Source organism: Rousettus aegyptiacus, unplaced genomic scaffold (genome assembly GCF_014176215.1).
Source record: "Rousettus aegyptiacus isolate mRouAeg1 unplaced genomic scaffold, mRouAeg1.p scaffold_m13_p_1, whole genome shotgun sequence".
Classification (NCBI taxonomy): domain Eukaryota; kingdom Metazoa; phylum Chordata; class Mammalia; order Chiroptera; family Pteropodidae; genus Rousettus; species Rousettus aegyptiacus.
This window is the reverse complement of record NW_023416284.1, coordinates 176689540-176977897: the sequence shown is the minus strand read 5'-3', so window position 1 is coordinate 176977897 and position 288358 is coordinate 176689540. Positions and strand designations below refer to the sequence as shown.

At 39.9% G+C, this 288358-nt stretch overlaps 2 protein-coding genes and 2 pseudogenes across 14 annotated transcripts; 2 read left to right on the top strand and 2 right to left on the bottom strand.

The window, feature by feature from the left end:
* Nucleotides 1-10808: 10808 nt before the first annotated feature.
* Nucleotides 10809-87885, top strand: CNKSR3 (CNKSR family member 3). Of its 3 annotated transcripts, none has more exons than XM_016156319.2 (13): nt 10809-10998; nt 54547-54710; nt 60887-61089; nt 61628-61715; nt 66488-66529; nt 69063-69182; nt 71115-71174; nt 75155-75223; nt 75496-75642; nt 80539-80663; nt 83059-83267; nt 83763-83852; nt 86310-87835. In XM_016156319.2, exons 1-13 carry the CDS (start codon nt 10947-10949, stop codon nt 86606-86608), a joined length of 1668 nt encoding a protein of 555 aa, XP_016011805.1. In that variant the 5' UTR covers nt 10809-10946; the 3' UTR covers nt 86609-87835. The 3 variants fall into 3 exon arrangements, with proteins under 3 accessions (XP_016011805.1, XP_016011807.1, XP_036078792.1); XM_016156321.2 differs by lacking the exon at nt 10809-10998 and adding an exon at nt 15139-20555 and having other exon boundaries at nt 86310-87885; XM_036222899.1 differs by lacking the exon at nt 10809-10998 and adding an exon at nt 28636-36980 and having other exon boundaries at nt 86310-87885.
* Nucleotides 87886-118679: 30794 nt separating this feature from the next.
* Nucleotides 118680-259328, top strand: IPCEF1 (interaction protein for cytohesin exchange factors 1). 11 transcript variants are annotated; one of them, XM_016156322.2, is made up of 14 exons: nt 124529-125782; nt 132703-132733; nt 166009-166052; nt 180978-181053; nt 182824-182876; nt 194101-194140; nt 194769-194938; nt 214142-214215; nt 215720-215791; nt 221286-221344; nt 222628-222716; nt 232409-232775; nt 246366-246559; nt 254253-259328. In XM_016156322.2, exons 1-14 carry the CDS (start codon nt 125693-125695, stop codon nt 254457-254459), a joined length of 1566 nt encoding a protein of 521 aa, XP_016011808.2. In that variant the 5' UTR covers nt 124529-125692; the 3' UTR covers nt 254460-259328. The 11 variants fall into 11 exon arrangements, with proteins under 11 accessions (XP_016011812.2, XP_016011808.2, XP_016011814.2 ...); XM_016156329.2 differs by lacking the exon at nt 132703-132733 and having other exon boundaries at nt 125639-125782; XM_016156326.2 differs by lacking the exons at nt 124529-125782; nt 132703-132733; nt 180978-181053 and adding an exon at nt 118680-118746.
* LOC118605839 lies at nt 139623-139741 on the bottom strand (annotated as a pseudogene).
* LOC118604735 lies at nt 223837-223955 on the bottom strand (annotated as a pseudogene).
* Nucleotides 259329-288358: the final 29030 nt, after the last annotated feature.

Genomic DNA, 288358 nt, shown 5'->3' with positions numbered 1-288358 from the left:
GCATCTACATCCATCCGCCTGAAGGCTTTCTCTTGCCCAAGAAGCCTGCTCTGTGCCAGGGACGTGACGCTCCCTGGGGAGCAGCCCTAGACCCACAACTGAGGACTGTCGGGACAGGAATGCCTCAGTTCCCTCACTTCTTGTGAGAAATAATTCTGAGGACAGAGTAAATATGTGAATCAAGATCAAAGAGTTTCCCCTCTCATCTAGAAATGTTATTAAAAGATATTTGTTGAATGTGAAAAAAAATTAACGCTGAATTGTCACAGATACACATTTTTTCATAATGTATTTTGTTTATTTTTGGTCTCCTGTACATTCAAAAGTAAGCTCCAAGAGGATGGAGATTTGTGTCTGTTTTGTGGGCTGCTGAGTGGCCGAGTCAACCCAGGACCCGAAGCGCGCACGAGAAGACAATGTTGTTGGGATGTGGATGATAAGACATCAGAGGACCAGGCAGCGGAGGGAGGTCAGGAGGCAATGTGCGGATTACCCATGATGCTGCATTTCAGCATCTTATTTTGTTTTACCATGATTTCCCTCCCTCCCAATATTATAATTCTTTGAGAGCTGTTTGTAACTGGTCCATGACGTTTATTCGTATTTACATTTTCAAAATAATAGAGCATGGGAGATATGTGGGCCCATCGGGTAACTGCTCTGGCTCCGGACGCACCCCTCGACCTCTTCCCTCCTCTCTCCTCTTCCACACATAAGACCAGCCAATAATTCTAATTCTTTCTCCAGGTGCCCCTAATTCATAAAGAATTGATGATCATTTTTCTATTTAAGTTGGAAACCCATTATCAAGTCAGTTTTTACGTAACTGATTTATTGGTGCACTCTCATTTTTTCTCTGTTCCTTCTCTTTTTCTCTTCTTATTTTCTAGGATTATTTTCTTCAGGTCATGTAAGCCAATCTGGTTTTAGCTCAGACAACCAATACACGATCTGGATTTAAACCTCTCCCTCTGAATTAACACGCAATTCCTCCAGTTCCCTACCATAAGACTAGTGTGGTGATCTTGTCTACTACAGTAACTTTTTGGGGGTGGGGGGTGGGGGGTTATTTTCTTTGAGAAAAGGTCATCTAATTTTTAAAAATGTTATTTCTTCTTCCTCAGCTAGAACAGGAGGAGGTTGTGGTAGATCCTCGACTCCTTGTTGAATTGGTAACAAGATAATTGTAGACTTGTTAAAGCTGAGACCTCAGTGGTAAAGTACGGCATAGTCATTTACTCAGCATTTCTTCAAAGTCCAGTGGTTACAAAGAAATTAAAAGGGCACAATGACTGCCACGGAAGAGCACAGAAGAATTGTATAACTTGAACAAAGGGTCAATTTAGTAGAGGAGGATTTAGTTGGACATGGGTGGAAAATAATTAGATTGATTATATGGATCTTTAGATGCAAATAGAAGAGCCGTTGGAACAAAGAAAACCAACCAACTGACCTATCTGGCTTTGTAGGATACACAGGACAGCGCCAGCTTTGTGAGTGTTGAAAGTGAACATTGTACTGGTTATTCTGGCTCTTAGAAGACTTACCGCACTGTACTCACGTTATAGCCTCTCAACATTTTCAAATTATCAATAGAGTTAATCACATGCTTTTGAGAAATTTTCATCCATCTTCCCACATTCTGGATGTAGGTGTGTGTGTGTGTGGTTATTTTTTTGTTTGTTTGTTTGACTTTCTACAGAACTCTCTCTTCTAATTGTTTGTAGGCTAACATGATGTAGAGATTATTGAATTTTATTTCCAATTAAGTCTTTTCTTTTTTTATCAGCAAATTGATTTCACAAATACTGTATCTGTACAATAAAGTCATCTTAACATTAGAAAGGTTATTCTACCTCTACTATAAACATTATTAATATTTAGCCCCTTTGCTGAAGATTTTTTAGTTTATTATTGATGAAACAGTAGTTGAAAAAGTTTTTTATCCTCTACTCATAATCTGATAGAAATCATAACAAATTCCTCAAATGACTCACGTGTTCAGGAAATGTTTATTGAACACCTACTCTGTGACATGCACCACTTTCACTGTAAGTGCAAAGCACTAAACAAAACAGAATTTTTTTCTTGCAGTTCACATATTCCAATGAGATGGGATTGACAATAGATAAATTAAGAACGTTAGAGACAGTGACATTATATATTTATGAGACCGAAATCTTAATGTAGAAATAGTTCAAATATTCTATATTAGTTAGCTATTGTTGTCGAACTTACCCTCCAAATTTAGCAGCTCGAAACAATAAATGTCTATTATCTCACCCACTTCCCACTAGTCAGGGATCCAGGATCAGCTTAGCTAATGGTTTAGCTCAGGGTCCCTCATGAGGTTGCCTCAAGATGTTGGCCAAAGCTGCACCTATCTAAAGGCTGACTAGGGTTGAAGTATTGCTTTCAAGGTAGTGGAATCCTATGGCTGGCAAGTGAGTTCTGGCCCTTGTCAGCGGCCTCAATTCTTCACCACATGAACCTCTCTGCAGGGCTGTTTGAGTGTTCTCACAACATGGAGGCGGGCTTCCCTCCCAGGGAGTGATCCAAGAGAAAGAGGCAGAAGCCACATGTCCTTTAAGACGTATCTTCAAAGTTACATATCTTCACTTCTGCCGTGTTCTGTTAGAAATGACTCACTCAATCAAGAGGAGGGGAATTAGGCTTTACTTCTTGAAGGGGAGATATCAAAAAATTTGGAGATGTTTTTTTAAAATCACTATATTTACTCTAATATATTTAAGAACAAATTAATCAAATTAAATGATATGTTTCAGAGATACTGCAAGATGAGTTACGCCTTGTTTTATGCACATCGTTTATTAGTATATACTGCCTTATTTTACAGCTGTTGTATTTTTATTGTTTATTAGTATTATTTTTGGACAAAAAAATCATTGAAAATTTAGCGTTCTCGAACTTTATTCTTTCCCTTTTGATTTGGTTGCTTCGTTACTATGGTGTTAACACTGTTTAGGCTTCCATCGATGAAAACATTTAAGCCATTTAAAAAATTTCTGGTATTAGTTGATGAATTTTAGATGTTATTGATACTTCACATTTGAATGGAACCTGACTTGTCTAAATGACCGGGAGACTCAAATTACGTGGCGCAGGAATACAATTAGATTCCTTTTGGTTCTCAAATAAGTTCCTTTTGGTGGGGCATCTGCAGTCTACAGAAGCACAGCTCCTGGGTAAGAACCCATTCAGGCTTATCTGTACGTAAATGCCGTATGATGGGATGCAAATTTAAAATCATGGTCAGCTATACTTTAACCCGGAAACCTGGTGAGCCATTGCGCATGGTTATTCAGGGGATATAAACAGCATATAGAGAAACAAGGATGAAGAAGTAATTCTTTGGCTCCTGGGCTATCATGTTTGCACGTTTGACCGGGACACATGACAGAGTCCCCCCCTCTGTGACCCATGTGTGATGATAGTTCCAGGGCTTAGCTCTTAATGGCTAGAATGGTACATTTAGGATTCATCGAGCTTTCTGCATGACTTTGGAATTCATTCGACTTTTCTCCATGGCTATACTTCCCCGCCTTGGGCAGTCTTCCATGCGGAGCCTTTAAAAGTATGGCAACTCGATGGGAGACTGACAGTGATTTAGCCTCTGGACCTTTGAAGATAAAGGACTCTTGCCAACTATATAAGGCCCCCTTTTACAGAAGAGAATGCTTTTAAGTGCCTCAGTAAATTAATTAGTAACTGAAGATGATACCATTCTTTGAATCGCTCCCGCTTTCACAGCAAACGACTGCAGAAACAAATGCCGTCAGAAGGAAAAAACAAGGAAAAAAATTATATTATATAAAAGAAAATCAGTCAAATGTCAGACCTTGTTAGTTATGTGGAGATTTCATCTCTACTCCTAGATCCTGCCCTAAACAGAAAAAGCTTTTGATGGAGCTGCAAGTTAAATAGAAAAGGGATCCCAGGAGACACACTCCTTCTCTCATTGTGTTACTGGGGAAGTTAGCATCTTGAATCCCTGAGACATATCTAGTTGTACAGAGAGATACAGACAGAGGCAAAGGAAGCTCATTGACTCAGAAAGACGTATTTTATACACTGAGTGCAAAAGACAAATCAACTGCTGATTAAAACCATACTTGTATCTGAAATTTTTTTCTGGTAGGAAGAGGTAAACCTCAGCCGTATTTATGCTGATTTTTAAACAATGCTAAGCAGTGTTGCCACAGTTACATTTATGATGACATAGAACTGAGAAAAACTTTATAGATGGTTTGGTTCTGGCCCCAGAGAGATGAAATGATTTGGTGAATCATTACTTGGTAAAGGGATGTGGGCAGAGCAGAGCTAGTACTAGAATCTTCCAGCATTTTTCTTTCTTTCTTTTTTTGTTTACCCTGGGAAAACAAAAGCACCAATTTTGGGACTTTCACTCTTTGTAAAGTAGTAATTAAATTAGAGGTCATTTTGTGGATATGTTTACATCTGAGGGAAAAAAGGGGGGATAAGAGCCACAGAACTAAAGAGAATATAAATTATAAAAAAATAATTCAGTGAAATTAATCTTTAAACAATGTTTGCCTGTGAGACCTCCTGGTGGGGGCGGGGTGCGGGAAGGCAAAATGAAGGGAGCTGGAAGTACGTTCATACCGTGGGTCCTAAATGAAAATTGGGACTCCTCACTTCACTCCAGACGATGTTTCTTTCTTGGGGAGCCAGAGTTGGCCTATGATCACTGGGAATAGTAATAAGTGCTTCTCTGTGCCTTTAATATTTTTACTTCTTTTATTTTAATACTGACGTAAGTGAAACCCTCAGCTTGACAAGCGAAGTATGATTTCTATCATTGCATTATTAATTGCTTCTGACAAACCACGTATGTTCATTCTACGTTAAAATTTATAAACAATAGACATGATCCTGAATCTCGTCCTTTTTCTCCCCTTATTACTATTCCATTGCCTATTTTAAAAGCCAATGTCAGCAACTGAGGCTCTACAACCATGGTGAGCCCTGTGGACTTACAGAAGACGGGAATCCATCACGTCCCTTGCAGAAGTACCTTCTCCCTCTTCTGCACTCAACAACTGATATTTCATTAGTAGAAAGGAAAATTTTGAAGCTAAAAGGATCCTTAAAGTTCCTGTGGACCTAAATTGTAAATATATCGTCCCAAAGAAGTTGACTTGCTCAAGCTTACATGGCTGGCTATTGACCGTTTGAGTGATGGGGATAATAACGTTAGCTGGGACTGCAGAGCTCTGCTTTAAAACGTGAACTCTCTGAGAACAGGACCATCGTTGGCCAACACCCTAGTGAAGATGAAGTTATCTAACCACGGGAGATGCTCACAAAGGGGGAGGAGTGGTCCTGGAAGAGAGGTGATACCGAAGGCAAACCTGACCTCCTTGACTATGTAGCCTGGGTCTTCACAGGTGAGGCCACCACTGTGACTGTATATCTCCTCTTCTTGTTTCCTGCTCCATCATGCTGGCGGCTGTGTGGCACCCACAGGGGACGTCATTTGGAGCAGGACAGGAGTGAGGCCTCCTGGCTTACCTCCCAGGTGTCATGGAGGTACCCGCTTTGTTTCATCCCATCAAGCAGCAAGGAGTCCCTGGGACTTCGGTACCACGAGTTTAACCACCAAAGGAGGTTCTCTCGGCCTCTAAACTGAGGTTTTTCCAGCTCCTAGAATCTCTCCCATCCCCCGCCCCGCAGGCATTTCTCTGGAGGAGAAAATAGAAAAGGAGTGTTATAACCCAATTCCTCTATAACTAAGAGCAAAATGTACATGAAACTCAAATGGAAAAAAAAGAGATCCAATCTGGGAATTTTTTTCCAGAATGGAACGCATGCTATAAATATTACTGTAAAACAATTACTGTTGCTATCATTTGTGAGCTGGTTGTGGGTTTTAACAACCGTTTTACTGACTTTTTGGCAGCAAACGAGTTTTCCTGTTCGATTAGACTTTTGGGAGTGCTCTTGAAATCCTATGGAATCATCTGACTCCCTCCAGGAAAACACTGATTGCTATTAATTTCCATCCCTTCCCTTTGGATGTTGAAGTGGACTGAAACGCTTCCTGCTCTTCTCCTAAGTTCTTTTTCTTTCCACCTTTCTGCCATCCCAAACGGTTATAGCTTTTCCAAATACAAGGGTTTAGTTGTGGAAAATTAAGGAATAGGGTCCTATTACAAGCTCTAATGTCTAAGGATCCCAAATGGGAAACATAAATGTGCTTTTAGTGAAAATCTGAATGTGTTCATTAGCAGTGGCTACAGAATTTCGATACCCTCGATAGATTAAAACTAGAAGAAATTTTCCTTTTCTTTATGCTATTGTAGCTAAGCAATGAAAGAGCAAACATCTCTTAGACTGAACCCCAAATTCATTAAAGCAGCTTAATTATAGCTGGAGCATTTGCATGTATATTTCTGTTAATTTAAAATGGCATTCTCAAATATTTCTGTTATGCCAAACTCAAGTCCAAAAGAATTCAAAACAGTAAATAATTATTTTTATGTTCTTATTAACACTTTAGAGAATTTTGTAAAATTTTAGCTTAATGTGTTTATGATACTTATCTGGGTTTTATTTCTAATGTTAAAAGTTTACTTGGCCTAATTCAATGATGGTTTTGTTTTGAGGTTTAGAATTATTTATATTAATCTTTTTTTTTCTGACATCAGTATGGAACTTATATCTGAAACAAAAATCATTGAGTCTGAAACTCTTGGTATTGTATCTACTTGTTTGGAGAGCATGAGTCCCACAAAGTTAAACTGGGACTGTGAGAACTACTGGTCCAAATCACATTCTGTTCTCTTTGGACACTCTGCAACTTGATAGCTGGAACAAAAAGTATAAATCCATGGGGGAACCTAGGCTTGATCATTCCTTCTTTATTTATAGCATGTGCCATTGTTAACTATTTTAGTGCTCGGAGTCAACTCTTTTGTGAGGATTGCCTTATATAAGGACTCTTCAAAACTAGAGCTACGAATTCTAGAAAATGGGACTTAACAGTGTCAACGTTTCTCTTTTGTGTTAAAAAGTTTTATCAACTTCTCTAAGTCTGATTTGAAATAGCTGAGGTTTTTGAACATTTACCCAATTGACATTGATCTCTGAGTTGCATACAGGGCTCAGTTAAAAAAAAAAAAGCCAAATATCAGCTTTCCTACTGTAGGACGACTTCATTATTGTGACTGAGTGATCAAAAGAATTAGAATTAGTAGGGCAGCACTCGTGAGATTTAAGAAAACAAACAAAAATTGAGGACCTAGCTATCTGAGTTATCTGATGGGAAACTTGGCATATTTAGGAAGAGAACTATACTACATGGTATGAAATATTCAAACCAAATGGAATTACATAAAAGACAAGGTCATCAGTACCCTGGATAATTTAGTTAACCCATGACTTTGCAGTGAGTTAATGTCACAGATAAGAATGCTTATCATTCAAGATAAAAGATAAACCATGAGAGGCATATGTGAGACAATTATACGTGAAGAAAATAAGTAATTTCGAGTGTTCTGAAAATAGTAAAAAAGCAATGTGGTGGGAAGAAAATGATAATCTTAGATTGTGAGAAAAAGTTTACTATTTGAAGCATCTTACTTTATTTAACATTCTTTCTTTCATTTTGGAAAATATTACTTTGGACTAGAGAAGGTGACTGGGTTGTTACAGATTAAGTTTGTTTGAGAGTTCGCTTTTTTTGCTACTCCTGTGTTTACCAAAAAAACCGTAGTCATAACCACTAATCCAAAATGCTTCATCTGTCGTTATCAAAGTAAAAAAAAAATTAATAAAATATGGACTGGCTCAAAAGGTGAATATCACATCAATCCTTAAAACCCCTTTGTCTGGGTTTACCAGGGTAAACTAGTAAAACTGACTAAAAATTACAGAAGAAAATACCCCTCGACGAAATCACATGATGCCTTTGACTTATAAAAAGGCACTCGGCATGTATTTTGAATCCTTCTTGTGCCTAGTTTAGTGCATTACAAGTACTGAATAAGCATTTCACTAATTAAATAAATGACCTAAATGTGCAAGGAGACCCAAAGCCAGAAAGGGAAATATAGGAGACCTGGCCTTTGGTGTCAGTTCTACAAGTTCAATGCAATTGGAAAAAGGATTTATTCAGCTCCTTGCTATGTGTCAGGAACTGCGGTAAACATCAGGGTGCCAAAGACATGTGCTTCTGAAGGAGGTGGCACAGCTGCATGCATGTGCACGGCATGTACCTGTAACAGTATAGCTTCCGACTACAGCTCGCAGAGAAGAAAACTTAGCAAAGCTATAAATGAGCATTGGTATCCACTTCAATTTCCAAAGCTATTTACTAAGATTCTGCCTTTATTATATGCCATTAGCCACTTTGGACATCTTCAAGTTTGCCTTTCAGACAGGGGAGGCAGGCCTCCCTAAAACTTTCACATGCTAACAGCTGTAATTAAGGTAGGAGGCCTTATTTAAATAGTAATTAGCCTTCAGGACTTGAAGTGTAAACAACGCTAATTCATTTAGATAGTTAATTGGTTTTCGGTTTAGAGATCTTAGCATGGCCTTCCTCTTTAACTATGAGGTATTTATGTACAGAGTACAATGTATTGACTTGGTGGGATGAAATTTTGCAAACTCTTGCTTGATTCCCAGAATTTTAGCTTTTGACTCTCCCGTAATGACTAATGCAAATGCATCTGAGAGCACTGTGAAAACATCAAATAAAATTCAATGGCAAAATCATTAACACTTGATCTTTCTTCATAATTATAGGGACCATCTGGCCCAATTTATTCATGTTATTCTAATGTAAGTATTGCTAGATCTTCTTTCATGCTTGGAATACCTTGGTTTGGAGATAAATTATGTGGTCACTCTAATCACAATAAAAAACGACAACACAGCAATTGCTGTTACTAAAGGTGTGGGTAAGATCGGTCACTTTTTTCCAGTGGAACCAATGACAAACGTCAGGTTCCTTCTCCCTGCTTATCTTGTTGTCATAAAGATATTTAACAATTGATGCTATTAAGTTTAAAAGGTCATTTTTTGTTTTTAAGGACAACTAGTCTACCATTGCCTATGCTGTTTCCTGGTCTGCCAATAACTTGCTCAAAAAAAAGTCATCGTATTTGATAACTGCATATCTCTCTCTTATCATGGTTCCTCAGTCTTATAGATAAGTCGCATGGAAGGCGGAGCTGATGTTTTATTTTGTAAAATGTGTTTCTCCTTGTTTACTCTGGCTCATCACACTCTACGACAGATGCTTGGGGTTGCTGCTAGCCATCTTTCCAACATGTGCATCTAAACGGACCTGTGTAAACAGTACATATCACGGAAATTCGACGAATACTTAACGAGTGCTGTGGCTGGCACATAGGAGGCATTCCCAAATATTTATTGAATGAATAAATACCAGTCACACTTTTGAGTCTGTACTAGGTGCTACCAGCTGGGCGGTAGAAACGGGGAGAGAAGAGGAAGCGTTAGATCAGGTAGAGTCTGTCTTCAAGGGGTTAACACTCTCAAAAGGGATCATGTAAATAAATAGCCATAATTGAACTTAAGAAGCATTAATAAGTGACAAAAGAATCTTTATCACTGGGGGGGGGGGGAGGGGATGCAGGGAGGGTTTGAAAGAAGAGAGGTAAATATTTGAATTTAGGAGTTTCCCCCAGATCAGGGCTAACTCTGGTCCAGATTGAGTTCTTTGAATGTGCTGAAATTGTGCAAACGCTTTTTTTTTTTTTTTTTTTGGCGGGTTGTGTGTGGCTAAGAACTTCCCTTCACGACTGATGACTAAATCCAAATGAGCGTTAGCTCACTTCGTGAATATAAATACTATGATACGGCAATATATAACGCTAAAAGCTACTCACTTATGATTCATTCTGGTGGCGAAGTTGAGATACTGCAGTGAGTTAACGATTAAGAGAGCGAGTTAAATGGCCACTCTGTCACTCAAAATGCAAAGTAAAAGAATTAATTTCGCCTTAAAGAAATTTAAAATCGGGAAGGCTTAATGGCAGAGCCATAGCGATACAAAGCGTTAAAGACGAACAGAACACGAAGGTCGCCGTCTCCGTGTGTCTGTGCGTATGGTTGCTCTCACCCAGACAGACCGACTGCTCTGCTCTGCTACCAACAGGACCCGGGCCTCGCCCGGGCCAGCGGGCTCCCGGGGGTGCGCCCGCGGTCTCCAGCCCGCTCCTCGAAAAGGAAAGCGCGGCCCGGGACGCTGCGCGCGTGGGCGCCGAGGTCCCGGAGAGAGAAAGTCCCGCGAGCCGCCCGTTTCGGACGGGCCCGCCCCCTCCCACGAGTTTCGCTAGGTCGCCGGCCCCGCCCCCGCTTTTATTCCGGGAGCAGCGACCCGAGCTGAAACTTTGTAACCCGAGCGCTCGGGCTCCGCGCCGCTGCCTGCCCCGGAGCTGCCCGGAGGGAGGCGCCGGAGGTGGGACCTGCGGGCGGGAGCGCTCGCCGACGGCCGCGCGCGCGGAGCGGGGGCCCCGGAGAGCACGCCGCGCCCAGGGGGCGCCGGAGCGGGAGCCGGGGTGCGGAGGAGCGGCCGGGAGCGGCCGGGCCCGGGGCCAAGGGGGTCGCAGCCCCGAGTCCCCGCAGCTGCGATCGCTCGGGAGCCGCAGCAGTGCCGGGCTCCCCGCGGCGGCGGCGGCGGCGGCGGCGGCGGGAGGAGGAGGAGGAGCTGCAGCTGGACGGAGGAGCCGCACGCTGTCCCGTGTGCCGGGAGAGGGCCGCGCCGACCCCGCCGAGCCGCGCTGCATGCCCCGCTGACCGCGGCCATGCAGCTTTGACCGGGCGCTCGGGCGCGCGGGGACAGCCGCGGGGCGCGCCCTCCCGGGGGGCACGGCGGGCCAGGCAGCAGGACTTTCCCTCCGCCTCTAGCCCAGCTCGGAGTGGAGCCGTTGACCATGGAACCCGTGACCAAGTGGAGCCCCAAACAAGTGGTGGACTGGACGAGAGGTGAGCGGGCCCGGGGCCCCGGCGTCCCTAGCCCGGGGGACGGGGCGAACGGCGGCGTAGGGCAGGGGGTGCTCAGCTCCTTCTGCAGGCGAGAAGCATTTCGAGAGCGCAGCGCGGTGACAATGCAAACTTCTTCCGAGGGGCCTGTGCGCCCTTAGCCCTTCTGCCCGTTTCTGGGGGTGCGGGTTGTGGCAAGCCGAGGGGAGCCCCATCTTTAAACCGGGGAGTAGCGATGGCCTCCGTAGGGAGGCCGAGGGTTGGGGGTGCCGGTCTCGGGACGTGGGGGCGCCCTCCCTTGCCTTGCCTGCGTGCGGTGCCCGAGCCCGGGCTGCCTGTCATGGAGCGCAGAGCCACCAGGCGCCTTTGTGTGGGTGACTCCCCTGCGACCTCTTACAGATGCCGCCCGCCCGGAGCGGTAGCCCGCATGGCGGGGCGGTCGGACAGGTAGAAGGAGACTCTGGCGGCTCGCCGAGCCTCTGTTTTCTTTGGAGAAGGCGAGAGGGCGGCACAAGAGCCAAACGTTGAAGCTTTTCGCGCCCGCGAGAAACCGTGAGCCAGGCTTCCCGGGGCTCGGTGACTTTTTGCTCGGGAGGGCGGCAGCAACCCCCCCCCCCCCCCCCCCCGGTAGCGCTGCATTTTTAGGCCACATCGAAACTCTGGGAAGAAGAAATCTGTTTTGAACCGCTGTCCTGAGTTATGCCGTATTTGGGATGAGGAAAAGCAGTGGAATGGGATGGTAATGGGTGACTGAGCAGGGGTAGAAGAAGCTTGTACCCTCCCTGAGCCGTCGCGATTACTTTTTACTGTTTACCAAGATTTCGAGGGAGAGGACACAGAAGTTCCTGAAACCTCTTTGTACTATTCCAAGGGAACGAAGTCCACCAAGGACAACCAATATTTCATGCCCCACCCCCACCCCCAGCTCAGCATAGCATCTCTGTTTCAAGTTACTGTTTTTTGTGTGTGTGTGTTCTTCTGTCTGCTCTTGCAGGTGAGGAACGATGTCCTTTCTCAATAATAACTAGAATTGTATAGCGCTTTACAGTTTGCTAAAGAGCCCTCTCTCTGTTATTGCTCTTGATCATCACAGTGAGTCTGTGAGGTAGGTGATACTGATAAGGTGAGGTCATCTTTCAAACTGTCTCACCCATGGCTGGGGCATACTGAGCACGGATCATCTGTCTCTGCATCTCATTTCTCTTGCCTGTTACTCGTAGACCACGTGGAGCGGGGCTATGGGAGGTGTCAGTGGGGCATGTCTGACCATTTCCTGCATTCTCTCCTGAGAAGAGGTTGGTCCCGTGACCAAGATCTCCTGGGCTCTTACTTAAAATGAAGATGTAAACAACAAGTACTTGTACATTGAGGAAAAAGTAAACCGCATCATCAATGCTTGGTACAAAACATCAACTTAAAATCTGTAAATACCCAGACCCTATTTTGAAATGGGATTTGTTCCCCCATTCAAGATACTGCCAGGTTTTCCAGCTAGCGACTTGACCAGACTGAGTTGGTTGATCTATTTTACCTGTCTGTCCATCATAGAGAAAACCTAAGAAACTGATGATTTCGGCAGTCTTTGACCTTGAGAGCTGCTCTTTCCAGTATAACAGTAGCCACAGGTGGCTCTGAGCCCTCGTGATGTGGCTAGTCAGAATTGTGATGTTCTGTAAGTGTAAAGTACACGTGATATGTACATGTGAACTGTTCCATCAGTAAATTTCGATACAGCCTACATGTTGACACGATACTTTTTTTTTTTTGGCATATTGGGTCAAATAAAATTTATTACTAAAATTAACTTGTTTACCTTCTTAAATGTGGCCCCTAAAAAAATAGAAAATTACACACGCGGCATACATTCGTGGCTTACATATCTACTGCACGATACCGATACCGCTCCCCAGTAAAGAAAGGGTTACAACTTATCGCCTTGGCTTTCTTGAGCCTCTGCCAGCCTACTTGATAATGTACAATAACCAGAAAACTGGTAACAGGCACACAAGAAGATTATGGAGTGAGATCTTTACACCCTCGAGATTTGTCTTGCCCTTTTTTTTTTTTTTTTTTTTTTGAGTTCCTCTTGGGATTGAGAGAGAAGTGTAAATTCAGATCCTGTTAGGTTTGTTTAGCATTTAAAAGGAAGAGCTGATTAAAATGTTTTTTTGAGATCCAATCACTTGGACGTTGTGACTTGGTTGACATTGCTGTCATCCAGGGAAAGTTTCCTCCTGACCTGACAGCCACTGGGTGGTTCAGTATCTTGGTGCCCTGAGCATAGGATCCTATGCTCAGGGCACCAAGATACTGAACCACCCAGTGGCTCGGGTTACATACCTGTGGTTAGCACGTGGCAGCTTTATACAGAAGGCATGTGCCCTTTTGGACCCTTAAGTACAGCCTCATAGAGTGACCCGGACACATTCTGTGTTTGAATCTAGAAAAGATAAGAGGAGAAAGTATGTGGCTAACTCTTAGATGATAAGAGGCTACGTGCTCCCAAATTGCATGATACGTCACTTGAATATTTCTCATAGTAATGATGTGAAAGTATTGACTTTCTAATTAATTATTGACATAGGCAAACATGTTTGCTTATAGGACTATTTTTAGCTGTCTTTGCTAACGTCTCTACCCAGCCCCTATTTTATAAATATATCCTACTGATAAGCAGCTCTTCGTGTAGACTTGGCCACTCTTGGTATCCCGTGAGAGTGGCTATCGTTATGAGCACTGTAGAGAGCCCGCGATTGAGAACAATCTAAGTCTGACCACAGTCTACAGCTTTCTCTCCTGTTGACGTTGTTCGGAGGCTGCACGCATTAGGAGAAAGGTCGACATCTACGGAATGAATTAATTTGTCTGGCTTTTATTATTATTGATTTTTATTGATCTTTAGCTATACCGTCATCAATTTATCATCATATTCATACCTCCTCACTAAATATTAGCAATGTTTCAGGCACAGGTCTAAGTATTAGTCCAAGTATTAGCTCATTTAATATGCACAAGTACCCTTTAGGCAGGAATTATTATTTCCATTTTACAGTTGAAGAAACTGAGGCACAGAAAGGTTAAGTACCTAAACCGCAGCTGGGAAGTGGTAGAGCAGTGTTTGACCCCAGGGTCAAACTCCATTCCATCTTCTTAGGAGATTCTTGTGTGGGTCATGCCTGGAAGACTCCCAGGGTCTTCACATTGATGAGGTGACCTTCGGGACGATTAACACCATGTGCTAGTGGGTGAGAGCTGTCTGGTATATGTGAGTCTTATCCTACATATTTGGCATATGTCAGGAAAGGTATTTGTAAGTCAAGTTAATTCGTAGTTCATGGCACCTTGCCTTTCGGATAATTCAGTAAAGGCTTTTGCAAAGCAGATGATCTTTTATAATATGTATCAGAGAAGAGTAGGGTCAGCTGCACATAACAGAAAATCCAGTTTACAGTTGGTTAACCAAATGGGAGTGTTGATTTTTCTTGTAAAAGAAGTCTGGAGATAGGGAATCCAGGACTACATGGGGGTCTGCAGTACTGTTAGGGCCCCAGGCTCCTTCTGTCAACCTGTTTGGCCATTCTTAGCCCCGGGCGTAAATGCCTCAAGGCAAGATGGCTGCTCTACCTCCAGGATCAGGGAGACCTAGAGAAGACCAAAGACTGGTGGTGGCCAAGCCTCTTCCTTTAGAGAGTTCTAGAAGCTCTATCAAGTGATGACTTGGCTTCAATCTTAGTTGCGAGAACTGTCACATGGCCACTTCCCTGCAACAAGGAGGCTGGTCACTGTCGTTTTTGTTTTTTGACCCTGAATGAAATTAGCATACAGGGAGGAAGAAGGGGAGAGTAGACATTGGTCGGCAGCCAGTGGCATCTTACGCACGGTAATTTACAGGTACCGATATTCATAGATTATTCTCAAAGTTGGACACATATCACAATGTCCCACTTACCGTGAACCTCTGGGTCAGCCCTGTTGTAGAAAGTGTGTTCTATTTGCCTTCTCAGGTCAGAACCTTAACTTAGATGGGGTGTCGGTCTCTAAGCTTGATTTACGTATTGTAAAATGCAGCCACCCACGTTTGTGTTTCTACTTTCAGGCCGGGGGTGGGGGTGGGGTGGGGGTGCTGAGTGCGTCTATAAGACCAGCTTTAATCCCAGAATAGAAGTCTCTCTGACCGGCTTCTGGCGCTGCTAACGTGGGCACGATATCTCCATCACCGACAAGAATAGAGGCCCGAGGCTGTGGGACTCGGGGTGTTTGCGCGTTCTCTGTAATCTGGTCTCGGGCGTTGTGTTTCTCTGTCATGTCCGTTACTGTGGGGACGTCAGCAGTCTTAAAGTGCCTCACTGTTTGGCCGTGGAGGGGCTAGAATTTGCATATCAACGACAGAGATCAATCAGTACATTGTAGGCCGGTTGCTCTGCACCTCTTGGGCTTGTGAAGGGAACAGCCACGGAAGGACCCCTGCAGAGCTCGTGTTTATAAAACTTGCCTTATTCATTAGAAACCCACGTGACAGCTCGCTAAGCCAGTGGTGGAAACTCCAGACATAGCCCATCCCGCCATCGTCCTAACGGAGGCCAGTTCTTTCTGTAATCCCGAACGCAGTCAGGTTACACGTTTTCCTTTCTCCGTTATAGTCGCCGAGAAAGGGAGGTCCTCTCCCTTTTCAGTCGTAGTTCTGCCCTTCGGCCACGGGTCAAGAACTCTTCTTTTTCTTCCTCTCTTTCCTCAGTTCTGTTCTCTCTCCTGGACGCCATCAGTGGAGTTTTCTTCATCACGATAATTGAAAAACAGTCACCGAAGCATGTATTACGTGTCAGACACTGGGCCGTACGTGCTTTGTTGAGACTTCTTCCTGCGATCCTCAGAAAACCCAGTGAGGTGTTGCCAGCTATTATGAGCCCATGTTCAAAACAAAGAAACCAAAGCGGAGAGGAGAGAGAGCAAGGTGTGGGGGCTGCGGGGAGGCTGTGCTCAGGGCCCCCCGTTTCTGAGTAGCGTTGTTCTCAGGCGCTCTTCTCCCCTCCAGCACTCCACGGCCGGGGCCTGTGCCAGGCAGCGGAGCGCAGAGGTGAGAGCGTGGGCTCTGGGCTCAGACTCGGGGTTCGCATCCCCGTTCCACCCCTGACCGTGTGATCTCTGTAAGCTCTCGATAAATTACCTCTCCTTGTTTTTATTGCTTCCTCTCTTTCATCCCATAGCTCCAGGACGTAAATTATTCCTTCCAGGGAGTCAGGTCCTTCACACTGAAGAGATCTCCCTGCTGTTGCCCGCCGCTCAGAGGATCTGGTCAGGAAGGTTCTGGGGTAGCCGAGTGACAGATGCCTCTTGCCGATATCACGAACCTTCTTTGGGTATATTTATACTGTATTTTCTCAACTTTTTTTTTTTCCTTATTGTAACTGGACTTCCAGTGAGCATAGCATTAGGACTGGTTCTTGCTGTCTGCGGCTGACTCCTATCTGACCCTGGTCCACGAATGGGCATCTGTGTCACCCGGCAGATAGACATCCAGAATCACAGGCCAGCCGAATCAGGATCTGCATTTTAGCCGGATCCCGGGCGATCGGTGTGCTCATTACTACTGTCTCAGAACCAGTGCTGGAGCACGCAGCTGCAGACACGTTTTCACGCTTTGGCGGCAGGTCCTGCTATCTGATCTGACGTGGCCTCAGTCTATTTTATTTAAGTTCTCCAGCGATGACGCTTAATTTGAGGATGCGTGGCTTGGCCACTAATTAAGCAAAAAAGGCAATCTTAGGGCGTGTGCTTGTGTTTATAAGCACCACCTAGCAACGGCATCAGGGAATTCTCAGCCAACTCACTGAGACATTTCCTCTGAGATTCCTGACATCTTTTTTTTTTTCCCCCTTGGGACTTGAAGTGTTCCCATAACAACATTCATTCATTCATTCATTCGTTCATTTTTAAAGACATGTGGTAAGAAAGCTGTTATGTGGGGGGCCTGGGCACTGCAGTTGAGGTTTGACACAGGATCCTCAGGTGGCCTGGAGGGTGGGATGGGTGTCTAGCCAGTCACACACCCTCTTTCACTCTGTGGCTACATGGGGTGCGACGACGTTTTCATCGTTGATGGAAGATGACGCCGAGTCATTTCAGGAGTCAATGATCAGGGCGTTTGAATGAATGGGTCGGCCGAGGCCCGGTGTCTCAGTTCTGCGTCCTTGCAGCCTGGGACGTGAGCGCTTCACTCCCCGGCCTCGCCCGGACACCCCCCTCCCGTGTCCACGTCGTTGCGGAGAGCCGCGAGGACCTCTCTTTCCTGTCCCGCCACTTTGCGCCCCCGCCTCGGTGTTCGAACCGCTCCTGGCCTGTTGCGTTCCGGCTCTGGGACCTTTATGTTCTCCCCTTGCTTTGCCTCTTTACTCTCATTTGGTTCTGTTTCTGGAGTTTCCACCACTGGCTTAGCTAGCTGTCATGTAGGTCTTTAATGAATTAAGGCAAGTTTTATAAACACGAGCCCTGCAGAGGTCCTTCCGAGAGGTGCAGAGCAAGGGTGCATCTCGTTGCAGATGAGGAAATTGAGGCTTTGGAGGTTAAATGGACTATCCAAGGTCAAAGGCCTGGGATTGGGGACATTGGGGACTCCTCCGTCCAGCCCCTGGTTCCGTCTCTGGCCAAGGTGGGTACATTCAGTTTTCTCCTAATCGGCAGGAAGGAGTAACTTCAAAGAACCTGTCACTTCTGTGTTTCCTTACGATCTCTTAGGATTTACATTCATGAGACATGTACTTTTTCTTTCTTTCATTTCTTTTTCATTTTTTTTTTTAAAGTTACACAGCTTAAGCAAGACCCTACATGTTCTGGACCTGACCTTTTAACATTTGAGGTACTTACTACCGGTTATTAGTTTTTATTGTAGTTTGTTGGGTTGTATTGTTTCAGAATGCAGCTCAGCAGTGGAAAGAATAATTTCGTTTTTAAGTCTCTTAATCTAATTTTTATCTTTATTTTGAGCATCATGTCGCAGAGTGTTTGTCTGATACAATTAATTTCTGTTTGGTAGGAACACACACACCCACACAAATACATTTAACTTTCTTAAACAGTATCTGCCATTTTTATGGCCCCATTTCCTGCTTGCCTTTGGATCTTCACAACTCCTTCATTTTGACTGCTTTTGGGGAGAAGGTCAGGCAGAGATAGTGATCGATACATACATAGGCTTCAGAATAAACTAGAACTGGATTCACATTCTCCGTCTGTCACTAAATGGTTCAAAACCTTGGGTAAATTATCTTCTCCAAGCCTGCCTTAGTTTTCCCATCTGTAAAATGGGACCGAAAATAACCAACTCACAGGGTTTTAGTTAGAATTAAAAGGGGTAATACAGAGACAGTACTTTGCATAATGCACAGCATATACATGTGAACAAACTAATTATGGATTAATTCATAATAACTTCAAGCTAATATATAATTGGGTTATTTGTGCTTAAATATTTAACATTTTGGCTGATCGTCACCTTTCACATACTTACTAAAAATGTATGGCGATTCTATCCTTCTTTAATGAGCATGTAGGTAGTAAGTTAAATCAGCTCCATTTTCTGTGTTCCTCAGTGTTTGACACTTTCCTCTCCTTCCTCTGAGGTCCCAGAAGGATACGGTGATGGCTCTCTTGGAGAGGGCTTAGGAGGAATACTTAGGTTGAAGACAGATTCCACTCTGGTCGGAAGAATGTTACTGAGGACCTCCTAAGTTCCAGGTGTCATTCTAGGTGTTGGAAATCCAGCTGTGTTCTAGGTAACGGGGTCCACCTGGGTCCCTGCTTTAATACGGTAGATGTGGGGGTGAAAAACAACAATAACAACAAACAGCCACTACAGCAAAACTGGTGAACAAGAAAGTATCCACTACCGATGAGCGCAAAGAGGAAAGTAGAGCAGAGATGTGAAGGTGAGGGACTGGGGGTGGCATCATCAGGGAGGTCGCTCTGAGAAGGTGACATTGAGGCGTGAATGATAAGGTGGAACCAGCCATTGGCAAAATAGGGGAAGAGCCCCGCAGGCAGAAGGAACGGCTAGTGCAAAGGCCCGAGGTGCAAATGAGCTCGGAGCGGTTGAGGGAAGGAAGTGGGGGTCACGAAGAGCAAGCTCAGCGGAGCGGCGGTGGGAGGAGCCGAGGAGAGAGACACACATGGAGGCCACATCACGCAATGGCCTGTAGGTTTTGTTCAGGTGTTCGCAACTTTTTTTCGAGTTGTTTTGGAAAGCAGGGGAATGACGTGATCTAATTTGGATTCTTGGGGCAGAAATAAATGCTTCTAGCTGGAAAGCGTGGAAATGTTCTGGAGATGATGGTGTCTTGGAAGAAGGTGTTGGTGCATCCAGCATTTGAGAAGCCAAGTTCTAGGTACAGTTGGTTCATTGATAGCTTCACATCCCATTAATTCTAAAATTATGTTTGAAATTGGGGTGGATATAGATGTATATATACTTCATTCCCCGGCAGGGTAAGAGCGCTCCCTGCCCTCCCCTCATCCTGATTCCTCTCTTGTCGTTTAAAATGGAAAGCAGCAATCTGTCTTTCTGCATTCACTTGCTTTGTTCGCATCATTGTTCTTTTCTGGCACGTTTTGCTGGGAGCTACAGTTTCTGAAGCTGTTTATTCATCTATGAATAGGGTTTTTGTGAAAGTGGACTTAGTCTAGTTTGTTTTCTTTGACATCAAATAGCTGATTGAACAGTTTTTAACCCTGGGATCACAAGGGCGCATGCAGTAGTATTTATTAGAGCAAACAGTTCTTTAGAATGCAGTCAGTAGGTTGACAAAATTAGAAAGCTTTCTGTATGAAAAGTTAAATAAAAAATTTGAGTCAAAGGGACTGATAGATCTGATTTAAAATATTTTACTCCACTGACACTCTTAATTTGGCTTTAGAAAACAGAGCCATTTTTGTTTGTATAGATGGTATTTTGTGAAATTTTCAACAGATAAAGAGTTAAACACATCTTTAAAATCAGTTACCACTTCTCAATAGAGGAGGATGGAGTGGGAGGCAGTCTTAGAATCACCTGGATGCTTTCTCTCACTACACATACCTAGTCTCCCCGCCTCTAAGGGAGCTGTCAGTCCTTTTAGAGGAAAACCCCTGCGTGTTATCCATCAGCAGAGGCCATGATGATGGCAATCTGAATCATGCTTTCCTGAGGAAAACCTTTTTAGTGAAAGGAAACATTCTATTTCCTATTTTCAGAGATTTGCAGCACAGGGGAAATTCAGCGCTTTTGGGTTTAGGAGTGGATGTGTGTGTGTGTGTGTGTGTGTGTGTGTGTGTGTGTGTATGCGTGTCTCTGTGTCCAACTTTAACCTGTGTTTATTGAACAAACTTTTATGTTCTCAGGATGATTTCGCATTATTGCATCTTTAGGACTACCTAGAGCTTGATCTTTGAGAGAGAGAGGAAAGCTAGCTGACTGTGTAGAGTGGACCAGACTTCACGTCGTGACCGTGACACCTGCTGAAATTGTCGGCGCCGTCTTAACACGAATTCCAATTCGAGTCTTAAACTAACCTTGAGCAGATGACATGACTGTGAGCAGCGTTTGTGAAAATGACTGACTGCACTAAGGCCCCAAATTGTTCATAATAAGTGTTTAAAAAACCGTAAATATTCTTTGCTGGCAAGACGTCTGGAGAGTGACATACGGTACGAAGTGGTTTGGCTCTAAGTACCCCGAGGCCAAGTTGAAGAATCTTATAAAGAGCTGATTTGTAATGAAAGACCCTCGTCGGAGGTGGAGAAATTCTTCATTCTGATTGGCACTGTCTAATCAGGAAGCTTAATGAGCACTGTAAACATGTGACTATTGTATCTGACTCACTATAAGTATGTGGTGATTGTGTCTGAATCCTGGTGTTCTTAAAACTGAGATTTCCCAGCCACATACCTGTGGCACTTCCCAACATCTCGTCACTTTTGTTCCTAAACTTAATTTTTCAGCAACAGCATCACTCCATGTAAATGCTCAGGCCCCACCTCAGACCCACAGAATCAGGAACTCCGGGGGTGGGACCCAGCACACTATGACAGGTCCCTCGGGCGATTCTGGTGCTGGCTAAAATTTGAGAAGTACTGGTCTTTGGCTCTTCTGTGGAGTGTACAAAACTATGTGGTATGAGGCAGGCTATCCCCACGATCCTGTCTACAGCTGGTTTTTGGCTAATTCATAATGATGGGTGGGGAAGAACTTTCCCAGTAGGGATAGTTGTTGTGTATGTCAGTGGATGAGTTAGTGCACCCCCCGGTCTGGGGGTGTCCTTTCTGCAGGGAGGGCAGGGAGGTTAAGGCTGTGCCACCCCAGGCCCTGGGGTCCTTTTATGCTGTTCCTCTATGAGTGCTCAGCCCCAGGACAACACAGGAGGAGTCTCCGAAAGGACCTGTTCAGGTTTTGTGTGGAACTTCCAGACCTCGCTCTAGTAGAACAGAATGTAACACCCCCTCCCCCATTCCATTTTGAGAGAGAGAAATAGTTTCTCTGCTAGAGCTCAAGTTTTGGCTTTGCAGGATACATGCAGTTGCAAAGAGAAGGGGGGGGGAAGGAAAAACAGCAAAGGGATGGCAAACATGTTGCAGCTCAAGGTGCAAAGCTCTCTTGTCTTAGTGGCAGATGGGGTGTGAGAACCTCCCCCTCCACACACACAGTTGGCAAAGGCCAAAGAGAGTTCAACATAAAAATGATACTAAAGCTGTGAACAGGCTGAAGACCAGGAACTGCACTGAGACTTGCAATAGGAGCTGCACACTCAGATGCCTTCAGGGGCCAGGCCCACAATGTTGGAGAGTGAAATGTGGGGCGTGTGAGCATTAGGGAGTGGTGGAGACTGTGGCAAATACAAAGACACGTTCATTGCTCAGTTTCTGCTGACGCTGCACCCACAGTTGCCAGGTCTTCTGCTTTTTGTTTTTGTTGTTGTTCTCAAATGAAGCTGGAATCTGGATTCGAATGTAACATTTCCCAATTTTTAGAAAACTGTCCCGCTTTATGGCATAAAACCACAGTACCCTCTGTGGACAGCCATGGTCAGATGTTAATTGTCCAAATAAGAAACATACCTATAAACATACCTCTCTGAATACAAAGAGCTATATACTAATTAATCAACTATTTAGTAAATCTGTTTGTTAACTATAATTTGATTTTGCTATTCAACTAACGCCATTATTTCTAAAATTGCGGTGTGTAATTACACGAAGGCATTGTTAAGTCAGAAATACTCATTTATGTTGATGAAGCTGGCAGACTATTGGATAGTTACTCTTCGGTGTAAAACCAGGAATTTGTCTTCTCCTGATCTAGCTGATTTTGCCATTGGCTCTGTGGTGTTGACCCCTGGCAGGAGCTGTTCTGTTTGCACAGAAAGATCTCATGTATGACAGAAATTAGGGTATATGTTCCAAGTGTCTGTGCCGATTTATGGGTTCTTGTTTGAGTTGGTAAGGTACCAGTTGTTCAGACCTTTCTGCGTTCACGGTGTTCTGCATTGGGAAACCAGACAAGAAAAGCACTAACTCTAGTATTTAAACTGGAGTGGTACTCATTCCAACTCGCAGTCTGCAGACTTCTCAGCAAAAATGACGGGATATGTCAGCCTTTCGGCTTGCTTTGTGACCAGTTCATTCATATGTGTGTGTGTATATATGTATATATATATATATATATATATATGCATATTTACATATTTTCACATACATAATACATGAGTATACAGACTACATGTACGCATATATATTCATTATAGATGATCTTTGTTACACCTTCGTTAATTTTTTATTTCAACCATTAATCCCCTTTAAGAAGCTTAAAATAAAAAAAAAATATGTATTTTCCTTTCTCTTGTACCGTTTACTCAGTTTCATGCTAGAGACAGAAGGTAAGTTAGGTACAAATGAAGCCTTGTCCATAAGCTGACGGCTTCGTAGGTGGGCAGCAGTTAGCAAGTGACATTGATTGGGCTTTTCTATGTACTAGGCCTTTGCAACTGCTTTTCATGAATTATCTCATTAGTCCTCATAGTGCTTATTTGACAGCAGCACTTTTATTGTGTTCGTTTTAGAGTTAAGGAAACCAAGCCCTGACCTGAGGTTGCATAATTAATAAATGGGGTTTGAATCAAGAAATGGTAGATTCCAGAACCTGACCTCTCACTTAGTTGCTCTTGTGTAGGTATCAACATAAGTTGGGCCTGGTAGTAAGTTTCAAGGGCAATGGGAAAACATTTACGTTATTAACTGTATGATTTGAATTACTCTTCTTAAATTCAACCCGTAATTTTACCACTTAAAAAAAAAACACTAGAGAATACTGTATTTATTTCTTTTCTTTTTAAAATATTTGATTGGGCTTTTTTTTTTATGAGTGGAGAAAGATGGATTTTAAAATATATTTAATTGGGCTTGTGTAACCTTTCAATGGTCATTTAGTTTTAGGTTCTAGTTTTCTCATAATTTAAAATTTTGAGATTGTATGAATATAGATAAAAAAAAGTCTGGAAGGAATTGCATTATAATGCCAACACTGGTCATCTATGGATGATAGAATTAGAGGTGGCTTTTATTCTCTTGCTGTATAAACTGAGATAATCAAATGATTTTTTCTCTTGTTTTCAGAATGCCTACTTTCTCCTTGGCCTCTCCCCCTCAGGCTGTGTGGTAATCGGTAGAGCCACAAAGGGCAATGTGGGGGAGAATGCGGGATTCACTTACCTATCTTTCTTTCCAGGATCTTGACCCCTCAAGTTTTGACTGCCTTAGCGGCTCTCTGTTACCTTTGGGCAGCTAGCCTGTCTTTTAAATTTCTTCTTTAGTCTTGTCTGCGTTGGTTTGATACCTGGTTAATCCAGCACAGCCAGATGTGTCCAGCCACGTTGCTTGAATGCAAGACTCTGGGTGCTGGTGCGCAGATTTTAGCAGGTGTAAGAGTCACTAGTACCCACCAAACAGTTCCTCTCTCTGACTGTCAGAGAGTTTGCTAATCCAGGTGCATGGCGAGGCCCTGAGAGCTGCCTGTTTTAACAGGTAGCTCTGCACGTCTTTCACAGGTAGTCTGTGAACCACAGTTTGGGAGCCACTGACTTATAGGAAGCTTGTCCTTAATTCACGCGGTAATAGGGAAATAGAGTTCGAATGGAGGTGTATTGCTACCCAACTGTAGACAAGCGAGGAGAGGTGAGCAGCTCTTGGAAGCCTTCGGGGCAATCTCTTATTGGGAGTTAAAGGGGACTGAGCTATCGCAGAGGCCTTGGGAAAGAGAGGAGGCAGGAAATGCCGAGAGAGGTGCAGCCCAGGAGCAGTCAGAAGCCTTTGCGTGGTCTGAATGTGGACGTGGTGAGAGGGGGCCCTACCGTCCAGGGTTTGTGCCTCGGTGCCTTAGCGCGGCGGTGCCATTCGAAGCGTGTTGAATTCTGGGAGGAGCTCTTTTGCAGGGTCAAGTGTGGGTATAACTTAGAGACACCAACTTCAAAACATGTTCTAGTTTGTAGATGATACACCTTACATGGTACCAACGTCTTACATGATTTAAACACTTTAAAAAACACCCTTTTGAAAGTGCCCTCTCTCGCTGCAGCACTATAATCGTCTCATGTTTTAATGAGGTGCAAATATCATGCAGTTTGGCACATGAAACGTGTTAAAATAGGATAGTGTTAGCTGAAATTCAGGCCCTCACACTTGAGTGTGAAATGATGCAATATACATGAATATGACACTCAGGATTATTTCTGTATAATGCTTTCTAAGTCACAGAACACAAAATAAAGTAGGATTAGAGTCCTGCAGGACAGTGTGTAAATGGAGATGGAAGATCAGTGCTGATAAATGCAAAATGCATCTCGGAATAATCCCTAGAGTCTTGTCCAGTGCTTAGTGAGATAAGCAGGTCTGGCTGCCTCGTCTGGCTGCAGTTGCTCTGTGGGTGGGTGAACCGGTTCTCTGAGATTAGTGCCTCCTCTGCGTTGCCGAAGCAAGCAGTGGGCAGCAGGACCCACTGGAAGAGTACCAAGGGTGTGTAGGGCTCCTCAAGGGCCCGGCACCGAGGGGAGGGGCTGGCCCGCCCTCCCTCAGCAGGCATGACGTGGCCTGTGTTCTCATTCATCACCGGCCCAACCAACCCTTAGAAGTAGTTCCGATTTTTTTTTTTCTGTGATTTCCGTCAGGTAAGGTTAACCTGATTCTTTCACTAAAGGTAACCAGATTCTTTAATAAATAGGATCAACTATAAAATGAGAGATTATGTCCGCCCCCGGAAAATCTTTCCCAGTGCTCTGCATTAAACCTTGCTGATTTTTTTTTTTTTTTAATCTATGATTTTTAAATTAACACTAACTCTGTGTACTTGGCATTCTGAAATGATGGCACTTGCCTTTCACCTTAATTCCAGCTCTGGAAACGAAATGTTCAATGAAGGGCTGTGTCCCCAGGCCACATCGGGAGAGAGGTAGCTCTAACGCTCCTCAACAGAATGACTTGTGAACTGGCCCTTCTCCTGAGTCTGGCGAGGGCGGCCACTCGCCGTGCGTCCATGCAGCGGGTACTTGTCGCGTGCCAACTGCGTGCCAGGCACTGCTCCAAGAGCTGAGGAAACGACAGCGAATGAAATAGGCAACAGTTCCTGTCTTCCCGGAGCCGACACTCTAGTGGGGGTAGACAGGCACTACGGAAAAACTTGTAGCACGTAGAGAGGATACGCTATGGGGGAACGGCCAGAAGTGGGCGCAGGAAGGGAGTGGGGGTGCAGCTTAAGTAGGGTGACCAGGGAAAGAGCCCAGTGAGCGCTGCAGCTGACGCGCGGAAGAATGGTCCTGGCAGAGGGAAGAGCGAGTAGGAGCACCTGAGACAGGAAGGTGCCTGACGCCTTGAAGGAGCGAGGAGGCCGGTGAGGCCGGAGCTGAGCGAGGGAGCAGGAGAGCAGATGGAAGGGGAGGGGAGGGAGGCCAGGCGAGGGAGAGCCTTAGGGCTCGTTCTGCGTATTTTGGCTTTAATTCGGCATTTTGGGGAGGCGTCGGAGGGTTTCGAGCCAAGGAGGGATGTCAGATGTACATTTTGAGATTGCAGTGGTGGTTCTGCTGGGAAGGTTGAGGAGGCGAGGGTGGGATCAGGAAGCACGCAGGATGCCGTGGCAGTCATCGTTTGAAAGGTGACACTTGGGCTGGATGGTAGTAGCCGTGGCCACTGTGAGGGGTGGCCGTGTTCTGGGCGTTCTGAAAAGCCGGTGGGATTTACTGAGAGATGCGGTACTGGCGTGAGAGGGTGCCCGTGGAGTTTTTGGGCTGGGGAGTTGGAAGGATAGATGTGCCATTTACAGAGAGGTGGACGAGAAGGTTTAAGGGAATATCTGGATTTCGAATGCGCAACGTGTTGTTAGTCCACCGAGTGAGGTAGGTTGCTGGGTATGCATGTCTAGTGAATGGCGGAGGTTGGGTGACCGTTGGGGTATGTGTGACTTTAAACCTTTGAGACTGGACAATACCACTAAATGAGGGAGCATAGGCAAGCAAGAGAAGAAACCTGGGAGGCGGGCCGCCTGCAAAGACTGCCGTGAAGTCGTTACCAGCGAGTAGACAGAACTGGGAGAGGGCGGTGTCCTCGGGGCCAGTGAGGAAAAGCGTCTCCAGAAGGAGGAGTGATCAGCTGGGCCACCTACTGCTCTTAGGCCCCAAGGGGGAGGGCTGAGAATTGACCCTCGTATTGAGCCGTGTGGAGGAACCAGTCGCTCTATTGATGAACTTGACAGGGTAGTTCTGGCGGGTTGCAGAGGACAAAGTCCGAGTAAACTCACGAGCAAATGGGAGAAGGGGAATCGATGTCCCGAGAGGCCACCAATGTTAAACCACCTTCCTGAGTGAACACAGCGCTGTCCTCTTCTCAGTAGGACTTGAGTACTGAATGCATTTTATTTTAATTCCTCTAATCAACTTCTGGAATAGATAACTGTTTGGCAGTTAAATTTTTGATAAATTGGGACATGTTACGCCCTTGCCAAACTGGTAACAGTACACTGGAGATTAAGCAATCTCTTAGTTTAGTACTAACAAAGCCATTCTTTTGATCATTTGATGAACGACTGTGTACTGGTGGCTTCTGTAGAGAAGAGGAATTCAGCAGAATTCTTTTTCTATTTCTTTTTTTTGGGAAATGAGAGTAAACAGATCTCTAACCCAAGTTCTGTTATTTCATAGTTTATATACTTGGGTAGAAAAGATTTGTTATGGATGAATCCAAAAGGAATTGGAAGAATTCCTTGTTGCTGATGACTTACCTTTATATATTGTAAGATTTATCTGACATATTCAGAATGCCATGAAATTACACAGAAAGGTGGTCCCCAGCCTTTCCGGCACCAGGGACTGGTGCTCCTGTGAGAATCTAATGCCTGAGGATCCGAGGTGGAGCCGAGGCGGTGATGCTGGCGCTGGGAGCGGCTGCAAGGATGAAGCTTCGCTTGCTCGCCCGCTGACCACCTGCTGTGCGGCCTGGTTCCTAGCAGGCCACAGACTAGCACCAGTCCACGGCCTGGAGGTTGGGGACCCCTGACATATAGAAAATGTCTGTTACAGCCCTTAGGTGGAAGCCATTTGTCAATGGGAAAATTGGTGCAAGCAGAGATAAACCAGTCGACTTTAAATATAAGTCATCAAATATTTATTGAGCAACAATCATTTGTAATATGTCTTCTAGGTGCAGTGAACAAAACAGGGTCTCTGTGTCTTTGGCATCTTCTATCCCGTGGAGTACACAGACAAGTGTACAGGCATTTAAGCTACAGGGCATCCTAGGATTGCACAAGAATATTTAACTCAGATTCGAACGGGCGCCGCGTGGAGGGCTTCTTGGAGGAGGTGACACCCAGGTTGAGACCTGTAGACTAAGCGGGAGGTCATCGAGTGTAGAGTAAGGGAAAGAAAATATTTGTCAGGAAACTGGGAGGCAAGAGACAGCATGGCATTTACTAGCAACTGAAAGGACTCGATGTGCTAAGTCTGCCATGAGGTGGAGTGGAGAGAGAGGAGGCTGGAGGGGCAGTGTGTGGGGAGGCGGCTAGATCGTCAGGGGTCAGGGCCCTCCCTGTTTGTGCCTCGGAGCAGGTGGAAACCGATGAAGGACTTAATCTTGAGTGGCCTTCCTTTGTGGAGGAAGCATGTGTGTGTGTGTGTGTGTGTGTGTGTGTGTGTGTGTGTACATACGTACGTAATTCATACGTTTATATGTGCATAGATATGTACATCTGCGTGCGCATTTTTAAGATTCCTGTGTGTTATTTGATTCAGGATTCTATGAGGGAGGCACCACTATGTCTCCCTTGGAGCCTCTGAATCTCAAGGAGAAATATCAGTTCAAGGCTTTGTGCAAAAATTAACTTGATTTCCTGGGTACTTACTTATTTTCTCTGATCTGTGAAATGTGGCACTGATTGGACTTTTAGCATAGGAAACAAATAAACAAAAAAACCTCTTCATTAAATAAAAGAAGAAGCAACGACGGAGAATGTCGACTTGAGGTAAAAAGGAGGTAGGAGTTGGGCTGCCAGGCAGTAGGAGAGGAAAGGGGAGGCAGGAGGAGGGATGGAGAGGGTCGGAGCCTGGTTGGTGGGAGGGTGGCTCGGGGCTGAGGAAGTGACCGCTCAGGGGAGTGTGGCCTGGACGGCACACCTTGGGCTGTGCGTGTTCTGTGTTTTATCACCTGGAATCTGCTGCCCATGGCTGATTAATGATTAATGAGTGTTTCTAGCTCAGCATATAATGCAGGCTTTATGTGTTCAGAGTCTTCACTCTCCTGGGGCGAGCCAGCCCATGGCGGAGCATTTGTAGGAATTCGTTCTCTAGAAGTGGTCAGGAGTATCATGCAAGGGTCTGGACGGCTCCTCACTCCCCACTCGGCACTCCCAAGAGGATGTCTGAGCATGTATGACACACCGCCCCTCCCTTCCCCCCATTTCCACTTTTAGCTTGGTGCACTTCACCCCTAAATCTGGCAAACACATACCGTGAACATTTCAGACCCAGGCCGGCATGAATCACACCCGCTCTACCAGCTCTGGAAGCTGCCACCTGGGTATTCATTTCTGAGGTCCTGAACTCTGGAAGAACACGCAAGATTATACTTTAAACTAATGGGACTTGATTATGGTAGGATGAGAAACAAGGAGATGAGACCCCACCTCTGCAGGGCGCGGCCGCCCTCTCTCCCCTGCCTTGCACTGTTTCCCAGGCTGCTGTGAGTGGTTGGCTTTGCCACACCATTCCCAGGGTTAAACACATACTCTGTCTGGGAAAGTGTCCATCTTCCACAGTCCACAATTATCCTCCAGTGGAATGTGGTTTTGAAAGTAATTGAACAAGGTAAAGTTTTAGTTTTTAATAGTTATCCTTAGGGAAAAAATATCAGTTTTTCTGTCTCCCTGGAATATGGGGCCCCTTGTGGGACATTGGGAGCTATCACTGTCATTAATTTAACACCCTCTTCCGTATACTGGAGCAAATTGAAGTTGTGTTTTGTAACTTCTTTTTACATCAGCGGGCTTATTTCACATCCAGAGGGCGTTTTTGTTTTTCTTTATCTTTTCTTAAACGGCCCTAGAATGGATATGGCAAAAAAATATTTTATGGGGGTAACCTGCATATTGGTACAATTTTTCTATTTTCTGATTTTAAAATTAATTTTAACTTGAGATAATATGTCATGTTTCAATTCTGCTGTAGGAATTCCATCTCCTAAAATCATGCTCTAACGAATTAAGGAGAAAAGGAACATTTTTAAGACTAATTAATAAAAAAAAAGGAAAAAAGTGTAAATGCCTACAAGCAACCTTGGGAGTTCAGGGAGAAGTCTAAGGATCCAAGAAAATCTATTTTATTAAATGCAGTCGTGGTAGGCTTCCTGGAAGTGATAAATGAAGGGCAGCTAGTCTTTTCTATTGACTTTAGTTGTCATCAGAAGATCTGAAAAGAATTTTGTAGGGTAAGGTAGGCAATTATCATCCCTAGAGTTCACTATATAACTATAATGTTACAAAAACGTTCTAAAAATACTTTCCTTATAAAAGCAGACTGCATACTGTAGATCGTATTATTGTAATTGTTGGTTTTATTTGCTTTTTATAGATCTAGAGTTTTAATGAAAGCGACATATTGTTGCAATGAGATGTAAAGAATAGTTTTGTTACTTTTTCCTTTTATTTTTGTTCTCTGTTCATGTAGTTAACATTCCTTATCTACTTTGAAAAAGATTATTTTCATCCCAGTGCCAAATGATAGGATTAACATTTGCCCTTGAGATGGTCAAGGATGTCAAATTAGGGCTAGGCTGTGCAATAAAAGTCCTTGGTAAACGCTTCTGGGAGTGGGGGGTGGGGGTGGGGAGGAAGGTAATGTCTCTGACAAAGTTGCAATCAACTGTTAAAGAATCCGGCTCTCAGTGGAATGAATGTGTCCGCTTTGGATGAAGGTAGGAACATACGCTTGTTCTTAATTGCCTACAATAGAGGGATAATTGTTCTACTCTTAAGGTTTTTGCCTAGAAAGAAAATGTTTCGATGCATTATCCTTCCAGTCTCTCTTCTCGTCCCCCTCCCCACCCCCTTCGGTACGATCGCGTGTGTTTGTGTGTTTGCGTGTGGCCATCCCTCGTTCTAAACGTCTGTGGCCGCTGTAGTATAACCTCATGGTTGAGACCAGGACTGGCTGTTTAAGTTTTGCTTCTTTATCATCACGTATCGGATGTGTGATGTTGGCCACCTTGCGCACGTTGTTTAGTCAGCTAGTTTATTTTTAGATTTGGGGTCATGCTTTGCTAAATTTTCAAAGTTTATGTTGCGGATTAAGTGAGAGAATACAGGTGACGTATTCACTACACTAAATGTAAGTGGTTAACAAAACTCTAGCCGTTGTTTTCATTGCATAGACTATAGGCATATCCTGCGGGAAAAATCCTCATCTCCAGTAGAATAGTTTCGAATTAGGCGAAGGTAGCCTGCCTTTTACAAATGGTAAGTTACAGACTGATAGGAAGAATGATAAAGAGAAGATGGGATTACATATCCTCCGGAGAATGTTTAAAAGAAGACGTGCCAGTTCTACCTCTTAAACTTCAACATGAGGGTGATTAACTCTCTCTCCTGGATGAGCCCGCTAACACGGTGTTCTGAGATTTGACAAATGCCCACAGTGATGCTCGGAGTGCAGTTACTAAAAGTCAGAGGGAAGGTTGTCGCCAAACGCAGGCTCTTCGAGTTCATATTTTTTTGTTTTATCACTATGTCCACGACTCGTTACAGTGCCTTCTTCGCCGTGGCTTTTGATACTGGTGGGTGTGACCGTCATCCTTGGGTGCGTCCACAATGTAGTATGTATTCCACTGAGTAATAGTCTCTGTCATCATCTGGCCTATCGGCCCCACATGGAAGGCGCCCCATCTTGCCAAGCCTCATTAAGGAAACCCGCCCGGCCTCTTCTCGGGAGCCAAGAAGTTATTTCGTAAGATCTGCTCCTGTAAGCCCTGTGGGAGCAGCTATCAGAATGGAGATTACTTCTGTTCATTACTCACCCGAGTGGCCTCCCTCAGTGTCAGACTCGCAGAAAGTTGCAGACTGTTCCAAGCACTTTTAGGTTCCACGTGCAAAGCGGAGAAAGAATGATCCCCGACAGTCTTGAAGAGGCACCTGTGCAGGTAGGAGCCTGTGCAGGTGGAGCCTGGCATGTAGGAGCCTGGCGTGATGGGAGACAAGCTGTCAGTGCCCAGAGGAGACCTGGGTTATGAGCGAGACTCATATCTGGTGCTCGTTTTGGGGTGGGTGGGGGTTAAATAAAAAGTTTAGGGGTTTACCAGATTTGTTAACCTCTTGTAAGTTACCTTTGTGTGTATGTGTGTGTGTGTGTGTGTGTGTGTGTAGGGGGGGTGTTTTTATATTTTAGGACATGTGTGCCTGCTTCCAGAACAGGATTTCATCAGTGATTGAAGTAGAAAAGTTGCCCCCAAACTGGATAAGTCTGTATTAGCCAAAGAACGCCCTTTTCTCCTGGAGAGACTGACACCTACTTTCTTCTAGATCCGTTTCCCGCTGAACATATTTGTCTAATTAGTTAGTGTTTAGTATTACTTTAAAAATATGTATTTGTAAGGTACCTATCCCTTTCCCCCCAAACAGTATAGCTTTAGATCTGCGCGCATAGGGAAATGCGATCCATAGTGAGTACGTTGATGCACAGAATAATTGAGATGCTATACATTTTCAAACTTGTGTACTGAGTTTAAAAGCTGAAAACAATCCATAGAAAATTCCATAAGGAGAGAATTAAAATCCAAGCTAATGGGATTGCCAGCGGAGCTGGCAGTTTTGCTTTCTAAGAAGGCAGGGGTCATGAGTCAAGTTAAAAATACCCCCTGCAGAGTCCCGAAGTGATCAGGTCAGGAGCCGCCACGAGGCCTGTGGGGCCTGTTTGCTGCCCGTTCAGAAGCCTCGGAGACTCAGGCTCCCTCTCAGTGTCCTTTGCTGCTCAAATTTGCAACCGAGGCCTTCGCCTCTGCTAAGATGACAGCAACTTGATTTTATTTTCACATTTTTATTCATTGTAGTTGGAGGGGAAGGTGCAGGAGAAAATCATGTTAGGTTTGAGATCAGGGAGACCAGGAGGATCCTTACGGTGGAGAAATCTAAGTGTTTGGTGGTGCTAAGATGCTAATCCTGTTCAGGGGTGTGAACCGGAAGACAGCCGCGTATTGGGGAAAAGGGGGTATTTCTTGACTTCTGCTAGGACGGCGGTTCCAGCACCATGATGTCCATGTTTTTTTCCTCATCACTAACTCTAATTTGGAGAGCTGGTGATAACCATAGATCGTGCAGTCCAAATACATGTTCTTTTGAGTGAATAAATTGTTTCATTGTATAGTTAACGAAACTGTGGCTCAGAAAGTTCATGGCTAAGATGAGGAGGCAGGAACTAGACTAGATCTGCATTCTCTGGAGTGCCGGTTCTGAATATTTCTGATGACACTATTTTCCTAGCCTCAGCCGCATGGCCTCCAACCCCCAAATCCTGGAAAATTTTCGGTCCCACCCACCAGCAGTCGTCTGGGCCTCATAGCCCTTTTCCCGTCTATACCACTGTCCAGATCCACGAGCCTCTGATGTACTAGGCTCAGTGTCAGCTTTTGGGGATCCAGTGATCAGGAGCTTTCAGTCTAGCCAGGAGATGCCAACACTAATTGTTACCCAATATGGTATGGTCCATTCGGTGATGGACGTGTTTACAGGTCGAGGAGCCATTCAGAGAAGCACAGAATCTGGTGTGTGTGTGGTTTAGAGGACAGTGGTTCGAGGGCAGTTTTAAAGGGCAAAGGGGAGTTTGCCAGCCAGATGAGGGTCGAGAGTGGGTCCTTGTAGGTGAAGATTTAGGAAACTAAACGGTGCTGGAGGGAGAAGCTGTTAGAGGGAGCACGGCCAGTTGCAGAAATCAATAGTTTGTCCTCACTTGTCTGCCTTCTCCAGCCAGCTTCAGAATGGAAAGAAACGTCGAAAGTTCACTAGCGATTCTGTTTTCTTTTAGGCAAAAGAACGTTAAATGTCTTCGAATAAGATGGCTGGTGTGACTGTGCAGGAGTCGTGAGGAGTGTGGCCTGTCAGGTGCCTGGGGGAACTCAGTGGCTTAGACGGGATCAGGGAAGAAGGTTCAGGGATAATGCTTTGTCTGGGACTCAGAAATGTAAAGGCAGCAGGTTGCGTCTGGAGCCTTCCTGCCTCGTCTCCCAGATGCCGCTGGGGTGAAGGTGTGGAGGCAGGTTTTACATGTTCGGCTTCCGGAACCAGAAAGAACCGCCTTTCAGTTTTCACGGCCCTGGAGGAAACAGATAACGAGTGACAGGAAGCAGCTGCTTCTCACGTGGCGGACAGAAACGCTCCCTCATGGAGCAACTTGGTCACCACACGAATGTCGATGGAAAGTTTGCTCTGATGAAACATTCGGAGGCCGCGGAATGTGATTTGTTTTCTATGTGCTCATTCCTCTCCCATTGTCTCTGTTGCCGGCAGATTTAATTTTTATTTCTCCGGTGATACAGAAATACTTTTTATGGTAAAAAAATGTAAACACTATAACTCTAGGTAATTAAAAATTATCTAATTTTCCCCTTTGCTAATAAACTCTTCTTTTTCAGAGCACCTTCTAGAACCCTTCCTAGGCAATTTGCATAAATGTTTATATATATTTATGTAGAATTGTTTTCATTTATTTAAAATGGATTCATCCATCGTTTGAATCTGAGCCATAGTTTTTTTGTTTGTTTTTACGTTTAAAGTTGTCTTAAAGATCTTTCCGTATCACTCTATTTAAACTTAACATTTTAGAAGTGGCTTTTATAAAATCAGACATAATTAACTTTACCAGTAATTGAGGATTGGCTGTATGAAAATCCGGGTGTGTCTTAGGAAGAGGAACCTGTCCCGGTCCACCCTCACGGGTGGTGAAGAGCGGACTGAGGACGTTTGATGACAGGCTGGCCGGCACCAGGTCAGCCCGACCGGGCAGAAGTGATCTCTTGCTGTGAGTGTTTCTGAGTGAGGCACCAGTTCTACTTTGAACAGTCATTTAGTCTTTTCTTATGCCAGGATCGTATCAAAATGAGAGGCCTGATGCATCATCTTTGAGACCTCTGACTAAGACATGAGGAGCATGGGGGCCTTGTATCTTTATCTGAAGCTTGTTTTTATAATATTGCAAAGCTTAAGAGAGGTCGATCAATTTTTGATTCAAAAGCAACTTCTTTGAATTTCAACACCGAGTAGTGGGACCCAGAATTGATCAGGGGAGCGCTTTGGAAGACGAAATGGGTCAGATCATCGTTTTCATACATTTGCAGGCTGCTGACATCTCGGGAAGCGTCTGATGACAACTCGCCAAAATTATATCGCATATTTGAGATGTCTGAACCCCAACAGACCATGGCATTTGAGGCTGCTCCCCGAAGTCCATTAGCAGTTGTCCCAAGAGCAGCAATTGCTGCTGGAATGTCGTCGTCACGAGCTCAGTGCGTGTTGTTTAGACAGAGGGGGAAGACGCCTTAGTGGCTTGACGGTTTGCCAGCTGCCTGCTGCCATTCTTTTCCTTCAGTGCTTTGAAAGTGACCAGAACCTGGTCATTGGATCTCTTTTAAAAATAACACAGGCATACATACAATTGTTAAAGTCTAAGAAGAAAAACGACGCGATTAGGAAGGACACGTGGAAATATGTGTCGATTTTCCTAATCTTCTCTGTTCTTGAAGACATCAGGTCTCTTATATTTCACATTGACAGCTGCCATCTTAAAGAAGGGAATTTTACAGAGGAGATGGACTTTCGTGGTCAGCTACTTAGATCTTTTACTGGAACTACCTTATCAAATAAGCTTTAGAAGGACCTTTGAGTTTCTTGAAGATGTGGGTCACTCATGGCCTTATAAAGAAATCACAATGTCTAGATGTTGTGGCACATACAGTTATTTTAATCTGGCTTTCAAGGAAACGGGGACTTGTGGGATATAAAGAACATGGTATAGCTTCTGTTGGATGTGAAATTGCTATTTACAGTTCAGTAGTGTCCCCTCTTTGACAGTGGGCAGCAGGGACATGCTCACTCAGTGGTTCATAGGGGTCCTTCGGACATAGATTTATGTTCTGCATTCCTTCATTTATTAAGCGTCAGCTGATTTGATTGCGTAGAGGGCAGTTCAAGGAGACAGCTCTGCTCCCTTACATTCTGCTCATGGGACTCTCCCACACTTGCCGGCTTTACTTGCCATGGGGAAGTCGCACTCGAGGATGAGAGCATCACCTGCAGTAGGAAGAAGGCAAGGCCAGCCTGGGGCAGAGTAGAAACCCCTCTGTGGACATCTCACTCCAGCGCTTACTGTTGGTATGACCTTGAGCTAGCTTAGCCCTTCGGAGCTTGCTTCCCCATCTGCAAAATGGGGATAATGCATCATATGGTTATTATGAGGATTAATGAGACGCCCATGTCCTGGAATACAAGAAGGTTCAGGAAATGGGGCTTGTGGTGTCTTTATGTCTTTTCTTTTGTGTACTTTTGTCAGGAAATGAGATGGCCCCGGCCCCAGCCGTTCTGGTTCTCGACACTGTTCAACCGGGTTAACTTTTTGTTGCTGACAGTCAACAAAAGGAAAGTTTACTTTTCTAAAAAGTACCCCTCTGGAGTTTCAGTCGTTCCGTGATTTATTTGTCTCCATTCCTCCCCTACTAAGAACACAGCCCTGCGGTAAACCCAGATCTGTTCAAGGGCAGAATTAAACTCAACCACAGTGTGAAGGAGTTGGGGACCTGGGTGTTGGGGGTGGGGGACACAGAATATACAGTTATAGTAAGTTACAAGTACACAATCTCCAGTTACTTCGGCATAAGGTTTTATGTTTGAAAGTCTTTTCCAGGTGCTTCCTCTTGAACAAAAAACGTTAGAATCCCACAGGAAAGGATATGTGATTTTTTTTTTTCTTTAAAGCCATTTTGAAATGCGTAAACACAAACGTGTCACCGTAGAGACGACCATCGCTGGAGTTTCTGCGTTGCTCCGTCTCGTCCCGATTTTCATTTTCAGCAGGGGCTCGATTTGTGTGGTAATCGCTGTCAGCCCTTTGCGTGACTCATGCATTCCTGGCTGCTGCAGTAAGATCTGTGTTTATGTGAAATATGGAAACGATTTCCCCAAGTCCTTCTTTTGTGCTGGAGTTCGGGACAGAACAGCTGACGCTTTCCTTTGTTATTTTTCAAGGGTCTTCGTTTTCAGGACTCTGCTTCGGGCTTGAGGAGGGACAGCTGGCCCGGGCTGGTCCTCATGACATGTCGCGGACATTCCTGCAGCGAAAACCTGATTCTGACTCCAGCATCCTTACGCCGAAACGGGAGACTCTGTCTCCGAAAACTTTGATTTGCCCAATGTTGAAAACAGAATGGAAAGTAAAACAGTTGGCAGAGAGGTTGGCACCAAAGGCAGGATTTCTTACCCAGAATTTGTCTTTTTATTGAGAGCCATGTGTCGTATGTCCTGGTGTGTGTGTGTGTGTGTGTGTGTGTGTGTGTGTGTGTGTGTGTGTGTGTGTTTTCCTCCCTTTTTTTTTCTTCTTCAGCTATTCTGCTCGGGTCCCATGAGTTTGGGGAAGGTGTAGGCTGAGTTGTGAAGGCCCCAGAGTTTAGCAGTAGGAAAAGAAAAGCCAAAAACGAGTGTGTGTTCCTCCCCACTATGAAACAGTTTATCCTCCTAAAAAAGAAAGTGTTGTGAAAACGGTCCCAGGCCATAAAGCAGAATATAACCTGCTTTCATTGCGTCCAGCCCTACATTCTCATTATGTCTCGAGCTAGGGTTTTAGTGTCTTGGCAGATAGGGTTTCTTCCTCCACAGCACAGTGTTTTTCCAACTGCAGAGTTATAGCTGCTTCGTGTGCCATGACGCATGGCTAGGTGTCAAGATACTTTTATAGGGAAAAGGAACTCAAGACTTCTAAAACATGCAACTTTCAGGGAAGAAAAGTGCCAGTTTTCCAAGAGAGTTTTAAATACAGGGCATTCATGGGTTTGGGCTTCCTTCAGATGGGCAGATCTCCTCAAAGATGGCATTATAAAAAGAGAACATGCATGTCACTCATTTGTTAGCTGAGTCCCGAAAAGGTGTAGCTGTCTTGAAGGACCAGGTGCTGGAGACACAGGGATGAGAGTCACCCTCGGGCCTTTAAAGAGCTCCATTTTACTAAGGAGTCAGAGACACGAACAAGAATTCGTAGTCCAGGTGGCAGAAAGAGGGGCCGGTGAACTTTGCTGAGGTGGCTGGGGGGCATATGCCTGGTGTCCAGAGAAGGCCTCCTAAGAGGGGAGAGGCCTCAGGGGAATCTTGAGGAACAGAGGGAGTTTGCCCGGTCTGATAAGAGTGTGGGAGGTTTTGCAGGCAGAAGAAAAGCCAATGCAAAGGCATGAAATTGGGAAGCAGCAAGGCGTGTTTGGAGAACGAATCCTAACTCAGAGAGGCTGGAGTTGCCCGTAGGATGTGAGAAGGAGAAAGGTAGGCATGGAACTAGGCCAGGAAGCCTAGGGCCAACTTTGGGGGGCCTTTGCCAGCCATGTGGGTCCTTCAGGACTCTGCTCCCCTCGCTCGAGGAGCCTTCTCTAATCAGCGCTGTTCTTCATCTCCTCTCCCCGCGTTAGCCTTCTTCTTGACACTCAGCAGCCGACCTGTTGCAGGTCATTGTGTTTGTGGCCTGTGTCCTGTGTCCTGTTAGGATGGAGGCCACGACAGCACAGACCTTCTTCGGGTACCGCTGCATCCCCAGTGCCTCGGGCAGTGTCCCGTGTCAGTGACGTTATAGAGTTTGGACGTCATCCTCTGAGCTTTATCGGGGGAGGGGGTGTCGCATGAGTGTATCTGGGTGTTAGAAAGGGTGGCGTGTATGACACCCAGAGCCAACGGCACGTCGGCCGTCCCACCCCTCTGCCGACCGAGGACGGGCCCAAGCTCTGTCGACCTGGTCGATCGTCAGTAGCTAGTATCAGCGCCATCCTACTGCGGATGCTCCGAAACTGTACCGCGAGTTGTAGGGGAGCTCTGAGCATTCATGTTCCCTACCGTAAAAGTCAGGAGCTGCCCAGGCGTTGCAGTAGATGTCACGACGACGCGACGTTAACACAGCTCCGTGCCGCCAACGGCGTTTCAGTCAGCGACGGGCCGCGTGTACTCCGCAAGCTCATAACGGAGCCGGAAAACTCCTGTCACCTGGTGACAGCGTAGTGCACAATGGATTACTCATGTGAGTGGGGCACTCGTTCTGCTTACGTGCACAGTGTGCCGTGTTGCACGAGGAGGGGCCTCGTGCGGCTCCTGTCGGCCACGTCTGTTGACCGCATCGTTTTCTCTTGTCCTTGGTTCAATGGCGTGCTGTTTCGCACGGCAACAGGCTGTGCAGGCTTGTCGCCCAGGAGCAGGAGGCTGTACCGTACGGCCCAGGTGTGCAGCGGGCTCCGCCATCCAGGTGCGTGTGAGCGCACTCTGCGATGTTCACGCGGTGAGGAAATCGCCTCACGACGCGTTTCTCGAAGGACGTCTCTCTGCTGTCCAGGGGTGCGTGGCGGTCACCATTTTCTTCGGTCGTTGATAGCTCAGTGATAGGAAGATTTGAGAAATCTGAATGAGTTATCCTTCTTTGAAGTGCATTGCATGCTTTGATACAAAACGGGTTCTTTGTGTAAAAATCGGTTTTAATAGGCTTCGAGACAGCTGACCTCCTCGCAGTGTGTGTCTCGCGGTCGGGTTGTCTGCAAAATTAAAAAAGATAAGAAAGTGGACATTCTGCAGTTTTTCTGAGAGCTGATATGATGTATTCTGTTTACAGGTTTGACGAAGGTATGAACTGTTCCACATACACAGAATGTCCTGATAACTGAAGTTTATCACTTTAACACCTAGATGTTTTTTTATTTTTCTTTCAGTTTTATATAGAAATCTTTCTAAAAGAAACTACTTGTGTTCATGAACAAAGTGCATTCAATGGTCCATGAATTTTGCGTAATTATTGAAGTGTGTGATTATCAAAACGATAATGTATTGACACTTGTAACTGCCTTGGCCAGTGACCCCAGAATGCCATCTTTTCGAAGTTGCCCCTGGTTTTTAGGTAGCAGATGCTTCTACCAGCATACCCTCGTGTGCTTTTGTTGAATTTACGCAGCTTCTCTCCTTGAAGGCTGGGAACCATAATAACAACCATAATAACTTAATTTACTTTCTAGATAGAGAGTAAATAGACTTTGGGTGAGTCTCTAATGAGACATCCTGTATAAGTTGTATGAATGAACTTTATCGCATAGGCTTATTTTATCCCATATGTTAACATTTCAAAGAAAGAGGACTCATTTTATAATTTGCAAATCTTTCTAATATTAAACTGTTGATATCTGGAAAAAAAAAGGTTATGATATCATTATTTCTATTTGCGATGCTGCTGGGTTTGCAAAGTGAAAAAAAAATCCTCAGGCCTGTTATACTGTTTGTTTAGATGGCTTTTGGTTTACCTTTGGGTTCTAAGGTGTGTGAGGTGAGGTTGCTGGAGGTTTTAGCGTACTAAAAATTGTTTTTCATCATCTTTGACAATGATTATTGGGTGCCTGCCACATGTAAGTCACTGAGTAACAGGGGGACATGACTTCGTTCTGAAAATTCAAATTCTCATTTGAAAGAGATGGAGGAGAAAGGACTTCGGTACTGGGAATGTGTCAGAGAATGCGGTAGCGTGGGCCGGCCCATGTGCCAGTGGCCCCGCCGGAGTCCTTCTCTCTCCGGAAGGCTGACCTTTGACCAAAGGGACAGCTTTCAGGTACCTCAGATGGAGCTGAGGGAAGGTGCGGTCAGCCCTGTTTGTCAGAGGTGTGGCACGTGGCGGCCAGATCAGCATACCTAAGTTGAAGCTTGTCTGTACTTGCCAGGCCGGTGGGGTGACAGCAAGGTCTATGGGAGTTGGGACAGGCGACCACTTCCAGCTGGGGAGGGGTCAGTTCATGAAGCAGGAAGGATTATGTTGGCTCCTGACTGAGGAGGGCGACTGCTTTGTCGGAGGAGGCGAAGGAGGGCCGGCCAGGAGGAGAATAACGCCCGGATGGGGAACGTGGCAAAGGGCCAGGCGTGTGTTGTAACTCTGATCTGTTCTTTCAGGAGAGCTTGTTCATTCTCCCGCTTCTCTGTCTGCGCCTCCCTGTGGGAAGACAATGGGTTCTGGAGTTGGATGAACTTGGATCTCAAAACCAGTTCTCCCACTTTCCAAGAGAGTGTCATCTTCAGCAATTTTCTTAGTCCCTCTTACATCAACTCCCTCGTAAAAGGCAGGGAGAGAATAAGACTGATCTTGTGGACTCTTCAGAAAAATGAGACTTGTATTTGACCATGTACTTTTTAAATCTGGCATATGCTCAGCGAATGGTAATTTCCTTGGGCCAGCCCTTGGCTAGGGCCCCTGTCTGGAGCCTCCCCGTGCCCACGGGCCGTGCCCACTTACTGACTCACTTAAAGGTACAGTCAGCTCAGCAGGTGCAGGAGGAAACACATTACCTCACCTCCTGCCTACACTTCTCTCCCATTTCAGATATATCCATTCATCCTTTTATGTCTGGTTGGAGTTTGAATTCTCACAGCTCACATAGTTCAAACCCTCGCTGTTGTCCTTGATTAATTTTTAACTTTCAGGGGACATTTCTAGTCTGTCATCTGATCTTTCTCTTGTGATGCCGTAGTCCTCATCTCACTGGCCTCACGCCGTTCACAAGTGGATTGCTCAGAAACGTTTCTTAGAGGATCTGACTTTGTTTAGCCCCCTCCCCCTTACATATTCTTCAGATGCTACCAAACTCCCCTCCCTCCCGTGGTCCTTTGATTTGGCCCTGCCTGTTTCATCTAACCTTGCTGTTCATTAGTTCTGAGAATAACAAAAGGTCGTATGTTTTTATTTGCGCTTACTGTGTACCAGGTATGTTTATGTTAGCCTATTTTTTTTTCTTATAACAGCCCCTTGAGGTACCATTATTCTTGCCATTTAGTGGTGGAGGAAACTGAGGCACAGGGGAACTAAGTGATTGCCCAAGGTCGCATGACTGATCAGTGTTTGAACCCAGGAGACCTGGCGTCAGACCCCAGGCTCTTCAGATCTGCCCTGTCTTCCTGTCTTTCATCCGTCGAAACTCCTGGAGAGCAGAGGCCGTGTCGGTCAGGTCTGCTGACCACACGCCGTGCCCCGTCTTGACGTGCAGTGGGCTCTAACTAAAGGTACGTTCTGCAGAACTTCTTCGCTCGTCTCTGAGTCCTAGTTCATGCCATTCTCTCCCAGCATCATGGCGGGAGGTGGAGGAAGGCATGGATGCTCTTCTACGACCATGCAGGCTGGGCCTCAGATCTCACACACTTGCCGGTGATCTGACCTCGTTCAAGTGGCTTCTCTCAAGCCACAGTTTGACTCCGTAAAATGGGCACAAGAGCGGTGACCCCCTCAGAGAGTTTTTGTGAAGTGCGTGTCCTGAGTCCAGCATGTGGACCATGGTCAGTGAGCATTACCTTTCTGAAGTAGTTGTATTGGACCGCCCTTCCTCCCCTGCTCCCGTCTCTCTCAGCTAACTTTTGTCTATTCTTTTAGGCTTGTCCAATCCATTCCGACTTGTATGTTCTCTATGGCACTTGTATAACATCTTCAGCTCACAAAGAACCAGGTACTTGTTCCTGTTTGACCACTTCTTAGCTGTGTAAGTTTGAGCAGCTCACTAAATATCACAAGTCTCAGTTGTATCACGGTGTGACAAAGGGTTTTTTTTTGCGTGTGTGGATAAAATAAGGAATATGCGACTCTCAGCACCCAGTTAACTTTAGTTGTCTTGCCTTCGACCCTCCCTTGTCATGAAGTCTTCCTCCACTAACGAGCAGACACTCCATAAAAGCTCATCGGTAGACTTAGATATCGGACTTCATTCTGTGGAAGACAGGGAGGCTTCTGTTGTATGGGATGGAGTGGACTGTGGTCCGTTAGCGGGAAACCCATGAAGCTGAAGAGCCCCTGCCCTGTGTCATTTTGCTGTTTTGGAAATGTACTCTTGGCGGCGGTTCTAAACACAGCCAAGTCTTATACTGTATAGCATAGTCTTGGCATCCTTTGAATTAATTCATTCAACAAATACTTCTCAAATACATACTGTGTGCCAAGAACTGTCCTAGCTGTTGAGGGTATGATGATAAACAAAACCAACCTGGTTCTGGTTTTCATGGAGTTTGTCGTGCGGAGGAGACAAACACCAGTCATGCAAGTATTAAATTATAAAGAGAGAGATGTTACGAAGGGAATGCGGAGCTGCCATGAGATTCAGAACACGAGGGATTGAGTGTTGAGAGCCAGGGAGTATTCCCACTGGAGGGGATGTTCGAGCTGAGGGCTGAGGGCCGAGAAGGGGTGCCCAAGTAAAGAAGCAATGGAATACCCTCGAATTTAATACTCACTCTTTTTCTCTTAATAGAAGATGCTATTAATATTTTGTTATTAATAGATGACTACAGATGATAATTAGTCTTCAAATCTGGAGGTGCCCAAATATACCGTCACTGTTTTTATCTAACTTGAATATAAATAGTACGTGCGTTGGGCTGGGTGAGGGAGGCTGGAAGTTTTTGAGCACAATCAGGCATTGTGATTTTTATTATGCTTGGGGCCAGGCTGTCAGTCAAGCCTATCCAGGCACTTTGTCACATTACAGGTCGCGTTGTCTGGGCCTGCCTACCCAAAGACAGGTGCTCTTTATTTTAATTTGTATTCTGTTGTTTTTGTTGAAACTTGAAGAGCCAGGTGCTTGCAGCTTGAGTACAACTGACTTGCTGGATATTTGAACACGAGGAAGGGACACCCCTCAGCCAAGTGTTACAAGCTACCCAAATATGACAGCTGTTTAGGGCATTGTGCGTTAACATCGCCCCCCGCCCCCCGCCCACACACACACACAGTATAATCGTCACTAGAGAACTCTCTCTGAGCTTCTCTTTCCAGAAAGGTATTTCCTGAGATGTTGTACGAGAGTCTTCCAAAGTGAGAAGCCTGTGACAGTGCTGGAGATGATTTCAGATTGTCCAGCTAGGTCAAGGGAAGACTGTAGCTAGCCTTTCTTCAACATCTGTCACTTGCAATTTTCCTTTAAACATGAAGAAGCAGGCCTTGGGAGACAAATTAGATCCAGCTAACTTTGCTTTGTTTTCATTATATTTATGTTTATGATATGTTCTATTTGTGGCAAATGATACTAACTTGTAGCAGTGATTTAAAGATTTTTCAAAATGATTTTAAAAACGAATCGATTTAAAAAAAAATTGATGCTCGGATTTGGCAAAATTATAAAGGTAGTTCTCGAATGACTGAAGTTGGGGAATAATGCCTCGGTAATCTGGATTTTCCCTGTGCTATCTGGCATTTGGTTTTTATTTCTGAGGACCTATGTTAAATTTGGGTGTTAAAATCTGATAACGATAAAATATTACTTCATACCCACTGGCATGGCTCTAATAAAAAAGATGGATAATAGCAATGTTGGTGAAGATATGGAGAAATTGGAACCCTCATAAATTGGTAGTAGGAATGAAAAATGGTATAGTCCCTTTGGGAAAGAGTTTGGCAGTTCCTCAAAAAATTAAACATAGAGTCACCGTATGACTCAACAATTTTACTCATAGGTATGTACTCGAGAGAATTGAAAACATATGTTCACATAAAAACCTGTACACGAGTGCTCATAGCATCATTATTTATAATAGTCAAAAAGTAGAAACAACCCAAGCACCTATCAGCTGATGAATGGATTAAAAATATGGTATATCCACACCATGGGATATCAGCTATAAAAAAGAATGAAGTAGTTACACGTGCTACAACATGGATAAACCTTGAAAACATTATGCTAAGTGAAATAAGCCAGTCACCAAAGGCCACATACTGGATGAATCCACTTACGATGTCCCGAATGGGCAAATCATTGGGATAGAAAGTGGATTGGTGATTGCAGGGGCTGGGCAGACGGGGGATGGAGAGGGGCGGCTAGTGGGTGCGGGCTTTCTTTTGGGGGTGATGGAAATGTTCTCGGAATAGATCCTAGTCACACAACTTTGTGAATACACTAAAAATCACTGAATCGTATGCTTTAAAAGGGTGACTTCTTTGGTCACATGAATGATGTCTTAATAACACCAGGCGGCGTGGAAACATGTGACTTGCCCTAGAAGGCTTTATACGGAGGTGTTATCGTCACTGCCACTGCTCCTCTCTTATTAGGGCTGTGCTTTTCCTAATGGCGTCCATGTGGCCTTTGGAGCCAGCATCTTAACATAGACGGACACGGGTCGGTTCTAACCTGCCGTGCAAAGTATAACTTTATGTTTTTATCTTCACAGTAGTGCTCTATTTATGTGGGTTTTATATATATGTATATGTTTTTATGTATCAATAATAGAATTGTATCAATAATAGAATATATATGTATATATTTTTATGTATCAATAATAGAATTATATGTGTATATATGTGTGTGTGTCTATATGTAACAGAAGAGGTAGGGACTTAAAGGCATTGGATAATAGAGTAGGGACTTGAACGTGGGTCTTTACACTGTACTTTCCACTATAATTTGTAAACAAATCGTCATATATTTCAGAGGTAGTCAGCCAAGGTCAGATTTGCAAAACGGGGTTGAAGAGGAGAAAGTTTACTCGTGTCAGATCAAGCCACTTATTTAAGGATGTATTTTAGTTTATCTTTTCATCGATGCCGCTTTGTAAATAGCGACGCAAGACGTCTTTAGTAGAGTGCTTCGTGATTTACAGAGCAATCTCAGACACGGCCCTTCATGTTATTTTACGTTAAAACCGAGGAAGCTGATGTCTAACAGTAAGTACCTGTCCCTAGACACACAGGAAATTAAGTCAGGCTGGATTTTGGGTCAGGTCGTCTGACTCTGTATCCGCTGTGTTTGCATTCCGACATCACACCCTCTGGCTGTCCTGGAGTGCGTGGGTCCATTCATTCAGCAGTTCCTGCCCGAACGCCTCCGAAGAGCCTGTTCACGGAGCTGGAGATAGGTAGGTGATGAGGTAGACAGGGAGGGACCCTAACTCTTGCGGTGCAGACAGTTTAGAGGGAGGAGACAGACAGGAGGCCATTAACCTAATAAGAAGTTGATTTAAAATAGTGATGCCTGAAAGAGAAAATCAAATGGCAGTGTGGTAGAAGTGGCCGTGACAAGTGCCATCAGCCTCGAGAGAGAAGATAACCCATCAAGAAGGCCTCCTGGGGGCTGACTGGGCTGGAATTTAACAACAGAGCCCAGCGGCTGTTTCTAAACGGGACTCTCATGCAAGCTGCGCTTCAGCTGGCTTCTCTCTGGCTCTCCAGCCAGGATGGAAGGCTGCAGACTGCATTGCCCTGGCTGGAGCAGAGACAGCAAGAGCCAGAACCTCTGGGCCTGAGCAGGGCTGTCTCGCTGGGGGCGGGCCTCGCCTCAGGGCCTCCTTGCCGCTGTGCCGCGTCCCGACTGGGCTGCAGCTCCGTCGAGCTGTCCCACGGCCACGCCGCCCTCACAGCCGTCCCGTATCCCCGTTACGCTGTTCGCCCTGAATAAAGCGTCCGTCTTCACCACACCCCGAACTGGGGATTCCTCTTGGCACTGAATTGTGGTGCCAACGACCGACCATCGGGCGACACATCGATGGACTTTTGTTAGATTGGATGGGCAGGGAGTGCTGCTCTGAGAGGGGACGTTTGGATGGAGGCCTCAGGTACCTGAGAGAGCCAGCCAGGCACAGATCTGCCCGAAGACTTTTCTAGGAAGATGGGCATATGGTGTCGTGTGCGGAGGCCTCGCATCCTGCGATCCTAGAGGGTCGAACTTCGAGACTTGACTTTAAACCAGTGTCCTGGTCTTCTTCTGCATGCATAAGCCCTTTCGTACTTTTCGGCTGTGGGCACGTGTGTGTGTGTGTGTCTGTATCCACCTACACGCACACGTGTGTTATATCATAGACAGTATAAATGAATAATAGATGTGAAAATAAATTTCCAATTACATGCTTGCTTTTCAGTGGGAAAACATCAGTCTAGATGTGTGATTTTCCTAACAGGCATGAGCCTCATGCCAAATTACTTCGAGAGGTTGGTTACCTCTTAGGAATATGACCCATGGTTTTTCGCTTGGGTGACTAAACAGGTGTTTTGACCATAAAAAGAAGATGGCATTTTCGGTCGTTGGCCCTCCTCAGGACCACCTACTGACTGTATTTTTCATGAGCATCCCTGGAGGCATTTGTAAGCTCCTCCCCCTCCCATGCTCGTGAGTGCTGTTCGGCAGTGTCTAGTTGATGCTAAATAAATACCTAGAAGTTGACTCGGATGGAATGAACCCTTTGTTCTGGGGAAAATGTCACTATTTTAGAGCTCCCAAGTGCAAAGCTTTTGTTTTGTTGGGAGTGCCATGCCCCTCCAAGACAAGAACTAGGCAAATGAAAGGATGGAGGTGATTTGAGTCAAATATCTGAGTTTCGGGGTGGTGATGGAGGTGTTTGGTGAGGGTTGGGTAGGAAGTTTCCCTCTGTAAAAAAACAAAACAAAACAAAACAAAATACAAGTGGAGGAGAACAACTTAATATATCTTTCTTCGCTCATCCTTCCTCTCCCTTTCTCCACACGCTTTCTTGCCGGAAGTTCTCTTTTCCTGCCCTGAGGGCAGAGCCCGGGTCCCAGGCTGTGGCAGCACGAACCCTCCAGTTTCACAGCGTTTCCCAGTTTTGCGGCATCCTAGCTCGTGCTCGTGTGTGCTCCTGTAGGGCAGGTGCTTCTTTTGTTTTTGTTTGTGGTAAAATGCAAGTTGGTACATGAGCTTAGTGAACTGAGCTGTTCTCTACGTAGGGAGCAAACCACAGATCGCGATTGTTTCTTTCTTTTTTCTTTTCTTTCTTTTTTTTTTTTTCTGTAGCCTCTGAGTATACAGGTCTGTGGACCTGCACTGACAGGTGCTACCCCTTTTGTCCTTTCGGTGGTATTGTCTCTTTCTGCTTTGCTCTTTTTCTAGGATGCTAATGGCATACGGAAAACTCCTCTTTTTTCTAAATTCGAGTTTTTGGAAAATAACTTTGGACAGTCTAGGCAGAGAGTTTTGTGAAGCCCACAGATATTTAATCCTTTGAAGGCAGCTAATTTTATTGGTGTATCATTACCCTCTGCGGTAACCACTGGCCTAAAGGGCCAGTTTCTAGAGCCACGTTCAAAAGTGAAAAAGCTAGAGAAGAATTCTATCCAAATTTCTTGGGGAAAAAAAAAACAGAATCCATTTCACCTATACTTTAGAATGTTGTGAAGAAACATGGAACCCCAATCCCTGCAGATGGCTTGTTGATAACACGCCACCCGTGTGTCGGCGTTGGGGTGCTCAGTTTCTTGATTTTCTCATTGGACCCATCTAGGTGGGAGAGCTGCTGAGTTGACATGGCCATTAACATTTCTGAGGGCGATGCGATCACAGGCAGTAAACTAAGTCAGCTTAATGACTTGTGCAATTTCCTGTTACCTAAAACTGTGTTTTCCTTAAGATCAGTTAAAGGGATATGAGTGAGCCATGCGCGCTGGAGGATGGAGAGGCAGAGGCTGGAGGTGAAGGGCAGAGACCTCGGCGCCAGCACCCCTGGCGTGAGCCCTGGCCCCGTGTGGCTCTGGGCAAGTCGCCTCCCCTCTGTGTCTCAGCATTTCATCGTCTACTTGGGACTCTTACAGTCCGTGTTCCTGGGGACATTAAGGGGATTTAGGCATTTCTATATTCAGTTTTAGAAAGGTGCCAGTCATGTAGTAAGTGACAGTTAACGGTTTGCTTTTATTCTGTGTATAATTATATATATATTTTTTCCCCAATTCTAGTTTACTCGTCTTAATTTTATATCACAGAAAACTTGATTTCTTCTTATCCACGGTATTCGGTAAGCTTTATCAATACCGTTTTGCATTCAAGACTTTAGAATTTGTTGGAAGCCGTTGGTTTTGCAGGTCCAAGGCTGGAATCCGCCTGTTTTTTCACCAAATACGGCCCTCTTTGTGGTTTTTCACCTGCATTTGCTTCTGTACCGTGGCGGCACTCGGGAGAGGATGCTGGTAGCTGAGACTGTATGGCTCATTCAAGCCTTTGACTTTCTCGAGTGTACTTCGAAAAAGGACAGTCCATACTGCCTGTCCGTGGGAGTGTCTCCACATGTAGAATCTTCTTTGTTTTCTTGTGAGTAGCTCAGAGCTCTCTAGACATCACCTTGTCTGCTCTCCCCGGGGGCTCTGCATCCTGAGTCGATGCCAGCCAAGCCAGCACAGGACCTGTTTTTGTGTTAAGTATGATACAAAAAGCAAGAGTATAATCTTTAAAATTCTGCTCTAACTCTGGGCCTGTACGATCTTATAATGTATAATAACCTCAGAAGTCCTACTTTCTTACATGCTAGTCACTGTGTATAAAAATGCCAAATGCCTGTCCTGTTGATAGGAACTGGCTCTGATCTTCAAGCCCTCGATCTTTCTGCTCACAGGGCTCTGGGTGATGGTGGCGTCTTGCTAATTTGAAGACAGGAAGAAGAAGGTAGTGCCCTAAGATGGCAGAATCATAGAAACATAGCTGGGGACCTCAGCTCCTACTCCTCTTGCATTTCACACTTTGGCGAATAGGTAAAATCATCTGCCTGAGGTCACATAGCTAGAAAGAATTAGAGCCGTAGGCCCACATGCTCTTCTTCCTCCTGCATGAAATAAAGGTGACTATAAGAGGAGAGAACCTGCGAGAGTCATGTCACTGGAGTAGCATAGGACATGGGGCATGTGGTGGCCCCTAGAGCGTAGTTTTCTGGAGAACAAGGAGAAAGCTTTGCTTCGGTCACTCAGAAACGAGAGCCGGCATTCATGATTATGGCAGCCTTGTGGGAATTTTGCGTTGAAACCTAAAAGACTCTTCCCCCGTCACGCTTTCCCCACCGAGGCCGCGAGGGCTGGGACCTTTCTTCCTCATTTCCCATTGTGAATGTCCACAGCTCTTGTCGCAAAGGATTAATGAAAGACAAAGCAGAAGGTGTGAGTTGGATAGGTTCACCGAGAATACTGACGGGTCGCGGGGGTCATACACCCTCCCCGATTTACACCTCTCTGAACTGTCTTCTTCAACCTCACCTAAGTTTTCCTTCTTTGTGCTCTTGTATCCAACCCATATTCGAGTGCCTTCTCTGTGCCATGTCACGCTTGAGGTGTAATGATGCCCAATCCAGACAGGCATGGTCGCGGTCCTGTGTTTTAGAGAGGCACATGCAGGCTAAGGAATGCATACTCACGAGTTTGCTGAGTCCTGTGAAGGAAGCCAACAGGACTCACAGAGAGGAAAGGGGGTGCTGAGGCTCCCTTACCGGAATCAGGCAGAGGCCCCCCTGTGATGTGAGATTTGAGCCGAGACTGAGAAATGAGGAGGAGAGGACATTCTCGAGACAAAACATCATGCAGACAGGCCTTGAGGTGGAAAAGGGCTTGGGGTGTCAAAACACTAGACGTAACCAGTGTCCAGCACAGTTGGGGGACAATGTGGCACCACCTGAGGTTGAGGAGGCAGGCGGGAGCCGGGCAGACGGCACTGGATGCTGCTGGCTGTGGCTTTTATCCAAAGGGCAGGAGGGAGCCAGCAGGGCTTGGAGCAAGGGAGTGACGTTTATACTGCGTGTCCAGAAGGCTTTAATGGACCTTGAAAACGTTTACGTGAAGTTCTTTGACTTTCTTCATGCATTCATTTGTTTTTTTTTTTTCCGCAAACGTTGTGTATCAGCAGTGTTGTAGAAGCTGGGGAGTAAGCAGTAAACCAAAAGAAGCCTCTACTTTCATGGAACTTATATTCTGATATCAATTCCTACGATATTTTTAGGTGGAATAAACGACTATGGCAAGTTCCCACATTTGGAAACCCTTTGTGGGGAAGGTAATTCCGTGGCTGTTGAGATTTTGTTATTTTTTTTTTCTGATTTACTCCATTCCAGAGGGTGCTACCTAAGCACTTGGGAATTTCTGTGTTTCTAGTTTTATTCTGAAATGGAGGACCCGAATGAATTACATTTCTTTTATTTCACAAAATATGTAGAGTATTTTGTGCTTGATAGGGTTCTAAGCTCTTTATAACTATTAACATTTAATTTTCATTACAAATCTATGCAGTAGGTCGTATTATTCTCTCTCTCTTTTTTTTTTTTTTCAAATGAGGCCGCTGACTCGCCCCACGTACCCAGTTAGCAAGAATTCAGATGGGATTGGAGCTCCGTCTTTCGGCCATTCCTCTGTCACGTTCTGATTTAAATGCTAACAGTTTTTAAAAACAATCGCAAAACATTTCTTCTTACCCTTTCTGCGTTTTGGATTTCTTTGAACGTTTAGCGTTATTTGCAGCCAGATTTCGTGACAGGGGAGGTATCAGGGGCACTCTTCCTCCAACCCTCATTCTGCGGCAACCCCCTCGCCTGTTTATTTCTGGATCTTTCCACGTTGAATTATGCGCACAACTTAATTTGTGTAAATGGGATGTGTTTAACCTAATTTTGTTTAATTATGTCTCCGTCCTGCTAGACTTTCTGTAAGTTTCCTTTGAAGCCAAGAACTGGCAATTAGGCACATTTGACAAATAGGTAAAAACTATTTGGTTTATTGCAAATTCTAAAACCAGTTTACTTGAAATGGGGGATTTCCCCCTTTTATTGTAGGACTGCTTAATAATTTGATTCAGCCGTTTATAAATGTTTAATTGTATTCTGAACAATAGGATAGCTGAACAATAGGCCAACATGTATTAGAATAATAAAATTGGGAACAATACTATTTAAAACTTAGCATATTCAATATACAAGTCCCTTGTGGGCAAGGTCTTTGCAAAGCTACTCTGTATTCTGTTTGTGGGAAGGTAGCAACAGCACGTTTTTGCTTGATAATTCTCCTACCTCTCAGGGATCTTCGGATTATTCGAGGTCAGACCATTTATATTCCCTGAGACTCCTGAAGGATATTCTGGCCTGTTTCTCAGGAAATGGTCTGTATTCTTGTTTTCATTCCCTGATCATTTGCACCCTTGTCCTATCTGGAATCTCCACCATACCTCTCATCTCAGCCTTGTTCTCTGTGTCTCAAATCGTTTTTTTAATGCTCCAAAACTACTTCTGAAATCCTGTGTTTTCCCGTGAAACTTTCCACAGTTAGTTAAAAGGGAAATCTCACCTTATCTTTATTTCCAATTATTATTCAAAGGTGAAGTTTAATGAACATCCATTGTGCGTGGTTTCTTCGCTTTAATTTTTACTGCATGCGCAAACTGAAACGAGTCTGTCCCTTTTATGTTTGTATTTTGAGCAATGAACTTGGTTGGCACAGTGAACACGAATTTCAGTTCAGTCGGTCATTGGGCCTGGTTTATTTTGTTTTAGGAAAGAGTTTATCACACGCGAATGAATACGAAATAAAATGTTATTAGGTTGATGTTGGTTTTCCAGGGCTGTCGCAATAAAGCCCCACAGACTGAGTGGCTGAAACAACGGAACTCCATTTTCTTGCAGTTCTGGAGGCCGGAAGTCTGGGGTCATGGAGTCGGCAGAGCTGGTGTCCTCCCAGGCTGTGGTCCTTGGCTGGTGATGGCCGTCTTCTTCCTATGTCTTACCCTGGTCTTCCCTCTGTTTGTCTCCTCTTCCTAAAAGCACACTAGTCACATTGGATTCAGGTCCACCCATGTGGCCTCATTTTAACTTAATCTCCTCTTTACGGATAATACCTCCAGTGGGTCATGTTCTGAGCTAGTGGGGGTTAGGGTTCGGCATTTGAACCTCGGGGAGGCACATTTCAGCCACAACAAGGTTTAAAAGTAGGCAAGGGGAGAGAACACCGTGAAGGCGGGAGAGCGTAGGACGATTGTTTTTGATTTGGCTTAGAGCTGGCTAAGTGATTTAGGGTACAAGTCACAGTAATCAGCCTTCCGTCCATAACGTTCTCAATGTTTTGGACTCAGTGAGATCTGAAGTACCTTCTAAATACCTCTAAGATTCCTCGACTGTATTTTAATGATTTTTGTAATTAGACCTTACTGCTTACTTAGGGAGATGCATGGAGAGGAATTTTTATGATCCTGTGTTTGCCAGGTAGAATGCAGAAGAGCAGGGCGTGTGTCATGCAGACCTAGATTTGAATTCAGTCTCTTCTTCTGTATCGAGCTGAAGAAAAGGGCTATAAAAATCCTTCTCTTGGCATCTTACAAGCTCCGTCACTGTAGGAAGGTTATGGAGTCCTAATTTAGTCGTCTATGAAGTAGCAATAGAAGTGTTCGGAGACTTTCCTTAGCCCATTGTCACTGTTTTCTGCTGTGGATGGATACCACCCTTCTATAGATACCCAGGTTGGCTCCAGGTGCTGAGAACTAGCCTCTGGTCACCCCAGCCCAGGCGGGGCATTGCCATCAATACCTGCTGATTCGTATGGCCTCCACTGCCCTCTTGACTCATATACCGCAGAAGCCACTTGCGGCTCAAGGCCGTCAAAGTGGAGCTGGGTTTATATTAATGTCCTTGACCTCCCTTGCTGTGTGACAGAGCCCTTCTGCTAGACAGATGTCACTTCAGGGAAGATGGATTGTTTCCAATTCATCTGGTTACCATAAAATTATTTCTTACCTCCTCTTCCTATAGTTGATAGTCCCAAATATTTATCAGGAAATTGCTCCTCTTCCTATATCTTACCAGGAGGCAAATGGGGAAAGTTTGTGGGGGTAGAAATATTATTTAGCCTAGCACATCAGACTTTAAGATTCATAGGCTTTAGTATTGCCAGGAGTAAGCGCGAGACCTGTGTCTACTTTTCCTAGTCTAGAGAGTATGCACATAGCAGAGCTTTTATGAGAGGTAAATGAAATACGTGTGTGTGTGTGTGTGTTTGAGGTGAGGAGACACCATTATGCCTTCTACACATGCTGTTTTAGTTAAATTGAGTTTACGACCTTTGTGTTGAAATTGAATTCATATAAATCTATTAGTTTAAAACACTAAGGTGGCTTTTATTATTAGGCTTTAATACTCTCGTTGATTAAAATAAAATTTTATTCCAACAAAACCATTAAAACGAGTTGACCAGAGAGTTCTCCATGTAGAGATAAAGATTTCCAAGTTCTAGTTGCCCATCCTATTTTAATCATTTAATAAGAACATCAAAATACAACACTACTGGCAGTAATATCTGGGCTGGAAAAATTCCTGTAAGCTGACTCATTTAACATTGCTTTTCTCTGGTACCGCTGCTGGTACCTTCTCCTTTGGATTCTGTCTTCATCAGACGTTTTTCCTTTGCAGGGACAGACATGTATGATATTGTTGGGCCATTTTTTTCTCTCTCTCTTAAGTGGATTTATTTCCAGAAAACTGATCGGAAAAATGAGAGTCCCCAAAATTGTGTCCTTATGACTTCTAGTTGGAAAGAAGAGCCTCTGTCTTTCTCTGTCCATAAATCAAACATCAAGAAGATTTTAATTGGTTCTGCTTGAGTCACATGGTCATCCCAGAACCTAACACTGGCTGGTTGATAAAATATTGTGGCCAACCACTGTGACAGAGCATCTTGATTGGCAGGCCCGCTGGGATCACGTGGGCTGGGAGAGGGTTGGTGTCCCAAAGGAAAAGTTGCTTAGCAAACAGCCCAACATATGTCTAGTACAGATAACTAGCATTTTGAAGCAAGAGGGGTTGAGTGTATTCTTTTAGTTGAATGGGAATGGGAAGGTAACTCCCAAAATTGTGCTGCACATTTAAAATCTATTTGAGGATACACTGGAAAGGTGTCCATCAGGTAGCATACACATTATACAGACATTCGAATAATGGAGCATAAGTGGCAATTTCTTAGATTGACTTAAATGTGGGCCGTTTCTTGAGTCAAGAAACAGAATGACAATAATGGCCTTCTTTGCTTTTTTTGGTAGGGCTGGATGATTGCCTGCAGCAGTACGTCCACAAGTTTGAACGGGAGAAAATAAATGGAGAGCAGCTGCTGCAGATTTCGCATCAGGACCTCGAGGAGCTCGGTGTCACACGAATTGGACACCAGGAACTTGTGTTGGAGGCTGTCGACCTTCTCTGTGCACTGGTTAGTTCAGGAGAAGGGGTTCTGTACTGTGATGTCGTTCTTTAGAACCTTATTCTTTTAAATCTTCACCGTTTGCTTGCAGTTTAGCATATCATCTTTTTCTTAATGGCCCGTTGTAATGAGCTGAAGATAATATAAGTAAGGAAGAAAATAAATACTAGATTAAGATTTGGCAAAGCGCGGCCTATGATTAAATCTGGCCCGCTGTTTTTATAAATAAAGTTTTATTGGGACACAGCCATGCCTGTTCATTTAATGTGTTGTCTGTGGCTGCTTTTATGCCATAGTGGCAGAATTGAGTAGTTCTTACTGGGACTGTGTGGTTCCCCAAAGCCTAAAATGCTTACAAGCTTGTCCTTTACTGTGAAAGTTTGTCTCTTATGGAAAAAGTCTGTATTAGTCTTATTTTTTTATCTTTTATAAAGAATAAAAGGGTGGAGATACTCCCAAATGAAATATCCTCTAAGTTGAAATGGCAAATGGGTTCTGCTTTTTATGTCCATTTTTTGTTACTATAGAAAGCATATTTACGTTTCACTGGTATTTGTGATATTTAAATCGCTGATTCTTGTACTTGAAATAATCAGCCTATGAAACGATAACTAGATGGGAAAAAATGTGAACTTGGTGCCATTTCACAGATGACTGACCTTTGGCTTGACCATGACTGAGTCACCTCCTGCCAAGTTCTGACTCGCGTATTGCACCTGTGGCTGTGGGGGTAGCTTTTTCAGGTGTGGGCTAAACATACTTGTAAGGGCATTGTGTTTATGACCCGGCTGGCAGAGGGTGGGCTCCATGCCTGTCCGTCATGGTACCGTGCTAAATATACAGTTTCCTGAACTGTCAGGATTTGGACGGACTGGGCAGCATTCAGGCTGGGTTAGCAATGCCATGCGCATGAGCCGGGTCCGTAGGCTCGTCACTGAGAATGGCGGGGAGGAATGCACTCCTGATTATTTTGCCGTCGCTGGGCTGCGTTCCGTTGATTATACGGCACTTGCTGCATTGTGCATGTTCTTCCGCTTAAAATGGACAGAGCCTTGTCTTCTGCTCCGAGATGCGCCGCTCTTGTTTAGGAACGTAGCGGGGGAATTATTTGCGGTTGACAGCCGCCAGGGAGATGCCGTGGCCAAGCGGTGTGAGCGTCGGCTGGGGAGGCGGGCTTTCTGCGTTCCGATGCTGGCTCTGCTACACGCCTCTCACTCTGACCTCCGGGGAGACGGTGTCTGTTTTCCTCATCTGTACAGTAACATTCCCCTGGATGGGCCATCATGGAAGTGTTTTGTGCTGCCCAGATGTCTAAAAGTCCTGTTTATTATTAGAACATGTGTGTGTTTTTTTAATACAGTGAAAATGTATGAGTTTACTTTTATTATGCTTTCTGGGAACAGTGCTTTTCAGTCTTTTCTGCTCATTAGAATCGCCTCTTTCAACCTTGCGAGGACGCCGAGGACAGGTAAATCACTTCGAACCCCACGGTAGGAGAGGTGGGGAGGAATGGTGGAGAAGAGGCGCGTTGTGTACAGCACGCGGGATAATCAACATTACAGCTGCTCCCTTTGCCTCTCCCCTTCCCCACCTCTTAAAATATTAGACTAAAATGAACAAAGCTGGACAAGCGCCAGAACCTAAAGCTGTGTTTTATCTCCTACGATTTCCTTCTCATTTCCTTTGTAGACAAAGTTTTGACCTCAGACTCGTTCTGGACGTGCTCTGTGCCGTCGGTTGCCAGTGAATGCATCTGACAGGAGGGTCACAGGAGGGTTCTCCGGTGGATGTGCCTTTCCTGCTTGGGGAGCGTTTGAGAGAGTTTTAATAAAGTATCTTTTAGTCTTTGATGTAATCTCCTTTTCACATGTTCATATTGTGATGCGTATATTAGTTATATACTATCTGGTTAATTCGTTTATACCATATAGATCTTCGTATATATAAATTGGTGATTGTGTGTGTGTGTATGTGTGTGTGTGTGGCAATTTTTTGCCTTGAACGATCCATCCCCTGGGCAGTTAATGTGCAGTCACAGTTAGCCCTGGTGTCATAAAAGGGATTTTTATGTAAACTTAGTTTAGTGGATGTTGATTTTATGATGGACAGGAAATGAATAGAATTAGAAAAAAGGACAGGGGTGGGGGCGGGGGCGGGTAGGAAAAAAACAAAACCACTGGAAAGTTTTGGAAAGAAAAAGATCAGATGGAATGATGGACTGGTTAGGAACCTAAAATAGGGAACAGGTATTGGTTAAGATTCCAAAACCAGTGAACAGACAGACCATATAAATCGCTGGCCATGGGTAGAGAGCAAGGAGAGAAATCGCCTCGTGTGAACGCTGTTCTTGGCTGGCCAAGAGGAGAGTGCCTTGTGTTATGGGCAGAACCAGCACCACTTCCCAGGAATGAATTCAGAGCCCAGTTTTTCTCCCTCTATCTCTGGGGCAGAGGGCAGCCAGGGCAGACTCTAGAGTAGTAGGTCTTTCCAGCAGGAGAGCTATCAGCCACGTGTAACGATTTAAATTAAAATGAACTAAAATGAAAAAAAAAAATCAGTTCCTCAGTCACAGTAGCTACTTTTCCAGCACTCTATAGCTACTGTGGCTACTGGCCACGACATTTGGACAGTGCAGATAGAGAACATGTTCGTCACTGTAGAAAGTTCCATGGAATAGCATCGATCTAGAAGGGGAGAGAGTAATAAAGTATAACTGTAACTTATTTCCCTTGCTAAATCCACCAGACCCTAGTTACCTAAAGACCAAGACAGAGAGAGATGTGTTTTTAAGGCTGAAGTAGGCTAAGGAAGGGAACAAAGTTGCAATCAGTACACCTATTGAGCGGTGCCACCTACATGGGTAATTAAGTGAAAAACCTGTAATGTATCTACCTGCCCACGGTGCCTCTGCACCCCTAAGAGTAGTCATTAAAAACTGTCCTTTTCTTTTCTTTTTTTTTTTTTTTTTTACGGGGAGAAATTATGCAGGAGGAGTAATCTTTGCTAGCAATTTGTCTGTAGCTTGATCTTGCTTCCAAGCTTATTAAATGCCTTTAGGAACACTGAGAAATATATTGCTTAGGTTGTGACTTAATTGACCCCAGTCAATAAGATGGTTTTGATTGGATGTCTCTGACGTTCCTTAATTACACGTCTGAGGTCATGAACAGAGCTAGTGGGACTGGGAAGAGCAGGTAGACGTTGTGTAAGATTTGTCCTCAGGGAAAATGTGAATTATTTAAGGCACCAGAAGAGTGAGAATCTGGGTGTTTCCTCTTCTCCCATCTTGTCTGCTGTTTCTCTACCAGACCAGGAAATGACCCCCGATGGCTGACTTCTAATGAAGTGAGATCTCGGTGGAAAGTTTTCTGTATGCGTGTAGAATTTTGGAGACTCGTTTCATTTCCTACCTAGTTTGTATTTTCTTGATATCTTATCCTAAAGCAATTTCTGAAGGATGCAGGTTTTAGGGAAAAGATTAGTGCAAATAATCAAATCTGGCCTCAGAAATTATTCATTTTCTGTCTTTCATTGTAGGGCACTTAAGTCAATAATCCTTTCCTGATTATGTTTCTGCTGTGGAGGTTCTTTTGAGCTAATATAATCAGTTTCTTGTTCTCTTGATATTGTGGAATGGGATGGAAGGGGAAGGAATTTTCCTTCTTTGCTCCTTGCTTCTTTTAAAAGTTATCCTTTATTAAACTATATCTATTCATCCTTCCAGTCCTATGATTTGTTTTGGAGGGAAATTAAAAAGAATCAGAGCACATTGAGTGGAAATGAAAAGAACCAGTTAATAAGAAGCTACACTCCCCCTTTATTTTAATATTAAAAGTGGTAGGTTTGTAGAAGATTGAGGTTTAAAAGTCCTTGTGACATTAACGTGCATTTAATCCTCTTCGAGTTCAAGAAGTAAGTGGGGGATGGTAATGAGTTCCGAGTAATTTATGGTGACGTTGCCTCTCTAGAAAGCTGACTTTCCTGCTTTTAGTTCAGAACTCTTTGATATAAGTTGGCAGGCCGAGGAATTGCCTGAATGAGGGGACAGCTCTCTTTAATCATATGCACGGGTCCTGAAGAACAAGCTGTGTCATGTGGCCCTTTACCCATTCATTTGTGACTCCTCGATTCTCTGAATTGAAAGAAGCCACAACGAAAATCCATCTTTTTATTTTTGTCTTCTCTGCTGAAGGACAATGTCATATTTTTGTCTCCAGAAAACGACTGTGAGAAAAGAATGAAAAATAAATATAAGGTTTAGATGGAACATTACATATAGAATACTCATTTTTATGAGATTCGCAGGTTTTTTTTTTTTTTTAAGCTTACAGAAGATAGTTTTCAGTTAATGAATCTGGAAGTTTTTATATTTATACTTACTTAACTCCCTAAAATATTTCTACCTACATCTTTTAAAAAAAGATTCTTTTATTATACTGGGAAGCAATATAAATGTAAACTTCGAATAAAATCTGTTAAAGTTAGAATTGTTCTCATGAAGGTTAAAGTCTTGTTATTGTTATTATCTGCCATTGTTGACCTTGCCCCTTCTCTCCAAAAAAATAGTTGTCATAAACTCCCCGGTGTATTTAGGCTTTATGTGTCTCGATTTTGAGATGTGACTCACCCGTTCTGGGACGTTAGAGATGGGGACATTCCAGACGAAGGACTGAGGGGCAGGCTGGGGACGAAAGCAGTGCTCAGACCCAAAGCGGGCCTACTGGCCTCTCAGAAGAGTGAGCTCTGCATGGCCAAAGCCAGCTGCAAGACGCTTCTCGCACTTCAGAGGGGATGGAGCAGGTCAGGATAGGGTTTGGGACAGTTAACCGTCCTGCTGACTTGAGCCAGGTCTGGGATCACTGGCCACTTTCCTTTTTTTCTCCTGCAGCGCCCATCCTGCTTTCTGTCTTACCGCTTTGCCTTTCCTTGGGCAGAGGGTAGAGAAGGGGGGACATTCAACACTGCGATCGAAAGCCTGAGCCCTCAATGCAGATCGCCTGGACTAGAATCCTACCCCTGCCACTGACGAGCTGTGTAACTCCGCAGAGTTTAATGTCTCTGTGCCTCAGTGTTTTCACCTGTAAAACGAGTCAGTATTTCGACTTTCATGGGCTGTTCACGTGAGCTAGTTCTTATCTAGCACGTAGCTTGATTCCCGGCATGGAGGACGTGTTCAGTCATGTTGTCCATTTCATTATTCCCAGGTTCTAAACAGGATCACATTCTTGCCTTGGGATGCTGTTAACGCAGTATTTTAATACGCCCCAGAAATAACTTCACTTGCTAAAATGATAAAATGGATGATAATACAGAAATTCATCTCCCACCTCCCTCCAAAGTCATCTCAGATTTATGTGTTGTTTCCTGGGGCTTTTTTCTTTATCTGAAAGGGAGTCTAGGCAACATTGTCACATGAAATTATTATTATTTTTTCAAAGCACCCAAGTTAGTTGAACACTGTTCAAAAAGAACACAGTTTAGAAGCTCCCGAGATGGAAATCACATTCCAGACGAATGGACGTTTCGTTCCGTGCCCGTGAGAGGGTCTCATCCTGTGGAAATTCATCTTTTCAAACGCTTATTTTATTGTCCGCTGTGCTGAGATACAGCAGTGACAGCGTGCATGGCTTCCCGCCCTCACAGGCCTTGCACCTCGGTGAGGAAGACGGCAGCAAACAGGGTGGTTCAGAGAGGTGACAGGTAGGTGACGGGCCGGAGAGTGACCCGAGGAGGTGTTTGCAATGTCTGGAGATATTTTTGGTTGTCACAGCTCCTGCTCTCTAGTAGGTAGAGGCCAGATGAATGTCTTGCCACGTGTGGGCATCCACCCCTCACGACCCAAACAAAGGATCGTTCGGCTTTCAGTGAAAAGTGCCCTGTCAGTTGAGAAACTCTGCTCTAGATGGTGCTGGAAACCTTGAAGAAAAAAGGGGACTTCGGGCTAATCAGGTTGTAAGTGGTAAGAAGGAGCTTTCCACACCAATGTTTGTGGGAGGAGCTTTTGGGGACGAGGCGCTGGCGAGAACAAAGTCCCTGAGGTGAGGTGAGCACTGTGGGTAAATCACGAAGGGTTTCGTGGCCATTGTAGGAGTTATTCCAGTTACGCCGTGGGCTTTGAAGTCATTGTGAGAGTTCGGACATCGTTGATTGTTTTGAATTTTTCCCTTTGGTTGTGTTTCCCACAGAATTACGGCCTTGAAACCGATAACATGAAGAACTTGGTTCTGAAGCTGCGGGCATCTTCCCACAACTTGCAGAATTACATCGGCAGCCGGCGGAAAAGCCCGGCGTACGACGGGAACGCGTCCCGCAAGCCGCCCAACGAGTTCCTGACTTCCGTGGTGGAGCTCATAGGCGCTGCCAAGGCCTTGCTGTCTTGGCTGGACCGGTGGGTTGCCATGTGCTCCTTTGTCCTGTCCAGGGAGGGGGCCCGGGATGCACACAGGCCAGTACTTCGTCTTGGGAAGATGAACCGTTGTCCCTGCCTTGCCCCTCCCCCTGGGCCTCTCCAGGAACTCTGGATCATTGGTAGATTGTAGGGTCTCTCTGGAAATGACCGAAAAGTGACTAGCAGGAACAGATGAACCTCGTCGGAGAGAAGAGCGAAACTGCGCTAGCGCTGAGTTTTTACTGAGGTTAAACATTAATGATTATTTGGTTTTACGACGGTTGTCAGTTGGCTTCTGAAGGCTTGTTAAGTCTCTTGACTCATTTATTTGATATTTTTATTTCGATTTCTTTGTTTTTTTTTTTTATCTAGCACTTCCTCTGTCTCATTTAGATTTCTGGGGTGTGTGTGTGTTAGAGGAAATGGTTATATAACAAATACTTGAACTGATCCTGTCCTGTGGCTATGCTTGTCCTGGTGGCTGCCCCTCCCCCACCCCCTCACACTTTTTTTAAAAGAGAATTTTGTTGCTTTCTAGGGCTCCCTTTACAGGGATCACCGATTTCTCCGTAACGAAGAACAAAATCATCCAACTTTGCTTGGACCTGACCACCACAGTCCAGAAGGTGCGTGTATCATTGTCGCTTCCTAAACTTTTTTCCCTCCCTTTTCCCTTTTTCCTCTTCTTCAGAGGATTTACATGCAGGGAGGAAGCGCCATTTTTTCTCTCCGTTTTTTCCTCACATCAGAATTGGGGAGGAGAAGAAAGGCTTTAAATTAGCTGCATTGCGCAGTTGGCTTCTGAAAAATGACCAACGGCCGTCACCTCAAAGATTATCTTCTTTTGTTTTGAAATAATTGAGCTAATTGTCCTGTATTTTCTCTTAAAATATTGGCACACTTAACTTTTTCAATAGAAATTCTGGAGTAACTAAATTTCATTGTAATGTTTGTTTAGGACAGAAGCTGACAGAAAAATTAGTATCTCATTGCCCCATGTCAGAGGCACCAAGAAACCTGGAGGTTTTCACACTGACAAAGGTTTCTGGTTTGGAAATGACACCTGCCAATCTCATTCACAGCTCATTGGCCAGACCCAAGTATCTTAGTAAGGGCCAGGAAAACTGATATTAGTCTGTAACATAACTAGTTTCTGTGACCCGAACTTTTAAAAAATTTCATATAAGACCATCAGCAATTAAGATCACTTAACATATTACCTGGCACCTAGGAAACACCTGTGAAATATTTTTGAATCGAACCGAGGCTGTGAAACGTCATGCCCGCTTGGTTCTAAAATTCTGCGACCCCAATACTTGTTTCCACTGCTGATTTGGCAACAAGTACAGAAAGTCTTTCCCTCAGTCCTGACTCGGCCATGTCGTAGCTGTGGTTCTGGAAGGCCGTGCGATTTCTGCGTGTGCCCGGAGCACGCGGAGTGAAGTGTGGCCTCGCGTGCGGCAGCCGTTTCAGGTCCAGTCCCGAGGAGCAGCCGTCGAACCTCAGGGACACGGGACTTCCCGCGCTTCCGAGGCCAAGTTCCTAGAAAGGAGCTCAGAGCCACTAAAGTGGCTCTGAGTTTCCGCTCTTTTTTTTATGATGTGTAAAACTATTTTGACCTAAAAGAGTCTGATACCAGTCCTGACACATTAATCCTATAGCCACCAATCCCTGGCACTTGTGGTGGAAGGCATTTATTTTTCCAAGACCTTGAGCTTTCTTTTTCTTCTCTGCATCCCTCTTCCCACTATAGTCTGCCTCCTATTTTGATGTCTTACAAAAATTTACTTGGGATCGATTGAAATGACGGTGTAAGGGTTAGAGTTAAACGTTGCCATTAGCAGATGGGAAGGTTTTGCTCATTAGGTGCTTCTGTTTTATTTCGAGGGTCCTTGGCCATGTGACTGATTGCGGCTGCCCCGGCTGCGTGTAGTGTAGGGAGAGGAGGAGCAAGTGATGGAGTCAAAGGCAGAGCCGGTAGTATCTGTGTTCACAAGGTGCGTCTGCTTTGCCGAAGCAGGTCGATGCTGGCTCCGTAGGTATCTGGAGTGTTCCTTACACAAATATTTATTTAGCACTTAGTATGTGTCTGCCACTCTCCTAGGCAGTGAGGATACCAGTAAATAGCAGCTAAAAAAAAAAAAATCCCTGACTTCATGGAACTTGGGGGAGAGAGAAAATGAAGAAGATAGATAAGCAAAATGTGTATCAAGTGAAAGTTAGAGGCGTGTTAAGGAGCTAAGGTGCAGGACCCCTTGAGAGTGGAAGCCGGTTTCAGATCTGCGGCCGGAGTGACCCATTGAGAAGCGGGGATCTGAGTGACCTGACCGCTGTGACTCAGTGCTTGTCTGGGCAGAATGGCTCACAGCATTGTCTCAGGTGGAGTTTTCCTGGTATTCATAGAGGTGTTGATTGTTATGAATGATGATACAACATCTCCCCCGGGACGGGGAGATCTGGATCCGGTCACGTCGTCAGCAGGAGGGCGTCCACTGTGCCCCCTCTGCACGCTTGCCCCTGCTTGTCGAGGCCTCACGAAGCCTGGCACGTGGTTAGTGGTGATTTTTAGGTGTCTGTTGAAATGAATGAGGTAATGCTTTTGACAAATAAGCTGAGGAGAATTTGTCTCTTAGGAGAAATTTAACCCAGATTTAAGGGGTACAATGGGTATTGTTTCTTTTTTTGTTTCTTTTTGGTTTTCCCTTTGCTGTTTACTGAGCCTGTGCTTCAGAGGTCATAGGTTCAAATCCTACCTCTACCGTTAAGTAGCTCTGGGACCTTGGATGAGTCACTGAAAAGTTACGAGCCTCAATTTTTCTTATCTGTAAAATGGAAATACTAACACTTACCTTCCCAGATGATTTGGTGGGATTTCTATAAGTTATTGTTGAGAAAGAAAAAAGGAAGAAAAAGTGTAATATGAAGACAAATGACCAAAAAAAATTTTTTTTAAATATATATTTTTAATATACACATACATCCAAAAAAATAAATAAACAAAACTATACAGAAAGGAATATATAAGTATAGTGGGCAATTTGGAAGAAAAATTGAGTTTATCTCAGCAGGGAGAGAAGTGTGTTGGGGGGGGGGAACATGGGAGCCAAGCCAAAAAAAAATGATTTTTAAAAAATGTATTTATTTAAATTAGTTTCAAATATATAGTACATTAGTTAGACGTCTATATAGTTCATAAAACAATCCCCCCAATTGCACCCTTCTTCCCCTGGCCCTCCACTTATCCATCATATTAATGTTGACTGCATTCCTTAAATTTTTTCATTTACAAAAAGCCTGGGCATCACTATATGTATGCACTCATGTAAACTTAAAAATAAGGAAATAATATAAACTTAAAAAATAATATTAAGAGGATTAAATGAGATACATATAAAGCCCTGTGCCTACTTAAGAAATAGTAGCCTATACTAAGAAATATAAAAACCTTGCCTTGATACCTGGGTCGCTGCCAGGTAGACTGGCCCGAGTCTGCCGATCAGGTGACAAAGCTCAGCCCCACAGTCGGGCTCATGAGCAGGTGACTTGCTTGTAATACTCTTTTTTTTTTTTTTTCCATCCTGTGGCTTTCATGCCAGACAGCATGAAGTCACGCCTGCAGCTGCTTCCTCCCAGGGGGACTGGGTGTGGGGACCCATGTTCAAGGTGGCAGGGAGGTAAAAAGTGAGCCCTTTCACACACCGACGTGAACCTTTCGGGGAGGCAGGGGAGTTTCTCTCATCAGTGGCTCTGTCACCACAACGAGGAACGCATCTTCTTGGTGGCCTCTTGGATCCGTCAAAGAATCAAGTATCAGGGACCAGGAGTTCACACATCCACCTGGAACCTCGGGCCCCGGGGTGTGGACAGGAGCTCCCTGTGTGTGGGTGGTTCTCACAGTGACAATGGATGGGGATTTGTAGTGAAAGATCATAAACACATTATCAGTTTTATTTCTAGCATAGGACCACTTAAGTGTTCTGTTTTCCTAAAGTCAACATTTATTTAATAATTCTGTCCTTCAGGTGGTGTTAATAAGGTAGGAGCCATCATGGTAGTCGATGGTTTAGTGTCATGCCCAAGTTGGAGAAAGAAGACCATATTTTTGAGCTGTAATGACTCATATTTTATAAAAGTTGATCCCGTACTTCCGATTTGTAGCAGACTCACGCATGTAAAAATCATTTCTAAATTTTTTTCTTTAAAACATTTTCTCTCTCAGCTGCCTTTCCCCCCCTGAGAGTCAGTGTAAATTTTGGGAGCTCTGAGAGCTTATAATTATTTGTCACATTTTTATGTAGTAGAGGCAACTTTTTAAAAATTTTAAGAAGACCCTGAAAATCTGATGATAAAATCACATAGGGTAGAAATTGGTTGCTATTCTCACCTCCCTGATAACCTAAAATGACTTTCTGATCGAAGTGAAATTCTTTCCGACAATTACAACAGAGTTGACTAATACCTTTCACGTACATAAACTAATTGGTGTTTTCCCTAGTCTGTTCCAGTTAGGGATTACACTTAATGGTGCTGAATAAACTCAGAGCGTAGTCTGTCCCTCTTGTCCTTCTGCACGTACTTACTCTGCCATGTAGATTCAACTTCTCTGCTGCGGGCAAGTTCTAGAAGTTCAACCGTGAGAGTTTCAAACTGGCAGTTTCACTCTGGCCACTTCTAGACAGGACAATGGTGATTCCTATAATCAGCTAACCAGGTTCATACAGTTCTGAGTCTTTTGTTCCTAAGCTGAGTAAATAACGCTTGGCATTCCAGCCCTTTATTTAATGTCATAATAGCATACCTCAAGACCACTTTTTTGGCAGTGTGTTAAATGAATGTTTTGTGGAACTTTTTTTTTTCCGTCTATGAAGGACTGAAATATCTTGAGTTAATCTCAGCGGTGCTTAAAATAAACTTTTGTGGCTGAGCTTATTCAGGCCCTTATTTCAAAGCTATTCTTATAGGCGGGCCCAGAGTCCAAGACGCCTGGCTCGTTGGCCCCGTGCTCGCTGAGCCCGCGGCCACGTTTGGGAGCCACTGTCAGGTTTCCTAAGCTTTGACCTCTGGCATTCTGCTCTCTGCACTGTCTGGATTTCAGCTCGATGATTTTTGTAGGTCTATAGGTTAAATCATCCATCAGATGGGTTTCCGGGGTGATAAACTCCTTGGGTCAGGATCGAGGGAAGCCTCGGGAGGTGTCAGATGGCAGTTCCATGCCCACTCTGCCCTCCCTCTCCATCCAGGTCTCTCGTCCATCTCTGCTCGTCTGTGGGGTTGGGGAGACGTGTCAGGCACCATCTTGGGTTCTGGGAAATATCTAGACAGCTAAGCCAACAGTTTCTGAAAGTTTTTAGCTCTTGTATTTAGTTTTCCTTTTTTTTTTTTTTCTTCTCTTCTTTAGGATTGCCTTGTAGCAGAAATGGAAGATAAAGTTCTAACTGTAGTAAGTATACGTTCTAAGAGTTACTGTAAAATTCCTTTACGAAAAACAGTAGCAATCACATTAATTAAAGTAAATGCACTGTGGTTAATTACGTCAGGCTAATTACTTTGAAATATTGGCTTTTAGGATATGGGACTATTAATTTAGATGGAAAAGGAAGAATAAAAGTTATTTAACAGCAAGGCCAACTACTGTGAAAGCCTGTGTTGAAATTGGATATATCGGGGTCTCTCTTGCTTTTTTTTTTTTCCTCCGAACATTTTATCAGGGTACAGTTATACTTAAGTTGATAGCTAGCCTGTTAAGCAGGGCTAAACTGATCTGCAAATTTCGCTTTAGGACCATTTTGAATACTAAAAAAAAAATTCTTGGCAAAAACTCTGTGATGGGGGCGGGGGGGACGTACTGTGCCTGTTTAAAGAGCGCTTTGTAGCTATTCAGCATCACTTCCTCCTTTTGACATAAGCCAGCCTGTGCTCTTTCGATAAGGCCTTCCTCCTACTGATGTTGAGGAATTTAGCGACGAAATTGCTATAAATATACTTTTCCACAAATAGGGAGGCTAAACAAATTGGAGGAATGTGAAAAGTGTCACTTCTTGGATTCTCCCCCTTCAAAAAAAAGTCGCTCTTTGGAATTTCCTGATTTCTTTGGTGGTTTAATTTCGAAAGGTTAGATGAACCCGATTGGGGAAAGCATCATGCGTCACCACCGTGATGTCTACCTGGAGACCACTGAGTACAGATCTTCGCATTGTCTCTAAAAGTCTACTTCGTCGATGTTTGGCGTTCAGAGACCGCGGGCATCCCCGTCACTAACGCGTCCGTTGACCTAAATTCAAAACACAAAACTATAAAACTCTTAGAAGAAAACAGGAGAAATGCTAAGCGACCTTAAGTTGGGCCATGAGTTTTTATAGATACAGGACTACGAGCATGAGCCGTAAAAGAAAAATGGAGAAAGTAGACTTTATGCGAATTAAAAACTGCTCCATGCACTGTTAGAAGGAAAAGATAAGCACACACCAAAACACTTATCAGATAAAGGACTTGTAAACAAAATATACAAGGAACCCTTAAAACTCAATAATAAGACCACAACAACCCAGTTAAAAAGTGGGCAAAAGATCTGAACAGACACCTCACCAAGGTATACAGCTGGAAAATAAGTATCTGAAAAGATGTCCAACCTTGTGTTTCATTAGGAAACTGTAGATTAAAATAACAGGATGCCACTTACACCCTATTAGAATAACTAAAAACATGACCACGCCAAGTGCTGATGAAGGATATGGAGCAGTAGGACCTCTCATTCATTCCTGGTTGGAATGCAAAATGGTATAGACACTTTGGAAGACAAGTGTGGCGGTTTCTTACAAAACTAAACATGCTCTTACCCTATGACCCAGCAATTGCACTTCTAGGTATTTACCTAAGTGAATTGAAAACCTACATCCACAAAACTTTGCACAGGACTTTACAGCAGCTTTATTTATAATTGCCAAAACTTGGGAGCAGCCAAAATGTCCGGGTGTAGGTAGGTGGATAAATAAACTGTTGTACATCCAGACAATGGCATGTTATTCAATATTAAAAAGAAAGGAGGTAACAAGCCATGAAAAAGTATGGAAGAAACTTAAATGCACATTACTAAGTGAAAGAAGCCAGTCTGAAAAGGCTACGTACAACATAATTCTAACTATATATGGCATCCCGGAAAAGGCAAAGCCATAGAGACTAAAAAATGCCAGTGATTGCTGAGATTCATGGTGGGGGAGGGGGACACAGATGAATGAGCAGGGCATGGGATTTTTAAGGAGCAAAATTATTCTGCACGTTATCGTAACGGTGGATACACGACGTGATGCATTTGTCAAAACCCGTAGAATTGTACACCACAAAAGAGACCCCTAATGTAAACATAATAATCTCTCAAGCTCGGTTTATCAGTTGTGACAAATGTACTACACTAATGCAAGATGTTCATAACATCAAGTTACTATTAACTGTATTCTAATCCAGTAACTGTTGGGAACTGTGTTTTGGGTGGGAGAAGAAGTATATAGGAACTCTGCACCTTTCGCTCGATAAACAGAAAGGTTTCTATAAACTTAAACTGCTTTATAAAGTAAAATCTATTAGCAAAATCGGTAGCAGCCAAAAAAAAAAGACACACTTTTTAAAACCCAGTCAATATTTGATAGGCAAAAAATATGAATGATCACTGAAAAAATACAAATGGCTGTGAATCGATGATTCTCTTAACTGTCGAAAGGAGATTTCTGCCTGGTCTGCGCTCTTCAGAGGTTGTAAACAAAATAATGTAAAAGCTGCACCTTTTAAACAAAAAACGTAAATAATGGCATCATTCCCACAATTGCAAACACAGAGTCCAAATGTCATGTGTTAATTGAGCAGCATTATCAAAATGATTTCTGACCAGAGCCGAAGATTATAGCTGAAGTGCATTTCTGTAACATCCAGCTCAAGATAAACGTAGTTAATGATTGAACTTTGTGCCTCTCCACCTCTAGGTCAAGGTTTTAAATGGCATCTGTGACAAAACAATTCGCTCTACCACGGACCCTGTTATGAGCCAGTGTGCGTGTCTGGAGGAAGTTCACTTACCAAACATTAAACCTGGGGAAGGCCTGGTAAGAATTCTCACGACACTGGTTTTTAAATAGTAACACTTCGTCGTTTATTAAAATTTTTTTTTCTTAATTCCTTGTTGCCTTCACTGTAATTCTGAATAAGATTAAAATTGGACTGTCTCCCATCATGTAGTTAGGAATTTGTCATCTTGAACTGTTGACATATTTTATGTCTTCAAAGTATAAAAATAAACAACAGTTTTTAAACTGTACGCTCGTATCTTGAAGGAATTGTCTTAATAGTTTTATTTTTAGGACTTAGCAATGCAAGGAAATACAAAACATTTACACAAAGGAAAGGTGATCCCTGGGTACATAACAACATCTGCTCTGAAAGTCTGTATTAGCACTTAGGATAAATGTGAGAAGAGGCTGTTTGGAAGAAATGATTCTTAAAAAACATTCAGAAATGGTTCATTAGTAATGATGAGCTCTACAATAATATACCCTGAGAATGCATACAGGTAGATACCTAGTTACCTAGGTACCTAGATCTCCTAGTCTCTAGCATGCAGCCAGTGCAGTTTGCTGAAATTTAAGTGAATAAGTTGTGAGGCCCCCTGATAAACTTTGAGGCTTTGAGTTCAGTTTTAAATCCCAGCTCTCAAGTGACTTAACCTCTTTATGTATCAATTTCTTCATCTGGCAAAAATGTATAATAATAATAACTATTCTCAGGGTTGAAAGTATTAATTTAGATGCTAAACACTGAGTGCCAGATGCTGTGTGTAGAGGACACGTACAGTAAGTAATTGGTGGCCACAGCTACTGTAGCTACTATTGATGATGAGGATGCTGGGGAGTGCCTAGCATATAGGTAGCCATGGGGGAGATAGCAGGACAGTCTCTGCTCTCAGACGGGAAAAAAAAGCAACCAAATGTCGACCTGCCCACATTCATAGTAAGTAGACGTTTTCATACAGGGGCTGCTCGGCTTCGGAGTAAATGATAGATGATAATAGATGAGACAGAGAAAGTTTCTGGTCACATGGAAGCAGAGAAACGGCCCAAGTGGGCAGAACTGGAGTTGCCACTTCAGATGGTACAGTCGATACAAGCAAACGCTCTGGAAAGTGGACTGCCACATTCGGGGAGAAGCCGATCACTCTGCGAGTGACAGTGACCGGAAAGGAGAGGAAAGGGGAGAACCTTGAAGGGGCCAGTATTTCAAGAGACTCTCATTATTGAGTGGTGTAGATGGCTGATCAGAGCAAGGGCAAGGTCAAAATAATTTCTTAGGAGAATTTGCACTATTATTGTGACATCGATACCAGGGTGAGCAGCTAGTCTCTGCCCAATCTGCTTTTTGCTGTATTTCCTCATCTTATACAAGTTTAATAAACATTTTTTATACATGATGTGCCAAACTGCAGAAATGTTTCCCTGATGGTAGGAGTTCACCTCTGAGTTTGCTTACCAGGCCGTTTAGGATGGGGTTTATCTTATGTCTCTCTTAATAGAGAAGGGTGCCTATTTTTAAGTTATTTCCTATGCCGTGTTATTTAACGGTCTTTGCTCATACAGCTCGTACAGATCTGGGTCGTTAGTGGCTGGAATAAGACACCCCGCAATGACTGCTGATACCATAACTGAATATATTGTGTCACTAGATAAAGAGATGGTCAGGAGAGAACAGTCCTTGTGTGAAAGGCCCCATTCATTCTCTGCAGGGCTGAGAAGATTCCTCCCGAATCCCCAGAGTTATGGCAAAATTTGGTGTGCTGGGCACACAAATGACGACATCAAAGAGATCCCGTTTCTGATTTCTTTCTCTGGTGTTACGGTTTCTTTAGTTCTCCTCCACCACTCCTTGGATCTTGTTTCAGTGTTTCGGGAGGCTTAGAACGAGGGGCTGCCTTTAATGTTTTATAAGTTCAAGTCTCAGTTGAGGCTGTGTTTCTAAAGAGTTAATATATTTGTGACTTGCTCTAGGGCATGTACATCAAATCGACCTATGATGGATTGCACGTGATTACTGGAACCACAGAGAATGTAAGTGCCTGTTCGTTAAAGGTAAAAGGTATTGGATGTTCAAACAAATGCGACACAGGGTCCCCACGCTTTTCATTTAAATATGCGCTTGCTATTTTTTGTTATCCACAGTGAGAGCGTGGGCGCCTGTTTTGTTTATTTCTGTTGCTAGCTTACTGCTTATCACCAGCTGTTGTCAATTTATTATTCAAATTGTCCTTTTTTTTTTTTTTTTTTTGCTCTCGTTCACACACCTTGCCCAGTTTTCACTCCCATCCTTGTGTTAATTATTCCTTTTGCACCCTGGAAGTGTTAACCCATAAATGCAAAAACAATGATCTGTTTGTTGCCGAGAATCACTCTTGTAAGAACTGGGAATGTTAGCTATATGTGTAAAATATCGTTGTTGTTGTTGTTGATTGTTTAATGGAATTTATGCATGTTACTAGAAAGAAACTCTTTTGGGATTTTTACGTGATGTAGGGTTTTTTTAGAGAGTTGTATTTCATATTTGGCACGATACTGAAATTCAGTTGCTTTTTTTTTGTCCTTTTTTTTTTTTTCCCTAATCTTTTGAATAGAGAAAAAACATAACTGTTTCTACTGTGAGAGACTTTGCACACTGTTATCTTTCTTTAGGAAATTCTGCTACATCAAAGGTGTTTCTTTAGGCCCTCAAACATTTTGAATTTGAGAAAAGTAGAGCTAATTGAATGCTTTCTTTTTGCAATGTGCAATATGGCTAGCTTTTAAACGACGTTGATTTGAAGTTTAAAACGTTTGAATAGCTTCCAGGATCTGTGTAAAAGAAGCACATGCCTGTGGAATGAATCTACTATTAAATCAACTCTGACAAGAGGAAGTAATTCCTTAAAATAGAAGAAATTTGGTACCTATTTTCCTAATTTGTTAGGTGGAGATACACATTGAATTTTGAGCTTCAGCTGCCAACAAATAAAATAGCATGATCTTTGGCGAGGGTTTGTGACGCCCGCTTGATTTTTATAGTAAGAGAAAAATGACATTGCTTAAGACAGTCAGTGAATTATAAACAAATTGTGTGGTTCTGGCAGACGAATGAGGAAAAGATGGTAGGTAGTGTCTTTAGGCATTCTTCATTGAACTACAATGAGAATACACTGAAAACTACTAGGAATTTTTATATCACCTTACCCGACAGGCAATAACAGCATAGGAAGTTCCACTTTTAGGCTGGGGATGGTGGAACAGAAAAAAGGCACAATGCTTTATGCAGTTCATCCCTTATTCTTGTCGTAGACTGAGTTTATTTCAGCCAAACCATGACAAGAGCATACACCTGTGCTACTCAGTGCATCAGTTTGGAGTTGGGTGGATTAAGAGGAATGGTGAATGCCATTTCAGTTTTCAGAGTTCAAGCTTTGCATCTAGCTAGCCCTTTGGCATTAATGACCAGACTCTCCTTGGTCTTCTGGAATCGATTCCAATCTTGGGTAAATGCGTAGAACATTATAATATTGCTTTCAGAAGGTACACAGATTTCGCTTCTTCAAAATGCACTCCCCCTTTTATTTTAAAGATGAGAGTTGAATGAGACTAAACAAGCTTCTTTGAATTAAATGATATGTCAGATGTAATGATATATTTTCTAGAATTCCTACCAGACTCAAAAGGCTGGGTGAGAAATTCAGGGTTTCCCTGAATATAGTTGATCCCAGCACTCCCATAAAGGATTGTGCATGTCGTCCCAGAGAGAGGTGGTTTCCATCCAGTTTAAGTTCCAAAAGGGAAAAGTTGTCTTATTACTTCTGGCCATCCATCTGAAAATGTCATTCATTCCTTCAGTTATTCAGCTGTGTTCACTGAGCGCCTGGGCTGTGCTGAACACTTGTTAAGTCTTGTAGATGAGGGTAGGGAGTTAGGTAAGAGCCCACTTCTCGTGGGCTTAATCTGGATACTATACACTTCATGCTGGATATTTTACACTCAAACGGCAGTAGAAAATGCCCGCTCCAGCTATCACTGAAGGTCGCTCTGATTTCAGAGTTAGACTATCTTACCGTAAGCCCAGTGTGGTGGGTGGTAGTGGATGAAATCACCCACTGCATTGCTAAGCCATTTTCTCCACATCTTTCTATCTTGTACTCTGGGCTGAAGCAATGCCAGAGGCCATTTCAGTCCTCCAGCCCTTTTTTTTTTTTTTTTTTTTGGAGGTTATCTGAGAAGCCATGATCCTTCAAGGTCAAACCAAGTAGTCTCTAGTGATTCTCTCTGTCTAGCTTCCTTTTTGATGTTGTTCAAGACCTTGACAAGAGTCTCGACAGGTTCCCATCTGTACTCCTATTCCCCACCCCTGAGATGAGGTGGGCATTAGATTAGCCTCTGAAGAATGGATACATTCTTTTCTAGGTCATCACCTTCCGCAACAAACCAGAACCAGCATCATTTTTCAGTAGCCTGGCTCATGGTGAAGGTAGGACAGGGCTACTGCCATAGGGACCGCTCTCCCTTTACCAGTGTTCTGCCAAGCACCAGTCTTAATCACTTGGTAGGACATTTGAGAAATAAAGGCACGAGGATCCTTAGGATGGGAGGTCGATTCAGGACATTGGGACTCTTTTTTTTAAGATTGCACACCTGCCAACAGGGACATCCTGGCCTTAGGGCCATCTTTTATAATGCGAAGCTTACCTTAAATAATTCCTTAGTTAGCCCAGGAAGGTTAACTGGAAAAGGTGGTCTGTAACTCTAGGTTAAGCATCGAACACACAGGAGCAAAAAGGAACATTGAGACCTTCATCTTTTTTTTTTTTTTAAGCGCCTCAAGAGAGAGATTTGAGTGAGGCCATCTCCCTGTGGCATCCACGAAGCTAGTGTCTCAGAGGAGGGACTGCTGGTTGTTATGGAGGCAGGTTAAATGTTTTTAAAAATAACATTCACACCTGTGCTTTGCGTCGGAGCTAGATAAATCAATAGGAGTGTTTCTACAAGACGTGAGCTGCTTGCTCACTTCTTGTTGAGCCTATCACAGCAGCTGAGTGAGAAAATTCAGCAAGTATGTCTAGTTGCTACCCCTGCACCATGCTCAGAGGTGCTATTTTTTTTAAGGATAGCTGTAAATTGAAGATTCAGCCAGTGTCATGTTACTAAATAACATTTGGTTATAATTTGAAATCAAAGGTTTAACTTTTCCTTTTTTTTTTTTTTTTTTGCTAATATGTGGTATCTTAATCATGAAGAGTTCTAGTTTGATTAAATGAACAAGGATACTGTGGGCAAAATATTTGACGACTATAGTCCATTGATATATGTAAATATACACACATATGTGAATATATCTATATCTACATCTGTTTGCAGATTTATAGCAAAGTATTATTTGGGAAAATAAAGTCTGGAAGTCTGTTTTGATGTTGAAGATGAATTTATTTTGAATTTAAGCTAAATTGGAAAAAATTTTAATTTATTTTCTCTGAAGAAATACAATTTCTATTCTCACCCTCTTTCTATTTTAGTAGCATTGTGATAACATGTAAAACAAGGCTGAGTAAAAATAAGATTTAGTTTTAATAATTGCTTAAAAGGAAATGGGATGACAGAGTTACAGAGATGGTCCTTACATGTTAAACAAGTCGGTCAGCTTTTACAAGATTAATTTTGATAAGGATGTATGTATTTTGTATATGTAGATGTATATAATGTATTTTTTTTCTGTGAACCAACGGCTTTTATCAGCTCTTGATGTTAACAATATGTCCTACTCTCCCTGCTAGGTGAGATGAACCTGGCTGTTCTGACAGATTATCTGTAATAATAAATAACAGATAAATAACACAAGCATTCCTATGTCAGGTTTTACACACTAGGTAATCTCAGGGAACTCATGCATACTTCGTAATATTTCTTGAGAAAATTATATTTCCGTTGCTCACTGTCTACAGAAGAAAGAAGGAAGAAGAAATCAAAGCAGAAAGAAATGGCAGGTCAGAAAAGTAAGACAGATCTGTATTTGTTTCCAACAGTCTCCTGCAGACAGATCTCAGAAGATCCACGCTGGCGACGAAGTCATTCAGGTTAATCGGCAGACTGTGGTGAGTTCCTCGTCGAGTCTTCGGACTTGCTATTCCCCTCTAGAACTTTGAACCAAACTCAAAGCCATTTTGTTTGAATCTTTAAAATTCGAATTCATATCTAGTTTTCCATAGCGGTAAGCAATGCGCAGATGAACATATTTGTATTTATTCGCATCTCCCTGTTAGTTCACAGCAGAGTTCCCGGAGGTACATCCAGAGGTTTGACTTTTCCTTACTCATGAGATTCTCCCCCTACCCCCCGCCCTGCTCCTCCTTTTCTTCCTTTGAAGGTGGGATGGCAGCTGAAGAATCTGGTGAGAAAGCTGAGAGAGAACCCTACGGGCGTTGTGCTACTGCTGAAGAAGCGCCCCACGGGCTCTTTCAACTTCACTCCGGCTCCCTTGAAGAACCTGCGCTGGAAGCCGCCCCTGGTGCAGGTAGCGCGCATATTTCTGCCGGCCGCATCGGTGTGTTTCCGCTGCCGGTGGCGGGCCGCCGTCTGGTGTCAGTGCATGGACCATGTCAAAGGTCTGCATAGTCTCCGGAAAGAAAGCCGAAGACTAGGAGACTGGTTTCAGAACTCTGCGCGTATGCGCACGATTCGCCTCTAGCCCCACATAGATGAAAGTAAACGTGTGAGATTTGCACTGAACCGCATGGCAGCCCCGAGCCGCGTGCGACGGTTTAAACAAAATCGGAAGTTCAGTTCCTCCGTCTGATTTGTCCCATGGCAGAGGCTCAGCAGCCACGGTGGGCTAGTGGCTGTCACCACTGCAGGACGTTCATTCTGGTCCTTCCCTCCCCTTTCAAACACACGCTTACGTAAGTGTGTCCAGTTGGAGCACTAGCCTCAGACGCATGGGGCTGGGTCCTGAGCAGCGATTTAGCCAGGTGGGGCTGGGGACAGTGGGACCAAGGCCCAAGGTGGCCGGCAGCATCGCTACACCGTTTAGACATTGCTTAGAATCGTCCATCTTGGATGGTAATAAAAAGTAGACCGACTTTTAGTGAGTTCGATTATTTAAATTCTCCACAAACACTATACTCCTTTATTGCCTGCACCTGGGTGGTGGACTCTGCCCCCTGACCCCTCTCTTATGCCGTCAGTCAGTCCTTAGTGTTTATTTCCCAAACCGTGAATAAAAAGCAACGGCATTTTAATGCCCTTTGATATGATGGAGATTGCAATCTACGTACGTGTACGTACGTACGTACGTGTACCTGTCTGTGATTTTATTGGCCATCTTCAAATGGAAGGAAGGGCAGTCGTCTCAGGTCATCGACATGAACACTTAGCTATGCGTAGAGCGCCGGAAATACGCTTACATGTGTACCTTAATGGGGGGGGGGTGTAAATCACAGGATGCAGAGGCCGGAGCAGGGAGGGGCCCGGAATTAAAATCACTTCTCACATTATAACTGAGTGTATCAACCACACCCCAGCTGCTTCCATTTGCCTTGCTCAGTATGAGATGTAACATCTTTAAAATTGGGGGAGTTTCTCAGAATGGGTTACGTGCCGTCGTGAGGTCTTCATTCACTGTCGGTAGTTGGCGCTCTACCTGCCCCGTGCTGGCCACGTCAGCTGCTCGGCGCATGGGGTAGATGTTGGGCTCTAGCGACGGGGAGATGGGAATGGGCTGGGTGGGCGGAGGCGCCGCTTCCCATGGACGTGGGAGCATCTTGGAGCCTGGAAGGCCAAGTGGGGAGGGCGTGTCACAGAGGAGATGAACGCTGTGGGAGGCAGGGAAAATAAGGAGGAGGAAGCCAGCAAGGTGGTGTGTGTCTCAGGTAAATCTAGCCTTGGCCTGTTCTACGGGTGTAGCCACAGAGCGACAGGCTCCTATAGCTGTACTCAGGAGGACAGCTGTCGACTGAGGGTTATTCTCTAGAGAAGGGGACAGTTATGAGCCTTCAGCAACTGATACTCTTGGCAGTTGGGTTCGTTGGCTGGCAGGGGGGCTGCGGGTATACAGGCATCACAGTCTTCTCTGACATGTGTAGATGAGACCCCGGCCCCGGGGTGGAGGGTGGCAGAGGAGGCTGGCTGGCGGGCTGAGGCGGTAGAATGCCAGGCTGGGGAGCATGGGCCTCATCTCACAGGTAACAGGCTGATAGGTGTTTTTGCATTAATATTTGTATTCGTTTGCTAGCACTGCCATAACAATGAACCACGGACTGGGTGGCTAATGCAATACCCATTCTCACCATTCTGGGGGCTGGAAGTCTGAGATCAAAGCATTGGCAGGGTCGGCTTCTTCTGAGGCGTCTCTCCTTGGCCTGCCGATGGCTACCTTCTCCCTGTGTGTTCAGACGTCTTTCCTCTGTGTGTCTGAGTCCTACTCTTATGTTCTTAGAGGGACACCAACAATATTGGATTAAGGCCCATTCTAATGGCCATGTGTTAATTATGTCTTAAAGATTCTATTTCCAAATATAGTTATATTCTGTGGTACTGGATGTTGGGACTTTAAGATATAACTTTTGAGGGGGGCACAATTCAGCTCATGACACTATCTAAATAGAAGAAACACCGGGTGGGAACTCTTGCCTGTCTGGATGATGGGCGATGTGTTCTGGGAAAGGCTGATGATGGGCCATTCCAGTGAAAGACTAATATAAAAGGCTGTTTGGAAGAAGCATCGAGAAGACTCACAAAGCAGTGCAGCATAGTGGTTAGCCATTGGGCCAGGGGGAAGGACCGAAGTTGACTCCCTCTAATTCAAATCCCAGCTTTGCCACTTACTGGCTGTGGGACCTTAGACAAGATTTAATCTTTCTAAACCTCCTAATTATTAGTGTTGACGGTTAGGCATTTGGGCGAGGGCAGAGGAAAGCAAGCACGGCAGGTGTGAAATGTGACAGCGAACCTGGGTGGTGATATCAGTGACAGAAATTAGACCGCCGGCAAAGGGCCATCTGGAAGGCAGAGATGAATAGGCCTTTTCAGAATCATTGAGTTTGAAGTGTTGGGAAAATTCGAGTGCGTGTGCTCGGAAGCTAAGTGAAAATCGTTTTTAAGTATAGGCTAGAGCTGGTTCCTTGACCTCTGGAGATTCATCGAAGGGAGGAGCACGCGGCTCAGCTTTGTCTTCCTTTCTGCCAAGTCCCACTAACCGTGCACTTACGGGGAAGAGGCCACAGTGGCGGGTGAGACACCCAGCTTTGCTTTCGACTCAGGCAGAGCAGCGCCATCCAAACGCTGAGATCGTTTTACGGCTTCGGCACCAGGCATTCTCACGAGGTGTCCAGGACATTTTCAGAAGATGCGCCCTGGTGGGTGAACGTGCCACAGACTTTGCCCCTGGGTCGCTTCGCGTGCCGTTCTTCGGGGTCCTTACTCCCGGGCGCCCGCTGCTTCTGGGAGGGAGCTGCTCTGAGGCTCGCCAACGCCGTTGGTGGTGTCCTGCCACTGTGACCGTTCCGTTTCAGGGCACGGTCCTGGCCTGTGAGGCTTCTTGATTCAGAAGTGAGCATCAACGTTGGCATTTTCGTCGTGTGCCTAGTGTGTGAAAATGCTCCAGTGCACTTTTCTTCTTGTCGCGGGCCTGGATCCTGCCCCATGTTTTCAGACATCATCCAAGGCGAACAGATGGAGATGTTAATCGACGGCAGATTGAGTAGGGCTGACAGACGACGTGTTCGTGGCCAACTTCCAGGACGTGGGGACTGTGCTCCAGGAGGCTCTGGACGAAGCTCCTGGTTTTTTTTCTGTGCCTTGGTGTCTCCCCTGAAAACGGGGCTGTCGCTCTGTGAGCACTGGCTCTTCCAGACCTTGCCATGTGAATCTAGTTCGCAGTGTCACTTTGGAGAGCCTCGGGGGTCTCCATCACCATCTGGGCTACACAGGGTTTGAGGCGCCTCATTATGTCCAACCAGGGACTAGTGCTGTTCTCATGGGGTCCCTCCCAGCGGCCTTTACCGGGTGTCTTCGTGTCTTGACTCCGGGATTCTTTCGTTGTGCCTTTACCAACTGGAAAACGTTCATCATTCTTTTTATTTGTTAGTCTACAGAAGAGATAAAATCGAAGGGTCTCACATGAGATTAAAGAAAATGTCTTTTGAGACCAATCTCATGATTACAATCGATTTTATGATTTTAAAATTAACTCGTATGCGTGCGTATGTGTATACAACACTAAATTAAATACCGCGAGGTCGTGCGCTGACTGCATGACGGGCAGAGTGCTAAGCCCATTAGATGTAATGTCTCCACTCTCACCGCCGCCCTGTGTTGGCCCAGTTCTTGTCCCCATTTATTCCCATTTTATGGACGAGGCACAGAGAAGTTCAGTGATTTACCCAGAGATACACAGCTGGTCAGAGGCTCCTTCTCCCGTAAAAAGAAAAGAAAACAAAACAAAACAAAACAAAAACACTTTCTGTGGTTTTAGTTACCTGCAGTTTCATTCTCCCGTGGTCAACCACTGTCCGAAAATATGAAATGGAAAACTCTAGAAATGAAAAAAAAAAAAGCGAATCCACTTGAAATCGCTCGCCCTTCTGAGTCGTGCGATGCCACCTCTCGCTGTCCCGGTCCGTCCCTCCTGGGATGTGAATCACCTCCTTGCCCCACCTGTCCACACTGTGGATAAGATGCTCCCCGCTCACTAGCCACGTAGCGCCCATCTTGGTCATCAGATTGGCTATTTTGAGAGAGAGAGAGACCACATTCACATAACATTTATTATAGTATGTAGTGATAATTAGTCTATTTTATTATTAGTTATTGCTAATCTCTTACTGTGCCTAATTTATGAACTGAACTTTATCATAGGTGTGCACGTATAGGGGAAAACACAGCACGTATAGGGTTCGGTGTTATCTGGGGTTTCAGGCATCCACTGAAGGTCTTGGAATGTGTCCCCGGCGTGCAGGTGGGACTGCCGCACAGCCAGGGTGGCACCCACACTGTCCGAGTCCCCGGCCCACCCTCCTAGCCACTGGTAGCGTTGTTAGCGATTTGTATGTACCAACTCATTTAATCCTCGCTGCAACCCTGTATAAGAAAGAGATACTGCAGTATGACTCTGTTTCAGAGGAGGAAACTGAGGCATGAGCTTTTAAATGATTTGCTCAGAGCTAGAATTTTACCCTGGGCGCCTGGCTCCCAAGCCTCTGTCTCTCACGATGCGTCTTGTCTTTCAGAGCCCCCAGTGGATTCTGAGTGTCTCAAAGAACAATACAAGGCGAATGCTGCTAATAGCTATAGACACATGAATGACCTCACCCCCTTTACACGGGAGCTGGTGCTGGCTTTGGGGAGGGGGAGACGTGCACCAGGAATAATCTCCGAGGTAACCTCTGCCCTTTTGCACTTGCCCCCGTTTCAGACCTCGCCTCCACCCACGACAACCCAGTCCCCCGAAAGCACCATGGATACCTCGCTGAAGAAGGAGAAGCCAGCCATCCTGGATCTCTACATTCCTCCCCCGCCGGCTGTTCCCTACTCCCCCCGGTACGTCAGAGTCCGTGTTTGCGGTGTCCATGGAGACTCTTAAGTGGTGGTGGGAAGACCACGTGGATATTGAGAGGAAACGTCACCTGAATTCCAGTGTGACAGGATTGAGTCTTGATATTACCATTAAAGAGTGTGATTCTGGGGTCGGGATGAGGAGTGGGAGGACTGGGTGAAGGTGTGCCAGGGTACCGGCTGCCGGCTGTAAGATGAGGGAGTCCTGGGGGCGTGACGTGCAGCATGGTGGCTGTGGTCACCGACATTGTGTTTTGTGTTTGCGAGTTGCTGAGAGAGTAAATCTTAAACGTTCTCATCAGAAGAAAAAAAATGAGTTTGTGGCTATGTGAGGTGATGGATGTTAACTGAATTTATTGTGGGGATCATTCTGCAGTCTACACATATATAAAATCATTACATTGTGTACCTTAAACTAAATATAGTGTTATGCCAATTATATCTCAGTAAAACAGGAGGGAAAGTGTCCCTGCATTTTTTTTAGGGGGACGCATAGGGACAGATCCAGGTTTTGTGGGTCTTGAAGTGTTACAGTTTGGGGGAGAAGGGCTCTTTATGAAACTGTCTGTTCTTGGAAACACACTGATTTGGCTCCTCCTTGGACATCGAAAGGGGATATTTGGGGGGGTTCCCACATGGTAAATTCATCTCTGGGAAGGAAGATAATAAATATTCCTGGGAGATTAAAGTTATAGCTTTGTTTTGCTGAAGGAGATGTCATCTTTATAGCCCTCAAAAAAACATGAGTGCAGGTGTGGATGTGCTGTATTTACATGCACATGTGTGTTTCTGTGTGAGTCTATTATAAGTTCTTAAAGATTGTTGCTTTCTTACTGGCTCTCTTAAGTGTTTTAAGGTATGAATGTGGTTGTACCAGATGATGTATAGGGGATGACTTAGGTATGCTACGTAGGCTTATTTATATCAACTTACGTATTTGCATATGCTGGTAAAGCTAGAGAACCTGGCTCATTTATTCAATATACATATATTTAGTGTCGGGCCTCTGTGACCATCTTACATAAAACAGATGTAGTTCTTGCCCCAGAGAACTGCCAATGTCTTAGTCAACTGGACAAGAATAAATTGAGAAACATGTAATTATGCTATAGTGTTTCATAAGACAAAGTTCAAGCTGAACATAGGGTGATGTTTTACTTTAGATTGGAGTTTTTCATTTGCTTCTTTGCTTTTGTTATAAGCTGAACTGTTTGCTTCTATTATGTTTCTTCTCTGGGCACCAAGATGAATTAACTCCATTTCCCTCTTCTTTGAGGCTTGGTTTGCCCAGAATTTATTAAAGCATATCGAGCAGTTACCTTAGGTGATCAGGGACATGCTGGTTGTTACCTAGGACCCTTCCTTGAAGTCATAGACCAGAGTCATGTGGCCAGGACGTCTCAGGTGTGTTTAAAGTGACAGGTAGTGGCTTTTGCAGACGGAACACTGATGAGTGGTATATGGATTGTTCTATCAGAAACTGTAGGGAGGACTCCCTTAATGAAGGATATCTTCTGAGTAATGAAAAATGCAAACGGTTACAGAGGATGAGTGGCGAGTCACAAAAGCTTTGTGAACGGGATGCTACATGCCAGGTTTAGAAGTGTAGAAGGAGGTAGACCTGTGGGGGGAGGGGCGTGCAGGCAGCCGGCTCACTGGGCACACCACACAGGCGAGGCTCACCTTCAGATTGTTTTTGCGCTCAGCTGATTCTGTGTTCTGTTTCGTCGTTTTTTTTTTAGAGGGATCGACTAATGGAATTTATGAGAGGTAAAAAATTTAACCAGTTGGTAACTTGGACTCAACTAAAATGAATTGTAACTTTTTATTACACGCTGACACTTCGAAAGAATTAAGTTGGATTCGATGATCCAACTTTGGCCAGTTTCTGTACTTAGTTCAGAAAACAGACACCTCGCATGGGGGACTATAAAGGCCCCTTTGTATTTTTTGACATAATTTTCAAATCTAACAACTCCATTATACACCGAGTGTCTTCTTTGCTGGGTCTTGGCAAAGATACTACTCTGGGCAAGAGAAAAATGGTTCAAGAGATCACACCTTCTCTCGTGATTCCTGTAGCAAATAATAGGAAGTTCAATGATAGGACGGATATATAGGGCAATCAGAGCTGTCTTTTCAAAGCCGTCAATATATAGGACCATGGAAAAAAATTCATTTTCCCTTCTTTAGTAGGATCATGCTGTTTACTCTCATTTAATAGGATCTCTCTGTATTTGAAAGGCAACTGGTGTTGGAAAAGTAATGATTTTCCCCGCAGTGGGAAAGGGGATTCGGATCTTCTCATGCATGTCTCCTGTAATTCTTCGGTATGGGAAGGTCTTTGTCAACCTCTTCATCATCGCCCACTGTCTTCCAGGGATGAGAACGGGAGTTTTGTGTATGGAGGATTCAGTAAGTGTAAGCAACCATTGCCTGGTCCCAAGGGTTCGGAGTCCCCAAATTCCTTCTTGGACCAGGAGAGTAGAAGACGGAGATTTACCATTGCTGACTCTGACCAGTTGCCCGGGTATTCGGCGGAAACCAATATTCCGCCCACAAAAATGAGACAGAAAACACCGTCTTATGGTACGTTCCCGAGTGTTTGTTTTGTTCCGCTGTAGCCGTTCTTTTCTTCCCCACCCCCTTCCTTGTTTGGAGCTGTCGGATGGATTTGGCAGACTCTAAGGGTAATCTGAGGAAAACATAAACCTCAATGAAATTCTAAGTATGAGACCTTTATTCATCTCTGTAAAGCGAAGCCTTGTTGAGTCACTGCTCTGCCTGGCATCAGAGCCAGCGGGTGAGATCATGTTACAGTTTTAACTTTCAGAGCCTGGGTTTTAACTTTGGAGTTGCTTCGCTCCGAACACCCACAGACTCAAGTTCAGCGTGCCTCTGTCCAGATTGCGTGCTTACGGAAATTCGATGCTTTAAACTGCTTTCCTTCTTTTCAACGATGTGATTGCTTCTGCTTAACCGAGTGTGGCATTGCAGGGGTGGCGGTCTAAGTCACACATAAAGGGAAGGGTTCTCCCAGTCCAAACACTCATCCCTGTTACCTTCCTTCCCTTCCCGCTGAAGGCAAGCCCCGGCCCTTGTCCATGCCTGCGGATGGGAGCTGGATGGGGATTGTGGATCCTTTTGCCAGACCTCGAGGTCATGGGAAGAAAGGTAAGTTTAAGCAAATAGAATCAGATAAGGAGTGGGGAGGCCCAGGCCCCAGTTTCAGCCCTATTTTTAACTGTGGTTAAGGACAGAGGACTTAGGGCTTCTGAGTCCCACCTTCGCATCTGAAAAATCAGAACCGCTAAAGAGCTCTTAGATCCTACTTATTTCTAGAATGGCAGAATTACACAAACCTAGTCAGCGATTATAAGTCTCCTTATTAGTATTGTGTGCTTGGAAAAGGCCATAGACGTAAATGGTCCAATTTCTAAACAAGTAGAAATAAACTATTCATTAACCCATCTCATCCCAAATTTTATGACTATTATCATTAGAGTCTGATTTTTTTTTTTTTTTTAATGAACAGAATGGATTTTTTCCCTTCCAAATCCATCTTGTGTTAGAGAGTAACGACTGTTGGAAGAGAAATCTGCGTTTTAATTCACCCTGTAATCAGTTACTGGTTATCGCACTGGTCTTGAGGGAAATGTTTACAAATATTCTTATTTTTTGCTAGTTTACATTTGATTATCAACCCTGGCAGGGCATTTATAACATTGTTTTTGCAGTGCTGAAACAAAAGCAGGTTTTTGTAAGGTTCAGTGGGCCTCGGATAGTCAAAGGGAGAAGAAAAGCATTCTGGAGGCTCAGCTTAGAGCGCGATCAACCCCGAACATCTCCCAGACGCTTGGTAACGTTTGTCCCCCACGTACCCTAATCACCTGGATTTTGCTAATGTGGAAGAGGGAGAGGACGACGGCGTAAGGTCCAAGGTACCTCTAGTTGACGTGTGAAAATCAGAACAGTCAGCAGGTGGCAGGACTCTCCTTTGTTTAGATTTAGAAACGTCAGCGTCTCAGTGCCTTTCTTTTAGCCGTTAAGCCCTCGATTTATCCTCTTCGTTCCTTTACATATTGAGAGATGGAATGGGGGCATGGGGGGGAGAGTGAAACCAGTAAACGGAAACTGATTCGACCCCTTGTTCCATTTTCCACATTTTTCTTGCATGATTGTTTTAGAATAAAAGGTGTCTATCTGCACAAAAGGCACTTAAAAAAAAAATAACAGCTTTCTTGTGATAGAACTCACATACCATAAGACTCGCCCTGTTAAAGTGTACAATTGAGTGGTTTTTTACTATATTCACAGAGTTGTATGTCCATCGTCACTGTTTAATTCTAGAACGTTTTGTCATCTCAAAAAAAGAAACCTGACTCATAAGCGGTCACTCCTCGTTGCTTTCTTCCCCGGCCCCTGGCAACTGTTGATCGACCGTCTCTGTGGATTCGCTTATTCTGGGCATTTCGTATAAATAGACTCATACAATATGTGGCTTTTTGACAATGGGCACTTTTTGAAAGTAACTTCCCCTTTGATTCCAAAAGTAAAACAAGTACATTGAAGAACATCTAGAAGGTTACAAGAAAATAAAACTCAATTGTGATCTGCTTCCCCAACCAAGAAACCACTCTGAACGTTTTTTGTATCTTCCAGTTGTTCTTATACATGTTTTATACACTTAGAAAAAATGTGCAGAATGGGAGAAATAGATGTTCACTAATACTATAAGGTGAATGTTATCTAGAACATTTTTTAAAGTTACTACATTAGTAGTCATCTATCTTATGGTTATAGCACCTATTTGAATAAATAGTCTGCTATTTTTATTTGTTTCTTTCTGCCCCTATTGTAAATAATGCTTCATGAAGCACCCTGGTACAGAGATCTTTGCCCATTTTTAGGAGTGGAATTTCTGACTCACAAGAATGCTGTATGTCACCAAAGTGCCCTAGTAGGTTTCTATTTAGTTTCTTAGCATCACCACCACCATCACCACCCGCCCCCCTGAAAAAAAAAAAAAAAAAAAAGAGACGCTGCCATCTAGGCAGGTTCATTCCTTCTTGCTCAAAAATGTCCCAAGCATGGCAGAGCATTAAAATCTTTGGACCTCCATCCATTAAAGGTGAATAGTGCCTGTCCTTCATTCAGGGTGACAGCTGAAGGCTCTCCTCCCCTTTTAAAGGCTCCTCAATGGTGCTCCAGGATAAGAACCACTGTTCTAGAAGCATGCACTATACGTCGCATGCATTGAAAAAGGACGGCTGGGGAACGAGTGATAGAATCATACAGTTTTCTTTTTCTTTTTTTTTATTTCAAGTGAAATTAGGAAAGTTCTTACACTGGTAAAGAAGGGTGGGCTCTCTGACTCTGCCCTGCCCTCGTGGCACCTGTCAGGTGTGAAAGCAGCCTGACGTGTGTTGGCTCTCTTCCCCTTGTGCCTTCTAACCACCCAGCGGGGAGGGCCTGGCCATCCGCAAGGCCTCGGAGCTTGTCCGCGGGAGGAGGGCAGGGGTTGGCGCCCACTTTCAGAGATGCATCGGAAGTCCGAGCAGGCTGCGGCCCGCTGAGCAGGCAGCAACGAAGGGTTATTTTAATGGACTTGTGGGCTTTGTCTGCAAACAGGTGAGGATGCCCTTTGCCGGTATTTCAGTAACGAACGGATCCCTCCCATCATCGAAGAAAGCTCCTCTCCGCCGTACCGGTTCTCAAGGCCCACAACCGAGCGGCAGCTGGTCCGGGGCACGGACTACATCCGGGGGAGCAGGTGCTACATCAGTTCGGATCTGCACAGCAGCGCCACGATTCCATTCCAGGAGGAAGGGACCAAAAAGAAACCCGTCTCCGCGGGGGCCAAGTCCTCGTCTACAGAACCGTCCCTGCTGGTCAGCTGGTTTACGCGCCTGAAACTGTTGACTCACTGAGCCCTGTCTTCGCCGACTCCTCACTGTCTCCTGCTCCCAAGTGCCTTGCTTCCCCCGTGGACAACCTGCTCTGGTTCTCTTCATCCACAGTATTATGTAGAGACATTATGCAAATTCTTTAAAAAAATTTTTTTTTTTTTTGAAAATTGTACACCAACCTTTTTGGAAGTTCGAAGTAATTGGATGGGATCAAATCCAGAAGGTCTTATGTGCTGGCTTGCAGAGGTAGAGGAAAGAAATGGGTAGAGGGTCTGCCCTTTGTCCTTCCTTAGAGTCGAGACCTGGAGACCCTCTGCAAACCTGAGCCTCTGCCAGGAATGTCACGGTCATTGGGAGGAACTGGGGCATTGTTTGTGTTGGGGACGGGATCCGATTGGTGGCCATTGTCACACAGATGTGTTGGTTTGTGGTCCAACTTCTTCGCCTGAAAAAGCCAGTGGAGAAACGTTTTGGTTTTGATTTGTTTTTAAGCGACATCCCACATTTTTAAGTGTAGCATCTTTGTCTTTGAAATCACACGTGGAAGTGTCTGCCTCTTTCAGAGCACAGATGTAAGTGTAGGGCTGTTACACTTGGTTGATCCCTTTCCATAACGATCTCAGTATAGGTCAGCTCATACAGAAACCCACACACACAGCGAGATAGGGCTTATTACACACAAAGACGTTTATGGTTCTGAGGGGTGTTGTTGTTATATATTATTGTCTTTAAAGGAAAAGAAGCTATAAGATTTGCTGACAGCCAAAGTATCATTCAGAAAAGTGAAAAAACAAGACAGGTTTATGAGAGAGACATCAGTTTGCACGTTGACCTATTCAGTGCCTATCTTCCAGGAAAAAATGGACAGTTCTTCAAAATTGTACACATTTTGCTAATTAGAAACATCTTGGAAAGTCTCACGGTCACAAATTTTCAACTAGCATCAGGTATTTTTTGGAAAAGTATGTCTGGATATTAACTCTTGTTTAAACTGAATGTATGATATTTTGTTAGAATGGAAAAGTACTATCTTGTTAATTTAAGTGTTTTAAAATATAGTTGTATATTTTTCTTACTCTTAGTCACATGTAATTGAAATGTTTCTGTTTTGCGTCATACACGAAGCTAACGAAAAAGAGTGTTTGAAGTATTTTCAGATTTACCACCATGGCTGCGGCCACCATGGGTGCTATTACTAAAAAAAATAATAAACCTTCCCAAGCATTTTGGGATTTTATGGATTAGAAAGGGGGTTGTCCAGGAAGTGTCTGTAAAGTAACATTACATTTGGGAACTTTTCCGAGGTGTATTTCTCGTTAGAACTGGTGTCCCCTACTTAAAAATACTCCCCACCACCTCATACCACTGGAATTGTTTACTTTGCTTGAAAGTCATCGAATTGGAGATTTCATGGAGTTGGTAAACATCTTCCTTTTAAAATACCTTTGGTGGGTGGCGGAGGGGTAAGGGGACTAGCAACCCTTAGATACTAGTGGGACTGAATTTAGTCAGGCTACTGTCCTGTCAGCCTCTGGGAACTGTAGTGAGAATGTGGATGTATCGTGGGGGATGGAAAGGGGTTTGGCAAACCCAGGGCAGGAGAGGCTGGAGTGTGGTTCACTGGGTACTTAACGACACAGTGTACAGGCCAAATGTGGGGGCGGGAGGTCTGGTAACAGGGCCCTGGTGACTTGGAGGGAGCCCTTTCCCATTTTACTGTTAGCCCAAGCTGGCTCCGTGCCTGGAAAAAGGGGCGGCAACACCCCCTCTCACTCCCTGGGCGTAGGGGAGGGCTCCAGGCGCTGCAGTTGGGCTGAGTGATGAGTAAAGTAGCTTTGGAAGTCTTAGCTGGAGATTAGCTCCTCTTCGGGGGGAGAAGATGCCACTTGTGATCAAGTGAAAAATGAGTGTTCAGAAGTCAGTCTGAACTACAGGCAGCGCCCAGCTTAAATTCCTTAAATTCCAACACAGATGGGTGTTCTTCAGACTGTGCCTGACGCCCTGGAGAGGTGGAGGAGAGCGAGGCTTCTGGGCTTTCTGCCTTTGGTCAGTCTCCACAGCTTCTTGTTTATTTTTGTTTGGAATTTTCTTCTCGATTGTGTTTGAGAAATAGAATGCTGCTTAAAAAAAGTTTATATATCGCTCTACTGTTGAGGTAATGAATAATAGTTTAATGCTAATTTCTTGGAAACTAATGGAGGCTGCTTGCCTCAACGGTACCCCAGGCTTAATGGCGGATGTGTGTAAATGTGTGAAGCTGCAGAGTGACACTTTTTGACGTGATACTTCCAGACAGTGATTTCAAAAATACTACCAGACCCAATCGATACACATCCCTTTTTATAAGGATTTTATAACATCACTGCAGTCATCAAATGAAAACCAATGGCGACAAAACCTACCTTTGCACGTAAAAGTGTCACCCCCATATTTACTCTCCTGAAATGAAGTTAATAGGGAATGGAACTGTCCTCTATACACATATATCAATTTAAGGTCCTCATTGAAATATAAATATGTAAGTATTTTATAATGGAATAATTAATGTGTGAATGCTCTAGCATTGTTATATTACAAAATGTAGTGAAGTAACGGAATGAGGCACGTACCCGTATCTCCCTGTAAAATCACCACGAGTGCGGTGTTTGTCAATGCAGACCAACACAGGCCAACCATGTTGATATCTCTACACCAGAAACAGATTGGCGTCAGCAATATGACTTTCTAAAATGCAGCCAGTGCTTAATAAAGCCCTAGACAAAACAGGTTGGTCACTAGCAACACACAGGGAGTGCTTATTGGGTTCCCGGCATTGTTCTAAATACAGCTTTGTGAGGTGGGTGCAACTGTCACTCAGATGTCACGCACCGGGAGTTCTCCAAGGGCATGCAGCCCATGACAGCAGAACAGGGATTAAATTTGTTATAACCACTTTGCTGGGCAGGCTTCTCTCAACAGATAGAATCCTCTAATCGCATTCCTGAAAAATCCAATGCATGTTAAAACTGAGCTGAGAATTCCCTGTGTGTTTATAGATAAAATAAGATTCAGAGCCTCAAGTACTTACCTGGGTTTCCATCTACGTGAACGGACTGTGGGGAAATTGAAAGTCGTGCTGATGGGGACTTCTTCGGAGTGAGGGGTCTAACTCGTGGGGCGTAAGGCAGCATCTACGCTCCACCTGTTAGGCGACTTGTGGCCCTCCTCGTCACTGGCACCTTAAAATAAGCCCTCACATTTCCAAAACTGCCCGTAGGGAGCGAGACCATAGCTTTGAGAACAAGTGATTAAAAAAAACAAAACAAAACCCTGTATCATCATTAAGCAGCGTTCTTTCAGTCTTTAAATATTTATCCATTTTCTATCTCTGTGTCTCTCTCCTTAGTTCTTGCCTCACTAAACTGGAAGTGTTATATTCAGTTTCGTGGGTTGTTTTTGTTACTGTTTTCTTCCCCCGCTGAAAGTCAAGCAGTCGTTGCCTCCTCTGGCCCAAAGACCATGAAATATTTCCAAATTTTAGTTCACTAGCCCTTGGAGAACCCTGTAAGGTATTTACACAGATACCTTTTCATACCCTAAAGAGCGTGAGTAAGTAAATCACATTGACATCTGAATATTACCAGCAAAGAATAATCATCATGTTGCTTTCTTTCTTTTTTTTTTTTTTTTTGCCTCACAATGTGAATGGGATGGCCACGCAGACCTCATTTAGATGTTTTCACCTAGCGTATCTGGCATTAGTCTTTACAGACAAGTGGTTCCCTTTTCACTCCCACTTGTGTGAACAGAATCACTGCGTCATTTCCTGTGGGATAAGACTACTGCAAGCTACTTCCTTGGAGATTATGTGGAGGTAGACACCTTGAAAAGGAATCAACTCCTTCTGGTACGGCCGATTTTCGGCTTGGAAAATGACATTTGATTTTATTTGTTTTCTGAGTTACTCTGCTGATGTAATTTTTTTTGTACGTTCACCTGGAAGGTAAGTATTTAAAAATCTGTTGATTAAAAAGTGGTTTAAAGAGCCCACACAAGCTGACTTTTCTCCTGTTTCTTCAAATTATGGTGAACCCTAGCAGGACCTAAAGGGACTTAAAAATAAATTTTATAACCTAACCTGTAGAGTATGGGATTAAAAAATATTAATCTTCTTATATTCTAAAATGCACCTTATAATTTTCTGGAAATTTCTCAACTGTTAAGTTTTACCTTAGGGGGCTTATTTATTTTTGGAGAGAATTATTGCTGGAAGTGTGCTAGTTTGACAAAGGTTTGACAAATGTGAGGTTTACCATAAGTAAAAGAAAAAGATGATATCAAATTCAGGTTTGCCAGAGGGCAATGTTTTTCTCTAGTTTAGGGATGTAGGCCCTGCCCCCACACTCTGTGTGTGTGTGTGTGTGCGTGTAGAAGAGAATTTTCTTACTACAGAAGTCCTTCTGTGATAATGGCCTATGGCTTACTAATTTAGAAATAAGAGATTTGTTCACAATCAACAAAATAGCATCACTCACCAGGAGGCTGGCAGTAGTCTTTCAAAACCTACCCTGCTCCCCTTGCATAGGAACGCACATGGTGTCCGGTTGTAGGAATGAGATCCTGCTTGTAACCTGATCATCCCTGGGTGTACTCTGAAGTTTTATGACAATGTTTATGACGCTTATCTTCTGAGTTGGTCAACCGTTCACACGCTGCCGTCTACCATAGATTTGGGGGATTAAAACGTGAGGCTACATCTGAAGAAGGCAGCTTTTAATCCCACATTCTTTCCTGGGGCCCCACTGACCACTCAGGAGTCCCTGCTCCCAGGGAGACAGTTGATGGCCTGAGTGTCCATGTCAGGCTTGCAGCCAATATCACACACTCTCTCCTTTACTGAGCAACTTGTTTCTCTGAAAAGTTGTGAAACTGAATATGTAGGGGAAAATGAGGATATAAATCTCAGGGTATTTTAAGAAGAAGGGATACAGCCCTCATGAAATCCAGGTAGCCAGGGAAATAAGTATTCTCATCATTTCCTCTCCCTTGGCCCAGAGAATTATAAGCATTCAAATATTTGCGAAGGAATAATTAAAAGGAGAGAAAACAGGAAAAAATCATTTTCCCTGTCCTTTCACAGACTAGACCCATTAAAAGGGATGACACTTTAATTTTAGGGTGACAAAGACTGAATTTTAAGATATTCTTATACCATGTTGACATATCTTGGTCTGACTATTCTGATTTATTTTAAGCATGAAAGCTTTAAAAATAAAGTTTAATATAAAATAATATTGCCTTCGAAGCAAGAAATCATCCTTTTAATTTTATGGCCGTTGGGTTTTGTTATCTTACTCATATGTACCTGTCATTTCAGCTGAGGCCGTGCCAGGATAAGAGTGGATGGATTTCAGGAATTAGTAACTAATTTAGAAGTCTTTGACTTTTGGATATTGGCTTGGAGTAGTTACACACAGCTGGGGGCTCAGCTTTTGAAGTCAGATAATCCAGCTCTTGCACTTTACCACTTTATAAGCTTTGTGACTCGAAGCAAGTTACTTATCTCTCTGCTCCCCAGTTATCTATGAAATGGGGATAATAATAGAATCTACTTTATAGGCTTGTGGGGATTAAAGGAGATAATGTTTGCAAGGCGCGTGCGTAGCCTAGCACACAACACTTAATAGATGTTGACTCTTGTTGGAATATACTAGTAGTAGTGTTTATCCATCTCAAACTTTAGTAAATAAGGCATTCAAAGCTGGTCAACAGGGAATTGCTCATTCTTTTGTCCATAACCAGCAAAGTAATGGCATTGTCATGCTGTCAAAAGGCCTGGAAATGTGGTTTTTAGTGGTTTAAATCTGAGCTACTCAGAGGTTTTGGCTGAGTCAGAACTCAGGAAATGATAAAAGTCTATGATTGGACACACTCGGAATAATAGAGTATTATTTTCACATTGGCTCGATTTATCATCAGCATATTTTCTCTCTTTAATCCTCCCAACTTTCTTCAACAAAATGATGTATGAAAAGAGTGGAAATCTAAGCATTTGATGGCTGAATGACTTTTGCCTCACACCCATGGCTTGAAGTGGTACCTTCAAAACTCACTTCTGTGTTTCAATTGGTTAGAAAAAAAGGACTTGTGTAGGATGGTACTTATTTTGAAAATCCCATGAAAAAGAATACTGGCATAAATATAAAATGAATAGATCATGTTGTCTTTGCAGAAGCTGAAAACGACTCTTCTTGGATGTCTTCCCCAACTAATGCTTTGGTAGGTCCAGGGAGGAATAGGGAGAGAAGCTATGGGAGGGAAAGAGGAGCTGGAAAATAGTTGCTGGGTTTGGCTTTCATTTGGTTTATTGAATTGTGCCTGACTTGCAATGGTCTGGGCCTGTGCAGTTTCTTAGCTAGACTGAGACCAACAGATGCTCAGTGAATATGGTGGACACAGAAGTCAAACGTTTCTGGAAAGGCTTTGTGAACAGGGTCTGGTTCTGACTTCCCATGAGCTGCTGTTTATTTATCTGTTCCATGCCAATAGGGTAGAACCGTAGCTAGCTCTTGTGAGCTCTCGTTTGCCTCTCTCCTCTGTTGGGTGGAACCATCAAAATGTGTGGATATTTGGCTGTATTAAAATACAAATCTACATAATCAGCAGTCTGTATAATTCAACTTAGTTGATTATGAATACCCCACGGACAGAGGTCATATTTTGTTCCTCCTTATTCTTTCCAGCAAAACTCAATTCTGTTCCGTGCTGTGTGCCTCAGTTGTATTTTACACTAATTGCTTCTCTCCCCAGATCTCTCTCATTTCCCAGAACACCTACTGATAACCCTCAACTTTGATTTTACTCATCCGTTTATTTCCTAGGAAATAATCTGTTTAATTCCTGGGGAGGGGGCGGGAAGACAAACATGGTGGTTTGACTGAATTGGCATTTTCTACTATCTGTGCTCATGGCGATGTCAAGGATAGGCAATGGTTTGTTGTGGGCATTGAGATCAGATGAGCAGTAAAAAACAAATAAAAAACTAGACCCTAACTTTTGGAGAAGAAAAGAATTAAACCAAGACCTCTCAAAATGTGCTTCTTTTGCTCTCGGGCATTTAAATGAGTGGAAAAACATTTACCTAATCTTATCTAGAAGCCTATATGTTACTTGAAAGTGGCAGATTTTCAGATTTCTCCCTCGTGAAGGAAGACCACGAAAGCCCCCTTTCAGTATACTCTCTTAAATGATGTCAATTGAATTATACTCTTTAGACAACATAAAATACAAATGCCAGGGTGCAAGATTTGGTTGCTGTGTTAGTTTTAACTAACAACTAGTTAATTTTAGATAATGCTCTTCCCATTACTTAACACTTAGATCTGGATTCTTAAATTGTGGGGATGGACTTGTCCTTCGAAGTCCCGTCACCAAGATGACTCCCAAGATCATCCTTATGAGGCTCTCTTTGACCCTACTCTGGACAGAAGTAATTGATCTCTCCTGTTTTTCTATGGCATTGACTCACCCTGCTAGTTAGAAGTTTGGCTGTCCAACTTGGATTATGAGCCTTTCTAAAGCTGTTCTGTATAACTCACATGGTGGGTAGAGCAAATATTATTGAAGTAACTAGATGGTAAAATTAATGACTGTGTAGTCAGAAAAAAATTAGAAAAAAATTTCGAGTTTTCTGTGAAAAAAATTTTATATTAAGGTTTTTTTCCCCCAGACTTCTACATATAGAATTTTATTGCATTGGCTCTCATTTCTAAAGAAAAACATTATACCAGGTGTCAGAACTCAATCATATTTATAGGAAGCATGAAACTTGGCCGTCAACAACAGCTTCTCTAGTTACAGAATTACAGTAACTGCTGAGAATGTAAGCACTTTCAGAAGTCTATAGAGGACTCATTTAAGACATGCAGGCAGTTTCAAATTAGGCATAGAAAAGTTAATAGTGGGGAGTAAAGTCCTATAAATTTAAGCAAGATGGAGAGCCATTCCAGTTGTATGATGTTTGGTTGAAGGAGAATAATTTGGTCCTGAGAAAACCAAGTGTATAAATACTAACGCTGTTGACTAGGTAGTGAAATATTGCTAAGAACCTTCATCCCAAGGGGTTGAGTAATGGAACCATTGAGAATATTGTTGCTGTGTTTTAGAGACAACAAACAAGTTTGCCGATACGTGAGAGCCTGAGACGTTGAGAGTCTAGTTTTAAAATCATGTCCTTTGCTCATTGCATTGGGCTCACCTGAGTCTGCGGGATTCTACTATATTATGAAAACAAGCAGGCACCCTATCTCAAAAAAAAAAAAAAAAAAAAAGACAAAAGAACAGGAAACCTTTAACTAGGATGCAGTTCAATAAAGAAACAAAAGGTTAAAAGGAAGAAACATCAGATGATTATATAAAGAAACTCTTTTGCAAATTGCAGTTAATGATAATGACAATACTGGATCTCCTTATGGCCGCTTCCCCCCGATGAATATATCTGGGTACTTTTATCAAGAGCACCCTTATAGACTTAACTAAAGATGTGCACTATGCTTAGTTTATGGGAAATGGGATTGAATTCTATTCTTGGAAATGGAAAATATATGGTGCTTTCAATGACAGCACTCTCTCTTGCCTGCTCACCTTGCACGGGGAGCATGTGTCCCGCATGCCCACAGAGACCCTGCTCCCCCGCCGTGCGCCTTTCTTCCTCTTGCCCTTTGTCACCTTTACTCTCTGACTTGGCCTCTTGCTCTGCTCTTTTGCCTTTGTGTTTCCTTGGTGCAGCTCCAGCCACAATCACTCCTGTTCCCCAGCACCTCTCCCACTTTTGGTTCCTGAGATGGGAGAAAATACAGCACATTTATTTGACGGTTGGAGGGATGAGCAACAAATAGTCCAGCCCTTACAGCTTCATATCCCTAGGCTCTCAATGAGTTCTTCTTTTGGGCAGAGTGGGGAGATGAAAACACTTTTGGCAGGGATTCTGAGAACAGAGTTGGAGGGTTATCTGATGACATTTCTAAAGTTCAGGAAGGAACAGCTGTCCCTTTGTTGAGCCTTTCTGCTGCTTCTTTGTTTTCCATTTCTTTGATTTCTGTTTTTATTTTCTCCTTCTTTCTATTTCCTTTGGGTTTATTATGTGGGTTATTTTTATTATTAGGCTCCTAATATTAGGTTCATGCTGTAACAACCCCAATAGCTCAGTGATATGACACACCGAGAGTTTACATTTTCCCCATGCAAATTCCACTATGGATGTTCCATATTGGGCAATGCCCCACGATGGCTCTCCTCCAACTAGTGACTCAGGGACGCAGGTCACTCCCGTCTTATGATTTACAACTTAGGGCTTCAAGTTTACCCTGGCATTATTCATTTGGTAGGATGGAGTGTGGGACATGGAAAAGTGAAACTACGTAAACAACTTGGCCTAGAAATGACCATCGTGGCAACTGTAACTGCAAGCAAGGCTGGGAAAGGGATGGGAGGGGACCAACACCTCCGCCATGTTTCCTAAGTTGGATACTTAGCCCATTAATATGCAAGTTTCCTTTTCTAATATCAGCACTTAAGTCTATATAGTTGCCTAGAGACATTGCTTTTACTATATTTTATAAAGTTTGATAGGTATTGTTTTCATTATCATTTATTTTTCATTAAATTTTCATTCATTTTAATTTTCATTATGATTTATTCTTTCATTATGATTTGTTCTTATGATTTATTAATTTTAATTAATTTTAATTTTTATTATGATTTATTCTCATTTCTCACACAAGGCAGTAGAAGGGCCAACTACTTCTGTTATCAAAAGACTGTAAAGAAAATAAAAGAAGGCTACAAATTGAGAGTAGATAACAAACCCTATGGATTAGCATCAAGAATATATAAATAATATGCATTGGCTAGAGAAAAACAAGTCAATGTAAAAATAAGCAAAAAGCATTGTACAAAAGGGAATGCAAACGACCCACGTGCACACACAAAAATACATATTAGTTATCACGAAAATCTAAATCAAAATCACAGGGAGATACTCTTCAATACCTAATTGACTGGCAAAAATGAAGCCACTAGAAGATAGTAGGAGGATGTACTGGGAGGATCACTAGGACTTCTTCTGCATTGCTGGTGCGAGGTTTAATTGGCGTGGCACATTCATGGTTGGCAGTGTCAGTCAGCTGCAGACACACCTGCTGGTCATGCATGCGGCAAGGGTCCGAGACCTTGGGGGTGCTGAGCAGTTGGGAGGAGGCGCACGAGATTCAGGACCAGTCAGTAATTTTCTAGCCCTTGGCCGGGATAGTGAGTACACAAGTATTCATTTTATTATGTTTAAAATGAAATAGAAGGCGTGAAAGGACAAGCATGGACCACGGATGACGATGGTGATGATGATGATGATGATGATGATGATGATGTTTAAAGAATCAAAGATCAAATTATGATATGTTCAATTCTATGTTTCTGAGTTTGTTTTTCTATAGAAAAGGGAATAGCAGTTGCTTTTCCATTCTGAGAAACCCTTACTTTTCCTTACACCCAGGAAATTTTTCAAAAAGCTGATTGAAACCTGTTCAGGAGAAAGAATAAAATCTCCTATAAAAATTCAACTCTTATATCTCTAACCAGTTTTATTCATAAGCTATTATTCAGACATTAAAAAATAATGCACAATACGTTTGATTATACAAAAAGTTTCTTTTAAAATAAGGCCAAATACAGTAATTGAAAATGTATGTTTCTGATTTCCAAGGCTTACTAGTTTTTTGTTTTATTAAAAGTGGAATTGTGACATATGTATGTTTGTATCCATTGTGAATTATTCACATGGCTACAATGTGCAGCAGTCTCTGCTTATCATGGACCCTGAACTTGACAAACATTCTTGCTTTTCTAACATTCCTTTCCTATTGCCTCAATTAAGTAATGTACACAATAAAACATCTTTCCTTAATTTTCTTTGCAGCAATGCCTAAATTATTTTATTATGTAAAGTTGTACACTCTATGGTTGGCTTTCCTTCTGTAATTTACTTTTTATTTGAAAAAGAGTGAAATGCTTCATGCATTGATATGAATGCTAAAAATGTCAGTCACACAATGTATTTGTCATGGTCACTGCAGGAAAAAGATGACACCCTCTAAAGGGGTCATTGATGAAGGTCTCATGAATGGGTAATTTACAAAAGTGTCAGCAGAATCAGAGATTCCACAGAAAACAATGAGGCATCCCTTGCCAGGTCAAGGAATGTTTCCATTGTTATTTCTTCAAATAGGTTTACAAGTTCTTGCTCTCTCTCCTTCTCCTTCTGGTCCCCCTACGATGTGAATATTGGCATGCTTGAAGTTTTTTTTGCAGAAGTCCCTTAAACCAGGGGTCCTCTCCCCCTGGGCTGCAGACTAGTTCTAGTCCATGGTCTGTTAGGAACTAGGCTACACAGTAGGAATTGAGCAGCAAGTAAGGGAGTATCATCTGTATTTGCAGCTGTTCCCCAGTGCTAGCATTACTCTCTCCGCTCTACATCAGATGATCAGGCATTAGATTCTCATAGGAGCACCAGTCCCTGGCACCATAAAAGTTGGGGACTGTTGTCTTAAACTATCTTCATTTTTTTTGGATTTTTTTTTTCTTATTGCTGTTCTGTTTGAATTTTTCTGCTTCCTTATCTTCCAGATCACTGATTCAATGTCCTGCTTCATATAACCTATTCTTGATTCCCTCTAACGTGTTTTTCATTTGAGTTATTGTATTTTTCATTTCTGACTGGTTCTTTTATATCTATTCTATCTCCATTTTTATGTTTCTCACCTTTTTGTTGAAGTTCTCACTAAGATCAGTGAGTAGCCTCATAACCAGTGTCTTGAACTCTGCATCTGGTAGATTGCTTGTCTCCATTTTGCTTAGTTCTTTTTCTGGAGCTTTGTTCTGTTCTTTCATTTGGGACATGTTTCTATGTCTCCCCATTTTGGCAGGTTTTTGTTTGTTTGTTTGTTTCTATGTATTAAGTAGAGCTGCATTCTCTTAGTAGAGAGGTCTTATTTAGTAGGTATCCTGTGGGGGCTAGTGGCAGAGTCTCTCTGGTCACCTGAGCTGAGTGCTCCAGGTGTGTTCCTTGTGTGGGTTGTATGTGACCTCCTGTTGTAGTTGAGCTTTGGTTGCTGTTTACACATCAATGGGAGGGATTGGCCCTCAGACTTATTAATTGTGAGGACTGGCCATGACTGTAGTGGAAGAGCTGTTATACAAGGGCTGACCCTACAGAGCACGATTCGCTTTAGCAGGGCTCTAGTGTCTGCTTAGCCTGCCCTTTGGGTGTGTCATTTGTGAAGATGGTTAAGAGGTGTTCTGGTGTGGTCCAAAGATGACCAATGGCTATATTGGTTTGGGGGCCTCTTAGGAGGGGCTCTGTTGCAGGCCAAGATCAGTTACTGCCCGTGCCCTGCTTGGGGTCACTTGGTATGAACTACAAAGTGATCCACAGATGATTTTCACTTGCGTTGGGCTTGGAGGTGACTGAGAGAGGCTAATCTGCAAACCAAGGTTGCCTGCCACTAGTGCCAGGCTTGGGGTTGCTTAGTAAAAGGTACAGGGCACACTGAGGCCAGGTGCTGCTTGTCTGGCCTTTGTGAGCCTTTGAGAGATTTAAGGAAAGTCTGCAGCATGAGCCAAGACAGGCCGTTGGTATGGAAAAGCATTCAGAAATGGATTGGGTGGGCTTCCAAGTCGCGCGGGCCAAGGTCTCAAGGAATCACCAAGGCTAGTTTGATGGAGACTCAGATATGATGGCCAACCACCTCTGCATGCTGGGAAGGGGAGGGCTCAACAAAGGAACAATGGTTTCTGCCAGCATTTCTGTCTGGGAGAAAGCTGCCCCTCCAGCCCTGAAGAAGCCAGACAATTCAGTTCCTCCTAGTATATTCCTGGCACCTCTTGAACTGCAGTCTCAGCACTGGCAGTCAGAGTGAGTGAATCGGTGAGTGAGTGAGTTCATGTGTGGGCCCTTACAAAAGAATGCCTGGGACTCCAGCTGCTCTCTCTCTCACTCACTCAGCTATAATCTCCACTAGTTTTCACAGCAGGAAATTGTGGAGACTCCTTTTTCCAACTCTGGAGACCTGGGCTGAGGAGTCTAGTGTGGCACTGGGACCCCTCACTTCTCTGAGGGGAACTCTGCAGCCAAGATATGCCACCTGATTTTTAACTGCCACACGTGGGTGTGAGACTGGCCCATTCCGTATCTCTGCCCCTCCTACCAGTCTTGACGTGGCTTCTTCTGTGTGTCCTCAGTTGGCTGGTCAACTAGACTTCAGGTGATTCTCAATGATGGTTCTTTTGTAGTTTAGTTGTAATTTTGATGTGGTTGTGAGGAAAGGCGAGCACAGCTTTTACCTACTCTGTTATCATGACCGGACACTACCAGGAGCCATGATCTTTGGTAGAAGATCTCTGAAAGCCCAGAGCAAGGAGGGAAGGAAAGAGGTGGAGAAAGAGAGAGAGAGAGAGAGAGAGAGAGAGAGAGAGAGAGAGAGAGAGAGAGAGAGAGAGAGTATGAATGTGTCCTGACATTCCTCTCCTTGTGTCCCTCCACTGTTAGACCCCAGCCAGAAGGCAGCGGGCAGGGGAGCCCCTTTGATGGCATGGTCCATGCAGAGCAGCTTCCTGTGACCCAAAGCTGGGGTCTAGGATATGAGGAGCTTTGGGGAAGTGATGAGTAGAACCTAAGGAAGAAAGAGAAACATCTGGCTTATTCACAGGGCAATTGCTACAGTGGTAAGCACATTTTAAATCATTCTTTTTCAAATGAAATATAATATCTTACCCTCCATGTTTTTATAATTGTCATATTTGTTCAGAGACTTTCCTTTTATCCTTTAAAATTTTAAGTCTTGATAACTTAGTCTCATTTCAAAAGTGAAGTGTTCCACAAGGGAAACTTGCTCTGGGACCTCGGGGGATGTCTGTCATCATTTTTGATCCTAGGGGTTGACAGGAAGAAAGGATGGTGTAGGAAACATATATGCCTTGTTAGGGAGGAGGGACAAAGGAGGGGGAAATGCTAATAATTTTGTGTGAATCTTCGTATTTATGTAATACATAAGTGCTTTAAAATGGCTTTTAAATGGAAGATTTTAGGATTATTAGTTTTTAACATAGAAAGATATCTTTAACAAATAATGTATGATCTCACCTAAATGTGGAATCTTAAAACTGAGCTCATAGATACAGAGAACAGATCGGTGGTAACCAGAGGCAGGAGTAGGGGTGAGTGAATCAAAAAACTTACAAACTTCCAGTTATACAATAAGCGAGTCCAGAGATGTAATGCACGCCATAGTGACTACAGTTAACACTGTATTATATTTGAGAGTTCCTGAGAGAGTGGATTTTAAAAGATCTCATCACAAGAAAGAAAATTGTAACTATGTGAGGTGATGGATGTTAACTAGATTTATTGTGGTAATGATTTCACAATATATACCAATATTGAATCGTAATGTTGTGGGTTCAAAACTAACATGTTATACGTTGATTAAATCTTAATTTAAAAAAGAATGTCTTTAGAAAATTTAGATATTTCAAGATGGAATAGCCTGGGTGCTCTACTTCATAAACTGAGCTGCTTTTGCATTTCTAAAAAAATCTGAGTGATTCGAGGGATAAATAAGAGAAGTTGATGCATATAAATAGGATTAAAAATTGACTGAGTCTTTAGTTTGGATGGAGTAGGATTCCTTTTTTCATTCTCAGAAAAAGAAGAAAGTTCCTAGGCTGTGTGTCAACTCAAAGAGTCCATTGAAAAAGCTGTTGTTTCTGCTACTCCTGCTCCCCTTTTCCTGGGAAGACTGTTCTTTTTTGTCACTAGGACAGACACATCCCTTCCGTGTGAATCACCAGGGCCTCCTAGAAATCTAGAAATATGTCTGGCACATTCTGGTGGTAGATTCTCTCATAAACATTTCTTGAATTTGATTATTTAGGAAGAGAGGGCTTAGAAATATTACTTTGTGATGTTGATGCACCTTGTGGAAAAATCCACTGGTTCTTCAGGGGTTTGGCAACTAAACACAGTTTTACTATATATAAATATGTTAAGCGACTGCTTTGTTGAACACTGCCAGATTTCTGGCTTGCTAACCTAGCAGTGACAAGGCTAACATTGTTTTATAATTAGACTTATGGCTCTCTACCTTTTTCAAAGATTATAAGGAAATTCCAGAAACTCTGTGGGCACTGTCATAGCAAGCATTCCACAAAGCAAGGCAAAACAGAACAAAACGCAGTCTACCATTATTTTATGATGACAGTTACTGTCAGAAGGAGAAGGGCAAGAAAAAACTTTTCATTGAATGGAGTTTATTATTCTGTGGAAAATAACTAAACCTAACGACTCTCAAGAGGAATATTTAGGAACTTTTGAATAATGACTTTCTGCCATGACCCCATTCATTGTTTCTATCCACTCTGCTGCTCCTCACTCTTTAATCATGAAATGTAATTTCATCTTGGGAATCTCAAAAAAGACATGATAATAAGCCCCAAAGTTATGAGATTTTTTTTTTTTTTGAAAAAAAAAGTGAAATCATTTTCTTCTGCCCTGGTAATGTAAAAGCCTGCTTTTGCTCTTTACTCAGCATGTTGGAATAGTTTACAAACTATTAAGCTTCAGACTATGGGGACTTTTGACTTTATACTCCTTTCGAAGGAAAAATATTTGCCAGGCACAGTGTTCAACCTACAGGAAGACCTCCAGTGCTCTTCATCACCAAGTGTTCATTCCCTGTGTAATTTCCTCCCATGCTGAATAGAGGACCTGTGATACCAACAATGACATTGCGGAAATGACAGTGTGTGACTTTTGAAGTAGATTATAGCAGATGTCCAGGCTTTCACCTTTCTCTCTCTTGGACCACTTAATCTGGGGGAAGCCTGCTGTCATGTTGTGAGGACAGTCAAGGAATCCTATGGAGAGGACCATGTACCAAGACACTGAAGTTTCCTGCAGCACTCAGCATTGACTTGCCAGCCACGTGAGTGAGCCATTTGGGAGGTCAAGTCCTGTCAAGTCTTCAGATGGCTGCAGCCCTGGCCAACATCCTGACAGTAACCTTGTATGAGATCTCTGACGACCCACTGACTACCCCAAAATTTCTGACTAATAGAAGCAGGGTGAGAAGAGAAATGTTTATTGTTTTTTTAAAAACTGTTAAATTTTAGAGGATTTGTTACACAGCAATAGATAACTAATGTACCAAGTGATGATTATTAATGAGGAATCAGAATTAACCATTGAGAATGATCAGAAGAGGACCTGAGATGAGACACAGTTTGGATAATGAAGTGTTTCTTTGCTGCCTCATTTCTGCTAGGATTTAGGAAATCAAGGTGATGCAAGGAGCTTGAGTTTGGAGAGACTGGTTTGTAAGGAGCGCATGAGTTACAGCTGGGCACGAATGAATAAAAGATGAGATAATAAATGGGGTAGGGAGGGAAAAATATTTGTTTTTAAAATTTCTACAACCTTATTAATGACTAGGGCTCAGAAAGCAGATGTAGGTGATCAAGGACTAATCCTTGAAGAGTAAAATACCAAGCAAATATGCTCACCTGAAAAATGCAGAGGTTGGATCTTAAGCAGTTAAGACTAAATTGTTTTTAGGTCGTCACTCATCGCTTGCCTACTCACCTGAGCATGCATTCCTGAAGAGTTTAGACAAAATCTCAACTTCTTCAAGACAGAATTTCAGGTAACCACTATCAACTTTGGAACTGTCATAGGTAATCAACCTCTCAAAAGGTAGTAGCACTTGAAATAGGATCTGTCATAATCCTTCCTTGGACTTTAGCAAGGAAGGGAGATACTATCACAAGATCAGAGGCAAGAGTTACGAAACCACACACTTCCACTCACAGTAGTTTGGACTTCAAGTTCCTATGAAGAGCCCTCCTGCTATAGTACAACGAAATCTCGCATTAATCACAGTGAAGATATTTTATAAGGCATTGCTGGATTTCTAAGAATGTGTGGGAGCTCCCACATTCATCTGATCATGAGTCAAAAATGGACGGGAAAGTGTACTTGAGGGCAAATTCTAACATCAGCCCTGGGATGTGAAACCTAAGTCTTGCTCACACAAGATGACATCTCACCACTTAGGTCTCAAAGGAGGCAAACGTGGCCCACTGACTCACCTAGCTCTCAAAAAATGCAAATACTTGTCCTCTTCAGAGGAGGCTCGGGGAAACGAAGGAGATGGGGTCAAGCAGAAACACAGGTGGCTTCAAGGATGTTGTAGTATTCTAGTTGCAGGGTGATTGTGTTAATATCGTGACTTACATATAATTTGCATACGTAATGTAGCATTTTTATTTAAACCAAAATGAAAAAAATAGATAAAACAACACAATCTGCCTCCCTGAACTGTCCCCATAAAGAACCCCAGGAGATGGATTTAGGGGTTTGGGCAGGTGAAATTACACATAGGAGTTGAATTACTTGATTCCAATTGCAGTTTTGAAGTGACCCTGCTGCCCTACTTCCCTTTTAGAGAAAACCAGGACCCCAGGGTTGGGCGAAAGCAGGAAAGAGCGTGATAGGGATCTAATGGAGGGCAAAGTCATGAAAACCCCTCGAGTGGAGAAGATTGGTTGTTGTGAAATTTACTTGAATGGAAAAATGGCATTGGAGAACAGAGGAATCTTGAATTAAAACAATGGGTAATATACTCTTAATCCTTTTCATTCCCTCTCACTTGATAGATTCTTACTTTCCCATAGTTTTCAGAAGAGGTAGTGTATTTGTTTTGTTCTTTTGCATGGCAAACGTAGTAAGAAATCTTGTTTATTGTTCTACCCCTCATTATCCATTTAAATAGATGTTCTGATTTTATAATTCATCCTCTTCAGCTCTGACTTTCTAGTGCTTTACATTTTTTTTTTAACACTGTCTTTTCTCATGGAGGCTGCCAGAGTACAGTTCTGAGAGGAGAATTTTTTCATCACCTTGAAAATAATCTTTCTATAAATTGCCTTTCAATGACATACAGTGCTCATGAGAATGCAAAAGGACTCAACCCCCATGGAGGACAACTTGTTAATATTTAGCATAATTATACCTGTGTTAACTTTCGATTCAGCAATCACGCTTCTAAGAATTTATTCCAAAGTTAGAAATGGTAAAAATACAAAATGCAACAAATACACATAATGCCATTCATGGTAACATCGGTTATGATAGTAGAGATTAGGACTGGAGATATTATCATTCCTGTCCATCAATAAGAAACCAGTTGAACAAATGCTGGTGTGTCCACATAGCAAAGCTGTCGGTTGTGAGGAAGTGCTCTCTGTCTTGCCAGGGTGTCGCCTTCCTTTGCACTAAGTGTCTTGATGTATTGTATGAAAACCAGGTCTGCCTGCCCCCTTCCTGCTTCCTCTTTCTTTGCTGGGTGGATTCTTACTCATCCTTAAGAAACGATGAATGGGGCCATGGCAGAAAGTCATTGGTCACTGATCATGATGTGCATCTGCTCTATATATAGTCATCAGGGGACTGAACAGCTTGCGTTGGAGTTTGTACGTAGCGCAATTTCTCACAGTTAATATACTTTGGTAAATGCAATTTACACCATGTTGCATTACTGCTGTTATTTAACTAAACAGTAGGAACTGAAGTTTATGAGTATTGGAACGCTTGTAGGACATTTGGTCCTGTCCAAAATGTCCATGGAGACATTTGTTCTATGCCAAAATGTCCTTGAAATTTGATCCCATCAAAAATGTCCACACTTAAAGAACATCCTTGGGTAACCTCTCTTGTACGTGGACATCTCGGACTCTCATGTATGTGGCGTTCCCATATATACGTATGCATTAGGTTTGATTATTTTCTCTTGCAAAAAATAGTCCCTGGATCCAAATAGCCCATAATGTTTATTTTTACTTTTAGCTTACAGAATTAATATCTAAAAAATACTGTTACATTTTTTTGGTTCAATAATTTTGTGTTTCAGCTGTATTGTCAATAATAACCCTTCTTGCCTTGGCAGCCTAGCTGGTACTGGCACATGGAGTTAGGTAGGTGGCTCAGGGTTTGACCCTTGCAGAAGAGCAAGATTAACTATTTGGACCAAATGTCTCTGTGAATGTTTTGGACCGGATCAAATATCAAGGACTTTTTGGCCTGACGGAATGTCTCTATAGATGTTTTGGACAGGACCAAATGCTGACTAATCTATTGGAACTATGCAAGGCTTGGACCACCTGTATAGACGACGTTGCAATAGGTTCAATTGCAACTATCTGGATGGGTTTTATTTCTTAATTTTTGATAATGACAATCATTTAATAAAGCCACCTCCATATGATCATTCTAATGTAACTACTTTTTAAGTTTATTTGCAAAAATCTATTGTTACAGATAAAGTTGATTAATCTCTGACACAGTTTCTTCCCAAACTTGTTCTTTCTCTGGGTCAAAAATGATCCCAATGGCATTTCCCTCCCCCTTACTCTTAATTTCAAAAAGCGAGGTGAAACTTACAGACGTGATTTTGAATTCCACATTAATTTATCCCTAAATAAACTTTGTTGTCAGTCATGGCCTTTTAGTTCCAATCCTAGTTTGGACTCAGTCTTTAAACAGAGCCAGGGCTTTTAGCTTTTGTTTTCCTTCTGCCAGTGCCTATGAGGGTCTCTTTGTAAACTCCTGTCAGGAACAGGATCCACAGATTCCAGAGAAAAATATTCAGACCACCCTGTAGGCGGACCGTCTGCTGTTGGCCACACAGATCTGGGGAGTTCACACACCCTCTGGTGGGAACAGAGGTTTAGCCTCTTGCTCATCGGTGATGCTTGGTGTGTGTTTGTGAGTTTTGCCATGGGTCTGGTTCCTTCCCCCTTCTCGTCTGGAAGGACGTCAGAGCTGTGTGGCCCAGGGGTCATGCAAAGCTCAGAGCAATGAGTCTTCAGGAAAATGCTACGGTAATTTTCCTCCTTAAAATGCAGAACTTAGAGCAACAGTCAAATGTGTAGGAAAGCCAGATTAGATTGTCCCACAGTAAGGACGTTGATGGTAAAAGGAGAAACTTTTCTGAAGAGATTTCATTTTGGACATTGCTGACAATGAACTTGAGAGTTGTATGACTTTAAGTCCCCAGTGTTTTTTGCCCAACATGCAGAGTGCTGTCCTTTGATTCTTCCAGTCTCTTTGGGGTTTGTGTTTTTTTTTTTGCTTCTCTGCTCTCTGGATGATGCAGTATGAGCCCTAAACCTGACTAGTTTGGTTCTGATTCTCATTATTTCCCCTGATTATTGTCAACATGTAAAAATGTTCTCTGCTTTACTTAGCTCTGCAAAAATTTATGTCAGAAATGTCATGTCAAAAAAAAAAAAAAAAAAGACTCAGCTGCATTTTAGCTCATTTCAATTTTTGCTGCTCCCTGGATTCTTTGGCCTCTTAAAGACATATTTGAGACAGTAACAGCGTGATCATTGAAAGGTCATAGGGGAATATTTGGGGCTTCAGAAATTTCCTGAAATTTCCAGAAATTTCCTGAGTTACTAGCTATGTCTCAAACAAAATTGAGAGTAGATGTTTTGCCAAGAATTATAATCCAAATAACCATAATATTATTATAAATATTTTAAAGATCTCTAAATAGACCCAAACAAGAGAAAAACAAAGAGACAAAAAAATAATAGACAGTGCCCGTGTAAAAGGGAAAGTGAACCATATTGTGATTCTGACGCTATGCCTATTAGTTCAGTCGGTGTATGCAAGGTGTGTATTAACAGCTCTTTATATCAGTTATTTTCAAGTAGCTTACAGAGGCTATTCCATAATGATTTCTTTAGGAATCACATTTTCTATCCTTCATTTTAAATGTCCGAATTAGAATATGGAATCAGAGTCATTTAGTTTTCTAAACAAGACCCCTAAATATGTCTTAAGCAACAATTGGCACATTGGTTTGATAGATGGAAACATAATAAGAGCAATTTGTTTATACTTGGCATAATTAGACATAATTTAGCTCCAGAGACCATTATTTATATTTGATGCCAGGGAATATAAGCAATAAAATCTACACATCAAATACAGACCTTATTCTTTAGTTCCATATTACTGCCTTGTTAACAAATTACTGCAGATCTCGACTTATATATTCAGAGCACAGGAGTAGATTCTAGGAGACCTGGCAACTGGTTTTGGTTCTGTCACTGATTCTGCAAGTTTAGGCGAGATGTTTAATCTGTGTTTGCATTTCCCTATCTGTTAATAACACACTGTCTTTATCAATTCCATTGTTGCATTAGCCTCATTTCAGTAGCCACCATTTTCAATAGCCACCATACTGGATGGTGCAGATCATAAAACATTTCCATCATTGCAAGAAGTTCTGTTGAACAGTGCTGAGCCTGGAGGCAGATTTATCTTCAAGTAGAGCCGAATTCTGGGGTTGGAACGAAGACTTCTAGACTCTTGCTTCTTTCTGCCTCCCAACTATTTTTTTCTATTGTGTTGTTTCCATTTTCAGTCTAGCAAGGTGGCCATAGCAGCTCTAAACTGACATCTTGATAAGGTTAAGTTCAGCATGAAAGAGATTCTTCTCCCTAGAGCTCCTGTATGAATACTGGCATTACGGCTGATTGGACCAGCTCAAATCACTTGGCATTCTCTGATTGGTTAAGGCCTAGTCACATGCTCTAGCCCTGGAATCTGAAGTGTCGAAGGAGCACTAACGAGCTAAAGGCACAAAACAAGCTAACAGAGAGCAAACGGCTATTTGAATAAACACGAACAGATACAAAGTCTTGAAATATGTTTCTATAAAGTGCCAAACTCTGTACTACAAACAACAAAAAACACTAAAAATAAAATTACTTAGAGGTGTTAAAAAAAAAAGGTAGGCAAAAATTAGTCGTGCATACAAAAGCAAACAGGGAGTAGCAATATTAATTTCAGGTAAAATAAATTCCAAGGCAAAAGGATTAGATGGGAGTGTTATTTTAGATAAAAGGTACGATCTATTAGAAAGATTCAATGGTCAAAAACCTGTCTGAGCCCCAAGTTCAGTAAAACCACTGTACTGGAAATATAAAGAGAAATTGACAAAAATTCAAATGTCATAGAAGTTGACCCACCTTCCCCAGTCTTTGACAGATCAAATGAAAAAAAGAAAATAAGGATTTAGTTAAGAGCACTGACATAATTTCAAAATTGAATTAATAGATATAAATTATTTGCAATATAGAGTATTGACCTTTTTCAAAGTGTTCATTGAAAATGATTAATATACTCGGACATTAAGATTATCTGAATCTATTTTACAAAGCAGACGTGATACAGCTTACGTTCTCTTACTATTTTGTAATAAAATTAGAAGCGAAGAGTGAAAATTTAAACAATAACAAAAATGCACCAAAGCTCCAAACTTAAAAACAAACGTAAAAAACAAAAAACAAAAAACAAAAAAACAATCCAAACACCATCTTTAACGGCTCTCATGGTTAATAGTATTTTTGGCTCGTCCCTTTGTTCTCAAGGAATAGAGACTCAGTCACAGAGGGCACAGTGCTGAGTGTCACGAACCAGAACAGGAACAGAAACGCGGTCAGAAGCAGCTCCCCACTTCTCAGTCATGGCTCCGCTATGTCTCCTCCCCCTCCTTCCTCCTGCCCCCACCCCAACCCCCTCATACAGCTTCGGAGAAGAGCAGTCAGGCTAACGGCCATGTGGCAATATATAGTGTGTCACATCTCTTACCGCAAACGAAGGCATCTGTTTTCAGGTGTTTGGCTTAGTTAGGACACGTTAGCATCCCTGGGACCAAGAAACCCCAAGACAGGGACAAGTGGGGTTTCTGTGCCTGCGAGGCCAGGTCTGACCCTGGGCAGGGCAGGGGTGAATTTACACTGCGCACTGCGACACAGCCGAGCCAGCCTCTTGGCAGCCACCGGCTCTTCAGGGCTGCACCAAGACAAACAGGTGCATCATTTTGTTCGAACTTCTGTGGCACTTAGGCATGCCCTTTGTATATGCTTAAAATGCAAATATGTCTTAATTCTTAAAGATGTAAGCTGGAACTACCTTGAAAATAACCTTCCAGATTGTCAGGTAAACTAGATGTTATTGTGTTTTGTGAAGCTGATTATGAAAGTAGAAGGAAAAAAAAAACTAATTTCTACGGCAAAGCTCACAAGTATTTTTTTTCCTTTTTTCCCTTTCTTTGATATAAAAATCCTGCAACTTTCTGTTCTAAACTTTAGTACTGAGAGACTTATCTTGGCCTTCCTTGTTCATCTAAGGCCGTAACGGAACAAATGAATGAAGGGGCAGCTGCACTCCTGGGCTTGCTTGTTCCAATGACAACAGTTGCCACTTGGTGGCAGTGATCGGTTTGGTCCAGACTGAGGAGTCAGTCACAAAGTCCTGTGATTTAGTTTCTGAATCTTGGGAATCTAATGTGATAACTATGACTCGTATGCATTATGTGTGAACTAAGTGACCAGAGTAGGAGCTTTCTTACAAAAGTGACATACGTATCAGAAGCATGTGAAACCCAACAAAAATAATCTCTTACAAATAAGGACCGATGTAGCAGATATCAGATTATAGGACCTACTTTTTGAACATCGATATCCATTATCACCAGAGCTGTTCAGGAAATATTTTAGCAATGTTCATGAGGCTCCACGAGCAGCTCCTGGGGAGGCATCACTCAGAATCGGAGAGGATGGCTTGGGGACATCCACTTGGAGGTGAAGAGACTGGCTGGAATTGTATTGCACTTCTGCCGAGGATGCATTCTGAAGACGGAGGGAGGTGGCAGGACTGGAGGAAGGGTCCGGAGAAATATCAGAAGTAAAGTTAAAGTGATAAAAGTCGGTGATTTACTTGTGAGGACAGAGAGGGATCTGGAGAATATAACCTCTCCCTGACTTGGGCTCAGTTGGTGTCATTCACAGAAAGAACATTATTATGTCTCTCATTCAGGATGAAGCCCAGATGCTAATGGAGTGTACAAACAGCTGTGTGTTACAGACTCTTAGAATTAGGTGAGGGGACAAAAGTCTACCCCAGCAGACTGCTGGTAGGTTGGTGCCCACATTCTAAATCCGAACCTGTGACTCTGATATTTCACATGACAAAAGACACTTTGCAGAAGTGATTAAGAGTTTTGAAATGAGGATTATCCCGGTGGGCCCAATGCAATCACAAGGGTCTTTATAAGAGGGAGGTAGGAGGTCAGAGTCCACACGTCTCCAAACCGTCCCATGAGGGGTGGTACCAGCTTTCCTGTCAAGATTACAGCTGTGCTTCAAGGACCAGAGCATATGCTGTCTCCTCTGTAGACAGCAGCTGGTCCATGTAGATCCAACCATTCTTTCCTTCCTTCTCCAACCTCTCATAGTCCTCCTAGTCGACATCGGTCTCATGCATGTATCCTATGTCGCCTTTTATCCTCCTTGTCAGTTGGGTCTCCGAGCTCCCCTCTTATTCTAGCTACACAGCCCTGCTCTTCACACAGTGGTTTGCATATCATCACTTAAGAAACATATTCCATAAATACACTGAATAATATACAAACGGGTAAGGGTTTTCATACCGATTAGTGGAAAAGGTGAAAAGATGTTTAAGGCATAAATCAGAGATGATGCTATAGGTCTTAGAGACAATCCATATATATTTTTTTAAAAACTCCAGTATTGATATGTTTTCATGTATAACAATAAAATTTTTACTTCACTGATTTGCAAAGGCTGAGGCTCAGGAAATTATTTGAGTTATTTGTACACATGTTTTACCAACATAGTCCCAAACCAGTAACATAGCTATGTGGTATGTGTTCAAAGTGTGAACTTAAAATTAATCTCCTGCTTTTCAGAGAGGGTTGGTTTTGTCTGCACTGAAAGGATTGGACAAATATCTCTTAGTTAAGTTCACTAGTGAAGCTTAAAGTCTGCCTCTCCCAGGAGGATTGACAGCGCAAGAGAAGGAAACACCTTAAAAAGAAAGAAAGAAAACTGTAATTATGGCATTTCAGGCATCAGAGAGAGTCAGAGATGTTTTATAGATGGTGGTGGAGTGACTTCTGGCATAGTACAAATCATAGCTTTTCTGAAAGATGAATTGTGTTCTCGGATCTTAGAGTATAAAATTATAGCCCTCACAAGCAAAGTATATATTAGCTAGGCAAACAGTCGTTCTACTAGTTCTTTGGGATACGAATTTCAGAAACAATCCATCCGCACTTTCAAAGAGCTGACAGTCCATTTAGGCGCCAAACAGGGCAGCTGCATAAGTTGCAGGGCCAAGTTCAAAATAAAAACATGGGTCCCTTGTTCACAGATTAAGAATTTTTAAAGGGTAGCACCAGAGCTAAGCCAAGCACAGATCCTTCTAAGGACAGGGACTTGAGAAGTCACATGTGGCATGTTGCTTATAAACATAATAAAATATGGTAATGTTCCTGTAGAGATACGTATGAATACTATGTGAGCAGAGGAGGGAGGGGCGTAGTCTGAGGGCTGGGGAATGCTTCCCCAAAAAGGGCAAACAGCTGGGGGAACTGGGGTGATCCAGGCAAGGGGGGGCTCAGGGAAAAGCAGATTCCTGCTGCCACCCTCTCCAATCCAACCTGACCACAGCGTCCCACTTAGCTCCTCTGTCTTCAATCCCTCTTGTGATGTCTATACACCGCGATCCGGCTCTTCTTTCTCTGTCAATTTCAGATGTTATCTATTGACCTCAGGGAGCAAGAGATGAGGATTTGGCTCTCTCATCTCCATCCTCTTCCAATTTATAACGAAATACTTGGTTTCAGTGCTTCTGTCAGTTCCTTGGGTGAGTTTGTAAACAATGTGCTTACACTTTAGTTTCTTGCTTATACATCTCCCCATTCCTCAGCTAGTCAGTTAGAACCTTAAACCTCTCCTTCCACTTCCCGGATTGTCCTGTGCTCTCCAACAGAAGTGGAACCGTTCCTTATTTGTGCTATCCGATAGGGTAGCAGCCCCTGGACACAAGCGATACTGAGCCCTTGAAGTGTGGCTAGTGTGACTGAAGAACTGAACTTTTAAATTTCATTTCATTTTTATTAGCTAAAATTTAAAATTCAGTAGTTAGTGGCTTCCATATTATGCAGCCCAGCCTACTTTAACTTTTATAATGTCAAGGTTTATTTACTGTTTTTTAATTTCATGGGTTTTCTCTACACCTTCATTCTCAATGTTGAAAATCAGTTGTGATATTGCAGTTATGACTACATAATTAGTACTTACAGCCAACTAACGTTTTTATTTGTGTGTGTGTGTATTTTCTAATTACTTTACAATTTTTTTTTCCCTTTATTGCCCTGTTAGGTTATTTCATATTTTCAAGGATGGTACCACACTCTGTGGCCCAATTCCCCCCCAGAAACTTTGCTTCTGGAACCTTCTCCTTTCATGTTCCAGTCTGATGCTTTCCTGTCTAGGCCAACTTCCCTATCTCATCCTTTCCCCATATTCTTGGGCCAAGTCTTCTCTCCCCTGAATTCTGCCCATTTCATCAATTTGTTTACTTCTGATTTTGCTAGGGAACATCATCAAGTATCTTCCTAAGAAAGGGTTTGGAAGAGGTCATCTTTCTGAGTCAGTTCCTCTGTGCCTGAAAATAGGCATGCTCTACTTTCATAGCTAGTCTATAGCTTGGGATCAGGAAGCTCCTGCCCATGGGCCAAATCTGGTTGCTGCCTGTTTTTTGTACAGCTCCTAAGTTTAAAAGTTTTTTTTAACATTTTTAAGTGAATGGGGAAAAAAAATCAAAAGAAGAATATTTCATGACACATGAAAATTATATGCAATTCAAATTCTAGTGACCATAAATAAAGTTTTATTGGAACACAGCCTTGTCCATTCATTTGCATGTCGTCGATGGCTGCTTTCACGCTACAATGGTAGAGTCGAGTGCTTAAACTGTGACTGTTTACTACTAAAATATTTACTATCTCATTCTTTACAAAAAAAGTTTTCCGACTGCTGTTTTAATTGGTCAGACCGAACACCCAAATTCTCACTATGACCCCATGTGACCCCTTCTCTGCTCCAGCCAGACCCACCTCCTCGCTGTCCCTCTGGTGTCCCAGTCAGGCGTCTGCTGTCCCCCTCTGCCTGCTATGCTCTTTCCTCAGATGTCGGCAGGCTCACTCCACGTCCTTCTGATCATAACTCAGAGGTCACCTTTTCCGTCGGTCCTTCCTTGGCCGTGAGTCTAATGTTCCCCCGAGATGCTACATATTTCTTATCTTGCTTTATTTGTTTTCCCTCCTTGGCACTTCCTACTACGTAACACATTGGATAGATGTGGCTTACCTCGTTTAGAGAGCACGGCGTCCTGAGTGGAGCCTGAGAACAGAGAGGGCTCCCGAGGGGAGGAGTTTCCTTTTTGTTAGTTTTCTGTATGCCCAGGACCTAGGACGGTGCTGCAAAATATTCGCTGGCTGAATGAATGTAGAACTTCAGTGTGACATGAAGGTCCTGCAGAGTTTTGGAGATTTTGGCCCCTGCCTTCTGTTAATGTTCAGTTAATAATCTGGAGAGCTTCAGCTCCTTGTTCCCGTAGAAGCAAATTTCCCCTATTTGGGAGATTTTAGGATTTTCTCTTTGTCTTTGGTGTTTAACAATTTTACATGAACTTGAAATTCTTCATTGTGGGGACTCAGTAAGACCTTTTAATCCAAATACTCATGGAGTTCACTTAAGGAAAATCTTTTATGTTCTTTCTTTGATGAGGTCATTGAATAATATATTCTGAAAGGTTATTTGAATTTATCATCCAAAGCTTTCATTAAAATCTTTATTTGGCAACCAATACCCAAGGGTTCTTTCTTGTTCTAAGACTATTTATCTTAGGCCCTGTTCTTTTTTATGGATATGACATCTTCATTAACCTCTGTATGGATATCAGTTTAGAAGGCTATCTTTCCCCTTTTCTATAACATTTCATGGTGACTCAACAGGGAGATGGTGTTACCCCAGGACATGCTGAGTGACACTTTTATATGAGAATGTGTCATTTTTACTCTGGAGTGCCCATATCCACAAACACTGACTATATTCTCTGCACAATTTCAATTTCTTTAGAGCAGAACCTCTATAATATTGCGTGGGTTGGAGTGAAATGGCTGCCTGCAGGATGGTGTGTGTTGGCTGTGTAAAGACTAGGGTGATAGAGATATTTGAAAGATGGGTTGAGGAGGGGACTAGGTTCTTACAGACTTTCAATCAATCTTCCTACTTTCAGCCCCCTTGCTTATTTAAATTTTATGACTTCCCTTGGCTTTTGGAGTCCCGATTCTCTCAGGATTCTGCATCACAGGTGGCCTGGCTGAGCGTTGTGATTCCCTGCTGTCCTTCACCTCTCGCTCCTCCTCCCTCATCCCATCTTCCAGAAATCCGTTGAGGTCTCTCAAATGCTAATGCTCTTCCTCCACCTTCACTTTTGTTATTGTGGATTTATATAGTTTTTATACATTTCCTATCATTTTAATGAAGTCTTGGGAGAGAGGATAAGGGACAAAAAAGAATCTGTGATCAGTCCATCTCGAACTGAAAATCCAGCCACCTTGAGGATTATTCCTCTCCTATAAATCAGATGATTATGCTCCAAGAATTTAAGTGGTTCCAATCCAGGACCCATAATTATAAATTATATGGCCTTTGAGTATTTCTTTGATCAAGGCATCTAAAAAAGCCTGATGAGAAATAAGCCCCCGCTATTGATGTCACTAAATAGTTTTAATGTCATCTAATACTTTTGGATGCTCCTTATGCAGAGAACTAGTGGACAACTCAATGGAGGGATAAGACGAAGCAGAACTTTGCAGAAACAGCAGTTTACACAAACAAGAAGCCACCGAGAGAACTTCTACTTTATTTCTGGTCAAAATGTACAGCATCTTCTTTTAATCCTGTCACTCCTTTACAGATTTAATTTAGTTCTTATTTTCTCATGAAAGGACTATAAAGAAAATGAGAGGAAGTGTGAGAGCAGAGACTGAAGTCATTTTCAAACTATTATTTATTCCACGAAGGAAAGCTTTTATCAACTAATAACTTTGTTATATATTCTCTCTTTCTTTGCTTCCCCAACAGCATTGTTTATTTTTAACATGGTTTTTATTGGCATTCGGGTTGTGAGGTATGGGGTGTGTTGGGATGTAGGCTGTGTTTAAACTATAAATCAAAAAAAAAATCTTCTGAAAAAGCAGAGACACAAAACAGGCCCTACAGAGGATTTTTACTTTGCTTTCGAAAATGTCGCCCTTAATCTATTGCCAGTTAAACTGCAGAATCAAGTGACGCTGTTTTTTGTCTGCTATTATCAGCACATCTTCCAATTAAGAAGATCTAAAATCAACTGAGTTATTTATTTCTCTACCCAGAATGGCCTGTTCCTCCTTACCTGCAGTGGTTGCAGACTAGGAAAGGGGCCATCTCTCTGCCCTGCTCTAAGCAGGCCAAGTTAACAAAGGAGTGATCTGCGTATGTACCTTGTGGGGTTGGTTGGGCGACAGGCAATGAAGCCCCGCCTGCTCATTTTTAGGAAGGAGCAGAGTCATTGAGCGTGAAGAGTTGAAAGGCTAGATGTCAGGAAATTCTTATTCTAAAGGGAAAAATGATTAAAGTGACTGTACTCCCCTGAGAAAAGCCCAACTCTGCGCTTGTTTTAAGACTTTCTTATGCTTGTGGTTAGGTGAAAAGTTCTTTTAATCGAAATTGTTTCAGCCATCTTCCAGATTCTGGCTCGTTTTCCAGCGTAGTTTAGGCTTTTACTTATATGTTCATTTGTCTGCTTCCTGGCAATGAACTGTTGAGGGTTATTAGGTTATCGGGTCTGAGCAGTGTGCTCTCGGTAATGACTAACGTGAGCTGTGGTCTAATAGAATGCCTGGATGAAGGTCTCACATATTCTTTTAGTGGGTCGACTATATTTATGATTTTATTCTTAGATGAGTCTTTTGTTAACATTTGTCTGGACAGGGGCAACTTGAGTTTAGATAAAATTTTATATACGAAATCTAAACCTGTAATGTAGCCCTCTCTGATCTTCACCTCCCGGAATACATGCTTCGTATAACCCCCATTTCTTGAGGGTAGACTGGATCAAGCGACTCGCTTCTAACAAACAGAATGCGGCAGAAGTGATGTGATATCCCTTCTGAGAATAGGTTACAAAAGATTGACTTCTGTCTTGCACACACTGTCTTTCTGATAAGAGATCAGCTGAGCTGGGCAAGGGGGAGATGAGCTGTCAGGTGTTAGAGTAGCTGGTTCCAGCAACAAGCCAAAAATGAAGAGTTAAGCCTTTGATCACTTACTGTGAGAACATAAGCAAGAGTCTACAGCTAGAGGAAGTGAAGTCTCCCCCTTTTTCCTTTTCCCCATGCAATCATGCACTTGTGGGTATTCTGATGCATAAGCACCTATGTGGGGTCATCTCACTGTTTACGAAGTCCCCAACAAAAGGCTCTGGCAGTTTTATGGACTCCAAAGTGTGTGGGAAGGAGACTAGGAATAGAAAAGTATTGACTGAGTAGAGGAGAAAAGTGTCTTCAAGGTTTCTTCCTCCTTCTTTCATAAGAAGGCCTCAGCAGAGGCACCTGAAGATAAACTTGGCCCAAAGTCTCAGATAAAGAGACCTAGGAAATCTCTGTGCTTTTGACATCAATGTGCAAAAGAGCATGATGCCCAGGAGGCCCTGACCTTGACTGCAACTCTCCTCAGATGCTGCAATGTGCTGGTTGTCACCAAGTCTGGTGTAAGGAGGGCAGCTTTCCCTTTGAGGCCCACTGGGGAAAAGCCTTTGTAATGGCCTATGTTCAGGCCTGAAAACCACACATCCTATTTTAACTAGAAGCTGGACTCATTCTCATTCTCTTTCACTCTTGCTTTTTTTCCCTGATGAAGCCAGCTGCCATGTTGTGAGCTGCCCTAAGGAGAGACCCACATGGTAAGGAACAGAGGGTGGCTTCAGGTCAACAGCTAGCATTGGAGTAAGGCCTTTAGTCCCACAGTCCTTGAGAAACTGAATCCTGCCAACAACTATATGAGCTTGGAAGAGTATCTCAGTGATGGCTGCGGTCCCAGCTGACCCCTTGACTGTAACCTTGTGGGAGACTCTTCGCCAGAGAACCCAGCTATGCTGTGCCCAAATTCCTCACACACAGAAGCTATGACGTGATAGACGTTAGTTGGTCTAAGCCTTCATGTGTAGGCAGTAACTTGTCATGCAGCGACAGATAACTAATACACATGATTGTGATCCACCGATCACGTTTTGGAAAGTTGCATTGGCCACGAGTCCATTTATAGTGCTGTGTTTCCTTTTCTTTGAAAATAGAGTATAAGTATAGTGAGACTGTATTTTTTCCCAAGCTGGTTCAAAGAAACAAGATGCTGGTATTAAAAAGGAAAGGGGAGAGTACAGAAATTTATTGGTGATGAGTTCCAGTATCTCTAACCCTCAGTCTGTCATTTTCCTTTTCTAATGTGTGAAAAACACGTTTCGAAATTAGAGAACCTTTTGCGTGTGCTGCAAAAGAATGGCAGGCTAATACTTATTTTTATCCTAAAATAGTTTTTATAAATTTACCTGTACCCTCTATTTCATAGTGTATAATGAACTATTAGGAGAAGAGAAAGAAGGGAAATTTGAAAGAAGATTGAGCCTAAAAGAGGTTGATGATAAAACAGTGGCATCTCAACTAAACACACTGAGAACAACTCTGCAAATGATCTCACCCTTGATACCTATGAATAAACATCTTAGCCTCCAAAACAGGAAAGCAAAACCACGCAATGACATACACGTGTGTCCTGGAAATGAACGCAGCGGGTCGTTTATAGTGGTCACTGACATCAGACCATGTATTAGGTCCTAGACTTTGGAATTAGGGTAGATTCAATAACAATAAGAAGGAAGAACAATAGAATTGGGGAAGTCGAGATGAAACTTCCTCTTCTTTCGAAAGAGCTTTACTTTCTGGTCAGCTTCTAATGGTAGTCTTGTGTAGACTGAGCCTCCAGAGCTGCTTAGAGTGGAACCCTCAACCTTTGCCTCAGAGTATTATGAGTTTTCTGAATTCAGCGATAAAGAGCCAGTTGTTGGATTTATTGTCTTTTTATTGCATGTAAGTAAAATCACTTGCTGGTTGATGTATGAGACGTCCTTGCTTGGCATTTTGAAATGATAAGGCAACTGGTACCCTTGCAGTCTCTTTAGAACAGTGAGTTCTAAAACATGACACTTGAGATAAAGTGTTTGTGCAGCTCTTCATAAACTCGCTGCTGTGAAGTCCGGGGCTAAGGGGACTCTTTAAAGCTGTTAGAGCCTTGAAGAAGAGAGTTATGTGCTTGCTTTGCTTTTCTCTGTTTCTTAAATGGATGTTGTATTGATAGCTCCTTGGATTGCAGACAACGGGTTTAGTTTAAAAAAGAACAATTCAATGTTTGTTTGGGTCCTGTAGAATTCATGTGGAGAAACACTCTGTGGCCACCCTTTTTTGAGAAAGTGTGAATCCCCTTTCGTATGCAGGCAGCTGGAGGGGATTTTGCTTTTAGATAAAAGTCACAGGCTTGACAAATTTTTCTGTATGAAAAAGAGAAGTTAGGTGACATCGGTTCAGAGATTTTTTTTTCCTCAGGGTGCCTACGGCATTTGTTAGTTTGTTTGCTTGCTTGTGTGTATATATGTAAGGAGTCAGAGTTATAGCCCACTGAGGCAACTTTGACTATTGCCATGAACTATTATTAGTTTCTCTGGCCCATAGGAAGTGTCTCTTCTACTGTCCCTGGCATTACATAGTCACACAAAGAGTCTGATTCCTCTACAGCTATTTATTTTACATAGAAAATAGAAACAGAAAGAACACAGGTCTCCTCCTGCTCACATAATACAATTGAGAAGGAAAAGGACTTCAGTTTGCACATTTGTTGGTGTATGCATCCTTTAAAGTATTTTTAAATGTCCTTTGTTTCCTCTCTTTTTATATCAGTGTCTTTTCTGGGGAGGGTCCATGTGTGAACTATTGCATGCCAGCTGCATTAGGCAAATACACATCATCTGAGCATGGAAACAGGAAGTTCTTTCCTGTGGTAGCTTGCTGTGGCAATAAGAGATAAGAAATTACTTCACGACTATTGCCTGAGACTTTCCTTCTGACTCGCGTATCCTTCTTAAACAGCTCACTTCTGCTTTCTATCCGCGTGGAGGCTAGGCAGTATGAGTGGGCAACCCAAGCACAGCTTGACAATTTGCAACCAGGTTCATATGAGAAATGGTGTTTGAGAGTAAAAAAGAAAAACCCTAAAAAACAAGCTTTTTGAAAAAAAAATCCTGCAAATGGGGGAATTACTGTGCTTAGAGCACTCAGAACTTGTTGAATGAATGAATAATTGAGATTGAATGAATGAATAATTGAGATCGTTCATAAAATTAATGTGGTAGGGCAGCTTTTTCTTTATTTCTGTTGCCCAGACACTTTAGGAAATGCAGGTTGGAGAGGGTCAGAGTGAAGCAAGAGAGGAGAACACGAAGGCGGGAAGAGATGAAAGGGATGAGAAGAAGCCCTAAAGGTGACAGTGTGGTGGTGAAGGTGGACGTGGAATGGAGTTGAAATTGGGGGTGAACATGACGGCGAAGGTGGCGGTGGTGGTGGTGGAGGTGGTGGCGGAGGTGATGGGGCTAGAAGTGGAGGTGACAGAAGTGTTGGAGAAGTGTGGATGACGATGGGGAGAGGACTGTGCTGGAGTCAGGAGAAAACGCAGTTTTGGAGTTAGACGCATCCATCCAAAATCTGTTTACCACTCCCAGCTCTATGACCTCTGAGCCTGTAGAGTGGTGATTGTAATCAACCGATCTTCTTGTGTTATTATGTGAGGATTAGAAATAGTAGAACTATGATTATTCAGTGACTACCACCTATTGGATGTTCGTTCAATGGCAGTTAGCGATATATTTTCTTTAGTTTTCAAATCCCCACGGACGCAGTTCAAAATCTAACCATCTATTTGTCTTTTCTTCTTTCTCTTTTTTGTTATTATCTGAATTTTACAAAATAAACATGATTTTTAAAAAAGAATCATTCAGTAAAAATAAATCTTACACACCTAGTTATCCGGACAGTTAAGCCCATGGTGGTATATCTGTGCAAAGGAATACCATCAATAAAATGATGTTAAAGGAAATATTATTTGTACTAATGCTAAGTAAGAAAAGCAGGAACCCAGCATTTTTGACTATGTAGAAAATACTGCAGAGAAGCAAGATTGAGCTAACTATGTTAAAATGTTAATATATAATCAGTGGGTTTATAGCTGATACTTACATTTCTCTTTATACTTTCCTATTTAAAAAAATCAATGGCATATATCTGGACTGCCTTAATAATCTGAAAACAAAATAATGTTGAATTAAAATAAATGAACTAAAATTTAACCACCTTTTAATTTTCCACCACAAATATAACAAAAGTAGTTTTTTAGTTATAGTGTGCTAAAGTTCGTGGTTCATTGCAGTCTAAGAAATGATATGATGTATGTTATTTTATCTTTGGGAGATGCCTTTTGAAATTAAGACTGGTACAGAATCATGTGGCAGCTCAAAAGAAAAAACATGTGAATGAGGTCTCATCTGGGGCTGACTGGTCTAATTACTTCCTAGAATCACGTGAACATGGGTTATTTTCTCTAGTGATGTGTAACTGCCTCAATACCTGGACTGATCAACTTTTTAGCAAGTTCAACCATGAATTTAATAGTTCATAATTTTCAGTTAAGTTTAGATTTGCTAGCATAAGAATAATACATTTTTTAGAAAGTCTTGACTTATCTTTATCATCTTGGTAAACATGGGGAGAGATCAGAAAAACCATTTTTGTGGAGTCAAGAAATAATTCTTGTTGTTAAGACTTTGTCATCCTATCCAAGAGTGCCAGCCTGTCATTATGGGGGAGTCTCAATACCTATAAACTTATACATATTGAAACAAATCTCCTGTCTTTGTCTCAGATATGATCGAGTGAGGCACGGCTGGCAGAGAAAGAGGCAAAAAATGAACAAATGTGAGCAGAAGTCAGGCCTCCTAAACTGACACAGGTGTTAAAATAGAAGTGGTCGAAAGTGAAAAATTAGCTAGTTTAAACTCACCCTAAGATTACTACAGTGTGGATGAACTCTTTCAAAAACAACTGAACAATAAAAAAAAAGACCAGCTCCTCAACGAAAATTGTTAAGATCAGAAATGAAAGAATTAATTAAAACAGAGAACAAACCTTATTCCCAGTGATAAAAACCAAATAACCTAACGTGGAATATGAATTAAACAGGAAACATCAGCACAATAGACTTTCGAATAGATAGCCCATAGCATTTTCTGAATATTTCACATGTGCAGCACTGAATAAAAACCAACGATACCATTGAATACTTGTCTTCCAGGCACTGTAATCGGCAATTTTATTTTTACACGACTAATTCTCAAAACAGTCCTGAGAAAGCATGCTATCATTATTTCCACGAAGCTGAGGATCAGAGAGGTCAAGTGCCCTTTGTAAAACCAACCCACTCAGCAGGGTGAGAGATGGGATTTAAGCCCAGATCTTGGCGTGTCTCTGAGCCTGTGGCCTAACTATTATCTAGAGTGCGCTGTTTTCATTTAGGTTAGAGATTTTCTTATACAAGATAGTGATTTGAGGCCCAGAATTGAGAGACAAAGGATGAGTATGAGCAGGTTTGCTTTCTACTTTGAAATCTCCTTGAGTGAAGTTCCTTTCTATTTCCTTATTGAAAAGATAGTGGGAAGGAAATTTTTTCTTCTTTTCAAGAAGCCACCTGTGCCCTGACATGATTGCACACGTGCAGTGTCAATGTAGCCTTCTTTAGGTGGCCCGGTGGTGTTACATAGGGTGTGCTTCTCAACCAGCGGTACAAAAGGCACCTGGAGGAGCAGTGGCATTCATGGCAGGTTGGAGAACGTCAGAGCAAAGCAAGAGAGGAGGAGGCTATGAAGGTGGGAAGAGATAAAATAGATGATGAGAAGCCCTGAGGGTGGTAGTATGGGTGAGGAAGGTGGAGGTGGAGGTCGTGGTGGAAATGGTGGCGATGGAGGTGGTTGGTATAGAGTTGGAACTGATGGTGGAAGTGAGAGTGGACTGTCCATCCCTGGAGAGTTCAGAGCCTCAGCCAAGATACACAATAGTTCCCTCACCCTCCTGGTGCCCTTTCATAGCCACATGCTATTGAATACGAAAACATCCAATTTCTATGTTAAGTGTCAATGGACCCGCATTGATGGCCTTGGTAATAGGTTCTAGTTACTGGAGGGAGCAGCGCAGCCCTAGAGGTTAGGAAATGGGCATGCTCTGCCTGTGGCATATAATAGCTACGTGCTACCAAGAAAGGCTCTTAACTTCTTTATTTTCTCATCTATAAAAGCTGAGATAAAAATACACAACTAGTATGCTTTGTTGTGTGGACCAACTGAAATTAGGTAGCAAGGCTTTGAAGAAAGTAAAAATATTATAAGTGACTGGGGCTTTCTGTCTCTGCTCATATTCCATTTTCTTACCAGGTAGGAATTTAGTGGCATAGAAGAGCTTTACCTACAGGTGAAGATGAAATCGAAGGTAGAAGGCGGTGTTATGTGTTGACTCACGCCTCCTCCCCAAATGCTGAGGTCCTAACCACCAAAACTTCAAAATGTGAGCTTATTTAACAGCATAGTAGTTGCGGATGTAGTTAGTCAAATTAGAATGAGGTCATAATGGAGCGGGCCTCTACTCCAATGTGCCCGATATGAAGACAGAGACACACAGGGAGAATGCCATGTGATGATGAAGATAGAGACTGGAGTTACTCAGCTCTAGTCAATAAATACCAAGGAATTGCCAGCCACACCAGAAGCCTAGGAGAAGGCAAGGAAGGGTTCTATCCTACAGGTTTCAGAGGGAGCACGGCTCTCCCAACACCTTGATTTCAGACCTCCGGTCTCCAGAACTGAGAGAATACATTTCTGTGGTTTTAAGCCACTTGGTATATGGTATTTTGTTGCTGTAGCCCTAAGAAAGTAATACAGAGAATGAAAAATAAAAGTAATTTAAAATGCTAGTAATAGACTCATCTATACCACTGGCAAGCACTTCTAGGGACCAAATCCAATATGACTCATTTCTCTGACTTTAACCTGTGGCACTGGGGCTCAAACAGTAGAGTCACTTCATTGAATAGGGATGAATAACGACACTAAATAATGAAACACATTTACAAAATGAAAATCAGGCTATTGTGAAATCTATAAAAAAGCATCCTGTCATAAATGGAGTCTAGCTAGGGATCCCAGATTATTATACTGATGTGGTCATTTGCTGGATATGGAACATTAGTGTCTATTTGAGGGGAGAGTTACTTCCTCAAGTTGTGTATTGAAAGAAAAGTCCAAATATCCTGCGTTGGAAAATGAGGCAACGTGATGACACTTTGGCATAAACAAAAACTCTAAGGCTCCAAATTAAGCATATGGAAAATGGAAGCTATCCCGTTAATAAAAACCTGGGTCATTTTAGTGATTTCATCTATAATTGCTGATTCTATAAGGTTAGTCTGGTACCTGCATACCTATTTTAATGACAGCATAAACAGCCAGGATTTCAAGCATATTCTTAGGTTTCTCTGCACCATAAGAATCTCTTAAATCCCCCTTTCGGTAGAGTTTAAATTACCCCAGTTCCTATTACCATAATTACCTCTAGCAAAACAACATTCTTCTAGCAGGAAAACATCATTGTAGTAAAGGCAATTCATTTAATTTGCTCAAAACTAAAAACACCTTTTTTTCTCCTCTTAATTGATCCACATTCAATTTTCTTTGGATTTGTTATTAATTTATATAATCTCTTTCAAAATTTCAGTAGAAATTTGTGACTAGATAGATTCTTTTAAATTTGAACAGAGTAGGATTTCTTTTCTTCCTATCATAAAGGAAAATGCTTTCTTAGGAGTCTTGGGCACTGATCTGTAACATCCAAGAGGAGTACAACATTTAATCATTTATAGGCACATTTACTTATTGGTACTCGACCTTGGTCTCAAATAGGAAAATACAGACTTCTTGGAAAGAAAAAAACGAATCCGACTCAAAATTTTTCCTAGGAACCTTGATTTAACACTGTATTTTGGTGTAAGGTGTCACAATTCACCCAGAAGACATTTGGCTGCACTTCTGCTAAGTCATATTTTCAGGAAGAATCCTTTAATTATTTTCAAAAACTGAGCAGATGGCTATGAACATGTAAACCATACATTTTTGACTATTTGTTTATGATTATTCTGTTCAGATAGCTCAGAGTACAGCACAATATTGGGCAAGTTTGCCATAGCTTTTTATGGTCTGATGGATGACCTTATGCAGTTTCATTACTTTTTTGAACATGTTTGAAGATTCTGCTACTTTAGCAAGTTAATAGTTACAACAGAAATATTTTCTTAATGTATTAAAGTGCATGTCAGTTATAATGACCTTGTTCTTTTACGTGTTAAAAGCCTGAAGCAAAGTATGCTTGCTAAAGGCCTTTTCTCTTGGTTCCTCATTGGACCACAAATTCCACCTCTCTTACCATCCTGACCCAACAGGCAAAAAAAAATCAGTCTTTCAGTTCTGAGTATGAATGTTAATCATATAACATGATGCATGCCCATTTTTGAATATTTGACATTCAACAAATTCCTATTGAATACCATATATTTTCTAAATATTTCATTGCAAGAGAATGGATAAGATCACCCTTTAAGATCTCTTATAATCATATGAACTGATTCATTTACAGCCATGCTCTCAAAGAGAAGGACTTGAACTTGAACTCACTCAAACACAGCCAGGGTTTTCCAGCTAGAGCTGGATTTCACCCTAGAACACAAGCTACTAAGATTTCTTGTGCTTGGATTTTCAACTTGATTAATCAACTGGAGCTGCTTTTGCGTAGGTAACGGGGACTGAAGAGGGAATTGTCGAGCAAGGTTTGAGCTAGGCACCAGAAGACTGTTTAGTTTTATTTTGTGAACACTCACAAACATTCCAAAGTTATGTACAAATCATTTGCCTTGATGGGAATGCCAGCTATTCTGAGCCCAGACGCCAGCACAAGAAGACACCAAGGCATTCATCAGAGCACAGTAAGTGAGCGGAGTCCCTCCAAAGTGACTCTGATTTCAAGTTTTTGTGTTCCTGGTAGTAGCAGAATCCTAGACATGGGGTATGAGTATGATCATTTCCGCTTTGCATGAAATACTTACTCCTGTGTGCTCTGCACTGGGAGCAAATTAGCAAGAGATTCCCCTCTCAATCCTGGGCTGAGTTCAGGCTCTGAGCACTACTGCCTACTCCCCACAGGCTCATGTTTCTTACCATATGGACATAAGCATTTTGTCAGTGATGGAGGTCCCTGGCCTGTGAGGTATCCTGAACAATGCTTGGAACTTTCTGGGCAGGAAGAGCCACCGAAGCAAGCTTCCGAGTGAAGGTAGAAAAGAAGGTTCAAGAGAGCTGCTTGTTTCTGATTGTAATTTCTCAAATAGGCTGCATTGGTTTCCATGTCCCCCGTAACTATGTATCACATGTAGTTAGTGCTAATGTTATTACTGAGAGTTAACATATACTATCCTCTGACTGTCTGCCAGGGAAGATGTTAAAAGCTGTCTGTTATTGTCTAATTTCTTCATCAAATAACTCTTAAGCAGTGCTGTCATTAACTAGCTTTCCTTTTACTGATAAAGAAACAGGCTCAGAGAGTTTAAGATCCTGGCTCAAGGTCACACAGTAAGTTGTATGACAATTTGATTCTGAAATCAGAAGTTAAACCTGGGCCTGTTTGACCTGAGAGTCCAATAATATACGGCTGCCTTGAGGACATAAGAAAACGGAGGCCACATGGCATCTTATTTTCAGATAAGGCTGCTTTGTGCTTGTCCACCTTTCCTCCCGTTCCTGCAGCTGAGAGTGAGTATTCAATCTAACTCCATTTAGTCCAGAGGAAGCTTGTTTCAGTGAATAATAAAATGTTAAGACTGCTTGTCACATATTTATCCGAGCATTGAGGAAAATCTCGTTCCTAAAGACATTTCCAGATCAATGCCGAGCAGGATGGGAGCAGAGAGATGGGACATTGGCTTCTAGGAATTCAGATTAAAAAGGAGAAGAAAACAGATATAAAAGAAAGGAAGGCAGGATTTTGAGAGGATGTGTTCAAATATCTCCATTCATTCTTTCCATTTTATTATGAGGCTAGAAAAAGTTTTTTAAAAAAGAAAAGTAAGAAAAAAATCTCTTTAGGCAAATACTTTGAATTTAAATTCAACTGCCTACTAAATTTATGTTATCTGCTATCTTGTTTTTTACTGCCTAAGTTTTTCAAAATAATTTTTTTCTTTAGGCCACACATAATGCACACTTATTGCCAATAATGCGTAGCAGAAAGGAGAAGATACTTTTAATACTTATTTATTTTTCTTTATAGATGTGTGTATTTAACAAATATGAGATAAATACATCCGTTGACATAGTAAATCATGTTCCTGACACATTACATATTTTAGCTACAACACTTTACCATATAGAAGCGCAGTAGCCAAATTTTGTGAATAGACAGTGGTGAATGAGAGAGCTTTTTCTTCATGATAACTGACTGCAAAAAGGTTCAGATATTCAGAATTAACAAATACTGTGAAGAACTGACAAATTTAACAAGTTTTAAACTAAAAAAAAAAAATAGTCGTTAGCAGTCATGTAAAACAAAGAAAGCGGAAGATAATAAAGGAGCAAAATGGAGAAGAGAGAGGACCCCCGATTCCATGTGTTTTTAAGCCTGTCGGTATCAACCCTCGTGTGAATTTTTGAGTTACTGGACCATGGTGATATTAAAAGATAACTTCTTAAACATAAATATTCTCTTATGTTTTCTGAAAAAGTTACCCCAATTCGTATTAGGCATCGTGGACAACGTAAACTAAATATTAAAAAATGATAGTTCCTAGAACACTTTGCTAGTGTAGGGGCAACAAAACCTACGCGTTCAACAAAATGACCCCAAATGATACATGATTGTCCTAATGAGTGGAGTGGAGAGTAAGTACTGGAAAAGTTGGAGAGAGCATGATCCGGTGGACTTTAATGGTGGTAGAAGGAGTTGAACATAGCGTGAAAGGGGGGCTAGATTTCAGGTGGTTGGAGAGAAGAGAGATGACTACTGAGTCAGGAGGGAAAATACGAAGAGAGCTTTCTCCCCGGAGCCAAGATAAAATGACGCTCATGCTCCTCCTGTACGCTGGGCAGCTGTATAAGGTGGAGAGTCTTGGACCACGAGCCACAAGCTTTGTTCTTCCAGATACTAAGTAGCCGAACGTGGGGTTGTTACTTCTTCACGTCTCAGTTTCTCTCTTTGCAAAATGGGTAGCATCGTCGTTTTATATGTCTCTAAGAGTTATTGGGGTCTCCGGTGAGATGACGTGCGTAAATATGCTTCGCACACTAAAAGAGGAGGCTGTAAATATCACTTGAGATGGTGACTTACCAGACATGTGGACGGAAGACAAGCAGAAACCTAGGGCAGAAGGGAGCAGTGGAGTCGTTACGACACGCTTCGAGCCAACATGAGTATTTCGAAGGCAGAGTGAGTACATGATTGAGTCAAATGTGGCAGGGGAAAGGGGCAGGAGAGTCTGATGGGTTGAGGGCGCTGCCATGTCTCCCCCGTTGGATCAGTATGAGGAAATGAGGGGGGATGAGAAGACTTGAGAAGAAAGGGTTTGACAGGGAAACGCGATGCTTCGGAGAAAGTTGGATAATAGGGACGGGTTTTCATATATTTGTATTTATCCTAATGATAGAACTTTCTCGAGTCTTATGGGCAAACCTAATGTCAGGTCCTTTAACATTGTTCTCTCCACTAATTAAATGAGAGGGAAAAGTAATTTCTCCTTTTTTCTTTATTTTACTTATTTTCCTTTTGTATCCCTAGAAGCATGATATAATGCTCAACAAATATGTGCAATAATTTTGAGGAAATACTACAAATCCAAGTGGGTAGTAGCTAGATCTTGGGCAGTGGTCCTAGGCTTACACATTAGACTTCCCTTTTTAGATCAAGGCATAGAGGTGTTATAACTTATTAAGGATTAATATAATCAACTCAAAATGACTTATGATAAGAATCAGATAAAGCATGAATGAATCTGCACAGTCCATAAAGGTACATTTCAACTTTTGTATTGGTATCTTCCTTTTCCTAAACATTTAATAAATTTTAACAATTAGCGTCATCTTCCCTTGTACATTGAACCTTCCGGCGGACACAAAACAAAAAACAAAAATCATGCAGCAGGAAGAAGAAGAAAAAGCAGAGAGCTTGAGGATTCATGCACTCTATACAAGGCTCAATTGACGTAGCCTGATAAATTTCCTGCCTCTTTTGGTCAGTTATACTCTATTCATTCTGTTTGCAAAGGTTCCACTTTGGTTATATCTAGGGCTTTTACCAGGGCCTGTCTTCCAGGATCTAGCATCCCTTTCTGTATTGATAACATCCTCAAATTAACCCTTCTGTAGACTCCAAGACTCGGCTTTCTGCTTTGTCTTCCTCACTGACCTGTATTCCATCTCTCTCAGATTTCTCCTTAAACCTCTGAACTACAGCATTGTATGTGACTGACTTCTTGATTCTCTGTCTTGCTGGCTCTAAAGTTCCTCTGGTAGGAATTCCCTGACCTTGATTCTTTTCAACTATTATTCCACGATATGATTCGAACACCCGTCTTCCCAGTTTTGATTTAACTCTGACTCCTTGCCTGGTTTCCTGCTGTTAGCAAAGTTTCCCCCTCATTTGTTCTGAGATTATTGCAATTCACACGTATTTAAAATTGAATTATTTCCCAGTCTCCTCTGGATGTTTTCCTTATATCTTTTTGAGAGTTCATGGAGAGTTGATTAAAACAAATGAATTTGGTTAGGTATAATTAGAAAAACCATTAGGCTTTTCCCCCCCCTCCCTCATTTAGGGGTTAACATTGCATTATATAATCACTCTGTGCATTGATATCGAATACTTGTTCTTGGGTCCGGGTAGATTTGTTGTCTAATACTTCCCTTCCTGGTCAAGCTGGTCATTCAGGTAAGAAAAGCTTTCTTTATTTTCCCCTTCTGTTCACCCGATTAGTCTTGGTAGTGGCCAAATCTCGGATTTCTGTGCCTCTTCCTCATGCTCACCTGGGCATGCTGGCCCAAAACCCCTGCCTTATATTCTGCCTTCCCTCTGAGCATGCATCCTGTCTCCTGGTGTAAAGGAGAGATCCTGAGAATCTTTTGCTTACTTAAATGTCATTACATGCTCTGTGGCTTTTGGTGTGACAAAAACTCAGGTTTAGCCATCTTTCTATCATGCAGACATTTCCATTGAAAGTCCGCTCTCTGTTCTCTTGAGGGGTCTAGAGAAGTTTCACCCATCAACATTTCAGTGTCTATATCTTACAAGTGGGCAAATAGGACGCTGTTTTCTCAAAAGTCCTTTTCTAGCCATTTTGTTTGTTTTTGTCCTATTCTTTTAAACAGGGACCTTCTTCTAAATCCTGAATGTCCATTCATATTGAACCTCTGACTACGACCGCTTACAATCAATCTATCGAGTACATTTGTGCATTTTCTTTTATCGGTACAAAGATTTTGTGCTGTTGTGCATAGGGCAGATAGTGATACATCCATAGAGGAAACTGAGGCTCAGGATGGTTAAGTGCATGTCTGAGGCCACATTACTAGTGAATGGCTGAGCTGAGGCTTTATTCTAGTTTATTGTCTCTTACAGAAGGTTTTTCTCCTTTATAGCATTCTGTTGCTTGATCTTTACCAGTAAGTTTGTCTCTATTGATTTATCATCTAGGTAAAGTTCAAATTCGAGTCTAATCTTTTTCTGTTCCTTAGTGTCTCCAAGCCTGAGACATCCCATCGGGCACATCTTAGCCTTATAGTTGAACAGGTTGGGAAGCCTGTACTCACCTCTCTTGGATGCCTGATGCCACTGCTGACTCCACAGAATCAGATGCCAAACCTATTTTAGTGAGGCGTGACTTGAGATTTCATTTTCTCCAACTCTACCTCAGTATGGAAAGGGAACTGAGGTCCAAAAAGACCTTGTGATTTTCCAAATGTGTACACCTTGTTAGAGGTCATGCTCAGCTCCCCATCTAGATCTTCTAACTCCAAGCCTCTTTATACTGTTAAATCTGGGTTAAAATAAACACATTCTTGGGAAGGAAAGGCGTTTTGGGCTACTATTATGAGCTACTGACACTAGTATGTGAATTAGTCAGTCAGATCCTTCTGAAAGCTAATTCAAACGGCCAAACCATCTGGCCCACCTGTCTCTCCACTTCAAGCTGATAAGCACCTAACTAATCTGGACCCTCTAACTGTTAGCTGCCCAACAATAAAGGCTGCATCACTGGTTTTTGAAGATGCTTTCAACTTTTCTCATCTAAAATATCTTTCTATATAATGAGGTATTGCCCTTTGTGTATAAAGATGAGAGTGATTTACTTGATTTCATCCTTCCTCTCTCCTAATACTTTTTTCTGTCAAGGCTTTAAAGGCAAGTACAAAGATGCTAGGATCGAGGGGGCAGTCTGAGGCTGAGGAAAAAATCTAAATGAATTGGCTTGTGTGAGGATCCAACCCATGACTTCAGTTTCAGTAACACGCTGAAGACTATAAGGAATTGAAGTAGATCTAGCTTTGGGGGCTTCGAGTAAAAGACAAGCCTGTATTTGCACAGGCAGGAGTAAGCGCCCGCTTTTCCATTAGATCAAGTTTCTTTCAAGTCTTCCAAACTGCAATCCTCTCCAGGATCTCCACTAGGCCTGCTTCAAGATCAGCTGAACTTCAAGATGCTGTAAGGCATTTGAGGGACCTCTCGGTCACACATATGTGTACTGACAACTTGTCCTGACCCTGTAATGAACCTCTTTTACAAAAGATCTCCTACCCGGGCTCCCTTTTTCTCTAGAGTCTCCTTCATTGAGTGACACCTTCTTTAAGACTCAGAAGGTATTTGTTCTGATTTCCTACCTGGTGGTTTCTCCAGTGATTTAGAAGTCTGCAGAAGATGGGGAAAGGGAAGGATGCTCTTCATTGGCACAGAAGACATGGGGATTCAAGCAGAACAAAATGCTTGAGGCTTCAGTTCCATTTACCAAAGGAGAGAATCTCTTTAAAGTCTTTCAAGATTTTTAAATAAAAATGTGTTTAAATGCGCGCGCGCGCACGCGCACACACACACACACACACACACACACACACTGATCAATTTTAACTTCCTGATGTATTAAACTTAGACCCTCAGATAAATATTTGTCATTCCTGGGCTTTCACCAGAAGATTTTGCCTCATAAAAAGTTATCAGTAGGTCAAATGTCTCACAAGGGATGAATCATGGTCCCTGATTTTTCACCGGCTTTTATTCTACATATGAATCAGTGAAATTGTAGCAGGCTTTTCTTGGTGGGAACTGTACCTTTTAAATATGGAAACAAAGGATTCCTTTGTAAAGGCTCACCTTTAGCTGGTAGACTGTAGAAAATACTGTCAAACTTCAGAACTAAACAACGCTATCTGTGACCCCTGGAAGTCTTGAAGTCATGTGTAGTGGTAAAAGTCAAGATGTAAGCAGAACTTAAAAAGACCCAGTTCCGTGGCTGAACAAATTGTGAGGAGCATTGTAAGAGAAAATTCTTTGACTGGTTCAGAAGTTGCAGCTAATACAAGTTTCTTGGACAGAGTGTTAGTTGAAAGAGAGGCTATAATTTTAAAAGTCCCTTTGGCATTCTGCTAAAATCAAAGTAGTTTCCTACCACATTTTGATTGAGGGATGTGGTTTGAATTGGATATTTTTTGTCCCATGCTTAAAAAGAATTGGATTCTGCATCTGTTGTTATTGGTTATTGTGTTCTATCAGAGAGGATTATCCTTATGAGGAAGTAATCTGATGGGTAATATTGCAATTCAATTGTGCTAAACTCACACATACTTAGTCTTTTCATTTTCTTCTTGCCAGGGGACAAGAGAGTGTGCTCCTTGTGACCGAGGTATGTTGTGGTGTAATTCTCACATATGGAAGCTTCAGGTTAGCTGTGAGCTAAATAGAAGTTTTTATATAGTATGAATTCTGTAGTGGGGCCAGGAAGTAACTCTGAATTTACTGAGAGGAAAATGAAGATTCGGAACTGAAACTGGTCTTGATTTGAGCTAAGATTATAATCTCCACTGATGTCAGGAGATCTATTTTTTTCATCATTTGTTTCCTCAATCTTTCGTAACACAAAATCAGTACAAGACTTTCTTAACATAGGCTGATGTAGATCTGTTTCGCGGACAAATGAGTAGGACTCCATGAGAAGATAATCTATTTTCATTTTTGCATGCCTGATCTAAGAAATCATGACAGTTATTTATGTAAATAGTTACTTAAAAATATTACTCTTAGTTGATTTTTAAAATGGTAAATTTTAACCTTTCTCCCCCATTTCCTGGAAAAATTAGAACATAAACTAACTTTTGTGTGTGTGTGTGTTGTGTGTGTGTGTGTGTGTGCGCGCGCGCAGTCTGTTGTCTAGGATTATTTCTTTGTGCCATCTTCTGAGACTTATGCTTAGTAATCTTGAAAAAAAATTCAAAATAATTTTCTTATTATTCATAATGCAACGGTTAGTGTTTTAGTTTGGTTGCACTCCATATCATATTGATCAATCATAGTGCATATATTGGAATTCAGTAATAGCTGACCATTATTTATTTGGCTGTGCTCCAAAGCCATGACATTAAATGCTTAAATTGCTTAATTTTTCTAAAGTGAGACCAAGAACCTAAAATAATACAGTAAAATAGAATAAGGTAAAATATCACCTGGTCTCAAGTCTTGGATTTTAGACATTAGAACATTAAGACTGAAGAGAATTTGGGTCTTAAATGAAGTCTCAGGGCTAACTTCTAGCAGAGAGAAGGGAGAAAGAGAGGTTCAAAAGTTAAGCAAAATTCTTCATTGAAGGATTTCTTAGGGCTGCTAATATGCTAATGTAATATAATATTGTAATATTGCAATGGTAATATGCATTGTAAATATCCAACATGGGAAAATTTTTAATTATGGGGAATTTTAATAAACAACATTTCCAAATTTATTGGCCAAATAAGCCCTTTTCGACAGAATGTTGAGCAAGCCTTGTGTTCATCAATCATACTTTAGAAATATTGTTCTTTAGCTTACCCAAAGATCCTTTAACCAACTATCGTGTTTTGTTCTTTTTTTAAATAAGTGAAACAAAGGCTTAACAGCTATATATCTACATCTTATTTGGATAGTTGTTCCATGGATTCAATAGAAATGAGAACTTAGGCCACTAATGAGAATTATATATATACGCGCAACAGTAAAAATTTTGGGGATTGTTTTTGTCCTGAATCTTCAGGATATGTTAGATTTGATTCCTAAAATAATTAAGTGGTAAAGGAGAGAGAGGCTTAATTCTCAATAGGTAAACCATAAACAAAAAAAAAGGCAGAGTGATTAGAAACATTTTGTGACGTGAACAAAATTTTTAATTATATGAACATATAATTAAGCCATGAACCATGAACTTCTTTTTGCTTCTTCTTATTCAGCAAGGCCTATGCAAATATTGATGATGACAATTGTCAATTCCAAATAACGTGTTTCTGTAGTTACTATTTTACATAAAACTAAATATATTCACTTATATTTAAAAAAAAAAAAGTCATATCCAAAGAAAACATCATCAGGTTACATCAAGACTGTACAGATGGATTAGCATTCATTTGAGACTTTTATTATTCTGCCCCCAGGAGTGCGTTAGAGCTGTGAGGACAGAGATTTATGCTGGTCACCCGAGCTGTATTCTCAGCACTTAAAATAATAATTGGCACAAAGTAGATGCTCAGTACATATTTATTGACTAAAGAAATTTAGTTTATTTTATCAACTAGTTATATTTTTTATTGAAAAGGTAATGCAGACATACATTTACATTTTTAAACTTTGTATAAGAACACACGATGGAAAATTATGTTTATTCCTCACTCAAGATGTTCAGATTCCCACCAGAGAAGCAACCAGTTTGTGCAATGTTCTTCTGGAATGTTCTGTGCACATTTAAACATGTATACATATATATGTATATATAAATGTGCATATATACACATACATAGTTATTTTTACAAAGGTAGAGACCCACAATATATATCGTTCAGCATTCTAATTTTTTTCCACTTAAATATCTGTCTTGATGACATATATATTAAGAATTGTCTTCTGGTAAATGAAGTATATCTCACCGACAATTTACTTTTCGTCTCTTTAGGACTGAGGTTGGCTCTATTTTCATATGTTATAAACTATGTGTGTTTCCTTTCTATGAATTGCCTCTAAATTCTGCGTTGAGTTTTCTATTGGTTTAATGGTCTTTTATAACTGATTTGTAAGAGGTCTTTATTTATTAAGGAAATGAGTTCATTGTCATATGTTGAAATATTTTTCCCAGTTGACCAATTTGTCTTTTGACTTTGTATGGTATTTTTTTCTATGCAGAGAAAAACATTTTTTATGTAGTCACATTTACTAATCTTTCTGAAATTTGGGTTTTGCTTAGAAAAGCCTTTTAATTCCCCCAAATAAATAAATTTTTCTATATTTAATTCTTATAATTCTATTATTTTATATATTAAAATCTTTGATTCACCTAAAATTTATTTTAATGAGAGACAATTTTATTAGATGTGTTTTTACATGGCTAGTTAGTTGAATAAGCCATACCGCTCTTATTGATTTTAAATGTCAACTGTTTCATATTCTAAATTTCAATGTATTTAAATATTCATTAAAAATTAATTTTGTTATTATGGAAAATTTCAAACTTAAAAGTAGATAGTGAATAGTGAGGAAGATGACTTTTAGGCAAGATTTTGACATTTTTGGCTTTAGCTAAGACTAGAAACTCATTTCTTTCAACCTAACAACTTCATATGTATAACTTGAAAATACCAAGGTTGTTTTATTTAACACCATTTCTCCACATTGATACCAACAACAACAACAGAAAAAGAAGGCAAAAAACAACCATCTCCAAAAGGAATACTTAAAACTTACTTTAAAAAGGTAATTTTTAAATGCTGAAACAGTGATGACTGTAAGGGACAAAATATCAAACAATATAATTTTATTTCCCTTCTTGCTGTCCTACTGTTATTCTGTGCTCCACGATCTTGGGAATTCTTATAACTACCTGGAAAAAGTTGAGTTACTAAAGACAATGTCAACGGAAATTATTTAGTCAATTTTCTAACAGCTTAAATGGATTTCTAATTTTTTTCCAGTAATTTATAGACAGAAGCTATCACTTGGATGATAGTACATATTGGTATATTTTGTTATTTTGTGTTTCTGGCAATCTTTTTATTTTTATCTTAATCATTTTTCAGTATATTCCTAGTTAGATTTGGTGAACTGAAGGCATAGCCAGTGTCAAAATATACTGTGTTAAAAATATAATCACTGTCGGAAATGAGAAAACAAGCCACAGACTTGGGAAAAATATTTGCAAAAGATATTTGATAAGGTACTGCTATCCAAAATATACAAGAAATAGTTAAAGCTCAACGAAAAAAAATAAACCACACAATTAAAAAGTCAGCAAAAGAGCTGAATATACCCCTCAATAAAGATACAGATGATATATAAGCATATGAAAGATGCTCAACATTTTCTGTTGTTAGCAGAATGAAAATGGAAACAATGGGATACCACTACACACATACATTGCTGATGGGAATGCAGAATAGTGCAGCCAGTTTTAGAAGGTAGTTTGGTGATTTGTTACAAAACTAAACATGTTGTTACTATCCTTCAATTGCTTTCCTTGGTATTTACCCAAAGGAGCTGAAAACTTATGTCCACACAAAAATCTGCACAACAGATGTTTACAGCAACTTTATTCACAATTGCCAAAACTTGGAAGCAACCAAGATGTCCTTTACAGGGGAATGGATAAATAAACGGTGGCAGGCTAGACAACAGACTTGTTTAGGACTAAAAAGAAATGAGCTATTAAGCCATGAAAAACGCGACGGAAACTCACATGAATATTACTAAGTGTAAGAAGCCAATCTGGGATGCCTATAGACTTCATGATTCAAACTATGTGACATTCTGGACAAGACAAAACTCTGGAGACAGTAAAAAGATTAGTGGTTCCAAGGTGGTCGGGGCAAGGGAAGGATGAATAGGCAGACCATGGCGGATTTTTAGGGTAATGAAAATATTCTTTATGTTACTATATTGGTGGATACATGCTGTTATAGATTCGTCAAAACTCATAGAATAGAACGTACAACACCAGGAGTGAATCATAAGGTAAACTATGGACTTTGGGTGATAATGATGTGTCAGTGTAGGTCATGGTAACACTGCACTGCTCCAGCGCAGGAGAGGCCGTATGTGCGTGGAGTTAGTGGGTACGTGGGGGCACTGTACTTTCTGCTCAATTTTGCTGTGAACTTAAAATTACTCTAAAAAACAAAGTCTATTAAAAATGTAATCGATGAGATTTGCATTGGTCTTGATATTATGGTCATGTTATTGGCAAAATTCTTTTAAAGAAAAATTAGGAAATTTGGTAGCTGTCACATAATAGTGATTGAATAAAAGATTGCTGTATAATGCATTTCATGATAGACTATATCAGAAATCTCAGCTCTTCACAAAATTCTCTATGGAATCAGAGAACCCATTTTGTGACAGAAATTGCCACAAAGAATCTGCATATACTCAGGATTTGTACTATTAAAAACACCAGATATAGCCACCTGATCAGAGTTTGACTTGGCTGTCTTACCCTGCTCAAAAAGCATTTCACATAAATGAAGCCATGTTACTGCCATGTTTATAATCCTCCACCTAAGGACATTTCAAAAACTTGATCTGAGCCTACAAGATACGTGTGGTCTGGCCCGGGCCTGCCTCTGACTTGTCCGTTAACTCCCTCCCTCACCCTGTTTTAGTCACACTATCTTTCTTTCTGTTTCTCAAAATTATGTAGGCTAATCCCATAGTAAGAGGTTACCACCCCAAGAAAAGTTTTGCTGAGGTAAATGATGTTTAATAAATACAATGTAGTGTACAGTTTGCTAAGTTTTGACATATGTCTATAACCATGAAACTATCATCACAGCCAAGGAAATGTAGTCGCTCTCTCCAACTTATCCCTCTTTTCCACATCCTCAGGCAATCGCTGTTCTGATTTTTTATTACCGCAGATTATTATGTATTTTCTAGGATTTTTATGTATTCTTTTTTGTCTGGCTTATTTCACTCATAATTATATTAAGATTCTTCCATGTTGTTACATGTATCAATATTCTATTTCATTTATTTATTCAATGGAGCAATATTCCATAATACAAATCTGCCATCATTTGCTTATGCATTCATTTAAACAATATTAGCGTTATGATCCATGGACATGATGTATCTTTCCATTTATTTAGGCCTGCTTTAGGTCTTTCTCAGCAATGCTTTTCAATGTAGAGATCTTGCATGCTTTTGTTAAAGTTATCTCTAAATATTGTTTGGTGGTATTATAAAGGGAATTGCTTTTAAATATTATTTTCAAATTAAGTTTTTGCTTCACTCAGAAATATAATTGAATTTTTATTTTTATATTAATTTTCTATCCTGCAACCATGGTCAATTCAATGATTAATTCTTCTTCTTTTTTTTTTTTTTTAATTTTGTTAGGGTTTTATACATGGATTCTTAGAATTTCCCAAATAATGTTTTGGTTTTTAAAAAATAATTTTTAAGTTTTTCTTTCTTTCTTTCTTTTTTTTTACTGAGGAAAAATAGCAGTCTTTAATATTTTGAAGCTGGCCTGGCTTCAATAAGTTTTCCTTTAGTAGATAGTTTTACCTCTTCCTTTGCAAGTCTTTAAGTCTTTTAATTTTGTTTCTTCTTAACTTATTGAACTGGCTAGTACTTCCAATAGAAGGATAAACAGAAGTAATGAGATAAGACATTCTTCACTTTGTTCCCAACCATAGGGAAGTGTTTAATGATCCACAATAAATATAGTGTTATTTGGAAGGTTTTTAGTAGATGGCCTTTTATTGAAGTTCCCTTCTACTACCTTCAAACTTTGAATTTTCTTTATTTGTATGTTCATTTTTAAATCATGAATAGATATTGAATTTTGGCAAATGCACTTTCCATATCTATTGAAATGATCATATGTTTTTCTCCATTTATTCAGCTAATATAGTGATTAATTTTGATTGGTTTTCAAATGTTCAAGTCCCCTTAGTCATTATATAATGTCCTTCTTACATATCACAAGACTCGATTAGCTAGTAGTTTCATTAAGAATTTTTACAGCTTCATGTGCCCATTGAAAAGCCCAACACTGGCCAAGGAGATGGAATGCTCAGTGCCATCCTTTGGGGCTCAGAAGTGAAACCAATTTTCCTGGGAACAGGTTGGGGTGAGAGTCGGGAAGAGAAGATTTACCATAACAAACCAGAGAATGTTGCCTAAGAAGGGAAAACAGATACAGAAATAATATGTCCACTTCGTTGTCAGACCATGTTTTGCAGACTTTGACCATTGGGTTCTTACTCCATGATACTCATTTTATTCACCTATCATGTATGTTATTATTCAATTCACTTATTATTATTATTATTATTTATGCCTACCGCATCTGGTCTTCCTAGGTGGTCTCCCATCCAAGTACTAACCAGGACCGACTGTGCTTAGCTTCCAAGATCAGACGCTGGGCTTGTTCAGGGTGGCATGGCTGTAGAATATGGACCATGGCTCCACTGGGGCACGAACCCAGGATCTCCTGCATGTAAAGCAGACGTGCTAACCACTACACTGTGGAACCACATCCAAACAATTTTTTTTTTTTACACCTATAGCACCTGACCTTCCTCGGTGGTCTTCCATCCTAGTACTAACCAGGTCCGACCCTGCTTAGCTTCCGAGATCAGATGGGATCAGGCATGTCCAGGGTGGCATGGCTATAGTCAATTATTATTTTTCACCACTCTTTTTTTTTTTTTTGAGCTTTATTTTAAAACCAATGTATTTATATCAACTCCTGTTAAAAAAGAATTTTTGCATCTACGTTCATGAGGATACTTGTCTACAAATTTCTTTTCTTGTAATGTCTATGTCAAGTTCTGCTGTTATAAAAAGAGTTGGAAAGTATTCCTTCTCTACCTTTGGAAAGGTTTTGTAAGTTTCCTTTTTTTGATGTGTATTATGTTTTAATTCTCCAAAAATTGGGGGAAAAAATGAAATGTACATATTATTTGCTTTCCTAAAATGTTTATCTACTATGTATGTTCACGAGTGAAAAACTGTGCATCAACTGTAGGTTTTATTTATCCACATATTGTAATTACTTTCTTCTAAAACTAGCACAGATATTTGAAGTATCAGAACAGTAGACCAAAGCTAACACTTATTCATGTATGTGTGTGTGTGTGTGTGTGTGTGTGTGTGTGTGTGTGTGTGTGTGTATAATTTGTTTTAGAAAATACATAGTATCCAGGAAGTTCTTTACTGAGTATAGAATGTGATAGCTGGATTTGAGCAACTTTTCTTATTATTTCTTAAAACCGATTGTCTAAAAACAGTACATCTAAAAACTACTGTTATTCTTCTTAATCACTGTGACAGGAGTTAAGAATATTAAAAATTGTTCAAATTCTCATAGTCACCAAAAGCTTTAGGGGAGCCAGGTTTCTTGGCGTCTTGAAAATAGAGTTTTTCCTCAGGGCTGTTGCAGCCAGTTGGACCCATTTCAGTCTCATCAACTTTTATTTTATCCAATCGCATTCTCTGCACAGTGTAATGAGCTGTGAAGTAGCCAAAAGATAATCAGAGAAAAGAAAAAAAAATCAAGATCTTGGGTTAGACCTAAATTGGAAAAAGTCTCACAGTAGCTGAAAAGAATTCTGTCTTTTAGTTTTGCTTCTTCGATACACATGCAGTATGGTCAGCTTCTAGGATTTATAAATTGCTCAGCATTCATTTTTGTTTTCTTTAAAATTTTTCTTTGTTATTGTCTGTGATAACAACAAATAAATAAAAAGGAGATTTGTGGGTTGAAACCCCAAACAACAGAAGGAAAGTCTTTTTGAAGAGAGTACTCTTATGGTATAACCATGCTTTATATTTCTAGAAGAAAGTATGAATTTAAAATATTATTGACTTCGAAAGGGGAAGAATGAGAACAAATGTTTGTGCTGTGATTTAAAATTTTGGGAACTTTGGAATGATCACCTCTTGAAACCCAAGGATTTTCTGGTTTTGTGTTTGGGAAGCCCATGCTTGAAGCTGTGCACTGGCATGCTATTTGTATCAGCAGGCCCTTTCTTCAAATGCAGTCTTGCTGACCGTGGAGTTATCACACCCGAAACCAGTTGTTGCTTTTAGAGTTTTTTTTTCTTTTTAATTTAAAAATAGGATATTTTCCCCTTCATATCTGAATTTAATTCTGTGCCTCTCACACACTGATAAAAAGAAGACATGACCCATACTTTGATTTAGCTTGGAAAGTAATTGACAGCAAGAGAGAACCCTGAAGCCAGAGGAAGGGACTTGAGAAGGAAATAGTGCCTGAGAGGGGCCATATTATCATCTGTTTTCATTACAGAGAAATGTCTCAAGACTAGAGTAGAAACAATGTTTTGGACAAATATATTAAAAGAATGTTTAGTAGGCACATTTTCTTGTCATGTTATGATGAGAAACAGATGTAGATGCTGTTAAATCATATCAAGTATGAACTGCCTGTGTACCCCGTGTATATGTGTAAATATTTAACTAGAAAAACAGTCATATAAGAACTACTCTGGAGTAATCTTGGAAGCAGGAAGCCACAAATTATAGGTCTGAAATTTACCATGCATGGCTTATGAGTCCAGATAAGTAAAACCAAATGAAGAAACAATTAAGTTTTATAAATAGTTCATGTTTTTTTTTGGGGGGGGAGGGGGTAAGGGGAGGGAAGAGAAAGGATTAGAGAGAATTGTAATATACTTCCAATACAATCAGTACGTTTAAACTTTAACCAGAGCACTAAGAATCACATAATAGGAATTTAGTTATGCATTTGAATCTAGGGTATATTATCAACTTACATAGGAAAAATTACTGCGGAGACATAGCTTATCCTTAATTACGTTCTAAAGTCAGCACGCAAGGCAAAAATCATATGTAGTCAGACTTATGCTTGACTATCTCCCAGGAAGGCCTCCTGTTGGAGACAGACACTCATAGTCCTAACAGCTAGTGTTGGAACAGATCCCCGCATCTTCTGTAGGTTCTGGATGATGAGATTGGCTTTAGTTTATGAGCCAAATGGTGGTGTGGGGGAGGGAGTGAAAGATAATTATTGACATCAGCGTGTGTTATATGGAAATTATGTATCTTGAAAACCAGAAGCATGCTGTGATTCTAGTCATGTGGAAATGAAAACAGATTTGTACCTCCATCTCACTCATAATCTTGGTTTTACACTCCTTGAGGGGAAGAGTGGAATGAATTTGCTCTAATTTATTGCTTCATTTGTTTTTGGGTTTAATTTCATTTCATGAAAATAATGTCATCTCATTACCTCTCATGCTTCAAATTATTGACATATAGTCTCCATATAGTGAAAGGCACAGGTCTTAAGACCTATGATTCTACGAGTTTCGACAAATGCATGTAGTCACATAACCACACTGTTACCAAGATACAGAATATTTTCCTTCATGCCCCATTACAGTCAATCCGCCACCCTCCCCTCTCACCAGAGGCAACCGTTGCTCTGATTTCTTTCTCTATAGGTTAGTTTTGTCTGTTTCGAATCTTCATATCAGTGGCATCACATGGCATGTACTCTTGTGGATTTGGCTCCTTTCATAATGCGTGTGAGATTAATTTATGTGGTCGCATGTAGCAGCAGTAGTTCATTTCTGTATAGTGCTGTCTATCCTATCACATGAATAAATCACAATTTGTTTACCTCTTTTTCTGTTGATAGACGTTTGGGTTGTTTCCAGCTTGAGACTATTATAAACAAAGTCACTATGAATATTCATGTGCAAGTCTCTGTGTGGATATGTTTTCCTTTCTCTTGAATAAATACTGCAGAGTAGGACTGGTAGTCATAGGGTATTAATATTTCACTTTATGAGAAACTGTCAAATATTAGGAAAAAAAATGGTTGTAGCTTTTTCCATTCCCATCAGTAAGGCATGAGAGTTGTGGTTGCTCCACATCTCACCACCATCTTTTCAATTTTTGTCATTGTAGTATCTCATTGTGGTTTCGTTGCATTTTCCTAATGGTTCACTAATTGAACACTATTTCATGTTCTTATTGGCCATTTGTGGATCTTTTGTGACATGTCTGTTCGGATCATTTGCCCACTTTTAATTAGCCTATTTGTCATTTTGTTATTGGATTGGAATAATTCTTTAAATGTTCTGGACATATGTCTTTTGACAGATATATGTTTTATGAATATTTTCTCCCAGTCTTTGGTTTATTTTATTCATGTCATTTTTGATAAACAGACTTCTTTTTTTTTTTTTTAACTTAATGTTTTCTATGTCCTGGGTATACAATCTTTGCCTAGCTCAAGATTTTGAAAATATTCCTTTATCTTTATATTATATTCTGGAAGCTCGATAGTTTTAACTTTTATGTTTAGTTCTATGAATTAGGAATTGAAGTTAATTTTTTCTCATATGGACAACCACTTATTCCAGCAGTATTATTGAAGTCTTTTCTTTATGCATCAATTTGCTTTGGTGCTTTTGTTAAAAATCAATTGACTATTAAAGCATATATTTCTTAACTCTCTTCTTTCTTTCATTGCCGATTTGCATATTGTTATACAAATATCGCAGTCTTAATTGTTATAACTTAATATAATTATTTATTTATTTATTAATTATTTATTACATACTTAAATGGAAAACAGTATATTTAGCTCCGGGGTAATAACAAAATAAGATATGATCTACTTTTTATAGAGCTTCTTCATAATTATGAATAGACACATTACGAAATCCAAAGTTCATTCTGAAATATCAAAAAAGTCTCCAATATAGTTTTGTATTAAAATTTAAATGCACTCTAATTCTTCAAATTGGTGGTCCGAGTATGGGGGGATTTATGGTTATTATCCACCAACACATTGTCATAATGCCTCATACTCTTCTTCTCATTTGATGGAAAGTAAAGTTCATACTAGCTGTATGGCTAGAATATACATATTTGATTATATGCACATCTTCTGAGAATATTCTAGAATCATACTGATTCTTTCAAAAAGATAATACTTAAAGTAAAACTATTTGAAAGCCAATATACCTAACAATTTTGACCTGCAACCCACCCTTATTTCAATAAAATAAAAAGTATTTTGTTAGAGATCGTGGAGTAATTTCACAGGGGGTGATAAGGCGGAGAAGGTCGCTTTGGTGCCTCATGTGTGAAATGCAAATACATGCTTATTGTTCTGAAATTATTTCTTCATCTAGAGACACTTTTGAATCAGGCAGCAATCTGTTTTCTCACCTGACTAAGGTTCACGATCCTTGTTCAGAGTGGAGGCACAAGAAGGAGAAAGGGACCCGCCAAAGGGCAAGTGGGTGGCGCTTCCGTTCAATGCAGGATGGGCAACCCCGTCAGCGTTTTACTCAGCGCCACTGAAATAAGGTTAAGAACTGACACGTTTTAATCTTCATTCTAGGTTTCTATATTTTGATTTTCATTAATTTCCCAATACATATTTACTTTAAAAACTTTAAATGGACTATCTTCCCTATCCGAAGACAGATAAGGCAATCAGTATCCTATGGCCAAATACAGGAGCCTGGGGGACCAGATATCAGCTCTCAAGCTTGGTAGAGAGCTGTACGACTAATATGGGACTTAGGACAGTGTCATCATCAGTGGCGGAGACTGGCCTGTTCCCATCCGTGATCCTTGCCACAAGGAAATTGATTTAAGCCTCTGCCCCTTGTTGTTCACCATGACTTAATGTTTTATAGTATAGTTATGTTTGGAATAAAGATCTTATCATTGATTTCCATGCAGGGATTCTCTGCTACTTGTAACTCAGTTTACTCATGTTAATAAAAAAGCTGTTATTAGAGAAAACCCTTGGCTTTGTGGTGTTTAGAAGATTTTCCAATTTCTAAGGATTTCTTAGAATTTTATCTCTGCACCTTTTATCGGCCCTCTCTTTCCCTAGGAAATGTCATGTCACAGGAATGCTTAGTCCCATGTGCCACAGAAGTGTTGTACAAATATTTACCAGACAACACGACTGTTAAGATCTTGAGGTATAAGCAAAACCAGTTGCTGCTTCTGTTCTCCCGAAACTTTCTGTCTGATGTGGAGACGTGTGTTAACGAAATCACACACTAGTAAAGGCATAGTCACAAAGTAGGTGGGGCCTGCAGGGAGAAGAACCCTAAGACCGTTAGCGATAAGAAGTATTTTTAAGGATTTCCTTTATCGACTTGCTCTTATCTCATTTTGTCTTTTCCAATACTGAAAGCAGCTTTTCAGGATGCATTTTTCATGGAAAGAGTTGAGATCGGCTGGTGAGATGATCAACACATAGAAGAATTCAATTAGAACCACGGCAATTAAGATGTTTCTGATATTGTATTTCCTTAATATACATTAAAGGAAAAACAACATTTCCTTTCATGTTAGAAGAGGCAAAGAATTCTGAGGATACTAAGGCTAGAGAGAGAAACATGAGAGAAAGGAAAGGTTTAAAAAAGTGAGATGTCAAAATGTTTTCCAGGTAGCTAGATCTGATCTTTGATTTGTTTGTCCTTAGTATCTTTTTTGGCACTATGTATGGAAGTATATTGATATATTCCTTTGTATTTCTATTTATTGGATCAAACTTATGTGTACGTTACCATCTCATTCGCCTCCCCGATGCGCTGGGCATTCTTTTGGAAGAACAATTGGGCACAAGGTCATAATATCTGATCTGATTCTTCTACTGTCATTTACCTAGGCAAGTTCTCCTGACTTTGCTCAGTTTCTCTAGCTCTAAAATGAGCCGATAATACTCCAGGGATTTGTTTTTATAGTCAAAGTAAAATCAGATTAACTTTGCGTAGAGTGCACAAATGTAAGTGATGTGATTATTAGCGCAGGAACAGGAGTCCCTCCCTTCGAAATGTCAGAGAGAAGATCGAGGTCTGTGGCAGAAGCATCTTGTGGAGCAGAGGCAGAAACAGGAACAGAAGATGATTTCAGCTCCTGGGGCTTTCTGTCTCTCATCTGTGCATACATACAATAACGCTCCATTTTGGAACTTATTTGCTTACATCATAATACAGAGAAACATTAACTGGAAAAGGATTGGGCTTAAAAGGGACTAGATTTAACTCAAAATACCTTAATAGATAAAATACTATAGAAAAATAATAAAGGAAACTGTTTCAAATGTTCAATAGGGCAGATTTTTTGGAGGCACGATTTAAAATACAATCTATCTATTCTTTAGATTCCCTAAGACATGTGTGTGGCATGGATTTGTTGTCATAAGGTAAATAAAAATGCATACTTAAAAGAAATTTAAATAATTTAGTTGAATAATAAGTTATTTTTATATTTAGAAATTAATATATCAATTTATTGATTATATGAAACTAGAGAAAATAAAGAGATAACAGATTAGGAAACAGGGTAGATTGTGGTGCCATTTATCGAGATGAGGACGAAGAACACATTTTTAAGGAAAGATGATGAATTCATTTATTTTATGCATTTAGGAAACTGTTACATGCCAATGGGGGATGGCCATTGGGCAATTGGATGAATATTTGAAGCTCTCGAAATGAAATTCGGGTTCGAAATATGAGTTCGGGACCCATCAACACTGGCGATAGTTAAATAAGATGCAGCCTGAGAAAGTAAGAACATGAGCAGGACCCCAGCAGACACCAATATTTAAGGGATTAAAGGAGACAGGAGGGAGCAGGGCATCTGCGGAGAGAGGACGGGAAGGCAGAGAGAAGCCTGGGAGAAACCGGAGTCTCAAAAACCGAGGAAGAGGAAACTGGGAGACAGGATGCCGTGCTGCGGGGAGGGTGGGAACAAAGAGGCCGAAGGTGCGCATTGAATTCAGCAGTGGGAAAATGCCTGCTGGCTTTGACGTCAGCGTCCTGACAGCCGTGAACCTCAAGTCCACTTGCAGGTCTTTGAGAACCAAGTTCATGGTGGTAAGAACTGGGGCAGAAAAAAAAAAGCAAATTCCTTTCAAGAAGCTTGACTGGAGGGAAGGTTAGAAACAAGCAGTGACTAAAGAAAGAATTTTTTTAGAGGTAGGTGGGATTTAAAAATGGTTATGCGTCGAGAAGAAAAAGAGTGGGAAGTGATACATAATATTTAATAAATGTTAGCTTATTTTTCTGTTTTTGGAAATCATCTTATTTGATAGAGATGGTATGTTTTAGCATGTATCAAACTGCTTCCCCATACGTCCCTTTACAAAACTTTCCTCATCTAAGATGACTGGATATACTTGTAAGGCAGGCAGTTCCTCATTTCTTAAAAAATAAATGTACATATTTATACTTTTAAAATGAGAACTAAGAAGAACTGCGTAACCCATGTCTAATGGCCCATCCCTATGTCCACCTGAAAACAAATTAAAAATTCAAAAGTATTATGAATATTTATGGATAATCTAGAAATTGCATGTGCATATTACCTTCCCATTGTGTAATGATAGGGACTAAAACATTTATAATTTTTTCATTAATGCATTTTCTCAGGAAATCTGAAATTAATATAAAGTATGTTTTATTTTTGGTTGTGTATAAAAATCACTGCTTTGGGAAGGAAGGCTGACTTCTGGATATGTTTTTTAAAAAAGAATGAATTAAGTGATAAAACATTAAATTTGGGACCCCCATTAAAATATTTCAGGAAGAAATATAAACACATTCATCATACATTTTGGCCCCTTCTCATTCTAGTCTTTCCATAATTCATATCTTTCCATAATTCATTACTCTTTCTTTTTATCCCTCTCCCCAAGCTTCTGGAGAGCTATTTTTACTTAAGAAGAGGTGATTTTGAGGAACTCCCCTACCTTTCTTCTTTTCAATAGTGAGATCCTTACGAGAAGCTTTTCGTTTGCTTGCTTGTGATATTCGTTAGTGGTTTGGTATGAGGGCGGTGAGTTGGAAAGAGTAACTCTAATAGTTTACTAGTGCGTATTTAACACTTAGATGGAATTTAATGCTGTCAGCAGACATTAATTTTAACTCACTCTTTTTGAAGAGTGTTAGAAGCAATCAAGATGTGGCAAATGCTCATTTAGATTCTTCTCACATTATCACATTATTAAATGTAGATCTGTAAAAGATTTACCTACTAATTTGTGTGATTTTTTTTTATTGTAATTCGGTGAAAGAGATTACTTGGGAGGGGCGTGATATTAAAGATAATGGAAGTAGAAGATATAGTTTTGGAGGATTGCTATGGACTGACTGAACTATGTCCCCAAAATTTCGCATGTTGAAGACCTAACTCCTAGGACCTCAGAATGTGACTGTATTTGGAGATAGGGCCTTTAAAGAGTAATTAAGTTAAAACAGGGATGTTGGAATGGGCCCTAAACCAAACCTGCAATACCTTGATCTTAGATTTTGGCTTCTAGAACTGCAAGAAAATAAATTTCTGTTGTTTAAGCTGCCTAGTCAGTGGTATTTTATTATGGCAACCCTAGCAAACTAATACAACCATCCATGTAAAATAACCTACACAGAGGGACATAACTACAAATGTGACTTTTATATGGTATCTGCAGGTGGAGGGAACAGTGAGATATAGAAATAAAGTGAGATTTGGGGTGGGCGGTGGGATTAAACAAACCTATTCCTCAGAACTGAGTTTGGCATGGACTAGAAGTATGACGCTGATTGAATAAGTTATTTGACCTTTCTGAGTGTCAGATTTGTCCTTCATAAAACAGGCTCGTTGTGAGGATCATTGTGAGCACATGTGAAAGCACCTGTCATAGAGCCTGGTATTAATATTAGGGTAGTCCTCCGTATATGGCATACATATTATACACTATGTCTAGTATGTAGTTCAGTGTAGTCCTTAGTATTACTACAGTCCATCGTCTGTAGTATCATCCTCCTGCCTCTTCCTTGGCTGTGAAAGTGTTGAGAGGAGCTGATAAAGTTAGGTGTCTGAGGGCTTTGGGACAGAAGAATGCCACAAGCCATCTCTGTCTGGGTCTTAGTTTCGTGACTGCAAAGAAATGAGGGAATTGCATTGCGCCGTTGGACGCTAACACAAGGTCATTTTAAAATCTAAACTGTTATATTTTTAAAGAATTAAACAAAATGAGTGTGGGTGAAAAAATGAGGAAAGAGATTCTGGATAAAAGGCACGGTGTAGGCTAAAGTGTTATGAAATGATGAGAAAATGGGCACCGATGAGGTTAATTTGGCTGCCATGGAGAATTAGGGTGTCGGAAAGGAGGAAGAAGTCGGGGATGGTTTCACTGGCTGAAAAGGGAACCGAGAGATAGAGAACCATTGCTGACTTTTTAAAACCAGCGAGATGTGATTTTTGTGAAAGATTATTCTGATAAGTCTCTGCAGGTTGGATGGGTGCAGAAAGAGGCAGAAGGCAGAAATGTAGGGAGACACGTAGAGATAGGTGGGCCTGGTGATTGTCGTGGAGATGGGAAAATGCCAGGTGCAGGAAGGCACGGTAGAAAGTCCTAAGGGTGTGGGCATCTAGGTGAAGGGTAAGGGAGCCCAAATAACTGTCAGGCAAGTGTGGTGAACCAGGCCATTTAGATACAGCTGGCTTTTTCGCCCAAGAAAGACACCCGACTGGGTAAGCATAGAGATGGAGAGGGTTGCGTGGACAGCCAGGAGGCATGAGCCTTCTCGCTCGTCTTCTTATGATTTGAAACAGACTATTTTAGACATAAATGGACTGTCTCTGTGCAGAAATGCAGATGAGTATTTTTTCTTTTCTGAATTGGAGGCACAGTGAGGCATTTCCCAGATTATTGGGCTTTCCTGAGTGAGGCGCTAGGAGGTCAGAGGGAAACTGTCAGTAGGTTATTGTCGATGGATTTGGTCATCTTGGCCTCTTTTCTTTCAAGATTTTTGGCTTCTAATCCACAGTTTTACTCTACGAGATTAGGAATCTTCTAAGATAAGCAAACTTTTATTCAAGCTATCTAAATAGTGACTCATTCTTTCATTCATTTCTTAAATGTTTGCTAATATCCTAGGTAATGGTCCCCAAACTTTTTGGCACCAAAGACGGGTACTCCTATGAGAATCTAATGCCTGATGATTTGGGGTGGAGCTGAGGCAGCGAGGCTGGGGAGTGGCTGCAAATACAGATGAAGCCTAGCTCACCTTCTGCTCACCCAGTTCCTGACAGGCCACAGACTGGTACCGGTCCATGACCCAAGGGTAGGGTACCTCTGTCCTACGTCATGGTCATGGGCTGAGTTGAGAATGCAAAGATGAATGACATACTTCTCTCCCACTGCCCTCTCCCCTTCCTCCAAAAATTCTGGTATAAGTACATAAACATGTCCTTAAGACAATGTGATATGCTATCATACAGCTGCATTCAAAATCTTACGAGGGCTTAGACTTTCTAAAGCTGTTGGCAGCTGATGAACAATGCCTCTCCAAAGAAGGTAACTCTGTATTTTGAAGGTGATCTATATGTTTGGATGTTTCAGAGTCAATAAACAGAAAAACAAAAGAACTTAGGAATAGATGGGAAACAATTATTCAGCATCTACTAAGTGCCCGACACTAGCTAGGTAAACTCATGGAAATTATGTCATTTAATCCTGATAAACACCCTGAGTCCTAAGTCATATTATAGATGAAAAGGCTGAGACTTGAGACAACAGCGACTAGTTGGAGGCAGAAGCAGAATGTCAATATGTGTCCACAGTCCTTCCACCGCATTGTGTGGTTACAACTAAATGAGACAAATAAAGCATGGGTGAAAGAGGAAGCGGGGGAAATTGGTTGTGCCGCCTCCATGAAAATGAGTGTATGTATGACTCAGAGATTTCTGACAGCAGGACTAGTGGTTTGTGTACTCAAGATCTGTAAACATTTAGTTTCTGGATTCAGGAGATTCTAATTCAACAACACAGCTTGATGTCAGCCAAAAACTGGGGTAAGCATTTCTTTGGGTTGATATATAAACATACCTATGAAAGCAATGAGGCCTCTCTGGAAGATATCCATAGAAAGCCAACTATCGTCAGATCTCATTTATTTGAAAATTATCTGTGCTATAAATCCACATATTTAGCACATAGCACAGAAGCGACCAAGGCATAAAATTCTGTGAACACTTAAACGGATGTCATAAACAACAAATAATAAATATTATATGCTATATCTTTTATTCCAAAATGCCTTCAAGTCCTCAGTCTATTCATTATTGCATATCTGGTTTCCAAATCTTTTGGAAGGAAAAAGAAACTCTTCATTAGAATTACTGAAAACTGTTAGAGGTGATATCTGACAAGAAGATTTAGGCAAAAAAAAAAAAAAAGAAAGAAAGAAAAAAGTAGCTATAGGAACTCAAAGACATCAGCATCAATTCAGATTATGGTCCAAGACCCTTGGTGGGTCCCGGGTCTTATCCTCATAATATGCCCATGCAAGAAAATGGATGTTTTCAATATTATCAATATAAGATTAAAATAATTTCAGGCTAGTTTTCTAAGAATGTAGGCAGTCTACAGTATATTTATAATTCAGTCAGTTGTCCAAAATAACTGACATGAAAGAAAAGTCATTGCTTAAAAGGATAAGAACTCGGTCATCTGAAAAACCTATCATTTATACAAAGCGGTATACATTTGGGGGACTGTAGACCATTTGGTGCCTTATCGTTTAACTACGAACTCCAATATCCAGCCGTAGCTGTCATTGGAATAGGGGCAGGTGGCCCAGGGATCATATCCTCCCACTGGCCTGAGGAAGAGAGAGGAGAAACTCTGCCACTCAGAGATCCACCCCTCTGCCTTCTTCCCACTGCAGTTGTAGCCCGAGGTGGTAGAAGTGAGAAAAGCTCCCCAGTTGGTCCTTATTCCTTTCCTGGTCTTAGGTCAATGAGCTTGGGAAGTAGGGATACCGGCCTTTGCCCACAGCCTTCTTGGACTGGTCTCACCGTAGTATACTGTCCCCCCCAACACACCCACCCAGCCACACTCCTTTGTTCCAGGTCCTAATCGCAAATGTCACAGCACTAACTAAAAATAATTTTTAAGTGCATGCTACATGATCACACTGACAGCCTTTTGTTTTATTTCCTTATTCTTGCCCTATTCCAATTGTGCTCAAAGTGCCAAAGTGTCTGACAAAAATTAAAAAAAAAAAAAAAACAATAGTCTGACACACAGGAAGCAAAGAAATAAAAGGAAGAGGCTTGGATAATTTGCAAAATAGATAATGAATCTTTACATGCTTGAGTCAAATGCGCTGCTTCTTCATAGACATTTTACATAATTTAAAATATTAAGTCAATTGCTTTTTTCTCTCTCAGTGATGGATACGCTGGCCCAAAATTTCACAAAGCTGTTAAATACCTTTTCAGAAGTTGCAAATGCACACTTAAGACATAGACTTGTATGTGGGCTTATTGTGACCTTACATTTTCCAAGGAACCAGAAGATTCATGCAGCTTCTTATATTCCCTTTATTTAAAAGAGAACGCCAGTCAAGAGAAATCACCATAGTGAAGTCATAGCATAGATCTCAGTAAGACATTTGCAGATGCTCCTTGAAATGCTGCTCAGAGTTTTACCTTCTGTTGTTCCCTGGTCACCCTTAGCAATCTGAAGAAGCCTATGGACCCTTTTCCAGAATAATGTTTTAAAATGTATAAAACAAAATAGAAGGGATTACAAAGAAATCAAATATATAAACATACGATAATCAGAAAATTTGTGATATGCTAGTGTATGTGCTTCTTAATGCATTAAATAACAATGTAGCAGCACGTCTAGTGACATTTGAATGGTGACGATGAGTGTAAATGACATTTGGAGAGAGTGGCAATCACCATAATGGGAGATGAGAACACCCAGGATTTTTATGGGGAACAAATTACCGATATGCTAACACTTCTGTGTTTTTTTGTCAATGCTTTCAATTGAAGGAAATGTTAAATTTTAGTTAGAGATCGGTGAAGATACATTTTCTCCATTAGAGGGTACAGACTCCCCCATCTCTGTCCATAGCCCCCTTGCTGGGTCCTTGAGCCTGACGTTAGGACTCCTGGAATAAGAAAATCATTTTCATAGGATTATGAGCATCAGCGAAATAAAAACCAAGTTTCTTCAAGTAAATATTTATGTAAATTTCAAATATATTTATGAACATTTATATTTTTAATTTTCAAATGTTTTCATTTGAGATGGAATGTCATTCATTCATTTATTTATATTCTTATTCATTACCTGCCTTGTTTTTGAAGGGACTTGAGGCAACTTGCATTCATATACACTACAAAAAATAATAAAATTATAAGTAAATGGATGAGGAAACAAGGAACAAAAATTAATATGAAAAGTAAGAGGTGTTTAGGAGTGAAGTTCATATACGAAGAGTATGTGGGAAGGTTCTAGACCTTTACTAGAACATGGCGACAAATCTGGTTCAAAGTTTATGATTCAGTGCAAAGGTAAGAAACAATCAGTTGTAGACTCATGAGCGCATTTTCCGTAAAACAAAAATGAAATGCCCAGATCTCTCTCTACTGAAACGAGAGAGAATTTTCTTCCATAGGCCTTGCCTCTTAAGACTGCCTTCATCAGCTCATGCTGCTATAGAAAAATACCATTGACCAGATGGCTGAAGCAACTGACATTTATTTTTTGCGGTTTTGGGAAGTCCCACATCATGGCACCAGCGTAGTCAGGTTCTGGTGAGGGCTCTCTTCCTGGCTTGCAGACAGGCATCTTCTGGCTGTGTCCTCACTGTGTCCTCAGAGGGACCTCTCTCTTGTCCCTTCTCTGAGGGCACTAAGCCCATTGTGAGGTTTCCGCTCCTATGACCTAGTTACCTCTGGAAGGCCCATCTCCAAATACCATCATGCGGGGGGCAGGGTTTCCATATATAAATTTTGGGGGGCAGGGTGGGCAACACACTGCAATCCAGAGCAATGATACGCTATGTAACAAAATTAACAGTACTTTTAAAAACTTCATTTGTTTCCTGGGGCTTTCTCTTATAATTTCTCAATGTAAATGACACAGGTTTCTGTTGGCCTAGCTTAATACAGACATAGATTTAAAAATATCTAGTGTAAATCTTTTAACCTTTAGGAAGTATAAAGTATTATCATTTATTTTTATTTATTTTTTTAGTACCACCTCCTTGGAAGTGTAAGTTATTAATTTTTACATGTCATGGACCAATTTAAGACTCTGATGAAAGCTATTCATGCACTCACATTAAATTCTGTCTACGATTTCAGGAAATCAAGACTTTCTGAAGTCTCAGTACTCTGAGTAGTAAATACTTGTGGGATATAGGGTAATCGATACTCCTTTAAACATATTATATAAATATTGTTTATTGTAACTGAGCATTTGATATGAACTGAGACTTGCACTTAAAGGTCATGGCAAGCGTGGGAATACAGTTATTCTACGCTGCAGATTAAACAAATGCTTTAAAAGCTTGGAGAACAGGAAGCCTGAAGGAACATTTAATAAAGTACAACGCTAATATTTCAAAGTTGGAGGGGTGCCTGGATCATACAGCTGCGACACCTGTGCCCGAGATTCTCATGCCTCTTGGAGGATGTCATAAATCTCTGTCTACCGCCATCGCATGGCCCTGGGAGACCATGGCCCAAATGTGGACACATCACCCACCCACCCCAGCCCCATCATTTGTCATAGCCCGGCTGAGGCCAAGCTGTAATGTGAGGAATCAGGTATAAGAGAGTAGATCCAGATTTTGTGGGACTCAACGCTTATACAACTTGGAGGGTCTTTTTAAGAAAAAGTTATGCAAAATAACAAAGAGTGTTGTAAGAAACTTAATATTTAAGAGACATGGGAGAAGTGACAACACGTTTCAAATTTTAAAAAGCTGACAAAATACCAGAAACAGCGTATTAGTCGGAAAAATAAGATAATTTTAAAATTAACTGCTTGACATAGCTCTAAAATATTATTCCCTTACATTTTTAGCTGCATGATATTTGGTTACCTTTTTATATGACAGTGATTTTGTAAAGTCATTTTCTTTAGAGAACATAGAAAGATGATCTAGTCTGTCCTCTAACATAAGTTGATTAAAATTGTTTTTAATTTTTATTGATTGCTTAGAAAAACTTCTTTTGGCTTCCCAGTTTACTACTGGCAACAAAAATTTTTAGGGTTTCTCTCTCATATTTCTTTTATCTATGAGCTTGAAAATTTGGAAGGATTGTCCCCAAACTTACTTCTTGTTCTGTACACTAGAAACTTTGTTTCCTTCTGCTTCCTGTAGACACAGGGAGACACAAAACCTGTACATATTGTAATGTGACCTCTGGCCCTGAGCTGTCATATCACCCTGCCAGGTGAATTGTCCATGGGCACAGAATGTTACTGGAACTTCTCACAATGCTTGAACACCTAGCAATAACTTAACTATACAAAGAAGAGACTGCAAACAACATAAATATACCCCATTAACTACAAAACAAGTATATCCATCTGTAGATATGCGTGCTCTCAGAATTCATGCCAAACTTGGTGCATTGTTCTCTCCCAGCCTACTTCCAGGGCTGTCTCCATCAGGGGCAGCTATTCCTACAGCGCCTCGATAGCGCCCCCTAGTAAGCTTCCTGGGAGTACAGGCTTGGGAGAGCAAAGCCAAAATAGGAGGAGGAAAATTTCTCTTACCATGCCGCAGAGTCCAAATTTTTCCAAGTTTGTTAACCCTGGAAATGTATACTCCCTTCTGGAAAGATCCATTTCCCAGTCACTAGCTGTGGTCTTAAAACAGGCCCGGATAAGACACAGAACTCAGAACACACTGGCCTAAAATCAGCATGAGAAAAGACCACTTGGACCAGTTTGGGATCTATTTATTTCCATTCACAGGTGAATGAGTATTTAATCCCATAGACACATAGACCACACTCTGTGACCACAATATAACGTGAACCTGGAAAATTTAAACTCAGCACGTGGAATATTTTTACTGATTAAGATAACTTTCTGGTAAATGCCCCACGATCATTGGTTGCAAAATATATGCTTTGGTAAGTGGCTGAGTTAGCTTGTTTTACAGATTTACTGATTACTAGTCAGTTAAATGTGCTGTTAAACCTAACAAAGATGCTTGCTTTGGGTTTAGAATAGTTGGTTTGTATCCGTTCTTTACAGGGGGCTGGTATCTGTCGGCTTCTCCATCAAAGCCACTTGTAGCAACAATAAAAGCTATTGTTTTCGAATACAAGAATTCTAATTTTATTACCTATGGAAAGGAAGTGTCTTTCAATTTCATCCAAGAGAATAGTAATATGCTAAGTAAGGCATATGAAATTCTGCCTCTTCGAAGCCCAGGGGAAGTACAGTGTTTATGTGTTCGACTAATACATATGTTAGTTTATATATAGGGGTATCTACTTTGTCAAAGAAAAAAATTCCACTTCTCTCAATACCTATGTTCGAATTAATTGAAAATAAATATTTTCAGAGACTCAGTCAGGAATCGGATGAAACGAGAATAGTCTTTACATTTAACCTAAAATTTTTCTCTGCTTTGACTTTACTGGCAAAGAGTCAAACCTACATTTTATTTTTAACGGAGACAGAAGGGAGCTGTCCCTCCTTCTGGGAGAGAACACACAACACCTTCGTGCGTGGGGGCTTAGAAAATGAGCTTCCGGTGGGGGACCGGAAGCGGTAATGTCTGTATTAGCTTCAATGGGTTGATAACAAATTCTAAAACTGTGTTTTTCTTTTAAAAGCAATAATCAATTGATAAGTTTTCCAGATTATTCGGGGATAGCATGACTGAATTTTATAAAAATAGAATGTTATAGATTGACAATTTGCAAAATAATTATTTTTCTACAAATTTCAGAACCTTTCCTTAGATTGAACTTATGCCCTGAGTCCAAGCTGACGCCAGTAAGTGTGCAGTTGCCCACCTGAGCCAGGCTCTCCGGAAGCCCTTCCCTAGTCTCTTCTCCCACCTGCATAGAACCCAGCCTGTTTTGGGGCACAAAGTAGATATCCAGTTTCATAATGCACTTGTGGGAGGACTGATTTTTAAAGGTTTTAGGAGGCTAACCATTGAAAACAACATTTTAAGTCACGAATGATTCACAACCTTCTTTTAAAAGTAAGAGCAGTATTTCCTAAGAGCTTCTGAGACGAGCATGGTGACAAGTAGAAACACTGGCGTCCTTTCTTCCTTTGACTGCACATGTGTGCTTTCACACGTGTGTATGTGTGTGTGTGTGTGTGTGTGTGTGTGAGCTGCTGATGCTGGTAAACTTAATGGAAATTACTCATTCTCTATTGAAAGGAGAAGAGATCCTTAACAGTGGGTTTCTTTGGTTTTTTTTTTTTTTTTTTTTCAGTTGAATTAGTTGGGCACAGTTTGTTTCTTATATGAACAGAAAATATGCTTTTGATTTGAGATTAGGTAACTGACTATAAAAACTCATGAAATGTTTGGGAAGTTAATATTAAGCCACTGGCTTAAATTGAGTCTAAGTTACTCTTAGGAAGTTCTCTGCAACCAATTCTACAAACAGATATGGGGGACGACTTGAGAAATCATTAAATCAAAGTGGTGCATATATCAAATATCTTTATATTGTATTTTAAATATCTTTAAATTTTTTTTTCTGAGAGAATTTTTTTTTATAGTTCTCTAAAATTGAGCGAGATGATCCTAAATCCTATATTTTCCTATTAGCAGTGAATTTTGAATTACACAATCTTTGCAATCTGCCATTTATGTAGCTCATTCTCTAAAAGAACATAAATGTTAAACAATGAATGAAATATTAGAGGTTGCCCCAGTCATTGAGCTTCAAAAGTATTACTGGTCTTGTACTCAAAGGCATTTCTGTGTTTTATGTGCTGGTCTTTAAACCCTGAAAATGTACATATGAACTTTCACATTATTCTGCACCCTAGGGCCTCCTGCTCAACAACTGAGATAAGAAAAGAATGCTCTTCAGAGCATTACGGCTCATTAGAGTGCTGTCCAAAATCTCACACATGCCTGATAAAGTTAGTGGAATGTCAGGGCCTCTGCTGTGATTAAAGGATCTGAATGTGACTTGTTAAGCAGCTCAAATATTAGCTCTAATCCCCATGCGTGCAGAGCTCTAAGATTAGGCCTTGTAGACACAAAGCTGCAGGTATCGAATACCCTGTTACACTACAAATTTTCCAAATGAGTGGAAGAAAACCGAGCAGGAAACACACAAATTAAGACTGGATATCTTTGGATTTCAGAGTTATGGGTGATGATTTTTTTTCTTTTGTTAATTATTTCTTTTGCAATTTACCTGTATGACAATGGAAATATGGATTTTTTTAATGTCAAAAATGACTTGATTTTCTAAAAAGTAGAATAGATGCTGTAGTTATTGACGGAGCCACCTCGGAGTAAGAACATGAGGAATGAAGGTCCTGAATGTACCCCATCCCTTCCATCATTGCTCAATAATAGGCACCATTGTTGGATATGAATATCAACCTTGGGTTTAAAGATATGCCCATGATAGGAGTGGGAAACCAGGAGGCTGCGCTGTGCAAGAAAGAGCATGCAACTAGAAATATAGTGACTTTATACCAATGAGAAAGAGAAGGGGAAAACTTCATTGTGTGATATACACTTAATATCAGCATCCAGTTCATCCCTTTCTCCCACCGCTGGGAGGTTAGGGGGAGGCGAGCTATCAGCCTCTTTCTCTTTAATGTGCTTTGCTTTCCCAAACCACTGACATTAATATTCAGGTAAATAGCATTTTATGTGGAATACACATTTTGGTCAAAGAAAGATAGAAAAAGAGAGTTTTCCCAGGTGTAGGTAGTTGACACAAATGGATGTTCATTTGTGGTTGTTTCTAGGGTATGAAGTGGAGATTTAGGGGGTGCTAATGAGGTTAAAAGTGATATTGGCCTCTGGGAGAAGCAGAGCAGGGAGTGACAAAACCAAGAAGTGAATTTTGTTCTTGATAGTCTCCTGTCTTTACGTCCTCTTCTGTGGCAGCCGCCCTCCCCCACGTCCCTCTGCCTGGCCTCATGCAGCCCTCTGGCTGGACAAACTCCCTGCAATAACATACCATCGACACTGCTTACACCAGATGCCTTCTTTTTTTCCTTTTCCTTTTCTTCCCTTTGCTTTCTCCCTGGGTTTCCTTTCATCTTTATTATATATATGTAGAGTTTGCATCATATCAAGAATCGAAACACTGAAAAGTTTGAAAGGCATGAATTCTGCCTCCTTCATATAGCTAATAATTTGAAACGTGGTATTTTGAACTGTGTCAGGATGAGCATCTGCTAACACAATCTGCAACACTAGATGATACCCAACCAACTAACTGCCAATGTGTATGTGTGACTCAAAGCAAGGTCACCTCCTGCCTGCTAGATGCTTCAGAAAGTTTAGGGATACAGAGGCAAGGCCAGATGACTTGCACGTGGTCCAAGATCCCTGGGGAAGAAACACTAAACTTTTCTGTAGTGTAGACATTACAGACTTGACTATGGATTGGAGTCCCCCAAATGGAGCTGGACAAGAGGGAGAGCCCTGGGAAAAGCTAAGATGAGCGAAGAGGTCTGGCAGGGTGGGAGGTGGTATGGCTGTGGGTACAGAGGTTGCTGATACAGACCTTCCTACCCAGTTCCTCTTCAAGAGTGTCTGTGGGTTCTGGAGGGAAAGCTATGGTCATACAGAAGCAGGTGTCCCTGTGCAGGGACCTCATTAAGGTACTGGTCAGAAACAGGTATGTATGGGGGTGTCTAGAGGAAGTTGGGGGCAGCACAGGCAGCTGCCTATGAGCAGTGAGTGGGTGGCAGTTGTCCATAGAGCAGAGGATGCCAGCTGTAGTAGCAGATTTCATGGCAGCTGTCTTCAACTGTAAAATGGGGGGAAAAAGAGGACCAACTTCATAGGGTTGTGAAAACTAAATGATAAATGTGTGTATGACATTTAGCCCATGCTAGCACAAATTAAGTCATAATCAGAGGCTAATTAGTCAGAGGCTAATAAATGTATTTATTGTTATTTTCCTCCCTGTTATTTTTGTGAGATCTCTTCTCTCTACTCCTACTTATTTTCAAGAAGTTAGATAGTTTGATTTGATGTGATTCAATGAAATGGATTTGGGCCATGTTTTTGATTTTAAGCAGAAAAGTTGCTTTTCAAGATGTATAAGAAAAGAGTTAGATTAAACATTAAGTAGACTGAATTTGAGCAAAGTTTTAAAAATAATTGTGACATCTCAAAGTTGGATTTTTACTGAATAAAAAAATTGGACACTAGTGTCATATTTTGCTCTAGGAAGATTGTAAGAATAATAACACTTGGTAGAGGTTAATATAATATTGAAAGTAGTAATTTTAACCGTTTTGAACTCATTTTCAAAGACATAATTGGAATAATTTTCAATAGACATCAGTCTTTATTTCTTAGCAAATTACAGTGATTAAATTAACTGCAGGAAGCATCTCTTATTTGAAGATAATAGGAGTCTGTTGAGGATTGATAGGGAAAAATGAATGATACATGCTCTGTTCAAGACTTCACTGCTGAAACATTTTTCATCACTCTTTCTGTCTGCTATAATTTATATAGTCAAGGCATAATCATCAAATGCAGCTTCCTTTGCTGTATTTGGGATAAAAAAACTAATTCAAATGAAGAATGAGAATAATGCTTTTCCTAAAATTAAAGTATAGATTTTTATTTTAAGGAGGTGCATAATATGCCAATTCAAAAGAAGATGATGTTACACTTATAAAACTCTGTGAAAGTTGAAAAAAAGTTTTGTTCCTTATTTGGGTATTTTCAGGATTATGTCTCTACTTCTTTATGAAATTGAACGGTGGACAAGGACAATAATGTTACACTATTTCAGACATTTGAAATTACTCTCTTTTTAAAATGAGATTTTCAAATTGCTAAGTGTTAGGGAAATTGTGCGTGGATGAAAAGAGTAAATGGATCTTGATCTGTCATCTCAGCTTGGGGCTTTTTGGACGTGGTAAAATGGTTTTTATCAGAGGAAAATAGCATCCTATTTCTTCAAGATCTTTCTAAACTCAAAATGATTTAGATAGTACATCTGAGTCTAAATACTAGAGAAGCATCTGCAGCCACCTTTAGTTGGACATGGAGATATAACTTTTTAAATTTTAGTATAACTATAAAATTGTCTGTTTTTTACTCCATCAGTACCCTTGATTTATGGAATGGGCAAAGCTGTTTCTGCTCTTTCTGGATGGAATGGGTACCTAGAGGTTCATGCTATTGGTTATAAATCAATTACATATACTGATAATTAAACTTTTCTTGACTTGACTCTAAATTAAACAATACTGGGACTGTAAGTTCAAGGTAAAAAGAAAAAAAAATTTAAGTAGCTAATTTAATACTCAGAAATTTTCATACAAATACTGATTACTGCATCATGAAATAATGCTGTTCTCATTGCTTTGAGAAGTAGAAGGAAGTGACCTAAAGTTTTGTATGGAGAGAAAGGAAGAGCTGGTGTATTGCTAGGTATCCAAATGCAAAGGCATAAATATGAACAAAGCAATGATTTGGCACTCACTACAGCTCACATTCACTTACTTTTACATTATTCCTGGTTTTACTGTTATAATTTCAAATTGTTATAGTCGGAAAATGTTTAGATATCACATTACCTTGTAATTTAACTAGAACTTTAAGGAACATATTTTGGACAATTTGGAGTGCAGGTTGTAGAAGAGAAAAATGTCTAGATTTATTTGACATGAAAATAGAGGGCTTCTTACTCTAGTGTGATATTTACAGTATTTCTATATTTAAACTTTGGCCACAGAAGTAGTCTTACTGGTTATGTAAACTTGGATAAATTTCCATTGAAAAAGAAAAGATAATTGAACACATCTACCTCATAGAGTTGTGCAAATTGAATAGATTAATCCTTGTCAACGCATTTTGTAAAGTGCAAACTGTGACACTAAATTTACTCTATAGGAGGCGAATCGGTCAGTGTCATTAGCCGATTGAAATAAAACATCGACCTACCTTATTTTGTACTTCTTCAAATATGTAAAAAGAAGGAAAGCATTCCAACTTCACATTGTGTGCTTCTGCCAAAAATGTCTAACCTAGTCTAATTGTGAGGGAACAATTTGACAAATCCAATTTGAGGAACTTTATGCAAAGCAACTGGCCAGGATTCTACAAAAATGTCAATCATCAAACACAAAAGGAACTGTCAATATATGCAATGACCCTTAATTGGATCCTGAATTTAAAACAAATTATAAATCCCCAGACTTAAATGAACATTATTGAGGTAACTGGGATAAATTGAGCTGGATATTAGATAAATATATCATTTAAAATTTTCCAAGTGTGATCATTATTGTGTAATTATAGTAAGATATTTCTTTTTAGAAGGTACATACTAAAGTATTTATGAGTGAAACATCTTTATGTCTACAAGTAACTCTAAAGTGGTTTGGCCTTATCTATTATCTGTCTGTCTGTCTGTCTATCTGTCTGACTGTCTATCTATCTATCATCTATCATTTATCTCTTTCAGAGAATAAAAGCAGAGAAAGCAATTCTTTATTTATTCTATCAGGCCAAGATTACCCTAAACCAAAACCAGACAAAGACATTACATAAAAGAAAACTAAGACCAATATCTCTTATGAATATAAATGCAAAATCCTTAACAGATATTACCAAATCAAATCCAAAAATGTATAAAAAGAAGTATGCACTATGACCAAGTGAGATTTATCTCAGGTATGCAAGGCCGATTCAACATTTGATAATCAATTAATGTAATCTATTACATCAACAGACTACAAAATAAAATCATATGATCACATTAAAAGATAAGAAAAAACTTTTGACAGAAATTCAATACCCATTCATGATAAAAACTCAAAAAAACTAGGAAGAGAGAGAAAGTTTCTCAAAAGACAACCTACAAAAAACCTACAGCTAACATCATATTTGATAAAAAAAAAAAAAAACTTGAAGCTTTTCTTCTAAGATAGAGTACAAGGCAAAGAGATGTTTCTCACTATACCTTTTTAACATCATGCTAGAAGTTCTAGTTAATTCAATAAGGCAAGTAAAGGAAATAAAAAGTACAGATTGGGAAGAAAACCATAAAACTCTCTTTGTCTGCAGATGATATGATTATCTATGAAGAAAATCTGAAAGATCAATAAAACACTCCTGAAACTAAACTATTATAACATATTCTCAGGATACAAGGTAAATATACAAAAGTCAATTGCCTTCCTCTGTATTAACAATAAACAAGTGGACTTTGAAATACGAAACACAATATATTTATACTAGTGACCCTCAAAATGAAATTCTTAGGTATAAATCTAACAAAATATATACAAGGTCTATATGAGAAAAACTACACAACTCTGATGAATAAAATCAAAGAACTAAATAATGAAGAGATATTTCATGTTCATGGATAGGAAACCTCAGCATCGTCAAGATGTCAGTTCTTCACAACTGGACCTGTAGATTCAATACAATCCCAATTAAAATCCCAGCAATTAATTATATGATAATGATGAATTGATTATAAAGTTTATATGAAGAGACTAAAGACCCTGAAGAGCCAACATGATATTGAAGGAGAATAACAAAGCTGGAAGACCGATGCCACCCAATTTCAAGACTTACAGCAGAGCTCCAGTAATCAAGACAGTGTGCTGTTGGCAAATGAACAGACACATAGTTAAATAAAACAGAATCAAGAGCCTAGAAATAGAACCCTGTAAATATAGTCGATTAATCTTCTACAAAAAAGCAAAGGCAATACAATGGGGCAAAGATAGTCTCTTCAACAAATGTTGCTGGAACAACTGAACACCCATATGCAAAAAAACAAACAAACAACAACAACAACAAAAAACCCCACACATCTAGACAGACTTCACACTGTTCACAAAAATGAATGAGAGACCTAAATGTAAAACACAAAACTAAAGCACCTAGCAGATAACAGAGGAGAAAACCTAGATGACCTGTGTATTGTGATCCTTTTTTAAGTACAACACCAAAGACATGATCTGTGAAAGAATAATGGGTAAAAATAAAACTAAAATTAAGAACTGCTCTGTGAAAGACAATATAATGACAATGAGAAGACAAACCATGGACTGGGAGAAAATATTTGCAAAAGACACATCTGATAAAGGACTGTTATCCAAAATATACAAAGAATGCTTAGAACTCAACAATAAGAAACCAAACGACCCAATTAAAAATGGGCCAAATAACACACATCGCTGAAGAAGATATATAGATGGCAAATAGCACACAAAAGGATGCTCCATATTGTATGTCATCAGGGAAACACACATTGCAACAAAACTATAATACTATGAAACATCTATTAGAATGGCCAACGTTTGGAACACTGACAATTCAAAATACCGGTGAGAATGTGGAACAAAAGGAACTCTCGTTCAACACTGGTGGAAAGTAAAGTGGTACAGCTACTCTAGCGGTTTCTTAAAAAACTGAACATACTCTTACCTTATGGTCCAGCAATCGTGCTTAGTATTTATGCAAAGGAGTTGAAAACTTATGTTTACATACAGATCTGCACTTGGAGGCTTACAGTAGCTGTATTCATAATTGCCAAAACTTGGAAGAAACCAAGATGTCCTTCAGTAGTTGAATAGATAATCTGTTGTACATCCAGACAATAGAATATTATTTAGTGCTAAAACAAAATTAGTTATTAAGCTATGATAAAAACAAAAAAAAACCTATATGATATTCTGGAAAAGACAAAACTATAGAGACACTAAAAAGATTAGTGATTACCAGGGGCAGGGGTGAGGATAGGGAGAGATGAATAGAGGGAGCCCTGAGGATTTTTAGGGTGGTGAAAATACTACATATGGCATTACAATGATGGCTATATGTCATCATGCATTTGTCTATACACGTATAATGTACAACACCAAAAGTGAACCCAAAAGTAAACTATGGTCTTTGGGTAATTATTATGTGTCTGTGTAGCTTCATCTTTGGTAAACATACCATTCTGGTGAGTAATGTTTATAACAAGGGAGGCTATGCATGTGTGGGAGAAGGGGGTACATGGGACATATCTCTAACTTCCTCTCAATTTTATTGTAATCCTAAAATTGGTTTTAAAAATAGTCTTTTTTTTTTTTTAATCTGTTTTTTAAACATATGGTTTAAGCAGTAAGTGGAGTTGTTATTGCTTATGGGAAACAATTTCCCATGGCAAAATTCCAAGAAAACAGATGGAAGTTCTAAATCCATGTGCATGTCTTTCGAGGTATAGGCACACCTCAGAGATGTTGCGTGTTCAGTCCCAGAGCACCATAAAGTGACTATCGCAATAAAGCGAGTCATGCAAATATTTTGGTTTCCTGGTGCATGTGAAAGTTATGCTTACACTATCCTGTAGTCTATTAAGTGTGCAAATAGCATTGTGTCTAAAAAACAATGTACATACTTTAATTGAAAAATACTTTATTGCTAAAAAATGCTAACCTTCATCTGAGCCTGTTAGAAAAATGGCGCCAATAGATTTCCTCAGTGCAGGGGTGCCACAGTCCTTTAATTCATAAACAAAAAAAACACAACATCCATTAAGCACGATAAAGTGAAACACAATAAAGCAAAGTATGTCTGTATTGAAAAGTAAAGTAAAATATATTTTGAGGCGTGTTCAAAGGGATTCTAACATTGTTTTCATGTTATCTTTTAGAAAACATTTCATTCCAGGAGATCTCAGTTTCATGATTTCCTGCTAGTTCACTACCCAGGTCTTCTTTCCTGTGTTAGAACTTTCTGTCTCGTTCTCCAGGAGAGACACTGGGTATTTATTACCCTGAGCAAGTTATTATTCTGTTGCCTCTATTTGGGGTTGACATGGTAGGATTCTGATTTTCTCCTGTGTAGTTGAGTCCAGGTAGAAATCTCATAATCCCCTTTCCTGTCTTTTTTTCTTGTATAGATCAGAAGCAACAGAACTGGAACAAAGAAGCTCATAGCTTTTTGGTATGTAATTGAAAAATTCTTCAAAATTAATTTGTTAATGATATGTATGACCCTAAGGGCTTGTACTCCACTTTGTTATCCTAATTTGTGAACCAAATTATAATACAATTTTGGTATATTGATCACTTGTTTAGGATTAATGCAGAGGGAAGCTAATAGTATTGATAAATAACCAGCTATTCTCCTTGAAAATAGATTCTTGGTGCTGATTACTTTTCAGTGGACGAGTTGTTTAGTAAAGCGATTAATTTATGCAATTATCTTTTTTAACCTCCTCAGTGGTTAGGAATGTACTATAACTATCAAAGTATCATAGAACTATAATTATGTGGGAAATCTATTTTACAAGCAACTATGTTTTTAGATGCCCAATAGTAAATTGAATGCTTTCAAAATGAGACATTTATTGATCTAAATTTAATCAAAATAAAACACTTATATTTAACATTATAGTATAAAAGTAAAATAATTTTAAGACATTTCTGCTTTTAAAATTCAAAACATGGTCTAGGCAAGACTGGAGTTCTCTATATGTGTGTAATTCTTCTAATTATTCTTTTGATTTTCTATTTATAAAATGATTTAAAAAGAATTATGTCTTTTCACTCCTGACTAGGACATACATTTCTCATTGGGTTTAACTCCCTTTAAAGGTGAAATACAATCCTAAAGTTGCTGAAGAATGCAGGGGAAGTGTTCTTTTCACAGCTGTCTGTGAAGGACACAACCTTTTACGACTCAATGGATATAACTGAAATTCTGGTAAAATTTCTAGAAATATTAGCGTATTAATTTAAGTGCTATTTTTGTCTATGAGTCAAACAATAATAATCATGATTTTTTCCCAGAACATACTTCCTTCTACTGTTAATTTTCTTGAAACAGTCATTTAAACATTATTATTGCTGACCTATTAGTCACCATCATTCTTTTTGGTGACCATCGACCTTCTGCAGTAATTAAAACCCATGGTCCTTGTTGTCCAACTCACTGACAAAAAAATTAGTTTTGGTGCATATTGTAGCTTTTCAGAAACAAACTCCTTTGTTTCCACATGTATGAACTAAAGGTACATGTTTATTGATGAGATAGATGTATGACTCAGTCAATAAGGCTTCCATGTTACTTACTATAGCAAAGAATACTTTTTTTTGCCATTACATTTGATGCTTCATTGAAGAATTTTGAGTAATATTTGTCACTGAAGATTTACAAAGCTGGTTACCCTAAGATGTTGACAAAAATGGGTGGATTTTACCATTTTCAAAAGTCGTCAAGTACTATTTCTAATAAAATATTCCGATCATCAGACTAGGTGTGTTATGAGAGAACCCTGCATTGGTTGAAAGACTGTATTAGATAAACTCTATGGTCTCTTGTAATATAAAACTTGATACATCTTATAGAGAATGATAATTAATTATGCCACTCAAATGAGGCAATTTGAGTCTTGTTAAGCATAGAAAGTCTTGCCTCAAACTGAATCAGGGACATATCATAGTGGTAAAGAGGGCAGAGTCTCAACTCAGATGGCCTGGGTTTGAATCTTATCTCTGACTCTCGCTGTGTGACTTTGGTCACATTGCTTAACTCTTAAGTGTCTCACTTTCCTCACTTGTTAAATGGAGACCATAATAGTACTTCACGAACCTGGTGCAAGGGTCTGATGAATTCGTATGAATAGAGCTTTCAGAACCATAATTGGTATATAGTTAGGCACTCAATAAATGTTAGTTATGATGGTGATGAATGAATGCTACTGTCATCAGCGGATGCATCTGTGTATCTGGGAGATTTTATGCACTTGGCACTAATCCTCCTAATTTATGGCCTTTAAGAATGGGTTGCACCTGGAAATGATTTGTACAAATTCCCAAGAACTTCTTTCTTCAGATCTCCTTCGTATTGGCTTGGTTCCACCCGAAGCCAACGTGAAGGCAAAACTTGACTCTTCACTGCTTTCTACCTGTACTGACATCGTCGGTGTCAGGTCTGTCACCCCGCTTTCCTCCATGTTCAGGGCTCTATCTCCCATCTTCCTCTCATTTCCCCATGCAGGCCTTTCTGCAGACATGCAAACACTCTGGATCTCACTAAAGGGCTGGTTATGGCATTATTAAAGCAAAGCTACATGTTTACCTAAGAGAAAGTCTAGAACTAGCTAATAGGACCACCAAATGTTCTCCAACTTAATGCAAAAGCATATTGATACTTTCCGTCTTTACCATTGTCATTAAGCGATAGTAAAAGGCCACCGCCTACATAGTCGCTCTGAGAGAAGCATCGTTTTCAGCCTATGTACAGGTAGTGGGAGTCAACAGTATATATTTAGTTCTCATTCATGCGTGCCTAAATTTCTGGCTCCATGATTATTTTGAATTCTGCAGAGTTTTTTCTTTTACACTTTAAAAAAATTTTTACGATTTACAATCTGCACTTTTTAAAGTGTACAGCCAGTGGCACTGAGTACATTTGTGTTGTTATGCAACCATCAGCCCCATCCATCCCATAATTTTCCATCCCAGAAAACTGAAATTTTATACCCATTAAACAATAAGTCTCCATCTATCCCTCCCCACAGCCCCTGGAAACCACCATTATACTTCCTGCCTTTATGATTTTGACTATTTGATGTACTTCGTGTAAGTGGGATTATAAGTTTGTCTTTTTGTGACTGATTTATTTCATTTAGCACAATGTCCTTAAGGTTCATCGATGTTATAACATATTGTAGACTTTCCTTCTTTCTTAAAGCTGAATAATATTCTGTTGTGTGTATGTGCTGCATTTTGCCTCTCCATTCACCCATCGACTGACAACTTGGGTTGCTTTCACGTCTTAGCTATTGTGAATAATGCTGCCATGAACATGGAGGTACAAATATCTATATGAGACTCTGCTTTCAATACTGTTGGGTTTATACCCACAAGTGAAATTGATAGATCATATGGGAATTCTACTTTTATTTTTTTGTGGAACTACCATACTGTTTTTTACAGTAGCTGTACCTGATTTCATTTTCACCAATAATCTTACGGAATTCCAAAGTACAGAATGCTTGTCTAATTATTTTGACATATTCCTACCGGGCAGTGAATATTGTGAAGTTTCATGTGAATACATTTTGAAAACAAGGTTATATTTTTCCTATTCTTTTTTTCTTGCTGTGCCTATGGGAGTTATGTTATAAGACCTACTTAATGTTAATTTATGTCACCAGGTGATGCAGAGTGCCCCTGGACTTTTTCCAGAACGGAAACAGGTGGGGCCAAGTCTCATACCTCTGATGGAAAAACAACTTGAACTCCAAGGATTTCTTGGCTCGTTTTAAAATAAGCCCTATGTTGAAATCCTGTATGCTGGCAGAGAAGGAATAAATGATCACATATGTTTTCTTCTTGAAGGCTCATAATTTTTTTATTTTTTTGCATAAAGTATACCAAAGGATTACACAGAGAGATTGGCTAGCTGAAGAAATACTTATTTAGAATTCTCTGAGACAGAATCTGAAAGCTTTTCAAATTTTCAAGAGGGCAGGTTAACATTTGCGCTATTATTTTTTTCTGGTTAATAATATTTGTGCTTTCTTAAATTTTGGTTCAAAAATATAAATATAGTTTTCTAAGGTCAGAATCCACAGCTGATAGGTGTTAGGCTGAAAATCTCAAATTATTTTGAGGTTATTTCCACAAATTTTGGGAGTACTTTTCCAGGAAAGTTTCTGCATTTGTTGTTTATAGACAGCGTGAGAAGGGAGGAGGAATAAGCTTACTCTAGGAGCAAAAGTTTTCTTGTTGACAGATATCTCATTTTCTCTTAGTTTATTAAACTCAGTAAAAACAACATCTTTCCTAATAAAATTACCATCCAACTACAGAGTTCCAAAAAAGGGACTAACTACCTTGTGTATATATCAGTTTACTTTATACAACAAACATTTAAACACAACTTTAAAAAAAAATTTTAGAAAAGACTTTTGTTCATGATCAGCGAGGCACAAGGAGCTCTTGTCAGTCTAGGCCAGCTATGCTGTGGCAGCAAATTAACTCTAACATCTAAGTGGCCTAACACAATGAGCTTTTATTTCTTATTCACACTATAGTCCAATGCTGGTTGACATGAGAAGGGGAAGGCTTGTCTGCTCCATATAATCACTCAGGAGTGCAAGCTGACTGAAGAGTCACCACCTTGTGATGCCTCCATGGCAAAAGGTGGCTTCTGGGTCCGCCATGACAGGGGAAGAGAGTGTGGAATGCTAAAACTCTTCTCCAGACTGAAAATTTTGCACATCACCTTCACCCAGAGCCCATTGACCAAACTAGTCCTATGGCCAAAGGTCTCCCTGGAGGCTGAGAAAGGAGAGGAAAACTGCCTGATGTCTTCTCTGATGAATTTTCCTGGAAATTCCTGCATTAGGCATCTCTACAAAACAACTTTCTTTCCTAAATCAGTCACTTTTATAATTCCTTACAATTATCAGGTTTTTCTCTGTAGGTAAGTTATTTTAATCTTTTAAAATTAATTTCACATTTTTAAATTGCTAACTGTAGGTAGGAATAAATAAAAGAAGGTTTACTTAGAAGAAACTCTTGAGGGTATAGATATAATCAACCATAGAAAAAGATTTGGAAAAATGCCTCTCATACGTCTATATATCTATAGCCTTTATTTGTATTATCAATGGTATTTTATTATTTCTTTCTCTTTTCAATAAAACTATCAATTGAAATTAAATGTAAGTCCAAATACAGTGAGGATTGATTGCAGAATCAATTCATGAGATATTACACTAGAAAACAAGCTATACTTAATCTAATTGTTTTCGGTAGTGAGATTTATTTCAGACATATAGACTACATTTTTATTATTAATTTCTATAATTAATGCATTATAGCAAGAAAACATAATCTGTATTAAGTTGATTTTATGAAATTCATCAAACTTCCCTTCGTATACTGCTTTGTTAGTTTTTGACACTATACCATGTGTGCTGGATATAAGTGTGCAGTCTGTTTCCTAAGTATAGACTTCTGTGTATCAGAATTCACAGATTTGTGCCATTTGAGTCATCCTTCTTTCTGTTCACTTATCGTCTGCTTAAGCTACTGATTTCTGAGAGATGTGTGCTATAATCTTCAACTATAATTGCTGAGTTATTTATTTCTCTTTCCAGTTTTGTGAGGTATCGTTGCTTGATATATTTTGAGGCAATATATTTATATGTTTATGAAAGGTATATTTTCTGGCTTTATTTTTTGTTATTAATCTATAATAGCTTTATTATTTTATATACACTATATATAAATCTACCATGAATATTATATTTTCAGATATTAAAATTGTTACCACAGCCTTAGCAGATATTGCCAGATTTCCAAAATGACTGCCCTAATTTACACTCTCACCAGAAGAGTTTGAGAGTTTTCCTTGGTATTGTCAGCCTTTAAATTTGACAATTCTGGTGGGTGTTTAATGGTATTTATTTGCAGTTGCCTTGCATGTCCCTCATGGTTAATGAGGTCAAGCACCTTTTCATATGTATGTTGGCTGATTGATATTCTCCTTCGTGAAATGGCTCGTTAGTCTTTTGTCATTTTTCTCTTGGATTTTCTGCCCGTATCTTATCAATTTATAGTTCTTTATACATTCTGGTATGTAGCCTTACATAGGTTATATGTATTGCACGTATCTTTTCTCATTCATTTGCTTGCTTTTACAATCCCTATTATTGTCTTTTAGTGAATAGAAATTCTTAATTTTAGTGTGTTCTAACTAATCAAGCTTTCCATTTACGGTTAGAGCTAATGGGAAATGACTATTTTCTATAAATGGTACTGAGACAATTGGTTATTAATTTAAAAAATGAAACTTGACTCTTATTTGAAGTTATAATAAAAAGTTAACTACAAGTAGATTATAGATGTAATATGAAAGGCTAAAATACCCTGAAAGTTCTAGAAGAAAAGGTAGGATAATATCCTTATGATCATAGGATGATAAAATTAACAGCAAAGAAAAAGCACTTGTCAGTCATCTTTGTAGTCTAGTTCTTTTAGTGAACACTATATCCTTCCATTTATTTAGCTCTTTTAATTTCTTTCAATAATGGTTTATATATTTCTTTATATAAATATTGCACATCTTTCATTGGATTCATTCCAATGTATTTGGAATTTTATGATGTTGCTCTATATGTCTCTTCTTAAAATTTCTATTTTCATGCTATTCGTTGCTAGTATATAGAAACATTGATTTTTACCTCTTGACCTTGCATCTAGCAACCTTTCTATGTCGAGTTTTTAGTTTTAATAATTCATGTATAGATTGTTTTCTACATGTAAAATCATATCATCTGAAAATATTAAGTCTTTATCTTTTAATCATTATAATTCTTACTAGTTTTTAATAAGCACTTCTGATATAATGTCATTATAATAAGCATTACTAGTTTATGATAAGCACCTTTGGTTTATTCCTAATATCAAAAGAAAAGGTTCAACATTTCACCAATGAACGTGTGATAGAAGTAAGAACCACCTTACTTCCTGAAAATGCAGAGTCAGGACTTCTTTGTTTGGCTCCCAAGAGGAATTTGGGAAGGGCTTGACTTGGCAGTTCACCTTTGACCCATGTGATTTCAGCTGGAGTGGTTGAAACAGGAGCATTTACTTCCAGGATCACTTGTACATCCTCAAGTTGGAGCCTTGGTGTTCCTTGACTTCTTCACACACTTCATTCTCCTGGGGTTGTCCACATGGCTTGGCTTTTACAGCATGACAGCCTCAGAGTGAATGGACTTTGTAAGTGTCATCTGACTTCTCTTGGTACAAGCGTTCCTCTTTCTCAGCTAAAATTTCATGAGGTCATATACATCGCAATTAAACACATCCATTTAATTAAAAAACAATTTGTAATATAAACATAACCAAATTCCTCTAGTATGGAGTATAAAAAAATAGGTGATTCCTTATTTTTGTGAAGATTGACTTTTGAGGTTAGATGAAGTTATCTAGGGCAGTGGGAGGGGAGCAGGTGCATAGATGAGCTGAATGTGAGTAGGTAGGCATAGCACAGTGTGTAGGTGAGGTGTGAGTAGGAAAGGATGAAATGAAGAGAGTGGGTTGGCTGCAGGAAGTTGGGCAGACCACAGGAAGCTGGCTGGAAAAAAAAAAGGTCTTTGCCTCCACTTAATTAAAAGCAAGAATAAAATAACCCAAAGACAAATGGAAAATCTCACACACGAAGTCTATAATGGGATGGAAACAACAACAGAAAAAATAAGCACACACGTGTTCAGAGAAAGGTGACCTGAAGCGGCTGGCCAATTGTGATGTACTCAGCAATTTTTGTATTACTTCTCAGGACTTCATGCAGTAAGATCGTCTAATTAAAAAAGAGCAAAAATTTTTTTTAGAAATAAATACAAAATATTATTTTAAAATACTTAGATTTCTGAGTTTATCATTCTAGTAGTTAAAAATATGCTCTATTGAAATCAAAAGAATGCTAAACTAGGGAGTCAGAAGGATGTTGTCTTCAGCCTCAAGCTAAATAGTGTATTTACATTTTTGTCCACCAGGTGTCTCTTTGCTTACATGTTATGATTCCAGAGAGAGAGATTCCTGAAGACAGTAGTTTACATGGATTGTGTCAACAAATGTCTCAATTTTGGGGTACTTAAGAAATGGCTCTAACTTATGAGTTCTTCCTAAAGAATAAATAGATATGTCTTGGCTATATTTCTCACTTTGACTTTAGAAATTTTGGAGACATTAACCCAGAATTGTCAGTTGACACAAAATTTAGGTACTTGCACCAGGATTGTTAGCGGGCTAACACTGACAGAAGCCTTAGATTCAACCGCCTGCCCATCGAGGGTTCCAACCAGGAAGTTGGCCCCACATTGTTTCTGGATGAGGCCTCAACAAGGATGTTCAGTCCCAAAACAAGCTGGATTTGGCTCTCCAGTGTCTCTTCTAGGAGATCTATGCCTTGGTGCTCAGACTCTTCAAAATCATCCCATGGCTTCTGGTCTGCAGTACAAGGTATCGATTACTGCCAGTCACAGATGGCGCCTTTGAATTGTCGACATTTGGTAGTAGTTTACTCACTCTAGCTTGTGTTAATGCTGAGGCTGTTTCAATACAAGTCGACATATCTATTATGTGCCTACTATACACCTGGCCTGGAGCGTCTACCACAATTATTGGATTCCTTCATTTCATAAGAATGTAATGGGATTTACTGTTTGTAGAAAAACTAAGTGTGCTGCTCAGGAGAAGTTGAAAAGGCAAAGGTTATTATAAGAGACAACTCTGCTCATGCACACAGGGCCCTGAGCTTGGAGTTTGAAAACCTGAATTCACACTTTGACTTTACGACTTGTTTGCTGTGGAGAGTAGTTAGTTTATCTGCTTTGCATATAAGCTTCTTTATTTGTAAAACTATAGGTAATGTTGCTTTAGAGTTAATGTGAAGACTGAAAACAGTTTGCAAAAATTCAAAGTTCTGCCAAATATCATTATAAGAGCCCCCAGAGAAGTCACCCTATTCTTGATAAAGGCAGCTCTTCCCATTTACGCACAGCAGGTCAGCTCCTTTTGGTCTCTACCTCTCCTGTCTGAATAGGCCTGAGGCACTCACTACCTTTGCAAAATTGTAAGGCCTATTAGTGTTATGTCCCAAGGAAAGAGCTAACCAGACAAAAGAGGAATTTTAGCTCCAACCCCAGAGCAGTGGGTGCAAACAGGAGTCAGCTTTCATAATAGTTTTTTTTTTTTTTTTCCTGGCTTCCTTCCAGCCAGCAATGGTCCTGTGGCAGAGGTCACTACTACCTGGGGAATGCCTGTTTGCTTTGGTGGAAAGTGAGCTTGGTGGGAGATTGTTTGGCAAAGCTGAGTTAAAGTGGTTGGCTGCCTCAGAATGGTGCATACACGGTCCGGCTTTCATAAGCAGAAAGTACGATTATTATTCATGTGGTGAAATTTAGGGATGTGAACTTAAGCAAGGTAAGGGCCATCTGAATTTGCTGTTCTTGTCTGGCTCAGTGTAGAGCACTGCATCTGCTCTCATCCCCACAGGCTAGAGTGAAGAGAACTTAGCAATCAGGTGTCACATAGCGGCTGCCAGTGTAGGGAGCCAGGGTGTACTCGTGAGACAGAGTGTTGTGAACCTTATAATGGATGCTTTGCCAGGGGCTACCAATGCTCCCTGTGACCTCGTCACTGGCCTGGAAGTGACATGATGTAGCTTCCTGGGGCTAGTACTAACCTTCGAGAAGGCTCTTTGTGTTCTGATCACAAATCCCTTAAATCATCCCTAAGCATGGAGCTAGTTTGGATCATAGCATGACTGGCTCCTAGAAGTTTCTTGGTTCTTTCACTGGGCTTGGAGAGGAGGCAGGTGCACAAGGCATGCAGGTTTCACCTGCACTGGTGCACAAAGATACTGCTTGTGTGTGTGTGTGTGTGTGTGTGTGTGTGTGCATGCGTGCACGCGCACGCTTCGCGTGTGTGCAAGTATGTTTTGCTGGATCCTGATCTATGTAATAATTTGAATACCCAAAAGCCAGAGTATTAGCCTGCTTCTGGAGGGATGGTGGAACCAATCACTCAGGGGGCTGGCATTGTGGAATTTAAGACAGCCATAGGAACAGAATCAACTGTGTAGGGGCCGGTGCTCCTCGGGCAGCTGGTCGACCCCAAGGTCTGGTGAGGAGAGAATGCCTTGGTTGGGGGCAACTGCACAGAATGCACATATGCGGGGCCACGCTGTGGCCCGGGAGAGGAATCCGCAGGGCTTGCTTGCTGAAGGGCGTGCTGTGCATGTAGGTGTGTGAACCATAGTCTTTGAATTTCAGGTTCTGGAATTCTTTAGAAGGGCAGGAGATCTCTCCAGTTCAGAGATGCAAGAGAGCTTCATGCCTCCCAGACGGGCATGGCCAGCAACCATTTGTGTTCAGTGCAGGGTCTTCTGGGTGGATAAAAAGGGAAATTGTTTGAGATCTCTTGCAGTTTGCCACCTGCTTGTTACTCTGATAAAATGTTTTGGGAGCAGAGATTGGGATTATTGGCTGAAAGAAGGTTCCCCCAGCCCCTACGATGTTTGGAGTTTTATGTCTGAGCTTTGCTTGTTAGGACCGACAGCTTACGTGGAATTGCAAGAAAGAAAATTAAGGAGGAGGCCTGCCGATCTCCTCAGCTGATGTATCACAGTGTTTAGTAGTGTTGAAAATAATTTTGATCACCATAGTTTCTGTTTTAAAAAAAGCGGTGGCTCTTAGAGCCATCTGTCAGTTCATCAGTGTGGAGAAACAGCAGAAAAGAATGCAGTGAAACGAGTGGACAAGTTGATAAAATAAGGGGATATAAATGAAAAAGAAAGAATGAGCATATTTTAAAGCAATAGGGAATGAACTTGAATCAGCGTGACAATAGAGCTCAAATTAAAAAGAAAAAATTTTCAAATAGTTTGCATAAAGCCATTTTTCCTTTCATAAATTTCATAGGTGAAATAACAATCCTGGACCGCTCCTCTCCTTATGTCACTGTGGATATGGTCATCAGGTCACCTTGCCTTTTGCTTGCTTCTCTCCTGCCCTGCCTTGACAAGAGAAATCTGCTGATTGGCAAAACTAATGGATTATTTCATGTCCTTTATTTTTCTTTATGAGCAAAGATGAATTTTCTTTCCTGCTTCCCATGGCATTACACGGTAGACTATCATTTAACAGAAGATGCTTGCTTACAGTTTTCATTGCTAGTTAAGCGTACAGTTTGTTGCCACATGTATTACATGCTTTTTGGTGACTGAAACGTCTGCCTCAAGAATGACCAGCGTTTTCCATTTCCTCTTTAGCTCTAGTTTCTGCATTAAGAATAATTCACATTGTTTGTCAGTGTTCATGGACTTTCTAGAAATCCGTGTTTTTGCTCTAAGGATGTCTTGTCAAATGCTAGCATTATAATTTTAAAGGATAAGTGTGTTACGAATTAACCTGTAGGTTTTAAAATTTTTTGTTCAGAGTTATGTTTTTTCATGTAAGGCTCTGTGAGAAAGAGAATAAATCTAGCCTATAGCTTATTTCAACTGGAAAAATTATCTCTAAATCACAATAAATCGTCTTATTAAAAAAAGACCTAAAGTTAAAACATTAGGCATTATGCTTATTTTGCTGCATCAGCGCAGAGATTATAATGTCTATTGGAGAATAATCAAGACAGTTACTTTTGCATCAGTTGAACCTATAACTCCCTGTAGTGAGTTTGTTTTAGTTCATAAAAGACAATTATACTAGTATCGACCTTCTTAATCAAATAGAGCATTTGTTTCATATTAATATTCTTGGTTTATTTTCTGGTTTTAAAATGACATAGAATCAGAGTCCATATTTCTGACTTAACTAACTTACCAAACAGATACTAAGATAATTGGGAGAACAAATTTGTATTTTGTTTGTGCCTAGAACAAAACAGAATGATTCTTTGCCGGCATCTTAGTTTGGGATGCTAACAAAATACCATAAAGTAGGTGGCTCATCAACAACAAGAATTTATTTCTCACAGTTCTGGAGGCTAGAAGTCCAAGGTCAAGGTGCTAGCATTGTCAGGTTGTAGCGAGGGCCCTCTTTTGGGTTGTGGACTGTTGATCTTTCCTTGTATCCTCACATGGAGGAAAGAGAGTGAGTGAGCTCTCTGGCGTCGTCTTAGGAGGGCACTAATCCCATTTATGAGGCCTCCAACCTTGACCAAATTGCTTCCCTAAAGCCCAGCCACCTAACACCATCACATTGGGGGTTAGATTCAACATATAAATTTTGTGAAGGACACAAACATTTAGTCTGTAACAACCAGTATATGTTAAGGAAAATATCTTTATGTTAAAGAAAATCTCTTTTTTGCAATTAACTTTATTATTCATTTGATAATGAAAAGTGTTATCCACTTCTCAATGACAGAGTTTATCAGGAATACATTTTATATCATTTCACAACTTAAAATTAATGACCTCATTGTTTTGGCTAAGTCTCATGGTGCATCGTGTTAAGAAACTATTCTTTAAAGATAACTGTGTCCAATTTGACTGAGAAAACGATTTCCTTAAACTCTGAAACGAGGCACCAGAACTGTCTCTGGGAGAATAGATCGGGGAGCTTAATCAACCTCAAAGTGTGAAAGCGATTCTATTTGATGAAACCTGTTGTTGCATTTGCTCAAACCCTCCAGTTGTGTGCTAATTCCATTAGGAAGAACAGTTTTCTATAAGAAACCTATTTCTAAGTAATTGTTCCCATTCTAGGTAATTGTTCCCACTCATCGAACGTGCACAGTGCCCTGCACATTCCCCATATGATAGTTCATTTAATTCTCACAAAAGCCCTATGAGCTGGTTGTTATTATTTCTGTTTAACAGAGGAGGCGGGCATCTGCAATTCAGAGAAATGATTTTTTAAACAAATTTCCACATTTAACAAGTGACAAAATGAAATCTGTTTGACAGATCTGTGCATGCAGTAGTTTAAAAATATTTCTTTTTGGTTGTGTGGGGTTTGGAAACCCTCCTTATACTTTAAATTGTCACCTAGGGTTTATATCATATGTTTAAATCATTGTGAAAGATGTATTTTCTGGCATGTTATAAATCTTGGTAGTAAAAATGGTTATACCTCTCTTGAAATATAGACAATAAAACATTGTATTAATAACATATCCCATTATTTTTTTTAAAAAAGTAATATTTGAAGTTTTTTTAAAAATGGAGAATTTCTATTTTACTATCTCATTGGTTTTTATCCAATTGTATAATATTTTTATGCTTAAAAATATTTTATTGATTATAATGCATTTCACAAAAAATACATATTTAAATTGAAATTAATTTTTAAAAATTTGGGGTGACATAATTATTTATGCCATAAAATATTTTATTTTGAATAAGTTATCATTACAATTACTATTGATACATAATTTAACAAACAACATGAATAAAAGTTACACATTTTGACAATGATGATTAATACAAGAGATAAATATTGTTTTGCAATATTGCATTACTTAATGAGATAGATGAGACTTTCTTATGTGACATGTACATGGATATTGTTTATTGCTAGAATGAGAGTTCAGAAATAATTTTAATCTTATTCTTGATTTTTATGTATGTAATCACTTAAAACTTTTTCATATAAATAAATAAATGAGAATAGAACACTTTTTAAACTCCTTCCAAATATTTACCAAGTACCACATGGTGATCAACCACAACAACTACTTTTAATGATTAACAGACAATTAAAATAGAGTTTTCTTTAATTTTGCTAAAATCAAAAAATTGGAAACCTCTTGATTAACAAAACTTCTTTTTGTTACCCTATCATTAGGCTCTTATACATTTTTAATTCCTGGGAATTATGCAAAAAATTTTATCAAAACATATCAAATAACTACTATTTCTTTTAACTCTTTCACTTAAAGTCACCTGGCTTATTCTCAGAACCAGTTGAAACTATGGGGAAATTATTACTTTCAAAACATCTTTTCCAGCATCATTATTATTTTTCATAAACTGCTTTTATTGCATGCTTTATAAATATTTGAATCAAAATCTTGGAGTACATATTTAGTTTATCAATATATAGATACCATCTGCCCTGTAACATGATTAGCTGAGTTGGTTCTCATTGCCTAAATGATAAGAAAATGTATTTGCTATTTCAGTTTCTAATCCTTCTGAATTATGGGTACATGCTTTGTATGGAAGAGGACAAACAACAGTTGAGCTTAAATTGGTTTGATGTTTCTTATGCAACTAATTATCTTTGGATGATTTTGGTGACATTTTAGATTTCATATATGTCAACTACTTCAAGAAATAAGTACTGAAACTCCAAAATCATTAAGCAAACACTCACGTATAGCTCCTATGAAGATACACCTGCCCCCAGGTCCCCTCACTTACTCCTCCCTGCCCTGCACCACCGATTGCATGGTATTTTTTCCCCTTTTGCTCTTTGACTGAGGGAAACACGACATCAACACAATTTTATTTCCATATCCTGCATATTGGGAAGGAGATTTCTAATGGGATATTCATGACAACATTTTCCCCGGAACAAAAATAATTGGAATTCATTGGTTTTCTTTATGGAAATTCATCTATGGCTTAGTGCTTTTATTGTTTGTATTATTAGCTGAATTACTAGATATATATTTATTGAGTCACCCTGTGTATAAAGACTGGACATGCAGCAATAAACAAGTGAAGAACATAAGACAAATGCCTACCCTCGGTAACTCATGCTATAGCGAGGAGCCAGATGTTAAAAGATCAATTGTAAAAATAATAATTTGATAAAATTATGGAAACTTCGATGAAGAAAAGATAAGGTGCTATCAGAGCACATTAAATGAGATTGATCTCACATAGATCAGAGAGAGCTTTCTTGACTAAATGACATTTGGTCTAAGGGCTAAAAGCCATCTTGGATGAGGGCTATTGAAGAAGTACATTCACAGAGGTACTGAAATTGGTAGAAACATGTTTAAGAAATTTGAAAAAGCCAGTGAGTCAGGGAGATGAAAGAAAGAGACATAGAAATGATCCAACATGGGGCTGGAGAGGAGACTGAGGCCAGATATACAAAGCCTTCCTTGTAGGAGATGTTCATGATTTTGGTTTTTATCTCAAGGCTCAATGGTCATTGTAGAGATTTAAGAAGAGATGAGTGATCACATGTGCATTGAAAAAACTTCGCTCTGGGCAAAAACAGAAGCTGAGACAGCAGCTGGATGTTTCCGCAGTGGTCTAAGAGGGAGGTACTACTGGTGCCTTGAACTAAGGTTGTATCAATGGGCATAGACAGCGTGAACACACTGAAGAGATAGGAAGTAAAGAGGCACAATATGTACTAAAGAAATATTCTTCCAGATCCTAAGAAGGCTTGATATCAATGACCAAAGCAGTGAATTGTCAATAAATGTAATGCCAAGGGGAAGAATTAAAGGTAACTTTTTCCTTTGTCTTTTGTGAATTCTATGCTTGTTTTACTAGTAAAAAGCTGGCTTAGTAAAGGGCTTCAGAATTCTACTGAAATAATAATGTTGCCTGAAGCTGTAATCTATTAGTTTAAAATATTGTTTTACCAACTCTTGTCTAAGCTGTGGCCTTTATGGGCTCAGCCCTGGGGCAAGAAGAAGACTAGATCTTGGCCTTTACCTCTGACATTTTCATTATCTAACCACAGAGATTTGTCCACAGCATCATGGTACAATACCACAGATACCGAGGAATTAGTTATGAACAGCATCCTATGAGGGAGCCAGAATGGTATTGTGATGGTTAAGAAAGCAAGCACTGGAATTTGGATTTAAATTCAGAAATATCCATTTACTAACTTCCTTCTCTAAATTGCCTGATTTGTCTCATCTAAGACATGGGACTAGTAATAGATCATTCATAAGGTGGCTCCAACAATGATATGGCATGATACATGAAAATCAATTTTCCAGGAACATGGTAACTGCTTAATAAATGCAATAAACTTAGCTGTCATATTGTTATAGGGGAGGAGCCAATTAGTGATCAGGGTAGAGTCAGGAAAGATTACACAATGATGCTTTATATCGTATTGAAAGGGTATATAGCCGACCTTTAATAAATGCTTGATTAAGGAATAAATATATTTTTGTGTGTGTGTCAATGTTAAAAAACTAAAAATGGAATCATGTTGTTGTTTTATTTTGTGCTTTTTGTATTACTACCAAAGTTAAACATTAGCCATGTGTATTTTTACTTTTGGAATTTTTCTTTAGTCAGTCTATTAGTTTGTTTATTATTTTCTATTGATGTGTAAGAACTCTTTATATAATGAATCATATATATTAAATGTATATGTAGATATTTTTACCAGCTTGTGATTTGATTTCTTAATTAAGTTTCAGTGTATTTTTTCAATAGTAAGTAATTAAGTAAATTATCAATCTTTTAAGTGTGCTTTTCTTTTTGCTATTTTACGATCAAATGTTTTATTCATATCTATATAATATAAATATGACATCTTTGACATTAAAAAGGGGTATCCATTCTTCAAAAGTGGGGAACCACTGGTATATGAAATAAAGTCACATGCAGTATGGGTCTGTATTTGTGGTATCACTGGGAAGAGACTGAAAGGCTCTGTGCTTCGAGGATAGTTTCAGTGGCTGGTGGATGTCTAACAAGTTTCTTGTCTGTTAAAGTCTGAAAAGATGCCATTCTTTTCTTTTTGTTTTCATCTGCTTTTCTTGAAACCACAAAGTGTCTTGTTTTTCAGGTAATCCACTACAAAGTGTAATACATCAAAGGAGATTCATCTTCATCTTAAAGTTGGGACTTCCGAGGCAGAGGAATTGTTTAGTTAATATTGTCAGAATAATAGCGATGGATCCAAAAGTTCCACACATCACATTGCATCATTCATCATGAAGAGAAAAATATTTTTACTTTTCAAAGATTATGTTTATGTATAATACAATAATACATACACAAGTAGTGTACATGTCTTTAGACTTGAAAGAATACTGACTAATGCATCAATGAAATTCTGGCTTATTTTTTTGAAATCAATTTTAAATAGTTGGCTTGCTGAGTTCTGCATTAAAAGGTCATTTAATGCATTGCTTTTATTAATTGAGAAATAGAAATGCTTCTCCCTAACATTTGGGTCAAAGAGATGTATGTGTTTATGAACATTTTAATCCCATGTTTAACTGAAGCCTTTTTTTTTCTCTTCTAGCTTTCATTTCTACCAATTTGATAACATACATGGCTACAGATGGCAATGTTCTTGTAAGTACCCTCTGGAACGCTCTGAACTTAATTGTTAGTTTGATGAATGCATAAGAAGCTAGACAAGTTGGTTTTAAGTTTGGCTAGCTACTTATGTCCTCCATTTGATTAGCTACAACAGAATTAAATGATCCTTTGTTAATTTTTAAGGTTTTCTTATGATCACCGATCATTTTTTAAGACTCCTAGCTATTTGTTTTTAAATATCAAGAAACATAATCCTGATTTTAATGTACTGTACATGAATTATTTGTGTATCTTAAGTTAACTATGGTACTAGTAAAGCCTTTCATGCAATCTCTGTGGTAGCAAATTTTGTTAATTATGACAATGAAATTGTAGGTTCTTTTTAAAATAATTTTATAACCATAAATTTTCCTACATTAAGTTAAGTCAACTGAGCAAGTATATTATCTCGATTAGAGGAGGAAACTTATAAATGGAAACGAGATGTTGATATAAGCAACATGACATTTTTAATAGAAAGGGTAGTGGGGTAGTGTGAGATTATATGATGCTCATCTTCTGGCAAAGCTAATGACCACATGGTGGATACATAGGCTAGAGTTTTGGAGTAGAGCCCAAAGCAGAATCAAAAGTAAGGTGTTGAGAGCATATAGTATAGATTTCCTGTCATACAGGTAGCATGGACAATGCTTTCTCGATGCAAATTAGAACATGAATGTCAAGGAAGATTGTAGTAATAGTGATGGGGAGATTGAGTGAACTAGACAGCTCCCGGAAGGGACACCTTACTAAAAAGCAGGGCAGATGGTAAATTCTCTGCTTACTTTAACAATTTAGTATTCCAGAAATAGAGAAGGCAATGAGAACGCTTGAATTCTGATGCTAATTTTAAATGAAGAAGGATAGCTTGCTAGCGATGAAAAATCATGGAAACTTTGGGAGACAAGACTGCAGAAACCTAAAAATGAAAACATAAATTATAGTCAGTTACGTACCCTATGAAATTTGTCATCTAAAACTTGAAGAAAAGGAAGTATGATCCCTTGGACACGAATGGGTAGGGGTTGTTTGATAATAGAAATGTGAATAATCACAGTGAAGATAAAGAAGAACAACTAAGAGAATAAATGTGGCTGCAATGGGAGACTTTTTTTTTTTTTTTTGCTAAAATTAGATATAAAAACATATGTACAGGATGTTAAAGGAAACTCCTACAGTCAAGGGCAAAAGCAAATGGATATTACAGATCTGTAAAAACAAAGTCAGTATGACTAAAGTTCAGAGCATACAAAGCTTTATAAAAAATTTTAACAAGAAAAATCCTTGTGATTATAAGTACATATGTTTGTGTTATATAAAAAAAAAGAAATGAAAAGAAAGAGTTAAGATTATTGGATCCTTGAGAAATGTAATACAGTGTTTAATTCTTACATTGCTTCTTTTTTTCCACCTAAAAGATGTAGTCTTCCAACTGATATGCTTAAGAAGAAATCGAGATTGAAATAATAAGAGAGTACCTAAACATTTAAAATTAATAAATTCATTCACTCATTCATTCATTCATTCAGACATTCATTTAGTGTTCACTGATTACCTCTCCTGACCCTAACACGTATCAGTCATTATACTAGGTAGGAACTGGAGATATAATTGTGACTTGAAACAAGTTAAAATCCCTACATCTGGAAAAAAAAAGCATGATGCTGGGTATTGAAACAAAGATTGCAGGTGTGATGACCTAAGGATGAACATATCATCCATGTAATCCCAGCCCAGAGCCATTACCACTGTAACAAGTAACCCGCTTCCCCTTGGACCTGGGCACAAGCGGATTCTGTTCTTGTTGGTGGGAACTCTGGCTCCTTATGGGTGGTTCTCACTTACTGTTATTTTTGTCTCACAGACATGAGTCTGGGCAGTGTTGCGTAATGTCTCTTAAGCATTTCTTCCAGCTGCTTTTCAGTGGTTACCCTACTTTATCTTTCCATTCAGAAAATTAGTTCAATTTTCTGCTGTCATTTGTTCTCTCAGTAAAATGTAGCACAAGAGACCTATTTTTATGCTAGGTAGTTTCAGTAGGCTCGACACATTTGACCTAATCACATCCCGAATTATTCTTCATTTCCACTAAAGTAACATTTATTGAGCTATATGTGCTGAGCACTGCTTGGTGCTGGGGTTCAAAGATGAGGTGCTCATCATCTGGCGGGGGAAGGGCAATACTTTTAAGGCTCTCTTGTTAATTCAGATCTGATAGTTATTGTTGAGGTTGGTAATGCATATGGTGCTAATAAAATTGCTCAAGAAACTAGATTCTGAGCATTTGAAATTTTCTTATGTGCGTAGTAGTAGACTAGTGTTGTTCTTTTTTGTTAAGCTGAGTTGTTTGCTATTTGATACTATTCTTTTCTTTCCTCTGAAGGCAAACAGAATTTGCAAAGCTAAAATTGCACATAGAATCAAAGGTATTAACTCACCAAGTTCTCTTGGTTTTACCTCCTGTTTCTCAGTCTTCACAGACACAAGCTCACCCTTTCTTATGCCCCCTGGGCTTTTAGCCTCTGCTCCCTCCTCCTTCCAATCTACTTACCACACAGCAGCCAGAGTGAATTTTTCTAAATGCAGATCTGATTATGCCACTTACCTGCTGATATCTGTTCAAAGGCCTCTGATTGGCTTTCAGATAAACTTTACACATTCAAACATAACTTACAAGGCCCTGAATGAATGCTACTCGGTAATCTGGATATCATTATCTCCTCAAAGGCCATGGTTGATCTTACCTGCTGGGTCGCACCTGCATGCCATATCAGGGTCTCTAATGTTCAGGTCTTTATCTTCCAGGTCTTTGTTTTTACCAACTCATGCCTTCCCTGGCTCCTCCATTCTATAACAGGCAAATTACAGTACTTACTTACATGCGGAAGACCTCATAATCCTTTTTTTATTTTCTGTCTTCTGTGTTTGACTTGAAGCTGTGTGGGAGCTTGCTTGCCATTGAATCTCTAATCCTCGACACCAAGTAATAATGGTTGAATACACATAATTTAACACATTTTTGGCCTGAAAGAATGAATTAGCCTAATCACCTTTAGAATCTGAATTAGAGCTTGTTGGGAGATCATCAACATAATAATTAGATTTATATAATCCCTGAACATCTCTAAGAATCCATTTGTGTAGTTCTTGATATTTATAAGGCTTTCCGTTCATCACACTGTGGTGATAACAAAGTATTAAATGCTAAATCGGTTTTGCCTAGTATTGTTTAATGATTAGTTTTTCACATAAATGAAACATGTTAATTAAGAAAGAGAATAAATAAATGGCAGTTAGCATGTATGAATCCAAAGGCTTGATTAAGAAAGTTCTCTGGCCTCAGATTTTAGCAATGATGTTTTAGCTAAGAAAGGAAAACAATCTTAATTTAAAGATGACAAGGCTCAGAGGGAATATGACATGTACATAATTTTTTTTTTACCTAAATCTTCTAAGGTTTCTTACTTTCAGCAATGGCTCTTGTGGAGAAGAAATGTCAAAATTATCTTCGATCAAGACTTCATGACAGTGTTTTCTCAAGAACTCTTTTAAATAAAATTCCCTCGTTAAATATCGCCTGAAAATAAAATGTCAAGTGAACACTTTTCCTGAAATGAAAGTCTCTGCATATAAATCATGGTTACTTTGCCCAGTTTTCAGGCTGAGGAGGATGAGCTCACTGAATGCGAATGGACATTCATTTTTGGCACTGTGGTTATGTGCTCTTTCCTGGGCTGTCTGTCTGTCATCTTGGGAATAATTGGTCTAACTGCAAACTAGTACTTGTGTTTTCTTCATAAGAAAGTTCTGCATTCATTACTCGCAGAACATGTATTGCCTGGTCTTGATGTGTACTGTGTACAATGGACAGCCCAGACGTGATTCTGAACCCCATGGGAACCTACCCCCTCCCCCGGATTCCCCCCCTCACCCTGACTCCTTCTCTGTGCCCAGGATATGTGTCTCAGTGATGTGGGCGATATTCAGGGTTGAAGGGAGGAATATATTTTTCACATTCTTGATCAATTAAAAAGAGCTGAAATTCTGGCAGCTTGTGTTTTAGGCTGTATCAACATAATTCTATTTCGAAATAGTCGTGTCGCTGCTGCTGTGCATGAGCCTGACACACGGATCCAACTCGGGATGATGTTTAACAATCCGTTGTTCTGAGTAGGGCTTAAATTGGAGGAGTACATGACAGCTGTCTGGGGACTAGATTACTGAGAAGAAGTTTGTTAGCTGCCACCGGAAAACTTCTGTCCCTTCTCTCAGCCCTCTGCCTGGACCCTGTGCATTCCTAGTTTTGGGTTCTAGGTTTTTAGTATTTAGAGGATATGGTTAAAACAGGATACTAGAGAAAGCTCCTTGGTGTTTGAGAAAATAGTATTTTAGACAGAAGCAGAGATTCGCTCAGCACAAGTCCATTTTATCTTCAAGGAAATACCAAGGGTTTACTCTCCAGGTGGGTTCAAATTTAGTGTCAGTCAATTCCAGGGGCTTTCCTCTATATATGTGCTGCTTTGGAACTGAGAAAAGTGTTGGGACAACTTTTATGTTGCTTAACTATGCCAATGTTATTTACTCCTGAATACTAGTTATTTACTAATTATTTTCAGCTCGGAGTAATCAAGCGGTAGATGGCTTTCCAGATATGGTTAAATCTCCTCTTGTGCCAGGCACATCTAGTAAATCATCACAGGAAGTAAGAATTGATATGAGACACAGTTAATCTTTTGGTAAGTATTTACTGAGTGCTCCCTCTGCGTTAGTCATTGGGCTACGTGCTAGATTTTGAAGTAATGACACGTTCACGGACATCAATTCTATTTTGACGTCTGGGCCAATCATCGAATCTGAACAGAGTTATCGTCATTCAACTACACGGCTGATAAAAGAGATCTGATAAACTTCAAGAAGCAATATGAACAGAGATAGCAATTGAGTAAAAGAATGGGATGGAGGTAGTGGGGGGAGAGGCCCTCTCTGGGATTATGCACAGGTTCTGGGTTGGACCGTTGGATGAATAGTGTTATCACCATGTATATACCGGTCAGATGTATAAACAAATAAATGACAACATTCATTTCAGAGGTATCAGCAAAGCATTGTGGGACGATAGAGGACAAAAGAAGTAGAATAACATAAGGGTTAAACAATAGATTGAAGAGTCTGACTGGCCTGGGTCGCAGACTTGACTTTGCTACTAGTTATGTGTCATCTGAACGGAAGTTACTTAACCACACCAAGATGAAGTTCCTCATTTGTGAAAAGGAAGGTAGAAATGGCGCCTACTATGAGGATCTTTGGGTGATAATATGAATCAGTTACTACAGTGACTGTAAATAAATTAGCACTGAGCGAATATAGGATTATTATAAGAGCTAATTGCCTCTTAAAGCCAGAGAAGGGTTTATGGTGGAGGTGGCATTTGACCTGGGTCTAAAAGGGCGTGTAGCCACTAACAAGATGAAAAATGAGGGAAGAAAATAACGTATTCAAAAGTACGGAGTTGTTCAAATGCCGGACATCTCTGCAGAATAGAAAAAAGTTGATGGTTCTAGGAGAGGAAATGGATACATGTTTTGTTGGCATTTTGAGGCTACTATGGGAAGATACTCACTTGTCATCTGGATTGTGATTTCAAGATGGATTCTTATAATAGAAATGACTGACTTCCATTCAATAATGGTCCTGTGATATTCTACTTTGCAGCAAAAATAGAACACTAACAGACAAAGAGAAAAATAGAAAACCCAAACAGCCTAGTTAGGCTCAAAAATATGGTTATAATCTCTGTGGATCAGAAATGAATCGAGCAGAGCATGGCCAAAGCAATGAGCCCAGTGAGCTCCTCTCTGATGGCAGGAAGTAGTTTGCCTCTTGTCCCAGGCTAAGAAATGCTTCATTAATGTAAAGATTGCTACTTCTTGATGATGCTGGTGAATGAGTGCCTCCAAGGCCCCTGCCGCCATGTGTGAAAGGACTAAAGATGAAAGGAGAAAACAGTCATCAAACAACCTGGAGTGATATAATTAGCCACCTAAGGGCTTAGAGGGGGAGAAGATAGGACACGGCCTCAAAATCAGGAACAGAACCTAGTGGCCAGCTAGATCAGTGATTGAACATGTGAGGTTCTCCATGATCACCTCGGGACATAACCGTAGGACCGATAACACACCCAGTGGAGGCGACCTCCAGGTTGATGAAGAGGGAGCCAATGGCACAATAGATGAAAGGGAAGTGGAGGAAAGAAGGCTGGGAGGGAGAGGGGCGGAGAGAGAGAGAGAGAGAGAGAGAACACAAAGTCCTTCTACTCACAATTCTGCAAACTTTAATTCCCAAGACAGATTTTAAAAATTCTAAGCAAGATAGAATATAGAATAAGAAATTCAAAGATAACTTTATTTTTCACGAAATTAATTTTTAGAGCTTGAACATGAAGATTATTGAAAGAGTGGTCTTCAATGCTATATTTATCTCTTCAATTCCAATTCATTCCCAACTCACTGGAATTTGTCTTCTAGCCCAACTTGACAATGAAACTGTTTTTGCCAGGATTTCTAATGAACTTTTTCTTTCTCTTTTATATTGGCAGCATTTGGTGGTTTAGACCCACCTTTCTCTTAAATCACTCCCTTGCGTCCGCAACAGCCCCTTTCGGGATTTTCTTTATTTTTCCATTGCTGTTCTGCTCAGTCTCCCCTTTTACTGCTTCTGGGTGACATACCGCCCTTCCTTTGGATTCTGACTTCAGTCCTTTGTCATTCTACACACCTAGGCATCTCGTCCAGTTTCAGTACGTGAGCTGCCAAAGCAAGCACGAGGGCAGTTTTATACAAACTCAAGACTCTTACTCTCTATACGCCGATGATTCTCCATTCTATATTTTCAGTCCAGATTTTCTCCCAATTCCTAGATCCTTAAATACTATATGTACTGAATATTTCCACTTGTATGCAGATGTACATGTGCACATCAAATTCGATATGCTTACTACTGAATTTAAATATATTTAAAACCGTGCTCCGACTAGCGCTGTCATTTATCAACTGTTTAAGCTAGGAAACTCCTAGATTTTTCCTGGCACTTCGCTGCTCTTCACTGTCTACGTGCTGACCTCCTCCTCCTCCCGCCTTCCTCTCCCTTCTTTTGCTCCTCTCCTGCAACCCCGTCTCTCCTCTTTCTTCTTCCCCTTCTTCCTAGTCTTCCTTCTTTTATTTCTTCTATTTCTCTTCTGTGTAGAACGTGCCATTGCATCCACCTTCCCCTCAAACTCTAGTTCTTGTGTCTCCGTCCTACTCTTTATACAACATCAACAATGAAAGCAAATACCTTAGCAAATACCTTACCTAATACTTTGTGAGTTTTATTCTTGAAATAATGATTTGCATTTTACCATTTACATTTGTGACTTTGGGAAAAATACTAAACCTCCATTTGCTTCAATTCTCTCTTCTGTAAAATGGGAATAAAAATAGCACCTAAGCCATAAATGTTGTGAGACTTCAGTCCTGATATTCGCGAAAAGACTCCAAGTAGTGCCTGGCACATGGTAAACATTATATAAATATACATATTTCTTAGCCATCATTATTTTCTGTTATAGTCTATTATTATTAGAATGTCTATTTTCTGTCTCCATTTTTCACTACTGGAGATTATTAAAAATATTAATTTATTAAATAATATTTAAGGTAGGTAGTCTTTGGAAAAAATTAAGCAGTTTTTTGTGTATTACCACAGGTAACATTTTAATAATTAAAAACTTTAAAATTCTTTTTAAAAAATTGAGTTTCATTTTCCGGGATTGGAAAAAAAGATGTCTGTGGGGGAAAGGCATTTATGAGAAAACATTTCCAACAGTTCCATCAACTGGAATTGGCTTTGCTCTAAAATATTTAGGAATTTTTATGGCTTGGTTAAAGTATTGAAATCGATAATATTGGGTAAAATGCTACAAATTAGGGACATTTACTAGCATATCACTGTATAATTTTGCTAAGGCCAGGATCACTGTAAAGTTTGATATAATGACACACTATCTTTCTGTACATTTTAATATATCATAAGGGTAAATCATTCCTGTAAGATTTAATAATTATTATATAGATCAGAAATCAATATAATAATTACCCTATAACTTGAGTGTTAGTGCCATCATTCAGCATGAAAGGAAGTCCCTTTGTATATTTTATACTGGTTCCTTTGTATGTTTACATGTATTTTTGAGCAATTAGTGACCAAATAAATATTTTTCAACAATCTTAAAAGTTTCATTTTCAATCAAAATAAAATAGATGACTAAAAGAAAAGTTTCCCCCAATTTTAGAACTGAGGGCAAATTCACAATTGAGAGTAATTCTTCAATTTTACCTATAATATTCCAAAAGGAAGAAAACAGTAGGAGAAAAATATCTCACTAGGCTCTGGATATTTGTTATGAGAACGAGTTATAATTTCCTTATTGAAAAACTGTCTCAAAATGCTCAACTAGGCGCTTGGCCTTTTTTTTTTTTTTTTTTTTTTTTTTCACTCACCTAGTGAAAAAAACCACATGTAAGCTCTTTTTTGAAACGGACTAGTTGGCGGGTTCCACTTCCTGTTGTGAGGAGTAAGATGTATCTCAAACTCACTAAAGTTCTCAAGATTGTTTTCATTCTCTCATGTAAACCGACGTAGGTTTCAAATCATATATATCAAGTGAAACTGAAACTCCTTGTACTTTGTTATTTCTATAATATGCAGTCTGTTCCTGGTTTGGGGAAACGGTTTGAAGAGCTAGATAGATTTTAAAATAATTTGCTTTGGGAGAAGTGCTATCAGAGGAGAGCTGGCTAAACTCCCCAAGGGCTGGTCTCGGGCAACATTGAGACAAAGGCTGCTGCTTGATTTGGGGCTGTCTCTAGAACCAGCCCTAAGGTTGGATGGTGGAGCTGGAGACCCCCAGTTCCACTGGGAGTTCATAAGGGATGAATGAGTGCAGGAGATTCACTGGTTCCCAGTCGGGAGAGATGGTGTGAGTGCTGCTTCCCCGTGGATCCACAGCCTTCTGTCCTCTCTTGACTTCTCTCTCTCTCTCGTTCTTTTTAAAGCTGCTCTTTTCGTATGGACTTCAGCTCTTTCTGTAACGTGATTTTACCTTGTTCATTTGGGGCTGGAATCCTCGAGGAATGCTTCCGAGCAATTTCCTTTTCTCCCTGTTGCTCTGGTTCTTAGTTTGTCTTTAGTGCTCCTTGGGGTCTCCTGGACCCCGATTTTCTCAGATCGTTCCCATTATCTAAATTTACTTACTCTCTTCATTGCCTTTAGTCCTGACTCTCAGGTAAGTTTTAGCTGTTCAAATAATATACATATTCGGGCTAAAATAGGTACTTATTTATAGGCACTGATTAATTTTACAGATCTCAAATCTCGATTGCATTAAAAAAAAAAAAAAAAAAAAAAGACCCCAGGAGACCGTTAGAGGGAATGGTGGGGATTTTAGATCAAGATGCGAGTCAATGTAGGAGATGTTTTGTGAAGTGGAGCTAAGACTAGGACTCTGCTGTGCTAATGTGCCTAGATTGTAGCCATGTGTCATATCTATTGAACGTGACATGTCTATACTTGCCGAAAACTTAGGGCGATTACTGATTTTCTTATGACCTTTTTCACAAGGATGATTAATTTCTTCAGGGACAAAATTTTATTCTAACATCATAAAATAAAACATCAATTTGGGATTTCCCAGAAAATAGAATTTAAGCATTTTAATCCCATCATTGCTGCTGAAGAAACTACTAGTCCTGCTTATCCTAAACAAATTACTATGAAATTTTTGTTTATTAGGTAGAAAGTATTTATTTATATATAACCATATAATGTTATGTTGTGTCTAATTATATAAGTAATGTTTTTTAGTTTTCACAGTTTTAATGTACAATCTTGCTAAATATGTATGATTCCAACCTATAGGATTCGAATTGTTATAAATATCTTGATTTTACAAATGAGGAAGTGGGTTCTAAGAGGTAAATTGACTTTTTCCTGGGTAACACAGCTACTAATTATGACAGCTATGAGTTGATTTCAGCCCTCTGGATTTAAAAATTCCATCCTATTTCCACTATATGACATTCCCTCTTTAAATATTTGTAGAACCATATATAATAGCTATTAGATCAATAATTAGATATATAGAATAGTAGCTGGCTGCCTCTGTGATAACATTGCAAAATATTGTAATAAGATTGCATATCAACTTTTAGAACTGCTTTTCAATTATGTACAATGTTTTCAAATTCTCTCCTCGTTAGCATAAAAAATTGTCATTTAAACCTAATTAGATTCAGCTTAGATATTGTGGAGAAAAAAATGAAACTTCTTTAATCTAAAATGCCTTTACACATACACACACACATACTCACAGAGGGCTATATGAAAGCTTTTTTAACTTTTCTATTTTTGCTGATTGTCTGATTTTATATGAATTGTTTAAAATGCATTGTGAAAAATGTTTATTTCATATATATTGTTTTATACCTGATTTGAGTATTTGAAGAACTATAATAAAATAGATGATAATTAATTTATCTTTCATAAAATGTGAGTAATATTCACAGATACTTAAGACAAAGAAATCATTTTAAATTTGGCTGTAAGTAAAAATTTCCTGATAAGGAGGCTTGCTAGTTATTTCAAGAGACTGCAAAATTCCTGTTCTGGGATGTTTAATTCATGTGGTTGAGGTGTAATCCTATGTGGTTTAGGACCATGAATTGAATAGTCCAGGGTGAACCTGTAATATTCCAGGTGAGACCGCAATGGTCATCATCCAGGTTTATTTAAACAATGTTATTTAGAGATTGCAAGAGCAGGATCTATTTTTTTTCTTCTCTTACAAAAAATGAAAAGGAAATATTTTATTTTTTAAAGAACTTCAGCAAACGGTGTGCTGCCCTAAGTGATAGTGGGAAAGCTGCCTGTGGGTGGAAACAGGAAGCATTAGTGATAAATGCTGTTACGTTTGTTTTTTTTTTTTTCAGGTTCAGCTCAATGTCTATTGATTCTAATTAGTACATTTTGTGCCTCAGCCATAGCTTCCCTCAGCTCTGCTTGGAGAGTTTTTTTTAGCTTCCATCCTGCTCATAAACACTGCCACCTCCTCCCTCCTTCTCTCTTTACAAATGTTACAACACAATCAGAAATTTCCTCTTTTCTTTCCTTCCTGCATTTCCAGCAGGTTCCCTTGCGTCAGAAGCCGAGAAAGAAAACTCAAGGTAATTAGATCTCTTTTGTTTCTTTATCCCTTTTGGTGTGCGTGTGAGTGTGCTTTTTCTCTTGGATGCCTTCTTTGGGATCAGCTTTTTTGTCTGTCTTAATGCTAATGTCAGGAGGTGGACGGCAGATTAATTTTTGGTTATTTTTGGATCGATTTTGAGAAATGATGGCATGCTGTTCATTTGGATTAATCCCTCGTGGTGTGTCAATAGAGCTTAGAAAACCTGGTACTGAGTCGGAAAGTGGCTGATTTTGGTGGGCATTAACCCTTCTCCACCTATTGCATAACTCCTGCTATTATTACTGCTGAAAGAAGCTATGTTAGTGCGATGGTGTGCCTGCCAGCCTCAGGATTTTAATTTTTTTAACTTACTCTTGTCAAATAATATTCTTTGACTAGCACTTGCATATTAGTCTCACTGTTTCTGTGGTCATATCTTGTGCCTTCTAAGCACTAAATGAATATTTAAAAATCAAATAAATTACTTTTTTTTTGCATAAATCTTGGTAAAAAAAAAAAAAAAGAAAATCCAACTCCCAGGAGATAAAAACAATTAACGGTTACCTACCACCCTTTCACATAAATTAGGGTCATATGTGACCTACCTTTTCTTGTAATCGTTGCAGGTTTTTTCACGATGAGTCGGAGGAGGATATCATGTAAAGACCTGGGGCATGCTGACTGCCAAGGGTGGCTGTATAAGAAAAAGGAAAAAGGAACTTTCCTAAGCAACAAATGGAAAAAGTTCTGGGTGGTACTGAAGGGGTCATCACTATATTGGTACAGCAACCAGATGGTGAGTCCACTTTCCTCCTCCCATCGTCAGCTTCTGTAACCAAGGATAGAGTAAAGATCCTTGTGGGGCAGGTGATCCCTATGGGAAAGTTAATTTTTATTCCTGGGACTTGGAACAGAGCAAATAAATAAGTTCTAGATGCTGTTTCTGGTCTGATAGATATGTTGGCTAGTCCACTGTATTTAAAAAAATAGAAAACCATCTTGCTTGACTTTGGTTGGGGAGAGGGATGTCCAAATAGATATTCTTACTTACTAAAGGAGGCTTTCAGGGTCTATTAGTGTTACTATTCCATAAGCAATCTAATCCTTCCAGGATTTATGTGGACGGTGCTGGATATGGGAACTTTGCATTGATTGTTAAGGTCTCTGCATAAAAAGGGACTCGCTTTAAGACGTATTAGAGGTGTAAATTAATTCAGCCCACAGAAGCCATTTCCATGTCTCCTTTGCTATCTTCTTTTCTTCTCGCCTTCTTCATCAGGTGGGGGTTGGTTTCAGAACCGCTGTGAGCCACTGTCATCTCTTGTTCCTTGGCGTGAGCCATGATGGCATTGAATGACCCATGATTGGACAACGCTTGATAAGAGAGTTGTCTGGTTTACCCTTTACGGGCACTATACCCTGTGCTCTGCCACACAGGCTGGTTTTCTCTGGAAAGGACTGGAAATAAAGTTAAAGCAGGTGTGCTAATCGTCCCTGGTTCGAAACATTGGGAAAACGATGATGTGGTCGAATACTGAATGAGCAAAAACTTTTCACCTACGAACGCTCTCCACTAACCTCCAAGTAGCCAACTGCTGATCTCAGCTGAGCTTGAGTTTCTCTTTGGGGTGAAGTGAAGATCAGCAACAAATGTCCTTTGATCAGTTAAGGGAAAGTTACTCAGGAATAACCTATAAGCCAGAAGAATTTTTTTTTTTTCATATGCTACCATTCTTTTGAAATGACTTGTGTGTGCCCATTGCTCAAGCAACCGAGTTTTAGTGCATGTAACTTTATAAATGTAAAATGAGTGCTGTGTATAATTTGTGGATTAAGTTTTTAATTGATAAATTTACATTCACCAATTACTAATTCACGAGCACTCATCCTGTAAGGATCTGGTTAAACGGGACCCAAGTCCAACTCCAGGGCCTTGTTCCCTGTGTTTCTCTGTCCCCCACTCTCTGTCTCTAAGCTTATTGCTTGGTTTCACCTCATGCAGGACACGGCACAAAATTCTTCATCAAATGCCACAAAAATGTATTCTCTCAAGCCTTTCATGAGTTTTAACAACTTATCAAAAATTTGGGAGGTTCACAAAAAAGAATCAGCTGGAAGAATGTGTGGTCTTCCTGAGTCTCCTTTCTCTTGTCTTCTGCCCTCTTGGATAGATTCATCTTGTCTGGATTCCCCTTTAATTTAGGGATGGTTTTACCTAAATTAAAGCAAATTGGGGCTGGGGTCTCACCTTCTATCTTGAGAGATTTTTTTTTCTAAACAAATACAGCTTTCTTCTTAAGAAAAATTAAGGTTAATATAGATTTCAAACTCTTGTTCCCTATTGTTTTAGGCTGTTGCTTTTAGGTAGTTGTGGCAAGTGATAGTCTGTGTCTTTAATAAAGTGAGAGGACTTAACTGATCTATCTTTTAATAGCTCCTCAGGAATTTTCTGAGGCTGTTGGAAAGATTGGGTGCTGGTGGAGTATGGCACATTTGTGGGAAGTGACAAAGCACAGGTATAAACACGACATTAATTTTCTTATTCAACCTAATTACTCAGCAAGTATGTCCTGGGTACTGTCCTTATCTTCACAGAATTTAAAGGAAGATCACTCTGAACCGCAGATAGTCACAGATTGGCTTTATTTGGCTTCATCAGCTCATTTGCCTTCAGCTTCTTTTAGGGGAGCCATGAAGTACTATTTGGAGCGTTAGGGACCCTATGCTCGCACAGGCAGCAGCAGTGCTGATTGTGACTAGATCAGAAGGAGGAAAAGGAGAGGATGTCAGACACACAGATGCACCCCTGCTGTCACTTGTAAATGCATAAAGCAATATTCAGTTAGCAAATTGTGTCCTTGCATAAACTTAGATTAACATTGAATGGAGAATAAATTTACTGTTATCTGGCCACAGAATTCTTCTGTTACATACATGTGGCAGAAAGACCCTTCTAACTGCCTAAATCTATGACTCTGTGTTGCGGAGGAATCCTTCCCCGCCCCCACCCCCCACTGGCCCCAACACACACACACACACACACACACACACACACGCACACGCACACACAACACACACCCTCTGACGTGCTAATTATATGTTTGTTATGGGGAAAAAAGGCTACTCAATGAATACGTAATTAAAAGTCATATTCTTGCTTTCTGTGTGAATTTCAACTGTGATATAAAAGCCGAACACATGCCCTCAAGCTAAGAACATTTACTGTTTTCTGCCACTCAAGGAATCAGATTCAACAGAGTAGTTCCCAAGGCACCGAAGTGTAATGAGGAAACCTCTTCTCTGCTTTTTCTTATGTGGCCTGATGCTGAGAGGTAATGGAGCCCTTAGCATCACAGCAAGCGCCGCTTCTTACTGTATACCTACTATGTGCCAAGGGATATTCTAGGTCCCTTTCAGACATGTTATCTTTTACTCCTCAAAAACACCCTCTAAGGTGGTAATTGTCACCATGTTTGAAAGTTGGGCAGAATGGCACTCAGAGAGATTGTGTACCTTGCCCCAAGTGACACAAGTAGTGAGTGGGAGAAAACAGATCAGACTCAGCCCAGGATTGTTGCCATATACCAACCAACATGGCCACATGCGGAGACTGGAATAAATGATGTGATTAGATCGCCCTGCTTTCTGCCTTCAGCAGGGTTCTGAGGGAACAACTCTAGACGTGTAATCTAGGGCAATTCTCATGAGAAAGGATAAGTGATCTCATGGGATTCCTTTGCCTGTCTCCACTGTTCCTTGACACTGCCCAAGGAGACCACCTCTCGGTGATTTTCGTAGTTGACTCTAGGTGTGCCTTCTTCCTTCATGTTGCTTTGCTGTCTCAAATAGCACTACCCAGATTTCCTCGAGAAAGGTCAAGTGCAGACACTCATCTGCCATTTTTCACACCTCACATTACGTGTTCAGAATGTGGTACGCCGCACAGGAATGCACGCCATGTCTTACAAAAGCAGATTCAAGTTTAACAGCCAGAGAAAATTGCGCCGTTTAAAATCTTGGGTTTGAAGTCCACACAATTGTTTCCCCTTACCCCTAGGATAAGGTACCAATTCATTTCCTGGCTCTTGAGTCTCTGACCTGTGTCTCTTAACTTCCCCAACCTTCAACTGTAGAACTCCTTTTAATTCCTTGTTATCATCATATATGACGGCTCTTTCTTTAAGCCTTTGCGTATGCTGTTCCTCTGCTCAGAAAACTCTTTGTCTCCACACCCTAAAGTTTTTTTTTCACCACCCAATTCCATCAAGCTTATTCCTCCTCAAAAATCAAATTCGAGCTCAAAGAGCCCTTCTTCTAGGTGGTCTTACTTTATCCTCTAACCTAAATTAGGCTGTTTCTGTCTTTCTCATAGTAGTCTATAATTTTCTTATAATTATGCTCATCTTTCTCCTTTGTGCATGTTCGTTAGACTGTCTCTTTTCCATAATTGATAATAATCTTCGTAGGGCAGGACCACGGGTATATCTTTAGCACCTTGCACTGTGTCTGACACTTACTAGGCAGCTGATTAATATTTGTCAATTTCACAAATAAACAAGATTCAGAAATCATCACATTTAAATTACCCGTGGGAATTTTGAGAAATGAGATGGCGAATAAGGGCTGCTTTTGATAGAAAATAATTTTCCAATAAAGAGATTTCCACTCCTGTTCATAAAAACAGATACAGGAAAAGGTGTAATTTGAGATTTGCAAGAAGGACTCTGCGGTCCCAAGGAAGTCCCCGCACAACTGCTCCCATTTTGCTGACATCTTCTTAGGGACTATGTTATTAAATTCTCTCTAACCATGGCCCCTGGTTAGAAACAGGGTCTATTGGTCAAGATCACCAGACTTAGGTAGAAATGTTGAAAGAGATGTGGAAAGTTTTCTTGGGAAATTCCGTCCACTCCAGCATTTCACCTGGATCCCAGGCACAGCTGGGGATGGGAGTTTTATCTTTCTTTTCTCTGGTGAAGAAGAAGTGATGTTCTGAATTATTGTCTTCCTTCAGGCATGTCACTGTAAAATAGTGACAAGATAAGTCCTCAGGGTGTTATTTACTCAATAAAACTGTCTTATAGTTTTAGGCTTCCCCTTTTGGTATAACTTATTTCTCTTTTCTAAGAATTCCTTATTCAAATTGTGCTCAGTTCCTTGGGATATGTATCGTGGATTTTATTTATATCCAGGACAAAAAGTAAATATATATTATAGAGCTCACTTAAAATTAGTGAAGTTCTTAAATGTTTCTATGCAGAGAGCTTTTACTCATCTTACTGGTAGATTTTCTTGCATCCAGGAGAGTATGTGGACTCTAGAAATACATCAAGAAAACATACATTATGCTGGTATATAACTTGGAGGCACTGTCTAAACAATTCAGGTTTTAATTACAGAGCACAGTTTAATATTAGTTACAGATAATAGAGTTTTAAAAATCTCTTTTTAAGTGAGCCCCGCATGAGAAGTTTATCACCCATCCATTTATTCATCCACCTACCACCCGCCTCCATGTCCTTCTATCAGTATTTATTGAGGAATTAAAAATAATTTGGGCTAACTGTTGTCAGTACTATTATAGATTTAAAAATGCAAGAGTCTACTTTTTCTACTATTTCTTCTATTAAGAACTAATAGACTGGCGGAGGAGAAAATACATTAATGACATTAATGATATTAATCAAAGAAAAACGATTGAAAGAAAGGCTCTGAGTTTGAGCAATACAGATGGATTCTGTAAATTGTGAGGATGAGGAAAATATCTGGTGCTGAATGTGAGGAAGATCCGCCATGGTGACTTCTATCCCTTGACGTTTCTCTGTTCCCTCTACCTAGGAAGCTGTGTTTTTTCCCTTTTGTCATTTCCAAAGCTACATGATTTCCTTCAAAGAGGCCTGCCTTTTCTACTAGATAAATATAGTTTTTACCAATCGAAAAACATTATTTATGTGGTTTGACGTGAATTTAGAAAGGTGTCAGGAAGAAGATTCTCTTAAGATCAGCCTTGGGAGGCAGTTTTTTTGGGGGGCGGGGTGGGATAAAGTTTTGAGGGAGGTGGGGTGTGGACATTCCAATCTGGGAATGAATGCAAATTAAGGAATGACAATATAAATAAGCCAAGGTCAATCCCTTGTGCTAGGAGTTATATTCGATTCTCATTAGAACCTGGCAAGATACATTTTATTATTCTCATTTTTCAAGGGAGTTTGCTGAAGCTCAGGGAATTTAAGCAACTTGCTCAAAGTCTCATAAGGAAGAAGTGGCAGAGTTGGGATTAAAAGCATGGCCCACCAGTGCCAAAGCCAGGCTCCATCCCCTGGGCCGCATGGTGTCCCTATTTAGAGATGAGCCAGGATCAGTATATGAGGGCCGTAAACGCACAGTGTTCGGATGTGGACTCGATCTGGTGGGGAGTCAGGAGCCACTGCATAGCCTCGATCAGAAGATGATCTAATGAAATGGGCGTGTGAAGGTATTAACCCAGCAAGTAATTCATGGGATGGACTGGAGAGTGAAGGCGCTTTCGGGAGGCCAGTTAAGAGAGGAGGACACAATTTGGGCATCAGGTCTTGAACTCCTGTACTAGATGGGAAAGAGTGAAAATGTGGGACGTACTACACAAACGGAAAAGGCCAAGTATAGTGAGCACCCGGACATAGGTCACAAAATGTTTGAGGCTAAAACAAGAATGAGTCGTGGTTCTGGAGCTTGGGGAAACTGGTTAGATAATATGAGAATCGAGGGAGGAAAAGTTCGCGGCTAAAATGTGGAATAGTATTTAGACTCATCGTTATTGACTTTTTGGGTTTATTTTATGTATAAAATTACTAGAAACTTGTATTGCTTAGCGGTTAAGTAATTAATTGATGCTATTTGTGCTGTTGCATCAACAGTACAAGTGAGCTTTGGGGCCCCCTGGGCCTCCCGTAAAAAGATGAATCACTTAACTATTTCGTAAAAACTTCTGGTAAACCGATGAGGTTTGTAGATTAAAACCTGGTGTAATATATTTGATGCAGGGTTTTCATTTCTCTGAGAATCCAACCTGACTGCCCGAATATGATCGTGTTTCTCCCTCACGGGCTGAGTTATGCCACGTGTCTGTGGGTTCGAGTAATCATGTGTTGGTCTTTAGCTGCCTGTGCACATCACGTGAACTTCAGAAGATCATGGGTTTGGAAAGGATTTTTCTGGGAATCAGTTTTATGAGAATCTCTACAGCAAACCTCTTATCATTTATTTATTTAATTGAATCATGATCTTATCACCTTGATGTGATCATTGTAAACATTTATTTATTTAATTGAATCATGATCTTATCACCTTGATGTGATCATTGTAAACATTTTGTTGTATGCTAACGAACTTTTTCTGTGTTTTCCAAAAACGAAATGATACTATGCATAATATTGTAACTTGGTTTTCATGCTAAGTAGTACATTATCAATATATTGCCATGTCAACACAAATATATCCATAACATCATTTCTAGTGGCTGTATTACATATGGATATATCATAGTTTATATATCAATCCATAGAATTTAAAATCAGAAGCGCCTTTTATTCAAAAATCTTTTAAAATAGCTAACGGGGGACAGAATATACAAGTACACATCTACTAACAAATATAAAGTGATGCATATTCAACTTCTGTGTATGTATAAATATGTGTGTTTGTATAACTATTACGATATGTGTATAAATATTAATATATGTGATTAAATATGTTGTTACGTGTGTATACATATGTCTGTGTATCTATATGAGTATATAACGGTTATTCTTTTAAGTGAGTGGGCAAGAAGGTGGATTTCATCAGCATGGTATTAGGGAGAAACGTCACCTTATGAAATCTTGTGAAATCATGTGTCCCTAGGTCAATGATGTAACTCTTTATGCATCCATTTTCTTACAAGTACACTTTGAGAACATTATCTCTACTAAATTCAGAGTGATTTTGAGAAAATGACGTTCATCTTAAACCAATATAAAAACATTGAATGACTACATATGAAGAAAGGCAATTTTGTATATGCTTTAGACGAAATATGCTTAAATAATGTCATGATTTTAGGGTGCAGAAGAATTGTGCTAGAGTCTCACTGGCAACAGCGGCCTATCCTGGGCTGGAAATTAAGTATGCCTGCTGACCCTGTGCAAAGGATGATTTTTAAAGCATAAAACAGAGGAGTGAGCTAAAAGGCCCTGGGGCCTTCTTCAGCACAGTAGCTGCCATCCTAGAGGAAGAATTCAGGCAATTCATGATTTAGTGATGAAGCTGTGTGCACATTTCCTAAGCAATAGCATTGAGAAGTGGCCCATGGGATCAGCTGAACTTTTGGCTAGATGTGAGGATTTTCCTGAGAAGTCATTATTCGAAGATTTATCAGCCTTCTAGAGCAAGCTCTTTTAAGGGCCAAAGACCCAGCTGCTTCTACAGACAAGCTAACTGATAAACTCATCTGTCATCGTGCTGCTGTGTTTAGTCACCCATAGAGCATGTTCCCAGAATATTTTGAAAGGGAGCTATGCAGTAGAAAGTTTGAAAATTAGATATTAGATTTTTTTTTTTTTTAAGGAGTCAGAATTTCAGAGAATCTGTTTGAAATGATGTCTTCAAAAAAGACGCAAGGAAATAACATGCTATTGTCAAAGATCTCCCTGGGTTCCGAACCAGGACAGGTTCTCCTCTGATGCCTTAGACAACTGCCTTTTATGTGTTAAACAGAACTGTGAGGCGGTAGCTGCAGGTGACGCTTATTAACAGCGCGTTAACCACTGTTTTCATACCTCGAAGCTGATGAAACTCACTGTGGCAAATGCAGTTTCATCCTTTACTGGCAAATACTGTGTTTTTTTGGAGTAGTGTCTTTAAAACTTTTTTAAATTTATTTTTTATATTTATAAAAGTTGTGAAATACACATAACATGACATTTCCTATGTTAACCATTTTTAAAGGTACAGTTCAGTGGCATTGAGTACATTCACATTATTGTGCAACCTTCTCTAGAATTCTTTATTTTGTAAAAGCGAAACTCTGCACTCAAACAATAATTCTCCATTCCCCCTTCCCTTAGCCCCTGGCAATGCCCATTGTACTTTGTGTCATAAACTTGGCTACTAAGTTCCTTATACAAATGGAATCACATTTATTCGTCTTTTTGTGATGAACTTATCATGAGGTCTGCTAGGTTCATTCATGTTGCAGCAAGTGTCAGAATTTCCTTTCTTTTAAGGCTGAGTGATAAATCCACTGTATATATGTATAAACCACATCTTGTTTATCTATTCCTATCTGTTGGGTTGTGTCTGCCTTTTGGTTGTTGTGAATGATATGGCTATGAACATGGGTGTACAAAAATGTTTTTGGTACCCAGTGCTCAATATTTTTGGTTTTGTATTTAGAAGTAGAATTACTGGATTATATGATAATTCGATTTTTAATTTTCGTAGTTGCTGTACCATTTTACCTTCCCACCTACTGTACACAGGGGTTCCAATTTTTCTACACCGTCACCAACGCCTGTTATTTTCTGGGTGTTTTTTTTTTTTTTTTTTTTTGATAGTGGCTATTCTAATAGGTGTGAGGTAGTACTTAATTGTGGTTTTGATTTGCATTTCCCTGTTGATTATCGCCCTTGAGCATCTTTTCAAGTGTGTTTTGATCATTTGTATGTCTTCTTTGGAGAAATGTCTTTTTCTGTTTTCCAATCGAGTTGCTTGGTTGTGGTTGAATGGTATCTTAATAACACTCATGAAACTCATGAAAATATTTTGAAGAGATTTGAAGATTCCTGAAGTATGGGAAGATTTAAGTACAGGAAGTATACTTAAGTAAGTATAGGAAGATTTAATATATAAACTGTGAAGGCACAATTATGTTACACTGACTAACTATGGTTTTAAAAGAACTAACCTTATTCTTTATTTCTCCTAAATTTCTAGTATTGAAATTGAATGCACCAGGTTTTTACTTTTCTTAAATGGGGTTCCTTTATATACTCTTCACCTGCTTGTGCTCTAACCATGAATGATAGGTGAAATTTATTAGATAGAAAGAAATGTATTCTATTCTGAAATAGTGAGATTTAATTAAATTTCTTCTTATTTATTGAAAACTTTCCCCCTTCCTATTTAGTGCTTTCTTCCTTTTTTTTTTTTAATTTTTCTGTTTTGTTTATTTATTTATTTATTGACGCATTGCTGAAGAGACCAATGCTATGTAGCTGAAAATTACTTCTAGGGTTTTAAAGCTTCTAAAAGAACAGGTGAGAGGTAAATTTGGACAGGGTCATATAATGAATGGCTTTGTGTGCTTTAGAGAACAATAATACAAGATGTTTTTACGTTGCGAAGTTTCGATCTTAATTTTTTTTGAGAATATTTCAGAAGGCAATGGCTATCTTGGTGATAGTAAGGTAGTCATCTTCGGATGATTTTTAGGAGGCAATAGAGAAGGCTTATGCTGCCAAGCAGCTAGGCCATTCATGAATAGGAACCATGAGAAGAAACATCTTCTTTGAATGGAACAGTGTCTTGGTTTAGATTTCCCAGAAGAGGATTTGAATGCCAGTAGGTTATTTGGGAAGTGACACTGGACATACTTGGAAAGGGAAAGGGGAAGTGAAAAGGGGTGGAGAGTTAGCTACGAAAGCTCTCCTCAGCAAGAGAATTATGACTGTAGATAACAAGTTTCATTCTGCTGAGGGAACTCTGAGAGCCTGTGAAATGCATGCACCTCAGAGTTTTCCTCCCAAAGGTCAGGGGATTTGAGGTGTATAGTAAGCAAGTCCCACTGGTCATTGCACAAAGGCAGATCCTGGTGACAATAATTCTTTAGCACCTCAGCACAGGTGGGGAAGTAGAATCTGGTGGCCAGGGAACTCCTCCACAGAGAGATGGAGGTGTTGTTGGTGGGAAGTCCGGCTAGTGTTTCCTGGGTGAACAGGCTGAGGGGACCTGTCTGGGTCACTGGCAGCATCTGCCACAGGCAGTCTGCTTCCCTCAGGGTCCTTTTCCTCTCGTCCTCGTTGGAGTCTCAGCATCTTCAGAACTGTCATGATCATCACACATCAACACCTTCAGTCCATTCTTATGATTAATGCCAGGAATCTATAGGTTTTGCAGGAAATAATTGGGCCTTTCTGTTTATTAGTCAAAAATATTTACCAAGTGTTTTCGATGTGGAATATCTATTTCTAGGCATTTGTGAGAAGAAGGTATCTTTCAGTCAAAATCTCATTATATTCATAGGGTAATCTTAGCTAAACCCAAACGTAACAACATTTTAATAAATAATAGAATTTAGATAATGTAAGAAGGGCATAGTAAGTTTCTTAGCATTATTGTTCTCCGAAAAATTTAAAGAATTTTCTCCAGTGATTAATCTGATACCAAAAAGATAAGGAAGGCTGAGACACCCAAAGCGCTATTCAGAGGACTCAGCTGACAATGAACAGAGTTAAAAAACTTAGGTTACTTTGCCTTTGTCTTTCTGGGTCATTCCTTCTCTTTTGTTTCTTTTTTATTCCTTTTCCCAGTTCCTATCGGATAATGGCATGACAAAATCTTAATTGTTTTATAGCTTTAACAATTTTATAGTATTATGTACATCTATGTAAACTCCAGTTAACCTCAAAATGCTGGTTATATCTGGTTTGCCACTGTGTGGGTGCTGACCCGAGGGGTTATGTGTTCTGCTTAAGGTCACACAGTAGGTGACTTACATCACACTATTCTCATACCAAACCCACGGTTCTTTCTTCTGTGCCCTCCACTGACTCCTATTAGTTCCTGGTTTAGACTAAAGAAGTTGATCAGTTCCATGTTTAGAATAATTTAACTGATTTTTGGGTTCTAGTCTGAGTTCTGTCACTTTAATAATTCACATAACTTACCCATTTCATAATGACAATCTAGTTTGGTGTCTAGGTTGGAAACTGATCCATTTCATAAATTCTGGCACTTGGATATGATTAGTTTTTCTCTAAAGGCTAAGATAGTGGTTCCTCGATGACCTGTACTTGGTACTCAATAAATGCTACCTGTTATTAGATGTTACTCGATTATTATATTCCTTTAAAGGACTTTAGGCATTCTCATGCTGGGTCTGCTTCTGACATCTAGAATAAAAAAAAAAAAATCATTTTTTCCTGCTTCCCTTGCATGGCTTATACAGCCCAGTGCTAATAGGCTCAGCGCTCTGCCCGGAGGCCCAGGTAACACTTGCAGAATGTAGATTTGCCTTGGAATGTAATCCTCACATTTCCTTTTCCAAAAGGAAGAAAGAGACAAATGGCTCATCAGAACAAAGCAGTGTTGTGGAGTCTAGTGTATGGGGAGGAGGGAGAAGTTAGAGTCCATGCAATATTTTTTGGGGAAAAGAGTGGGGAAAAACTACCAAGGTTTCTCAGAATCAAGGAAATATGTTTCCACCGAGAATAGAGAGATAATTATACTTTTTATTTTTAACCATGAAATACATAATAATTGCCTCTGTTATACTTCATTTGTTGTACTTCGTTAATAACAATTTTACCATTGGACTGTATTCCACTAACTACTTATAGTCCAAATTCTGTGCTCTGCGGTCTCTTGGAGTCATTATTATTTGTGTGGGGTCATGTCACCATGTTTGGATTCAGTTGGGCTCATTTATTTCTATTCGTCTTTTAATTTTAGGAATTGCTTCTTCTTTTTTTTATCCTTTTTTTGGTTTGTTTTAGTGTGTGTAAGTCTTTTAAAATATAAATCATTTATCCAATCCCAAAGTCAACACTTTATAACAAGTTACATCCAGCTAGGTCTTGCTTTCATCCTTCTTCTTCTTCTCTCTTTCCATCCTCCATTTATGTTTGTTTTTATTTTATTTTTTCATTTTTTTTTTACAGATACAGGAAATTATGTACATTGAAGCATGTCCTATTTCTCTTACACAAAATTAGCATTCTATACCTATTAAACAGTACCTTACCTTCTCTCTTACTGTCTCAAAGACTCTAAATGTATATATGTATAAATGTCATTTTTTTGTTGTTATTCATTACATGTGGATACCACAGTTTATTCAGCAGTCCCCAGATAATAGGCATTTGGATTCCTTATAGTCTGTTCTTGTTACAAATAATTTTGCAAAGCACATGTTATTACACGTAATTAATTATATTTAAGACAGGTCCTAGAAGTGGGATTTCTAGGGTCGAAGGGTCCATCCGTTTTGTAGGTTCTGCTGGGTTTCTTGCCATTGGGTTCCATTTTGCATTCCCACCAGCAGTGTCTGAGGGTGACTTTCCCTGTAGAATTGGAACTTTAACAGTTTATTTTACGTTTTCTTCTCTTTTGTTTCAGTTTACTTTAGGCTGGTATTGGAGAGCCTATAATTCAGATTCTCTAGTGGTCACAAGTCTGTGCGTAGCAGTAGAATTTAGCGACCACTTTTCCAAGGTGATGTAAGGATGAGCAGCTGTGCTTAGAGGTTAGACTTGCCTCTTACCGACGTGCTGAGGGCTTCAGGGTGGAACTGAGCAAACTGCAGATTTATTTGGAGAAATGAAGTTTGCAGCTACTCCTGACTCTGTTATTCATTGGGTCGCATCAACTAAATTTTTTATAAGTAATTAAAAAAAATGTTAATTTATATTCACACATACATACAAAAGCATATTTAAAAAAAAACTATTTTGTTTTTTAAACTATTTTTTTCCTCTCAAATTTAAGATGCTATTCATTTAAAAACCTGTAATTTGTTCAATAATAAGTTTTTTAGGGAAATGCTACAGTGAAAATCCATGTAGATTTTAAGGTACGTTTTGATTTCAGAATTATAAAAAAATCAGTTTTCCTAGAATCAAGGAAATATGGTTCCCCTGAGAATAGAGAGATAATTATACTTTTTATTTTTAACATGAAATATATAATAATTTCCCCTGTTATACTTCATTTGTTGTTGGTTTGGTCTTCTTTGACCTACTTAGCCTCTGGAACATATAGATCAGTGTTATCTTTCTTTATCTGCCCTTCTACCTTTCTGACATATGAAGATACTGAAGTAGTAATTTTGTCTATTTTGGAAAGTGTTTGTAGTGTGAGGAAGCCAAACTAATCAACAGCAATGGACACTTAGTTTTGAACTTAAATATTAAAATTCGATGTCCTATTTTAATTAATTTAATTAAAATTAAAATACATGTGCACTGTGGCAAATTCCATATAAAATACATTTGTCTCAAATTCCTGTAGTTTAAAATTGAAGCCATAGTTAAGCTGAGACCAAAGACTATAAGAAATTTTAAACTAATTTTGTGTCTAAAGTTTGAATAAGTCATATTGAGTTATAAGCGGGATTATTGGAGTTTTTGATATTTTGCCTTCTTTAGAGTCTCACTGGTAGCCAAATGAGAGGGATTTCATTCACAGTTCTGTATTCCCCAAACTTTCCATGCATCATAAAAACGGCTTTATTTATTTTACATGTCATAAAATTCATCCTATTCAAATTTACAATTCAATACTTTCTTTGTAAATTTACTGGATGATGAAACCATGAAAACAAATCAGTTTTAAATCATTTCTATTCTATCAATAAAATCCTTTATGCCCATACACGGTTACCTTCCATTCCCACGCCTAGCTCCAGGCAAACACCTTTTTACTATGTCTCTGCATAGATTTGCCCTTTCTCTGCATTTCATATAAAGGAACCATACAGTGATATGTGGTTTCTTGTATCTGGCTTTCACTTAGCATGATGTTTTCAAGGATATCCATGTTTTAGTATATGTCCATAGTTCACGAAATGGTATGCCATTGTACAAATACACCGCTCTCTTTGCCGGCTGGTGGATATGTGGATTGTTTCTAGTTTTTGGCTCTTGTGAATAATGCTACCGTACAAAGCCACTCTTAGCATGGGTGTATGCCTTCATTACTCTTGTGGAGATACCTGGGAGTGGAATTGATGGGTTGTATGGTAATTATATGTTTATATTTTTCAGAGACTGCCAAACTCTATTTTCCAAACTGGTTTCTGCATCAATTTTAGCACTCATTGTCATTCAGCACTTCACTGTTGGAAGAAAAAGACGTTTCTTATCCTTCGTTCATTCATGAAACTCATTCCTTTATTTTGCATGTATTGAACATTTACCTTGTCCAAGGTATTGATGATGTAACTTTAAATGACAAAAGTGTTTTCTCCAAGGTGTTCACAGTCTGTTAGAGAAACAGATAATCAGATAACCATATAACCAAATGTATTAAGAGAATTATGTAAGTGAGGCCGACCCCTGGTGCTAGGTGCCAAGATCCTATCCCAGGATCCGAGTAGTGGGGTAAGTTTTAAAGGTTGCACCTAAGCTGGTTCCTGGAGAGGCATCTAGGGGAATGAGGTAGGAAGTGCATTATAAGCCTAGGAGCAGAAGGCAGACTGCCCTGTTTGTAGTCAGAACCCCCTACCCTGATCAACTTTACTGTTTCAAATAGCAGTTACTGCCTATAACACTCTATGCAATTACGTATTTACATGTTGAGCTATTGTCTCTTTTCCCCTTGAGAGTAAAAATCTGTTTTGTTTACTGATATAGTCCCAATATCTCACACAGTGCCTGACACAAAGAAGCTACTCAAATGAATGTGTAACAAACACTAACAGTTTTGATACAAATGTGTGGTTAGTGCTGCTTAATGACAGCGGTTGCAGGTGAGACTTCAGTGAGACAAATAAAATCAGAGTTGCTGGGAAAACTGGATGCACTGATTGGTGAGGAGGAACAGCTCTGAGATTGTAGAACATCATAGCGCAAAGTCATTAGTGTTATCTTGCTTCAGGATTTAAGGCTAGGTAAAACGAGTTTGCCCAATGGCCAAAGGATGATTTGATACGTCTGGCAGAGAACATGTTTCTTTATGACATTAGCTTGCAAAGGGAAGTTTGCAGGTACCAACGCAGAACTTTCAAGTAACTTTTCAGAAACTTAGAAATCCTTGAAGTGGAAGGATACCATTCGAGAAACTAATTTTGGTTAGTGAAGCCAGGAATAAGGGATCCGAGAGGAGTAGGAGGAAGGAAGGAGGGGGAAGAGGCAAAAACTGTCATTCTATCTTTTTTGAGAGATTTTGGCAAGTCAAGCAAGGACAATTTTTGGTACAGTTCTCTGTGATTATCTTCAGAACGGTGGGAAAATGCCATTGCTCATAAAAGAAAGATTTACTGGGAAAATAATAAGGCGTCTTCTACTCAAACTTATTTAGGCTCTTAGTTGAGGTAATTTCAGCCATTTCTGATATACATAAAAGGAATTCACCCAAATGGAGATTTACGCCTTATCTTTTACATTGATTAAAAAAAAATAAAAAATATTAACAAAGGCATACATTTGTGGTTCATTTTTTATTTATTGATTTTTGTATTGTTATCACTTGAGATGGGCTTTTTGTATTGAAAATAAATTGCCTAGAGACTAATAATGCTACACATTAGGTGTCATTTCTGGTTCAGCTCGATGAGAGTATTTCCATTGTTTTAATTTTTTGTTCATTTGTTTTTGGTTCAGTCAGGAGCAGGGACACCAGAGTAGATGAGATAGTGAAATCAGCAGGACTTGATTACGAAGAGTCTCTTTTTATATTCCGCGAAGGCGTGTGGACCTCATCCAAGGGCAACTGGGAACCACACAGGATTTTACTGAAAGAAGTGATGTGAAGAATGTTCATGGAGTAAAGATTTGCTGTTACTACAATTTGGACACTAACTTAGAGGAAAGGACAGAATTAGAGGGAAGGAGGATGGTTTAGGAGACTTTTTCAGTAATTCAGGGGAAAGTTAATGGTGATCTGAAGGACGCGGTAGGTAATGGATGGATGAAGAGCTGCACCAGAGGCAGTGATGGTACAGCTTCATGATTACTGGCACGGATGCTGAGAAGGAAATGGAAGAGGCAAAAATGTCTTTTTTTTTTTTTTTGACAATTAGAAAGTAGTATCATTTATTCAAGTAGAGAACACGAGTAAGAGGAATAGACATTTTATGGAGTAAGATGGTGAGTTTCGTTTTGGAAATGTCATTTTTAGGGAGTGTCTTAGGCATCTCGGGCTGGTCTAACAAAATACCGAAGATTGGATGGCTTAACTAACAAATAGTGCTCACTGTTCTGGAGGCAGGGAAGTCCAAGATCAAAGTGCTGGCAGATTCTGTGTCTGATGAGGGCTCTCTTCCTGGTTTGCAAACAGCTGTCTTTTTGCTGTATCCTCACCTGGAGGTGAGAGGGGGCTCTGGTCTCTTCTTCTTATAAAGACACTCATTATAGGGGCTTCACACTCATGAACTTTTCTAAATTACATTACTTCCCAAAGGTTGTGCCTCCAAATACCATCACTCTAGGGATTAGGGCTTCAGCATACGAATTTTTGGGGGAACATAAACATTCAGTTTCTAACAGGGAGCCCACGGGTCACCCATGTGAATACGTTCACTAGGCAGTTGGGTTCCTGAAACAGGATCTCTGGGGTTGAATCCTAGTTCGAGGTATGGATTTTGGATATGCGTACAAAAGTGAAACATGCAGCCATGGGAGTATGTATAATCCCCCACAGAGAGTCCTCAAATGAGGAGGAACAAGTCTATGGTTCGAAATCTGGGGAACATTGACATTTAAGAAACATACAGGAGAAGATCTCATGGAAGAGAATGAGGAGTGGTCAGAGGAGAAGGGGAGCAGCAGGAGTATGTCATCAGTAAAAAATAAGACATGGGGCATTTCAAGATGGAAGGAGTGGACTATAGCATCAGTTACCAGAGTTCAATTAATTGAGCACTTGGAAGGGTAGATAGGATTTAGCAGTGTGGACATCACTGGGGTTCACGGTAACTACGACTTTTTTGGACCAGTGGGCATAGACATGAATGGATGAAGTAGAAACAAATGGTGAATATAATTATTTTTTATTTTAATACAATTACAGAAATTATATAAAAATGCCTTAGCTGGCCATAATCTTTTCCCTGCTGAGGTCAAATGAACATAAGATTAACCATTTTAAAGTAAGAAACTCAGTGACATTAGTGCACCCATAATGGTGTGCAACTACTATATTTATTTCCAAAATGTTTTCATCACACCAAAAGGAAAACCCATATGTTTTAAGTGGTTGCTCCCTATTTCCCACTCCACTAAGCCCCTGGAAACCACAAATCTGTGTTCTGTTTCTATAGATATACTTATTCTGGATTTTTCATTTAAATGGAATCATACAATATGTGATGTTTTGTGTCTGACTTCTTTCATTTTGCATATTGTTCTGGAGGTTCATCCACACTGTAGTATACATCAGTGCTTCATTCGCATTTATGGCTGATGATAATCCATTATATGGATAGATCATAATTTATGTGTCTACTCCTTTGTCGATGAACTATTTCTGCCTTTTGGCTTTTGCAAATAATGATGCTGTGAACATGCAAGTACGGGTATTTATTTATGACCTATTTTCCCTTATTTTGGGCATATATCTAGGAGTGGAATTGCTGGGGCCTAACATAGTTTTAGAAAACTATACTTTTATATAATGCTAACTGAGAATCCACAGTACGCATTGTACATTGTAAAAAATGTTGGCTTATATAGTCTGTATGTTCTTTAAGTACTTCACATTCTCTTTGAGATAGAATTGGTGAAACCACCATCCAGTAAACAGTCCATCAAGAGATGGTTAAGCTTAATGAAAAAAAAAATACATATCCATTATAAAAATACATATATAGAAATAATTTTTAAGAAAGAAGTACGCTTTATATTCATTTATTTAAAATTTATTTTTCAATTACAACTACAGTTGACATAGAGTATTATGTTAGTTTCAGGTTGCAACATAGCGATTAGACATTTACATAACTTAGGATGTGGTCACCCCGATAAATCTAGCACCCATCTAGAAAGTGCCCTACAGAACTGAGTTCTGAGTCTGACAAGAAGAAAGAATTTCAAGTGAAGAGTTTGAATAAATTAACACATGTAGGAGAGAAAAGGGCAAACAGGCACAAAGCTGTATGTTTCAGTTTAATTTTTTCTGAAGGAAAGAGTGCAAGTGGAACTCTAGTTGGCAACGAGGCTGCAGAACGACCAAGTAAACGGGGAGCACCGGGTGCTACTTTAATAGCTCGCTGACTTGTAATATTGTATTTTCAAAATCAATTTTTACTCCTCTGCCAATAACCACTGGCTCATTTTTTTTTTAAATGTTTTATCTTGTGGTCCGTGTTTATCCACTCAGACACCAGTGTGTCTAGGAGAAGATTGAGTTCTATAGGTGACAAGCAATCTAGCTTCCTTGTGGCTTAGTTCAATTTTCCATCTGCAGTCTTTCCTTTGTAGATAGAACTCTTAGGAATCAATTAAAAGACTGAGTTTTTCTCAGGTATAACTCTGACTTAATTCTCAAAGAACTACCTATAGACTTAGGAGAAGAAATAATGTTGGTTGGGTGTCTATTAAGTATTTTATGTACCTGAGCAAATTTAAGTTTACAACAACCCAGTACATGGGATATACACCTGGAATGACTAATGCCAAAGTCAAGCCTCTGTCTGCCATATATTAGAGTGCTTGCTGATTAGGTGTCATCTTATGGGCTTGTGGCTTTCTAGAGTGGTAGGATGAAAATGATGCTGGAGATGCCTACAAGCCCAGCAGGAAGCAAAGCTCTGATGGGTTAGCTCTGATGTTTCCCAGGAAGACAGAAAGGGGTGGCGCGGGTCCTTTACATGCCACACCTAAGCTACGTCATCTACTTCTCATGGAAAGATTCTGGATGACTTATTAGGAGAATATTAGTTTCTCTTATAAAATGTATATCTGGGATAAGTCCATTGTTGATTCAGGGAGGTGTCTTTTAGTTCTCCATTTCATTTATACTATCTCTAGTCAATATTTGTGATCTCAATAAACTAACCGCTAGGGTTAACATATTTATTCACATATGTGGTATGTATGTATTTCAGGCAGAAAAAGCTGATGGATTTGTCAACTTGCCTGATTTCACTGTGGAGAGAGCATCTGAATGCAAAAAAAAGCAGTAAGTTGTCTATCATTTTCCAAAAAGCTCTGAGCCAGGATAATTATCCCTTCATAATGTTCCTTGAGTGATGTGGCAATTTGGAAGTTAATGAAGATGATGCTCAAATGTCCTAGAACTTTGAGCTTTATGGGTTGACACCCTAAACAGTAATAGGAGCTTTGAACTTCTTGTTTTTCGGAATTTCATTTTGTGGAGCAGATGGATTTTAAAACCCCATGGAGCCTTGGCATGGCATGTTGTTGACAACTGTGTCTGTGATGTAATTAAAAATAAACTCTCTTCCAGGATTGGCAGGGAGATCAGATGTCAAGGTTTTGTCCTTGCAAAGAGGATGACTGGTTAAATAGGATTCTTCGGAGCTGTAGATTATGATGGCAAGAACGGTTTCTTTATCTTAGTTGATGGAATTGTCAGTAACACCTTTGAAATTGAATTCTCTTGAGATGTCTTAGACTGGGGCATTATTCCCCAGTGTAATTTAAGTCCAAAAGATTGGAGACTGACAGGAATCAAAAAAAGTCACTAGCCCATTATCCATGTTTAACTGAGAAGGGAACAATGCAGAGAGTCTGGACTTGGCTTGGAATCATGGGAGGGCCAGCTCTAGACCAGGTATCCAGACTCCACATGTTCTCCTCATGATAATATCCGACTGCATTTTGCATATATCTCCTCTTTACCTTTTTTTTTTTTTTACCCTTTTTTTTTTTTACTGTTATCTTTTTTTCTGTTATACCGGAAAAGAAAAGGGCATATATTTTTTTTTCCTATTGAGTTACATTGCTGGTAGCAACAATCGATTCATTTATTTCTTAGAAAATTAGCTGGTATTAGCTTTAAGTCTGTCACTGTGGTGTGGTTGCGCATACCCGGTGATGCATGAGGTCGGGGTGATTTTTGTGGTTTTGACCAAACTAGTTATTTATAAAATTCTTGCCCAGACTGTAGGACTTTCAGTCTAAATGGTAAAAGAGAAACACTTTATTTGTTGTCTTTAATGTTTTATACTTTTCCTTGAAACTAAAAATCTACCTTATATTTTTCTTTCCTAGAGGGTTGTCACAGGGCGGACAACCTATATTTTTCTGTAAACAAGTTATTGTACATTGTTGACTGAATTAATACTTTTCTTAATGTTGCTGACCTGAGTATTTTGAAGTGCCATCTCTATCACTCTAAATTTTAATTTATTGTCTCTTTATAACAAAACAGTTAGCAAATGAAAATAAAATAATATTCCTGTATGTCTTCAACAGAAACTATTGATTGGTTGAGACTCAATTCTGTTCTGCCTGTCCTAACATATTAAATTAAACTTCTGCTGTTTACATAAAATAGAGATTAGACAATAGGAATTTCATGTAACTAAATTGTTTTTGTAAATTTACAAAGAAAGCAGATGAATCTATCATGCTTATATTTGACTGATTTATTTTCAAACCCATTGACAGTTATAAATACTAATTAATTTCTTATGTGTCTATGCTTTTTCCCCTTCAAGCGCTTTTAAGATCAGCCACCCACAGATCAAGACCTTTTATTTTGCAGCTGAGAATATGCAGGAAATGAGTGTGTAAGTAGAGGAAATCGCTAAATCCAATCTTTATGGGAATGGACTTACTTTTTGGTCTAGTATTTGAATTTTAAGCATATGTTCACATTAATTATTGTTTTATTTATTTCTACTGCTTTAAAGATTAATCTCTTTAGCACCTATAATGTCTTCTTGGCTTCTTCTCTAATATTTAGAAGGATTTTGGAGTATTACCCATATCAAAATGGCTGTTTTAGGAAGAAGTAATGAAATTCTTCCAAGGAAACCACTAAATTGAGAAATGAATAGACAAAAGTCATTATAAGAAAATGTTAAAACGAGAATCTGCATTCCAGGGAGCAAAGCTTGAAAGTATTATGAAACCAATCTCACAGCTTTCAGAATCCCACATGAAAAATATCTCTACATGTAGCATTTCGTATGTGCTGTGTGATTGTTCTGATTATTCTCCTGTATATCACTTCTCCATGTTCGATCCCAAACATTTTGCAAACTATCCTTGCTCAAAGTATATCTAACACAAACTTTATGTCCCAAAATTTCTATTCTTCTTTGCTCTGTTTAAATAAGTGGAATATATGTATAGAGTACTACCTGTCCCACGACATCCCTTACTGGCTCAGATCATGGTGTGATATGTGTATATATATGTGTGTATATGTTATATGTGTATATATATGTGTGTGTATGTGTTTGTGTGTGTGTGTGTGTGTGTATATATATATATATAGAGAGAGAGAGAGTGCTTGAGGCATCAGTGGCATTCTATTTAATTTAAGTTCTATTTTTAGAATTCATAATGTCTCTTATTACCTTACACAACTAACTAAAAATATGTCTATGGAACACCTACTATGTGTCCCATTGTGACAGATCTTGGGCAATAGAAACAAAGAGTACAGACATAATCCTCCATTTAGAGTTTATGACTTTATTTTATTTATTTATATGTAAGGATTTTCTTATCTATTTTTCCTATATAATTTCTGTCTTCCTGCTTTAGACACTTAAAGGAAAAAGAAGCTGCTTTTCTGCAAACACGTGTGTGCTCCCGAGTGCACGTGTACGCACACACACAACAAATAGCCTCTTATAAAAGATCCCATCAGCAGACCTGTCGAGCTAAAAGCATTTTCCTCAGTTGGCTGCATTTATCTTCCCACCACAACCTTTCACGTGAGGGCAGATGGCTCTCTACCACAGAAGGTTGGGGAGCTCAGTGTTGGAAATAACAAGGCAAGGAATCCAGACTGGGTCTTTCAAACAAGTGTTTTATTTACTTGAACAAAGAAAAGAAGTTGTTTCTCTTTCTGATTTTAATCCCCACCCCCCTTGGCTTTCTAAAGCATCTGAGAAAAATTAGAGCAGACACATAAAAGGAGAGGATTTAAACAACTTCACATTCAGAGCTCTTTATTTCTTTTTTATTTGCATTGGTAACTACATCCTATCGATTAGCAAGCCTTAAGTGTGTGAGGGGTGCGTGGAGGGCCCAGCAGTACTTGGAGCCCTTAAGATAGTGAGGGCCAGTCTAGAACTAAACCATCGATTAATCCCAAATGGTCTTTTCTGTTCTTTAATGGTCATGAAAAAGTGCGGCCTCACCCCCGCCCCCGCCACCCCCCCCCAACTCCCCAAGAGCCTCTTGCTGCCTCTGGCTTTTCTCAGTGTCTTGTATCTCGCTCGGGCTTCCTTCCTGTCTGTGTCCTCCCGACCCATCCTGCAGCTGGTTCTTTCAAAGAAGTTCTGTTCTTTCCCACAAGAGACGAGTGAGACCTGGTTTACCAGAGGATCAGTTACTGCTAAGTGTTTTGCTACCTAGTGAATCCTCCTCCTACACGGTAAAATATATTTGTAAACCAGTAAAAGTGGTTTCAGCCGGATTTGCTCTCTAAATTACACATCAGAATTATTGTGCTCCCTGCTCACCTTCTTCTCCAGTTTTTGTTCACATCCTCATTCCATTTCTCTTCGGTTCTCACATTCTCCCTTTGTAGGGATCCATCTAATGGCAAGTAGAGTTGCACGAGTATAAACTACAGATAGGACATATACACGCTACCCGGTTGGCTGTTAAATCAGAGCCTTTTGTAGTTATCAAAGCTAAGGTTTTATTGTCTATGCTGTGAAGATCTGTTAATTTTACTTGAAATTATGTTAGTATTTATCTTTCCAGCTTATAAACAAGATGTGAATTGAAATTTGAATGTCAGATGTCTTGACCTCACTGTTTTGAATGACCTTTATCCTTGAAAGTTGTCCATCTGGCCACTCATAGATAAATGGCCCATTTTGTCTGTGCCTGAATATGTCATTATTTCTTTTATTTGTAATATCGTTAGTAAGTTTTATTATTCTGAAAATAATTTTTTGAATGGCCAACAATGTAGAATCTCTTTGGGCCTCCAGGTTCATTTCTACCTTCTCCCATGAGATTATGCATGTGATAGTTAAAGGTATCAGCTTTCTTTCATACTGATGTGGCCGGTTTAAGCCAGGAAATCGTGTATCTGGGTGTTTCTTAGTGAGATGCAAAGATGTCGGGGAAGAAGGGAGTGAGTGGCGTTTGGCGAGACTGGTCCTGAATGGCGACATTTCTCTTAGGGACAATGAAGGGAAAGGTAATTAAGTTTAATAGAAATGCCAGGTGTTCTGCAGGGACCCTCAAGTAATGAAAGAACTGGTCTCTAAGTGGAGGCTGGTGGTAGCTGCCTGTCTCAGACAGTGTTGATGGGAAGTATGTTCTTGAAACCGTACATTAATTTCTTCGCACTTGTGCGTCTCGAACACACAATCACATCAAGTCAATATACAACAAACTCCCAGGAAACATCTGCCATCTTCTTCTATGTAAATATAATAAGTCTTTTGGTGCATTTATTTATTCAGTCACAGACTTTTTTTTTATTGCCTTGATGTTAAAAAATAAAAACATTCTTAGCAAAGGAGGTAGTTTAAGCCAATGGGTTTAGAAAGAAAACAGTCAAACGAGATTCAAATTGATTGCCAGTTTTTCACAGCTAGTGACTAATGGTGGCATTCAAAAGGACACGGGTTTTGGGTAAGGAAGGGCTAAGAAGAATCTTATTTTTAGTCACTGCTCTTCCATTTTGCTGTGTTTCCATATTTTCATGTTTTTGAAAAGGACTTGGAAATGCCTTTACTTGTTTTAGGAACTCTTGATTTAAACAGTTTTGTCTTGGTATATTACATTTTTTTTTGTCTATTTCACTCTTAGATACTTTTTTTTGAGGGGGGAGGGAAGGTCAGCTTATACAATTATGAAATCAGGTATAAATTAAGAGTCAATTTATATTTGTCTTTTAAAAATGAATCATTGAATTCATTGTGCTTTGCCTGATTACTGTTTAAAAATGTACTTTTAAATGTTTTAATTAAGTAATATATAACATATTCTTATAAAAAAATATATAATTTAGAAGTATGCAAAGTGAAAACCTTCCCAAACTCTCAACTTGATCTTCTAATTCAACTTTTTTCTGTAAGATTAACCAGTTTTAACAGTATCCTATACATCCTTTTTGATGCTCTCTTTGTATACCAATTCATGCACATATGCAAATATAAAGTTTTCGAAGTGCATTGAATCAGGCTAACGATGTTGTTTTTACTTGCTTTTTTCACTTAACAGTATGTTAGGATTTTTCCAGGTTGTTACAAGGTCCCCATATATCAGTCTTTTTATTAGCTTCATTATAACATGGTGATGATGGATTCAATACCATACTTTATATATTTTCCTATTGATTGACAATGATAGTGTATTAAAGTTTTATTTTCCCCATGCTATGGCAAGACTTGTTGAATTAACATTCTTCCACATTTATTGGTTTACATGAATGTGTTTTTGTAGGAAAGATACTTAGAACTGTTGGGCAAAGGGGATGGATATTTAAATTTTTAATAGTATCATCAAATTGCCTGCTTAAAATTGGCTGTATCGGTTTTATGCTCAGCCCAACAAAGATTGAGGATGTTTTTTTCTAAATTCTAGAAATCATGTATATTTAAGATTTTTTCCAATCTAGTGCAATAAAATATTTTTGTTTGAATATGTATTTCTAAAATATGATAGAAGCTGAGAATTTTGTATTTTTTCATAATTTCCTGGGGTTTTTGTTTGTTTGTTTGTTTGTTTATTATTCCGTTGTGTTGGTGAACATTTCCTAGTTCTTATGAAAAGATCTGGACCCAGATATCGATCTAGTTTTAGGTGGCCATTAGAAATCTCATTTTTATCAAGGTGTTGATGGGCATTTCTTAAATGAGTCTATAGCTCATCTTTTTATTGTAGGAAGTCCTATTTATTTAATTTTAAAGATCTAATTTATTGCATATATTCTGTTAAAAAATACAGCAAGGCCATGGCAGGTTGAGAGTTAGATAAAAATTATGATTGCTAATTTGTTGGCAATTGTAGACTTGGGAATGTGCAATATTTATGTCGTGGAGGGAGTGCAGCATGCTGAATAATTCACGAAGCATTACGAGACTAGAAGAAATGAAAAGTGTAAGTGAATCAATAAGTGCATAGCATTACTATTATTATTTTGTTGATATTGGTAGATTTAGGCCACTACTAAATGCTCTGGTTTCTCAAAAAATATATACAATATGGAATTCTTTTTAAATAAGAATACTGCAAAGAAATGAAAAATAAATTACTTAGATTACACCACTCCAAAATAATATTTTCCCTTTAAATAGAAGGTTGTATAGCTAGGAATATATGAAATAGAACATTTTGTATCTTTTAAAAATTTGTGTTATAAAATATGTTCCTAACTAAACCCTTGAGAAAAAACTACAGTAGCCTGAACTCATAAGCCAAGTTTGATTTTTCAACAGTTTGTTTAGTTCTGTTTTTGTTATTGATGTTTAGTTGGAATTCATTGCCAATCAAATGGCAAATCAATAGAAGACATGACATTGTCAATTTTTCTTTTACATAAAATTCTTCAAGGAATTAAAAATGTCTCCAGCTTAGGAATACCTGTCAAGCACTAGCTAAATATTTTACTGATTAATATAAAAATCCTGGCTTAAAAATGTGTCATCTCTATTTTTTTTGTGTGTGTGTGTGAAATAAACTCACATTTTAAAAATTATAGGCATAAAACTTTAAAGTTGCTAAATTCAATGATAGCTTGATGGTTGCTATAAATTTCAAATGAACAACAACATAAGATATATTTATTCATATATTTAGAATATCCAATGTAGTTGCCCCTATTAGCCAACTGGATAACGGTACACATCATTTCTTTTACAAAGAATGCCCTAAGTAAGGAAAATACTGTGAAACCAAAGGTCTTAGGTATCAATAATATAAACTTACTCTGTTTCTGGAAATGTTTAGACTGACTGCAGAATTATGAATTAATTTCATTATAAAGTCTGGCGGAAGACCTCCCTCAGCACCTAGGGGACAGGTAAATAGGTAGGGGACAGATCTCTTTGGTTAAACATTTATTCTCTATTTAAACTTTAGGTGGTTAAACAAGCTTGGATTGGCTGTTGTCCACCATGAAACCACTACAAAGGATGAAGGTATGTTCTCTTTTAAATTTCCAGCAAGAATGTTAGAATAGGATGAGAAAATGATGTCAAGTTCTGTGCATAGTTTTGTCCTAATGAAACATACTTTGGCATTTAAAATTATCTGAAAATATGTAGAGACATACTCATACAGACTCACTAGTATGGAATAGAGCTTCTGGTGCTGGCTATGAATGCTTTTTGCACTTCGCCCACACGTTAGCAGCTGTAGGCTTCGCTGACATCTCGAACAATTGCCAATGCAAATGTTTTATTGCCCCACTTACTGGATTCTTACTCATAGGTATCATGATCTAGACAGATAACTTTCATCCTACTATTTCCTCTCTGATATTTTAGTATTTCCACCAGCTGTGTGCTAAGAATAATTACCCTAAGTAGTATTAGGAACCTAAAGGTCAGATTGGGACACAGGCCATACTTACAGCTTTAGCTATAGGAGTCTGATTCTTAATGATGCAAGTCATTAATACTGAGAAGGAGGCTTTAGGTTCCAGGGTCACAGAGCTGATACTATTTCTGAAATGCTAAGTCAAACCTGGGACTTGGAACTAGGGAGTAATGTCTTTGGGTAACAAAATCATCATACTTAAATTTAGAAATGGAAAAGTGGCAATTTCATTTTAAACCGTGAAGAACGATGGCACGGTGCTGTGAAATCGGTGTCCTAACCATCTCCGTGCTCCTCTTTTCCATAAAATTAGCACCTATTGTCCATTCGAGATACATTTATAGATTGTGAAGAAAAAAGAAAACTGCACAAAACCCTTCTCCTTTCCCTGATAAGTAAGGGCTTCCATGACATGGTCTCGAGGAACTTTTCAGCTTCATTATTTTAAACCATATCTCTTAGGGGACTCCATATATTTAGCTCATCCTGTGCTCTTGGCCTGGTACCCACATCACTCTGTGTGCACCATTGTTCACTTATCCTACCAACTTCAGCTCATTATGATTTCTTTTATCAAAATTAATCATTGCTGATTTTATACTCCCTTAGTATATGACTCACACTCCCTGAGGAATTATTTTATTTTGCCTGAACTATGTTAGTTCCCTTTCCGTGTGTTAAGCTCTCCGTGAGGGCAGAAACCCTGACATGGCCATTCATCTTCCCCTCTTACGTAATCCCTTTGCACCAGGTAGCTCACTAGATAAGTATTTTCTGAATCGGGTTGGAATAGCAGTCGCCAGATGGGAAAAAACTCTGTTCACGTGTGATGGACTAAGTGTCGATGGCGTCGAGACATTAAGCATTTTCATTTCTGTTACAGAATGCTACAGCGAGAGTGAACAGGAAGATCCTGACGTAGCCGTGGAGACAGCACACCCTCCTCACTCTGCGGGGACTCTGTCTCCTTTGGTATGTGCTGACGCTATTAGCCTGTTGTTCATCGATCAGATGCGTGGACATCATTCCTTCCAAATGGGTTGAACCTACTTTGACTGTTCAGTTTTTAGAACAGGTTAACTTAGGGTACTTGCCAAAGAGCAAATGCAATTCTCAGAGTGCTGATTTTGAGCCTTCTTCATAGCAACTCACTGGTATGAAATACTCAGAGTATCTGTGCATGACCCACAGAAGTATCATGCTCTGAGCATCCCTGGTTATGCAACGGGCTGCTAGGTGATAGGTCAGTGCCGGCATTGGCTCATCTTATAATGTTTATCGATACCTACTTGTTCTCAGAAAGAATTGAAAGTGCCTTGCCTAGGTGCACATGCTACAACAACGTAAAATGAATGTAAAGGGGATGAAGGTAATAGCATAAAGAGAAAATTAGAGTCAGAAAGAGCAGGAAGCCAGGAATGGGGTTAGTGCATTAAATCTGTACATGGAATGATTCTACATATTCAGTAGAGAAAAGTCCAAGTTTATTTCTAAGTTTTGGAAACATCCAGAGTGAGTTCAGATTATTAATGGATGTTAAGACTATGTAGAGTTGCTTTATATTTGGATGCTCATTATAATATTGGCCCCTGGAAGGAGACAAGCCGAGGACTTCGGTGAAGTTGGTTTTTACGGTTTGTACATCTACCATGTATGTACCAGGACTTATGTAGGTGCTTTAATTATATAATCATTTACCTCCCTTAAGTAGTATCTCTGCATCTCACTGATGGCTAACAAGACCGAACATCTTTTCATGTTTATCGGCCATTTGGATATTCTGTTTTGTGAAGTGTCTGTTAAGCCTTCTGTACGTTTTTAATTGTCATTATTATTGTTTTGGATTTATAGAATTTATTTATTAATGTATACATTAGTCATTGACAGTTAAAAGTGAGGAAAATCTTTACCACTCTATGTCTTTTATTTTTTAAAAACTTTATTTCATTGTTTCTTCTCATAAATATTTATCTATCTATCTATCTATCTATCTATCTATCTATCTATTTATTTATAGGCAAGGCAACCCTTGGTTGACCTCACAGATTGCAAGGACCTTGTTAGCTTATAATCCCTTATTTTTTATTTTTTACGCCTACAGCACCTGGTCTTTCTAGGTGGTCTCCCATCCAAATACTAACCAGGCCCGACCCTGCTTAGCTTCTGAGATCAGATGGGCTCAGGCTTGTTCAGGGTAGCATGACCGTAAACAAAAATAGATATTCTTGATGTCAATGTGTCATATTTATCCATCACTTCCACTGTGGTTAGTGCCTTTGTTTTTTGTTATAGAATTGTTTCCTCCCCAGGTCACAAGGAAGTAAATATTACTATCCTTATTTCATGGATAAAGAAACTGAGGTTCAGAGAGGTGAAATGTCCTGGTCACATATCCAGTTCTTACTGTATTTCCCTTTATGGCTTCTAAAGAAGTCAAGAGGGTCTTTGGTAGATGTTCCTTCTTGATTTAATAGAAAAGCATATGTTTTTGTTTAATTTCTTTCTGTCTGTCTCTCTCTCCCCCCCATCTGTCTTTCTCTCCCCCTCTGTCTGTCTGTCTTTCCTTTCTTTCAGTTTTTTTCTTTCCTTTCTTTCTGTTTTTGTCTTCCCTATTTTAACCTGTAACATACAAAGATTTGAATTGTTCTCCCTCCTTTCTTCCCTCTCTCTCCCATTACGCCCCATAATATGACTTTTTTAAAAATTTATTTTAGTTCTAAAATACTGTGATTTTCTGTTTTGTAATGGCTAACTAGTATCACAGGTTACTCACAGCATTGCCAGATACCTAGGACTATACTTGATGAAAAGTAAAAGCAATTTGACTTGTCTTCTTAGACAAAGGATCGTGGCTCAGTAGTACAATGACAGTCTTACGTGATGTTACAGGAGAAGCTCAGGGAATGCTGTTTCAAAACAAGTAACTAAGAGTGCTTATGTGACCAGAAGTTATGTCAAAGAAGTGGGAGGATTCTTTAGAATTCAAATGCTATTTCTTAGAGTTCTATGTTGAGCATTTTTTTAGAAGGCCACAAGGCTAACATTTTTTTTCAAAGAAATATATTAGAAATAGATAAATATTGAACAACTAGATTTTATTTTTCTTAAAAACAGAATATGTTCCTCCTACTTGCATATTTCCCAGGCAGATTTTGTTTTTGTTTCTTCTTGTTTTTGAAAAACAGACATGCAAGACACTCACTTAAAATGACATTTAAGCTTTTTATTTAAATAGACAAAATTCAAAAAAGTCACGGTAACTTTTATGCAGAGTGTGAATCAAGTTGCTGTTTCGGCTCAATCTGGCATAGGTTAGCCATGACTGAGTGACATAAACCTATGTGGGAAAAAAAAATTTACCCCCCCCCCACAAGTTCTTACTTAAAAAAAAACATCTTTTGGGCAATGAACTTTCATTTTGGAATGTTGAACTCAAAAGTATAAAATCACACTATTCAGGAAAATTATCTCAAAAAAATTTTAAACCTTGACCTAAAAATTTAATTTCATATCCAATCATTCTAGTGACTAGAGAGTAAAAACAGGCAGTAATATTTGAGCATCAGACCAGTTTGGACCTCTACTTTTGATGGCTGAATCCCTGAGTGAACAAGAGGTTTTTGTTTACATTCCTTCTTCTTGAGAAAGCTTTGCAGGATTGATAGTGGACAGGACATCCATTTTATTCACAGGTACATTAGAAATGGGAGATTTTTGACAGACTTAGTAAAAGAACTCAAAATAGGAGTCTGTAGGTCTTACTTTGGAAGATGATTTATAGAAGTCACTATCCATGATTCTTTAAAACTCACAAAAGAGCAAAAAAGGAACCAATGTCATTCACATTTAAAACCCGATATTATAAGTTACAAAGTGATTTAAGAGCAATAAAGATCATTGAAAATCTGTTCTACATATTTTTTCTCTAAATTTAATTTTTAAAAATTACTGTCTGAAAACTTGATTTATGCTTATATACTTATTAATTTATTTAATGAAAAATTTTGAGAGCCACTGCTGTAAATATTCGGGATACATCAGTGAACAAAAAAGACAATGATTCATTTCTTTGTAGAACCAAACTTCTAGTCGAGAGAGACTTATAAAGAACAAACAACGTAAGTAAAATATCTGCTATGTAAGTAGAATAAGTCGAATATGTCAGAGTGAGTGAGGGGGGTGGGGAGTGCTGGAGGTCATGCTGCAGCCAAAAGTAAGGGAAGCAGGGCAGGCCGGAGGGAGAGCCGAGGTCTGAGAAAACCTGAAAACAGGTAGAGTCAAGATCTCCTTGGTGCATTGAGGATGATGCAAGGAAGTCGTCGTGGCTGCAGCAGGATGAATAAAGCTGAGAGTAGCAGGAAATGAAATTACGAGGTAGTGGCGCTCATGCCATACTGTGAGCCAGGTAAGAACTTTGATGTTTTGAGTTGTTGAGGGTGCCTCGGGGAAGTTTGAGGACAGGAGTGATGGGACGTGATCAATTTTCATTTTGAAAGGACCATTCAAGCTACTGTGTTGGGGAGACCTTGGGAGGTGGGGCTAGGTATAGAAGCAAGGAAATCTAAGGGAGGGTATGCAATGGTCTAGTGTGAGAGAAGGTGGTGATTTAGGGCAGGCCACAGTTGAGAAATGGAATGATCATATTTTTAATAGAATTGGAAGATAGAGCGCCCATCGATGGAGCAGATATGAGAGAAGCTGAGAAGATAAATATTTGTAATCCTAGCTTCAAGAAACTCATGCAGACCATTTTCACATGTCTGTCCTCAAATTTCGATACATTTCAGAACTATAATTCCCTTATATCCAAATGATGAAAAAAAAAAACATATCAGCTAAAGCAAACCAAAAGAAGCGATAAATAAAAAGAAAAAAAACCCAAAAACAACAACCCTGAAAACTGTGGCCCGTTGGCCAGAAGCAAGGGAGGAAGTCTCTTAAACACAGGAAGTGATAAAATCAATTTTAGACATTAAAATTTAATCCTAGTAAGGATGAATCTTGCATAGCTGTTTACCGAAGCCACTTGATCTTTTGATGCATGTACTATGTAAAATAATAGAAGTGCTTGCAAGTGAGATAGTTGTATTGGAAATGATCCGCGACTACCCATTTAAGGAAAAGGTAGAGAGAAAAATTCATGCCCCCTCCTCAAGATGCAAAAAAGTATCATCACCTCTGTGGTTGAACACCGAACTGATTTTAAGATTATGCTAAAATTAGCCTTTGCATTCTACCCTCTTACTTTAACAGTTCATCCCCTCACCCTACTCGTCTAGCAGTTGGTCACAAGATATGGTGACTGTCCCACAACCTTTCATTTTCACTGCCACTGTCCTAGTTGGTGCCCACAGTAGCTTTGGCCTGGGTTATTGAAATAGCAGGCTTTTTCTTTTTTCATTCTGTGTCTCTTTTCTCCTCTTAAAAACCACTTCCAAATTAGTCTTCCTAAAGTATAGTTCTGATCATTTTGGGTCACCTGAGCAAAACCTTTCAGTGAACTCTCCTTGTTTATCAAATTAATTCTGGACTCACCGACGTGATATTTAAGGCCCTTGGGCTCACTTCAGACTGCCATTACAGGCGTTGCTGATTCATCCTTTGTCATCGGCCTGACAAACTGCCTGTCATTTCCTCAACGCTCTTCAGATTTTCCTTCTTTTGCACCTAGAATTATTTTTTTCCACTTGTAAGAACCACTCGCCACCCTCCTCCCCCCCTCCCCCCAATTCTTCCTTCTTAATATCTTTCAAGACTGGTTCAAATGTTACGTTCTTCATTCAAGCTCCCCTAGGCCTGTAAGGCAGGTCCTGCCCTCTCCTGACGTCTTCGTGTTCTTATAGTGTGTCGTTTTTTTGACACCTTTTTCGTATTGTTGTCGTCTGCCTTGTATTATAGATTTTGTTTATCTGATTTATTTCTCTAATTATTAAATTCTGAAAGTCAGAGGCAGTGTCTAGTATCTTTTTCTTTACCCATAACATTTATGGCTGCGCCTAACACATATTTGGAACAAAATAAATATTTATAATGGACTGATAAATGGGCGAGTGGGTGGTTATTGTGACTTTATCTCCAACTTCCACAGATTTGTTGCTCTGCAGTTTTTCCCTGGGTGAATTGGAAGTTACTACTTTACATTCGTCTGGGACTTTCATGCCACTATGAGAAGGATGGTTCCATGTGACTCTCCCATAAATTCTATTTTAGTTTTGCAAGCGAGGAAGTCAGGTTCTAGAGAAGTAAATTTAACTGTCCTAAGTATCATTTGCAAGCTTAAGCTTACATTTTACTAAGATATTCTTTTATGTTATTTCATTTGCTCCTCTCAATAAATCTGAGTCAGTCAGTCAGGTAGCTAATGAGTATTTTTGCGTATGGACCACGTACCAGGTAATGCTGCAGATAAGGGATGTTGAACTGAAATAGACAATGTCTCTTCCCGTGAGCATCTTAAGTTCTAAAGAGAGGAAGAGGCACAATACATTTGTGTTTCAAAGAAAATAATCTCTAGTACTGATAAGTGGTGTAAAGGAAAACATAGGGCATCAATGTTAGGGAGAGGCCAGAGTTGAGAATGGGAGGGTATTGGTTCGCCTACCACTGCCAGGAAAGAGCCTACTGAGGAAGCGATATTTGAATTGAGATCAAAATGATGGGAAGGAGGCAGCCAACAAACAATCCACAGAAAGAGCCTTTCGGGCAGAAGGAATGGGAGATTCGCTCAATGAAAGAAGACCAATGTGGTGGGGGAAAAAAGAGGGGAGGGTAGACAGAAGGAGATGTTTCTGGAGGGGTAGCTAGGGGTCTATGTAGACCTTCTCAGCTGTTAAAGGCTATGGCTATTCTTTTTTATATGTGTAAGGGAAATTATTAGAGGCTTTTCAGCAAGGGAATTTTGTCATCTGTTTCATGTTTTAGAAATACTGTAACTGTTGTTTGGAGGGGAGAATGGACTGGGGTGGGGAGGAGGATGGGAAATCAGTAGAATAAGACTTGGAGGTAAAGTGGATTCTCCAAGGTCATGGATACTAAGGATTGGAGTGAAGAGTGAGTCTTTTGCTAGTTCATTGCCCAAGGTCATGCTGAAGGTCAGGCACAGAGTAGGGAGTATACTATACAAGGTCGTTGAATTTTTAGGGTAATTCTTCTACTAGCATGTGGTAGAAATACAAACAATACTTTCTAGGGCTTAACAGCAATGGGCTGGTTTGCTTTTATTAATATAACCAATAAAAGGAAAGAAAAGCTGTGCATGTTCCTTTTTTTAAATTAGTTTTGTTATATTTGGTCTTAAATTATTCTTTTATCTTCCATTTTTATATGTTTTGACTAATATAGCTTAAGATTTATATACTGACTCGTTGCTTCCCAATTACAGGCTTTCGGTGGCCATTTAAAATTATTTTTCTCCATGTCAAACTTCTGTTTTTAAAACAATAAAGAAATAGGGTTTGTAGTTAATTAGCATTTGAACTATGCTTCTTCAACGAATAAAAGTGTTTCATACAGAAAATGGGAGAAAGTAATATTGAATTTTTAATGTAGTCATATATATAGTTTCTTCATTAACACTAAGATCTTTAAAATGCCTCTAATTTTCTCATTAAAAAATAAAGTATTTAAATCCCAAATGTTCTGAAATGAGTGAAACCATCTACAATTATCAGCCTCTAATAAACAGAATAATAATTTTGATTGTGATCACGAGAACAGTTTGTGAGAATCTTTGCAGCCAGTACCAGCCACTTTTAGATCCAAGGATTAGGATAAATCATCCATAGCAACGTACAGGGAATTTCAGGCTGCTCTTCAATAAGGGGTTGAACTACTCAGGGCTGTTTTTCTTCACACCACTGACTTTCTAGTTTGCTCTTTCTTGGCCTTAATTTGTGACGTGTCAGGCACAGTTACAACAAACGGAAATGCAAAAATGATTAAAAACAACCTGTTCTCAACTCACCGACAAAAATAAATAAGTCAATCAGCAATTACAGTATCAATTGACGATTAAAATAATAGTCCACTTGGTATGCTAGAAGTAAACTCAGGAGCACCAGTCAAAGGTCCCTGCCTCACCCTGACGCCCCCAGAGAAGGCTTCTGGGAGGTGCTGGCCCCTGAACTGACACTGGAAGAATGGACTTGTGTTGACCACACAGGGGTGAGACTATCACACCTTTCTACCTTCATTCGATTTGCAATGGTGAGTTTTATGAGTATCTTACATGGATGGTTCACAGAAGACACTGAGCTAAAAGTTCTTTGTTTATAGCTGTTCATAGCTACAGAATGGTAACAATGAACCCTGACTTGGCACCACACTACCCATCAAGCACGTTCCCATATCGAATAATCTGTAACGGTGCCCCAGGTCCACTTAGGTTGTATTTTGTCAATCTCTCTTCTAATGAAAACTCTCTCTGACCGGATACACACAATCTTTTTCTCATTTCCTTTTTCCTTCTCTACAGTTTTTCTCCTCATTCCTCCTCTTCCTTTTCCTTCCCCTTCCCCTTCTCCTCCACCTTCTTATTCTTCTCCTTCTTTCTGGCTCAATTTTCTTTTCTCCACTTTAAAATCAAATTTATACATATCCTATGGTGTTAGGAAAAACTGGATTGAAAGTATTTGCACTGTTTTTGAGTACTGCCACTCACAGAGACCTCTGATGTGCATTTAACCTGTCTTTCCTTAGGCCTTTAATCAGAGTTTTCAGGTTCAGAGGCTTAAGGAATGTGTTGTAGCAACTGTGTGTAGTTTTCTGCTCAAACAGCCCATTTGTTAATTTGCTGAAATCAAATTAGAGAGTATCAGCAGGGGCAACAGGAAATGCTCGTGCTTGGTCTCTTTTCAGAAAAGGAAGCTAACTGATCATATGGAAGCCAAGCGATTTACCAAAATAGCTCACCATAGAAGAACGTGTCAGGACTGGGCCTGAATGGGCATTTTTGTTAATATTTCTTTTGTAGGTTCTGTGTTGAGTAAACTGTTCCTGGCATTTATTTGGACAGTCTGGGGAGGGGGTGTGCATTTTTTCCTCCACATAACTGGGGTTTTATTTAGTGAATTATAGGTCTTTCTTTGATCTCTAAGTTATTAAATGGTTGGAGTGTTTTAAGGAAACTGGTTCCCAAGCTTTTATGTCTTTGCAAATATACTATTATTTAGAAGATCTGTGTGACGAATTAGTATTTTAACTGGAAATTTCAATGTCATGCTATTAAAAAGTGGATTCATTTATTATTTAACAATTCATGTCTAGTATGCAGCAACTTGGCATGCATTGGTTACATACTGGCTTTTTCCATCAGACCTCAGAGCTTAGAACTTACAACATTCTTGGGAATAATTGGTTTGAAACAAAGTCAGCCATTCTGAGTTAGTTGCAATGATTTTGAGGTTTCTCAGGAGAAAATCCTAATTTACCCTTTGGCTTCTTCCCTCTGGGAGTTCCCTCCCTCCCACATCCTTGGAGTTTTGGATGCTTGCAAGTGACAAGAGTATTCCGTAGGATGATACAATGAAACTAAACCATAAAATGCCTTCTCTGTCCTATTTGCGCTTGAAGACATTGGGCAACTCAGAGAACACAGGTGTCTAGTTTTTTTGGATTTCACTGACCAAGAAAATGAAAAATGGAGGACAACATATTATTGCCAAGTCATTATTTTGCTATATAGGATATTAAAAACAAAATAACTCCAAAGAGACAAAAGCTAGTATCTACCATCACCATTTTCCAAAGATATTTTCACGTCAAAATGTAACAAAGATGAAATCTCAGAAGTCTGAGATTTCAAGACAAATGAAGTCTTTCCCAAGAGAGGACTATTGGTGGTGCCGCATTGATGTCTGCTCCATCAAAGCATCAAGATCGGTGAAACTTTTGCCGAGGATTACCGTTTACCCTTAAACCGTATGTTACAATCTGCTTTAGGAAGCTCATACACTATTAGGAAGCTCATACACTATCAACCCACTTTTCATAGTCTGTGGTGCAGTTTTTGATTTCTCTCTAATAATTAATCAGGAGCCTGAGAATGTATCTTTGTCTTCTTTGGTGAAAGTTTCTTAAAGTTTTTAAAATATTGAAGAGAAATGACAACATTATTTAACCTAAGTAGTTATGAGCTCATACTGGTTATGTACGAAGAAATACGTGAAAGATATTTGAGGATTAAAATAGGTGCGCTTTGCCCCGCATTGCTGATCTCCACTCACTTCGTATGATTTTGCTTCCTATCTGGCTCTAGCTTTTGCTTTCTTTCTCTTAATCACCTTTCTTAAGAGTTTCTGCTTCATCAGTGAGAATTCAGTGATAGACTGCAATCTCCTTTTTGTTCTAACAATCCTTCGGTTTTCCAAAGAATTCTCCCAAGAGGCCTTTTAAGTTTCTGGAGAGCACTGAAGAATAGGGTAAATCATGCTATGGAGCTTTTTCAGATCCTAGAACAGTGAATTCAGTTACACGAATTGGTTTTTAGAAAATGGTATCATCATAATGTCTGTCATACAGATACCTAAGGTGTTTTTTCTTTTGACTCTTTGATTACTGGCCACTTCTTGAAACACGGGGGTACCTTTATTGAATACAAAAAGTGGAGAATGCTGGTTTAATCATGATTTATTTTATTCTTTTTTGATTTTATTTATGCAAAATAGGCACAGCAGGCATCTTCATCTTCTCTGAAATCAAATGAAACATCATGTTCTTTCTCTTCCCTGGAAAGTACAATAAAGGCATCCAGCAGTTTGACCTCCTTACCTAAAGAAAGACAGTCTTGGATCAACATGGTTAACAGTTCCTCCGCTGCGGAAGATGTGGGACAATCTATAGCAATCGCTGTACAGCTTCACTCACCTGCACCCTCGGAGGCAAACAGTTGCAAGGCCCTGGAAAACAACTTCGCCATGTCAGAAAGTGGATTTTTGAACTCTTTATCTAGTGATGACACTTCCTCACTGAGTAGCAAGATAGACCATCTTAGTGTCCCTGACAAGTCTACTGGATCAAAGATGATGGACAGAGGTAAACCAAGAAATCTTTTACTCTTCTTTAGAGAATGAATATTTGGTGTGGTTGTGGAACTCTAATGTTAACTTGTGAAAAGAATGTTAAAAGTCATGAATGATGAATCAGTAATTGGGTGGTCAGGTGCAGCTAAGCCCAGGGGCTGCTTCCATAGAGATGTTTGCATTTGGGAAGCCAGCTTTGAGGCTAATCATGACCTCTTACGAGCGTCACTATGAGAAATGACTATGAGAAATGATCATACACTGATATTTTTTCACCAATCTGAGGAAAGGCTTGTCTCTTTTTGGCTCCATGTGCTATGCTCTGGAGCTTGTGGGGATATTTATGACGTAACCTCTGTGGTTCCAAACAAATTTAGAGCAACCACCTTTCCTGGGCCATGACCACGGATGAGGTTTGGTTGGTCTAGCTAGTGGGTTCCTGAAGGTGCCCGTGAGGGTAACAAGAAGACAGACAATTGACATACACTTTGGAGAAGAGCACAGAGCTTTTAAACACAAAATAGAGCACAGTGTATGTTTTTGGGGGGAAAAAAATGAAAAAAAAAAAACCCATACACATTTTAAGTCTTAGCAAAGGAAAGAGTTAATAGAGTCTAGAAATTAATTAATAATGTGCGCTTTCTTAGTACTCTATGATAGTTGGTCCTTGTCTTTTATTCAGACTAACTTTTCTTTTATTATTAGTTTCGGTCATGATGGGTCTTTTCTGATGGTCTGTGCCTTATTCATTCTAGTGTAGAACAAGCTCACCTGATATGAGATTGAGCAGTGCGAAGATGATGAGTTTGGTTCGTGTCTTTTTACGGTGCTGTCGAGAGAAAGCTAACTAGCTACATGCCCATGATATTTAGTCAGAGTGGTAAAGTTTTTTTAAGTTCTCAAATCTTCAGATGTACCTTATTAATTTAGTACTTGATATCAGGGTAATTTAGGCCAAGGATTACAACTGTGAACCCAGTTGTGTGTGTGCATGTGTGTATGTGTATGCATGTGTGTGCAGTATTCTAAAGAGTCTAAATACTGAGGCTGAGAGCTCATTCTCCAAGTCACCACAGTTGTCGCCTCTCCCTGTGGCCTTCCCTGAAGATGTTTCATGCAGTTGAGTTATCTGCCTGCCTTCTGGTGGCATTTTTACTTGACGCCCCTAACTCAGGCCAACAATATACTGTACATTTTAAAAAAAGTAGAGTGAATGAAGCTATTGGCAAAATGATCTACTTCTATTGGTGAATGAGATGAAATATGGAGAGCAATGGAAGTCATGCCACTGAGAGATGTGGAGGGGTCAAGTTTTGACTGAGGAACGGGAAATGGCAGACGCATGCTGGCCTCTGGTGTGTGAGGTGCTGTTATGTAGCAGAATGGCCTTAATTTGCATCTGCTCAGAAGTACAAAATTGAGGCCAGTGGTACAACTAAAAAGAAGGTAGTTTTAGGTTCAGCATAGAAAACTTCCTTTTAACATTGAAAACATTCAAAAAGGAATGTGCTCCTTGGGAAGGAATGCATTCCTTGTCATTGGAGGTGTTACCTCACTCTGAGACAATCATTTTCATTGGCTATTAACTGGATATCGCATATTGATCATAACCTTTGTTCCCACAAAGACACACGGAAGAGAGAATTTAAATATCTCAAACTTGATGGCCTCTAACTCCATCCTTAGAAGATCATTCCAGATACACGACTGGTGACACTAGAGAAAGTAATCGAAAGTACCACATCTCTTCTTTCACTGCTAAAAACTCATGATCATTGGGCCATAAGGTAGAACAGCTTCATATACACACCCACAAGAAACCCACACCCGCAGCACACGAGGATGAAAATGGCTTCGAAAGCAAAATAGAGAATAAGATTCCATTTGCATTTCTTTCCCAAGGGATAACTCTGCAGATTGAAAGTTTTGTTTAGGATGACTAATTTGAGAGTCATAGGAAGTTGTGTGCAGCTTTTGCCCATGTCTAAATGTCACTCTTGGGATACATGCATTGCAGAGCCTGGCTGGGTACTTGCAGTGCTTTGAATCTAAGAAGGAAGATGCCTTGTATTTTCAAATTTTGAGTTAACTGCAGAGTGCCCAATAGAATCTGTATGCTTCTTCAAACAGCTTGATGCGAAGATATTTCTCTCAGTAGAAATAAAGAGAAAATAAAAGCATTCTTCTCTCACTGATTTATAGGCTGTTACCATATGATACGAAATTTTTTGCTGGTGATTTTCTTCTGCTGCTGAGGATTTGGTTAAATTCCCAGAGGAGTTAAAACTACATAAAGTCATTGCTATGGAAACAGCTACCTAGTCTTTGCTTGTGTTTCTGATGACCAGCTTTAGAGAATCAGATTGTGTATTTTGCCTTTTTTTTTTTTAACCTATATGTGTTGGAGAAGAAAGTTGCTTTTTATTTTTCTGGCTTTTAAAAATTACTTTTTTCTGCCAATTAAAAAAAGAAATAAAAGCCCTGAATTTCCTGTGACCGAAATATCATTCAGGATGTTTTCATGACAGGGACTGATAGAAGTTTCAATATGGCTCGAAACAGGAGTTAAGATTTTAAATTAAGCCCCAGGCTCAAAATTTGTTTGCTGGAGAAAGAAACTATTCCAGAAAATATTCTTAAAAATTAATAACTGAGCCCTGACACAAGCAAACAGTAAGAAATATAGCCTGCTTTTTATTTTGACAATGAGAGACATATTTTGCAGTTTGTATGCAATTAAAATTGTAGTTGCTAGAATTCTATGCTGAATCTAAATATCCTTTTAGCATTTCTACCCTGCTGTGTAAACTATTAAAAAATTCGAAATGTTAATTGCCTTTCCACATTGGTAGTTTCAGGATTCCAGAGCCTCGGAGCTCCCTGGATTCTTCAGTCTCTCTATAAGGCATCGGGGAAAAGAGGTGATTGGGGTTAATGAAATGTTTATCTCAGTTTTTCTCTATGCTATACTCTTTTTTTTTTTAAAGAGGTTATTTGGCCCATGACTTATGCCATTGTGATGATCACTAACGTAATATGTCTCTACTTAAATATAATAACAACATGGAGAAAATTTCACTATTCTTACTCCATGAATGGAGTGACTATACCCAGGATGGTGAATAGCTAATGACCACAAATAAGATGAAACCCAATTTATGCAAACATATTTTTCAAGTACAGGTACTTGAATTCAAGTACAGCCAGAATTAATCTGGGAATCATGTTGAATAAAAAGCATTTTTAGTGAAGAGACAAGCACACTAGAACATGCATGACATCTCAGGAAGTGGCATAAATGAGCCAGATTTTGGGATTTAACAAATATCACAAAAATTTTTTATACAATCTGAGTGCAGAAAGTACGGATGCTGCATTATTTTAGCTAGCTACTTCAGAGGTTGCTATAGGAATATTGTGGCACGTCTCTTTAGGAAGAAGATAATAAAAAGAAAAAGTTGAATACTGAACTCCATTCAATTTAGCATTATTTTTATTTTTGAGTACCTGATATCTATTCAAGTACATTGTGGTAATAGGAATACAGAGATGAGCAAGATACAATTTCTAGTCTAAAACATTTTAACATCTAATAGGGAGAGTGGGAGGAATAAGATGCACTTAACCAAAGAAAGCAGAGTAAAATAAATGCCACCAGGAGATACTGGAGGCATTTAAAAGTGTGCGGGGACTCAAAATGTGGACAATCGCAGCAAAGTGATCTAAGTGGGTGGTTCTGTGTGTAGAGAGAGGAGACGTGGGGAAGATAGAAAAGTTCGGATGATGTTGGAAAACTGGGCTAGTCATTAACTTATTTCAATAGATGATGGATGGCCGCTTCCAACCAGAGTCATCATAAAATGAGCTACACTTCAGAAAAATTGTTAACTTTCAAATGTAGAGTAGAAAAGAATGAGAGGAGATTTATTCTCTTAAAAATATGGACGTCAGAAGAGTCGGGATGCTTTTATAATAGCTGGGGTGTCAGTGAAAATGGAAAGTGAAGGAGAGACTTGGAGAGTTCTTCAGCACGCTTATCAAGGTGAAGACTGATCTCGATCTTCGTGTCTCTATCACTTAATTTAGTCCCTAGAAGATTTCCTATTGATTTATTTGTTTAAGCTATAATTTGAGAAGTGATCTGAAAATGAGAATATTTACTCCTGGGAAAATCTTGGATCTATAATTAATAATCTCAGTCACTGATGACCCAAACATCTACTTCCTCTGCTCCAGGCCAGGTGGCTAAAGATCCCTAGAGGATGGCATGAAATAATACTGATTAGATTATCTGTAAATGTGTCCAATATAATTAGTTTATTTTTAGTTGTCAGACCTTTATCTCATCTTTTTCCACCTTAGTTCATATTACTTCTCCTGAGGCTAAGGGTTAAATGGGAGATAGTGAGAAGTCACTAAGGCAAGGGTTTTGAAGATGATGACAAGTATAATCTAGATTTTGGAGGTATGTAATCTCAGAGGGACATCAACAGATTGGAAGATGTAAGGGGTTTAGGGAATTGGAGGTCACAAGTAAAGATACATAGTTTCAGAAGAGAGAGAATAGGAAAAAGAGGATCCTTGTACTCAGAGAGAAGTAAAGTTATAGGTGAATGTCTTAGATGTTTAACAATCTGAAGAATGGGAGCAAGGGTATTTAGAATGGTCTGCTCTGGGTGTCAGATAACCTAGGTACACCTCTGCTCGTGGGCACAGGAGTTCTGCCAGAACACTGAGTTCATTCCAGACCAAACCTGCAACTGTCATGACAAAAGCAAGGCTTTGAATTCAGTCATATTCGACATTCCTTTTAATGCTATGCTACAAGAACAGTGTTTTATCAAAATTTTTGAACAATTTCTTTTTGTTTATGTAGAGTATAGAAAACAGCATTGGGAGACAAAATAAAGTTTATTTTCATATTTGATAGTAAAGCCATTTCTAAATCAGTGGAACCTGAGCCCAAGTGAGGGGCCACAGGTTTATCCCCTCGTTGGTCTGGCAGTGATGCAGAAGTTCTTACTGTGTATATGTGGCCAAGTGGACATGGATGGTTTTAAATGTTACCAAATGGTCTTCAATTTTATAACTTCTTGCCTTTGATTCAATGCTTGGCTTTCTAGTTTTCTTGTGACTCTTTTCATATTTATATACTTCAGCATATTTTTTGTTTCATGGGGAGCAGAGTGGGCATGAGATGCATAAGAAGAACTGATTGGAGAACTCAATAGCAGATGGTTTATGTGGCCACTAGCGAGTCCTGCAAGGGGTTTGGATTTTGTTCCAAGCGCAATGGGGCGTTTTCAGAGAAATTGAAGTCGAGGAGTGTTATGGTATGTTTTACATTTCTAAAAGATTACGTCACTATGTGGAGAATAGATATTAGGAAGATGAAGTAGAACAGTTATGTAGCTGTCAAATGAGCCAACAGTGAAATGGTGATGGCCCAGACTAAATTGGTAGCGATGGGAGGGGGTGCGGGGCAAATATACAAATTTGGGATACAGTTAAGGATAAAATATAAGAATGTTCTTGTCTGTTTTAGTCTATTTCTAGGCTCTCAAATATAATGCCCTAACACACAGTGGACGGTCAAAGAATATTAGATGGATAAGTTGAATAAATGGATGGATGAAATGTGAAAGAAAGAGAGGAATCAAGGATAAACCAAAAGATTTTTTTTAGCACATTCAGTCCTCTATAGCATTAAATATACTTGCAACTCTATGGGATTATTATCATTTCCTGGGAAAAGATTTCCTAGTAGGGATTTAATGACCATATTTAAATACATAACTGTAAATATGTACCTCAGGTCCTTGCATAATATCATTTTATTCAATGTCATTTCTTTGAAATGTTGATGAGATGCTATAGGAACTTAATTCTTGTTTATATCAATTAGCCTATGGTAAAATTGGTTTCATTATATGTTTTTTACTAGCAGTTCCATGAACCTATCAATAATGTTGAGTGAGGACTTACTGTACATTAAGGATTTTCTGTAGGGCAAAAATAACGATGCTATGCAAGTGATTATAGATCACAGTAGACTATAATAGAAACAAGGAAAAGAGAGCTCCATCTTAAAAAGGCAAGGGCGTTAATCTGTTCCAAACCTTCATTTTCCCCTTAGTGAAACCGAGACAGGGTCACTTCTTTCTTCCTCTCGCCTGACTGCTCTTGTCCTGTAGTTTCCCCCTTCCCTATCCCACCTTTCTTATGAATCTTCATTTCTATATGTTGTCCTGACCACATGCTTTTGTGTGTGTGTGTGTGTGTGTGCGTGTGTATCTGTGTGCATAATTGCCAATGCTTTTTGTCTTCCTAGGATGTCAGCAGATATAGAAACTTTATATCTATATTATATATTTCAGCAAATCCTGGGTGCTCATATGATTAGAAGAATACATTTTAAAAACAAATGGAACATTTGTTTTGAGAATGTAAAGCTATGTATCAGATGCTTGGGCAATGGACTCAACCTAAGATTATTTCAAAAAATGACTGCCACAGAAACAATGATAATAAAATAAAAGAACAACAATAAAGATCATCGAATAGAGTAGGTTTGTTATCAATAAAAGCAATAATATAGTAGAAGAGTATTGAGTTGCCTTACTTTAAAGAAACATCAAACACCCAAGAGAAAATAGGTACATGACTCAGTAGAGAATGTAAATCAGCTATGGAAAAATAAGGAAAATTAAAGTGTAACTACTGTTTTCTCAGACTTACAAGAGTGTGGGTAAAAATACCAGCTTTATACTTGGATGCTCTATCTGACTTTCGATCTGTATTTTCTCTTACAGAATTTTTTTACTTGCCGTATATTTTTCAATCGCCTCTTTCCCAGCTAGCATTCTCCCAACATTGCATTCTCTGTTTTTAAGCACTTATATCTTTGCTATATAGAGGGCCACAGCCTCTCACAGCCTTGACTCTCACCTTCTGCTCCCGATTTGAACTGGTTATTATCCTCAGGTGCCCAGTTCAAACATCCAAGCAGAGAATCTGATCATCCAGACTGCATGAGTTTCCTGTCCTACAGTCTGGCGCCCTGTGGTCTTGTGAGAACAGAGTTTGACATCTTAAACATGGGCACCTCCAAAGCAGATGCTCTGGGTAGAGCTTTTTCTCTTGGAAGACAAGAGGAATCTGAGCCTTGACTTGGCCAGTCCAACCAGCTGCCATCTCAGTGGCTATAGATCATCTGATTTGAAACCTTTTTCATTAAACTTTATTCAAAATGTTTAAAGCAGTGAGCTTTGGTCAGAACCTAGTTTGTCTCTTCGTGACTTTGGTTGACATTTTTAATCTATGTCTTGACATTCTTTCCTTCACGTCAAGGTTAATAACATTTTCCTCATAGGCTCGTTACGAAGATAATGACCTAAGGTTGGTACAGCAGTTAACACGGTGCCTGTCACATAGTCAAAACTCAATAATCTCCATCAGCAGCGAGGGCAGCAGACACAGGCAGTCTCTCTCAAAATTATACTGTGCCAATGTTCTTGTGTTGATTATATCTTTACCCTTAAGATGAGTTATCCAGATTTATCTTAGTTGTATCAGTTAAATTTACTGTCATTATGATAAAAGTTTTTTTGCTGAGTTGTACAGTTGTCAGGGTCACTATTTAGAGAAAGCCTGTATGACGCTTTTGATCTGTTGACATCAGGTGCTGTATTAAATAACATTCGTCAAGTCTGAAAGGCCGCACTGAACATTCAAATAACTATGGAGTTATTTCTTCTCTTTGTAACAAGCGCCTTCTCTGATCTTTCCTTTCTCAAGCACTTAGAACATTGTACAGAAAACAGGGAATTCTGTTTCTACCTAAACCTTTCCATGTGTTTCATGTTTGGGAACTAACATCATTTCCTTCAAACATCATTTAGACTTTCCCAATCTCTAAAAATTTTACTTTTAAATTTGAATATGAAATATGGTGTATGAATTCCCCTCTTGTCTCCTGAAGCCAGCATTTATGTTCTAAAGAGAAAATGAGAGCCGCTTTCTAGAAAGCACAAGGAAACACCAAAAATAAGATAGTGGGGGAGGCAAAGTTAAAAATACAGCCTTTGAAGAGAGAATCTGCATACAATGTTCTTGACAGCCAAATTCTGGGCCTACTGGAACATGCCCGATCCGTCAGAAGCAAACAATAGGCTGGAATATGTAGGAGGAGGAGAGGGAACAGCACAGCCATTTGGCATAAACTTGGAAAGGAGTGAACCTGGAACCATTAGTTCAAAACGTTTTGTCTCATTTGCTTATGTCACCAAAAAAGATCTTGCTAAAAAAAAAAAAAAAAAAAAAAATACCGTGTCTTTCTTGTGTATGAAATGTTAGGTTGCTGACCTGAGTTTTGAGAACGTTTACTAATCCCACCCCTTAAGATGGCCTGAGCTAGTCTAACAGATGTAAATGGTCACCAGCATTTACTTCAAAATCGTGCCAAGTCCACAGAGGAGATAGCGATGCTATCGAGCAGGGATTCTGGAATACTCCTTTGAGCAAAGCCATAAATACATTTAAAAAATATATATAAATCAGATGTGGCACAGAGAAAATAGATGCTGCTTTTTGGACAAGTCCCAACTTTTTTATTGTAACTCCTGTCCCTTTTTCTCCCCAGTGAGCTGAGGCTGGTGTTTCATGACAAACTGATGGCGAACAGTCTAGCCTTGCTACTCACAGTATGGTCCATGGACCAGCAGTTCTAGCATCACCTAGCAGCTTATTAAAAATTTAGAATCTCAGCACCGTCCTAGACTGTCCGAGGCAGAATCTTCATTTTAACAAGATCTGTGGGTGATTTTCACCTATGAGAATAAAATTTGAGAAGACTGGGTTAGAAGCCCATGGACAGCATAGTGTGGAAATAAACTTTTATTCTTAAGTCTATTATCGATTTACATTTGGGAAAAATTACTTAACTGTTTTCCAAGAATCTCTATTTTTTTCTCGTCCATAAAATAAAAACAGTTTTCATCTTTTTCGACAAAGCACTTAGGCTCAATGAGATAGTCTCTAAAGTGCCTTCTGTAGGGAAGGGAATTAGAGTCTTGATATTTTATGTAAGACTAAAATACACTCTTGAGAGAAAGGATAACAATTACATTGGAAATAGTTGACTGTCTGACAAAATTCATTTATTTTGTATCAGAAGACAAAAGAGGTGGAAATAATTAACTTGGCTTCTGTTTCCAATGAGAGAGAAACCAATAATTTTTTTCTACCAGTTTTTTTTTTCTCTTTTGACAATCTGGTAAGAGAAATAATCTTGTGTTTTCTAATATGAAATTATAATTTAGACAAATATTTACATAAAAATATGAAAGAGATTTTTATAATATTTATGGAGAAGCTCCTTAAAGGTACAGAGATAGCCCTGTAGGGTTGACAAGCCAGCATCAGTCTCTGTGCAGCTATCTGGAGGGACTCTCTCTTTTTGCCTTGGGCTCAGGTTCAAGCCTTGTTTCTTGTGTGCTTATATCCTTCGGGTCTTTTCCCCCTGTGATCCTATTTGTCATCTACTTCCATTATTATTAGATGCTCATTTTATGGCCCTGTGAAGACCTAAGCACCAGCCATTTAGCAGCAGTAAAAACAATACAAAACCCTTGGCTAAGCGTGGACATGGTTGGATCACAAGTATGTCCCCTGAGTATCTAGCAATAGATAATGAAACAAAAGAGCCAATAAGGGTATTTTTCTTGACTCCTCACATTATTATTTTATTGTCCTTATGTTTGTGGGTGATTCTGGAATCAGATTCTTAGAGGTCAGGCATAGAGGCTTTCAGTTTCCTGTTTCCCCTAAGCAGAAATGATGATGGAGAGGCAAGGACATAGTGGTGACTTGCCTTTCATTTCCCCCCTATTTCCAACAGCTTTAACTTTAACTGAACATACTCACTATTATCTCCACATTCTAAATGAATCCAAATAGAGAGTGTTTGATATTTGAACATTATTTGGTCCTATTTTAGGTGAATTCTGTATTAACTTTCAGTAATCTTAATAGGTCCGCTTTACTTAGTGTCAGTTTTAAAGTTACACATCTGCACACATGCGTGCGTGCGCACGCGCACACACACACATACACACACACACACACACACACACACACACACAACTATATTCTCATTGTTAATATCCCAAAGTTTAAGTCAGGGAAAGGAATGTGTGTGGGGAAGGGAGATAACTTCTGATATTTTTAACAAAAATTAATATATAGCTATATAAATATATTAAACAATTATGAAATTATCCTAAAAAGCAGTCCCATTTATTTTTATTTAAGGAATGTACTTTAAGGCACATTATTTCAAGATTCTAAAGTTTTTTTCACCTTTACCAATTTAACATCTGTTGACTTAAGAACACATTCTTAGTATAATCATTTTACTCTGACATAATTACAAACTAATTTATTAGTCAAAAGTAATTTTATTTTTGATCACAATCTTTAGTAGCACAATTAAGCACAGAGAAATTTTAAAAATCTGTCTGTTTACCTTTGTTATATATTTGTTCGATTTGCATCTTGAAATCTGTTAAATATGTATTACTTAACTTTAAAAATGCTGTAGTATTGGAAAATCTCAAAAAAAAAAAAAACTGTGGTGTTGAAAGCTATGTAGTTAGGCTTTATTCGAAGTAGAGCTCCACCTGCTTAGCTATTAAAAGAGGACCAAAATTACTGAATCCTTGTGTGTCTGAAAACTTTCAAGATCCTTAATCATAACATTCCCTCTAAGACTCAGATGTATTTTCATAAGACATTCTGATGTCTCCAGCTTAACTCCAGGACTGTTACTATGCTTAATATTTCTGCTGTGTATGATAATCAGGTATCATGATAATCTCTTAAAAACCTGTTTTTGTTTGTTTGTTTGTTTGTTTTATAGCTTGAGATGTAATTCATATACCATAAAACTCACATATAAAAATGTACAGTTCGGTGGTCTCAGTATCTTCACGGAGTTGTGTAGCTATCGCCACAATCTAATTTGAGAATATTTTAAGCACCACACACACACACACACACACACACACAACAAAATTCATACGCTTTAGCTGTCATTCCCCATTCTTTTCCTAAGGCAACCAGTAATCTAATCTACTTTTTTGTCCCTATAGATTTGCCTGTTCTGGACATTTCCTATAAATGGGCTCATATACGTGGTCTTCTGTGATTGGCTTCTTTTACTTAGCACAATGTTTTCAAGATGAATGTATGTCGTAGTATGTTCAGTACTTGATTTCTTTAAATTACTGAATAACATTTCATTGCGTGCTTCTGCTACATCTTCTTTTTCAATTCTTCAGTTGATGAACATTTAGACTGCTCCAGCCTTTTGTCTATGTGAATAATGCTGCTATGAACATTCGCGTACAAGTTTTTAATTCTCTTCAGTATATAGCAAGGAGTGGGATTGCTGGGTGGTAAAACAGCTTTATGTTTAGCATTTTGAGGAACTGCCAAACTCTATTCTAAAGTGGAGGCTCCATTTTACATTGCCACCAACAATGTGTAAAGGTTCCAGTTTCTTGACGTCCTCATCCACACTTATTATTTTCTGTTTTTTTGATTTTAGCTATCTTGATAGGTGTGAAGCAGTATCTCATTGTGGTTTTGGCTTGTATTTCTCTGATGACTAGTGATGTTGAATATTTTTTAATGTGCTTATTGACAAAAACCCACCATTGATATCTGCACACAGCCTGAGTGAAAAAGTCTAATTGTTCTTCAAATGTAGTTTGGAATATTTTCACTCTTTTTTTTGAGATTTTTGATAGAGAGCAAAGACATTTACTGACCAATACTTCAAGTCAGTTGCAAAGTTGTCCAATATCTTTGCTTTCCATTTAATGAAAGAGTATTAGGAATACCTGTTGTGACTTCTTGGCAGTAAGTGAAGGAAAACTAATCGTTGCTTAAAGATTTCTAATCTTACAAAAGTAAACTGTAAAGTAAGTGAAATTTACTTGACTTTGGTGCTCCTAGCCTACTAATGCATGCTTTTCTCTACTGTTTGAAGAGGCCATTTTTAGTCCTTCCTAACGCCATGTTTTTATATGGTTATCTATCAAGCTTATTTTTAGGACAGAAAGTGAAATGCACAGACACTAAGGAGTATGTGGTGGAAAAAGAAATCTCACTATATATCTTTTCCAAGATTATCTTAAGGGAATGAAGGAATAAAGGGCTACAGTTCTTAGTGAGAAACTAAAGGAACATCAAGAGATGGAGATTTCCTTTGGGTAACCTTCTGCATCATCTGAGGCCCTTCCAGTTGCATGCGACTTAAACCACCCCAGAGCATTTTACCAAAGGCGATGGATTGGATCCCTTAAGCTGAGAGAACTCCAGTGCTATCAGCGAGATGCTTGTCTCAGCTCTGTCCTATGGATTGGCTCCATTCTCACTTTTCTTGGAATGATACCTGGCATCTTCCAGCTCACATCATGATACCAGCCAGTTTAGGAAAGAAGAGAGATTGATTCTCTGATATCCTCAAGTCTTGGAACTGAAGTCCTTGGCCCAAATTAGCCTGATCTGAAACCCATGCTCATTCCTAAATAAGTAACTGTGGCCTGCATGATGAAACTGCTGCTATTGGATTAGCCTAGCACATGCGGTCCCCTGGATCTTGGGTAGAGTTGCTTCAGTAAAAGTGCTTGGGCTGATGAGGCTGGTGAGGCACGGTCAGAAAGAGAAGTAAAAGTAGTGTGAAGAATGATCATTATCTGCTCCAAGCCACAGACCACAGACGGTTTCATCTCCCAAAGAACAGTTCTATGAAGGACATTAGAAAGTCAGGAGCAGTGGTTCCCAAGCTTGAGGGTGTGTATTAGTTTGTTTGGGTTTGCCTGTCCATCATTGTATTTTAGAAGCACATAACTTATTTGGCTTCACAGATTTACAGATGGAGAAAAATTTCGCCATAAGGTGAATCATTCCTTGAGTCTCACCAATGCCAGATTTAGATGATATTTGGATTAGATTTTGGACTTAGAGCTGACGTTGGAATGGGTTAAGACTTTTGGACATGTTGGGATGGTGTGAATGAATTTTGCATGTGAGAAAGACATGAATTTTGGCAGGCTGGATGGTGGACTATTGTGGTTCAGTTGCGTTTGTCGAAAATTCCTATGCTGAAGTCCTAACTCCCAATACCTCAGAATGTGACTTTATTAGAAACTGAGTAGTTGTGGGTATAATGAGTTAAGATGAGGTCAGTAGAGCGAGCCCTAAACCAGTATGACTGGTATTCTTTTATAAAAGGGGGATATTTGGAAAAACATCTGATGATTGGAATTACGCTGCCACAAGCCAAGGAGCTAACAGAAGCTAAGAGAGAGGCCTGGAACACACGTGTTTTTAGTGCTTTCAAAAGGAACATGGCTCTGTTGTAACAAAGTGCCAGACATTGAGTGGCTTAGACAACAAAAAAATTCACTGTCTCACAGTTCCAGAAATCTGAGATCAAAGTGTCAGCAGGGCCTTGTTTTTGGACCACAGTGTCTAATGCTCTCACCTGGACTTTAACTGGGTTTATTGTTATTGCTTTTTTTTTTTTTTTTAATAGAAGAAACAAAAGCGCCTGAAGATGATGAAATGGAGAAGCTCTACAAATCATTAGAGCAAGCTAGTCTATCTCCTCTTGGGGACCGACGACCTTCAACCAAGAAGGAGCTGAGAAAGTCCTTCGTGAAACGGTGCAAAAATCCGTCCATAAATGAGAAACTCCACAAAATCCGAACATTGAATAGCACATTAAAGGTAAAAAAAAAAAAAAAAAAAAAAAAAAAAAAAAAAAAAAAAATTCCGTAGATAAACTCTGTGGATGTGGGGCAAGGAGTAGCGAGTTCTGCAGAGAGATTCGTGCCGAGCGCGAATTCATGGAGGTTGGGGGGTGGGAGGAGCAGTAAAAGCAAATCCAGTCTCCACGGAGGTGAAATGAACCTTGATGTTCTTAAAGCCCTAGAACATTCACACAGTAACACCAGTGCACTTGTCTGCAATAGGCCTTGCTCTGGTGTCAAGTTTCAAATGTTAGCCTCTGAGAAGGGAAGACTCATCTATAATTTTTGTGTTTTGTACACTTTTACCTGATACGGTCGATGTTGGTGAGAGCTTAGGAGAGCCACCTCATGAGAATGAACAGTAATATTAATAAAATCTTGGGATTTCACCTGATTTATCAGAGGGTGGTGGTGTTCTGTACTACATTCAAAAGAAATTTTTTAGATTTCAAATATAGCAAAACCTCAGTGACGCCCAGCTGTAGGCCCTGTGGCCAAGATGCACCCTGAGAGCCAGGCAGTGGAAAATACACACTTTGTGGTAATAGACCAGCAGATATTTTCACAATAGGAATGAGCCACAGTGGACAGGATGTACTGAAGCTACTTTCGGGACCTCCTCTAACTAAAATGTTTCTTTGTAACAAAGCATCCTGCTTTCACATTGATTGTAGCGTGAACAGGAGGAGGTCAGATACTTTGCAAAATAGTCCTGAATTAGCAGAAGGTTTATAGATTCTGAAAAGCTTTGATAGATCCTGTGATTTAATTCAGGTTTGTACATTGTCCTTTTGCATCGAGAATTTTAATCTCTTTCCAGGAATAAATATCAGCAATCAAAAAGGACAAGGTTGCAAAGCCATGAGTAAATGACTCTTAGATGTCCCGGTTAGTCAATGGAAAACCTAAGCACCCTACAAGGCTGCAAAAATCAGGCCGAAAATGAAAGGCAAAGGAGTTTTTTAATTATACAAAGAAAATCCAAATGCAGAGAAATTTCCTCACATTTAATGATGGAAAACAGCACTAGCACTCATTTCAAAGGCAAACATGCTATATTTCACAGCATGTACAGAGTTCGTAAATATTTCTGGTCTTTCCTTTTTATGTTTACTTATTTTATTAACTTTATCGGGGTGACATTAGTTAATAAAATCAAATAAGTTGCAAGTGTACAATTTAATAATACGTCATGTCGCATTGTGTGTTCACCACCTAACATTAAAATTTCCTTCCATCACCAAATATTTGACCCTCTTTACCTTTATTCGGTCTTTCAATGAAATATGCCACAGTATTTTGGGATGTTACTCTTATTCATGATGACTGATATAAGTGAGTATATTTTTCATTGAACAAATATTTCCTGAATCTTACTGTGTACCAGGCCCTATTCTAGGGTGCCGGAACCATTGCGTGGACCCCAATGGACAATGGGACCAGAGAGGAAAACCGTTAGAATGCAATGCGACGATAGGTGTGAGAGTCGATACAGGCTTGGGGCGCTCTGGTAGCTCCATGGAGGAAAGCAGCTACTTACCTGAGGCCATTAGGGCCAGTGTCATGGAGGTGCTGACAAGTGGCTGGTGAGCAAGAGGAGAGGAATCTCAGGGTAAGAAGGAAGGGCATTCGAGGAAACGGACCTGGCCCAGGTACATGTGCATCAGTGGACAGCGTGCTATAGTCTGCGTTGGGAGAAACAGGAAATGAAGGCTTATCAGGGGGTAGGCGGGGCAGGGCATTTCTAGACAGAGAATAATTGTGTTCTAGGCTTTCCAAAGAACAGCCCTGGGGTTCTAGGCCATCACAGGACTGTGGGGTTGGCACAAAGAACCCAAAGTTTTTACCATGTTGTTTATTCTCTGTGGCCTCTTCCTTTCCATGCACCGTGACCATGGAATTGAATTCAGCTCTTTCTTTTCTCCCTCGGTATTAATTATCTATTGCCAAGTAACAAAATATCCCGAACTTAGCAACTACAAGCAATAAACACTGATTATTTTGCGGTGTCTGCGGGTCAGGAACCTGGGCGCGGCTTGGTTCACAGTGCTTCCCGCCCCGAGGTCTCCCATGCGACTGCTGTAATGCAGGCATCGGCCCGGGCTGCGCGCATCCCTCCCCTCGCTGAAGATGTACTTCCAGGAGCTCGCATGCAGCCATTGTCAGGATTCAGTTCCTTGCAGGTTGCTGGACTGAGGGTCTCTGTTGTTTGCTGTCTTTTGGTGCAACCCCAGTTCTTTGCCCTATGAGCCTCTTCCCTGGGGCAGCTTCCGAGTAAAACAGAGTGAGGGAGCGAGCAAGACGGATCCCATCCCAGTCATGGTTGCGACATTATATTTACAGGTCGGCCTGTATTGGCAGAGGGGAACTACCCAAGGGCAGGAGTACCAGGGAGCAAGGGACATGGGGGTGGGGTACACCCGGGGGTAGGAGCTGCTGTCTCTCTACGTTCCCGAAAGAAGCCCTTTTCACAGATCCCTTAGATCTCACAAAGGTGTGATGCTGGGGCTGCTGGGGCTGATGGACCATCAGAGATGTCACGTGGGTCTTCCTTCATCAGGAGGAGGAAGATATGGTGATGTGGAGATTGGTTTTACAGAAAAAAAAAAAGCACTTTCACCTTTATGTTGCAGGAAGGTGATTTGGTACATGTCTGTTTATTCATGTTGAAAGACTGTAAGAATTATTTTATTTTAACTATCTTTAATTTAATAATTTAACTTTAATAGTTCTTAAAATTCAAAGCAGTCAGGTTGGTGATTGCCTTTGTGGAGGAAAGGAGGATTTGGCCGGGAAGGGGCTGCGTAAAGGTCTTTTTTTGTCCTTGGTGGTAGTTACAGAGAATTGTTTACTTTGTGATGATTCATCAAGCACAAATCTTATTACATATGCACTTGATGTATGTTACATTGCAATATCAATATTTATTTTAAAAATACTTCAAAGTTGGAGTGGGGGCCAGCAAAGACAGCAGAATTTAATGCAGAAACAAGGAAACTGTTTTAACAATAATGTTTATATTAGCGAAGAACACAGTCCATCAATAAAGAACTATTCCCACACTGGGATTGTATTGAGACAAATGCTCTTTGTGGAAATTCTTCTAGGAAGTCGAGCAAACTGTCATGTCATCCTCAGAGTGTAGATCTTTAGGAATTTCTGATAGCGCAACATCCATTAACTTTTGGCTAAGTCTGCCTTTATTTTAAAATGAATGATTCATGGGTCTGCCTAAAACTTTCAGGGCTTCCCTGAAGGAACAAATCGAGGAACAAATCCTTTTTCTCCCCATTGCTTTGTCAAGCACATTTCCAGCGCTGAGGTGTTGAGTCAAGCCATGTACTGCATATTTGGAGTGAGAAATAAGGATAGCATTCTCTCTTTCATGGTATTTTTTGGAAGCCCTACTAAGCTCTGCCTGCCTGCCAGAAAGTCAAAAGTGGTTCAAAATGGTTCAAAGTGGTTCAAAGTGGTTCAAAGCATTCGGCGAGCCTCTTGCACCATTGGGAGAACAGGGCTGGCGGGTGATGCCGCTGACCCCAGGGTGCTGGGGCTAAGGAGAGCTCAGAGGTTCTGTTCTTTCAATAATTTCTTTTCTCTTTATTTGTGCCTCCAGTTTTTTCTTTTAATCCTGAAAATTAACACAAACTTGAGCCAAATGGAAAGAAATTTGAATTGTTTAGAGCTCAAACCGTGTGTGAAGTGTTAGCCTACAGTGGAAGAGACCCCTTTCTAAGACCTTTTATCAGATTTAGAGGGGTAGTTAGTTCAATTTTTCCTTTAAAAAATATATTTTCCAAATTTTGTTAATCTGCAAAGATCTTAGTTATTTCAATAAAATATTAGAATCCTGCTCTGAACAGATGCCAAAATTTCTTAAGAACAAAGTAAAAATCTTTAAATAATTTCATATGAATAGCACGATGGTGATAAAGCGTGAAAGCTTTATTATTATTATTATTATTACTATTATTTTGAAAATACTAGTTTTTGAAAGGTAGATGTTGAGAACTCAGAGGGAAGAAAGAATACTCTCTTGGCCAAGCTTGACTTTCTACCTGTCTAACCTCCCTTCCTCTGCTTCTAGGTCCTGGTCAACCTACCTGTTATCCTTTTTTAAGTTATTTTCCTACTTGTTTTCTTACTTGGGTTTCTTGAAATCCAAATATATCCTTTGCTCTCCATCTATAACACATTCCTGCTCTCTCAATTCAAAATTATAAATCTCATTCAGACTATTGTATATGTGGTATATTTCCCTTGAAATACATATTATTCTGACCAATTTAGAAATAAGAAAAGAAGAAAAAAAGAAAATGTAACAAAACACCCCAAAGAAAATGTAAGTTAACAGTAACTATAGAGTACAAACAATACATTTGTATGCCATTAATATTTGTGATCACTTATGGCCAGATACCTTGTTTGGATGAACTAAATGCCAGTTCTAGAATCCCTAAAGTTATATGCAAATGTCTGTATGTAAATAGATGGATAGATATCTAGATATATATTATATATATATATATAACATTTTTATTTGTTTATGAAGAGGATTTCCTCAGACTCTAAATAGGGTTCATGATGCAAAAGAAATGAAAAAGCAAACAGATAATTCGTTCATTCATTCATTTCTTATTTTATATTCTTATTTTCTTCAACAAGCATTTAGATATGTGTCTACTATGTGTCGGTCATTCTTTCAGGTACTTGGGTATGTGGCAGTGGGTGTACCAGATGAAATTGCCTGCCCTCATGAAGCTTACATTTAGGTAGAGAAAAAAATAAAATATTTAGCACACTGAGTATGCTAAGTAATGATAGATTTGCTGGATGGTAGAAGAGAAGGGGGGAAAAGAATGCTGAGGGATTGATTTTTAATTCGGATAGAGATGAAATCCTCTTTGAAAGATGCAATTTGAGTAAAATCTGAAAAAGGAAAGAGAATGAGCCTTGAGGCTATCTGAAGTAGAGTGTTCCAAGTAAAAGGAACAGACATGCAAATCCCTTGCAGGGGCACGGGGCAGAGGCGAGGGGTACCTAACAAGTTTAAGGTAAGCAGAGGTCAGTATGGTTGAGGTACATACAGTATGGGATGGGGATGGGGTGAGTAGAGGGTCGGAGAGGGATCATTTCATATGGTGCCTCATTTTATGTGGGGGTTGGGGAGGGCGTGTAGAGCATAACAGAAACTTAGTTTTGGATATTTTAGACATGGTACACTTGAGATGCCCATTAGGTGTCCAGGTGGAGCTGCTGAAGAGGAAGTTTAGATGAACAAGTTCATTTGTGACCCTCAGTATACAGGGAGAGTGGGAGAGATTCCATGAGATCACCGAGAGCGTGAATGTAGATAGAACAGAGAGAAGGCTCAAGGCCGGTGCTCTAGGGTGTCCCAGTGTGAAAGAGACTGGGCCGCATGGAGGAGCCAGTGAAGAAGACTGAGAATAAGCTGCCGTCGTGGGATGAGAAAAATCAGGAGAATGAGTCACAGAAGTCACATGATGAAAGTGTTTGAAAATGAGTCATCAACACTTTTAGGTGCTGTTGGAGACGAATAATTGGTTATTGAATTTAACGACATGGAGGTCATCGACGGCCTTAACAAGAGCAGTTTTGGTAGAATGGTGTGGACACAGGACTTGTGGGAGTGGGTCTGTGAGAGAGTAGGGACGGGGACCTTGGAGACAATGAGGAAAGTGGAGCATCCGCTGGAACAGGGAGACGGAGTCAAGAGGTGGCTTTTAAGATGGGAAACATAATAGTACGTGCCGTACACCAGTGAGAATCAAGTGGAGATGCGAAACTGATGAGTTGCACACAAGGGAAGAAATGCTGGAATGAATCTGTTGAATGTGGGGTGGGGGATAGTATGCAAGTGGAGAGATTGGTCTTTGCTAGGAGCACAGACTTTTTCTCCAAATGAGCAGGAAGGAAAGCGGAAATATATTCATGCACATGTATGTAGTGGGCAACAGGAACTTAGGAGAAATCTTCTGATTGTTGCAATTTCTTCAAAACAAAAAAATTACATCAGCTACAAGGGAGGATGGAAGCAAGACATGGATGAGGACGAGCAGTTCTGAAATAGTCCTTTGGGAGAGTGATGAGGAAATATGCTTACTGGATAGTCGTGAAAGCCCACTTACGGGCAGTGGTCATGAACTTGAACTGTGGCCAGTGAGCACGGTTGTGAATTTTTAGCTGCACACATGCCTTCCATGGCGTAGGCAGAGAGCTTGGCTCAATAATAGACATGCGTTGAATGTCTACCTGGCACTCGGCATTGTGTGAGGTGTGAAGAATACAGGGATGAATACAATATGTTTAGTCACCTTCCTTATGGAGCTTTAGAATTGCTGGTATAACAAGTCCGTGAATATCTAAGCACAACACAGTAAAATTCTAAGAAGGCAGGAGAGTACTGAAAAAGCTTCCAAGTCCAACTTGGAGGTTCAGAGAAGATTTTCTGAAGAACACAATCCCTGAAATGAGTATGGATTTATGAGTTCCAGTAAAGCCTGTTAAAGAAAGATTAGAAAGTGTTCCATGTGAAAGCAACATTAGGAATTAGAGTTCATCTGGTGAAGACACTTGAGGAAGGTTCTTCATGTGACACAGCATTGTGGATGTGCGAACTAGCATTGCGGCTGGGTTGGGGGAGTGAAGTAACATCCACATTTTTAGAGCGGAAAGAAAGAAGAAAGTGGACAATCAGCAAATGGAGCTCAAGTCCACGGAACCTTGGACAGGAAGGGGAATGACTGAAGGGGACCCCCATTTTCGGTGGATCTCTGCACTGCCGTGTGTGGGATGGGTTTAAGGCAGGAGGCTCTGGCAGCAGGTCAAGTTGGCATATTGGACTTTATATCCAAAATCAGGATTAAGGTCATAGGGGATGGAGGGAACAAGAAAGATCTGAGGTAAAATTGTCAGGACAAAATGATCCTTTTTTTTTTTTTTTTTTTAATGTAGAGGCTGTTGCGTTTTATTTTTATTCCATTTCTTGACTACAGAAAACTCCCCTAACCTGAGCCCAGCATTTCAGAAATGTGAGTCATTGTTTACAGAGGAGGCAAGGCGAAATAATATGAATAGATTATTTACTCCATGAGTATCATTGTAGTCCATGCTGTTTTCCTGGAAAGTTAGTAGTCTTTGAAGGAAAAGATGGTCTATGTATTTGTTAAATGTGTGTGATTTATTAAAATTAAGATAAAAAATAAACAAGATATATTTCGTATTATCTTATTTCTTAGGGGAAATAATATGTCTCATTTTTACTTAGTGAAGTTTGGATGAGCAATGAGATGATTATACAATTGTGAGTTCTAGGAGGAGTAATATTCACACTGAGATAGTCGTATTAGTGGTGTGGGATAACAGATTGATCAGCGAAGAGCAACGCAGAAGACCTTGGCTATTGGTCTAGTTCTTTAGCTGGGTAAGATACTTAACTTCTTTCTGGCTAGCGTATTTAAATGGATGTTCTGCCATTATTATTCGGGGTCGTTGTAGGGATTTCATTATTAATGTGTAAAAACACTTTCATTTTATGATAATTTTATGATGACTGACTATGTGCATTGATTTGTGGAAGGGCTGAAGGTGGTTTATTAAAACTAAGATACTCACAACATCCCCCTGACTTTTCGTTTCTACTTGGACAGTGTAAAGAACATGACCTAGCCATGATTAACCAGTTGCTGGATGATCCGAAGCTGACAGCCACAAAGTACAGGGAGTGGAAGGTCATGAACACTCTGCTGATTCAGGACATCTATCACCAGCAGCAGGACCCCACGGCTGACCCGGAAGGCCCCCCGCAGGGCCGTGAGAGCCCGCCTTCCTCCGCCTCCATCGAAAATTCTATTTGAGAACAAGCCAGAGTTCTCTCCCCTCCTGACCCCGAGCAACACTGCAAGATGCTGCAAGAGCTTACGTTTTTCCTTCAAAGGAAAACTGAGACCAGTTCCTCAAGCATCAGCTCCCTCTCTAAAGAGGCAGCTCATGGCGAGGACCAGCACCGCTCACGGCAGGACTCCCACTTCTGGTCGTAGGGTGTCGTCAAGACTGGAGCGATGGAGTCCAGCCGAACGGTTCTCGTGCTCCTGCCGGGAGCTCACGGGTATGCCAGGCTCTAGATGCCGCGTGAGCACTCTCTCTTCTGTTCCTTGCTCTCAAGAGAATTACGATGGTTTGTGGACAAAAGATCACTTTTTTTTTTTTTAACCTGGGATGCTTATTCATAGAACTATTCAGTTTTCCAAAAGAAGAATGTACATATTCTACTTGGTTGGGTAGCTGAGTTCTCCAAATCATTTTTTTGTTTGTTTTTTTCTGAGTGGAGAAATGTTTTCTACAGCAGCAACTGGAACAAGACAAACGGGTGCATGGCACCGAAATCCCCTGCTAACTGTCCAGAATGGTGGCGCTTTTTCCACGAGTTGAGAAATATTTCCTAGCGAGGGACGTGTGGGAGAGCCCAGGGAGGAGTCATGCTCTATCTTGCACTCACTCAAAGGACAGCTTGATAGTTTCACACTTTACCCAGGTGGCGGTGGGATCTGATTAATTTTTCCTTTCCACTGAACAGCTCACAGAAAACTATCTCATTACACTTGGAGGCTTCTACTTCCTCCAGTTTTTCTGAACCATCGTATGAGATGTAAGACATCCAGAAAGGGATGTTTGCTGCTTTTGTCCTTTGGGGGCGGTGCCTATGCACAGTATACATATACCTGGGTTCCCCAGGATAAACGATGACAAGATGATTCTGTTATTTGAATTGTTTCAATATCTCTACTCCAAAAAAAAAAAAAAAAAAAAATCCAACAAAAAACAGAAGAGTTAGAACATGATTGCTTTATTTTTGTACGTTTATGTGTCATTTTGTGTTCTATGTGAATAGCTATAATACGTTTGTTATTTAAATATATTTATAGGTCAAATTACTAGTGTTTTAAAAGATGATATACTATCACATGTTTTGCTCAGTATATATTCTCAAAGTATATATGTTTTGCTTGAGAGAAATAGAAATATTATTGATTATTGAGTAATTGGAGTTATCATGTTGCACTATAATGTTTGAGGAATGCTCAGGAAATCTCGGATAAATATCGGGCATGCAATAATAAACTTTCATTTTCTGGTGTCTTTCCCCTCCCCCCCTCCCCCTTCCTCACCCTCACCCCAGACAGCTTGGATTTCTCTGTTTTAAGTCGTTTCTTTAATTAGAAAAGGATTTCATCTCACATTTTCTCTTCTAGTAAATAAACTTTAAGCTTTACACTATTTACGCCCACAAATTCTAAACCAGATGAAGTACAATTAATGTAGTCTTTTGTGTAGACTAATAGAAATTTTGGGGTCTGGTAAAAGAACTAATTTTACTAAGGAAGCAATATGAAAGTCTTCACTTGCTAATTTTCATGAATATTTCTCACCATAAGAATAATCACAACCCACCAAAAACCCATTTTGGGCCCTACCCTTACAAATTGTCAACATAACACAGTTTTCTTTATAGAGTCTAAGTGTGGCTTGACATTCAAATAGAAATAACCCTCTGAATTTTGTATGCAAACTAAATGGAAATAGTTGTTGAATATTTCCTCAAGCTTTACTGGGAAATTTTAATGCTTTCCAAACAAAAAACAACCTTAACATTAGGAAAGAGGAAAAAAAGAAAAAGAAAAAGGAAGAAAGTTGCGATACTATAAGCTTCTGTGAGGTAAGAGGCCATGTCAGTCAGTTTGGCCTAGCAAACAGATGGAAAGTGCTGGGTGAGGCCATGGGCCAAATGGCAGAGGGCGCCTCTCCAGCGGGTGTACTGTTTGCACAGGAGAGAAATAAAGATTCAGGTCCTCAGACCGGACCTGCAAGCTTCTGTATCAGAGGCCAGTGCTTTAGTCTCTGCATTCTAGAAATGATCATTGATTCTTGCTGTATTTAGCAGCTGTTAAAAGATTGATTGTACAGAATTCATAATGTAAAAAAAAAAAAAAAAAAACTGTTGAGGGAAGGAGAAAGAATAACGGGGAAAATAATAATGGAGTGTGACGTAATGTTCTTTTACCTTTTTTTCTGGTTTATGGCACCAACCTATAAATTTCAAAATGGTTTTTCCTAAATTAAAGTATTCCGAAAGCTTTTGACTAGGGCTAAGAAATAACATTTCAATGCTTTCCTTTGGCTTTTTATTAATACATATTTAACTGACCTTTTAGTGTAAATTCCTTTAGAACCACTCAAAGGCAAAATCGGTCCAGAGATTACTTAGGCCTTTCAGTTATTTTTCAAAGTCAAGTTCATCTAGAAGTGTTTGCTTTGTTAAAGCGGTTTCTTTGCAGAATCTCTCCAAATGAAGAGTACGCTGAACTGCACAACGTTGCGCCTTGCTCTTCTAGACCCAAACCGCCTTCTCGTCAGCTCTTTCCCCCTCTGCAGATGCTTTCTCTCTGTTACATTGTGCTGAGCAGGAGGGGGTGCTTCTGTGAGTTCCCAGCTTCACCTGTGGCCTCTTCCTTCCAGTTTATTCCTGGGGTTTGAGTCATCTCTGAAAGGGATTTAGGGTCGGGTCGTTTTATCAGGTGATCTACCCTCATGAGGTCTGAGGGCTGTGGAATGACCTAGAGCCACGGCTGCTCAGAAGGGAAGCAGACAATCTCTGAACATAACCAGGTCCAAACCTGTGGCACCGGCTGTGGACTGAGACCTGCACTGGATTCCTCTTTGGGCTTGTGGGGAGGATGGCTTCTCTCTATCCGTTGGTCTGGGGACCCAGTCTGGTGTCTGGTGTGATGCCCTCACTGGTTGGTTCATTGCAGCACATGCTGAATTGGATGGTCCCACATTTGAAGGGCATCTTTTGGTTTTAATAATTCTTATTTCTGCTTTAATCTCAGCATAGCATCAAAGGCCTAGAAAGAATCATGAAACATATTATTACAGACTCCGGGACGCCTAAGAAAGAGCTTGTGTTTGGAGTCAGATTTCAATGTGAAACCAATGCCTTATATTTACATAGCACTTTGTAGCTTGCAAGTTGGTGTTTCAGGCTCTCCCTTCTGCCTCCCCAGTGGTCTTTGTGGGGGTGAGTGTGGATTATCACTACTCCTTTTGATGGAGGAAGAAAACAAACTCTGAAAAGTGAGGCACATGGAGAGAGCCCCAGGTGGTACAGCCAGGACTTGAACTTGTACCTCCCTCTCACCTTACCTTGAGCCGTTGCTGTTAGGACCAAACTGTTTGACTTGGAGTGTGCATGCCATTGCATTGAAATAGGCACACGTGGTGGCTTTTGCAAAGTCATCCATTTGAAATCTGAGGGGGCCTCTTTTCCTTGAGCACAGTTCCTCCGTCATGGCCTAATAGGTTTCTGTCCCTCCTGCAGTGACCTGCTGACTGTGAGTACAGGTTTAACCTAATTATTCTGCTTCCTTTCCTTCCTCCTGTAAAGTATGATGTCTATTAGGTGACGTGAGATCCATAGATGAAAGAGATATGTTTAAAGAAATAGAGTGCATTTATTTTGTTTTTCTTTCTAAAAGTATCAAGAGATTCACAGACCCAGCTTAGTGACTAGGGGTCAGGCTCTTAATTTCCTCTCTCAATGTCTTCTCATGTAATCATGATAATTTCCTCAGATAGCCTTTAAATCACAAACACTGAGATGTAAAAGGAAAATGCCCCTTTTAAGTCTTTTAAAGAAAGGTGACATTAAAAGGTAATATTTTGATAAAGCCACACGGAAGATTTAGTGAGTAATTTAAGTATGGAGAATGACATTTCAAAAGTCACTATATATTGAAAAGCTACCATATCCAAGTGAAGGTTCAGGTTGAATCTCTTCTTCAGTCTGATAGAATATGATAATTGATTGGGTTGTTTTTCCCCATTTATTTCCCTCCCAATTTTTTGCATAATTATTTCATAAGAGAAATCAAGTCCTAGAAATGTGAGGTGACTGCCCCCCTAGACTTTTGTAATAGACAATTAAAAAGGAGAGATTTTGAACAGCTGCATGTTTCTCTATACTGTGAGTTGGGAAGCAATTTCCTAGTCTCTTCTGCACATTTTTTTTTTTCTCCATACTGTCACAGACCACAGAGAAAACATTAGACATGGATTCTACATTAAAAAGAAATGGTTCTTTCATTTTTATTACTGTAGGGAGACTTAACTGTCCTGTACTGATATTTCTTTACCTTACGTCCAAAGGGGAAGCATGCCCCATGGAGACACTTAGCATCCCATAATAAAAGCCAGAATTTTAAATCACCATATATTTTAATGTGCTTGCATGCTGGGGATGTGACTTTTAGCACTGCATGGTGTTTGGGGGCAAGATGTTAATACAGAAATGATACCTTCAAGTTCATTGTGCTTTTATTCTATGTCTCCTACCCTCTCGGACTGAACTGAACAAAAAAAAAGTGTCATGGCTCATTTCTCCTGCTTTATGTTTTTGAGGTTGACTTGTAAGATAAAAATAAAAACAAGGTAAAATATATCTAGTAAAATGACATGGAAAAAAATTGAAATATACTGTTGGTGTTCATTTTCTGCCCTATACTATGTGTCCTCAAAGGAAAAAAAAAAAAAAAAACAGGAAGTGTCTGATGGCCAGACTTTTATCTTCTGCAAGGGATATAGTGCCCTCTGGTGGCACTCATAAAATAATTTATTCTAGATTCCCGATGTTTTTATTTTTAAATAAAATGTCTAATTCTGTTGAGAAATCCATTTCAACAATGTGGTCTTCTCTAATGGCCCTCAGCTTACAAGTTTGTTAGTGTAGAGATATTTATATTTTTTCAACGTTTTTATTGGTCCATAAAATTGGACTTGCATATTCCCACATTTTGTTTAGAGATTTAAAAAAATTTGCAGGTGATAAAAGTTACAACCTGTGGCACATAAGTTCCTTAAAATACGTGAAATTTTTCTGTGAAAACTGAACAAAGAAAATATTGAAATAGTATAATAAATTGCCTTTATTTTGGATTCACTGATTGGAGGAAGCTAGCCTGGATTTGAACTTAATTCGTACCTCATCCATTAATGTCTGCACAAACAACGTATTACTTTTTTCCTCTCTCTCCCCCGATTTTCACTTCACATGCTGAGCTCCATCCTCTTTTCTCCATCCTGCGGCCACCAAGTATGTCAAGGTTCCTACATGGATGCAGTAAAAATTATCCTAGACCACAGGGATCAGCAAAAGGCATAGGTATAGTGTGTTCCTGATTTCTAGAACAATCCTGCATTAGTTTCCTATTGGTGCTGTTAACAAATGACCACAGATTTAGTAGTTTAAAAAAATGTGCTTTCTGATAAGTGTGGCGGTCATAAGTCTGCTGCGGGTTTGCTTGGGCTAAAATCAAGGCGATGGCAAGATGGTGCTCCTTCTGGTGGCTCCAGGGGACAACACATTTCCTTGCCTGCTCTAGGTCACCCGCATTCTTTGCCTCTTGGCCCCTTTCCTCCATCTTTAAAGTCAACAATGCCGTAATTCTCCACACCTTTCTTCCCCAGTCACACCTTCCTCAGTCTCTTAAAGACCCTTGTGATTCTATTGGGCCCACTTGGATAATCCAGGAAACTCTATTTTAAGGTCAGCTGACTAGCAACGTGAGTTCAACCTGTGACCTGAATTCCCCTTGCGCTTCATCCCCATCTGTAATACGTGCACAGTTTCCAGGGCGTAGAACATGGCCATTATTCCGCCCATCACAAAATTCCGTTTCAAATATCCTTCTTAGTCCCCCTGAACCATCAATATCTCCCAGAAATTTCAAGATTTCCAAGTTTTAACTTCATGCATGAAAGTCCTTCGTCATACCATGTGACTTGAATTTGATTTCCTCAAAATATGAATCACCGTAGGAGAGGTAATTCCACCTTTATAAGGAAAAAATGTAAAAAAAAAAAAAAAACACCCAAAAACCAATGCCCCCCCCCCAAAAAAAATTTCTAGCTTTTAAAATCATATTTACACAAGTAAGCAAGTCTATTATTTTGATAATCAGATCAGGTTTTACAATACCTGCATTTAAAGACAAAGCACTAGAAAGTCACTTTTGAGAATCAAGTACTGTAAGCAAAGGATAATTTAGGCCTAAAAATCTCTGTGCCATGTCAAATTGATCGAGGAGTTTGGCTGAGTCACAGCCTCCTCTCCCATGAAAGAGGGAGGGTAAAATTTCCAGAGGTCCCAGCTTTTGTAAATCACAATCTGGGCATTATTTTTGTCTTTTCTCTTTATAAAAAAAAACAACACTTGTATTTCTAGGTAATTTTTTCATGCAGTCTGTTAATTTTTCCAGTCACATATTTTAGAAAGTCATAAATACTCTGCCAAGGGTGAAGTTGTGGCTGAGCACGTCTTGGCAGTCCTGTCCAGAGGGAAGGGACAAAATTGCCAGGCGAGCAGGGTACCCGGATATCTAGCCAGTTATTATCTTAGTGCCAAAGTTGCTGTTGTGGATGCTGTGGAACCCTGCCCAGATATGTTCACCTGGCCAGAGCTTTTTATTCCCCATTTACTATGAGCTTTTGCAGCTAACAGCACTCCCCACCCTGTTTTTTTTTTTTTTTTTCATAAAATTATCCTTAGCTAAATAAGAGTCATTTAGCCAGGAGGTTATGCTCTCCGTCCCCAACCAGGGTGGTCTCGTTGAATGACTGGCTGAGACCAAATGGCAGCACTGAACAGTCATAAACAAAATAGAGGGCGGTGAGCAGAATGGCATCCTGGGGCTTGTGCTGGCCCTGAATCTTCGGAGACTGCTAATAGAAAATGATGTCCCCAGAGATGGGATTCATGGGAAGCCAACAATAAATACATTTTTTTTTTTCTCAAGGGAAATCGGATACAGGGTCAAATTGTTGCTGATTTCCAGGAACCACCTCCAAATCTTATGAACTACCCTGTGTTAGGATAGGGTAGGGGCATATAAATGTCAAGAGATAAATGGTCCATATCCTCTGGTTTCTAAGTGTATAATTGGAATGGCCATACTTAGCAGCTGGAAGAATGTTCACATTGGTTCTTTAACCAATAATAGCTATTATAGTAAGAGAAGCTACATAGAAGTCCCTGGAGCTGCCTCCTTCAGGAAAGATAGTAAATACAAGCCAATATAATACCCAAGGGGAATGGTAGAGATTAGTATCATCTTGAAAGACTTTCAGGTACAAGGGTAATGGTCCCCACTTGCGCCCATGCAATTTGCCAGTTTGGCTCCTGAACTGGTCTTGCAAATGTAACCAAGTTATAACCCCAATTATACATGCTGCGCTCGACGTATTTTTACCAGGACAGATTACAGACTCAAGTATGTAGACTGCGGCTAGATAAGTGCATTATTTTCCAATGTCTATTGTGAAAGAGGATCAGAAGCATTTCATATTTATATGTAATAGATGATAATAACATTTATGACCTTCCCCCAGGTCTGAACTTCTCCTGCTATGTGTCGCCGTATAGTCAGAAGTGATCCAGACCATTTGAACATTCCATAGAATATCACATTGGTCCATTATATCAATGTTCTCGTGTACCAAGCAATAGGAGCTTGATAAATAAGAAGTGACAAGTGCTCTGGGGACTACAATTAGATATAGGAACTCCAGAAAATGAAAGATAAATTCTACAAAGTTTCCTGCCAAATATGTGAAATATTTGGGGTCCAATTTTCTGGAGAAAGGACAACGTATTATGTGTTGCACTTCTATCAGTAAGAAAGGTGCATCATGCATGGTGGGCATGTTCAAGTTTTCAATGCAACATATTCTACATGGGGAAAGATTGTTCTGACTTTCTTCATTGAGTGACAAGCAAAGCTCCCAGTTTTGAGTGGGGTCCATAAAAAGAATGGGTTCTGCAGCAAGAATGGACTGTGGTACAAGCAGTTCTGTTGCTTGGGCCATATGACTTAGTAAATCCCATGGTAGTAGAGCTATATACAATATAGAAATAAACAATGTAGAGTCTATAACAATCTCCGGTATGAGAGTCATAGCATTGATCCCTAGGGTTCTGGACCGACGCCACGCTATCTGCAACAGAGAAAGAATCATCATTAAAAAATAGCTCCAGGTATGCAGATACTAACTATGGTAGAGCATTTATCTGTGGGTATCAGCTTACTTCGCAGCCAGAGCTAACCATGAGGAAGTGGGTAGTGTTAGACATAAGTTTAGGGTGGTCCAGAGGCAATTCACTGTAAAATGGGAGCGGTACATCCAAGACTGAGCTCACGCGACTGCAGTAGGCACAAGAAAATTGCATGAACACATGACACAGACGCCTATGCTTCTTTCCTGCATAATTACCTTGACTTCATGGGGGACTTCTCATTGTCAGAGGAAGGAACTGCCTGAACTTAATTCATTAATGGCTTGACTGTTATATGATTTTAAACCGAAAACTGGACAGCTACTGACAGTCTCACCTATGTGTGAGGATGTCAGCCTCTGTCACTGACCACCCCAGGGCTTGCACAATGGGCTCACAGAGAAATCGTGGAGGCAGAGATGGAGGCTAACCATGGGCCCACAACCTGTGCTTCCTTACCATGGCCGAAAGCTACTGCTGCTGCTGCTGCTGAATGTCTTGCCCACTGGTAACAGAAACCAGTGCAGAGTCTCAGGAAGGCATCATGCTTTCGAACTGAGCAGTCACTTGCTGGCAAGTTGACTAGATTGAACACCTGCCATCTGGGAAAAGGCAATGTTTCATCCTGACAAGGACTGACAAGGATGCACATATGGATTTACCTTTCCTGCCTATAGTGGCTCCGCCAACACTACCATTCAAGGGCTCACAGAATGTCTAGTCTACGCATGAGCTCCCACACAACACTGTTGTTATGAACTAAACATTTGTGTCCACCAAAAGTCATATGTAGAAGTCTAATTCAAAAGGTGATGCTATTTGAGAGAGGAGCCTTCGGTAATTATGTCACGAAGGTGGGGTCCTCATGAATGTGATTAGCGATGTTATAAGAGGTCAGAGAGCCAGCTTACTCTCCTTCCTTCATGTGAAGATACAACAAGAAGTCAGGAGTCTGCAATCCAGAAGAGGACTCTCTCCAGAACCCCAGCATGCTGGCACCCCGATCTCAATTTCCAGCCTCCAGAACTGTGAGACATAAATTTCTGTTGTGCATAAGCCACCTAGTTTATGGCATTTTGTTATAGCAGCCTGAGTTAAGACATTCATTTTAGACAAGCAGCCCACTGTATGGCCCAGGGAGTGAGGCGGTGGGCACGTGTGGGATCCAGTGGATCCATCGTGTTCCGTAGATTCAGAAGCCACTGGTAGGAAAGAACTTTGGAGACAGTCTTTTAAGGTGCAGTTGAGGCACCTGCTGGTAGAAGGTGCCCTGTAAGATCAGAGTGCCATCCTTCAGAATACAGTGTACTTTTAGAAACACAGTGGTCATTATACGGTACCCTGTCACAACCTAAATTACATAGGTGGTGGAACCAATGGGTGAACATAAGGCCGGCCCAGCTCACCATCACTCCAAATGGTCCACTTGGGAATTTGTGTTTCCTATCTCTATAACTTCAGGCTCTGTGGGTCTGGGGGTCCTGCTTTTACCTGGGATACTGTAAGAATCCCAATAAACCTAAAACTATAGCTGCTATATGTTACTTTGGGTTTCTCATGCTTGGAGACCAGCTGTCATTGAAAGGATCTACCATACTGGAAGGGATTACTGACCATGATAATTACTAGGAGATAGGATCAGTGCTACATGATGGAAGAGAGAAAAATATGTTTGGCAAGAAACAATTCATGGGGCATCTGTTGATACTCTCATGCCCTGTTTTAACTTGTTCAGTAAAAGGGCCACGTGGCAACTGGCTTGATAAGTGTATGCTAACCAGGTGCTTGGACAGCTCAGAGATGTCTGTCTGGGGCATCGGAGAGCAGAAGTGTGAGTGAGGCAGGAAGAATCTAGACTATGTGGTGGAGGAGGGAGATGATGTGTCATGAGGCCATAGAACCAATTACAGAGTGGGACTAGAGTCCATCACCCTAACTTGCTTCTTGGAAGCTTGCTCAGAAATTGTAACTGTTCCTCTATATAGTAAACTTAATATGAAAATGAAGAGGATCTGATAGCACAAGACAGGGACTCTGTTTGATGTCAACAGTACACTGATCAAATCCTATTCCAGGCAGATAGACAGAAACTCTGGCAAATGTTGGCTTCTAACAGCTCACAACCGTCTCCTTCTCCAAGAGCGCCCTTTGCCTGATTGACAGCTGCCTCCCTAGAGAGGCTGTCCTCTTGCATCCTTTCTCCACCTCTCCCCCGGCAACCAGTGATCAGTAACACATTTGCACAGAGTACCACAGTTCATTTCACTTGTCTTCAGATAGGAACAACGCTGTGATGCAAAGTATACTTCAGAGTGGCCCTTGAGGTTGGATCAGAGCTAGTTTCTATCCAGACCACTTTGGTAGTTAGCTTTCTTCTCCAACCCTCTGCTGCTCGCCCGTGGGCACTCCGCAACACATTACTCTCGCGAAAATCCCCTATCGGGCACTGCTTCCGTGACCCACCTCTCTGCGTGGCTCTTGCACATGGAAAACTCTTTTGTTCCATGCTGCATAACAACACCCTTGGAAGCATAGCACACTGAGGATGATTTTATATTTCCCCTTGCTCAATAGTTCGTCAGTCCTGAGAATGAGCCCAGAATGCAAATGCTCTTTTCTTCACACTCCTAATCCATCACATTAATGTATCATCCAATCCATAAGTGAAGTCAAATTTATTCATTAGTAATCACACAATGCATCTCGATTTTACCCATTATGCACAAAATTCTCCATTACACACCTCTAAAACTTTGGCTGGAATTTAAGTGTCTACGCTTATAATCACCCACCATTATATACTATTGATCAGAGCAGATCGTGTGAGATTTTCTTTCCCACTCTCTTTACCTAAACATCCACACTAAAGAAAGATCACTCTAAAAATGCACTGTCTTGCAGAGATGCCTCATCCTAATATCGCCAGTATTAACCTCTTATCAGAAGTAAGGTTTGCAAAAAATATTTTCTCATTTCATATGTTTTGTCTTCACTCAATTGTTTCTTTTGCTGTGCAGAACTTATAATTTTTACATAATCCTATTTGTCTATTTTTGCTTGAATTGCCTTACTTTTGGGATCTTAGCTAAGAATCAGCACCTAGACTAATAATGTCAAAAGACTTTTTCCCTACGTTTGTTATTGTGGTGGTGGTTGTTGTAAGTTTTACAGTTAGAAGTTTTATGTGAGGTCTTTAATCCATTTTGAGTTGATTTGTGTTTGTGGTGTGAGATAAGGGTCCGGGTTCATTCTTCTTCATGCATACATCCGGTTCTCTAAACACTGTTTATTGAAAAGACTACCCTTTCCCCATTGTGTGTTTTTGGCACTTTTGTTGAAGAGCAACTGACACTAAATGCATAGATTTATTTCTGGAGTCTTTACTATGTTCCCTTGGTCTACATGTCTATTCTTCTGCTCAATACATATTAGGTAGTGTGATGTCTCCAGCATTGTTCTTTTTCACTCAAGATTGCTTTGACTCTTCAGGATCTTTTGTAGTCGCATATAACTTTTAGGATCGTTTTTATGTTTCTGTGGAAAATGTCACTGGAGTCTCAAAAGGGATTGCATTAAATCTGTAATTGGCTTTAGGTAGTCTGGGCATATTAATGATACTAATTTTTCTAATCCATGAACACAGGATATCTTCTATTTATTTGTGCCTTTAATTTCTTTCATTAATATTTTATAGTTTTAAGTCTATGGCCATGCTACCCTGAATAAACTCAATCTTGGAAGCTAAGTAGAGTCGGGTCTGTTTAGTACTTGGATGGGAGACCACCTAGGAAGACCAGGTGATGTAGGCGTAAAAAAAATAATAATAATAAAAAAATAAGGGATCGTAAACTGACAAGATCTTTACAACCTTCTGGGCTAGATTTATTCCTAAGTTTTTATTGTTCTGATGTTATTGTAAATAGGATTATTTTCTTAATTTCTTTTACAGATAATTTATTGTTAGCATATGCTGTGAATGCTATTGATTTTTCAGTGTTGTATGCTGCAATTTTAGTGATTTCATTTATTAGTTCTAATAGTTTTTTTGGTAGAGACTTTAAAATTTTTTGTCTATAAAATCATGTCATCTGCAAACAGAGGCTATTTTACTTTTTTTCCTTTCCAGTTTAAATGCCTTTTATTTATTTTTCTCACCTAGAGCTAACTGGTAGAAGCTACAAAGCTGTCTGTGGTTGGTCCCTTCCTGTGCTGGACCTGAAGGCATGTGGGAGAGTCCACATGGCAAACCAAGTCTGGCTACCAGGAGCACCCGGCCTGGGGCAGCTCAGCAGAAGTCCCAGGGCACCTGCAGGCCTGAGGCTGCCTACTGGCTGCCCGGAAGTGTCAGCAGCTGAAAGAACCTTGGGGTGTGTGAGTTGGATGGGGCGGATTTCCAGGAAGTCAAGGGATAAGTGGTATTTCCCAGGTTAGTGCAGATTCAGATTTGTTGCCAGTGCTGAGCCTTAGGGCCACTTGCAAAAGTCTCAGATCACACTGAGGCCAGCTGCTGTTTGCCTGGGGCCCGCAGACTTCTGAGATTTGTTCAAGAAAGACTGCATGTCAGGCCGGGGCTGGTTGCCCACCACTGAAAGTATTTCCCAGGTGCTGGAACTGAGGCCTGTTAATTGCTGCCAAAAAGAACCTCTTGCTGGGAGTATGGGATGGGGCTGGTTGTCCCGCAATGAAATTGCTACAGGTGATTTGCCATTTGGGTGGGGCGTGGTCTCAGGGAGTCACGGGGTGGAGCGTGGATCTCACTGGCCAATGCGGATTCAGATTTGGCCGTGGCGGCAGGGGGAGGGCTCAATACAAGGAAGATGGCGCCCACCTGCCGCCTGCCCAGAAGGAGGGCTCAACAAAGGTCAGTGGCTGAGGTCCCCCCAGCCCTCGTCCTGAAGCTACATAACTCAATCTTTTCCTGTATGTCTTTGGAACCTCCTGAATTGCTGTCCCTTCACCTTCGCTGGAGCCCAAGGTGAGTGCTTGCGAGCGAGTGCGTCTGCGTGCTGGCCCTTTAAGGCGACATCTGTGTTTTAAGCTGTCTTCCATCTTACTGGGTTGGTCGGAATCCCCACTGATTTTTACAGCCAGATTTTGTGGAGACTCCTCTTTCAGGCACTGGAACTCTGGGCTTGGAGCGCCGGTGCGGTGTTGGGACCCTCACTTCTTCAGGGGGACCTCCAGAGCCAGTACACGCGGGTATAGGACCAACCTGCTTTGTGTCTCCACCTCTCCTACAAGTCTCAATGTGGCATCTTCTTTATATCTTTAGTTATAGAAGTTCTGGTCACTAGTCTTCAGATGGTTCTCCAGGTTGACTGTTCCATAATTTAGTTGCAATTTTAATACTGTCGTGGGAGGAGGCAAGCTCAGCGTTTCCCTATTCTGAGATCTTGACCGGAACTCTCCTTTCTTAATTTTCTGTCTGAATGATCTATCCACATGTTGAAAGTTGAGTATTGAAGTCGCCATACTATTATTGTATTGCTGTCTATTTCTCCCTTCAATTCTGTTAATATTTGCTTTATATATTAAGGTGCTCTATGATTGGGGTACATATATTTATAGTTTTTATGTCCTCTTAATGAATTGATGCTTTCATTATTATATAATGCCTTGTCCATGAGGATGGGCCTGGAGCCTGGGTCCATGAGGGCTGACCTAGTGCTGGGGCAAGTGATGAGCCTGGGTCTCTAGGGGCCAGCACAGCACAAAAGTCCATTTGGGTGAACCTGGACTCTGATTCCACTGGGTTCTGGGGCAACAGGGTTGGATTGGAGGCCATCAGTGCTGGCCTGGCACCAGGGAGATAATTTTAGGTCAAGAGTAGTCCTGGAGCCTGGAGCTGTGGGGCTGTCCTGGAACCAGGGTTCACTGGGATGGGCCTGGTCCTTGGGTCCATGGTCAGAATTGTTTACTTCATTCTCCTTCCGCCATGTGTAGGGTATCTCTGTGCGGCATTGCTCATGTTTGGGGAAAGAGTGAAGTGAGTAATGTAAAACTATCCTTCCTACCATTTCAAAACATCTTTTCTTATTTCTATGCTTCACGCATGTCAGTAATTTCTCATCTGAATTCATTATCTCTCATGAAGATATTTCCAAGAGTGGATAATTGTTTAAATTATTATTATTATTATTATTATTTTTTTTTTTTAATGAGGATGATTACTGAGTACTAGAAACTCTTATTCCACCATCTTGCTGATATCACTCCCTTTGCCAAAATTTTGATAGGAATTTCATTAAAACTGTGTATCGATTTGGTGAGAATTGACACCTTCACTATGTTGAGACTTCTAACCTATGAAAAGATATGTTTCCCTAGTTAGATTTCTTTGATCAATGTTTCATAATTTTTTAGCATATAATTCCTGTACATTTTTCTTAGATTGACACCTGAGTATTTTATTTTTCGAGTGATTACAGATGGTATTTTATTTTTAATTTTAGTGTCCATTGTAAGTATATAAAAATATAATTGATTTTTTTGGTATGTATGTTTATTCTAAATCCTGTGATTTTGCTGAAATCCTTTGTTAGTTTCAGATTTTTTTAAAAAAGTTTCCTTGGATGTTTTTACACAGATAATCATGTCATTTGTCAACAGGAAATTTCATTTTTTTCTTTCTGATCTGTAAGACTTTTATTTCTCTCTCTTGTTTTATTGCACTGGCTAAAACTTCCAGTATTATGTTGCGTAAGGGTGGTTAGAGTGGTCATATTTGCCTTGCTCCCAATCTTAGAGGGAAAGCATCCCACCTTTCACTGTTAAGCCTGGTATTAACTGTAGGTTCTGTATAGATATTCCTTGTCAAGTTAAGCAAGTTCCCATTTATTATTTTTATTTTTCTGAGAGTTTTATCATGAGTAGGTATTGAATTTTGTCAAGTGTATTTTCTGTATCAATTGATATAACCATGTGACTTTAGCTTGTTGATATGGTGGATTTCTTGATTTTTGAATATTGAATTAATCTTTATCCCAGGAATAAATTGAACTTGGTCTTGGTGCATACTTCCTTTTATGTATTGCTGAACTTTATTTGCTAATATTTTAAGAATTTTCATAACTATGTTTATGAAGAATTTTTTTTTCCTTTCTGTCTTTATCTGGTTTTTATATCAGTGTAATAGCAGTTTCAGAAAGCAAATTGCCAAGTGTTCTTCTTCTTCTGTTTCCTGGAAGAGATTGTATAGAATTTGGTGTTAATTCTTTAAAAGTTTGGTATAATTCTCTGGTGAAACTATCCGAGCTTGGATATATCTCTTTTGGGAATTTTAAAATAGCAAATTCTGTTTACTTAATACTTATAAGATATACAAATTAGCTCCTTCATACTGGATAAGTTGTGGTTCTTTGCGATTTTTGAGGAATTGGTTCATTTCTTCTAAGTTGCCAAATTTATTTCTGTCGAGTTGTTTGTAATGTTTCATTATTATTCTTTTGAATTCTGCAGTGTCTGTACTGCTAACCTCTGTTTCATTTCTGACATTGGTAATTTATGTCGTCTCTCTCTTTTTTGTCAGTCTTACTAGACGTTTGTCAATTTTAGTTATCTTTTCAGAGAATCACCTTTTTATTTTGTTAACTTGCTCTATTGTTTTTCTGTTTTCCATTTTTAGTTGTGTTTTGTGAAAGGAATAGGGAAAAGTACACCTATTTCATTTTTGTGAAAACAGCTGATGAGCGCTTACTAGTAGGCCCTCCCGGACTTAAGTGCAATTTCATTTGTCTCTACAAAGGAAGCTCCCAGTGGTTTATTCAAACTCCTCTTCCCAGTGGGTTATGCAAGAGAAAGCCATTTAAAGTCTTAGAAATCACTATTTTTTTGTTAATATTTATCTTCTGTCCTGAAGAAGAATAAATCTATTGTCAAGTGTGTACCACAGACAATGACTATAATAAATGCAGGTGAAGAAGAGAAGACTGGGTGCTGGAATATTCAAGGAGGGCTTTGTGGAGGAGGTGAGGTTTAAGCTGGATTTTGAGGTATTGATATAGATAGACCTATAGCAAGGACTAATCTCTCAAGGGACTAGGTATGCTAGTCTGAGATACAAAGGGACAGCATGAAGTCAGAAAAATTAATGTAACATAAGCAGTTTGGCTTTCTATAGAAAATGAATCAAAATAATGTTGACTCCTTTTATTGAATATGTATCATACCTGTGCATTTATGTATGTATGTGTGTGTGTGTGTGTGTGTGTGTGTGTGTGTGTGTACATATTAGTGACTAGGTCTTTTGCTATGTTAAAGATGAGACTGTTATTCTATCTGGAGGTCCTCTGGGCAGAGAATGTTCTGGGAACTCAAAACCATATCCTGATTGGTAAAGAACTTAGAAGGCTTATGACAAAACACTGGTCCACAATTAGGGTTGAAATAAGGTCCCATCTATTTGATGGATTTGGGGACCTCAGATGAGGCTCGAGTATGGAGTGAGGAGTCACAGAGCCCATGGGACTGTAAGACAGAGAAGGCCAAAGGTTTGAGGGGACACGTCCCAGGGTCAGAGTGAGTGTGTTGGGGCTGCCGTTCCGGCTCCCGAGCACCCTGGGAAGGAGAATTCCATGGGCCTGGGTGGGAACTTCTTGTGTAAAACTGAGTCAGGAGAGGCCCCAGGCAAAGCAGCGGAGGCCGCAGTAGACTGGGAAGTTTGCATTGCTGTAGCTCTCTGGTGCAGGGACTTCAGATAAGGGACTGCCAGCAGTTCACCACCCTGCCCTATTCAAGGGAATAATGAGAGAGAGAGAATTAATGGAAAGGACCTGGGGGCCATAGCACTGAGACTTAGAGGGAAGGGGCTGACCATTTAGCATATCCAGGCTTACTCGCTGGTAAAGACTGGGACGAACTGTGGCTTATGACAGTACATATTGCCCATGTATTATGTGTAAGGCAGTGTGCTTTATATGCATTATTTTTTTATGTGAGGTAGGTTTTCTTCTTTTTGGTAAACGTTTTATCCAAAATTATACATCCAGTAAGGGCTAGAGGTGGAATAAATTTGATTCCAGTTTGGCTTTGACTCCATTACTGAATCTCTGACCAAACTGTAGGTCCAGTACTCAAAACCTGGGGCCATCCAAGGGTCACCTGTTCATTCTGGCTTTTACAATTTCTAGCATTGTCCTATAATTGGGATGTGACAAGTCACGATTGATTCGACCACATCGGAGCAGCAGCTGAACCATTAGAGTGTGGCAAAAGGGAAGCAATCCCCAGAAAGTTTGCAGAAGGCAGTCCAAAGGGTGGCACCCACCGTGGGCTGCGCTATGAAATCTACGTGGAGTCATTTCTAGGAGCTTTCTGGGGGCTGTGTGTGATTCTTGGGAGGACCACTTGTAAGCAGCTCCTCATAAATAAATGGCTGAACTTTATATTATTTTAAAGGTTGATGATAAAATAAATCATAGGTCTGGGAAGAGAGTGAGCCTGCATGTCGAGTTCTTAAAATCTCACTTCCTCTGGGGAGGATCAAAGCTGTGGTTCTTTTGTTGTGATAATGATGGACTGTCAGTGTCTGTCTGCTAAGTTCTGCTCACTGAATAAATGCTGGTAATTGCTAATTGCTTTCAGAAGAAAACTGACTCATAGCCTGCGAGTGACTTGCATATCAATGTTTCGGGACCTCTGTGCTGGTTTTCTGTTGAGAGCGGGAACATGTTACTGGAGCCTGCACTCTCGCTTCTTAATCCTCTTGAGGGGTTGGCCAGTTCAAGCGCGACTTTTGATAAGAATGATCATCCCTGGAAAATTTCAAATGCGGGCCGTGGGATCATGCTCCCTGTTTCTGGCCATTTTGGTCTGCGGACCTCTTCTTTCATTTCATATACAGTGGAGACGATGAAAAGCATTTGGTACATTTCTACAAGCAAGGCGTTACGGGCCAATATTAGTGGCTACTCACCACTTGCCAGGATCTGTAAGTGTCTTTCACTCTGATTGCTTCATTGAAAATATATTGATCTATCACGGATCTATGGCCATGTGAGACCCAACTGCAACACCTTTTCTTTCCTTAAGGACGATTCTGAATTAAAAGGAGCCCAGTGTCTCCTACGTTAAGGGTTCTTTCCGACTTGCTGGTGACCAGATCACATTGAGTCAACATGATTGCAGTGACTATAGACGGGGCCACCAAAGGGCCACTGCTATGGACTGCTGTCCTTCTTCAATGCAGTCATTTAGGTCTTTGCATATTTCCTGGTTTGTAGTTTGAAAGAAACTTTAAAGGCAAGAGATGGTAAGGGGAGAACTCAATGAGTTTGAGACTCACCATAAAGGGAAACTATTTTTAAGTCCTCAAAGGGAGAAATAGACCCTGCCCTTGACCTCTCCGATGTGATTCAAGGTACACGTTTGATTCTCTTCCCACCTTTTGTGCTGGTTTCCAATACTTGCTGCACAAGTCAGAAATGTTCGATTCCAGGACACTGATCTTGGCTGTCTCCCCTTCATCCAAACGCGTAGGCAGAGTACCTACCCGTTTGGTGTGTTCGACCCAGAAGGCATGCGTGTGAGGCTCACCTGGGGATTTTTTTAAAAGTCCTGATAATCAGGTCCCACCTCCAGACACTTAACTGACTTAACTATCTGAAGCAGGGCCTAGGCATTGGTATTTCTTATTTTAAAACAATCAGATGATTTAAATGAATAACTGGGATGAGAATCACTTCTACAAAGGTGTTTTAAAATATTAACGTGAGGGTAAAGGGAGTTAAATATATGGTGACAGAAGGAAATTTAACAAGATGGTGAACACACAATGTGATATACATATGATGTATTATTGAATTGTACACTTAAAACATATATAATTTCATTAACCAATGTCTTCCCAATAAATTTAATAAAAAATGTTAACGTGTTTTTTATTTTTACTGAAAGTTTTCCATATATTGTCTAATTTAATCCTCTTGTTAGTTATTAGTGATTTTGCAGATACAGAAATGGGCTCAGAGAGGTTAAAGGTTTATCTCTTTAACCATAAAATAGTTAATCTTACATAAGGCATGCCCTAGAAAATAAGCATATTCAGAGATAATTGTTATTTTTTGAAATAGTAAATATACTCCTATCTTATTCTTTTTTTGTTTGGTCAGTGTACATAGCTGTAATCTTCTTTTTTTTTTTACCATAAGCCCACCTCTAAGCTTTATTTTTCTAATCATGGACTTTTATTATATTTCTTTACATGTCATCTATATGCTTGGGAACGAGTTTTGGAAAGAAGTACTATAATGTGGAAGTTCAGAGCATAGCTTTGAAATAACTTACTACCCGGGTTACTTGGAGAATGTAGTCTCTCAATTTTGATGTCCTCATCCGTAAAAAAGAATGCTAGTAGGATAAGCTTGATAAATTTGCTGTGAAGTGTAAATGAGATAATAATTGTAAATCAATTAGTAAATAGTTTGCACTTGATGAGTGTTCATAATATCCTGATTATCATTAAAAGTGAGTGTTATATAAAGTGAGTGTTTTTCAAAGGCGCTTCGTGTTCTCAACTAGTAGTGGGGATTTTTTTGGAAGATAGGTATGGGCGACTACCTACTACTCTGCTCTCTTCACTCTTTCTCCTTTTCATTGTAGGTGAATAGGTTGAAATCCCTTCAACGTCCAGTTCCATCCACATGGGTAGATTATGGAAAGTGGCTACCAGTTTCCACCGTACTCTCCATGCATTTGAATTTAAGGGGCTATAAGTTTTTGTTGCACTGGCGTTTCAGAATGTGGTTCGGCCACTGCTTGTGGAGATGCCGGGTCATTGAGGAAATAGGGCTCAGGATGGGGGCTGAGGTGCTGAAGCCTTAGGCGGGTTATGAGGCCCCCAGCCATTCCAGACAGGGAGTATAAGGGGAGGAGGCATGAGACATTTCAATGAGCTCAGCCTGCAGAATCGCTTGACTATATTGAACATCAGTGTCTACATTATTCAGCTGAAATTCAATACCACTGTTTGACTAGAAGAGCCAAGGATAGCTGAATATCAGAAGTTCCCACAGGGGTTTCTCGCATTCCTACTTCTCTCCTTCTACCTTAGGCAGAGTGTTCTTCATATTAAATATGTAGCCTCAGAGTGGAGCGCTGGTGAAGTCAAGAGCGGGTCAAGAGGGGGAACGGTGACACAGATGAAAAAGTGGCAGGCCAGGACGACAGCACTAGAGACGGTTTGGACGCACACAGGATTGTGTATGTGATCCCTATGATGTGGCTTCCCACTCTTTTATGACAGCCAGGACCCAGAGATTCATTCAGTCATTTCCAGGTGACCAGCCAGGACATTCTGGGTTATTGTCCCAGGCTTTCCGGATGGGCAGAGCTAAATTATGCCTTTATAGGCCCTAAATACTTGAAAGATAACGGTTCTCCTATCCTCCCTATGCAAATCAAAATAGTGAAAATACTCCACACTGAAAATAGAAAGTCCAGCGAGGATTTGAGTTTTTCTATTATGATTATGCGAGTGCTTCTTTAGGGAATATTAATATCGAAATTCTTTCCGTTTTCCCTGTCTTGGTGTTTTGAGTGTGCCTGCTTTGAGTTTCCTCTAATAAAGTGCGTGCCTAGTTTTAATGGGAAAGCCCGAGCCGTGCTGTCAATATCAGGCTGCGCCAGGAAAATTCTGAATGAAGCCGGCACTTCCGCCTTCATTCCTCAGAGCCTCTGTGTCTCCCCGCCGAGGCCGAGAGGGACTGGAGGCCAGGATGCGAGGCCCAGGTGGCTCAGAGAGGTTGCACACTATGGTCGGTCCAAGCCTTTCGCATGCTGGCCATGAAGCCTGTCACCAGGGAGAAGATAGAATTTAAAAAAAGAGCTAAAACTCCCCCTGGATCTGGACAGAGATGAAAGTGATCAGTATTCCCCAGGACGAGTGCACCAACTAGTAAGGAAAGATATCTATTCTCATAGACTTCAAGTTATTCTGGTCTGTTTTGCTTTTGCAAAAGACATCTGTAATTAGTTCCAAGATACATACAATGAACAAAGCCTTCTTGGGTTGCAGATAGTAGACTTGACCCACAGAAATGGTCAAAGGCTCAGTTGGCCACCAGACAGCCCTCATAAGCCCCGTGACCCAACAGGAGATGGGTGGGAAGAAAAAAAAAAAAGGCTCTTAGATCTATCTCTTCTCAGTATGAAATCTAATTTAAATAGATAGTTCCTGTCACCTATTTTTGATAAGTGGGTTAAATACTATTCCCATCTCTTCTTCTCAAAGAGATTTTTTCTTTTTTTTTTTTTCACTCTTATCCTAAAAATGCATATGAATTTTTAATAAGCCGCTTAGCCAGACCGTTTCTGGAAGGGAACTGTCTGTACTTTTGCAGGACGCCTGACTGCTCTTGCTATCTGGGTCAGAAGTTGGAGGGGACGAAGCGTGAGTCATGGCTGAATATATCTTATCAAGTTGCTGTTTTGCGTGTTTCATCGTACATAGTGCGGTCCTGGATGTATTGTGTCCCCAGCGCTTTTGGTGCTGAGTGTTCCCTGTCTTGGTCTGGGGTTAGAGGAAAAGGAAGGGATGATACGGGGTACTGGGTGGGTAATTCAGGCTCAACTCTACTACCAGAGTCACTGTATCTGCTCTCCTCATCTCGACATCCCAGAGAACTGTGTGTCTTCCAGGCAGACATACATTGATTCAGAGAGGGTGGCACTTTCCTGCCTCTCAAACCAAGGCTTAGCCTTAACGTTGGTACATCAGAAAGGAGACATGGCCGCCATGTTTACTCTAACACATGAGGAGTCCTTCCTCCACCATCCTTAGACTTAAAATGTTTCTTCTCTGCTTTGGGGTCCCAGAAAGAATAACTCATTTCCCTACACCTGGGTATGAACATAACTCTACCACAAGGTAGGTGTCTGGGAATTTAGGTGGATAGATTTGGGCATGGATACTGCTTTTTGGTGAGCATTCCAAAATACAGATCTAATCATCTGACATTTTTACTTAAAGATCTCTGATAGTTCCCCACTGTTCACTGAATAAAGCACATGGACCTTAAATAACATTCCAGCCCTTTATAATTTGGCTTCAGCCAAATGTAAAGTTTCTTACATCATTCAGCTCTCAAACTCTGTTATCCTGTCATGGGCCATTCCCAGCAGACCACATTTTTTTTTTTACTAAATGTTAAGCACAATCCCTGTGGTGTTTTTTTGTAAAAATCAACAAGTCGATTCTAAAATTTGCATGGAAATCTGAAGGGCCAAGAATAGCAGTCAATCTTGAGGACAAAGAACAAAGTTGGAAGCCTTACACTACTAGATACTCAAGGCACTGCAAAGTTAGGATTTTTAAAACAGTGTCGATGTAGCAGTGGAACAGATTAAACAGAATCAGACTCACACATATAAGGTTGCTTGAATTATAGCATAGGCGTATTGCAATGCAGAGGAGAAGATTCTTTTATTGGATATAAAAGACATCTTCAGTAAATGGTGCTGGGTCAATGGAATGTCCATATGGAAAGAACAATGAATATTGTTCCTACTTTATATTGTATATGTAAATAATTTTCAGGTGGATATAGACTGCGAAAGGTAAAAGCTTCTAGAATAAAACACAGGCTAAAATTTTCTTTGATTCATAGCAGGCAAAGATGCCTTAAACAAGACTATAAACCACTATCATTGATAAATTAGGTTATATTAAATTTAGAACTTTCATTCATTTAGGTATGCCTGTAAAAGATCAAGCCATAGAGCTAGAAAGATACTTTTCATATATGTATTCAAAGTTTATATTAAAGTATATTACATATACACATAGATATATATTTGTCCAATAAAAGACATATTCATAGAATGCAAAGAACTATAAGTCAATAGAAAGTGACTTACAACCCAATAAAGAATAGGTGAAACTTACATAGTCATTTCACAACAGAGAATTTCCAAATGCCAAAGAGGATATCATCAACGTGAGAAACGTTCAAACCTGTAGAGAATTTTTGTAACAATTTACTTGAGCCAAACTGATGACATTGCCGAGAAGCAAGATCTCAAATGCTCCAGAGAGACAGGTTTTCAGTTTCTTTTATATATTTGTAATTAAGGAGGGAAGGTAAGGAAGATGACATGAAAGCACGAGAAAGCAAGCTGGGATTGGATTCCAGGACAGTTAACAAATTATGAGGGTGGTTATTCTTCCAAGGGGTCTGAAAAAGAGGTTTTTCAAAGGTATGTTAACCTAGGTGCACAGAGACAATGCCTAGACCTGCTTAAGGCAAAGATAAGTCTTTTACTAAAGTTATATGCCTGACATGGCATGACTACCCACCCTGACCTGCCCAGTAAGGAATTTATGGTCAGATTACCCTGTGAGGTTACTTTTGATCACTGGACTTGTCAGATTTAAGATAGAGCTCCTTTCTCATCCACAATATAATAAGATGCTCAACATATTTACTACCAGAAAAATACAAAATAACTCAGAATAAGATATTAGTATATACCACCAAAATGTCCAAAATGATTAAAAACGGAAAATATCAGCTATTGTCGAGGATGTGTAGAACTAGAACTTGCCCTCACACCACTGGAAGAAGGGTAAACTTGTAAAGTCACCTTAGAAAACAATTTAGTATTATTTACTAAGTAATTCCATGCCCAGCTCTGTACCCAAGGGAGATGCGTGTGTATGTGGATCAGAAGATATGAACAGGTTAACATTGTTTGTGATAATCTAAGGCAAGAAACAACCCACTGTCCGTGAATAGCAGAATGGATGAATACATCATGGCATATTCACACAAAGTATGAAGGCCTTTGGATGTCATGCGAAGTGATGGGACTTTAATTGTTAGGGAGGAGAACATCATACAGAGGTCTTGAGCAGAACAAAGCTGTGCAGCAGAAAGTTGCATCTGGTAGTGCATGCATTGGGATTCGGACATAGTTTTTCTTTCCAAAGGTTTCATGTTTATAACTCTTTTCAATATGTAATCTGGAGTTATCCAGTTTTATTTCGAAATAGCCGTTTTCTTACAACGAAGTGATTTTGCGTCAAGACTACTTCCACACTCAAAAAATCATTCCTAACAATTTACACTATGCTCTAAATTTTACTCTATTCAACTTCTTGTTGCTTGCAAAGGACTCAACTGCTTAAAGTATCAAATTTATTTTTTAAAAGTAGACTGGAAGTGAATGTGGCTACATTTATTTTCAACTACGGACTTTACAACAGAGGATTTTTTTCCCCTCTGTGTGGTTTGGTTGTCAGTTCTAGCCAAAGGAGTCATGGTTGTCAAGTTTTAGGGACAAAAAAAAATGGAAATAACTTAGGAAGAGAAAAGCCAACTCCATTCACTTTGAAGTACTTATTCAGTATGGAAGTCACCTGTTAGCCCAATTCTTAGGCTCCTTACCTACATTGCAGCATTTGCCTGGAGAATGTTCTTTAAAAACAGGTCTGTGGTCATGTGTGAATGAGAAAGACAGCAAAATCTAGATTTATATCACTATCAGGTATTCTTTATTATATATATCACTGTACATTACATGCAAGAAAATCACAATACAACCTAAAGTGTTTATGTATTCTGGCACGACAAGAGTAATACAATGCGAAGTTTATATTTTTACATACAATTATCTTGAACAGTTAAATAGGAGTAATGTAAAAATAATTTAGTGATGTGCTCACTGTTGGATGTACGAGTCAACATTTTGATCTGCGCATGAGACCACTGTGATTTGGCAGGTTATTCTTTCGAAAGCTACCACTGATTATCCTGTTCTACCTGGAAATGTGCACAACGTATGAAATGAGAGCTTAGTCTTTACTGTGCATGAAAATATTTTTCAACAGTAAAAAAAGTAATTATGATGGGACTAACACACTAATTAAAACCAAAAACAAAAATCCAAAGGAAAGAACTAAAGCAAAATTACCAGATCATGAAAATGAAAAGAATGTTGTATATTTTTAAATGTCCCTTTTGGCGTGTTACCACAGCCAACAATATATTCATTTGTTTCTATTTTTCCAGCAGTGGCACATAGGCGAAATACCGTACAGATATTTAGGCAACTATTTTTGACTTATAGTTGTAAAGGTAGATGTGGGAGAATATCTGAAAATAAACACAGGCCGCGTGTTGTGCTCATTGTTAAATCTATTGATTTCATACTGTGTTTCGAAAGATGTACTTATTATGCTTTCATTGATTTGGATACACAATCTGTAAAACATGAACTGTTCCAGACCTTGTTTTAGGTTACTGGTGGTGGGTATTTCTACATGCTTTTTAGATATCTGACCACTGCAGAGAAGCAGAATCCACATGCAGAGCAGCAGGTCTGTATTTTTCCTTTCATCCCCAACACTTTCAAAGAAAATGATGGATTCAGCTATTCTCTTGGACCCCCAATGGGAGCCATCTGAATGACATCGATAGGTAGAGATTGATTGTTTATGTTAGGTTTGACTTTAAGTTATAGAAAAAGAAAGTAACAATTCTGCTACCATTTCTATTGCTGGGGAAAATGTAGTTTGTGGACAAGAATCTGTTTAAAAATATTTGAACTAAGTCAACCACAGAGAATCTCAATGAAACATATTTTTTATAATATTTTGAAAAATCATGAAAACCTATGGGCATTTTTTTAAACTAAGTATTTTAGTTACCTGAATTTCAAATGTAATTAAAAATATAAAACATCTCTATTCTAATGGAAATTATCTTTGGAAAGCAAAAATGTGTCATTATTGTTACAAAAATTTAATGACAAATGATAGAGCACCTAATGTTTAGATTCACACTTTTTAAAACTTGTCTATTTGCTACATTTAATAGAGCAGATTTTTCTATTTCTTTTTTTTAAAGTTCCACTTGCAAGATGGTTTCTTTTTTTCATTTAACATAATAAAATGTAAATGACAAGATCACATGTCATTTTAAGTTTCCAGAATTATTAAGTAGATTAAAATATCAGAAAATAAATTGTCAAAGGAAGGATGGGTTAGTGAAAACTGGCATTTCTTCTTTAATTCCCCTCAAATTAATGGGAATTTATATGCCTATATAAATATGTACATAAATTTACATAAACTTATATAAAAGGATAGTATTATTTCTAATTCTTATTAAGTTAATAGGCATTTATATTCTGATAGTAATAGAGTAAAATTTTTTTGATAGGAGTATTAAATTATAAATTGCAACATTAAATTTTATGAATTTAGGATTTATGATCGTTCAGACTTTTCAGTGAAATATATTTTGAGTAGAGATAATAATATAATTTGAAGTTCAAATTAAGATTGAAAAGAGAAGGTACAGTTGAAAGCATTTTCTAATTTTCATTTTAAGTTTATTTGCAGAATATAAATGTAAATAATGAGTTTGCAAGTAATTTATTGATTATGGATTTTCAAATAAGGAGCTAAGACCTTGATAAATTTTACTGATTACTTTCTATTTTGATCACAATTACCATATAATTTCCAAGGCTCCATTTTGCTATGATGTGTGTGTGTGTGTGTGTGTGTGTATGTGTGTGTTTGTGTGTTGGTGACAGTTATTTTAAAATATACTATGTAATGCAAATACCTGGATGATAACAGAAACTTCAACCATACCAACTATTTAAAAAAATCACAGAGTCCCCTGATCCTTGAAAGACTATTTCCAATAATCTGAGAAGTCACATCTTCATCAGGCCATGAACTGAGTAAATATGTTTGAGAACATGTACAGTACTATTCTTCAAATGAATGTAGATGCTCTTATGAGAAAATACACATCTGAAAGTGTTGTTGACTTTTTAGGTTTTCCATTATGGATTTTCTCAAACAGTGGGCACTCAAACTCATATTTGAATGTAAAAGTCTCCAATATTAAATCATGTTGACGTGAACTTCTTAGGCTTCAAAATATTATAAATACAGATACAGGTGAAAACTATTCTCTTTTAATATAATAGAGTCAAGTTGACTTATGTTTGTAAATCTAACTAACATTAATTTCCTATTTTTACAATGATATCTGTGCATTATGTGAAAATAGTTAGAGGAATCACTGAGTTTTTTCATTTATGTCACAGAGAGCATGGCTGTTACCAGGCAGGTGGCATTTACCGGGTTCCCCTCTTCTTTCCCACAGCTCTGTATGGACTATAAGGTAGCCTTTTCCTCCACAGTGCTTTAATTGCTCAGTTTCCAGCTGTCTCTAAGTGAGAAGCCAGCCAATTAGAGAACACCCAGCATGATCACTTTAGTGATCTTCAGGATCAATAAGAAACTAACCAAATTGATTTCCCAAGTTCTTACTGGAAGATTACTTAAAAAGAGATATGTTTTTTTATGTGCCTATCCATGCATATGGGCCGAGCTACATCCTGGTGCGGTTTCCTTCAATAGACTGGCCCAATTCTTAGATTTTACTGGAGTTTTATTGTAATGAACATTACTTAAAATGAATGGCACATCAATCATTATTAGGAATTATAGTATGCCGTTTGTTTTATGAATTTGGTTATGATAAGATTCAGTTCATCTTTGAGAAGAAAGGATTTCATAATAAATGTGAAAAAAGGAATTATGTAATCAGGATTATTTCCATCCCCCTCCTCCCACAATGGATGAAGTTTATTACCAATAAACAAACAAATAAACAAATGAAAATCATTGGGCAATTGTTCACGTAAACCCGTTTTTCTTATTGTTGTTATTTTCCCCCGATTCGCGTAGAAGGTATGTGATTGATTCAGAGGCAGCAAGGGGATCCTAAGAACACTTGCCAGATTCTACAGCTTACAACATTGATTTTATAAATCCCGAAAATAGTCTAATGTTATTTGAATCTAATTTATATAGATGGTATAACTTACATGAAAAATACCCAGCTGGGTAGGAGGCCTATTGGTTTTCTCCATTCCCTTGAGAAATAAGGGCCATGAATTTCCATAAAGCAAATGAGTTTTGAGTTAGTACAGCAGTGATCAGTAGCAGCTTCCCACTGAGCCAGAGCACTGGGTGAGCCTAGGGGCAGATGGGAACAAATCATCTCACAGCCAAAGAGAGTAACAGGAAGGCCTTGTTATTTTTCTGTTTTCTGAGCAGACCCCTGCAGAGGCAGGCAAAGGCAATAGGAATCAAGCTTACCACCTGCAGAGATGCAGTAGAACAAGAATAGGCTGGGTTTCTTGTACTAGTCAGGATATTGTGCATGGAATGCTGACTGATTCTAAAGTCAAAACGATATAGAGAAGGAGGCCATTATTGGGTGAAATGGGGAACGTAGATTGCCCATTGTGATGTCAAGCATGAACAAGGTTTATATGTCTCCATTTTTTACTGTATTCAGGTGATGATGGCCTCATCATACATGGTCATTTCAAAGGGAAGTATATTCCGTAGAGAAAATAGAGGAGCATGTGTCTGTGATGACAAACATTCCAGGGAGAAGTGAAAAATCTTGACCAGCAAAAACAACAAAAACTCCCACACAACCAACTAACCAACCAATCAACAAAAAAAAACTTCAAAGAGTAAGCAAATATTGGACAGACATTCCGAAATTCACAACTGACTGCTTTATCCAATTGCTTTATAAATGGGAACGTTTCTCTTTCGGAAGTCTCTGGTAAGTGGACTCTTTAGAATGATGTCCACTGATTTCAAAGGATGTCTTGACCATGGCAAGAGAAGAGTCACACATACTACTCTGCTAGGAAGACTATAGAATTTCATCCTGCAAATTGCATTTTATTATTCTGAGAAGGTACGAACTCTAATATGTCACTCAAAAAGCAGTGGGATTATCACAGGTTTACCTCTGGTTGAAGATCCTTTGAAGGCTTTGTCAAAACTGTATGCCCGTGACTGGGAAGATCTGTAGAAGTCAAATCTAGTCTGGCCCTTGCATACTAGAAGAGGCAGCGGCTGATCTGTAGGCTTGATTATTTTGGTGTCACAGCAGTGTGGGTGGTGACATTGCAGCCATAACAGAATATGGAATGTGAAAAGTATCTCTGCAACCCAGAAACTCATCTCTGAAGGAAGCAGAGATAGGAGAGCCTATGAGACCTATGAATTTGCAGATATTGTATAGCGTCCAGGCACGTCTGCCTCCTCAAAACAAGGGAAAACGGTTGCTGTTCTCAGAGGTTTGTCAGCTTCGTACTCTACTGTGGATGGTGAAATCATAATCATCGCGTCAGACAAATGTCCTCTCCTTTCCCTTTTCTCTAGTATTTGTTGATTAAAATAGTTTCCCTGTGCTCGAACTTATGAGGCTCACTCATGTTATTCATCGTGTGTGACTATGTTCAATTTTACCCAGGCTCGAAGGAGAATAGTTGTCTCTTTCTCTTTTTATATCTCCCTTGGTTTTTACCACTTCTCCTCTCATTTCCATTTGGTATTTTGTAATCATGTGTATTCACTGAAAATTTTCTAACATTAGTGGGTAATGCTAAATCAAACATTTACACATTTAAAACAAAACAACAGAAATTTATTTTAAGAGATTTGAAAGCAAATATGATAACCTGTTCTGAAGATTTAGATTCTTTCAAAAATCAAATTTCCAGGTAGGAAGAGTAAAGTTGTAGGCAATGCTTAAAGCCACCTTTTCCTGGAATATTTTTGTTGCTAAATATTTCTATTGTAGTGCATGTGACAAAACTAAGATGAATTATCCTCGTTGTGTCTAAAAAGATCTATGTGTTCCTTCTCCGAAATCATAAAACAAACACATACTTTTCTTTGCAAACAATGTATATATCATTAAGAATGTGAGACTATAGTTGGAACTTAAATAATAAACCTTTTTCTCAACTGCACTGGTGTAGATTTATGCACATGATCGTGGGCTGAGAAGCAAATTATATTTGATTCATGAAATAGCTTTTAATGACAAGAAATCATTGGGATGTGTAATCATTGAGATGCACAGACAGAGGCAACTTCAGTTACTGCAAAATGGTGAGCACTCCTCTTCATGAGATATACTTAATATCACCATTCTCTCAAAACTTAAACTGAAGACACCATCCGAAAAATATAAACGTATCTACGCTTACACTGAAAATGTGCTTACATAAAATATGATTGATGTCAGACAATTTTTACACTAACATAGAACTGTTTTTGCATTGTTTCCATGACTACGGAAGTTTTCCTGAAACAGCTGTAAATCTACTTCAACATAGCTGCTTATACTTAAGTATGGTTTCAGTAGGTCTTGTTTCTGAGCCAATAGGTTCTATAGAATCTTTGAACGGATTGAATGGATTGAATATATTTGAATGCCTGCTCTATAAGACAGCAGAGCACTTTTTAGAGCTAATTCCTCTGTATCAAGAGTAATACTGCCAACTAAGTTCTCTGAGTGGCAGCGAAGTGTGATGCCAAATAACTCAAATAATAGAATCATAAAAATGAGTGGACTCTCTCTTCCTTACACTGGATTTAACTCATTCCCCCCCCCCAAGAAATAATAAAACTTTTGCATCATCTCAGACCCAGTAGTACATTCTGAGAACATCTTAATATATTGCCATAGAATTTTGTTCTGTCTTCAAGCGTATGGGGGTCTCTTTTGGATGTGAATAGATCAGATACTTCTAAGTTTCTAGAGGTTGAGAGAGAAGAGCTCACTCCTTGCATACCACATGAGATCACTGGGCTGTCCTTTCTCGGTATGGGGTCTGGGGCGTTGCTAAATATTAGTTCTCAAATGAGTTGACTATGAAATGCTAACCTGAAGCTCTCTCGAAGTTAAGAGGCAGCAGCAACTCTCCCAATTTCCTCCGTAACTTCATATAGTTTAAGTTTAATTCCAAGTGCAGATTTTCATGGAGTCACCACTTACTACAAGCTTATAGGAAATGCAAAGTGAGTTGAAAAAGTATATTATTCAATTTGTATGAAATATGTGATGGGAAGAATGCCAGAAAATTGATTTTTCTCTGAATATGTGCCCAGAGTCTAGAATCATCTTTTCCTATATTTAAGTCAGGAGATGCTTTCAAAGGTTGATATATTTAATTTAATGATTTTTGAGCTCTTAAAATTTCTTTAAATTGCATATGCAGCTATTCAATGTTATTTGAAAAGTACTTTGTTATTATAGAATGCACTTTCAATTTTCTCTTGGCCCACTTTTCATGTTCCTAAAATCCCAATGACAATAGTCCTTATGTTTGTAGCCTGAATGCCTAGAATACAGTAATATTGGTTAAATTAAATTGAGCTTTTCCCATCTGCTGCTCCCTTTAATAAATATTATGGCATTACATGACAAGCGCTTGACTATTTGCCACATACTATAGTACACTAAGTATGAGGTTTTGCTTAATTCTTGAACAGTTAGTAATATAAATAATTCCTTGAAGCTTAAGTATTTTGATTTCAGTGGAAAACAATGACTGTAGGTTGTAATTATTTCTAGTTAAGTTTAACTGTCTCTCGGATGGATGTCTCAAAGTTAGACCCTTTAACTGACTTGTCAATTTAGGCCCTAAAATTCTAATGACAGGGGTCTTAAAAATAATCTGGATGCCACATTCTGTGACTATGAATCCTATAGCACCTCACATAGAGAAAATACAATGGTTAGGCCTAGGTACCGATGAAAGTCCACGTTTGTGCCCACGTTTCTCCTAGCCTGAGCAATGTGACCTGTAAGAAAAAACTATGATGAGGATCTAGGCAAGAACCTTGATGCTTCTACAATGGCAGTAAGGATTCTTTAAGACACCCATTTTCTGTTGGCGGATATTTCCGTGAAGGGGGTAGTGCTTCTGGCTATATAGGCACAGCCACAGCAGGGGCATGTGTGGGCAGTGGAGGAGCCGAGAGGCTGAGGCTGCCCTATCCTCTTGCTTTGCTTTGGCTAAGACTCTCTAAAGTTTGAAAAAACCCAAGAGGAAATAGCAGCTTCTGCAGTCTTGTTAGCTGAAGGCGGAAGAATTGCTTATGGACCACCTCATCTTGGTAATTGCCAGCATTACCGAAGGAATCTCATTTTAGTTTTTGAACATATAAATATATTTGACTTCAGTAAGAACTTTGAATGCATTGGGGGCTTTATGATAAATGTGGTCAGGGAGAATCTTTTCTTTGCATCTCAGTTTTGTTTCTCTAGGCTTTGTATTTGTGCTTCTGAATTTCAACTTTTGCTTAGATTCTGAAAGTGCATTCTAAGAAAAGCCCGGAAGTAGAATTTTGTTAGCATCTTTTAGGTAATATTAAATAAGCTAAGTGTGCCATTTCAATAATGAAATTTGCAAGTGAATGAATGTCAGTTTTAGCAACACATGTCATATTATCTAAGGAAGTGACTATCCGCTTATTGACTCAAAGCTATTTTATTAAAGGGTTTATTTTTAAACTGCCAACTGCCTATTTCAATGTTGAAAAGTATTTTCAATGGCTAAATTAAGAGTCCTGCTTTTTTCGATGGCACCGTTGGAATGCCATTCTGTCACAGAAGGTTCAGGTTGAAGAGCTTTCCTCCTTCTCAAGTAGATTACTCTCAGTCTTTTGTGCCAAGGGCGATCAGAGAGGTGGTTCCCAGTGAGAATTCACCACGTGTTCTCTCTCTCTCTCTCTCTCTCTCTCTCTCTCTCTCTCTCTCTCTCTCCAATGTTGATAGTTTTCATTTATCACTATAAATAGGGAGCATTTGCTACATGGTAGGCCAAGCTTTTTATATACATTATTTCACTGGGTCCTGACCACAGCCCAATAAGATTACTATTATTAACCCTATTTTTAAGAGAAGACTGATGCTAAGAGAGCTTGAATATGTTACTTAAAGCCACAAAGCCAAAAAATACCAAAATGTGTACTCAGACATGGATCCAGATGACCTCAAAGCTCAAACTTTTAGCCTCTTCACTAAACTCTTTTATTGGACATCATCAAATTGTTAATGTGGATCCAGAATATTACAGCAAAAGGTTTAAAATGAAAGTGTGATCAAATACCTAATGGGAATCTTGGCAGTAAATTGACTCACTTTGGGCCCAGCTGTCTCAGCTCCCCTCTTCTTTCCTTTCTAGTGATTGGCAGAGAAAGAAAAATGTAGGAGCAAAGTAACAGTGAAGGTCAGGACTAAAGGAGAAAGCACTGCCTACTTGGGAGTAGAATCTCCACAGCACGTAATTAGATGAAGAAGTGAAACTTTCACTTCACATGTATAGTCTGCATTACTGGGCCACCAGACCAGGAAGAGAGCCCATTCATGTGGACGAGGGTGAAGTAGGAAGAAAGAACAAAGCAGAACATTACATTTTCTGTATCTTTAGATTTTATAAGAAACTCGAGCTCATCTGACCTACTCAAGGCTGCTACTTCTCTATTTGCCAAGGAATTGCAAGGTTGTTCTAGCAAATTTATGATAAAAAAAACATGGTTGTGAATGGCAAATATTGAAAACACATTTATTATTTACTTTAGAATGTCTTAATGGAGAGCTGCCATTAGGCTGAAATAACAATTGTTGAAAAATCTCCTTATGAGCAGAAAACAGCACTAACGCGTCCCTTGAGAGAAATCATGTTATATAGCCCACTAAAAACAAGATTTTCCTCCCCAGTGACTTTTATGCAAATATTTCATTTTTCCCTAGTGTGTATCATTTGAATTATCCCTTTTATTTGTGGAAGCTCTAGTTGTGTGTG

What these genes read in the sequence shown, in the direction of transcription:
- CNKSR3 (XM_016156319.2), top strand. Translation starts at nt 10,947, where the DNA reads ATGGAACCCGTGACCAAGTGGAGCCCCAAACAAGTGGTGGACTGGACG. An exon ending in TCGACCTTCTCTGTGCACTG is followed by an intron (nt 54,711 to 60,886) that starts GTTAGTTCAGGA and finishes TGTTTCCCACAG; the next exon opens with AATTACGGCCTTGAAACCGA. An exon ending in TCGAGGTCATGGGAAGAAAG is followed by an intron (nt 83,853 to 86,309) that starts GTAAGTTTAAGC and finishes GTCTGCAAACAG; the next exon opens with GTGAGGATGCCCTTTGCCGG.
- IPCEF1 (XM_016156322.2), top strand. Translation starts at nt 125,693, where the DNA reads ATGTACAAATCATTTGCCTTGATGGGAATGCCAGCTATTCTGAGCCCA. An exon ending in AATATGCAGGAAATGAGTGT is followed by an intron (nt 215,792 to 221,285) that starts GTAAGTAGAGGA and finishes TTTAAACTTTAG; the next exon opens with GTGGTTAAACAAGCTTGGAT. An exon ending in CATTGAATAGCACATTAAAG is followed by an intron (nt 246,560 to 254,252) that starts GTAAAAAAAAAA and finishes CTACTTGGACAG; the next exon opens with TGTAAAGAACATGACCTAGC.